Source organism: Pholcus phalangioides, unplaced genomic scaffold, assembly GCF_987345545.1.
Source record: "Pholcus phalangioides strain wild (caught in Gottingen) unplaced genomic scaffold, Ppha-v1.0 ptg000015l_1, whole genome shotgun sequence".
Classification (NCBI taxonomy): Eukaryota; Metazoa; Arthropoda; class Arachnida; order Araneae; family Pholcidae; genus Pholcus; species Pholcus phalangioides.
Window position 1 is genome coordinate 35963135 of NW_028301608.1, and position 243793 is coordinate 36206927.

Consider the following 243793-nt stretch of genomic DNA (forward strand, 5'->3'; position numbering starts at 1 on the left):
TACCAGTGCACTAACCAATACAGTGCCCTCCGCCGTATATTAAAATCACTTTTATCCTGAAATTTTCGATTAAGTTGTTGATTCTTACAACTACGCATAAAAACTTAAATTTCGAAACAAAAATAAGTGAAGTAAAAAAAAAATACGATGAATTTTTTACACTTCTACCCTTTATGGTAACGGTCCAAAATCTCTCACAAAAATGATTTTGAACGTCCCAAAGGAACCTATTTTTCTAAATGCAAAAAATGAGACCGGATAATTCATTTTAACTTTCTTAGTACCGTAATTTTCTGCGTATAATCCACAGATGCAGATTTTACTACATCGAGGAGCAAATATCATTGGGTAGTCCATAGCGGCGTATAATCATCTGAGTATTTCATTAGCCAATAATGACATCTTTAAGGATGGAAGGGTTTGTTTTAGACGTTTTTGTGTGGAAAAATACGATTTTTTTTACTTACTCGCACCTACGCGCCATCTATGTCTTTTAAAAAGTATTTTTAACAAATTTGAAATATTTATTTCTATTTCTCATTTCATTGAAAAATGTGGCGATAAAAGGCAGTGGTATTATAATATACCACTGCGGATGGGAAGCGGGGTGTGTCCGGTCGTCAAAGGGTTATATTATAATCCACACTAAGAAATTCCTCTTTTTTAAACGTATTATGATACCCGGATTATATGCAGAAAAAAAAAATTCATAAAATTTATTCCAAAAATGTTTTGATTTTGAAAAGTGGCGGCGTTGATTTCATTAAACGTAAATTTTTCAATGAGATTAGTATTGATTTTTGACTTCGTTTTAGCAACTTGAATTTGCTAAGTGGCTGATTTTATTAACCAGCGATTTCATTAGCGGCGCAGGCGCTGTATCAGGAATTGATAAATTTTTATTAGCGGATTCACAAATCTATTGAATAACCTGACACTGATATAACCTGATTTTGTAAATTATAACTAATGAGATGACACACAATCAATACAGTAATATTTCTCACCTATAAAAGACATCGACACGTGTCCCATGGAGGAATATCTATCAAACTAGAGGCGTTGATTGTGCTTTCTATTGATTACCATTATTCTGTAAAGGGTTGGTTAGCCTCCGACCTTATTTTCGACGCCGAATTTCGAAAAAAAATTCACATAATGGTTTTTTTATTAATGGAGTTTTCTACTATACTCTCATCCAAGCGTCACCAGTGATTTATTCAACAAAAGAAGCCGAACAAAGATGTTCACAAAAATACTATAAGTAACCCCTTTTTATGGGAAAAATCACGCTCATAAATTCAAATTTGAAAACCAATGGATCCTAACACAGATCCCGCGTAATCCTCTTCCAGAAGTAATTTGCATAAGGGCCGGAGCGAAAGAGATCAACGGGCAGTCCCCGTCGTAAATTCCGTGTTTTAAACCGAGTCCCGAATTGCGGATAAACGGCTATGTGGCCTCCAAAAGATTATAATCTCGGTTAAAGCGTCTCTCTCTCTCTCGTGTTATACACACGCAAACGATTCTCTTCTTGAAAACTCGCAACGAAAATGTGTTTGTTGTCGTAGGAGAGAGATTCTCGCTCATTCTTTTCTAGGGTGTCTTTAAGGTGATAGAGGAAAAGAGTCTTTTAATCACGTTCCCCGAGACATTTCGAGGCTGAGATAGAGGCATAGGATCTACTACACGGGCATTATCGTTAACAAAAACGGAGGCTGAGGCAAAAGTCTCATCTTTTCGAGGCTTTTACAAGAACTAGTTACTGCTCTGACTGAATAACAAAGACGTTCCAAGAAAATAGGTTGCGAAAGTCTTGAAGGCCACGGGTTCAGAGAGTTACAAGGTTTTACCAAGTTATTCTCCTACGCGACTATATTTTGATAATATTTCGGAACTAGCCCAATAATTCACGGTTTACGGAAAATTCACCGACAACAATTCACCACCATGGAATTTTCACTACCACAATTCACCGCTAGGAAAATTCGATTCTCCGACAAGAGTTCAGCATGAGTGAAGGAATGAGCGAGTGTCTGAATGAACGAGTGAATGAATGATCGAATAAATGAATGATGGAGTGAACAAGTGTGTGAACAAGTGAGCAAATGAGATAACAAGTGAGTGAACAAGTGAGCAAATGAGATAACAAGTGAGTGAACAAGTGAGCAAATGAGATAACAAGTGAGTGAACAAGTGAGCAAATGAGATAACAAGTGAGTGAACAAGTGAGCAAATGAGATAACAAGTGAGCAAATGAGATAACAAGTGAGTGAACAAGTGAGCAAATGAGATAACAAGTGAGTGAACAAGTGAGCAAATGAGATAACAAGTGAGTGAAAAAGTGAACGAGTGAGTGAATGAATGAGCGAGTGAACAAATGATTCACTGAGTGAAAAAAAATGAGTCACCGAGTGGGCTAATGAGACAGTGAGTGAGCTAATGAGACAGTGAGAGAGCGAATGAGCAAATGGGTAAGCGAATGAGCTGATAAGTCAGGAGTGAACAAATGAATAAGTGAGTCGCTCATTATATCAATCATTCACTAGGTCACTCACTTACTCTCTAGGTCACTCACTTGCTCACCAGATCATTCACCTACTTAATAGGTCACGCACTTATTCACCAGGATACTCAATCGCAATATCGCTCACTATGTCACTCGATCACTCTCTCAGTAGGTAGTTCACTCGCTTGATCTCTAGGCCGCTCATTTACTCTCTAGGTTACTCACTAGATCACTCTGTTACACACACACTCAATCACCAGGTTGTTCACTTACTGACTAGGCCGGTCACTCTGTCGCACACTCAATCAGCAAGTCACGCACTTATTCACTAGGTCAGTCACTCTCTCACTCATTAGATCGCTCAGTCTACCACTCAGTCGCTCACTTACTCTATCTCTAGGACGCTCACTCTGTCACTAGCTAGTTTGCTCACTCATCAACACTAACCAATCTGTCACTCACTCACTCGGTCATTCCTCGCTGTAGGCCTATACAGGGTGATTCAGAAAAGATGGGAACACTTTAAGAGGTGACAGTACCCCCCAATACAAACAATTGTTATCAAAGAATGTGTGGTCTAACATGAAACGCAAACGCGCGTTTCGAAACGACCATTCCGCAAACGTTTAAAACGGCATTCCTGTTGAAATTTATAGGGAGAAAAAGAACACCATGCATGCAAATATAACCTGGGGAAGAAGAAGAAACCGTATGCAAATCTGCGTCACAGTGAAAAAAGGGCACGGACGCCAGCCCTGTGAAGTTATTCCAGCGTGCAACCGTTTTAATAGTTGTAACATACGGGGTAATGGCGCACTTTAGTAATACGGATTGGGCAACTACTTGTGGGGGAAACGCTCAATGTACATTCTGGCTGCCTCTGTGATACTTCCGTTTGTAGCTCCGTAAATGTGAAGTGCGCCATTATCCCGTACGTCACAACTGTTAGAACGCGCGCGTGCGCGCGGTTGCACGCTGAAATAACTTCACAGGGCTGTCGTCCGCGCCTTTTATTCTATGTGACTCAGATTTGTATACGGTTTCTTCTTCTACCCCAGGTTACATTTGCATGCATGGTGTTCTTTTTCTACCGATAAATTTCAACAGGAATGCCGTTTTAACGTTTGCGAAATGGTCGTTTCGAAACGCGCGTTTGCGTTTCATGTTTGACCACACATTCTTTAATAACAATTGTTTGTATTGGTGGGTACTGTCACCTCTTAAAGTGTTCCCCATCTTTTCTGAATCACCCTGTATAGGCCTACAGGGGGATTCAAATCGTTTGTCCGATATCTGCAGCCATTGAATTTAGAAAAGTATACATTAAATTACAAAAAGTTTTCAAATGTCACGCGATTTCTTAAAATGTAATATATTTGAGAGGTCGTATATACATAAACTAACGAACGACGCTTCTTTCCATCGTATAAAAGGCTGTTCTTTCTCCATTTTTTTAATTCAAATAAATACAAATACAACGCCACAACAGGCAAAATGCCCAACCCCACGAGGTGGCTGAGAAAAAGATGCCCATAAAATATCTCAGTGAATATTGCACTAAGACATGTGAAATGTGTCGCCTCAAGAGGGACAAGGCAACAACTTTTTAGTTGAGATTTTGAGGACACGGGAACACTGTATAAAAAATTAATTTCTCTATATTTTTATTTATTATTTTCTCCTTATTTTGAGAAACCGCTTGCCATTTGAAAACTTTTTGTAATTATAAGTGTGCATACTTTTCTCTAAAGTCAACGGTTGAAAAAATAGTCCTATGGACAAACAATTTGAATCAACCTTGACATTTTCAAAATATTTTTGTTCCATATGAAAGATCGTTCTGTATGAATAATAATGGTCCTTTCTCATAAAAAACATCCAAATATACACCATATTATTTTCAAAAACATGCCTCATGAAGAAAAACAACAAAAAATGTGTTTGTCTGTCCGAATACGTCAAGCCAATTTCTAGTTAGGAGTCTCCTATTTTGTAAATTTATAAATACTACATGAGTCCGTATCTCATGAGAAATCATAAACACCATCGATAGTAATAGATATATCAAAAGGCTTTTTGAACTGTCATGTTCCTTTTCTTTTGCATAACTATGGGATCAGAAAAAAAAATTGAAGAGCATTCGAACTTCAACATGAAACAAATATTTCAAAAGTTTTCTGATTTTCACTGCCATGTTTGTTTTAGGAAATGTGTGTTTGGTGTTTTGCAATTTGAGTTTTTGCTGCCGACTGTAACGAGAAATTCCTTGGGGGCTGTAATATTATACACACAGGAATGGTATATGTGTGTGTGTACCAGATAGATAAAGGTGTGGGAGAATATTTTAGGAAGAAATCATAGTGAATAGGAGAAATTTACATTTAGAAGACGAAAAAAATTTGTGTGTGCAGTAAAATTTATGAAAAAAACTGAGTTATTTAGCTTATTTATTCGTAAAAACCACAGATATACATTCTATAAGGGGGCCGTTCAAGTATTATATCAGCAGATTTTTAGTAATTTTTAACCTCCGCACGCCACTGACCTCCCCTCGCGTACCAGCAAAATTTCGTCATCTCTGCCCCCCCCCATCTCCTGATGCATATTGGGATCAGGTAAGCAGGGGGACATAGGGGAGCTCGCACCCCCTCCTCCCCAGACGATCAAAAATTTATTTTTTTTAAATGCCAAAAATATTTAAAATAAAATTTTAGAAGAAAATACCTTTGCATGTTATTATCATCAATTTTCTGTTAATCTCAAGGCTATGAACTGAAATTTTCTTTTCAAGAAATTCATTGCGATCCAACTACTTTACTGCACGCCAGCTCGGATGACATACCGCCATAGGGCAATTTCGAACCAGTGGAATTGGGTGGGAAATGAAGGCGCCATCTATCGGTTGTCGTCCCAGGCTCGTTTGGAAAATAATTCGTTTCTGACGATCTATGCCCGGATTCGAACCCGTGGACTTCGACGACAACCTTCATAGTGAAAGACGAGCATCTTATCACTGTGCCACTCGGGCGTTATCGCGCAAGTAGGCGACCCACCGTCAAAGTCATAAAAGGAAAACAGATGGCCCACGGACCAAATGTGGCCCGCGGGGTTATCTGATGTGGCCCGCCACCTCAAACCAAATTTTTTGAAAATTAAATAAGCGGCACATTTACAGATCGCTTAAGTGACTCGCGACAAAGTTCCAGCTCACTTAAGCGGCCCGTGAAACCCATGGCCCACGGACCAAATGTGGCCCTCGGGGTTATCTGATGTGGCCCGCCACCTCAAACCAAATTTTGTGAAAATTAAATAAGCGGCACATTTACAGATCGCTTAAGTGACCCGCGACAAAGTTCCAGCTCACTTAAGCGGCCCGTGCCACTTTTCTAGTGCACTTGAGCGGCCTGGACACATTTCGCGGCCACTTGAAGGATCGGTGGAACATTTGGAGATCGCTAAAGTGGCTCTGTAGAGGACTTATCACTAGGGAGAATATTAGCTCAGGTGCCCATAAACTAACGAAAGGTTTCCCTCGATTGTGACACCTCGAGTAAGATGCCATTAAGAAACCTTACATTAATAACCACCTTTTATTATAAAAGGTGGTTGATGACGTAAGCAACATTTAAACCTCCCACCCCCATCATTAGAAGTCATCAAGCCCAAAACTCCCCTCCCATCGATGCTGACGCAATACTTCAATGACCCCTAACATGTTTTTTTTTTAGTTTTTTGAATGAATGGAAATAAAATATGAATAAAACATATGAGCGGCGATATTTTATTCATTCATAAGCATTCGTGAGATTTTAAAATTAATATTTTTTTAAATGGAAGCGCGCCCACACACACACACACACACACGTATTAACGTTTTACAGGTATTTTTTGGTATTTATGCATATCAGAATTGAAAAGGAATTTTATATTCCCGTTTGCGCTCAATTCAATTTTGCAAAATAACTTTGAATATAATTTCGAAGAAATAATTGCAAACAAGATAATTTTTAATTTACCTTAGCATGCTTTTGATGAAGATCCTGGAAGACAAAAGTTCGTCTGAATCTAAGAGGATTTATTTCCTAATGAAAATTTCTTCTTCGTTATTAAAAATAATGATCTTGAATTTGATAAGTTGAAATTTCGTATCGATACATTTCATTCCAGACGACGAAAAAAAGTTAAAAATGAATTAGCTGGGATTAGAATAATACTGCTGAATGTATAGGTAGGTGTCTTTATGCAAATTTATAAAATTTAATTCAGCTTTCGCATAAGTTTACACTATGTGATAAAATTGAATAAACATGAAACGGTCGTAAGACAGTTGCTAATTCTACTTATTTAAAACAACGACTGTTATAGTAAATATGTGAACAGAAATATTTTTTTTCCTTTTTGCCAACATTTTATTCTAAAATCTAGCTGTTTTCAATTAATCTTAAATTATAGATAGATAGATAGATAGATAGAGAACCGCTCACAACCCCGGACTGATGCAAAGCACCTTACTTCCGTTACCTCAAAAGGCAGAGTTGTGTGGGAAAAGTTAGCAAACAGTTATAGTGGTGGCTCCCCTTGCCCCGTGATCGCAAGTTTCGAATCACTCGCGTCGTTCTCCCCATGAAGACAGCCAACTCGATGCAACGTACAAGATATTTGACTGAAATGGACAGCTGAACCAATTGACTAGGGAGAAAAATTGCACGTGCGCCCAGTGGAACATAAGGGCCGGAGACCGCAGCCAGGGATTCCGAAAGAAGTGTGGAAAAGACTTGTGAGGCAAGTAAGAAGAAGAGGAAGTTGGTATGTTGAAGTGGGAGAGATTTGAGAATGGTCTAAATACACTATATATACAAAATATATATATATGCACAGCGCCTCCACTGTGACGGGAAACGAAGAAACAAACCCTCCGCCCACAGTGCAGGGCAGTTTTGTTTGCCTTTCCTTTTACAGAATATGCAGCATACACACACAAAAAACACACAGAGCCTGTACTGCGACGGGAATAATCAAACAGAGCCTCCGTTGACAGTGCTGGACATTCACATTTGAATTTCACGCACAAACATTATTTACATATTACAATAATTTCCCTTTTTTTATACTATTGAGAATACACATAAACATTACTATGAAGGTAATATTGGGTACACCATGGGTATCACCATACAAATATTCAAGGTTACAAAATTACTATCATACTATAAAAGTGCGGCGGGAACAATCAAACACAGCCTCCGTTCACAGTGCTGGGTGGCAGCGATCATATTTGAATTACCCACACATATATTTACATAATATATTTATATAATATACGCTATTTACATAATATAAATTTCCCTTTTTATAATAATTGTTGATACACATAAACATTGCTATGTACGTCACATATATTCTAAACAAATGCCATAATGAGCTCATACAAATATTCAAGGTTACAAAACCACCATCATACTATGTGAAAGTGTATATACAAAAGCATTCATAAATTATACAAGGTATATTACTTAAATATTGTGGTTTAGGAGCTTAAGTGCACCCCTCTATATTGAATCTGTTTCAGATTCTACTTCCAAATCAGCAGTGGAATGTTCACTGCTTCCAGTTATTATCAAAATAGTTTCTTTATTATTCATCAAATAGCCCAAGACTTGTAGTTTTCTCGTTGCAGATCTTTGTAAAATAATTTTCCGTTTCCGCAAGATCTCTCGTCCGTTCGGTGGCACCTCTAAATGGTATCCCTTTGTGTACTCACACTGTGTCACATAGTGTATCACGATTCCCGGATGGCCGCATCTACACGTGCTGGTCTGGCTGATTTTGAACTTCCTTTGCATGTATTCACCGAATGGACCGTGTACTGTGAGGAACATTACACCCTGTATACAAAAATCTTTCATAATTATCAGATTTCCATAACACCAAGTTTTGAGATGAAAATCAGATTTTTTTTCCTTATTAGTTTGGATGTTTGTTCTTATTAGTTACAGATGATCGGAACACAAAACGATCAATACCTAATACAGGATTTTTAAAAATTACGCGTGAAATCTAAAAATATATGAATTTCAATCGAATAAGGAAAAATTAATTAAAACTAACTTTAAAAATTATTTAAAAAATCTTAAATTAGATTTTTTAAAGATTTTTTTAACGTGTAATTTAAATTTTCGTGTATATTTTGATTAATTTAGTCAAAAATCCTCTTTTGTTTCTTAATCACAATCCATGAAATCACAAAAAGAGAAATAAATCTCATTCGACATTGTTTGAGAATGAATTTCTAGATAAAAACAAAACTAATTTTTGAAGAACGTATTGGAATTAATTATAATAATATTAGAAATTATTTTACATCAGCATATATACACAATTTAAAAAATTAAATTAGATTTTTTTGGTGGCTGTACTTGTGTTGACTCGTTACAATCCAAACAAATCGAAACTCCCGAAGTTTTTGTCGCAAAATCGTCCGTCTGCTTTGATTTCATGAGAAAAATATTTAAATTGTAATAAAATTACACATTTCTTTTCCAATTTTCGAATTCATTTTCTTATAAAATTAATGAAACGTGACGTACTGTACAATCAGAGAAAAGTATTCTTAATTGTATTACCTGATTTTTATAATTCCAAAATTCCAAATGTTTTTAATTTACTTTATGTTCTTTTATCATTCAAAATTAAGTTATAATAAAATATCAGATTGAAGGACTTGATTCTGAAATAAGAAAAAACAAACAGAAAGTATTTGCAGACAACATAAACATTCTTTTCGTTCATTTATAATTTATTGAACAAATTAAAATGAAAAGAAACATGCTAAAAATGGTTTAGATTGATTCTCGAGTATTTTAAGTTATGAGTATAATAAATCTATAGTACTAAAATGTGAAACAAATTATATTCTTAAATTCAAAATTACGAGAAAAAAAATTATTGAATTCAAAATTACGAGAAAAAAATCAAATTCCTAAATTACAATTATGAGAAAAAAATTAAACCCTTAAATTCAATACTATGAGAAAAAATCAAATTCTGAAATTCAAAGTCTCTCATGAACTTTTTTAATAAAATTTAATATACACTTTAATATTTTAACTTAATTTATGAAAAAATGCTCTTTAATTCAAAATTACGAAAAAAGCAAATTCTAAAATAAATTTTTAAATTTATAGATTTATTCATTTTCAGATGAATGTATTCAGTCTCATTTTAATAAAAGTGATACACATTTAGGACTATGTGAGGAATATACCTATATTAATTTTATAAAAAATTATGTTAGGAAATATAATTTGTAATTGCCATGAATTAATATCTATGAAACAATTCGTAAAAAAAAGATACTTCCGAAATAAAACAACTTTCACAAACAATTCACAAATATGAATAGATTCAATTTTTAATGTGATTATTATTATTTAGTTATTATGATACAGTTAGCTGATCTTCTCTCTTATTTCTCGAATTTTATTTTATTTATCACATAATGTACGCTTGAACATAATGGTAACGAAAAAGTTTATATTTGATTTAATAATTGTGAAATTTCCTCTCTCTTTCTTTTACACCTTTCTAATTTTATAATATATCAATATATCATTTCACGAAAAATAGTTTTATGAAAGAGTATAAAAGAGAGATCAGAATATTATTATTCAAATACGAAAATTAATAAGTGTAAAATTATTTTTCCGAATATGGAGAAAGAAAAATTTTTGAATTATTATATTTTTTTCATTTTCACGAAGTTTTCATTTTTAGTCATCTCATTTGTTTAATAAAATTTAAAAATATAATAAATTTCTAGAGATTCTTATTTCATGTCTGTTTGATTTTTCACCTTATTTGTTCAGAATAATGAAATTAGTTGGAGTATTGTGTGGGAGACGTACTTGGGAATAAAAGAATGCTTGTAAGTAAGCACTATGTACAAATTGGATATCTCAACACAGTCAAAGTACACTAACCAACAATAAGAATAGTCGGTATTTTTTTCGGAAGTTTCTCTCTCTTTCAATAAGATTGCATTTTTTTTTTTCGATAGCACTTCAGTGCGCGTTGCATACTTGTATTATTCCTTTCAATTCCACAATTTTTCATTACATCTGAAGGGGAAAAAAATCAATAACCTTATTAGAATTTACTTCAATGAAAACTCTATCTGTTTAAAGAAACACAAATTTTTGGGATATTTTTGAGAAAAACACGAAATTAAATTGAAAAACAAATAATTTTTATTTCATTATATATTAAGCGAAATCAATGGTTCTTATAATAGTGTTCATGTAACGATATTATTATTTGCAATAATTATTATAATACAATAAAAACACTTATTTGAATAAAACGATTCAATGTGTTTTTTTTTTTTTTTGCAAACTACAGTATTTCGATAATTTGAAAGAAAATTATATTATGTGAAGTTACCTTGGGGACAATTCGAAAGTGTTTTTTCAAGTTGTGTTGTTCTTCTTAAGGTATCCGACTATCTTTCTTGTCACTTTTCTTTAAAATGGTTCTGGAGTGAACTTTAAATACATTTTTTGATAGAAAGTGTCTCGAAATGGTGAAAACAGTGACAAATTTTGGTCTATCTATTATATTTTCTATGAAAAAGTCGTTTTTATGTCAAATTTCAGGCAAAATTCATGTAATATTCGAAATACGATTGCAAAAGATTTTATTAATGAAATTCTTTGTGATTTTTACAGTGCATTTAGCTAGTAATGGTGCAGGTTATGAATCAAAATTTAAAGGATTGCATGATATGTTCATAAGTTACACTAAAATATGTTTAAGTACGTGTGAATTTTTTGAAATTTCATCCTACATTTTGTCTACAAAACACTGTTATTCAAAAAATATATATGATAGACCTTAGATTTTGGTTCATAACCTCAACAATATATAGCAAAATATCACATTAATATTTCGTAAGGATGCAATGCACCAATTTGTACAAATCATGTCACAAAGTTAAGTAAAATGTCAAAAATAGCATTCTTCGTAAAACACGTTTAAAGTCTTGATTCGCGTATTACGTGTATGTAAAAACGCAACAATAAAGTGAACGTAACTTTGATTCTAAACATCATATAAACAAAACAAGGCTCGTTTTGGAATTATAACAATTAGGGCTTTTATAAAAAATAAAAAAATGAAAATCCATATTTTCTTCCAAAATGACGTTTTCAACGTATTCGGATTACCTTAAGTAAATAGCTCTTATGAAATCATAATTATCATCATTATTTTGTGAAAACATAATGGTTTTGTTCAATTATCGAATATTTTTCATATCAAAATCAGTTTTCCCATCGCTAAATTAAGATGTCACTAAATTACATGAGTTGGTGGCCCGCGGGCTTCATGGGAAGTTCCAAATTGCCCCGCCGTGTCTGAAAGGTTGAAGACCCCTGCTGTAGGAACTCGACTGTGCTGCATGTTCACCGAAAGCTTCGTCGATGTCTTATATCAGAGTCAAGAAGGAACTCTGATAATAGAAAAGATATGTGCAATGGCAGTACGAGAATACGTACCTCTCATTTACATGGATGCATTAAACCCCATATGTGCCTAAGACCGGTATTACACTATAAAAGTTTGATAAAAGTTATTTTATGAAAATTGAAAAATGCAACCAATAATTGTACCGGTTATATTCGCGCAAATGCAACCGATAGTCTTATTGGATGCATTTTTAGTTCTATAAAAGAACTTTTATCCAACTTTTATAGTGTAATCCATGGCCCACTGGCCAAATGTGCCTCTCCGAATTATCTGATTTGGCCCGTCACCTCAAACATAATTTTGCAAAAAAGCAACTAGGCGAGACAATTACCGATCACTTAAGATATCCGCGGCATATTTACAGATTATTGAGTGACCCATGACACAGTTCCAGAGCACTTAAGCGTCCTGCGGTACAGTTACAAACCACTCAAGTGACCTCCGACACATATCCATATCACTTAAGTGACCTCCGACACATATCCATATCACTTAAGTGACCTCCGACACATATCACTAAAGTGACTCACGACACATTTACAAATCACTAAAGTGACTGGTTGACATATTTACAAATCACTGACGTGTGGTACGGTTTCTTACCATTTCAGCGGCCCATGGCGCAGTTGCACAGCAGTTAAGTTACTCGCGCCACATTTTCAGATTAATCAAGCGGCCCACAGCCAACACCACCTACATCTTCTATAATTGGTGTTGCAGCGGCACATTTCCACATGACTTAAAGGGCCCGCGGCACATAAACAGGTCACTTAAGCGGCCCGCGAGACATTTGCAGATCACTTAAGTGGCCCGCGAGACATTTGCAGATCACTTAAGTGGCCCGTGACATATTTTCAAACCAATAAAGTGGCCCGCCCTCTCCTAAAGGTTGAGCACCTTCGCATTAAACATTCGCCATACCCCAAAAAAAAATCGGGATTGATCCTATATAAGTCTTTCCTTCCCAATAATTTTCGCTCCATCATATAGGATCCTTGCTTTAGCACTGATTCCTTGCTTTCCTTTTCTTTGATATCTCACTTAGCTTTATTTTCTTGATTTTTTTTCCCGTTTGATGAGAAGGAGTAGGAGAAATCTTTTTGCTTCGAGAGAAGATAATAATACTGTTCTTTGTTTATTTCTTTGTGCGTATGTGTGTGTGTTTGCTTCCAGTGGATGGCCCTAGCGCGGTATAAATCGTATGCGAACGGGTACGTACCTATTCTCTGTATATCTTCACCCGATCTGAGTTTTATTTTTTTTTTTTTTGTCTATCTTCTCCAGGTTTCGGTAGATACATGATGATGGTGATGATAGCGACGAGTATGTTTGCGTGAGTAAAGAACTGTCCGAATACTTAATGATGGAATGTTTACCATACCTTTCTTTTCTTCTGTTCCCGATCTTTTCAGGTCTCGGACCTTATCTTCGTTACATAGCTCGGAAAGAGTATTCAAGGGGATCCTTCCGAATAAAGCAAGTGCATTTAGTGATTAACTTCCATGATATTCTGTATTACTTCGGCTTTTAGCTGTCGCGAGAACGAAAATAAAAGAATAAACCATATATTAGTCTTATTGTGCTAATATTGGTTATTTGACTGGTCTTGTCACGTTCAGGTTATCAACTCAGTAACTATAAGACGTAAAATTGCATTGCTTATTCAACTTATATCAATTATTCATCATATTGCACTTTCTCACTAGCATTTCGACAGTATTTTTTTTCGGCTTTGTTCCCACTAGTGTTGAGGGGGGAACCTTGCATTATCAAAGCCGAAATTTTTTCATATAGTGTACATTTAGTGATTTCTTTTATATGTCCGAGTGATTAACCTTTACTCTACAGCTTTTTTCTAGTTGGAAAAAAAAAGGTATAAAATCATTGCAAATATTACGTCTGCCATTAAAGTACCTCACTGTTAAAATTAGCCTTTAAATTACGAAACTCTAGTCCAGTGTTTCAATATTGTCCACTGAGGGGGCGATGGAAGTTACGGGTATGACGTAAGATCCTGTGGGTTGGATTGAGTTAGGAGGCGATGAGATAAAAATACTAAAGAAAGGCAATGGAACAAAAAGTTTTGGAAGCTCTGGGGGGGGGGGGGTCTAGTCTAAATTATGAATATCTAATGAGTATTTTACGCACTGCACTCGATATTAACATTCATATTGCGAAGCTCAACATCGCACTGGAGTATGGAAAAGTTGACCGTGCATAAGATATGCCTTATATTTCGAAGAAAAGAAAAATTAAATCCCCGTGCTCAAGTTCTCATTTTGTGCTGATTATTCTTTCAATTTAAGACTTGACTTTTACCGCATAGATCGCGAGCAAAATATGGCCCTCGAAACTTCTCGCCGTGATCCACCGACCATTTTTAGGAAATAACTAAGAAACATTGAAAGATGATTGAATTAAATATAAAAAAAATCGATAAAAACCAATCCCAATTATCATTAACGATGCGCATGTGAAACATTACCAGGGCGCCGTCTTAACAAACTGAGGGTGGCAAACACTTTTTGAGGGCCCTTAATTTCATTTTTCAGCGGAGAAAAGTCTGCATCCAAAAAGGCATACATAATTACAAAATTTACAAAAATGTTTGAAAACACCCGAAATTAAAAAAAAAAATCAGAATTAGTGAAATAAATAATAATTTCAGATTCAGTGACAGAAATAATTTCAGAAAAAGTGAAAGAAATTATTTCGGAGTAATTTAAGAAAAATAATTTCGAGAAATATTGAAAGGAATAATTTCAGAATTATTGAAATAAACAATGACAGGATCGTTCAAAGTAATATCAGAATTAATAAAAGAATTTTTAGAATTGGTGAAAGGAACGAGTTCAAAATAAATAAAAATTTTCAAATAATTGGAGCCCTTGTTTCTATTCGGGCTCATGTTGGACAGCCATTTAAGACGATATTGTATGTTACGTTAAGTACTTCTGAATCTGGATTCCATTTTAAAATTCGAAATACTGCAGTATGACTTAGTGTGGGGGCTCCGTAGGCTTCGTAAGAAGTTTGAATCTGGCTCACGATGTCTGAATGGTTGGAGACCACTTGATTTAAGGAAAAGGCGGGAAACTAATAATATAAAATGTTTTTCATACTATTAAAATACTTTTATTCATGAGAAAAAATTATTAAATATCATTTATTTCTACCATGGTTTTCAAAAAAAAAAAATATATATATATATGTGAGCGAAATCAAAAACTTACATGTGCAATATTAGCAATATGAGTTGAAAAGTGTTTTCCCACACATGCAAAGCTATGAATTAAAGAGTATGAATATTAGTGACAGTATTACTCCTCACTTCTTCGTTTCTATGATCACGTGACTAAGGCTTTGGGGGGAAAAAAGTGCCAACGTTGATAGTTGATAGCAACAGTTTACTTTGATTTCCAGAAGGCATTCGATCGGTTCCAACATGGTGAACTCTGGAAGCGTTTATATGAGATTGGGATTGGGGGCAACTTGTTGAACTGTAGAATCGTGATTACAAGATAGGACACAGCAGTTTATAGTGAATGGGGAATTGAGTCCCCTCAAGGACGTGTCCTTTATCACTTCTTTTCACTTTTTATTGATAGGGTAGATCAGGGTATCGATGGGATTGTGAGCAAATTCTCAGATGAAGTGAAGCTAATGTGGGTGGTCGGAAATCAAAGCGATAGGGATAGACTTCAGACGAACGTGAATATGATTGCAGCATGGGCTGACAATCGGAGCATGATTTCCAGCTTGGACAAGTGTATAGTTGCTCATTTTTGTTCGAACAACCTACGTTCCACGTACAAGTTAAATGTCGGAGTTATTCCAGATTCGAGTAGGATTACCGATTCGGGAATTCTTATTGACGAGGGGCTTGGGTTTTCTACCTACCACAACGATACAAATCTTCAATCATTACACTTTACTTATAGTTCGGGAAATAGATGGCAGATGACAGCAGTATAACAAGCATTACACAGAAACAAATTTCACATTAGATTCACAACGTGTACATCCACATTCCAACTTGTACCAATACGTTAGAAGTGCCGTAGAGGTATTTTGAACGAGTTGCGAGATGTGTTTTAGTAAGTGGCTTTAGGTTTTCTGATATTGCTTATGATTGTAAGATATTGCTCTTTTATTGGGTCACTGTACTTTTTTTTCTATTGCTCTTATTGCGTTGCTGTATTTTTGATGTAATTTAGATATATTTGACATTCATATTTCTTATAGATTATTTTTCAGCTTCCTTGTTGGGAATTTTGCCTATTGTGTTTTATCGCCTTTGTATTTACATTTACACAACCTTCGGTAACGCTTTCAAATCTTTCTAAGATGTGAAGCGGGGGATTGTTCGGTCTTTCAATGTTCAATGTATTTGTATTTATTTGTATAATGTACAAAACTTATATTAATGGCAATTGATATATGTATATAATGTCCGCATATTTTGAGAACACTGTATAGATGCTATCTGCAAATCTTATCTACAATAACTGACATTTTCACAGGATATTACTACGAAGTATTTATTATAACAAAGTGTTTGTGTGTGTGCCGGTAAGAATCAATGTTCAGGTTGGCTGTGCTAGAGGTACGAAAAAAAAAAAAAAAGATTGGGAAGCACTGGGTTAGGAATTCAATGATAACACACCAACTTTAGATACCTCGCATCATTTCAAGGGGAAACAAAGTGACGCATCCAAGCGTCTGGCTTTCAAGTTCTTATTAATTGAAGTTCACGGGCATACTTATGCATCATCCGTAATTGGCTTGTCAATTAAACTTTGCACCACGATTTCCGAAACTAAGGTCAAGAGCGAGAAGATGCACCAATCACATCCGATGATACGTCGTCGCTGAGAATGAACGCGTCTCGCATGTCATTTTCAAAACGTCGTTGCGTCACTAAGTTATTCGAAGGATTATTAACGACTAACTTCCTAGCACGCTGATTATTACAGAAACTATTGCAACACGAATCGAAATCATTTCGGGAATATGTATCCGAGTTTAAACAAAACCCAACCTTAAACACACGTTTAAATATGAATTATCCAACATAATATTCTCATTCTATGTTCATTCCGGAAATGTATCTACTAGGATTTTTCTCCCGGGATCACCTAAAATGCAACTGGGAATCAGAACTCATTTCCCAGGATCCCGGAAGAAGAATAAGGTTAAACCAGATCACATTTCTGTATTGAATTAGATATGACTAATAAGTTTTTATTACTAGAAGCATGCATTTTGAAAAGTGCAATCCATAAATTTTGAATAAAATTTAACGCATTTATAAATTATTAATATAATGAATTACACACAGTATTTTTATAACCCTTTAGGTGGTATTGACGAGATATCTCGTCAATTTCTTGCTTCTTATTTTAGCATTGTCAAGCCCGCATATTTTCTAATGCTGAAAAAATTTCCAGTAATTTTTGTCGGACGGTGGTAATCTAGAGTAAATAATTCCCTTGAAGTCAGTTTTTCTAAATTCATTTGAATTCATTTATTCATCCCTGAAGCGACATTGACGAGATATCTCACTTTCTTGAAAACCTCATTTTTTAGCACTGACAAGCCTAGATATTTTGTAAAGTTGTGATTTCCTCAACGAAACACTTCTACTTATACCGCTATCTTTGCATTTGCTGAAAATCGAAGAAAGCTTACTCTCCATTACAAAAATGTGGAATTTTACAGGTGGTTTAAGAATTTATGCTGGAGGATTAACTAGTTCTCCACTGAAAGGTTGCTGTAAGTACAGAAAGTGGAGACTTTTTGCAACGGCAAATCTTTGTTTCAAAACTAATTCAATAAAATATTAAAAAATAAGAAAAAATAAAAACTACCTAGCTCAAATTGTTTGAAGAATTGTTCTAAAATTAATGAAGTTATTCCAAAAGGGGAGGGGGAAACTCAATTTTTCTGTAATTTAATAAATTTTTCTAAAAATATTTTTTTATAAAATTGCATTATTTAAAACAAATGATGCATTATAATAACAAAATTTTTTTTTAATTGTAAACCAGTTTTGCTGCGACAATTCTTCTAATTAATGATAATATTATGATTGTAATAGTTTAATTATAATAATTTGTTAATCGCACCCATTACCAAATAGTATTTTAGGCTGAAAACACTATTGGCAACGTGCGACAAATAGCAACTCTTGTCCTCCCACCCGCCTCAAGAAACATTGACCTGTTTTGGAGTCAAACCTTTGGTGAGAAGGAAAACAATTATTTCTACAAATTAATGTATGAGTTATTTATTTTTTTTTAAATTTGAAGTGGTTTTTAAATTTTTCCTGACCCGCATTATAACTGCCACAGTGGAAATCACTAAAACTTCTAGAAATTGCCATTTATTTTGAAGAAGAATATTTTTTCCCCGATTGCGTGGGCTGATAAATGCTTCCCCCCCCCCCTCCAACCACAAAATAATAATAAAACAAGGGAGAGGAAAACTCTGGGTTTTTTCTGTTATTTATGCTGTACGCATTATTGTATACTACCTTGAACGAAAAGGAAAAACATTCTCTCTCTCTACCCTTCAGTTATCAGACTTTGAACAAAATGTCCTCTATCACTTGATTGACAGGATGGGGGGGGGGAAGAAAAACATGTTATCGGGCAAAGATCTCTGTATAGTGCCAGCTGTGTTCGGGGTTGCTGGAATGAGAGGGTTTTAAGAAGATGAGATACCTCGGGATTGCCGCTGTAAGGATTAATAACAAATTAATTAAACACATAATTATTAATGATATTAGTTAATAAACTTTAAATATTGATAACTTTTTACATTGAAACTTTATCTGTTATTAAATGCCTCTAAATTTATTTAAATTGCTCATATGTTTACGATAACCGAAAATAATTGCGCTAATTCCTGCTTTCCCGGGATTGAGGGATAAACCCGGGAAATGTAAATCCCTAGTAGGCTATTCACCGAATGATGTTGAAATGATTGCATGTTTTACAAATACAATATTATCTTTTTTTTTTTAACCACGAAGCATAGTAAAACAGGTATTGTGCGTTAATTATGCATAAGCGTGTTTAGGAATTCCGTGCGCAGTTTTATTCCTTGTATGATGACACTAGTAATCAGCATCAGTTCATTTATGAAATTAGATACAATATAAACACACGAGCACGTTACGAGAATTGTTTGTAAAAACAATAAAGAAACCCTCGAATATTCGGAAGTTGGTTTCCCCGTATTTTAAATCCTTTCTCTGTGTGTGTTTGTTTTCCATCAACGTTTTCTATAAGACTGTTTATAATTGAAAATCTGCTTTTGTTGTCTATCCGCATTATTGTTGCAATGATTCTCTTTTAATTACAGTGGTAGCAACACGATTCAGTAATTTTGTGGAATTAAATTTGACTGGTTTATTTTCCTTTCCTGTGGAAGCGAACTAAAACAACATGACCAGGTTTTTTAAATAAATTTAGCGAGCGACAATAGCTTCTTCAGCTTACTGAGGTGATGAAAAGGTTTGGCTTTTTTTTCCCCTCTAAACAATGCTGTAACTATCAATGAATTTTGTTACAATAATACTTACTACTACTTTACCGTACTTTGATCTCGTAAATATTCCTCTAGGGAATTTCTGGCCGGAATTCATTCATGCAGAAAAGTGTTGTGTGTGTATGTTTTACTGCGAAAGCCCAAAATCGGCCATTTCGCTAATTGGCTTTTGCTAGCCAGTTCACGAAGTGGCTTGACATCGCTGGCCAAGACCTAAGAGAAACGGCATTACTCCGGGTCATCACTATTTCGCGTATTTTGTCGTGCTAATCATGTCTACGTTAACTAGGGCAACCCATTATATCGCAGTCATGATGCGATTTTATTTATGGAAATATGTAAATGAGACGGTTATATATATAAGGAATTGCTCTCCTAATCCACAACCAGTTTACTGGTGTAAACCGTGTATGTGGACCTGCTGCACTCTGCCGTTGCTGAATTTGGACTCGCCTGCAATGAAGTTCCATGTGGAGGTGGTCATGTGGAACACATACTGCTGTAATAAACGATTTGGAGGCATTCTGTTTGTTATTTGCATATCTTTTCTTTGACTTGTGTACGCCAGCGCCACCTATCGCCTGTTTTTTCCCCTGTCTTGAAAAAATCCCCGGTACCTAGCGATGTTTAACCCTGCAAACCGTTTTTTATTTTTATTTTTTTCCGGTTTTTATTCATTTTTAAAGTTTCTAAGGATTTTTTGCCCCCCTGTACATGCATCATCGTGAAAAATGTCGGGAATTGTGACCCTACGGGATGCGATAAATACGGGGGGGTGCATCACTAAATTTAGTGAAAAAATGCGATTTATTGCCTCAAATGTAATTTTCTAATTGCTGCATTGGGGGGGGGGGGGGAAATGACGGACTGCTACAAATAGCAGTTAAACAAGAATATATTTCACGGGAGAAAAATATTCAAATGATCAGATGACCATATTTCATTGAGAAAAATACGTTAAACTGGGCATTTTTTAAATAGGGTAAAATACAGGGCATAGCCAATTGTCATCAAAAAAGTTGCAAGAAGTAGGCACAATCACCAATTTTTATTGAAGTTGCAGAAAAATTCCAAAAAAAAAAAGTTGAACCTGAAAAATATGTGAGATGAATATTTATTGTCATAATTATCATAATATAATTTACATATTATGAAAACACTATGTATTTATGATCTTAGTAAATAATACAAAGCCAATATTTATTCCATAAAGAAATCAGAACAACCAAAATTAAAGGAATGCCTCGTAATACGGGACACAAGTAGTCCTTGAAATTGTTTCAGACATTGTATTGGTCCTTGGGTTCGGAAAGGTTGAGAAACGCTGATTTAAACTATAAATGAAAGACATGAAACAAGAGGATGAAATATAAATAGAAAATAAATACAAAAGTGAAACGTCACAAGACTTCTCTGTCTTTTAGAATGTTTTTAATACAATGGAAAAACAAATTCATCAATTATGTAATTATTTCTTTCATCAATTATGTAATTATTTCTTTCATCAATTATGGAATCATTTCTTTCATCAATTATGGAATCATTTCTTTCATCAATTATGGAATCATTTCTTTCATCAATTATGGAATCATTTCTTTCATCAATTATGGAATCATTTCTTTCATCAATTATGGAATCATTTCTTTCATCAATTATGGAATCATTTCTTTCATCAATTATGGAATCATTTCTTTCATCAATTATGGAATCATTTCTTTCATCAATTATGGAATTATTTATTTTTCGGCAGACTTTTTCTTGAAAGTCCCCCGCCCTCTTGAAAAGGTCATTATTATGTAAAATAAGTTTTCATTTTTTGTGGGCCCCTCTTTTCGTCGGGGACCTGGGGCAATACCCCCAGTTTCCCCAGCCTAGATGCGGGCCTGCAAGAACCCCTTGATTTAAAAACCATTGAGATAGTAGAAGATAGACAAAGTCAATGTGCATTCAAGAAAGAAAAACCTAGTCGATGGGGTGTCACTTCAACTCCAACAATCACGTCAACAATTGCGACTATATTGTAGCTTAATAATGAAGCTCATTTATTCCATAAGTTGATTCTTATCAATTACTTCAAAAACTTCGGTCTACACTGAAAGAAAAAATAGTAAAACAGTATTTATAATAAAAATTCTATCGCATATGAGTAATATAAATTTGTAATACAAAATTTAAATAAATGTATCAATAACAATTTTTAAATTTCATTTTGTAGCAGAATTATTTTTTTTTCCAATCCTCGTGAAATATTTCAAAGCACATAAGTCATGACAAACTAACCATATATGAATTTGTTTATCTAACTAAATTACTTCCATAGATTTTTTTTCCCACTATTTATATCTAAATACAACTAATTTCCCTAAGGGAGGAAAAAACAAAAAATTTCTGATAACACGAGATTCTTTGAATACGAATCTAATTGAAAATGACAGCAATACCTTTCGATAAATTTCATCAATATTTTTTCGAGTTTTAATGATTTGATTTTAAAAAGAGGATTCGCATTGATTAACTAGATTAATTTGAAGAGCTCTGTTTTTGTTCGTGATTCTCTTTCATGTACTTATGCAATAAGCGTCTTTGAATGAAAATTACCAGTATTCTATTATTAATAAGTTTCATGCATAATACAGCTTGAATATAATACCGGGATCCCTTTTTATGGATTGATCACCGGCGTCGGAGGTGTTTCAGACATGTACGTGCTCTTTTTGAGGTTCATGCAGAGCTACCCTTAGGTGTACGCGATAGGTGCGGTCGCACCGGGCCCCGCACTTACAGTAATGATAATTTTTTTCATAAATTCTCGGAACTTACGTCAATTGTGTAACTTTTTCTTTCATAAAGTCTGAATTTCCATCTATGGAATTTTGAATTTTCATCAATTATGGAATTTTGAATTTTCATCAATTATGGAATTTTGAATTTGCATCAATTATAGAATTTTGAATTTTCATCAATTATAGAATTTTGAATTTTCGTCAATTATGGAATTTTGAATTTTCATCAATTATGGAATTTCGAATTTTCATCAATTATGGAATTATTTCTTTCATCAATTATAGAATTATTTCTTTCATCAATTATAAAATTATTTCTTTCATCAATTATGGAATTTTGAATTTTCCTCAATTATGGAATTTTGAATTTTCCTCAATTATGGAATTTTGAATTTTCATCAATTATGGAATTTTGAATTTTCAATTATGGGATTATATATATATTTGTTTCATCAGTTATGAAATCATTTGTTTCATTAATCATGGAATCATTTCTTTCATTAATCATGGAATCATTTCTTTCATCAATTATGGAATTATTTCTTTATTATAAATTCGGAATTTTCATCCATTCTGTAATTCTGAATTTTCATCCATTCTGTAATTCTGAATTTTCATCTATTCTGTATTTCTGAATTTTCATCAATTATGAAATTATTTTTTTTATCAATTATGAAATTATTTCTTTCATCAATTATGAAATTATTTTTTTCATCAATTATGAAATTATTTCTTTCATCAATTATGAAAGTATTTGTTTCATCAATTATGAAATTATTTTTTACATCAATTATGAAATCATTTCTTTCATCAATTATGAAATTATTTTTCATTTGTTCCCAATTTTTATCAACTCTAAAAGTAATTCTTACACTTATTCCGGATTTTCATGGGTGTGCTGAAATTATTTCTTTCATTTATTCTGAATTTTGTAATGGGTTATGCATTTATCTCTCTCTATTATTTTTCTTATTTTCCATTTTCATCGATTCGGAATTTTTATTAGTTTTCAGGCAATTTTTTCTTTCATTAAGTCCTAATTTTAAAATTGGTTTTTGGAATTATTTCTTTCATCAATTTAAAATTTTCTTCAGTTCGAAATTTTTATTCATTTCTTTTATTTTACATTTCATTGTGTCTATAATTTTTGTATGAACATTTTCCAGCATTTCTGAATATTTTGTAATAATATATAAATTTTCGGATGCCGATTCCTCTCTCCCACAGAATACATAAAGTCGGGGCTAAGAGGCTCTGAAATTATTAAGATGTTTTTGGATCCTATTATTATTTTCACACCGAGTCCCGCGTCTGGTGAGGGCGGCCCTGGGTTTATGTAGGATATTTTGATTCCTGAATCAATTCGAAGGATGTTCGATCGAGCAATAAAGAATTCGGGATGCGGAAATTTAGCGTCCGACATTTTGTCCCCCGACGTTTCGACCCTGGCACGTTTCGTCCCAGATGCATTTCACCCCCGGAAATTTCACCCTGTACATTTCGCCCTTGACATTTGGCCTATCCTGAGCATATGAGTGGCCAAGTAAGTGACTGACTGCGTGAGTGATCAAGTGATTGGGTGAGTTACCATATGAGTGATTGAATGACTGTATGAGTGATTCAGTGACCGTATGAGCGGGTGAGTGGCCGTATGAATGACTAAGTGAGTGATCGTATGGGTGACCAAGTGAGTGACTGTATGAGTAAGTGTGAGGGACTACAGTTTAACTGAATAACAAATATGAATGGTCAAGCGAGTGACTGTATGAGTGACCAAGTGAGTGATCGTATCAGTGACCAAGTGAGTGATCGTATGAGTAACTGATCAAGTGAGTATGCTATTGACTGTATGAGTGATTATTGGCCGTAATCGTTAAGGATGTGTTAATTGATGTGTTACTGGCCGTAAATCGTTTATTTTTATAGCGACCTGCCAGGGATGAATATGTATGAGTGAATAAGTGAGTGTGTTATTGATTAAGTGAGCGACCGTATGAGTGACCAAGTAAGTGATTGTTTGAGTGACTAAGTGACTGGTCGTATGAGAAACCAAGTGAATGACTGAATAAATGTGAGTGACTGTATGGTTGACTGAATGACCATATGAATAAATGTGAGTGACTGTATGGTTGACTGAATGACCATATGAATAAATGTGAGTGACTGTATGGTTGACTGAATGACAATATGAATAAGTGTGAGTGACTGTATGGTTGACTGAATGACCATATGAATAAATGTGAGTGACTGTATGGTTGACTGAATGACCATATTAATGATCAAGCGAGTGAGTGTATGAGTGATCAATTCAGTGACCGTATGAGATGAGTGATCAATTCAGTGTCCGTATGAATGACCACACTCACTTGGTCTCTCGTACAGTCACACATTGTCACTCACTCATACGGTCACCCACCCACTCACTTGTTCAATGCGATAATTCACCCCTTCAATTTGTCACCCATACTGTCACTCACGAATTCACTTGGTCACTCATACGATCAGGTCAGATGAAATAACCGGGGCGAAATGTCAGGGGCAGAATGTGATGGAAGAAATTTCCGTGTACAGAGGACGCAACGTACCGGGGGCGAGACGTCGGAGGCGGAATTTCCGCAAACTAAAAAATACTGTATTTGTTTGAGCATTAGCAGCTATCCGTGCTCCGACACCACTAGGATCTAAGATTGATATTCTAATTATCAGCCATAATAGCTCGAAAGTTCAAAAGCAGTCAAGAAAAAAGCTCTCAAGATCAAGATATTTTCAACAACCAAAATCGCTTTTTTTAAAGAAAAAAAAAATTTCCCATAGTTTTTTGCATGACAGCCAACCCAAGCGGATAAGACAACTTTTGCCACCGACTTAAGAATTAAAAGCCGCGTTTGTACTCGTTCCTTTTATTATTATTGAATATTTCAAAGTTCTGGAAACTCTTGAGTGAAGAAAAGCGGAACAAGAAAAAAATGCATTGTTCTGTTCCCCCACCGTCAAATCATTGTTTCTTTTTTTTTTTTGGGAAAAAGTAAGAAAGGAAGGAAGAATGTCTTCTTTAATAAATTAATCAAGACATAATCCTATAGGTGAAAGGAAATTTTTTACAGATCTTATTTTTAACATGTGTCCAAAATCTCACGCTTTTCTTCCATGACTTTGATCTCGTTTTTTTTTGGTATGTATAATTCACTCAAGTTTTTTGTTTGAATTTTTTTTATTAACGTTGTATTTTTTGTATTTTTATTTTGAAAACAAATGCATCAATTATAGTTGTTACTGAAAGAAAAAAATTTATTGAAAAAAAAAAAAAGATTCGCGGGGTAAAATGCTATTTGCTTTTTTGGGCGGGTGGTTGATTATTTGCAGAATTACATGCAAGAAGAAACACATTCCGAAAAAGGATAATCTTCACTTTTTTTTTAAAGTGTAGGCTCGATATGAAACATGAATTATCTGAATTATTATAAAAAAAAGTAATTTAAAGAATTTAAAGTATCGTGAATAAATTCCGATACGCTTATGCTCAGAATTGACACATTTATCTACGTACGGTGAGAAAGTTTGTGTACTCGTGACGCTGCACCGATCCAATGATTGTCGTTAGTGGAGATAGGCTATGGCAGGGGAAATCCACAGTCTCCAGCCCGTGGGTAAAATGCGGCTCATTAAGTGGTTCCATCCGACACATGAAAGGTGTTTCGGTAGATAAATATCAACACACACGACACGATACAGTAATCCCAAAGATGATCATAAAAATATACAAAATTGGGATCCATAGTCCACATCGTCAATTATCACCCGAAAATTTATCAGATTGTCAAAATTAAGTTGCCAACCATATGGAAAAAAACTTGTCAGAGTTAATGAAAGAGTTGCTAATTATAGTCAAAACAATTGTCAAAATTAAATTGTCAGTTAAAAAAAAACTATCAAAGTTATTTAAAGTAGCTAGTTATAGCCAAAAAAATTGTCAAAGGTAAATAAAGTTGCCAGTTACAGCCAACAAAATTGTCAGGGGTAATTAAAATTGCCAAATCTCACTAAAATTGCTGAAAAATAAAGCAAATGGCAGGAAATAGAGAGCTACTGCAAGAAGTGTCACAATGAATTAGAATACAATCCTTGATATAAGTAAAGATAAAAATTCAAGTTAGCTTCGACGAAAATACGGGAATAAACGGGATATTTTATAGAAAAGTCATGGAGGCAAAAATTATGGGAATGCCAGAAAATACTGATCACATAGTCACCGCATATATACTGGCTTCTGGCTTGCGAGCGATAGTATGAATTGCATGCGATTGCATGTGTGGACTGAGGGCTGGAAAGATTGTGCCGTGTGCACCCCTAGACTATGGTATGGTGTTCACACTTTTTCAGGTCGCTTGTGTGTGTGCGCAGTCAATGTTCATCACGACCGTACTGTTTGCTTTTCTTAACTTTCATGAGGAGAAGAAGTAGAACACGAGCATGGTTCGAATACTCGAACTTAAATCAGCTTAATGTTAATCCTTGTGAACGAGGTGTTTATTTAGATGTCCATTCGTGAGTACATAACAGAACAGAGAAGTCGAGCACTCTTAGGTGCATTTGTGATCACCGCGGTAGAAGATACAACTGCAATCTTGATGATGCCGCTCACAACTTCGAGAAAAGACCCAAAATCCCTAATTGCGATCGGTCTGAACATTCATCGGTCATTCAATGCAACTTTGATGATTTTATCATTTTTCCTTCAGTTTTTTTCCTTGTGTTTTTACAGTAAAAACTGATATTGAAAAAAAAAATTAAAAAAAGGGAGCAGTGATGCACTAATAAAAATTGAAATGAAAAATGCCGTGTGTGAAATACCTTGCATAGATCTTCGAGATGTTTGTGATAATAATGTCCTAGATGGCAAGTAGCAGTACTTGCGAACACGCCCGCCTGTTGCATGACGATGCATATTGTGACATCAATAGTAGAATACACGAACACCCTCTCTGTATCCGCAGATGAGCCTATATAACTTTGGTTTTTTTACCTCAAGTTTGAAAAATCATTGAAGGAATAGATTTGCCCCACACTGCTCATATCAGTAAAAGCATACAAATAGCACTACCACTGCTATCCCAAGTATCTTCAGAAATTCTGGCAGTGACTCATAAGTATGAATGGAGATAATTGGAGGAATGTTAAAATCATCTGGTAATACAATAGAACCTCACTATTACGAACCTCGTTATACGGACAGCTAAAAATGTTGTAAAACTTCTATCTGACGAGTTTAAAACTCGTTCTAAGTATCTAAAAAAAGTATTTAAAAAGTACGTATTAACTCGTTTAAAAAGTATTTCCAAGCAAACGGTTAAACATAGATCATTGTTTTGCGTAGATATGGATGGATACTCTGCATGATTCATACAGCTCGCCAGCTAGAAAAATTAAGGTTATTACAATGTATACATACACACACACACACACACACTGTGCCGTCTTAAAGCATGGGCCCACCCGGGCACGGCTCGGGGCCTCAGGCGAAGAGGGGCCTCACAAAAATGAGATCTGGTTGAAAGTTTCGAGAATTTGTTTGGTAGGGCCTCAGAAAAATCAATTGGCCCGGGGGCCCATGATACTCTTAAGACGGCCCTGCGTACACATCTTTTTTCAGTTCACCCTGTGTAGAAGGCTGTGTTTTTTGTTTTTTATTTAATATATAATAATAAAAACTTTTCTCTCTCTCAGCTAAGCATTGTATTTTCATTGATGCACACACACACTATAGCATTGCACCCCCCCCCCCATGAGCATTATTTGTTATAACCCGGGACTTTAATTGTAATGGATAACCTTCAGCCCCTATTAGTGCACTATAACGAGGTTCTACCGAAAAGTAAATAGTTTTTGATGTATGAATGTGTTGCTATTGCATCTAGTATATACTCGTAAAATCAAAAATAATTCTCAATACAGAATAAATGATAACGGATTCAAAAAGAACCTTATCCATACATTATTGAACAAACACTTGGACTCGTAATTTGAGGAAATCATCAAATTACCCATCCACGTGTTCTTGTTTTCTTTCCTCTTCCCGGTCAATTTAAAATTTCATAACTACACACACATTTTTTTTAGCTACTCATGATCAGTATTAATTATGCAGGAGTGAGTGTCTTGTACACTCTACATTTTTCTTCCATTTTGTTTGGCACAGTACATCGCCGAAGTTCTTAACAACTATTATCAACGAACGTAGCGGAGACTCTCCAATATACTAAATAATTATAAGTGACATTTCTACGCTCGCGATAGGCACTAATTTAGTGAAAATGAATTATACAAAGTTCTCGAAGCAAACTCGTAAATTGATTACTTTTGCTTGTCGAAGTAATTAATGCTTCGGAAACTTTATTTAATTTTCGAATTTATGCACGTTTGAACATACATTATTATTTTTTTTATTTCGGCATCTACGTTAACGAATTCAAAGATCTCTTACGAAAGCTTTAATTATAAATGATTTGCTGATGTTAATGAGCTCCCATGATTAACGTTTCTTGTCGGAAATTCTGGAAAAATCGTCTCGCTGGACAAGTTCTAAAAAACACATGAGTTTAAAATCTTTTTTCCGTGTTTTATTTAAAATTGTCATACAAAAATGTAAGACGACGATTCTCAAATGATATTCCGCAGCATTCTTGAATTCCGTGGTATTACAGGCTGCGAGAAATTTTGTCGAAATAAAATAACTGTATTTTGAACTACCGCGGCACTTTAGGGCAGGGATTCTTAACCTCCTTCAGTTGCGACCCAAAATCAACAACGTGATCCACTTTGCGACTCATTAGTCAATTTTTTACTGAATATTTCCGTACAACAAAATATTTAGTTTTCGAAATTAGTGAAACAAATACATGGAGTCTGAGCTCGAGTCCAGCTCCCGAGTGACGTGGTGTCAAAATGCGCATTTGCCACCGTGAAGTTTGTCGTCAGCGTCCCAGTTCCGAACCAGGGCAAGATTGATAACAAGACAATTTTCCAAACGAGCTTGAGGCGACGACGATAGATGGCGCCTTCATATCCAACCCAACTCGTTGACGGCAGTAAATCGCAATAAGCTATAGCGATGTGATCAGAGTTGGCGTATGATGAAGTAGTCCATGGCGTCTTAGTAATTGGACCAACAGGTCCTGGGTCCAAGCCCTCAAATCTAACAGGGTCCCACAAATTATTGAAAGCCTCCACTAATTCTGAAATCATTTCTTTCATAAATTCTAAAATTATAATTTTAGTAAAAAATTAAATTATTTTTCTTTCATAAATAAATTCTCAATTTTTATTAATTCTAGAATTGGTCATTATATCTCACATTAATTTTCAATTTTGTTAAATTATTTTTAAAGTTATTTTTCATTAAATCTATAGAATTGCTTCGGAATAATCTTCCACATATTATGGAAATGTTTTTCATTAATTCTGGCATTATGTTAGTTTTTAATTAATATGAAATTTTCATTAATGTTTGTTTCATGTGTTTATATCTTTATATACAGGCCCAGATGTTTTTCGGTATTCCAGTGCATTCTGAAATGATATCATGGCATTTCGGGTGCCGACTTCCTCCCCTCCCCCAAAATACTGTACATAAAATAACGGCGCAAGAGAGCCCATTCAGACGAAATCGTTAAGGCGCCCCTGAAACTAGTGTTGCAACAAACGGATTCATAACCTCATCTAAGGCGACATGATAAGGACCCTTATTCTAGTGGCTATAACCGGATCGTAAGTGGATTCATAAGACCCACGTCGGGAACCCCTGTGACCCAAGTTCGGGTCACGCCCCACAGGTTAAAAACCTCTGATTTAGGGTACGCGAATGAAAAAACGCTGAGAATTCTAACTGTAGTGGATGAGAATACAATATCCTGCTCGCGGGTCAACTCAGACTTTTCAGAAAAAATTTACTGCCAAGCAGAGTAATTTAAAATGATATTTCAGTTCTATTAAAATAGCATTTCTGAAGTGAAGTTATTAAATTCAAGATGCATTAAAATTAAATGATAATTACATCAAAAGACATCTACATAGAATATCTAAATTTCCTCGAGCAAAATACGGGATTGCCACCAATTCTGACCGAAAAGGTGCCATAGGCGCACGAAGTTGCCAATTATTGCTGAAATGTAAAAGGAGCAGTTAAATGGTGAATGCTCTTGTAATTTTGAAGGTTATCAAAGGTGAAATTCGAGCCCCTCTAGTCCGGTTCCTTGAGGCACCAGACCGGCCTGCCCCCCCTCCCCCCCCCTTCAGTTGCGACCCGGACCAACATTACGGGAATGTCCCAGGAAATACGTCGCCCTACTTCTACACCAGTTATAACAGGTATTTTTAAATTGATTTAATCAGTGTTTTTTATTCCTATTCAGCTCTTGGAAACCGCCAATTTAGCTTTCGTTCAGCCCGCTAAAGTAGTTCTCGTGGCTCGTAAACCGAATAATTTCTGCACTAATGCTATAGTGAAGTTTGTCTTTGAGAAAATCAAATTCAGTTACACGTGAGATTTTTTCATCTCTTAATTTTCAGTCATTTTTATTCGAATTTTTTCAGGTCTAGACGGATTTTTATTTCAGCCTAGTAAACAAATTACTGTCATTCAAAAAAATGTAATTACTCGTTTAAAATATGCAAATGAATCTTCCACTTACAGACTATTGTTTTCAGCAGAAATTTTCTGAAAAAAGTGACGTGCGTTCAATTTCTTCTCGTAACTTACACAAAGAATAGCAATTTAATTGAGATTTTATCACTTTTTGGCAGTCTTTTTGTTTTTATCTCGTTTTAAAAATATAGTTGCATTTTTTTTTTCTATCCCAGGATCCAGGACGAATTCTCAGTAATTCGGTTTCGCATCTTATTCGCGAAATTCACCATTGAACTAAAGCTAGGAAGACTGTTCTATAAAACTACTTTCTCTCGAACCTTTTAATCGACTTTTCCCGTAGTAGATGAATTCTAACTTAATTTGGCGCCTCTTAGCTTAGATGGTACATCATCGAAAAAGGGGATCATAAATCATCGATCGATACGGCTGATGATATGAATCTCTAAAGAATACGAATTTTCTTACACCTTGGGTTAATGACAATGGTTGTTATGCGCGTACTTTTACAACTCTGTGAATAAGTCTGCAAGAATCGGAACTAGAAATCTCGAAAAATATCTCTGGAGATTGACTTCGATAACGAGTCCACCTGACACTTCCTAGTGAAGCATGAAACTTCAGGGAACTCCAGGGACTATCTGCATATTGGCATTCATAATATGGAGCGGGAAAAATATGATGTATCCCTCAATCTCTCACTGACATATATCTAGTAAAACAATTAAATATGCTCTTACTTCACATTTTATTAAGAACAAATCAAAAATTATTCCTGTGATATTATTACTGAAGCCTGAAGATGACATTTACACCAAACTTTGGTAATTCCAAAATCAGAAAAATTCCTATCATACCTGTACTTTATCATAGTTAAAGGTGCCAGGCAGCAGTGTACTGTATGAACAGTCCTAATTTTGAAGGAGCTAAAAGTGTTCGCATCGAACCTTTATGAAATAATCATAATAGTCCGTGTTTTTCAAAACATCGCATGCATCAGTGTTCCTTAATATTTTTCCATCCATGGCCCCCCTCTTTTTTTTTTCCTGTGGGGCCCCCCTGTCTTATCCAGAGGCACCCCTCTTCCCCCATCAAGGAATGAGACCCTTCTTATTATTGAATTGAGCAAATTGCTATTGAAGAAAATTTTCATTTATAAGATCAACCCCTGATTCATGATATTCGTAAGGGGTTTTATATAGTACCGTCTCACATCCATGAACCCTCAGGCAAAAAATGTTATAGAGTCCCTTACTGTGGCTGGAAACAACTGCTTACGTATTTACTTACTATCGCAAATCGTGGTACAAGATCTAATCATGTAGGTTGCCCCATATTGACATCAGGGCCATACCTAGATGAGCCCATATTTTAAGATGGCCTAGGTTCTATGCAGGGGCCATTTTAGCACCATCGGGAGGGCCCCTACATTGTTGGAAGTACCTGTAAATAAATTTACATGCTTATTCCCGGAAAAAATAGTACTAAATCTCATTATCGTGAGGCCCTTCTATACACAGTCAAGGTCTTCGGGCCATACCCGAGTCGGCGCATGTGTTAAGGTGACCCGTGCTCTATGCGGGGAAGGGGGGGGGGTAATTCCACTTCATTCTGAAAATAGTCACGCTTCTTCTCACCATATTTCCATATTTTACTTGAAACTTCATTTCTTTATATCTGAAGTTTGTGACGCGAATACGTCTTTTAAATCACTTGACGATACTGGGAGCATTCGCAAAAAGATGCGTGACGAAATTCTTTAAACGCCCATATCTCAGGAAGTACCTAACCAACACCATCTATAGCGGGTAGATGGTGCTGATCAAACGCACGTCAAAAACAATGTTAGCGTCAGATGCACATAGCAAAGGTACACCCAAAGATATAATTTCGGTTTCAATATTTCTTCATATCTGGGCACCAAGCCCACTGCCCTGATTCGTAAAAAAAAAAAAATTCCGCTATATCTCGAGCAGTTCACAACGAAAATAAACGACATCGGTATCGTTTGTTAACTATTCTAAAGACAAAGCCAATGACAATTACAATGATGACATAATTAGTACCTAACTCGTGATTCAAGGCGTAAAAACGTATTCACGTCAGAACTTGTGACCGTGTCTATAACACAGCCTACCCCAATTTTTTGTGTCCGGTTTTTTTTTTCCGACAGCATTTTGTGCTCCCTTTAGGAACTTATGATGGCTCCCATTCAACTTGTATCTATACTTGATTTTCCTATAGAACAAATTATTTCGGTTTACGAACGGACTTCAGGAACGAATTGAGCTCGTAAACCGAGGGTTGATTTTATGTGTAAAAGATACCACAAAAAGTCCTCGAAAACTTCAAACTCGTTAAGATGGCTCTGAGATTTTCATAGTCACTATAATCGTCTTGGAAAAATATAATTCACGTTTTAGAGCCTTACTAAAGTTCCAAATTTACTTCCCGTGAAAAAAAGGAGTCCTTTAAAACAATAATAATAACACAAAGTTCAAACTTCATATCGGTTTTTCCTTCAAACAATAAAAGACCATCCAATAGAAATGAAAATTCTTACCGAATGTACCTTTGAAAACTACATACGATATGTTTACTCTTTTTCTCAGAAACTTATATTCGGAAAACAAACAAATGAAAGCTCATACACATTCCTCGAAATTCTAGAGCAAATAAAATCCGGAATTTGTTCTTCAAAAGCACAAAATTCACTGAAATTGTAAGGGAAAAAAATATTTTTACAGTTATTTCAGGTCAAAAATATGCAAATATTCATAAGTTTATTAGAAGAGAAAAAAAAATAGAATATCAAATGAAGCTTCAAAAAATATAAATAATAAATATTAGGATTGAAATCTTCATTGATTTTAAATTCAATTCATATTCATTTCAAGAAAAAATATATATTACTTTCGTGATGAGATTATAAGAATCAATAGTTATTCAAACAAATAATCTACTCCTAGAAACAAAGTTTGATCATATTACTTTCTTGTTATATAATCACAAGTTTGACATATACTTCAATGGAACTACGCATCTCCTAGTTATATTATATGGGACTTTGAAAGTAAATACCTAAAAACTACAGGGATTACTTAATTTTCCGATATTCGAATACACGGAAGAGATGTTCGGAGAGTTATGTTATTAATGAGATGATGATAATTTAGTAAGGGGGGAAAAACAACATAAAAACGAGGAAATATTCGCGAAAAGAGGAAAGTCAACACAAAAACCTGAATTAATTCGTGAAGTTACGGACAGATGCGTCCACAGAAATGTTTACCGATATTATTATTATTGAAATATATAAATATTCCTCAGCTGGGGGAATCGGTTATTTAATAATCGTTTTATTCGGGGAAGGAAAGGGATATTTACTTACCTGTGTTTTATATTAGATGTTCCGTATTTTTCCGGGAACATTTAGCTTGCGAATAGGGATTCGGTGCTCTATAGCAGGAATTAATAAAAGTAAATCGGTTAGTTTTTTATGAGTAGAATATTTTTTGCAGAAACATCAGTTGATATAATTATAGTTTTCGATTATTTCATATATTGAAGTTTGTTTTCGTTTCCTACTTTGTGAGTTGTATTCTTTTATGTACAGGATGTCTCATAAATTCGTAAATACAGTCGACGCCACTTATTAGAAACGGGGATAATGTTAGCTTTCGGGTATTGTTATCACTTTTGCAAAGAACAGAACGGATCAATATCACAACAAGGGAAAAATTCGTTATTGTTATCGGGACTTCGAATAATGTTATCATTTTTATTAGTTCAATGTCGTTTTTTTTTTTAAAGGTTTAACCCAATTAGGCTGACCATATTTCTTCGAGAAAAATGCGGGAAATTTGGTTCGCAAATACTAGAATAAACGGGACAACGTAAATTGTCGCTACAAAGGCACCAAATTATTTCAAACTTGTCAAGTATCCCCAAATAGCCGTTTTCAATCCGCAAGTTTGAAAGAAAATTCGTAATAAGGTCGTTTCTCGTGGTTCAAGAATCACAAATATTTTGATTCTCATTAATCGATTCAACTTTATTTCCTCCATTCCCTATCCCCAACCTTTTCCCCTCAAGTCAAGGGAAAAAACTCTCTCTGATACCAGAACATTTCCATTTCCAAATCCATAGACTTTCTGGATATTATGCCAAGTTGAACTTCGGGAAAAACGTTCCGTTCTCTCTACTGGGAATCGAATCCAGGACCTCTTGCAAACTGGCAAGCGCACTTACCATTATGCCACAGAGAAATGAAACATTTTCCCCCGAAAAAACACGCACAGTGGCATGCGGCATGGGAAATAAAAAATCATTATCCATCTCTATTTCCATATTTCTTTAAATTTTTACTATGTGCTCTGGATGTGTTTAATGTGCAGGCAATGTATCCACGTTTTATTAAAAAAAAAAAATCAATGCTACTCTCAACGCAATAATTTCAACACGTCGACTCATAGTTATTGAGTTATGAAAATTGCCTGCATCCACATTTTTTATGAAAATAACGAATTCAAGTAAGATCCATTTGAAAAACGGTGAAAACCCGAACATTTTTGTGAAAAAGTCGGGATGGCCAAAAAAAACCCAAGAAAAACCTGGGGTTCCGGGAAAAAACGGTGCCCATAGTCACCCGAGAATCTAGCTTATTTTTTTCTTTTTCTAGTAAGTTATCGTTATCAGGCTGCAAGACTATTTTGCCAATAGAAGGCTAGGAAGTGTTCTAACCCCCCCCCCACCCCCGTTGACAAACATTTCAATATTTAACGTCATAATCAGTCCGTATTGTTCGCTGTGGTGGAGCCACTTGCAATGGAACTTCCCATAGTGAAGGCAAATGTATGACGAAAAAAAAAGCCCCTTCACTTCAGTTCTTGATCAGTTTCTGTCAGTTGAATAGACTTTTTTTTCGAGACAATTTCTTAAGGGCTCTATGAAACGTATTGTACATTTTTTTTAAAAATCGCAATTCGTGGTATGCATTGGTCAGTTCCAGTTCGTTCTAACATCTCACAATTATTGTTATCAGAAACCCTCAGTCCGATGTGATCACATTAAGCGGCAGGGACTAGTTTAAAAATTCATAAAAATTGAAGTGACTTGTATAATTCGAATTGCGGTTTTCGAACGAATGATACGGGGGAAAAAATTAGTTCAACGTTTTGTCGATAGAGTATGACAAGAAAAACACACTTCCAGGGCAGAGAAGTGTTCTATGAGTATTGTACGCGAGAATTCTAGCTTAATCATTGTTAAAGGGCCCGATTGCCCTAAATTTATATTTACATTCCGGAGTTTATAGAATTGTTATATGGATGATTGCTGAAGCTGGCTATCAAATTATCTTTTTTTGCTTTTCTTGAAATCTTGAAATCCCGAATGGTAGAGGGTACTCACTGAGTGTATAGGCGCTGATGGCCTCTTTATCAGGGCCGCAGCTAGGGGGAAGAAGGCGGGTCTCGTGTCCCGGGCGCTGGACCAGAGGAGGCGCAAATTTCATTATCAAACTTTACCTTCAACATTACAAGGGGGCGCCAAAATGCGCACTTGCCCCGGGTGACCAAGCATCTAGTTGCGGCCCTGCTCTTTATCATATCTATGCCGATTCGAAAACATTAGTGCGCTAAGCTAATGAATTTAATAATTATTAAATTTATTTCAGATTATTTTTGGGCTAGAAAAATACAATAGATCCAGCTAAATCAAGTTAGATAGTGGGAATGGACCATGTCCCTACCAAGTGTAAATAATAGGCTATATGCAAAATAAGAAGTGCGAAGATTTAGATGATGATCAAGGTGAATAATATTGAAAATATTGTGAACATTGGTGTGTGCATATTTCGTTAAAAAAAAATATATATATATACATACACACACACACACACTGCACTAAATTTTATCATGATGGATATGTTTACATGTGAAACATAATTTTCATCTAAATTTTCTACTGATCAAAAACCGATTTTCAAATTGCTGGGCATCTGCTGCCATCTTCCAGCATACTGCAGAAACTCAATTGTTTCAGTTTTGCTATTCTGTGAATAGATGACGCTAGTAGTACCGTTCTCCAGATCAAATTCATTGCATATTTAGTTTTCTTACTTCTCGATAGATGGCATTAAACAAGGTTGTCAACAACACGTGTCGGGATGTAAACAATAACAAATTCTCTCATCGTGGAGGAAACAAAGGTTATTATAAAATTATAATTGATTTGTTAAGTTAAGAATTATTGGATTATATATATATTTTCTTTTGCTTACTTTCAGTCGTGTTGCATGCCTTTAGAATTTTTATATTCTGTTTATTTCGTCGTAAAATAAGTAGCAAATTCCATTAGGTTATGTCAAATACATGACCCCACATCCTAGAACGGGAGCGCCCTAGGTCATAGGCGAAGATAGACTTGAAAGTCTGGGGGGACCACGATGATGATGATGATGATGTCAATTCATATATATACTATACACAAACATTAGATCAATCGACTCCACCTCTGACGCGGGGGGGGGGGGAGGCAGTGCCATCTTAATTAAGACAAAAATTCCCCCCCCCCCCGGCATGCACCAACCCGGGCACGGCCCGGGGGCCTCAAGTGAAGAGGGGCCTCAGACAAACGAGAATAAACAGAATTTCTCGAAAATTAGCCATGTAGGGACTCAGAAAAAATCATTGAGCCCGGGGCCCCCCGCTGTTCATAAGACGGCCCAGGGAGGCATTGCTCCCCCCACCCCGTATCTCCGCTCATGCCCTAGGCTGCAGCCTCTGGCGTTCCCCCAGACTAGACTTTTCATGGGGCCCTTTACAGTTAATTTATAGCGTGGGAAAAAAAAATGATGAGAATCGTTCCGGGCCCTGCCAGCCTCACCCCAGGGCCGTCTTAAGAGTATCATGGGCCCCCGGGCCAATTGATTTTTCTGAGGCCCTACCAAACAAATTCTCGAAAATTTCAACAACATCTCATTTTTGTGAGGCCCCCGGGCCGTGCCCGGGTGGGCCTATGCCTTAAGACGGCACTGCCTCACCCTCATGGGGGTCATAGTTAAATATATTGTGAAACACCATTAAATTTTTTTTTTGAACTGTTAAATTGTTTGGATTAATTCACTCAATTGAACTATTTTTTTTTAATTGTACTGTTTCAAATATTTATTTTGTATATACAGGGTGTTCTGTTAATGGACCGACAAACTCAGAGGGTTGTTAGTAGACATCAAGAGGAACAAAAATTGCAATGGAACATGGTGTCGCAAATCACACTGAGAGGGTAAAAATCGCGAAAAACGCATGCAGGTTTTGCCATCACACTGGAACGACAAAAAGTACAAAAAGATTTATATTTGATTAATTAATTACAAGAGTTGTTGGGAGTGGCAGCCGTTGATGTCATTGCACAGTCTACAACAACGTAAAAATGATTCCTGGACACTCTCCAAGATACCAGGTATGCTTTTGATGTCTGCCACAGTGATGACAATCCGCTCTATGAGATCGTCTGGTGTGTCCACGGGGGTTGCATAAACGAGTGATTTAAGGTGATATCAGGTATGTATGATCAAATGCATTCAGCGATTCATTCAACTGACATCCACCTTTCGTCTCCTATGGACTCAGAGCCTGCATGCATTTTTTGCGATTTCCACCTTCTCAATGTGGTTTGCAACACCATGTTCCATTGCAGTTTTTGTTACACTTGACGCCTAATAACAACCCTCTGAGTTTGTCGGTCCATTAACAGAACACCCTGTATATATATATTTGAGGGCTCTAACAAGGTTCTTTTGAAGTTTAAACCAGTAACACACATTAATTTTTTAGGTTTTAATCTTTTTTTTTGTTAATCAATTTTTTGCATACAAATTTCTATTTACGGTTATATATTGATGGTATCAAATAAAAATATATTCAAAGTTTCCGATTTATTCAAGATCAATCAAAATAAAGAAAAATTCATTATTGCCTGTAATCACCAATCTTCTCAGTAAGTTTGATAAATATCCCTACATTCATAACTTTCACTGGTGATTATGCATAATTGCCGAATAAAGTTGGTAAGTATGTTAAATATAGAAACCACGAAACGAAATAAATAGGGAAAGCATTCGGGAATATCACTTAAATTTGATCACCTCTCAGTTTCTCCCATATGTGATTAGCGCACTAACATACAGTACTTTGCCATAAAAATTAAATTAAACAAGTGTTATAAGAATTGAAAAAACCAAAAAAACATAAATTATTACCAGTCTCCTGATGTTAACTTTCTTCACATTTATCAACATTCTTAAACATAATCAATAGCATGCTAGTCCTGTTTTCAAGAGGGCCTGGGTTCAAGTCCCAGCAGTGAACAGATAGTTTTTCTTTCAGAGTTCACCTCGGCATAACATCCAGAAAAATATGTGTTTTCCTTGATAATCAATATCACCTATCAAATCCATTGTTCCAGACTGAAGTTTGAGCCAAGTGTCTGGTGAATTTAAGTAATTCATTGACAATTTATCATATTTACCAATATGAGCTGGGGATTATACATAATCATGGCAAATATAAATTTTGAAAATTTATCAGACTTACTAAAATGGTCAGTGATTATGCATAATCATACATTATTATGCATAACAATAGGTGATTATGCATAATAATTGTCAATTATATATAATAAATGTCAATTATGTATAAATGCTGATTTATCACATCTACTGTAACACACACACATAAATGTATGTTGTGGTAAAAGCCAGAAGAGACTGGTAAAACCTACATTTCACTAAGGCGAGTTGATAAGAGCCTGAAATATGCTTGTAAATGTTTTCATTTTGGACATTTACCAAGTCGAAGCCTATTTTTAATGAATAAATCAACCACCACTCATTAGTTCCTTAAAAATTAATAATTATAGCTGATAATTATTAATATCAATTATTAATATCAATTATTAATATGTGGCACAAATAAATTAACTGCCACAGACATATTAGTTGCTGACACTAATTAAACTATTGTTAAACTGTTTACTCCTGATGATGATTAAGTAATTAAGCCTATTAATTATTATTATTAACTACCTAATTAATCTACTCCAACCATCAATAATCATCACGACCATCAGCAGTCAATTGGTTCATTGAAAAAGGATTTTAACTGTTCAAATTAAATAATTTTCTCTGAACAGTATGAAGTTTAAATCAATCAATTAATGGTAATTGATCATTATTTTGTTAGTGTCAGAAATTATTGATTTCTAGGGGTTGATCAATAGTTAATAATTAAATAATTATAATCATGAAATAAATAAAATAAAATAAATGATTACAATTATTAATTAATGAGAGTCAGGAACTTTCATAATGGTTAATTTGTTCATTATAAACGAACTTGGTAAAAGTCTGAAATGAATATGTTTATACTAGCATATTTCTGGCTTTTACCAACTTGGCTTGATAAAACCGAGGTCTTACCACACACACACACACACACACACACACAATCTTCAGGCTTTTACCTTAATATATATATATACATCAAATGTCTCTCTTGAAAATATTTTTCACACAATCTTTAACTGAGTATAGCATTGTTACTAATTATTAGGAAATATTTTATTACAATGTATAACACATGTAAAATCAAATCTGTATGTAGCCTATAATATTTTCTTCCTGATAATCAATTACTTAACATATTCATGGAAGGCTATTATTATTAGGAATATTATTTTTGATTGCATTTTCTTTTATTTCGTTGCCGGTTATAAAGTTATCATTTTGCAACTTACTGGAAATGGCTGGCAAAAGCAAACCAGACTGGATGTCATTGAGACTACTTCGAACAAGCCTGGCAGTTCCTTTTATCAGCAATATTTTTTTAGCCACTTCCTGGCTTATGGGGAAGTGGCCATTGAAGAGATTTGGAGTGAGTATGATACATAGCTCTCATTTGTTCTACTACGCATAGTGTATTTCTTAATTGGATTTTTTGAAGCTGTTCTTTGATTAGAGTGCATATATGAACTTAAAGATGTCTAATAATTTCCCAAAAAACATTTCGTTTGTGTGTGTTTCAAGATATTAGTTTTGTTGGATTGGCTTACATAAAAATATACAAAGTAAGTGAACTTTTCTGTTTAAAGTCCTCAAAGTTTTCAATTGTTATCTTTGGAAACTTTTATATAATGCTGGGGGTGGGGGGAAGCTAAAACATCCTTTTATACACTTTTTATAAATCTTTTTACATATAGCTTTGAGGTGCATCAGTATATTTTTGCTTTACATTAAGTATTTGAATTGAAGTACTTTCAAATCAAAAATACATTTTTTAAAAGTTCACTACCATTTATTGATGATATTCCTTTGCATCAAATTTTCTTCTGAAATCTCTATAAAACCAAGTATGAAGTTTGAAGGTTGTAAAAAAATTTCTTGTGTGCAATTTAATAACAATATATCATAACAGTGCATATGTTCGTAGTATGAACAAGTTGTACTGTTGTACGGTACAACCGTAAGAACCCAAAGCTGGTAAAAACACCCTGAGTTATAAGTCACCTCAATAAGTTGATATGACCTAGAATTTACTAATTTTCATACTTGCACTTCCCAATTTTATCACTTACATTTTTGTTTGCATTGCAAAATCTCTTACAAGCTAATGTGGAACTTCCTTTATCCAAAATAAAATGGGCTGAACCCAGTGTTCTTTTCTGACGTATGCGCATGTCCAGGGTCCAAAAATGATTCAACTTTCCTCCTCCTGTTGAATTAATTCTTGAACACTGTGTAAGGCTATAGCAATTTTTATTTCGAAATTGAAATTTATTTACATAAACACATGTTATAACACATCAACACGCACAGTAACACAATACACACAAACACAAATATACATTATTCACCCTCGTGATTGCCCAAGAGTTTTAACAATCCATCCAGGGCAAATTGAAATTTGCACATCTTGATATAAATTTATACTGGAAGCTGACCATATACCATCATTGGTATAATATCAACACATTCATAAAGTGAGAGGAAAAAAATTAAAATAATAAAATAGTGCCTATATATGTATAATTCTTATTCAATATCATTTATTTTGCTGATTAGTAGTTTTCTTTCATTTATGTAAAGATTCTTTTCAATTTTATTTCATCATTCAATTTATTATATTCCTTAGGTTCTACGTATATGAACAGTTTTTGTATTATGGTTTTGTTTGGTTTAATTATGTGGTATTGAATTCCATGTTGTCTAGTTTATCTCTCTCTCTCTCTCTCTGTGTTTAATTTCAAACCATCCGGGATTTTTTCTGAATAAAAAATAAAATTTTTTAAAGATAAAGTTTATTGATGTGTTAAATCTATTGTCATCATGACAGTCTTGGATTCTGTCAACTTTTTCAGATATGTTATACAAATACAAATTCAGTAACTACCTTTCTCAAAATATTTCTTACTATGTTAATATTTGAATCATAATCACCACCCGATACCAATATGCCATATTGTATAAATACATATAGTATAGTATAAAGATGCTGTTTTTGAAATTATTCATGAATAATTAATATCTATTCAAAGAATGGAGCCCGAAAATGACATGTCTACCCAGAGCACAAACTTGTGAAAAATAAGCTCCAGCTGAAACCATTTTGAAAATGAGTTCAAGAAAAATTTTGGGTACTAGTAAATATCTCAATATATCAGAGCCATATCATTGACTGCATGGGACAGATTAACATCTGGGGTGTAGACGTTAATGTTTCTACATCTAATTATGTTACCTGAAGCTCAGGATCATGGAGCATGACCATGATTGTCCCAGCATAATTATGGCCCTGTAATAGAGATATAGGCCTACATATAAAAAGGCTATGTTGAAGGTTCTGAAAATTGTAAACATTTGTTTGCTTTATTTCCCATGCAATTTGGCACAACTATCAAAAAATTATCTCACAAATTATTTACACTATTTCTTCACTAATTGATTTGACTGCACACATGTTCTGCTCTCAAAATATAGGCTGTCTTTGAATATGCACATGAAAAAAAATCCTTTTTTTTTGTTCTAAGTATGTGTGTAGGAGATTTTATTGTATATCATAATTTTTCAAATTTTTTTGATAGAATCAAATAAAACTTTTCATTACTTAAACTATAAGGTAGTGAGTTTTTTTATTTAGTTTTGAATAAATATTCAATTTTATTGTAAAAAAATTGAGCTAAAAATTTCATTATAGACTTGATGCATCTGAGACTTTTTGTGTGAAAATTTTCCTCTTCTTCTTATAGGATCACAATTTCTTTACTGCCTATTACTATCATCATCATCATAAGAGGAGTCATTGAAAATGGGGTCTGCTCCAAGACTTTCTTTAGTGTTAACTAGTTTATTAATTAATTTATTACCATGGATGAATGCAAATCAAGCACCAGTAGCATCTCCATTCTTCTTCTTATGCCAGTACCACAGAGACTTGAATCAGCCTGGTGTTGTGCAGGGTGAAATCGCATTATCTGTGAACGTCAAGGGAAATCCAGAGTTTTATGAACCAGGGAAAATTTATGAAGGTGAAATATTATGATACTTTTCTCTACAGAAAAATGCACAAGTTTTTGGTCAGAAAACTAATTTAAACCTTAATTCAATTTTAATTTGTATGTTTAACTCAACTCTTAAAATTTTTTTAATATATTGGATCTTATATATATAATATTTTATTCTTTCTACCATTAAAATTGGCCAAAGTAAGAAAAACGTAGCAAATATAAAAGATTTGGCCTTCAATGTTTAACTTTTTTTTCCCATGTGTATCCTGTATAGATAAAAATGTAATAGACAGGAAAAGAGGGAAATGATAAGGGGATTTTGAACTCTCTTCTCTACAGTTTCCTGTATTGAGCTTTGCATTATTTCCTGTTTGTCATCATCATTTTTATTGATGGCATTTTTTTTTTATGAGTAAAGTTTTTTCACTCCAGAAATGTTAAAGAATGAATAGAGCCTCATCTATGAACTGAGGTGCTTTTGTATATAATTTTTCTTCCTGTTATGACTCCATAATATAATGAATAAAAATTTCATGTGAAAAAGGTTTTCATTATCCTCTTACTCTGATGTCCATGATTGAATTTATACTTAGCATTTCATTTAAGAGATTGATACAATTCAGAGTTGTTCTTTGGGTAATGCGACAGGTGAGGTCATACTAGGCCTTGCATATGCAGTATACTTGCTAAGACAGTGATGGGCAAACCACAGCCTACAAGCCAGATGTGGTCCACTTAGAGGTTTTATCACACCCACTGCAAATTTGAAAATAATAGTATCAAAATTTTCCATTTCAGTTTTTTGTTTTAATTATTTAAAGGGGTGTTCTTTTTTGCATATGGAAAATATAGTTGTGAGAATTTAAATAGAAATTGATTTAAAAACTTTTGCATATGAAAAAAAACCCTATATGCAATAAATATGCATAAAGTTATTAAAATATATTTATTTTTTTCACAGTAGTGATGGGTAAACCATTGTCTCTCATTTCCAATGAAACCGTGGCAGTCTTTATAGTGTATATATATAGACCCAATATGTAAGATAGACCCAAGAAATAGACCCAATAATACATTGATTATGTTTTATTATGAACAAAGTTGGTGTGCCTTCTACTCTATGAAAATTCTAAATAATTTCACAAATGAGTGACAATTATTGTCCCATGAAACGCTTCTAAATTTTTTTTACACTGAGTCCTAAGTTCAGCAAGGACACGCAGCCCTGATGTAATCTCACCAACAGAGTCCAATTACTCGAAATTTTTTTGCAAGAGGCTGAAAAAATTTGTTTCACTATTACTCCCATGATCCATACCTGCAAACATACATTACAACTCAACTATAAATACACCTTGTACACATTCCTCTACAGAATTTTTAACGAATTGGCCTTGCACTGCAAAATTGGTATGTTATTCTATACTAAAATACATGAAAATACATATATAAAAACAAATATTTTTTATTTGCTGAAACTAATCACTCCACTAAATTGAAACTTAGATTATCCATTGCAGACAAATATTTTGTGTTTGTCAAAATACAAATGAAAATATCTATATTTATTGTATCAGCAAATATTCATTATAAAATATTACTTGAAATATTCTTTTCATAGCTGGTAGTGACTTAATGAATATAAATATCAAGAGTTCAAGACCATGATAAAAAAAGCTTATTAAGTTTAATTTGTCCTTTAAATATGCTGGTTTTGATTTTTGGTGGCTGTATGGTTCTTATTTAAAAGAAAAAATAAACTTATGCATTATTATTCTGACATAATTAAATTTATGTATGATTGTTGTTCCTTTGTTTTTAATAATTTATTTGCATTTTATTCATTTACAATATGTGTAATAAAATCATCTTGCCAAGGAAGAAACTAGATACCTGGTCATCCGGGGAAAGCACACTTTTCCGTAATGTTGAAAGAGAGGTTAAAGGGGTGAAATTTGCACCCTTTTTGGTCCAGCACCACAAACACGAGACCCATCTGCCTCCCTCCCCCAGTTGTGGCTCTGTATTTTACATCAGCAATTTCACATAGTTTATTTATATTTTAAATAACTCTTTTTTTGTTTTTTGTTTTCAGTGACTGTGACATCTAGCTTGGATTTTGATGGATTCCTAATGACAGGGCTATACACAACTCCAAGTGGCTCAATGGCCAAGACAATGAACTTACTCAGTGGTAATTTCCCTACTGAAGGAGGCTCAGGTCAAGGGCTGATGTGTGCTATTGTTCATTCTCATTTGTCTCATAGACCATCAAAATCTCTTATGTTTCTCTGGATGGCACCTCCTGCTGGCACTGGCTGTGTGAATTTCTTGTAAGTATGATTAATTAAATGTTATATGTGAATTAAAAACTCTACAGAATAAATTGTTTATAGGGTTTGAAAACTGACTACAAGAGCTATACTGTTGTATAATCAATTAAATAACAAGTTAATTTGTTTTTCTGTGGTTTATATATTTGAAACTATGATGTGTGTGTATGCTGCATATTTTCATTTTTCTGTGAATCACACACACTCACAATTTCAAAGGATGAAATAAAATGATATCATGAAAGCAACGTTCATGATGACACAAAGCAGATTGATGCTGCTAGATCTTTCAGAATATTTGAATCTGAAGTTGCAACTTTCTTACTGATTGAAAGGGAAAAAATGTAATTCACTGAAAGTTTTCACTAGTTCAACCCCTAAAGAACAGGAATAAAAAATAAATTTAATAGAAGAATGAGCAGTTCAGATGCCTATAAGTTATCCTTTATTTGCGAATAAGGTCCCCCCAAAATTTTCCTCGCAAACTAGCAAGTGAGAAGTTTAAAGTCAACCAAGTTTGGCTTACTTTCTGTGATAGATACAGTCAAATTTGATTAATTTGAAGTCTAAAAAATCACTGATAAAAAGTTCGAATAATGTATCCAATTATTCCCCAATGAATCTATCCTGGACCTGCAAAATAACTACAAATTGCAACTTGGTAATCAACATTCGCATAGGATAATGATTATCAATTATTAAAATTTTATCATCAGTTAGAAACTATTTCCCAAATTCAATTTTTATGTTTGATTATTATTTTTTTTTTGCAGAGCAACTGCAACCTTAGGACATGAAGTAATGTTTAAGGATACACTTGCCCTGCAGCTTTGTGAAGCTGGTGGTATGTTTTAGATGCATGGCTATTATGACATTATGCATAACCATTCTTGAAATTCATATATATATGTATATATAATTGATTTTCTGTCTGTGTGTTTAACTGTCTGTGTTTTAACTCTATACAAATCTAAAATTTTAGACCGTACACCAAATTTTGTATATATACCAAAAAGGACCCCGATTGAACGATAGGCTACTTTAAAACTTTGTCAGAGCTGAGCAAATACCCAAAATGGGTAAAAAACTGTCAGGCAAGAATGGTTCCTGGCCTCAACAATCACTTTCTGAATGTTTACTTTGGTTACTGTGGTTTCCCCTAGCAATATGTTTCAGACATGCATATGCTTTTACAATGGTTTGTCACTTTTTCAATCCTCTTAGTAATTGAAGAAAACCTGCGCAGGGCTGGATATTATAGCTAGTAATACATAAACTATTACATTTTTATTTTCAAATATAAATCTTAATTATTGTTATAGTTATGGTGGGGTGGGGGGAATGCACAGTGCGGTAAAATGCTTTACATTTAAAATTTTCAACTATTAATTACTCAGTTATTAATTTATTTTAATTTTAGTGATCTGAGATGTTTGGTAAAATTTGACATATATTTGCTCTTACTTTAGAGCCATTTCAGAATGTCCCTAACTCAGTAGATGAAGGATTTTGTTTTATATAATTTAACAACACCAAAAAAGTTTTTTTCTTGAGTAAATTTTTATTATACTCATGAACTGTCAATCAGTTAAAAAAAAAATCCTCTATCCAATTATCATTAAGCAACAGACCATGTTTTAAATTTCATATATTAATAAAGAAAATTGGAATTAATGACGTGTATCTTCTAAAAAAGATTCTACTCTTACATATGTTTTCCCCATTAACTCTGAGATGAAAAGAGAATTGAACTTGACCCTCACTTGAACTTTTTCTTAATCATGAATTTGTTCAATTATAATTCTGATTCTGTCTGTTTTTAGATGAAACCAAGGACAGCAACATACCTGAAATGAGTGACATACACAATGAAGGTCTTATTCTGAGAGAAGATTTTGAACGTGGTGAGAAGGCTAATCCACTCCTTTGGTCTGAAATGGTGAATGGTGAAGTAACTGATTCATGTGGTCATGTACTTCATGCTAAAGCAGCTACGTTTTGTAACCCTGTAGGACCTAGATCACTGGTTAGATTAATTGAAAATATTGTATTTTTTATGTACTTTTTACTACACTTATCATTGCTGCAATTTGTGGAATTATGTTTAGTAAGTAAAATTCTTAATTTTTTCAGATCACTGTTCCACTAAACATGACAACTGCTTCTACACTACAATTTGCATTGGGTAAGAACTCTTATGAATGTACTTTAGCTAATGAGTTTTATAACTAAGGACTGGTTGCTCTATTTTTTTTCTTTATCATAATGAAAAAATTATTTTGAAGTTTAGTGAAATGTCACTACAATGACGCTCTATTTAACAATAAATCACTCTACAATGATATTTTTCAAATCTTGTTTTCAACTGACTAGAGTCCTATGTTAAACTCCTCTCGATTCAACAATAACCTTTAATATGATAAATCTCTGTGTAACAATATTGTTTGAAGAAGTTATGAAACCACTACATCAATATTTTTTTTAATATCTCACTCAAAATCACCTTCAATATATTTTTAAACTATTCCTCTGCTTTTGTTCTTTCAACGGCACATCTAATGATCTTCATATTTCTATTTTCTATGTAGCACAGAAAGTTTCTTTACAGGGGCAAAACATTCAACTGAATTTTACTTATTAAACTGATAAATTATAATATTCTGCAGGGAATAAATACTTATATAAGTATATCTTATGGTTATACCAACAACGTTGATTTGAAGGAAATGTCGACGACAGCATATATTTGGTAGCACATACTTCTTGATATAACGGTAATGCCTCCCTCCCAATAAATACCCTGAAACAATATTTTTTGGGTAGCAGAATATCATTGTATCAAGATTTCTCTCTGTGTATTGTCATATTTTATAGAGAGATGCAAATATTTAAACAATTCTATAATAACTGCACTGCAGTGCAGGGTAACTATATTTCTTGTTTGAATGATCATGTGTGATTGAAAGTACAGTATGTATCTAATAATATTTCTAGGAGTAGGAAACTGTAGCATGGCAGCTGATGAACCACCGATTCATGTCTTCTATGGAACTGAAAAGTGCACAAAATGGCATGAATTAGAACAAATAAGGTTCAGTTTTACTTAATTTCTTTTCGTTGTGCAGCGTGATGAAACATATAAGCGTTGAAATATATGCCTAGTTTTATATGCACTGCCTGATTGTTAACATATTTGTTTTTACTTCAAACAGGTTACAACCTGCTGTGGAAACTACTGTTCACATTCTTTGCTTACCACCTCTTGCAAAATCTTCAGATGTTTGCATCCAATGGTACCAAGAAGCAAATAACGGAGGGGATGCTTTCAAGGGATGCTGGGCACTAGATAATGTGATGGTCTCCAATGTTGCAGACAGGCCAAAGATACTTGAAGAAAGTTTTGAGCCCATTGATCCGGGGAATTTTCTTTTCTTCCCAGGGGGACAAGTTAAAGTAATTATGATCCTTTATTTAGTTTATTATTTTTTTTAAATAGCTTTCTTAAGAATGATTAAAAAAATTAAATCATGAGTAATTTTACTATGAATTACTGACATTTAATTTTTACATGAATTTTATTGTATAGACAATATAGAAGTAAGCAGCTGTTAATTTTGAAGTTCGTTTGAAATTTCAGAGAAAATGTCATTCAGAAGGAAATGCACTAGTCTTCCATGGAAAGGGTCATCATCGAAGCTTTCTTACCACAAGAGATTTAGACTTATCTTCTGGCATACCAGCAAGTGATATTATGTTTAATGAGGCTTTTGAAAAGTCTCTTTCCAAAGCGTAAGTTTTTAATATAATATTGTTTCGAAAATCAGATTTTTGTTAGAATCAAATTGATTTACTTTTTCCCTCATAAATCCATAGATATAATATTTAAATATTTATGAAATATGGAAATAGACATTTATACTTTTCCCTTAAATTTGTTTGACAGCTGGGTAATAAAAGGAGGTGAGTTGAGTAGGCGTTGTGAAGTACTAAACTTCAAATCTTCACTCTTGCTGTCAAGTAAAGGGTCTAGGAAATTTTGCACACCATTCCTCGATTCATCACAAGCTGGGAATCTAAGGTTTCATTTCTTCTTTGGTATGTATTGACATAAAAAAAAAAGCCACACATAGTACAGTCAGATATCTATCTTATACAGCATCATCCCTGAGAACAGAATAAAAACCTTTTCACAAGCTGGATTACATTTGAGCCCAGTTTGCTAATTTTGCTTGTAAAGACCTTTAAAATCTGATGCTTTAAGCAGAATGATATTATACCAAGGTCTGACTGTACTTAAAGTGACTTCTCAAACATCATCATGATGGTATCAATCTTCAATGAAGTTAGTAGAAATTAATGTTAATTAATTCCATGATGCCCATTTGACATTTTGTTATTCCCAAGGTGGCCAAAACTGTTCAAAAGTACAGCAAAGTTCAGATATGGGCCACAATGCGCCGGTTCTGGTATATGCGGAGACATCTAATGGTGAGCAGATAATGCTAGCCGATGTCATTCATGCTCCACTAATGGTGAGTGAATCATAGATTGTTTATGGTAAACAAATGGAAAAATATAATTAACACTCGTCATAATGGCCATTCACTTTTACGTTCTGTCTCAAGTCCCAAATATTTTTCTATTCATCCCATGTTATTTTTCTTCTAGTATAAAACCTGCAAAGACCATTAGTTCCAATACAGAATCCAAACTCAGCTCTGTCCTCCCTCTTTTTTTTGCAAAGAAATTGACAAAATACGACCTAGATGTTTGACCCTGAGCTTTGATATTGGAGAATCAAGCACATAAGATTGTGCACACAATTAATTACTGTATTAAATTTTTTTATTATTTTCTGATCTGATGTAATATCATTGCAACTGCTTATGGTAAAACATGATGTGTTTTTATTCCATTAAGATATGGAATTTTCTTAAGAAAACTACCTTTTTCCTAATATTCAATGTAACAACCTCTGAATGTAAAGCTAATTTTTCATGAAACAAAGGGATTTGTTATAACGAGTGTCAACTGTATATAAATTTTCTTATGGGAACGTTCAAATAAAGCAGTCGGGAATAAAATACTGTACAAGGCTGAAAAAATCAAGGTGCCAGGTTGCTATGGCGACCAGAAAATTGGTGCCTAAAATTTTCTAAATGTGATTGCTGAGTACAAGTCGATTTCTAAATTGGAGTCTTAGGCTGGGATTACACTATAAAAGTTTGATAAAGGATCTTTTGCAAAACTTGAAGAAAACAACCAATGAACCTATCGGTTATATTCTCTGGAATGTAAATGATGCACTTATTCATTGTATTTTTCAAGTTTTATAAAAGTACTTTTGTAGTGTAATATTGGCCCAAGGGTGACACAAAATTTTCTGATTTCATTACGCTGCATCTTTTAACATGGGAAAAAGAAAACATTATTTAGGACCGTTTTTCCTGGGCAAAAAACCATGCTTGACTCCTAAGAAATTGAGCTGGCACTTAAATATTTATTTTATTTGTCAAGCCCTGCATTTGTATGTATAACACATATATTTCGAGCCAGTGGAATTCCTGATTTTTTGTGTTGATGCATAAAATAGTCATTCTTTTTAATTACTCTCATTTTACCTATACCATAAACTCAGGAGCCAACATTAGTTTCATTGCCCATCCCAGCTGAAGCACAAACCTCTTACACTCGCTATTGCTGGAGCCAAGCTTCAAACAGCGGAAGAGATAAGGACATTTGGTCAGTAGACAACATTTTAATTTTACCTTGGATTCCATCAGACCCTACACACGTAATCCAGTTTTCAATGAACTTGCAGTGTGGCAATAACCCATCTGAAAATGAGTAAGTTTTTATTATCTCTTTCTTTTTCCTAAAAGAGTTGTATTTGTGTTTTCTTGATTTTTTATTGCAATTTTAACAGTGTTAAATTAATTATTTGATTAAGACATTTCCATATATAATTCCCAGGTAAAATAAAGCTACAACTTATATGGCTTTGAAGTTGAATTTTACCTATTGTTGCTAATTCAAAGCCACTGCCTATTCAATTACCTTTTTTCAACCGATCTGATTTCAGGAAATTTTAATGAATTCTTATGAGCATTCTTTTATGCATTTTTTTATGCAGTTGAAGCACAAAATTTTTACCTCAGAATAATGTTTAATGTCAGGTTATTTTATGAAATTCTCAAAGAAAACTTGAGCAGTGCAGTAGAATCTCAAAATGTGAGCCCTGAAAATTTGAGTTTCAGGATAATTCCAGTCACTGAAAGTTTTGAATTTCCTTTTTCAGACCCCTTTCTCTATCTCTCTCTCTCTCCCCCTTTTCTTCCAAGAACCCAATTTCCCTATTTTATTTTTTTTACATATGTAATTACATATTTTTAGTATGTAGATACTTGTTGTACAGTAAATTTCAGTTTGGAAGGGACTAGGTAGCCTCCAGCCCCATTATGGGTAGCTGGTGTGATGAAATACTAGACTCCCTTGAATGGATTTAGTCATTTTAACTTTCAGAGAGATGGGGGTCACTGAGGAAGAGGAGCAAGTTGACTGTTTTTTTCATAATGGTGGACAATGCCATTGTCCCCACATTGTTTACCTAAAAGCTAAAATCATTGAAAATGCAGTTGAAAGCTCTCAGTGTCTTTCACCATACATCAATCACATCCCCAACTTCACTCTCTCATTTTCATGCCCTTTTCACATTCCTCATTTTTTGAAGCACATCCTATGGTATCTATATCTTATTTGAGAATTCAGGAGTTGAAAATACCTTACATGAACCACTTTTTCTTTTCTTTTTTTTAAAGTAAAACCAACATTTAAAGCATTTTTTATTGTTTTTCAGGGAATTCAAGTTTTTCGATAATCCAAGGTGGCCTCACTTCCACCCACCTCAGATTATCGAGAACCTACTTTAAGCTAAACATGCAAAATCTAATTTATTGTGATATAATTTTTTTTTTGATCTTGAATGAAATTTATATGGGGCTTATGGAAGCTGCAGCATGTAAGAAAACTACATTGTTTCCCTATAAAAACCTTTCTTTCTGTTGGCCATTTTTCTTAGCACTTATTTTTCTTCACGTGGGATATCCCAGAAGTTTATTTATCAAAAATTATGGTAAAATAAAAATATAAAATTGTGAAAGAAAATGTATTGTATATTCAATTGATGAAATTCCAGAATAGGCTACAATCTGTCACAGTTTTACCTTTCTCCAGGGTTCGAGTAGAATTCAGTACAACATCAGGACATACCTGGCATTCTCTGCATGATTTGTGCCTTCCTCCAAGTTGCAATGGAAGTCATTTGCCTATTCATTCTCATTTGACATCACATGGTATATCCAAGTAAGAACCAGTATCTCATGCTAAATACTATGTTGACAGTGTAGAATACAAGAAAAATATTTTATGCCTTAGATTGAGTTAAACTCTATTTGAATAATTTAATCATGCATTTTATCAGTTTAAGTTAATCTAAAATTTGTTTTCACTTCTCCTTGTCATATATGAAGATAATTTATTTGATTTACAGATGGTCAAAAATAGCTTATCCTTTGCCTTATGCCACATTGATTGATGGAGTTCGATTTCGCTTCAAGCAAATAGGAAAATATGATAATTCCAATTGGGCCATAGATGATGGTTAGTTTAGTTTATCCCATTTTATATATCCTTCAAGTTTTTTAAACATTTTGAGAAATAAATTGTCACGCACTTCATCATTTTATATTTATGTATTTTTTCAGTGTTTCTGGGTGTGTGTCCCCATGCTTGCAGTGGACATGGGAAATGTTCATCAACTGGATGCCTGTGAGAAACATTCTATTTTAATTTTCCGATTTTTTTATACCTTTTTGAACATTTTATTTCTATTGCAAATAGATAATTTAACAATAGAAGGGGTAATTCAAACTAATAGACTGAAAACCTTAAAAAAATATCCTCAATTTTTTCCATTTTTAGTAGCTAAGAAACGTTTTCATAGACAGACTTATCTGATAGGTTGTAATTATAATATATGTTTCATGATTATTTCACTCATGCTATTAACATTTTATTTCATAATAAATGACATTGATGTTAAAACTCATACAAGTGAACATTATCTTATATATAAATGTGAAAGTATTTATGCATGTTTGTCCTTTATACAAATCTACAATTTTAGACCGATCGTATACCAAACAGGACCGGGGTTGAACCATAGTCTACTTTGAAAGTTCGTCAGAGCTGGACAAGTGCCCAAAATGGGTGAAAACCTGTCGGGCAATAATGGTTTCTGGGCCTCAACAATCACTCTTGAAATGTTTACTTTTCTTACCGTGGTTCTCAAGCAATGCGTTTCAGATTTGCATATATACTTTTACAATACTTAGCAACTTCCTTAATGCATTCAGTATTATGTATAGCGCCCCAGTGGCGTATTGGTAAGATACTTGTCTACCCACCATGAAGGTTGCTGTCATGGTCCTGGGTTCGAATCCGAGAGAGGATATAGATAAGATTTTTTCCATAATGAACTTTTGAGGCTACCACCAATAGACAGCGCCTTCATTTTCAACCCTGCAATATAGCGATATGGCCAGAGCTGGTGAATTAGCATTATATATAATAGTTTATTCCTTTAAAACGGCTTGTCACTTTTTCAATCCTTCCAGCAATTGAAGAAAACCCGGGCATAGCCTGGAATTATGGCTAGTACCGAATAAAAAAGTCGTTGAATTTGAATTGAGTAATTTTTCCTAATTTGATTGTTTATTTTAATCGATAAATTTTTCACATCTGACTTCTTAACATGAATATGCTGCCATCTATGTTTAGATGTGACATGGGTTTCTCTGGTTTGAAATGTGAAGTAAGCAACCTGGTAAATCCTCATTTCATGTCTGAGACATTCCAGTCATCAAGTTTCAAGGAATCAACAAACATAGCTCAAGTAAAGTGTTTATTAACAAATTATAAAGCAAGCATTCAACTCAGATAATTTCCTATTGAATAATCCCATGAATTTGACTTGAATATTTTTAGTCAGTAATGTTTTGAACAATAGAAAGGGAAGGAAAAAAAGCTTTCTTTGTTCTTTTTTTCCAGCTTCTAGGTGCAGATCTAGGCTATCAGTGTGGAACTTTGGGAAGTGGTAAAGCTGTAGTGTTTGATAAAGATGGTCTGAGACAAATAATAACTAGAGAAGTCAACTCAACTTCTGCAAGGCGAGTTTGTTTACTCCCTATCATGTGATGGATGCTTGCTGAAATTTTATATTTTTATTGTGTGTAGTTGGTTCAGATTTTTTTTCTCACTTAAAGTCATATCGATAGAGGTTTTTACTAGAGCTTAATTTTTTTATTCAATATATTTATGTAGGTTTTTCCAGTTCACAGCTCGCCTTGGTAGTACTTCTAGTCACAGTCCATGTTTGAAACCAAATCATCCATCAGAGGTTGTTTACATTCATTATTCTTGTGACGGACAATTCACATGGCAGATGCTTGAGATTTTGGAACCTAAGAAATTCACAGAACCAAAGTATGATTGTAGTGATGCCTTATATAAATTTATATTTTTGCTTATATAGTTGACTTCACTGTTATTCATTTTCAGAGATATGTGTCATTTTGCTTATTTCTACATTAACCTCTCATGTATTTTATAACATTTTTGAAATGAACTCAGTTTGCAGCTGTGAAATGAGTTGCTTTCAAAAGTTATATTCGTTCTATGAGTATTTCATATTTCTGGAAAAAAGTTTGTTTTAAGAAAAAAAGATATATTTTACAAATGAATATATGTAATGGAAAAACTATGATCTCAATATTAGACACATAACTTAAAAAAAGGAAAGCAATCATGTAAACGAATGTCTCTTTCATGGGTCATTTTCCTTGTCAAACTGGTATTGATTCAGTCAGAATTTATCACTTAAAAGTGATGTTTCATAATATTTGTGTAAATGGAGTTACCTAATCATTATAATGTTAGAATTATAATTTCTTTATATTCATATTTTTTTTTCTTTTTAGAATCATTTCATTACCACTGCCAAAAGAAGCCAGGTGCCCAGCCTGCCAGTTCAAAGTATGGCAGCCTTACCATTCAGGTAAAGGTGAAGATGTATGGTCACTCGATGATCTGAGCTTGTCTACATCTCTTCTTAATGTCATCAGTCTAAACTTTAGTGATCTTCATGCTATGAATGTATCTGTGAGATACAGTTCAGGCACAGTGAAGAAATATTGTCATTCAGATCGAGAATGTGTCAGGTGCTGCATTTTTTCATTTTATTTTATGATACATTCAAAATTTTCTCAACATTCAAACAAATGAATGTTGATTTCTTGATTCCGATTTTCAAGATAATAATCTTAAGGGTAGACTTCTTTTTAATGTGGCAATAATTTTCAATTTCAGTTTTGATGAAGAAGTCTATCATGGATCATCTCGGTCACTTGAAACCAAATCACTTACAGTTGGTCCATCTTACATGGTGCAGTTCGATCTGGTGATGGGTTGTGGTGCTCCCTACTCCTCTGATAAAGACAATAGGGTACCTATTATGAATTCTTCTGATTATTGTTTTTTTTCATAATTTGAACTGCAGTGGAAAAAAATGTTCATAGTGTAAGAAAAATTACTAGTTCCTTCTGTGAAAATTTTATTTTTGTTCAATATTTTTTATAATTTTTTTATGTTTGTTGTAAAAGCACTATTTATCTTCAGGTCCACTTAGAATTTTCCACTAATCATGGTATGAGCTGGCAGTCAGTGTACAAACCATGTCTTCCAGCAAATGGTAGTTGTAATGGTGTATTCACAAAAGGAACAGTTTATGATGCATCAGAGTTTGGTAAATGGAAGCGAGTGACTGTTAGTTTGTTGCCTGCTACCTGGTAATTTTTTCCCTTTTGAATTCTACCCGTTTCTCTGATATATATAATGCCTCTCTTATCAATGTTCTTCAAATCAAATTGATATGTGTTGCCTCTGATATATTTTGTATCTACCCATAAAATTTTCTTTGATTTTCATCAAATAGTATAGCAGTACAACGCACTTTTGAATATTTTGCAGTTTTATTAGAATCACTAAAAATTTAACCAACATTAGAACCTAGTTAGAGTTGTCAGTTATATCACATTTTCAGTACATTACATTTCCTGTCATTGAACTATATCACCGGTTTCAAAACATTTTTAGTTGTGGACCGCTGCAAATCTTGGTGTCTGCCATGAAACCCCCATGCACCAGCCAAGCAACATCTTTGAGTTTTAACAAATAAAGAAAAAGGCATGAGTTTTATACATAAAAATATATTATATACATGATATAAAATAACTGACATAAAAAAAAAAGAAACCACAATAAAATTTATATTATTAATTTTTTTTCAACTTAGCATTAATTTTTTTTATAGTTATACAATGCGGCCATGAACCCCCAATAAAAAATCTGAACACCTGGGGGTTCTGACATTCCATCGGGAACTGCTGCACTATATTATGAGAGATTAATGTATTTGTTTTTGTTCTATACTTTAAAGTTTTAAAATTTATAACTTCACGAGGAATATTTTCTTGTTTTCCTCGTACACTTATTTATTAACTGCTTAATTATTTCCTGTAATTTTCCTGTGTATTTGGGTCTGTTTTTATTTCTCTAATAGCGTAAAATCCCTCTTATAAGACACCCCTCAGATGCTGTCAACCCCTTTTTTACGGTCAAATAATAATTTCCTCATGTGTAATAAAAGTATGCATTTCAAATCTCTGATTAATGGTTAACCCTCTTTTACGGACAAATTTTTTTGTCCCGCTGGTGCCTGAAAAAGTGATATACTGTGCAGATATAATGCTGTAATAGTTGTATCAATAAATCGTGTATAACTTGTTTATTTAAAATTACTCTTAATGCTTAATTTATTTGATTTTTTTTGTAATAGGTCCAGTTCAACCAGATTTCGTTTTATTCAGAAAGAGTTTGAAGCTAGTGATGCTTGGGCTATAGATAACCTTTATATTGGTCCGCAATGCAAAGATATGTGTAGTGGTCATGGTCGATGTGTGGAAGGAACATGCATGTAAGATTCTTGATATCTTAACATTTCATTTAATATGGATTTATATTTCAGCAGCAGAAATTTTATTTATATTTAGAATTTTTTTTTTTCCTAAGGGACTGGTAAGTGACATAATTTATTAAGTTTTACTTAATTATGTTAGAATTAATACCCGATTTATTTAAGTTTAGTGTTCAAACTGACAAAAGAAAATAAGGTGAAAAAAATTCATCTGTATATATTCTACTCTACATTTTGTGATACATATCGAAATATATATGAGAAATGTAGATTTAGTTTCAATATTTTTTAAAATAAATTAATATTATTACTTTATTTGCATAAATTAAAAACCCCCATTAAATTGTAATAAAATGATTAATCACAATGATTAATGTAATCAATTTTTTTAATGCTCAATAATTTTATATTTTTATTGCAATGTATATCTTGTATAGTTATCTAGGTAATTGAGTGATGGCATGAAGTATAAAATGTATCATGTAGCAGTGAATTATTTTTGACAGGGTTTCTTTCATTGTTTAACCTCTTCATTCCAGAGGTCCACCTATGTGGACTTTCCTGTTTAACAGTTTCGAATGATTTTTTTTTTCAAGACCTGAGGTACACCTTATTCTAATGGTCCTAGTAAAGATATTAACCTAAATTAATTAAGTAATTAAAATGTTTTCAAAAATGAAATTTTCTTTTTAAGGGACAATTGATATATACAATAAACACAAATCAATCAAAATAATTTTTTTAATAGCCAGTTTGGTTTCGAGGGTGAAGGGGTTATGTGTTTACCACATTGCTCATTTAAATCAGTGTAATATCAAGTCATAATTGTTGCAGATGCGATGATGGATTTTTTGGAAAAAGTTGTGTTCCCAAAGATAAACTGAAAAATAGTGTTATGAAACGTTTTGAAACCCAAGATGAAATTGAAAAGGAAAACTTTGATGTCAGTGGAGGCACCATTGTTGCTGGGGAAGAAGCCTGTGGTCCGATATCATCTGGATCAGCTGTGTATTTCTTTCAGGTAATTTAAATTCTAATCAATGAGCCAATGGAATGCATTTTCTAATTTACTAGTGAGTTCTCATACTGTATAGTGTTGAGTTCCATCAATAAAAATAAAGTCCCAAAAGACAATAGTTAAAACAAACTGGTTGAATAGTTAGTGGACAGTGCATATGCAAGGAGTGACTAAACTGATGGTTAGAACTGTAAAGGGTGATAGTACTTGTCAAAACAAACAATTTTCACCATACAATGTGGGGTCAGAAAGCAAGTGGCTATCTGCAAGAGAGTGCCTGCAGGGTGAAAATGAAGAACACAGTAAAGATGAATACTAAGAGGCAAAAAATCTTTATTATCAAAAACTTTACAACAAATGCTCAAATAAGCGACCACCAACTGCGTGTGAATGTAACCTCGTCCGTGAAGAGGACAGATGCTGCAAACAGTGGCTGCAGTATGCCCTGATGCAGGAACCAGCATGCAAACACGTTACACTTTGTGGCAAATCTATTTCATTTAAGGCCTGGACCGGTTGGGGATGATACAGGTGTAACCTTTCTTCACGCAACACATGCTATACTATAAGGTCGACAACTTGGTCACAAGCTGGTCATCCAATGTATCAAGGATTGCCTCCATCCGATTTACCATTCTCACACTCAACCTGTGAGAACAGAATCATGTCTTTGAGCAAGGAATGAGCCAGTCTTCATGAGTTGCAAGCATTGCAATGCTCTCCAATCTGGTACTGCCCCATTTGGAAATTGGTCCTGGTAAAGTTTTACCGCATCTATAACCTTTCCGTTTGCTGCCACGTAAATAAGGTGCACATAGACCGTCTTTGCATTTGAATATTGCTGCATCTCTACTGACAAATAGCAGCAGAATGACGGGTTCTGTGAAAGTTGACGTTTCCATCCACTCTAGAGAAAATGCCCTCTTGTGACTTGCCACGTGCTTTCTAACCCCCACATTGTATGGTGCAAGTTGTTTGTTTTGGCTAGTTCTATCGCCCCTTAGTGTTCTGATCATAAGTTTAGCTATACCATAGTTTCTCAAACTTTTTTTTCAGTTGCAACCTTCTTCAGAAATTTTTTTCTCCCATCGGTCCCCCCCACCCTCAACTCAAGTAAACCCATAGGATTCCATGTTAAATCTGTAGGATCTAACGCCCCCTTGGACCATTCCATCACCCACTTTGGGAAACACTGAGCTATACCCTGTATACATTTTTTGCAGAAAAAAATTTCATTGGCAGTATGATGCATCTCTTACATTTCTTTTATTGTATATGAAGTACAATATAAATTAAAAACACTCTGTGCATCTTATGAAGAGTTGATGAAAATGTTTACTATACATGCGCATTAATTCTTGCTGTGGACTGCATGTATGAGTCTGTACACCTTGTAAGAAAAAAATATTGTAATATCTTGGCTAGGATGGCATCAGGCAACTTGTGACCAGTGACCTTGATACAGAAAGCATGGACTTCATACAGTTTTTCATTCGCATTGGTGGTGGTGATCCATCCACATGTAATAACGCTTCCCAGAAGAATGAAGGTGTTTTGGTGCAGTACTCCAATGATGCTGGTATTTCATGGGGTCTACTGCGAGAACTTGACCCAGAAAATTATAGAGCTTCCAGGTAGTATATTTTTGGCTCCATTTAATTTTAAACTAATCATGAGGAAATTAGAAATGGTTTTTGATGTAGATAATTACGTCAAAAATTAAGTAATGTGTAAATTATAAAAATGTATGAACTTTTCTCTTTGGAAGTATAAGAAATGATAGAAAAATTATTTAAATGAATTTTTTGTCTCATGTTCCAGATTAGAACATGTGACTTTGCCCCATACTGCCAAAACATATAGCACAAGGCTGAGATGGTGGCAACCCCAGCATTCTGGTGAAGGAAAAGACCAGTGGGCTCTGGATGATCTGTATTTCGACATTGACAAAAGGAGTGATACAGCTCAGCAAGCACAAGAAGTGAGAGCATTCATATTGTTGTGTTCGAAAAAATCATTAATTTATTGAGTAATCTTTGAACAATCGTCATGTTTTATGAATTAATGCCTCTTCATTTTGAAACAGCTTTCAGCCCCAGAAGAGAAAAAACTGTTATCTGCTACAACAAAGTTTTCCATGCAAAGATATTGTAATTCCAGTGAAAAGGTTCTTCTGCTTAATGGACCAGAGAAGTGGAAATTCTTGGTGACTAGACCCATTGATCTTCAAGAGGGCCAAGTTATAATGTTCCAGGTCTGTCACAGTTCTATATCATTTTTAACTCCATTTAATATGATCACATCAGGACTCTGGGTTTCTGATAGCTAGAGCCTGGATTATATGCAAATGCCTTTGTTCATATGCATTTGAATATATTTTTCAGCATATTTTGCCATTTTTTAAATGCATATAATCCAGGATTTACTGCTAACAATAACTGAATGATAACTATATCCTCAAAAAGTCCTACTTGCAAGTTTACTATGACCATTCATCGTGTACTGGTTGAATAGGACATAGCCTATCGGGTATTGGTAAAATGGAACAACTTTGTTTTTTGTTTCTTACATAATTGATTGCAAAATGTTCAAAAAATCATTCTATTTTTTTATTCTATTCCAAAACAGGACTTTTTTCCCATTGAGCTAAAATCCTGCATTTTTATTATTTAGTCATTGTGAAGTCTTAGAATGGAACTGTCCAATGTATATTCCGAATTATTATGTTTTTAAAATGTACAGTACGTTTCATAGCTCCCTTGAGAAAGTCTCTCAGGAAAAGAAATTTGAATCTGGTGAACTGAAAGAAGCTGCTCAAGAACTGAAGAAAATAATTTTATTCTTGTCATACATTTGCCTTCACTATAAGAAGGCCATTGCAAAAGCATGGATCACTGTGAAATCTGGTGAATCAGGTGTTTGAAATGCATACTGGGGAAATTATTGTTTTGTGGTAGAAAAGGGGATGACCGCATCTGAGGGATGTCAGTAGAAGATATTAAAACCAGAGTGATATCATTCAATTTGCCTTAACGAGATCTATCCACAGACATAAAAAACACAAACATATTTTGAATATTTCTTGTGATTCAAGCATTTAAAGCATTTCGTTATGCAATTTTTTGAGGATACATCCTGTATTATCAGATGATTTAAAAGATGCATTCACATCAAGATATAGGAGCTTTTTAAAATGATTTTCAGTTAGACATAAATTAATGAGACGTGAGTGACATTGATTTCAAAGAACTCGATTACTACTTTACTGAACATGTACCTCGTACACATTCCTCTACAGAATTTCTAATGAATCGGAGCATGCCGGAGAGAATGTATGTTCTAAGTGTATGCTTAGCAACGTATTTATGTTGTTGAGTTGCACTTGTTTTGTGTTCAAGCTGCCATCTGGCTTCCATTTTTTAAAAATAATAATAATGTTATCCTCACGTATTCCCAAGGGATCACCATGATTGTCCAAGGAATTTGTTAGTGTTAGTAAACATCCATGCCCGAACTGGGATTCAAACCCAGACCTGCACAGTGAGAGGCTAGCTCCCTAACCACTTGACTGCCACCTGGCAGTCAAGTTTCTGAAGTAAATATGGAAATGCTTGAGTTTTCATATTTTTGTCAGTATCGAGCTCGAACGTCAATAAAGAACTTGACTGAAAATTTCTGTTCACACTTCTCTACCGAAATTATTGTGAAAAATCCATGAGAAAACCTTCATTAGCCGAATCCTTATTTGCTAAGGTAGTAAAAACTTGAAAAAAAAATCATTGTTAGCCAAAAAATTCGTAAGCCAACGCATTCGTTAGCAGAGGTATCACTGTATTTCTAAAAAGTTATTAATGAAGAAATAGCAGGTGGCACATAAATGCTGGAAGATGAATCAAACATTTTTTTCTAAATAATCATGACCAATAGCCCCTTTCAGTTCTTAAAATTTTGATGAAATTTTTGCACATGAGGATTTTACCTTGCAGCAAAAAATTCTTTTTCCCAAATTTAAGAAATTTTCTTGTGTGGATTATAAGCTGCCACAAGTTATACTGTGTGTGTGTGCATATATACAAAAAACTTTCTGATGAACCTCAATATGTGTGAATTTTTTGCTCCATATTTTATGGACATTTTATATACTTTTAGATAAGCATTGGATGTAGCAAAAAGTTTGATTGGGATAGTGGCGTGAGATTTGAATTCTCTCATGATTCTGGAGTGACTTGGGAACTTGTTCAGAGACAGTGTTTTCCAGATTCTGAATGTGATGGACTTGCTCACGATTCTTCTGTGTACTACTCAGGTGTTTATGGCCACTGGAAGAGAGTCCTCATTCCTGTAACACATCACCTTGCTCAAAAGTATGGGAATTTTTTTAAATGCAAATTATAAGAAATTTGGTCTATTATAGCAACAATAATGTGGGAAAAATCACTGGTGCATGATATTCTACTGCTGCTATGTCTTTTTCAGACAGACTTTATTCAGGTGGTTCCAAGGTAGCGATGATCCTTTATTATTCTTGGGCCAGCAACTGATGCCTTTTGCAGTTAAAGAATTTTATGTTGGTTACCCGTGTCCTCTTAGTTGCTTAGGAAATGGTTACTGTTCAGGGGGATTAAACTGCATTTGTGATCAAGGTTATCAAGGTAAGGGAATTTTTAAATTTTCCTCATTTGCTCTTTTCTTAAAGCGAATGTGATCAAAAGCCGTGAATATTAATAATCTATATAACTATTATATCATGAAGGTATTTGCAACTTTTATCATTTATAGTTTGTGTAATATATCTTGATGTATTAAGAATTTTACTATGGATGAAACTTTTTTGCTTGCTTGTCACTCAGGTCCAATTTGTTCGAGTTTAATACAGAATCCAGCGGGCATGGTAGACAGGTTTGATGAAGTTGATATTGCCAGTGATAAATGGCAGGTTTTTGGAGGACAGCTCGGCAATGGATGTGGAAATCTTTCTCTTGGAAGCTCACTTTACTTTGGACAGCAAGGATACCGTATAGCGGAAACTAGAGATCTTGATACAACACATCTCAGGTAAGTAATTTGCTGAAAATATATCTCTCAAACCACTTTAAAGTAGAAATGGAATAATATTTGATTTTTGTAAAAAACTGGTTTTAGATATTTTGTTTTTATGAAGGTTTATTTTTCTGTCATTGTTTCATGTTTCATTTTCAATGTATATTTGCACAGAAAAATTTCATTTTTTTGAATAAGGATATGAGCTGTGTGTGAATATAAAAACTTTTGCTTCTTTGTTTTGCACAGGTCCTTACAATTTATTGTGCAGTTAGGAAGTGTTCAGAATATGGCAACTTGTCGTCGTCCAATGGACCGTAGTGAAAATCTGTTTGTGCAGTTTTCTGTTACAGGAGGCTTGATTTGGTCAACAGTTAGAGAATTACACTATGAGACTTTTAGTTTCAAGCCTGCAGCTGTTGAATTAATGCTTCCCGAGGATGCTAAAACTATCACAACTCGGTTTAGATGGTGGCAACCTTTAGGAAAAAGAGGTTTGTAAACAGCAGTTTTACCAAGCTTTACCATGATCAGTTTAATGTTTAACACTACTGACATGTCTCCTGACATTTATATAGGTCGTACTGATGGAGGGCTGGAACTCTCACACTGATAGTATAATAAGCTTGGCATAAAATCCAGAAAATAACTATTCTGTAACTATATTAAACACAACAGCAGTAGAGAAATGTGACTGACTTTAATGGCCATGCACAACAGAATTCACTTCAAGCAAACAGCACATGAATTGACAAACTTGTGCATGGCCGTTGTTGCTAATATGCTATCACAAAACAATACATATATATAGTACCTTTAAGCAGCATTGACAAGATATCTTCTTCTTTAAAGACCTCTTATTTTGAGCATTGGCAAGCTCAGATATTAAGTTGATTTCTGAATTAAACAGTTTTTGCTATTCTCTTATTACTTTGTTCCTACTGAAAAATCAAAGAAGGCCTTGTTAATTAAAAAATATATGCTATTTTAGGGGGGGGGGGGGTTTAGTAATTTCTGCTCTGCTGCTTGAAAGATTAAAATCTGTGTTTTAACCATGTCGCCTATATATTCTTGAAATATTTTAATATCTAATCAAATGACATTTGTGTCTGTGCATCAGGATCAAGAAAAGCTCAGTGGGCAATCGATAATGTTCAAGTTCTTGGCAATCACAGGAATTCTAAAGGATTCGAAGATAATTTTAGTCCCATGTCAACTGATAACTGGTTCCTTACACAGCATGGGGTACCAAGAGCAGGTTGCGGTGGAGATGGACGAGCATTAATTTTTGCTGCAGATCACAGTATGTTTTAAGAAGTTTCATGTAGTATTTTTGCACTTTTAAAAATGACTTTTTTTTTCGATAGCACTGAAATGAGTGTTTGAAAGTTCAGATTAAAATCAGAACATGATTGTTGTATTTATTGTGTTGATTAATTATCCCAGACTGTACGTAAGCAGAACTGATACTTGGTTCAAAATAATTTATTCTCTGTACATAAAATGTTATTCCCAGGTGAAGAACATTATGCAGAGACATGGGACTTTGAAATATCGGATGCAACTTTCTTACAATATGATATCAACCTCGGCTGTGGTATTCAGAGTAATCCTTTCAGCGTGCAGTTGGAATATTCTGTAAACAAAGGACGAAGTTGGACTCTTTTGACTGTGCCCTGTTCTCCTCCAGATGTTGGGTGTCAAAGCTATTCCTCAGGATCTGTTCATTTATCCTCACAATATGCAAACTGGACAAGAGTGACTGTATATTTGCCTCTCCATGCTGTGTAAGCACTTTTATTTATTTTCATCATTAAAGTCGACCAAAATGCTAATTATCATTCAAATTTGAAAAGTTCAAATATGTATAATACATTTATAAAAAGGATATGAGAATTTATTTCTGTTTAGTGGCTAATTATCAATGTTTATTTAGTTTTCATAATACAGCAACTGAAATAGCTTCAACTGAGACTTTGCTATGAACAAATGAATATTTTTACCCTATTGTAGAGTAACATGCATCCTCATGTATTCTATACAAATATGCATATATTTTTCATAAAGCAAAAAAAAATTTTTACATTTTTCATAATGTATTACATCATAAAGGTTTTTTGTATGTTAAAATTGTCATGTAACCGTAACCTATGTAACTATCACACATTTCACAAGAATGACGCCACTCTCCACTATCATACGAAGGTTTTTAACAACTGGATGTTGCGAAGATATACTTTGGAAAGAGAGAAAATTCAACTGCCCCTATGGGGAATCGAACCCACGTCCTTTCACTTTCCAGGTGAACGCCCTAGACCACTAGACTACAGAGGCACTGAATCTCTCAATCTTTCCTTGGAGCTCGTGTACACTGAAAGGGACCGTACATGGACGGCCAGACCAGACTCAGGCTAAGCTCACAACTGCTGACGCTGCTACCAGATTTTCTCTCTTTCCAAAATATATCTTCGCAACATCCAGTTGTTAAAAACCTTCGTATGATAGTGGAGAGTGACATCATCCTTGTGTAAGTCGCCATCTGGTGGCAGCGTCAGCAGTTGTGAGCTTGGCCTGAGTCTGGTCTGGCCGTCCATGTACGGCCCCTTTCAGTGTACATGAGCTCCAAGGAAAGATTGAGAGATTCGGTGCCTCTGTAGTCTAGTGGTCTAGGGCGTTCACCCGGAAAGTGAAAGGACGTGGGTTCAATTCCCCGCAGGGGCAATTGAATTTTCTCTCTTTCCAAAATATATCTTCGCAACATCCAGTTGTTAAAAACCTTCGTATCACACATTTATAGCTACTTTTATGAATGTGATGTATAGGTATCAATATAACAAACAGCTATGTATTGCAACACAAAAAAAAATCATCAAAATTCTCTCATTATTAGTTCACGGCTGACAACAGAGCCGTAACTAGGATTTTTTGAGGTGGAGCAGACATGATCTAACTAACCCCCCCCCCCCCGCCCACAGCAAAATTCGATGATTTTATTACCACATTTTTGCTCTTTTCCGAAATTTTCCCACCCCTCTAAAGTTTGCTGCTCCCTCCAGTTCCGGCCCTGGCGGATAGTACTGAAGGCTCTGGTCTTGTGGGCTGTAGTAGTCACTTTAGACATGTAGTCATGTCTGACAAAAACACTATATAAAACTGAATACAATATGGAAATGAATTATCTTTCATTAATTTATCTACATCTCGTAATCATCATCTAGGCCTATTTTTTTGTCCAAACTTCATCTGTACATTGTATATCCAGTTCTATACTTTGTATGATTAGAGGAGTGACATCATCTCGTATATCTGGCTAAGTCAGCTGTGCTGTCATTCTGCCTGCTGAGCAACCCATATAGGTGTTTGGTTAGTCTTTATGCAGCCCCTGGCCATGAGGAGATGATTGACTGTTATTTGATCTTTTGATCATTTTTGTCGCACCACGGTCATTTTCTGCACACGAGGGCTAATTAGACCGGGACCTACAATTTATCGCCGATTCCGAACGGCAGGCTTGTTTTTTTATACTCATCGAGAGGTTGGTGCGCTAACCTCTCGATGGGGGACTCCCTGCGGTAGCAATTTTTTTTTTGCTGCGGTCAAGTCACCGTTTCTTGTTGTACCCCTGTGTCAGTAAAGTTTTCTGACAAGGACGAACCGGGTATCGAACTCGCGACACCTCTAAACATCCTTTGGTACTTTAGGTGAGCATCTTATCGACCGGGCTACCGCGCCCCTTTATTTTTTTATTTTTTACTTGAAAAAGACACCCACTGCATGCCAAAATGTGATGCAAACCAGGACTTTTTTGACAACATATTTAATGCAAAATCTTGCATAAAATTGTATATTTGTCAATCTTTTGCGTCGCTTTACATTAAAACAATATGTGCTTATCAAAAAAAAACTTTATTATGCATCCTGTATATTATATATATATATAATTTTTTACATAACAGATATCATTTCAGAGTTTTATAGAGAATACATAACTTCAACAATTCATCTTGCAGGTCACCATCCACTAGATTTCGTTGGATAGAAAATGTTGAGTCTAGTGGTCATTCATGGGCTATTGATAATGTATACCTAGGAGAAGGTTGTCCTTGGATGTGTTCAGGCCATGGTAGCTGTATTGGTAACAAATGTGTGTATGTAAATGCATAATTCTTTAAATGATTGACTCGATGAAACTTATTATAAAAACTCTTGATTCATGCAGCCTCATGCTAAAAAAAATTAAACCACACATTAGTATGACTTTATGAATACTGTTTTTTTTCTATTTATGCTTATATATACAAATTCTTTCTTATTTACGTTGCTCTTGATTAAAATTTAAGGCTCATATCAATTTTTGTATATAATTGTAAGTGATATTAATTTTAAATCATTTGTGATATTGAGTTTCCCCATCTCTGTTAGCCATTCAATAAAGATGAAGGCTGGTTTTTTTTTTCCAGAATAAATTTTTATTTTAGATCTTTTACTACAGACTCACCGCCATTTTTGTATTGTAATACACTTTTGTCAGTGTTTCTTCTAGCCTTCAGACATGTGCCAGGAGGGGTGGGGGGTAATTTTTGGTGATGCCCCTTAGAATTGCCTCCATCCTTTTTCGCATTACAGTTATAGAATTCAGAATTTTTTTTTTTTCTGAATTCAGAAAAAATCACAGTCGTGATTTTTAATTTGATCGCTAAGTGAAGGCCAGAACTCTGCTGCCAGACTTATCTTGTTGCAGAATTCTCTTCCAGCCCAGCTTCATAGCAGAATCTTCAGTTTGACTCTTTATTTAGTCTTCAGTTTGATTACTACAAATTGCTTGATGTGAATAGCATGGTTAGGCCTTAGGGAGAATGGTGTCTTATTGTTTTACTGGTTTTTGCTTGAGAATCGTGTATCTGGCTTCATTTTATTGGATCAAAAAGTCGAAAATAGTATATTAAAATACATATATGAGTATAATTCCCTTTACAATAGTTATAAAACAGTTGAAATAAAAACATTTTGTCTCATTCTTTATTGAACAGACCTCATGATGATGTCAGAATTGATCTAGTTTTAAATGAAAAGATTAATCTTGAATTAATTAATCTCTTTTGTTTTGATAGTGAATTTGAAAAAAACCATAAATCCAGACTATAAGAGCATTTTTTGTTTTGATCTTTATTTTGACCCTCCCCCCCCCCACCCTCTTTTTTGAAATGGAAAGTTGTGATCCTGGATATGGTGGACCACACTGTGTTCCAGTGGATCACCTCCCTTGTGAGCTGCGAGATACTTTTGAGGTGACCAGTTTCAATAGAACGGTCTGGAAAGAAGTATATGGTGGTGAGATCAGCACTAGGTGTGGAACTCTAGTCAGTGGTTCTGCTCTAACATTTTATAAGGTTTGTATAAGACTTTACTGTTCCATTTAATCATAATGATACTAACTCTGATAGATACTGCTATCATTATTAACCGTATTAGATATCTGGAATTTGATGTAAAAATACTAAATTGATTCATCTATATGCATTTTTATAGTTCAATAATTTATTTAAGGGCATGGTAGCCCAGATTAATAAGATGCTGACTATCCCAACGAATGTTCAGAGGCATTGCAAGTTCGGTACTTGACTTTTCCTTGGCAGAATATTTCCTGACACAGAGGTGCAACACAAATCAAATATCGATGAAATTAACACACTGCTACAGCAGGAAGTCTCCCAATGAGCAAACCAATTTTTCGGCCAGACAAGCAAACAATGCTGCATTTCAGATTCAGCACTAAACTGTAGGTCTCAGTTTAATTAGCTCTCACTTGTAAAAAAAATGACTGTGATGAGGCAAAAATGATCACATAAAATATTTTTTTAATGATATGGAGATATATGATATGATATTATATTATACAGATTAGAATATTTTGTGTAATTTATACTCATTTTCCCATGAGCATGATATTATCAAATGAACCCAGTATCAAATCAATTTCCATTATAATATTATAATATCATGTTTGAATGCTTAAATTATTTAATGTTATTATATACATAGTTATTTGTTGAATCAGATCATTTGTTTACACTTTGACATAGTCATATTATGTAGTGCTTTTAACATGAATACCTGCATATTTTATTTGTGTGATTTCCATTGCAGTGAAAAATATATACGCATATTGTTTTTCTTTTTAATAAACCCTTACATCTTATTATAAGGATGAACCAAGATCGGCTGTCACCCAAGATCTAGATTTATCTTCTGCACAGTTCATCCAATTCACTATGAAATATGGCTGCCGTGCATCTTTGTTATCATCAGCAACACGAGCAAATGGAATCCTCATCCAATATTCTAATAATGGGGGAATTATCTGGAACTTGTTAAAAGTAAATCAATTTCGTGAGATGCTGAGTAGACCTTAATGTATTTTTTGCACTTATAAACTAATCATATGTGACCATTTTATGTGATGGTAAATTAATTCATATATTCATCACAATGTCAGATCATTTCAAATTGTCTTCCAGGAACTTCATGTCTCAACTGAAGGCTCTGCTCAGTATTATCTGATTCCTATTAAAGACCCTGATGTTCAGACAAATGCCACACGTATTCGAATCTGGCAACCACGGCATGACGGTATTCAGATTCACTATATCTATCCCACTGAAAAATGTTTTGAACATTCAATTTGATTACTATTCAATCATGACTGGCTGATGCATAATATGCCAGAAATACATTTTTGTGTCGCTACAGGTTTTGGAATAGCTGAATGGGCAGTTGATAATTTCTATGTTGGTGGTATGGCAGTTCTTCCTAATGTATTGTACGACCCATTTGATGCAATGCCACAACCAGATGCTTGGCTTTTCTGGCCTGGTGGAACAATGGGAAGTTTTTGCAGTGGGTATGTTGTGATTAATAATCATTTTACCATAGTGAAATTAGTAGGAGACCTATCTCTTGTTCATGTGCCTTTTATGCGATTTTTAAAAGTAAAATTTAATCAACTCATTATTTTCTAGGACAACTTCTAGGGATGGCCTGGTATTTTCATCCAGTGAAGGTGAACGTTCATTATATACAAGAGATATGACAGTCACTGAAGATTATGTCATACAATTTGAGGTGATTAAGTATATATTTTTTAATTATATGAGAAAATTTTGAAATTACTATCTTGTGGCAATCAAAATATTAAGTTCAATTTTACAGTGATAATTTTTTTTTTATTGTATAATCAACATTATTAATTCTCTAATATACAAAGTTTTCCACGACTGGCTGATACGAAAATGAGTTTTGGAAAGAAAATTCAACTGCTTCTGCAGGAAATCAAACCGACATCCTCTCACATGCCAGGTGAGCATGCTGGACCACTGTGCTGCAAAGGTAGCAAACCTGACTGCAACTGCAGAAAACTTTGTGTGAATACAGGGAGTGATATCACCTTTGGATAAGTCGTCATCTGGTGGCAATGTCAGTATTTGTGAACTGTTGGCTGAGTTAGGTCTGGCTGTTCATGTACGATCTCGTTTAGCCCATATAAAATCTAAGGAAAGAGGTTTGTTGTTCTTTCATTGTAGTGTAGCAGTCTACCATGTTCACCAAGCATGTGAGAGGACGTGGGTTCAACTTCCCACAGAGCCAGTTGAACTTCCTTTTCTGAATTCATCTTTGCATCAGCCAGCTGTAGAAAATTCGATATGAATAGCGGAGAGTGACATATTATATCACACACATCTTTGGATTTTCTAATAGTTCACCAAATTGTATTTTATTTTTAATTTTTTTTAGATCAAAATAGGCTGTGGTGCTACAATATCACCAGAAGATCCTGTGAGCTTGGAGTATTCTGTGGATAAAGGAAGAACTTGGACTCTTGTAAAAAGTGCTTGGTTTTCTTATGGACAAGGACCAGATTTCGTCATGCAAGTGGAGTCTCCTTCGGTTTATTATAGCAATAGCCATCATCACTGGCAGAGATATATAGTGCCTCTTAAAGGATTGAAGATTTGTGGGTAAGTTGAAAAGAAATTATAATACTCTCATGATGACTACTTAATGCTTCAAACTTATTGGCTCAACTTTACGTAATAAATTTCTGTTTGTATTAGATAGAGAAAGAACTTTCGTAGCATTTTTAATTTTATTTAAAAAATCAATTGAAACTGATGGTACTACAATGCAAAATTTAGTGGTAAAAAAAAAAATGCTTGATATATATTTGAAATTACATGAAAAAAGACCGGGTATCGAACTCAGGACACCTCTAAACATCCTTCGGTACTTTAGGCAAGTATCTTATCAACCTGGGCTACAACGCCCATGAAAAAAGTCTTTTCTCACGGGCGTTGTAGCCCAGGGTTGGCATGACCACAGAAAAAAAATGCTACCACAGGGAGTCTTCCATTGAGAAGTTAGCGCACCAACCTCTCGATGAGTATAAAAACAAGTCTGCCATTCGGAATCGGCAATAAATTTTAGCTCCCGGTCTAATTAGCCCTAGTGTGCAGAAAATGACCGTGGTGCGACAAAAATGATCATTGATCAAATGAACATTTTTTCATCGTTTACTTCAAAATTCAAGTTGTGTTTATTGATTTTCAAAATGTTAATCCAATGAATACTCCTTGATATGTCGCTGTCCAAACTATTCAATATAAACAGATTAAGCAGGAAATTTTCATCCACAGTTAAAGATTCTTTATAGGAAAGACCATCAGAACTTATTGAATAGGCAGACATCTTGTGCACAAATTTCTTAAATGAGATCCGCAGTAATTTTCTTTATAGCATATTTCTGTGATGTTTTGTGACTTGAAAAAGCTTATTTAATGTATTACAATGGAAATTTAACATTATTTTTTTTTGGAATGCAGGAATGTTCGTTTTAGGTGGACTCAAGGGTTTCATTCCTTAAGAGACTTGCCATCCACATGGTCCATTGATAATGTGTATATTGGTCCAGCATGCACATCTCACTGTATGAGTCATGGTTCGTGTATGAATGGTGTTATGTGTTTCTGTGATTCAGGCTATGAAGGTGCTTTCTGTCATACTACATCTCCTAATCCGAGTCTTCTAAAGGATGGTTTTGAGGGTAGGTGATTGATCATATTATTGGTAATTGTGTAATAGATTTTGTCACATAAGTTGATTAGTTCAAAATTTGAAAGTTTTTTATTTTGCTCCTTACTCTCAAAATGAAAATCTGTTTGAAGGTTTTCTATTTATATACAAGCCAGAAATATTTTTTAATTTCTTTTGTTTTAGATATCAGTTTTTAAAAATTATTTTAAAATTGAAAGGAAATGGAATTGATGAGAAGAACTGGCAAATCTGGAGTGGTGCTGAAATATCCCTAAGCTGTGGAATATTGATCAGTGGGACAAGTCTTGTGTTTGGGTATCAGGGAGAACGAATGTTGGTTTCTAGAGATTTAGATTTGACTCTAGTCGGGTAAAGTATACTACATTTGAATTAAAGCTTTTACCACTTCTACTGTGCTTATATTTAAAAATATTTCCATATTGTTTTTTTCATATAGTTTTTCCCTCATAGTGTTTTAGATTACATTGGAATATATATTTTGTTGCCTGGCTAGTGTTACATTATTCATTAGAATCTTCATTGCTGAATAAGATTTTATTTGCTACACTATGTATAAAAAATATTTTCTGTAGTAGAATGAATATCTTATGATTGGATGTCTAACCTTAATTCGTGAAAATTAAAAGAGAAAATATAACTCTAGTGTGAGAAATATTAATATTGTATCGATATCTACTGGAAACTTTTTTTTCCTTCTAATCCTTCAGATGTGCAAAATTTTTGAGTTACAGCTTTGAATCACCGGGAATTACCATGAAATGAATTTGAGGAGAATATTTAACATTTGCACCTACTTTCATATCTGATTCTTGTAGGAAATGAAAAATGAATTACTTTTTTTTCAATACAGGGAGTTATAATTTAAATGCTTTATTTAAAATGATAATTATCACTTCAGAAAGTAAATAGTGTTTTTTTTTTTTTTCAGTATGGTGGAAATTGAAAAAAAAGTGTTTAATGAAAAGTTCAAACGTATAAATAACATTACTTTAGAGCAGTGTTCCTCACCTTCCTGAACCTGAAGATCAGTAACATTTCAAACATTCTATCAGGTCATTGAATCACAATATATGAAAATGGAGTTAGAGAAACACCGAAATGACCGAACCAAATCTAAGTGATGATTACGAGTACAGTTTAAAGTCTCTAAGTTGAAGAAAGATTGAGTTTTTCAGTCCGAGGAGAATAATTTGAGAAAATCTTCATAAGACTTGATGTTATTTAATCAATAGCCTAGTCGTGTGGTAAACATGCCATTAGTGCACTAATTACTCTTGTTTCCTTTAAGAGTTTTGTACTGAATATGAGCCACAAACATTTTTAATATAGTTTTACATTTTTACAGAGCTGTGCAGTTCTATTTGAGGCTTGGCTGCCAGATGCAACGACCTTCACCAGATGAGCATCCTGTACTCTTACAATACTCTGTAGATGGTGGAGCTACTTGGAATATGCTAGAAGAGTTTAGTTTTGGAGAAAATCCACAGGGTTCTCGTCCATCTTACATTGCTATAGAACTTCCACATCATGCACGTACTAATGCTACTACAATTAGATGGTGGCAACCATCTTTTAATGGGACATTCTTTGAAGAATGGGCTATAGATCAGGTTATTATAGTTATGAATTCATTATTACACAAGTTTTGACCATCATTTTAATCTGGTCAATGGTGCTATCTTGAAACACATATGTAAGGAGCATAAGTCATGACGAAAAGTTTTGTGATTCAAATTGAGTGATCTTTTTGTTTGACCAGATGTTTTTATATAAATAACCCAAAACTAACTAGAAATTGATGATATTCTCACGATGAGTTTGACACATTTATGAAGTTTTTCCATGTTAATTTCACGTGAAAAAAAACAACATTGATGTTTCATGCAGGTATTTATTGGCGGAGATGTGAATGGACTGACTGCTCTCAATGATGACTTCAGTATCGCAAAAGAAGCTAATTGGGTTTTGAATCCTGGAGCTCAAGTTGAACCAGCTTGTGGCAGCAGAAATAACTTTTTGCATTTCAAAGGTATCTTGTATTTTACGCCATAGAAGAAGCCGAATCTTCAACTAAATTATGAGCATATATAACGTCATCTGTGTTTCACTTTTATAAATTAATTTTTGCTTTAATTTTCATAAATTATTTAATTATTTTCTTATGTCAGGCCCAGATGAAAAACGCTATGCAGTTACTACAGATGTTGTTGTTGGAGAAAATACATATGTTCAGTTTGAATTGGCCATGGGATGTACTGATACTGGAACAACATGCTATGGTAGATATTTTCTCTTTTTATTAAGAAACAAACATTTTAAATGCAGGCACATTGTTAAAACATATGTAAATATACTGTTGGAGGGCATGAAAATTTGTGCACATTAAGCACAGAAAGATCATGGTCCAGTTTGATATCTCTGAAACACTGGTTGATACATTTGTTTCTCTATGCATACATTAGTAATTTTTTTTTTTTTTTCAAATGTAAATTCAAATGCAAGGTTCTGTGTTTCTCTTTTTTCAGATATTATCTTAGAATTCAGTGCAGACATGGGAAAATCATGGAGTTTGGTGAGAGAAGACTGTCTTCCCACTCAGGTTGACTGCAGTGAATATTATGAAGGTTCTGTTTACTACTCAGATGTACACAAGCAGGTCACAAGAATAACTTTGCCTCTCCCAGACTATACAAGGTTTGATTTTTTTTTTAATGAAATGGTGTGAAATAGTTTTTCTTGTTTAAATATCATTATCAATTTGTTGAGTATTTCGTTATGAATTACAGAACTCAAACTACGCGATTCCGATGGAAGCAACCAGCTGGTTTTAAATCGTCTCAAACTTGGGCTTTGGGTCACCTATACATTGGGGAAGAATGCTTATATATGTGTTCAGGCCATGGAAAATGTGTTTCTGGACAATGCAGGTAATTATAGTTTTCAAGTTTATCTAGGTATTAACTTATCATTAATTCACTTTGCAATGTAAAATGGTGGACACAAAAGCATAATCTCAATTTTTTACTTATACTACATTCTTTAACACAAACCCGATTCTATCAGCTTAATCCCCTTTACAATCATGTGCAAAATATCTCATCCAAATGCCAGGGGAATAAATTCATTCCAGCTGTCTGTTTCTTTTACCTCTTTTTTTCTCATTGCAAAGCTTTATTGTAACCCTATGAACAAAAGTTTTTTCTTCCCCAATCTTTCTATACGCATGTGTTTAGGGATTCACCCTTTACATATGATGTTCCTTTCTTATGTGAGAGAGAAATAGAATGTGTAGGGAGAGGGGAAGGGCAAAAAATAAATCCAATGTAGGCCTACTCTTTTATCAACTTTACTGTTTTTTCCCTTCTATTTCGTTTTTTTGTCTTTCTTTCTTCTATATCTTTTTCTCTCTTCTTTTTTTAACTTGTGAACAAGGTTACTAGATTTATTAATGATACTTCTAATAGAGATCATGTAAATTTGTTGCCAAAAGTATGTGAAGGGATTAAAACTTGTGATTTCATGTGTTATCTTCACTTATTAAATTCCTCAAAATTTTGGGGATAGCAAACTTTAATTTCCTTTAGTTGGCAGTAGGAATGAAACCAATACACATTCATTTACCTGTAGGTGTGATGATGGGTGGACTGGTTCTGAGTGTGAGGAATCAAAATCTCTACTTCCTACAGAATTGAGAGACACATTCAACAACAATCCATCAGCATCAAAATATCATTTAGTTGTAGGAGGTGATATTTCTGAACTTTGTGGACCTGTTGCATCTGGTCCAGCTTTGCATTTCTATGGGGTGAGAACTCTCTTAAATGATGTTTGATTCCTAAAAGAAAATAAGTAATGTAATGGATGCATAAGTTGTATGTTCATCTGTAATAGTCCTATATGAATTTCAATTGATCAATATATGATGAAAGATTTACGGATATTTAGTTTCATCTATGTATTTGAAAATTTCAAATTAAGTCACAAAAAATATACAATTTAATTTTTAATGTCCAATTTAAATTTTTAATTCCCATGTTTTTTCCCAAGTGTGTCAAAAAATTAAGTATTACTTTCACTTATTCATTTAAATGAATTTCCAAAAGTTTCATATTTGTCCTTAGATGATCAAATATTTGTCAAACGTTTTCTTTATTTTCAGTCTTGTTCTCGCCAACTTGTCACAAAAGATCTGAACTTGGAAAATGCCACAGTTATCCAGTTTTATTTCAGATATGGTTGTTTGTCATCACCATCCTCTGCAAATCATACAGTGTTTGTTCAATACTCGTTGAATGGTGGAATAGTTTGGAAGACATTGAAGGAACTGTATTTCAAAAGTTATCAATCTTCAAGGTGAGCATTTGAGATTCTTCTACACTGATCATAAAGAAATGCAGCATGAAGAATAGTATTCTCCCTTCATGGGTTTGACATTTTTAGGAATGTGAATGATATTTTTAAGAATTCAAATTCAGTTGTAAAATTGAACGCTGTGTCATATGCTCCAAATTAATTTCATTTATTATATTTAATTCTCTTAGCAGGGATTCTTTTTTATAAATACAATTTGAGATAAGCCATTAGTTTTACTGTATACAATTTTTAAATCCCATATTATGGAAGTTATTTTGTTGTTTGCACTATATGTGACACATTAGTTTAATCAGTTGATTTCTCAACTGACTGTAAAAGAATGTTGTTTATTCCAAAACTATGAAAAATAAAATGTCTGCATAATGTTACATTCAAATCATGAAATAGTTCAGTATTTGATACAATGATACAATTAAATTAGTTTTCTTTAAAATTCTCTTTTAAAATAAAAAAAATACTTTTAGTGGTTTTTATAAAATCCTATGGCAGTCTACTAACTTTTTCCTTCTTTATTTATTCAGTTATGTAGCAGTGTCACTGACAGAGGCAGTTCGGCAGAAAGCAGTCAGAATTCGATGGTGGCAACCACAACATGCAGGTCGTGCTCATAGTGATTGGGCTATAGACAGCCTTTATATTGGTGGAAAACTGACTGCACCAGATCAATTCAATGACTTAAACCGTGGTGGTCATTTTTTGGATGTTTCAAAATGGCTGACCACAACACATGTAGAAAATAGCCAGTTTTGTGGAAGTGACTCAGCTGTTACTATAGGAAAGTCAACTACTGTTGAATGCTCTGTTCTTGAGACAATAGATATTAATGTGCGTAAAAACTATGTTCTAGAGTTCATGGTAAGTTGTGTTGATTTTTTTTTCCTTTGATGGAAAAATTATAGAATTGCAACATGTCACAGATGTTGCAAAGAATATGAATAAAAAGTGACCAAATAAAAAGTTATATGCCAAATATATATGTAATATAAATTGCTGGGGTTATAATTTAGGCTAATTTTATGGAAATGACCCGTATATCTATCTATGGAGCTATTGACCTATGTACTGTCAACATTCATCTACTATGCATATTTTTGCAAATTTAATTTCCTAAGACAACTAAGACATGTAATCATTACTCTGCTCATATAATTCCGTATGTTATTTTATTTTAAAGCTTTCCATTGGCTGCAACGAAAGCTGGGCTGACCCTGGTGTTCCAGTTCATCTCGAGTATTCTGTCGATTTTGGTCAATCCTGGCAGACCTTGATTCCACAGTGTCTTCCTCGAGATCTTTCATGCGCTGGACAAGCGCAATATCCTTCCATATATTTTGCTCCCTTTGCCTGGAGAAGAATTATGGTACCTTTGCATGGAGATGTGGTTTCTAGGTTTGTGTTATATTTTTGTAACTGAGATCTTTTCTGGTCCAGTTGCATTGCTAAAGATATATAGTGTAAGAATTCACTATATTTGCACATGTTGACTTAAAATACTTTATTACAAATATATAAATTTATCACTATCAAAATTACTATGGGTTAAACTTTACTATTTACATCACAGTCGAGTACAACACCTCCAGACATTTAGAAGTCTCAACTCTCTCTGTTGGTATTACACATATACATATATAAGTATACACTCGCAGCATTCACAGCGGCAATCATGGATGACTAATGCCATCTGCTGGATTATTGGTTGCTATACAATAGTATCGCTACACTCTCATAACCAATGAAAATTTGATTTTTCTGTAACTAAATAGAACAAATATAAAAAAAAAGAAAAGTTTTTAAGAATTTTCTTTCAATATATATTCAAATCTATGTAATTTTTCTAATCTACTTCATAGACGGGAATTAATTGTAAGTATCTTTAATTTTCATTGTCATTTATTGTTTATCTTTCTGAAATTAAGAAAAAACAAATATGCCAATATTTCCAGGTGGACAAGATTCCGTTGGATCCAACATGCAACACAAGAACTTTCTCCCTCTCACAGATGGGCCATATCAAATGTATATGTTGGTCATCAGTGTCATCATCATTGCCATGGTCATGGGTCATGTGTACAAGGAAGATGTAAATGTGATAAAGGATATTCTAGTAGCACCTGTCAAAGACCTGATCAGAATCCAGTTCGTATTTTTCTTCTCAAGTAAATTTACCTTAAAAACTCTACAAATATTTCATAGTTTTCCTATGTGTACTTATGAAATTTCAAGTTAAATCTTTATACCATTTCTTTAAATATTTAAGGTTTACTGTAAGTTTTGATTTTTTATTCATTTTTTTATTTGCTGCCAGTCATTCTTGAAAGATACTTTTGATGACCCTGAACTTGATTCCATATTCTGGCACTATGTTGTTGGAGGGTCAGTAACTCTTCCCTGCACAGTTCTTGTTGAAAGTACAGCTGTTGTGTTTTATGGACCCGCACCTAGAATAATAGAAACTGTTGACCTAGATCTACGAGATGCAAAGTAAGTTCGGTATCATTTATTCTTTTCATTGTAAGTTTTACTTTTTCATAAATTTTTCTACTTTAATAACATTAATGAGAATAAATAAAAATAAACTTTGCTGGTTTATCAGACTTTATTTTTTAATTTCCATTAAGATTTCTTCAGTTTGTGGCTCAACTCGGTGGTAAAGGTGACAACTTGGCTTGCTTATCTGCTACTACTCGTAACCACAGTGTATTTCTTCAGTATTCTCCCAATGGAGGTTAGCAGCAGTAAATATCATAAATAAGTTAAAATTTAAATTGTGTTAGTCAATTTTTAATTTTATTTTTTTATCAAAAAACATGGCATTTATTCTTCATACTGCTGATTTTATTTTTCTAGGTGTCACATGGAAACTACTTCATGAACTTGATTATATGTTGTATTCTCAACCTCATGCTGATCATATTTTGCTACCTGCTGATGCGAGGACTGCAGCAACTCGACTCAGGTGGTGGCAAGCATCAGGACTGTCAAATATGGATGAATTATGGCCAGCTTTTTCACTTGACGATGTTTATGTTGGTGGCAATGAAATCAATGCTTTTGAGCTTTATGAAGATTTTAATGACATTTCTACCTTTGATCAAACCAATTGGTGGTTTCATCCATATGGAAAGGTGTAAAACTTTATATCTGTTAAATTTCTTTTCTTTTTAATCCATTTTTAATACCCTTTTTCATTATTTATTATACCCAATTTCATTATGTTCATAAGAAAACATAAAAATATATATAATAATGTTCAAATAACAACATTTTTTTTCTGCAATCCTCAATGATTCTCTCTACCCAGCCAAAAGAAATTTTTTTTGTTAATCAGATATGCTCATATGTTTCTATGAATATCAAAATGCTCATCAATTCATTCAATTTTTATGTAAGAATTAACCAAAAAAACATTCAATAACTATATGAAACATAACTTTTATGTGTGTGAGTGAAGGGGGTATTTATAATTTTTTTCAATGATAACATATTTGTGACTAACTTTTAGTTTATATCTCATAAAAGTCAAATAAATCCAGATACTTTTAGCTAGTTTTCAATACGTCTTCAATACTTTAACCATAATTTTTTAACATATGCATAAAATAACGAAAAATATTATTTTACTTTGCAGATAGAAGGTTCATATTGTGGTCAGACAGAAGGAAATGCATTTGTTTGGAAAAAAGACTCTGATATTGAAGAACGAGGCATAGTGACAAGAGAACTTATTGTAGAAGATGGCTTCATGTTGCAATTTAAGGTTTTGAATCGCCTCTTACTGTACTGATTATATCATCTTATCCATATCTGCATTTCTCTTAACCCTTTCAGACCCGAGTATTAATTTTTTGGAATTTTCAAAATGTATTTGCATTTTTGATTCTCAAAACATGCACTAAAACATAAATTTGAGCAAATCTTAATTTTTTATTTATTTATTTTTTTGGGAAGAAATAATTCCATTGAATTTTTTTTTCAACCAAGATAATGCAGGGTATATTCATCTTCACATACACATTTTTTCCAGAATTTTATTGCTCAGTTTTAAGCAATAAATCACACTTTTCCCAGAGACACTTTCTCCTGGAAGCCATCTTTAAAGTCCCTGAAAGTTCAACTTTAAGTGCTGCCTTCTGATGAAAGCCCGCAAAGTTCATATTGATCATATTTCTAACTCAAAACTTACACAATCCTTCAAGCCAAGGCTTAATTCTCCGAAGTCAAAAGAAAAAACTCTACGATGAGGAAACTCTACAATGAATTGACGGCATCAGAGTTTGAAATTTTTTATGCATATTTTGTGATTTTCAGTGTAAGTTACATATCCACAACAACTCATTTTTTTTTCACACATTTACTTGCCTTGAAAAAAAAATATTCATATTCTAAAATTTTGCAAGATGGCCTTCTTTCTCATGAATTAAGTGTGCATTTTTAATATCATTAATTTTATGAAGTATATATTTCAACACTCATTTTCATCCAGGTTTGTGAAAATATTTCACAAAGATCCTTTGTGGATCTGGAAAAAGATGAATGACTTCTCTCTCTAACAAGTTCAATAGGCTTTTGATTGGATTCAGACCAGGATTTGATGGTGGCTCCTTTAAACACTTTTTCACAGTTGGAGAAAAATTAAAAAAAAATTTTTACCGTCATCATTCTGAATAAGAAAATGTTCATTCATGGCTAAAGATATTAAAATAGTCATCATAAGCATGTTGAAATATTCAAGCTGACTTTATTATATCACTGATCCTAGTTCAAAACAACAGAAACAATGCCAGATCATAAGACTTCTTTTTTGGAACCTTCATATAGGTGCAAGAGAATGCATTAAAACTTTTTTTGGCTACACAGGCCATGTAGATCATGTCTACGTGCACTTGTATAATTAACTATGTTTTAAGGGTTTCCCAAAACCTTGAAAATTTCATGTATGAAAAGTCTGAAATTAATAATTGTGAACTCCAATGACTCAACCATTAGGTATTAACTATTAGTCTTGTTTTCTTATACACTTGTTTTTCCACCCCTTTTCTTTATTACTATGCACACATATGAATGAATTAGTAATTAAAGAATAAATATATGTCAAAAGCTATATTCTGAAGTTTTTTTTCCTTCAAAAATTCAGTTTTTATTTATTGTTCAAATGGTATTCCATGAATTTATGATTTTTGATCGCTGTAATAATAAAATATTTCTCTACAGAAGATAAATACTTTCAAGAAAAATATTTCAAATTATTCTTAATTATAATTTTACATTTATCGATATTGTACATTGCCCAATTATTTTGAATTGCTTTTGCCGTCACTTTCAACTGATTTATAGTAACACATGAATTTATTTTGCATACTTAAAAAAAACCCTTTTATGCTTAAAATCATTTTTATTTATTGCATGTTAATTTTTTAACAATTCTTTTTTTCCCCAGATTGTCTTGGGTTGCATTGATCAAAGCCAACAATCTTGCATTACAAACCATAGTGTTAGATTGGAATTTAGCAAGAACCCTGGTGCTGGTGAGTAATTCTGGTCATCAGTTTTCTTATTCAATTCCACATTGAAAATTATTATTTTTTAATTACTCAAAATAGACGCAAGTTTATATGATAACAGAACTAACCTAGATTGTTGGAGACTTGTATATAATATAAATAGTAAAGTTTAATTATAAGACTTTCTTTATTTTGAAAATTGAATGTGATTGTCAATAATGCTATTCACACAATGGAATGTGTATGCAAATATTTATAGTTTCTGAGACTTTTTTTATCACAGGTGAATGGGAACTCGTAATGAAATCTTGTTTACCAAGTAACACTATGGATGCAGAATGCTCACCAAATGATTTTCATTCTTCATCTATATATTCTGTTAATAGCCATGGAATATGGACTCAAGTTACTATGTACCTTCCACCTAAAACCTATTCGAGGTAATAATTGACCATGAAAGTATGATAGCATGTCATGCAAAGTAACTGTCATTTAATTTGAAAAAACTTCCTTACATATACTGGGGTTTGTACAAATGAATTACGAGATTTTTAAAATTAATATTTTCATAACTATTACATATAGTAATATAATCTCTGATACATGAAAAAAAAAAGAAAAACATTCATAGCTTTTTCAATATCGCTCAATAGATGGCAGCACTTTCAGAGAATGCAATGACTGAAATTAAAAATGTTGACAATGAGAGAGAAAAATGTATTTGTGTATTAGAATATGCAAAGATTGTTTCTGCTATTCTATGCACTGCGTGCAGTTAGAAATTTATAACTGAAAAAAGAAAAGAAAAAAAAAGAATGGTTTAGTCAATTTACACTCACTCTATTCTATTGCCACCTATTGAGTGATGTTGAAAAAAAAAGGGTTGAATGTTTTTTATTTTTTCACGTTTCACAGCTTATATTGCCTCCTCATGCCAGAGGCATGACTGTTGATTTTCAGTTTTTGGTGTTATCAGCTGGTTGGATCCCTTATTTTGCTACCTAAGTTTTGCCACAAAAGTGAATGTTTAATTCCTATTGAAATGCATGTTACAAAGCATTTTAGCGAAATGACATTCATATAGTAACATGGGTAGAGTAAACATTCAAATGTCATTTCCCGTGTTCTGGAAATTTGCATATTCATGCTTCTAGCATGAGGGGGATGATGATATGTGTAAAATAGTTCTGAAAATATAAATTTTTAAAATTGTGTCATTCATTTGTGCAAACCCTGTATAATACTTAACCAATGATTTCAAACATTTTTCCAGCTTGACCCAATTCCGTTGGATTCAAGACATCCCCATTCACATGCCAAAACCCCACAACATACCTACATGGGCTATCGATGATGTCTACATAGGGGAAGCTTGTGCCTCTCTTTGCAGGGGTAAAGGAACATGCGTAAATGGAAAGTGTCATTGTCATCAAGGGTATTCTGGTGAGACATTTTTATGTGTTACCGCCCACCCTTAATCTCATTTAGTTAAATTTGTAATCAAAATTTCATATGGTAATGGAATCAAGAAATTATTCTTACTTTTTCATGGTAAATTAGGGTTTATTCATGAATTTCATTCATTTAATAATCATGTAGGGAAAGACTGCCAACCAACAAGAAATATATTTGGAGGGCACATGTTGCCAACAACAGTAATGGACTCTTTTGAAAGTTCCTTATCTTCTGATTTGTGGGACATTGTCCGAGGAGGACGTATAAGTCAGGATTGTGGTTCACTGGCACCTCATGGCGGTGGGAATCATCTCTATATGGGAGGATGCGGAACACGGGAAGCTGTGTCCCAGGAAATTGATGCTTCATCCTCCAGGTGAGAAAAATAATTCTAAAAGGATCCAAATGAATACATAATATTTATAGTATATAATATGGAATAAATAGTGTTAAAACTTTGTTTTCAGAATTTAATTTAAAAAATAAAATTATATTATTGGGAGATTATATCTTGGGAGATGCTCCAAACAAACTTTGAATATGATTGCAACATGGGCTAATGAATGGAGCATGACCTTTAGTGTTGGTAAGTGCATGGTCACTCATTTTGGCTCAAACAACCTATGTTTGGCTTATGAGTTGAATGGTATTACTATTCTGGATGCAACTAGGGTCACCGATTTGGGAATTCGGCTTATGTTTTTTTTTTCAACATTGTTCAGCAGTAGTCCAAAAAATGAATAGAATGTTTGGTTCCATTCTTAAAAAGATTTCTTCACATCCTCTTAAAGTCATTCCTCTGCTTTTCTGAGGCTTAGTTCATCCTGGAGACTGGAGTATGCCATAAAGTTTTGGAGACCATACCTAGAGACATAGACTTGGTTGAAGGGGTGCAGAGAAGCACTTCTTGTGCTCTTGTTGGTGCTCAAGGTTTGAGCTATGAAGAGTGACTTTATTTCTTGATTATGGTTATATTGAAGGAATGCAGTGATATGATCGAAGTATTTAAATTTTCAACGGGATGGATAGGATGAACCATGAGTTATTAATACGCTGTTTAGAAACTAGATCATCAAGGGGACACCAGTATCATTTAGTAAGGGACAATTCCAGATTGCGGTGTAGTAGTACGTTTTTCTCTGATAGGGCTGTCAATAAATGGAATAGCTTACCTACCTGGGGTCGTGAATTCTAACACAATTGATACCTTTAGAAAGAAGTACGATAGACATAGTGGGATAAATCAAGAAACTATCTATACTTGGGAAAGACAACCATAATCTTTTTTGTGGGCAGTAAATTAGTAATTATATAGTATTAATTGTTATCAGTTTTTTCCTTCGTGATATATGCTTTTGTATTGGGTTGCTGTATTTTAGTTATGTTTGACATCCATATTTTTTATTTACACCTTTTTCAAGTGACTTTGCTGGGCAATTCTAGTGTAGTGGCCTTTGTATTTGTATTAGTCAATTAAAATTCATTGCTTTAAAACTCAATTTGACATCATCACAGCTTTCTTCTTTTATTGAGGAAATATTTTTTATCTACCATATTTCAAAGTATATAAGGAACCCCCTGATTTTTTGGATTAAATTGAGAATTTTTTTATCAAAGTTATCTTTTTTTATATTTCAAAATAAAAATATTTTTTATTCTTCATAGAAGCCCTCATTAAATTTCTCATCACTCTCATCTGATTACCTCACAATCAACTGCATCAACTAGCCCATTATCATCATCAGAGTCACTCTTACCATTTTGGTTTGAGTTTCGAGTAATCAAATAATTTGCTGACCTTCTAACAGCCAATGTTCCTATTGAGAATATCAGTTTTTTTTATTAATCTTTAAAGTTTTTTTATTAATTTAATTTTCTTTTGTTCATGAAAGCACTTGAAAGCACTGCACCAGAAAGCACTTGATTTTTTTCCCCCTAAGGTGTTAGATTCCAAACCTAATTTACAAAAATCAAAAATTGCATTCATTTCAGCATTTATGCCATAAATTTAAATTTTTTAAATCACCAATTTTTAAAGAAGAATAAAATTTAATTTTCTTTTATTTTAGCTTTAATGTGTTGTTTCTATGGACATGGGCAAGTTTAGAAAATATGCAGGGAACTTTTTTAATACATTTTTTGATTGATATGCCTAGACTGAAGGGTCAGAAGGGGAAATAAAAGAAAAAAATGATAAAAATCAATCTAAACCTGAATTTGGCAGGTAAAAGGTTAATATCTATCTCATGTATAAGAACTTGCCCCTTCCCCCATTTTTACTGACCTATTTTTGGCAAAAAGGGTTCCTTATACACTTTATAATGCAATATTTATTTTACAATTTATATTCCCTCCAACCCTGTGTGTTTGATGCTTTTCTACTTTTGTTAATTAAGCAAACTGATGTTCGTGCTACGAGTTGGTAGTGAAGAAGGTTTCTCTCAGTGCCACATCAACCTACAGCATCCGATGGCTATTGATAAGTCCATATTGCTCCAATACAGCATAAACAATGGTGTTTCGTGGAACCTTATTGCTTCTCATCCTTCTTCAGATTTCAAGCAGGTATATACTCAAGATCTTTTTTGAAAATCACAATATCAATATAATGAAATGTTACTCGTTATGAAATTTTTATTACAAGTATATTTACAAGTTACACAAAGAGATGGGGGCGGGATATTAAAAAGATAAGCTCAGTGTTTCTTGTCCACAACTTCTTTGAGGTATGAAAAGTACACAAATATTGTAAATTTCTAATGATAAGTACCTATCTCAGACTGATGGTTTTATTCTGAAGTGTTTTAACCATATTTGTGACAGAAAATGTCAAAGCATCTACTTTTTCTTTTTATTAACAGCCTAGACGATTAGTATATGAGATACCAGATGCTGCAAAGGTTTTTGGAGTTCGTTTCAGGTGGTGGCAACCATTTCATGAGGGCCCTGGCAATGACCAGTGGGCTATAGACAATGTTGAAATCGTCAGGTGAGTTTCCCCCCTACATAATGCTTAGCCACATCTTGATTCCAGGACTAAAAAGACTTATGTTTTGAATTGGAAAATTTTATTTCATCAGTGGTGTTCCCCAAATTTTTCTACAACAATTTTCTCCGACTTTTATTTTTCTGATTTCTGTCCAATTTTACTTAGTAAAGCAGTACTATAACGGAGGAATCTTACCTTGATGAATTCATCTTGTTCTGGTTTTCAGAATTCTGTCGTTATGGAATGCGCAAACTCATGAATTGGTGTAACAGAATCAGGGTTTGAATGGGGGAAAATATCTATATTAATAGTTCCCAATCTGCAGTACGTGCACTCTCGGAGTATGTGACCTGCTAACCAGGGATACATGAATAGTGATCAGCAATATTGAGGGAAAACAAGTAAAGTGACAAAAAATGAGCAAAACAAAAGATATGGCAAAATATACAAGTACAAAGTATAGATGACTGGATACAAAGTGAAGATAATTTTGGATAGAAAAAGTCCTTCTCTGTAGGGGGATTTGAATTACGAACCTCTCACCGTCTGGGCGAGTGCTCTACCATTAAGCTACAGAGTACAGACATTTTCTAACCGAAGAACAATATGTTCCTTACGCTGAACGGGACTAGTCATCAATAGACAGCCTCTTAGTTCAGCAACAGCTCGTAACGACATTAGTCCCCAGGTGGCGATGTAAACGAAACAATGAACCTCTCCGCGAATTGCACGAAGTACAGTAGAAGTGCGTTACAACGACAGTTCACAACCACGGTTGTCGTTATAACAGGCTTCTCGTTATAAGCGAATGGTTTTTTTTTTGTAACATTAGCTCTTTGACAATCACCCGCAAATCATTCATTATATAGAGATTCTCGTTATAAGCCGTGTAACTGAATTTTACTGTATAGATGACTGGATATAAAGCGAAGATAATTTCGGGAACAAAAGTCGCATTCCTCTGTGGAGGAAACGAACAACAAACCTCTCACTGTCCAAATGATTGCTCTACCATTAAGCCAACTACTCGCACTAATGCGTTGTCCTTGAGCGATTTACCGAGCTCTCGTAAATGAATGGAATGACAGAATGATACACATATATTTACGAGCAACGAAAGTCGAACTTACAATGATGCATCGACGGTTGGTACATCAATGAGACTTGCGTTGTGACTCGGATTTTTTATAGCGACGTCTTTTATGCATTTCTAGTTGTACTCAAGCCTTCTACGTTTCTCAGAAGTTATTTGAAGCAGAGCCGTTTTGACGCATGGGCCAGCCCGAGGACCTCATGTTAATGAGCCAAAACCTAAAAGTAATAATATACACTACAATAGACAGAAAAGTGAGCTGGTGGTAGTCAGGGTGGCAGAGGACCGCAAGTCCTACAGAGAATCTGCTTTGACCGAGAGGCCATGATGCTATTAAGTCGGATTTAACTTGAAGACAACTGGTATGCAAGTATCAATTTCCAACGAATCATATAAAACAAAAAATTGGGGTCTAAATTCAAAAAGAGTTGGTTAATGAAAAATCATCCCAGAGATTTCAATCACATTTACGAATTATTGGCTCCGTTCTTATTATTCTTAAGGCTTCCCCCACCATGTCGCAGTTTGTGATGTGAAGATCCGCGTATGACGAGTCGTGAATCCAAAACGCATCATTATGGTTTTTTACTTTATCCTTTTTCTTTCTGTATATTTCATTATCTTACGTGCCCCAGGAGCCTTATAAGAACAGCAGGAATACTGTTCTTGCAATAAAAAAATAGGTTTCAGGGCCTCTGCTTCAACCTCCCGCTGTGTGTATGGCGGCCAATGCAACGGATGCATGAGGTCAACATCGTTTTGGGATTCGTGATCCGCTACTGTCATTTTTCTTTTCACTTCTTTTCCTTTTCTTCCCCTCCCCCCTTCTCTCAAGGCAGAGACTGTTATTCTCTAGTCTGCTCTATAGTTATAAGGCAGAGATTCGAAAATTACCATTAGTATTAACCAGTGTTCGACGATACACATGTAGGTGCGTAATTCACGCATCAAAATTAAATTTCACTTTTCCAAATTTCGTTGAAGGGTGAAAATACTCCTTCAAATTTTAGGTAATTTTTTTAAAGTTATTTCTGTTGTTTTTTTTCATTTAAAAAAAACGTAAGAAAAACTTCTTTTTACAGAACTATATTCCTTGAATTTTCGGAGAGGAGTGAAATTACACTTCGAAATTTTTTTTCTTTTTTCTGATAACACTGGAATCACACCTGAAGACGTCACTATACAGGGTGTATAGTTAAGTCCCCTTGGTGCATCATTACTGGCTTATTTCCAATTGGAAAAAGTATCCAAACAAAGTGTAGGGGTTGTGAAGTTATAAAAAAGAAATTATAACGGGGCCACTCTGTCCTAAAAATCTCAATTGGAAAGTTGTTGCTCTCGTCGCTTCTGAACCCAACAAAGTTCCACGTTTCCAAGTGCAATATTCTATGACATATTTTTGAATTCAAATATCAGAGAAAATGAGGGAAAGAACCGCATAAACTTAGGGACAATGCCTCTTCACCAAATTTAAGAGTTTTTTAGTCATCATGGTGACTTGGCGTCTGGGATTTGTCTAGCCCTGTAGTAATAATCATCTAACCCTGTATCACTGTTTGATCACTGCTTCCCCAATTTTACGGAACAGACATATTTTTCCCCATAATATGGGTCTTTTGGGGGAGGCGACCTGTCCTGCATCGCTTAGCGGTGGCATACAGTGAAACCTCTCATAACGGACTCCTCCCGTTAAAGGACCCTTTTTTTAAAATTATATCAATTAGCTTCAATGCATTTTACTACCCAATAAGCATACTCCCCGTTAGTGGACATAATTTTCGGCCCTAAGGGTTTTATTGTGCTACGTACGATCGAATCTTCATGCTATAATATTCGAAAACACGGTATATTTTTATTGGGCGCGGTAGCCCAGATCGATAACATACTCACTTAAAGTACCAAAGGATATTTAGAGGTGTCGTGAGTTCGATACCCGGTTCGTCTTTGTCAGAAACTTTCCTGACACGGCTACAACAGAAATGGCGACATTACCACAGAGAAAGATTGCTACCGCAAGGAGTCCCTCATCAAGGGGTTAGCGCACCAACCTCTCGATGAATATAAAAAAGCCTGCCGTTCTGAATCGGCAATAATTGTAGGTCCTTGTGTGTGCCTTCGTGTGCAGAAAATGACCATGGTGCGACAAAAATGATCAATTGATATTTTTATTTTTCTATGCAAGTGTTCGATGAACGAACGTTTACATTTATGTGCAAACAGTTATGTATAGATTACGGGCCTTGAGAAAATATGACTCGTTGCCTGTGTCATCATCATCGTTCATTTTACCTTCAAGTGCGTGATCTTTCTTGGAGATTCAGCTGAAAAGACGTTTGAAGAAAATTTATTTTGTTTCAAAATCTCTCGGTTTTGCTGTTAGTTAACCTGGAAGAGACCGGAATGCGTAATTCAGAAGCAAATTTCTCCTGAGGCCGTCGTCGTTACGAAATCAGAAAATTACTCATCAGCGAGGTCATCAAGATCATAAAGATGATTTCTTTCCGTACCCAATGAAGGAATCTATCTCATTGGGAAAACTAATGACCGGCATGACTCTTTTCTCTCTTATTTTGTTAGAATGGTTTCAATTTTTGCTTGGAAGTATGAAAAATTGATTTTGGCGTGAAATGTTACAGCAGTTGAAGCTTAATAGCGTTTCTTTGTTTTATTTCATTTTTTGTTTCGGACATTTCTGCTCGAAATAGGTGGAATAAATTGTGACGAAAAATGAAATAAGCAAAGATTACATGGCTTTGACTGCAAATTAGGCTGTGTCTTTCCCTCGGGTTTTCTTTACGAAACAAGTTGCATTCTCCATCGGCATGACCATGTTGTTTATGTTCACATTCCCATTCAGTTAAGAGCTTCTCGGATATAATTCAGATGGAAGTATTGAATGACATAGAAATGATCATGATCATTGAAATTTATTTACGTATTGCGTAAACCCCCATTACCCTCATACGTTATTAGAGATTGCAAGAAGGAAAATTACATTTCGGTTTTTCTAAACTTCGCAAGACCTTTTTTTTTTAAGTGTAAATACTTTTTAATTCATCTTTCTGACCAAACGGGTGCATTTCCGAAAAGCTGGCGTGAAACGTAACGAAATTACATTTCGAACTACACTCATATTTTATGAAGTTTATGAAACAAATTTTCGTTTTCAGTGTCTACAGATAGAGATCGCATCAATTAAAATTCAGTGGTTTTTTACTCTCGTTGATAAGTCTTCTAGGTTGAGGACCAGACTAATGGTTTTCTTTCATATCGAATTTATTTCACACATTTATTTCTCAGACGTAGATAGATGTCAATGGTATCGGTAAGTAAGATTCGTTAAGACAAATTGAAGGGTAGCCTACCTAACCACTACCACTTATATATAACCCTACAAGTAACTCATAAACATTCCTCATACTCTTAGGAATTTAAGGATACCTTACCGCAGGGGCATAGAGGGATGATCTAGAAAATACCTAGGCGGTGGTGTTTGCCAATACGCCACTGGATGAGTGATTGACACATCAAAACTCAATTATATTCCTCCAATTTTCGTTGAGAAGTGAAAATACTTCAAATTTTAAGTTTTTCAATACTCTGTTTTTCATGGAAAAATACGCTCCTTCACGAAAAAACGCCTTAAAATTTTGGAGAAGAGTGAAAAAAATTGCTCTTCAAAATTATCAAAATTCTAGTCAAAATTAATATGAGAAGAAAAAACAACTATATACCAATTTTCAGATGTTTTGAAAAGGTTTGCATATAAAAACCTTTATATGCAATCGCAACCAATTTCTGTTAATTTAAAATGGGACCGATATTAGGAGACGATATGTTTTTGAAGGCCACTAACTCAAAATTTCTTTTTAATTAAGAGATTCCTTGTCTTCCGCCTCGCCCCCCCCCCCCCTTCAAACCCGGTGTGTCCCTCTGAAGAACGACTTCCTTACTGGTTTACGCTTTTGTATACCAGGCTAGTATTACACTTTCGTAATAAAATCATTTCACACTATAGCTTATTATATATATATCTTAATTCGAGACTATGAAGGTAGATCTCGTTGATACAAATTCCACAATACCCTATTATCTTCGGTTTTAATTAGCAGACCAAATAGATTGTCTTGCATTGTAACGGGGTTTGAAACTCGTATTCACATTTAAACTTGCGGCCGTATCGATGACACAAGTTCCACCCTTTTTTCTTCTATTTATTCGTTTATTATGTGAAGAAAACTAATTGATGACGGACCCCCCTCCCCGAAATGAATGTCCTATGAATTGAGGGCATTAGACTCCTTCTGATGGCTGATCTACTATATTCTCTGCGTCAATTTATCGTGTTTTGTTCCTCATTCAAAAAGGATTTGAGTTTCCTTCCCCCTCAAGATGTAAGTGAAGCTCGTGATGTCACGATTCGAGCCTTGTTGTTCGATTCGCAATCAAACGATTCGTGTTGTTATTATTATTACTAATCTGTGGCTAAGTTTTAGATCCCCGAATGGATTTTAGTCGTCGTAGAGCTTATACTGCATTGGGAATGATCTATGATCGAACGCCGTGACAGATATCGGCTATCTGTGTTTTTAATACCCGCCTAATAGCGGAATTTTTCTTACCTAGGCGAGCTTGTCAAACCGCCTTCAGTTTTTATTTTTTACTTTCATTACTTTTTTCTATCTGCTATTAACGATCTGTGGTTGAGAAGTTGTAAACCTCCCTTGTTTGACCAGACTGGATTCGGACCATAATATCGGGTGGGGACCGATATTAGGAGACGATATGTTTTTGGCTTCATTTATTTTATCAAGCTCTATTTAAAAGTGTATTAAAAAAAATATATATATAGAGTATATGAGTAATTAGTACGTTTGAATTTCAATGACCACTTTGAGTTGAAGCTTCATGATCTTTATATGTGTTTCAAAAATAAAATGCTAGTTTAAATGGCTTTTTTCAGCTGTAACTATTTACTTTGCGCAATTTCGAAAATTATAGACTTTGCATAACCAGTTCTACAACATTAATGTATGGGGAAAACATCTGATGCATCGTTAAACGTAGTTCATTCTTTGTAAACGTTAAGGTTTATTCCAAAACTGTATTGCATAACTATCGTTTTCCGAAGATCATTTCCGGGTTCCCTAATTCCGTTTTAAAGTGTAATTGAAAACGCACTTTCATGGCCGGAGATAAGCAAACTTGGGATACTTGAACTTGATAATTTTCTCTGATAAACTGTATTTAGAAACATCTTTGAGTACAGTTTTTTTTTTGGAATTTGGGGTTTATATTCTTAATAATTATATTTTGTCAACATTGCTAATTGCCTGATGCAGATTCTCTGCTGTTGAACTTCTCAAAAAAAAAATAATCTCAATGCCCTCTTTACCAGCAAGCTCATAGAATCCTATGACGTAGAGGCTCCTTTGCAAGTTCCTTCAGAAAATATTTTCTCATCACCCCCAACTCAATCCAAAACCCATTGTACCCTATATTATACTCATAGCTTTTACCGCCCCCGGACCTTTCCATCACCCGATTTGGGAAACAGTGCTATGAGGTATCCCTAGCTACTTCCCTTTCCGATTTCATTCCAACAGCCCCTCCCAAAGGGGCGAAATCGCCACTTTAAAAAAATACCAATATACGTAATTGTAATAATATACAGGGTGCATAGCTAATTCCTGTTGTACCAATTCGTTAGAAGTTCCGCAGACTAATATGGACGAGGTACGTGTAGTTTAGTAGTTAATTCTAGCCGCAAATTACTGGCGAACCGTTGATCCTGGAGGCATAGGCCTACTTCAGATTAGGAAAAGTATCCAAATAATGTGTAAAACTCCAATACACGCCATTCATGTTGCAGGGGGGGGGGGGGAAGGGTTTGCATATTTATTAAAATAAAAAAAATAAAAAACTTTTTATATGAGAACCCTGTTCGCAAAAACCCAATTAGAAAGTTGTCGTCCTGTCTTTTCCGATGTAAAAAAAAATTCTGGTTCCCAAGTGCAATGTTCGCTGAGGTATTTGAATTAAAAAATCGGAGAAAAGCTGAGAAAGAACAGCATAAACGAAGAAAATAATCATTGTCCGTTAGTTTCTGCTGTGCTTTCCCACATTTTTTTTCCGATTTTCTAATCTCAACGAATATTGCATTAAGAAACGTGGACTCTTTTTGGTCTCAGTAGAGACGGGCAAAAACCTTTCAATTGGGTTTCTTTCAACAGGGTGTCCGAGTAAAAAGTTATTTTTTATTTTATTTTGATAACTATACAATCCCTTGCAATACGAATGACGTGCGAGTTTTACACTTTATTTGGATTCTTTTTCTAATGGGAAAACTCCGATTGGATCAATGGTTCGCCAGTAATTTGAAGTGAGAGGAGTTAGCTACGCACCCTGTATATGAGCTATATTATGTTCCTAAATTGATGCAACGATTTAGAAGTTTTGGAATCACAGTGGTACCTTAACTTAGGAGATCACCGTAATTTCCTGATTATAACACACGTTGGCGTACTATTCTCACGTTGCCGAAACAATATCTCGTACGAGTGAAAATTTGGTCTGGAGCCGCCCCCGTGAAGAACACATTCATATTTTCATGTGCGTAGGGTTCAAGGAAGAAAAACTCCTTCAGAGCAAATATTGAGGCCTATTTTTCTCATGATATCCATCATTCTATTATATTCAAGACCAGAAATGACCGTTATTCGTAAGTTCTTGTTCGGAGGCTCGCCTTAATGTTAATCCAGTAAGATTCATTCTGTTCCAAGAAAATGTGGCCGTTAATCAGAGGTTACCGCTGTTCGGAGGCAGGGGCGGGCTCAAGTATTTTAAGACCCGGTGCAAGAATAAGCTTTTCTATCCTCTAAAAAGGGTTTCTCAGTTCTCCGATGTCTATAGACACCCTCGTGAACACTAGCTTTACGTTGGTAATTGCTATCAAACTGCTAGTTCATGGTCATATATAAACTATTCTTCAATAAATTTGGATAATAGTGAGTGCTGCCCAGCAGAAAAATTTCAAGTGTGCCCTCAGGCACTTTAAAGTTTGGGGGGCGTTCGGGGTTAGAGACCCGAATATTGCATTATACCGATTATCTACACAGGGCCCAAACTAATAAACTAGATACTCTTTCAGTCGGGTAAGCATGCATTATGCCCCCCCCCCCTTTTAATTTTTAAGTTGATAAAATAAGAATTTAGTGGCCCTTTCTTCTGGCTCAGTGCCCGGGAACCGCCGCTGTGGTGGTCGAGTAGTTATAGTGACGGACTCGCGATGCGAGGATCCGGGTTCGAACCCCACAGTGGTGGTCGGCTGAAGTTGGTTTTCTGTGGTTCCCAACTTCAAGGCGCGAATGCGAGCCGATCTCCCCGTTAAAAAGTCTCGCCACAGAGAGCAACAGCCCTACAACGTTACAAATATTCAATCATTACACTTCACTCGCAATTTGAAGTATAGATGACAGCACTGAAATATCATACACAACACTAGCTACACACTCAGACTGTTAGGTGTACACACTCACTTTGTTCCAGTCTCTGCCACGAAGCTGGGCTGGAAGAGATCTTGGCAACGGGATAAGTCCGGTGGCAGAGACCCTGGCGTTCATTCATTCAGCGCCCGGGAACCAGATCCATCTGTACCACCCTAATTGGCTTGGGGGGGAGGGAGGGGATTGTTAAAAACCCTAGGCTAGAGGGTTCAACGTCTGAATGCTGGAGGAATTTAGCTGAGGACAGTATTTTAAGTTATTGCTTTGTTAAGAAGTTGAAGTCAAAATATAATCAAAGTATTTTTATCCGTTTTTGCTCCCCTCCCAAAATTTGCGGCCCGGTGCGGTCGCACTTCGAACCTGCCTAAGTCCTGTTAGTCCTAAGTCCTGTTCGGGGGTGACCATTATGGGGAAATTCTACTTATATTAAAAATGTCTAAAATTTTCCAGGTTTTTAGTGCATGTCATTCTAATAAAGAAAGAAAATTATTTTTTACGTTCAATCTATTACATCTATTCATTTGTTTGATTCCCAGGTATTATTATATGAATACACTCATTTTAATTGGTTGTTTGACTTACAAATTTTTATGTATTTTTCAAGTGATTATTCGTGTGATGAAAATGATATCTTTCGCTTACATTCAATACTAACTATTTCTAATAGATGGGTATCTTGTAAATCTATGTCAGTAGATGAATTCAAGGGCGCGGTTGTGTATCTTAGATTGTAATCACGTATTCGAGAAACCAAATGAATTCTAATTTTTTTCTTTTCATCTACTCCAATTTATCTCATAAAAAAGCTTAAAGATGTTTGCATAAGTGGTGATATTTTGCAGATTATTTAGGCAAGATTTCTTTGATGTTAGTAATGAAAAATGATGGCAAGTGTCATCTATATATATTCAGGTGCTAATCGCCGTTTCACTATTCTGAAATATTGAGATCTGTAACATTCTTCGCTTATAAATATTCAAAATCCTTTCGATATTGAAGAGAATATCAATGGAAGATGTCACTCCCAAAAGAAGTGATCTAAAAAAAAAATATATCGATGCCAACACTTGATTAGAAAATGTTTTTTTTATCGCCCCATTTTTCCTCTTTACGTATTTTTTGTTGTAGTCCAAAAGTCCAAAATTAAAATGAAGTCAACCAACTGAAGTGTGAAAAATTCACACTGCGTGTGTGTGTTGTTGATGGTCATAGTAGCCAAAAGCCTTGTATAATTATTGTATTGTGTTGTTTTTTTTGTTTTTTTTTGGAGAATGAAAAATAATTCAAAATACACCGCATAGATGGCGCGACACCGTAAAACTTTGAAAAAAAAATTAGCAAACTAATTTTTTTGGACATAAACAGTTTTTTTTTTAAATAAACCGTTACAGTTTTCTCGTATTTTTTTAAGTTTGAAATCGTTGCCTAACGAATTTTTGACATGCGCAATATTTCTTGCTCGAGTCCCATTCAAACGATATTTAATGCATTTCCTAATGTGAATCGGCTGAAGTGTTGATTACGACATGATTATGTTACGGTAAATGTGTTTAATCTATAGTTATGAATAATCATCTATAATTGTGCATAATCACCGATCGTTTTGGTGTCTGATAAATTTCACTACATTTATCACTTTGACACCACACGTATGTTGTCATAAGAAACTAATGTTGGCTTTTTTCACACGAATCAAACGTGCGCAAACCCCCCCCCCCCAAAAAAAAAAAAAAAAAAACCTAGACATTACCCCGAGATAGAATTCCTCATCCTATACTTATTTTTCGTTCAAACCGAGCACAACTCCGGTATATCGCCATATGCAATTGACTGCGAATGAGTTGTGCCGAAAGTATGCATGTGTCACTAATAGTCTGAATGCGCATTAGGTGTTGTCTGATTTTTCAGTGATGCATCAATTTTTCAAACTAGGTATGAAGTGTATATAGTTTCAAAAATTGATGGCAGGCATTCTTTTGCATGTATGAAGTGTAATGATTGAATATTTTTTCTACCGCTGTAGGCATTTTTCTCTCTGTGGCGAAAGTTTTGTGAGTCGAGGTTGGGATCCACAGAAAACAAAAAACCAAGTTCAGTCGACCACCAACTGTGTCGTCGGTGGGGTTTGAACTCGGGTCCTCGCGATGCTATTCATCCTCAACTGAATTTTACCCACAATTCCAGCAAATTCGAGTAATTTCATTGACGATTTATCATATTCACCAATACTACATGGAAATTATACATAATCGCCGGTAAATGTGATAAACCCGCAATATGTAAACAAAATTAATCAAACATGCTTTCAATGGTCAGTGATTATGCGTAATCACCGGATTTACTATAATCATCGTAACAACTAGACGAGATTCATGTCTTCGAGCGCTTAGTATTAACTAATTAAAAACGCAATCTTAATCATGACAAGCAATTTACGTCTGACCGAACTTCCATATTTCCATTGGTCGATTTCATAATTTTTAAAATGTGCCATGGACTTTTGGCCCACCTCGTATATCAAAGGAATGCGATAATGTATACGGAAAATAAAGGTTTGGCTCTGATTCTCTCGCAGTGTGATAGAGAATCATAATGGAACAGAAATTACATTAGCTTCTTCTTGAACTTTCCAGAATAATTTATCTGAATTCCAAACCGAATAACGGTCATTTAATTAGTATGATGTTGACTTATAGTCCCTTATTATAGCTGATAACTTAATGCAGGTAAATGTATTTATATACACATTGTTTCTGGTAATGCATTTTTAAGTAGAGAGGAACTCGTAGAAGATGTGCATGTAAATACCTAGACATTTTTCAAATTAACTTCATGACCGCGAGACTTGAAGATGACGAGCGTGTTCGAATAAATGATTATTCGGTCGTGTATGTATGAAGCAATTCATCCTCGGTACGGAATCGCTTTGGTAGAGAACCGGATATTCCATTACCTTTGGTAATTACGCATCCAATATGAATCCATTAAAAAAAAAAGTGAATCTTCATACACGACGAGTCTATTACTAGTTTCATGAAAATTTTACTCGCATCGTAAAATAGAATGAAAGGTACTCTTCTCGTGCATTTAAAGAACGTAATACACGTGCTAAACCGAACACAATGGGGTCTTAACCGCTTCCGTTTTCAAAGACGGTGTCAGGGTCGTTGGAGTTTGAATAAAATAAGATAAATTTTCCACTGGCAACATTATATTTAAACTCGAAAAACCAGTTACAAGTAGATAAGTTCGATATTAGCTGATTTACATTTAATTACTAAATTAGTAATTCGTCAGAGTCCAATTAGACCGTGCTCGGTAGAAGAAAAAAAGTGTGTCCGCTACTATAAAATAAAACTAACAGAATGTTGATTATTCAGTTTTTTCACGGTTCTGTTTTGTGGGTCTCGTATTTTATTCAAATTCATTGGGTACCCCCTCCTCGCGGTCATCTATCGCAATCCTCTCCGGCCCTCTTATCATCACTCAAAATATCAGTGACAACTTAATTATTAAATGTTTTTCACTATTATTAGTTAATATTTTAGGCTGGGGGAAAAGTAAATAAACGACTATAAAAGTGGCTGTTCCGAAGTTGTAACAGCCCAGGGGCCGCAATTTAGACCTCAAGTTGAGTGGTGGGGCTCATCCTAAATGAGGCGGCGGTCATTTAATTACGAAGAAATGGAGAGATTTATTTGTTTTGTGTTGGGAAGTGCTTGAAACATGCGCGTGTTTATTTGGGGTGGGATGCTCTACTTTCATATAATTATTATTATTTTGGCGCTCTTTTCATTAAGAAAATATAACAAAATAGAAAAAAAAAATTATGTATTTATCTCTTACTGATACGTACTTTGCGTAAACATTCGGAAAATTGGAACTTTAATAATTTTTGAATACCAAGGTGTAATTTATATTCGGTCGTTTAATGTAAATTGCGTGTAGAAGAAACGTGGCGTACATTTTGAAAATGTTGGAAGTCCTTCGATGTATTTGTTTATTCTGTGCATACAGTTAAAGAGTCAACCGGATTGGTGTTAACTGTTGTTATTTACAAACAGAAAGGGCCTGGGGCTCGAATCACTCTGGTAGTCTTGAATCAAATATCAGGGAGAGAAATCGTATCCCGACGTAATCCTGACAGCCGATTCCTGATTATTGAATATGCACTGCTTTCCGGAAGTTAGAACGGGATGAGCAAATTCACAAATAGTGAAAATATTTGGGAATTTCTTTTGGTGAATTAGGAAAAAAAGTTCTGCAATGCAAATCAAATATATCAAATGATGTATTCGATCCGATTCAAAAATCAAGCGTTGTTTTCCATTAAAGAACACGTGGTATGAACAGAAGTTTGAATATTCATAAACTATTTTTTGAGAATCTTATTTTTTTTATGAGTGTTGATTTCTGGTTATATTATTTCTTGAGAAGAAAAATTCGTTTGGATAATTCTTCTCATGAATTCGTTACCGTCGCTGCAGCGGTGGTCGGCTGAAGCTTGTTTCCTGTGGTTCCGACTTTGAGGCGCGAATGTGAGCCGACCTCCCCATTAAAAAGTCTCGCCACAGAGAGCAACAGGCCCACAAATGGTGCAAATATCCAAACATTACATACACTTCACTCTTGAAAATATAGATGGCAGCACTGAATAATCAAACACAACACTAGATACGTGCTTACTTAGATATACACATTTACACTTCCGGTGCAACTCACTAGGTAGTAAATTGCCAATGGCGGTAGACCTGAGATGTGCTCGGTTTGGAAGAGAGAGAGAGAGAGAGAGAGCGACAGAGAAAAAGAATTGAGTCGCAATGCTTTTATTTTTTCTATAGACTATTCCAGGGGTTCTCAAACTTTTGCCACCTGATGCTTCCTTGCCCAATTCATTGTTTATCTGAGGCTAGCCAGAATATCTTGGCAGATATTTTCCCATGTAAAAGTCCCATATAAAATATCATAAAAGTACCATTTCAAAGCATAAGTAGGCACACAAATCAATATCTCCAGCTTGTCACGACAACCCTAGGAGCCGGGAAGCACATTTTGAGAAACACACTGGATTATTCAGTCATTTGTAGTAAATGACTGAAAACTTGCTCATCTCTCCTTAGCGCTCAGTGATATCAACTTATGATACCTGGACATATAGTACAGTAAACTTCCTGCGTATAATCCGGCTATTGTATGTTTAAAGACCATCTGAATTTCTTGATGCGGATTACATATCGTCGTGTATTATCTCAAGTGTTTATTGTTTTTTGAGAGTTTGGAGTTAAAATAACATTTAAATACCGTAATACCCCGAAGTTACGCTATCCGTGGGACTAACAATAACCGTGTAAGTCGAATTCGCTTATGTCGGGTACGATTTTGCATAAAAGACATATAAATATTAGTTAATTAGGACCAAAATTTAAAGGGAAAAATGCCTATCTTTTGGTGCGAAATGAAATTGATAGTGCGGTCATTCCCCTGCACAACATACGTTTTAAATGGAAAGTTAATGAAATGCTATTTTTACCATGGTGGCTACACCAAATCCAAGTTACTTCGTAATGGCTGCGAATCAGGATTTTAAAAAGGTCCATATTCCCTTTAATCTGTGCAAATTAACTTGTGTTGTAGGCCTACGCTTCAAATGTTGCCACAAAACCTTGGTTGCAGAGGCAAGAAAACAACTTTCATTCGTGGGTTCGAATTAATTTAGAATTGCAGACCCGGTGAATTACCAATGATGAGCATCACTTTAAATATTTCTTTTAAGGCTGTCAGTAAGGTTGGATTTCAAGTGTGAAAGCGTGACCAGTCTGCAAAAATGCCAACAAGCCTTGGAATAACATTTCGGAGAATCACGGCAAGGTTTGCATCTTTAGCAACTTTCCCATCTTAACAACTTATAATTATCTTATACTGTAGCCTCAAAAAACAGCCTAGTTGAGCACATATGCTGTTCTGATCGACGAAATAATTCTTACTTGATTAAAACTTAATAATCGCTACCACCACAATTCAGCATCTATCGTGTAATTATGCGTGAATTTGAGAAATGTGCAATCTCCAAAAATAAAATAAAAATAATAGTAATAATTCCGTAATTTTTTTTTTCGAGTTTGCGTAAGTCGGGGCATTACTGTAATAAAAAAAAAAGACGTATATAGATGCGAACAGAACAATTGTCTTTTTTTTTATTAAAAAAATTTTTAATCTCAAAGATTCCTTCCATTCTCTCTTGAACCCTTTGACTACTGACAGTACGTCAATGGTAAAAAAAAAAATTCTCAAAGTAATTCCTGAGTTTAGATTCGTAATCCTAATGAAATGCTTGTGCGCCGGCATTAGAATTGCAAATGGAAAAGAAAATGTATCTGATTTGTTTTACGTTGGTTATTCATTTAAGAAAGAAAAAATGAATTATTTCTAGTGAGAAAATGTGAATCATGCACAGGATTTTTAAGGGAATGACGTTATTTTTTATTTCCGAATGACCATGACGAAGAATAAGAATTGTGCTGAATTTAATCAATTTTAAACTACGGTATTACTCACTTACATTGTAGTTTTGTATGCGTAGGGAAAATATTACTTTTTTGATGGAGGAATAAGAATGGGGGGGGGGGGGTGTTTATGAAAAATATCGACAATAACATGTTAACATTTTTTTTTATTGTTTATTGAAAGCTATCAATGAGAATAATATCGCATGCCCTGATTTATATTCTTCGCTGATATAACACAACTAAAAAACTACATACTGGATTCGTGAGATTTTTTTCCTTCTCAAGAATATTGTTTTCCCTTCAAATAATCATCAGACTTTCATCCGCTAAGGCAGTGGTTCTCAAAGTGTGCGCCACTGCTCCTAGGGGCGTTGCGAAGAGCTGGATTTGCGTGCCTATTTATGCTGTTCGGAGTGGTTTTTTTTTTATAAGCGAAATATTTACTATGCTATTCTGTGAAGCCGCAGATGAGTCATGAATTGGACAAGAGGTGACAAAAGTTTGAGAACTACTGCACTAAGGAAATAGAATGACAAAAGGATATACAGTCAGGCCCGGACTTAAGCAGGTGCGAAAGGTGCGGTCGCACCGGGCCGCAATTTTTCTGAAAGAAACCCTTATCTTATGAAATGGGAACCATTTGTGAAAATTTTAATTTTTTCCCTCTGAAACTTACATTTTTGGTGGGAAAAGAAGCAGCTTTCAGTTCAACCCCAATAACATCAAAGCGATGATAGCCATTTCAATTAGTGGAGGAGCCCCGATGTGCATATGCGTGAACTTGTATTGGGATCAAACACCTCCCCCCCGCCAATATTTGTAATACGGAAACATTGGGTTTTATAGCCCCCTTCCTCGCCAATATTTTTTGAGCCCTTCCAATATTTCCAATGAGGGCCGCAACCAGATGTTTGGTCAGCTGTAGGAAAGCACACATTTTGGCTATCCTCTCTAATATTGAAGAGGCTAAAGTATGAAATTTGTGGTCTCAGGTCTGGCACCCCCGGGACATCAGAACCGCCTACTCCCCCACCCCAGTTGCGGCCCTGTTTCCAGTATACAATAAATAAGAATATAATTATAAACAGAGGTGGATTATATTCTTTTGTCGACAGGCGCACTGGACACACGCTTTTTGATCTCCATCACACTGCCTGCAAAATTTTCGTTGCACGCTGTAAAACCAAGATTACAAAAATATTTCGGTTCTCAACTTGGGAAGTTCGTAAATCGGGGAGTAATTACATACATTTTTTTAGAGGGGGGCCGCAATTTTTTTTTTGCCCCGGGCCGCAAAATTCCTGAGTCCGGCTCTGTATACAGTCATGACATCTTCTCCGGCTTCAAAACCGAAAATAACATGCATCGTGCAGTTTTGTTTTGAAGATACTCTCAATAATCCTGTCGTGAGTTTATCCGAGGCGGGTTTTCTTCGAGGATAGAAGAAGAAAACATGCCATTGTATGTCTGTACGCGAAAATTTACATTATTTAAATGGGCATTTTCGATTGACTTCCTGTAATCCGGTGATTTCGATAATCTGGCACACCCTGGTCTGATTGATATTGGCCGGATTAGCGAGAACCTACTGTACCTTCGTGTTATCAGTTGTTTCGACGATTTGGTATAGCTTTAAATTATGGGGAAAACCTTCACATTATGGATTTTCTCTTTCTGTACTTAAGCAAGAAATAGCATATTTTTCGTTCGTCAGGATTTAAAATGGATAAAAAAATATGTAAATTTTTTTCTGCATTCAAAAAATAAAAAACATCATTTGGTGAGAAATATTTGGCATCTTCTTCCGACTTAAAAATCATATATAATTGGGAAAATCGCGTAATTTTTAACTTCAAATTACAATTACGAAAAAGATTTGCACGAGTTTAATAGATTTCAAAAACTTATTGCTTGGTTCAATCATGTGGAAAATGTGTGTGTGGGGGAGAGATGTGAAAAATATCGACATAAAATTCGTTAAGAATTTGTTATTGTTCATTGAATTTGTTAAAGTTATCAACGAGAATAATATCACGTGTCCTGATTTCTGTTCTTCGCTGATATAACACAATTGAAAAATTATATACTGGATCTCGGAGATTTTTTCCTACTCAAGAAAATTGTTTTCCCTTCGAATAATCATCATCAGAGTTTCATCCGCTAAGGAAATAGAATGACAAAAAGAACATGCATAGTCTGGCATCTTCTTCCGGCTTAAAAACCGAAAATAAGATGCGTCGCGCAGAGTTTTATTTCGAAGATACTTTTTCGAGCTATCAATAGTTTCGGCGATTCGGTAGAGCGTAAAATCATGGGAAAACCTTCACATAATGGATTTTCTCTGTCTGTGCTTTCTCTCGCTACCTGTTGTCCGCCCACCTGAAGAAACACTAGTCCACTTTCACTGACCGATGGTAATCTTTTATCGTGAAAGCGCATCTGGCAGCAGACTGGCTATGGTTATGTTTCATCCGTGTTTTTAGTTCCTTCACCTCATCGATTGATACTGCAAAAAAGAGGTAAGAATAAGAAAATAATAATACTTTCACTGCAAGAAGAGATAGAGATAATAATAATCGGGAAAAAGGACTCTTTTTCTCTTGTTTTTTTGCAAGTAGAACAATAAAAAAGAAACGGAAGTTTTCTTCATGTGCAAGAACAAAATTACTCTTTTTGGAGGATGAAAAGCATACTTTAAAAACATCAAAACTTCGAAAATGACTTAACACACACACTCACATGCATCTCTGTTTACAACCTCTCGGACATATTGCTTGCTCTCTGCTCCTTTTGTTTATAGCCGATTGTGTCTGTGACTAGTTTGTTCTTTGTCTGAATCTCAGGTTCGAATTGATCCAGTTTTCTTTCTTTTTTTTTGTTCCATAAGCAATTTTCCGAAGCTCACGTTTTTACAGAAGAAAAGATTTTTCAATCTTCTTTTGTGAGAACGAGCGTGGATGAATTATTTGTGTCAACGTGAGGCTTCCCGAAAATTATCGAATACATTTTCGGTCAATTTTCACGTAATATACACAATTCGTTTTTCTTCTAATAAATATGTATTTATAAGCTATTGATTTCCGGCAGTTGCCAATACAACGCTTTGTCGTTCATTACGAGTTTATTGTGTTTCTTTAAAGTTGCAATTATGTTTCTCCTGAGGGTACTGTAATAGGCGGTCTTATATTGAATGTATTTGCTTTAAATTACAGTGAAACCTCGATACAACAATATTCTACGGATAGAAGAAAAAATACCAAGAAAAAATGTTGATGTGGAGGAATTATCGTTATATCGAGAGGCAACGTTATTATCACGTGCCATCAAATGTTTGTTGTTGGCATCTTTTCTAAATCGGCTTTAATACCACCAAAAAAAAAATTCAATTTTGAGCATTTATTCGTAGGGGAAAAAATTTGATTTGTGGATAAACAAAATTCAGTTACATGTATTGCCTATGTAATGTCCCCTCTTTACAAGAGATTTCTCACAATATACTTCGTGTCACCAACGAATAAGGCAAATACACGAAAATACAGAATTCTATCAAAATTCATATAGACCAATCGGGTAGCTCTATTTCACAAGCGTCCAATCAGAACTCTTCATTAGTCTTACACTCGGGCAGCAGCTTCATTTTATCCACGACGTTTGAAGTGAACAGACGTACTTTTATCCGCTGAGCAACCAAGAGCCAAGATTTGATATCCAACCCAAGTGGGATCCTCGGTCAGCATGTGATTAGTGGTTAAATACTTTTTCCTTTGAATACGATACCCAATAGTATCATTATATGGGGTTATAGTAGTAAAAAGGATATTGTTGTATCGAGAGGAGTTTAACATTAGACTATAGGCTATTCCAAACAAGATTTGAAAAATTTGGTTGTAGAAAAATCCATCGTTATATCGAGTATCGTTGTAGCGAGGTTTGACTGTATTAAAATTATTTCCCTCGTGGTATCAAAATCAAAACAGAATCAGGGAGTCGGGCAAATCGATGGCTGAAGAAAGAACACGCCATTGAGAAAACTTTTTTTTCTTCTATCGAAAACTTCACTTTCGGTGATCAGGTGCTACCAAATACCGATATTATTACACGCTCCCAGAAGCACTAAAATATCTGACGAATTTAAAAATATACTTATAAAGGATATATTTCCATCCTATAAAGGATCATTCACCTATAAAGGATCATCCTTTATAGGTGAAGATGTGAGTACCCAGAGTGCTCGATACGCTTGTCCTATGCTCGCTAGCACTTGATCAACCCTTCCAATTAAACACCTTGTACAAATTGCATCAAAGGATTGAAATCGTCCTGAATTTTCATGCATTCATATGTCAAACTTGCCGTAAGGGTGCCCTTTGTTTTATGATGAGTACAGGCAGTGCTCGCGAATGGAAAAAGGTTGAAGACCTCTGATGTAGAGGGTGTCCCAGAAATTCGTAAGTAGTTTAAAAATTCCTAAAAATTGAAGGAATCGGTATTTTGAACCTAGTTTGCGAAAAAGTTATCCTTACAGTGAAGATTTTTTTTTTTTTTTGGTATTGGAAAAAAAATAGTTCAGATTTTTGTCGACAAAGACCACTGAACGAAATCACACCTGATCTTTACTGACCTGAACCTTTCTATAATCTCTTCTGTGTCCGAAACGTACACAAAGTTTGGCCGACAATTCACGGCTGAGGTAAAACCACTTCACAAATTATTCACCAATGTCAACATCGCAATAAAAACCTTATAAAAGCGCCAGTTTTACAAGGAAATTCGGAAACGAGCCGTTAATCGTACATCCTGCATTTCATAGGACTCTGATTTTCATGTTGCCACAGATTTTCTATCGTGCAGTGTCCTCTTATGGATATTTTATGATTTTTTACCTCTATGAAAGTTTTTTTTTATACCGGAAAAAAAAACTTTCATCGTGAGAATAGTTTTTTCAAACCTACTAATTCCCTCAATTTTTATTATTCATGTTTTTCAAACTACACTGCTCAAAACAATTAGGGGAGCACATGGTTTTAACAAAATTACGCAAAGATGTATACCGATAAGTAACATAAAATGAATCATCCATAATTTAAAGCCTAGCAGGAAACGGAAGAAGAAAACTTCATATGCAAATCAAAGTTCATGACGTCAAAAACCAGAAAAAGGAGATAAGGGCAGAAATCGGGATGTCGCAGAAACGTCTGTTTTACTGCCGTAACTGTGAAATTCGATTGCGCAGTATTTTTTTTTTGAGACAAGGTGACTTGAGGATGTCTCAACAACATGATTTACCGGAATCCATGCCATGGCGTGTTATAGGCAGACTGGAATCCGGGCAAACACAACGTAGTGTCGCGGACGCTGTTGGAGTCGCCAGAAGTGTTGTTGCAAGGCTGTAGAATCGATTCCAAGAAACAGGAAATGTTAGACGTCGACCAGGGCAAGGTCGGCCACGTGCCACTACAGCAACTGATGACCGGTATGTACGGTTATCAGCCCGTCGAAACAGAACAGAGAATGCTACGCAGCTGCAAAGACGGTTGCTCTTGGCAGCAGGACGAAGGGTGTCCAGCCAAACAGTACGTAATCGGCTTCATGAGGGAGGGCTCTATGCACGTAGGCCAATGGTCTGCATTCCGTTGACCCCACGCCACCGTGTGGCCCGAAGAAGATGGGCTGCTGAACATCGAGATTGGGAGTAACATGATTGGAGCCAAGTGCTGTTTACAGACGAGTCCCGATTCAGTCTGGAGTGTGACACCCGACGTGTTCTGGTATGGAGGGACAGAGGCACTCGAAATAACCCCGCATTCGTTCGTGAAAGGTCACAATACAGACGAGCTGGTTGGATGGTATGGGGTGGAATCAACATAGGCGGACGTACGGACCTGCATATCATTCGGAATGGCACTTTGACGGCCCGAAGGTATGCAGACGAGATACTGCGACCTCATGTCATCCCTTACGCTGGAGCCATTGGAGATTCCTTTGTTTTCCAGGATGATAATGCCCGACCGCATAGAGCTCGTCTGGTGGAGAACATGCGTGAAGCTGAAACAATACAGCGTATGGAATGGCCAGCGTGCTCTCCTGACCTGAATCCAATCCAATCCTTGGACGACGCATTGCTGCGCGACCAAGGCCGCCTGTTACTGTCCGAGACTTGCAGATTGCACTTCTTGAGGAGTGGAACAGTATTCCCCAAAGTCTGATCGATAATCTCATCGCATCCATGGCAAACAGGTGTGCAGCAGTCTTAGCTGTTCGAGGAGACCACACGCCCTATTAAAACTCATGCATCATGTCTAAACAGTACTTTTTTTTATCGTTTACATGTAACCAAATTGTTGCCCTAAATCATCTTTTCACGTTTTTTCCATATTTTCAAAGAATTAAAGCTTAATTCCAGATTTTTTTTGTCTTTTTTCTGTATTGCGCATTGATACACTCGTACTATCCATTGTATGCCAATACGTGGCTGTCTCGCACGGTTTTCTTCACTTTTTTGCTTGCTCCCCTAATTGTTTTGAGCAGTGTATTTACGAATTTATGGGACACCCTGTATATATGTTACGGTGAATGTGATAGATCGGTAATAAATTAAGCACAATTGCCAGTTATTATGAATCACCAATAGTCTTGGTTAAGTCTAATTAATTTCACTGTATTTATTACTTCTACTGGTGATTAATGTGTAATTTTTTTCCCGAATGAAGTTGGTAAGTTTCATAAGTATGTGGAGAAAAATTATCACCTCTTCTCCACATTTAATGACTTTATTAGTTTATCCCATACGTGATAGGTACACTACACGTATTTAGTCGTAAAAATCAAATGAAAATAAATAGGCTCCTATGAAAAAGATAAAAATCATAAAAATATTTTATTATCAATCTGCTAATACTGGCTTTCTTCACATACATGTGCAAAAAAACCGAATACAGTATTACGTTACACACTTACCTTAATGTGTACACGTAATTCAAAATTGCAAATTCGCATATTTCAATTGGTTCTCGCAATCGAATGCAATCGTTCAAAAAATAGTGGTTTTTACTCGACAATGTCTGACGTATTCATGTCAAGCTATCAACTCAAACATTATTGTCAACAAATTTACGAGTGGCCCGATTTTATCTTTTGAGATTCAGGGCAAATCCATTCAAAAGATGAGCGAGCTCATCGATCATCCAAAAAATAAAATTTCGACATTTCAAAGATTAGAATTCTTCCAAAGAAAATGAAATCAAACCAACGAAACAGAAAGATCGACATTAGGAAAGCTATTATGGACTGAGAAATCCAATTCGAAATCAGACTTGTTTTTTTGAGCGTTCATAGCGCTTGCGCAGTATGTATTCCCAAAAATTGATTAGTGCAGTTAAAAATTAATCTCACTTGATTAGAAAAGTATATTCTTATATATTCGTATATCGTTCGTTTCTTGATGTGGAAGGCCAGATTACAACTCATGAAACAGCAATTGGCTGTTGGTGTGAGGTCATTCAATTATTACGTCAGAAGATTTTTGGTCCCGCGTCGGCTCTGCCTCACCCTCCTACCACACATTGGGGTCAGAGGTGTACGGCGGGGGTGAGGGTCTCATGCCATACCCCAAGACAATCAGAAATTTATTTTTGACGCAAAATAAAAAATAAATAAAATATTGAAAGGAAGTCCCAAATAAATAAGTTAATTTCAATGATATTTGAAGGCTACTAACTATAAATTTCTCTTGAAATTTTTAAGAAATTCGTTGTGCAACATCCTCTAAACCCTTTGTTCCCCCCCCCCCCAAAGGTCGATCCTACGCACGCTCCTGATTAAAGTTGCCCTTCGAGAATATAGGTACATAATGAGTCTGATTCCACTGTAGTGAACTTAGCTATGTGTGCACGGGGATAATTTTTCACATGATTGCAGACTAAACACGTTGTATCATGTTCAGCCAGTGTTTTCAATAGCAACACAGGCGTACGCGCGGGAAAAGCGCATAGAAAGGCTTGCGCTGCCCCACCTAAGCCGAACAAAAATTAAAAATATATATATTTCGGCAAAATAGTTAAGATATTGAAAGAAAATACCTTTTATATGCTATTTTTATCAATTTATGTTAACTTAAACGCTTTTAGATGGTTGATGCCCTTCGGAATGAAGTTTTTGTACCCCTGAGTGGACTTAAGTTTTAGTCTTTTTAATTACTTTCAGTTCAGCCGATACCCCGAATAAGTAAGACAGCATTGGGTGGGAGGCGTTCTATGGAGGACTTATTTATAGAAATGTTCGTTCCAGTGCCCACAAACTAACCCCTGCTATCAAAAGTCGGGAAATCAGAACCCCCTCCCCTCGATGCTGACGTAGTACGTGAATGCTCTTTATATTTAAAAATTAGGGATTTCTTATGGCTTTTGTACTTGATTGCACCATCTATACAGAGCGCTAACAGTATAAATTACCAGTCACGTCGTGTTTGTGGTGGTGGTTCTGACATCATTCGAGGTGGATTTCGTTCCGACGAAACCATTTTTAGCTTTTATGAATGAACTCATGTGATCTAAGCAAAGAGCTTGCTGTGGTTTATGTTTCGGACCTGTGCGAAAAAGAGCAACCTGTACGAAACTCTCGTGTTCTATGACAAGACAATCTTGACCAAGTGGAATACACTTGGTGGGCAGCTTAACCGCCTGGAATACACTTGGTCTATCATCCCAAAAATGCAACATAGAAGGAGATATAATCACTCATGTGTACGCTTGCTGCTGATCCTGATGGTATCTGCTTCGAGAGGTTTGGCTGTCATTATTGTTTACTTGGAATCAAATGTATTGAAAGCACAGATACACATGATTCTGAAATTAATTCGTTCGTAATTTTCGTGATTGGATGATCCTGACGCAAATAATAAGTGAAGGAAAATATATGAAGTGTAGAACTACTTGTCGACGTACGTGTCGGCATTCAGTGCTACTCAATGGTTGAATTTGACATCGAAACTAATTGTGTACCGAGAAGGACATGAAAAAAAGCGTAATGCTGCCAACATAAATACGATAGGGCATATATATGTCAAGTTCAGTGTGATAAATCAGTTAACGCTTATTATGCATATTTACCAATAGTTTGAAAATTGTACTGATGATAATGACTTAACGATTCACTTTTACCGGTGAATATGCACAATAACCAAGTGTCGTTGATGAATTTGATAAATACTTGAAATTTATCGCCTTCATCTGAGATTTTGCATAATACCCCAGTGCAATTGGTGAATTTGATAAATATGAAAAAAAAATTCCAAATGAGTCTAGTAGGATGTGTGATGAATGCAGTCGAGAACCCGGATACAATGATAACAAATTTTACGCTCGTACCCCGATATAATGATTAGAACCCTGAAGTTCAAGCAAAATGCCTTGCTTGTTTTCAAACATTTTTGGTGAAAATATATTTTTTGAGATTTTTCTGCCATGAATGCTTATTTGAACATTGTTTTATATTTATTCGCGAATTTTATACAAGCATTTATAGCAGAAAAATCTCAAAAAATATATTTTCACCATTGATATATATGCATATTATCTTTCTAAAATCTTCAACCCTTAGTATTAATTCTCATCAAAAAGTCTTCCTTCCCCGGGGCTATTTAGACACAAATAGGTATAAGTGCCTGAGAGATTAGGTATAGGTATTAGGTATAGAAGTGACAAAGACTTCATCTCCGCTAAATGTACGTAGCTTTCAGATAGCAATCGAAATACCGTCGAATTCGCATCAAGAATGTGAGTTCTAGGCGAAAGCAACCCTTGTACCGTATAAGAAAAGCTGAGAATAAATTAGAAGTTTGATACTTAACATGCGTTGCTCATGTATTGCATAGCATTTTAGTTGAATAGCTGACCGGTGATTATCCTAATAGGCCCATTGGTTGACATCATTGGCTACAACAGGGCAGGTTAGGAGCTGACAGAGCTCTAGCACTAGTGCCCATATTATTTTTATTTAATTTTTTTACACCACAGATAAACTGCCACCAATCATGACAAGTTATTTCAGATACGAAAAAAATCATATCCAGAATTTGAGAGACTCCCTAAAATTGACGCAGACCGACCGAATACAAAACTCAATATTTAAAAATTTTGAGAAAAATTCGTCGTGGTTGTGAAAATGTTTTTTTTTAATAATTCAATTTGAAAACGTTGATTTTTTATATAATTATTCTTTGTTTTTGGCTGGCATTATTTTTTGCATGTTAGCTAATTACATATCAAGTATTCGATTGAATCGAACTCCGACTTTGAGGGGCCACAAACTTTTTCTTTAACATGATATCTAATTAACTTGACTAATTATACAGTTATTATAATCTATTATTGAAATAGTGCATTGAGTGAATGCAGCCAGGAATTTAGTCAGTTTTTGGACCTTAATATCGTATCCCACCCGGGCACGGCATAGGGTCTTTCCTCATTTGCATAGGAACTTCTGCGAAAACATCTGTAACGATGATTTGTGACAATAAATACGTAAATTAAGAGGTGGTGCCAAAGCCGTCTTTCATTTTTCCTGAGGTTATGATGCTGTTGAGACGCCATTAGAAAAACAAACTTTTTTTGGATAAATATTCAAAATTTGTTTGAGTTCCGTGGAACACCCTCATTATCATCAATAACCTTATAACTATCAGTTGTTCTGCGTGGGGGTTCCCCTGTTTTAAGCAACCAGCTTGACATTGACTGAGTAACATCTCTGGAATTTAGAGAAACCATGACAAAAAAGGGAGTTCAATGCTCTGGAATTCACAGCCATCGGCAACGGCAATCTATACCATTCCATTAATCAATGCTCAGAAAGTGAAACAAGCTAAAAATATAGTGTGTTTTCTGTTCAGTTTATTATCATGGGAAAAATTATCCCTGTACATTCATAGCAAAGCTCACTACAGACAGCGGTGGTCGGACTCACTATGGGAGTACGTACCACCTTTGAAAGGCTGAGGGCACAAAAGGCTGAGGGGGTAGATCGCAATAAATTTCTTAAAGAAAAATTTTTGAGTTATTAGCCTTCAAATAGCTTTGGAATTAATGACTATAACGGCGTATAAATGGTATTTTCTTTCAATGTTTCCATTTTTTAAAAAATAAATTTTTGATCGTCTTGAAGGGGGGACACCAGCCTCTTAGCCTCTTATTCCAATGTATGGTAGGTGATGGGGGGGGGGGGCAGAGCTGACGAAATTTTGCTGATGGTGGTGGGGGAGTCAAAAATTTCTAAAAATCCGCTGACGTAATACTTGAATGTCCCCTATAGGGGGGGGGGCAGATGTGGAATTTTGCCGGGAGGTCAGCAGTTATATGTACAAATTTACAATCAAAAAATTCTTCTTTTCCTCTTTCTCGCGCGCTAAAAAAAATCACTGTAGGTACCAAGTTTGGAACCTCTGCTACACAAAAACAGTAACAACTGCTGAAAATCGTACGTCATTCTCTTCCGTTGGAGGCATCATTTGCACAAAACCCAAATCGTTTCTTCAATTTTTTTTTCATTTCCTAGATGATAATCAGCGAATAGTGTCTGAATAAAGCGCGCGAAATAATAATGAAACGGTTTTGAATAGAACTGGGCTAAAGGTCGACCATATAAAAAGTGTTCTCTCTCTCTCCTGGACAGGAGAGGCACAAACACAATGAGAGTCCCACTTTCATTGGTCTGGTGGAAGTCGTGGCCTTGGGGTTGAAGTTTCGTGTGCCACGCGAGATTCTGATGTTCGATACCGGCATCTTAACATGCGATAACCTGTTGGGTTGAATTTCTTGCCTATCGTTTCATAGTGTAATCGTTGAGGGTAGTTTTCGTTATTTCTCATCTTCCATCTCCCGACTGAACAAAAGTGAAAATTCTGCCATGTTTAAATGACCTGTAGACTTTTCTTCTTTTTCCCATTTCTTCCGGATTTATTATTATTATTACTGTAAGAGCTATCAAGTTGGATACCTTATTATCTTGTAAAACACCCTGTATAAGACGGGTTAGAGTGGAACCGAAAAAAATCTTGTAATCCTTCATTGCATAGGTACACAAATTCCAGCATTTGGGAAAATGTGGGCTGTTTGAGATTTGTTGTGAGATATGTACAGTCAAACCTCGTTAGTGCGTCACCCGGTTAACACGTCACTCCGCTTACCGGATCACTTTTTGGAAGTACCAATTATCCTCAACCAGGAATTGACACAGCTATGGCTCACTCCGCTTAACGAGTCACTCCGCTTATCGAGTCATATTTTTGCTCTCCCAAGAGTGACTCATTAACGAGGTTTGACTGTATATTATTTACTCATTTATCACTTGATATACTTTTTTTTTTTAAAAAATGCACAGACATTTAGTTTAACATTATAGTACGTACAGTACATTGCAACTAGTTGCATCGCCGAATAGTGGGTAAAATAAATATATTTGCATTTTTTTTAGTAGTACATAACTGTTTCGTGTATACAGTTCACACGTGCCCGGAGAGTTCATAGTGTAATCTTCTTGCCGCTGTAAGTGGTCATAGTGATGGACTCGCATCGCGAGAGCAACAGCCCTACAACGGTACAAATATCCAATCATTAAATATCACTCACAATTTAAAATGTAGATGGAAGTACTGAAAAATCCGACAAAACACTAGATACTTACTCAGACTGTTAGGTTCACTCATTTTCTTGCAGACTCTGCCACGAAGCTGGGCTGGAAGAGATCTCGGCAACGAGATAAATCCGGTGGCAGAGTCCTGGCGTTCATTCATTCAGTGAATGCAGTTTACACTCTTTGCTGCCAGACTTTCAGTGAAGAGGTTTGCTTCCGAAATTATACAATACATGCCCAAATCATTATATTGTAAAGGAAAATGCTGCAGTTCTCTCTAGGTTTTGACAGCCTGTGTATAAAACCTCACCCTACACTTTTTTTTCCAGAAATGGTATTTATGTTCTTTTTGACTGTCTCTAAAAATTTGCAATGAGAGTGTCAACATCTGTCATGTCAGGTTCAGTGTGGATATTATCGTTTATGATTATGTAATATTCAGCACCAGTGTCGTAACTAAGATTTTCGTGCGGGGAAAGGGAAACATGATTTTGTCACCCACGCTGTAAACTTCTGATTTTATAACGGTGTTTTTGTTCCCACCTAAAATTTGTCTGGGAAGTTGCCCCCCCCCCCTTGCCTTTTTCTTGTTCCGACTCTGCTCAGCACTGCGATAACGGAAAGCAGCTTGCATACAATTTTCTGTCTTGCATTTCATTTGGAAACTCAACCTCTACCCTGACTTTTCCCGTAGAAAACCCCTTTTTTTCTGTAAAAAACTACTATTACAATTTCAGGGAGCAACTGCTTTACAACGTATGGCTTATCGAAATCTTATGTACAGAAACGGTTTTTTCTAATGTAGGGGGTGGATGCCTATTGATCGAGAAACACTCGCAGTGTTTGTGCGTAATTTTCCATTAAGTGGGGGTACAATTTTCCTTTCCGTTTCCGCGTGAGACAGGTTCCGTTTAATCCAGGTTTTAAATATGTATTTTAGCATTGAAATCACTCGACCAATATTTTTTTTCGTTGAAGACAGGTTTCCACTTTATACAGGGTCCATTGAAAACGGGTTTTACGTTTAAAAACCGAAACCATACACGCACCTCTTAAGCATTCCTCTGCAGAATTTCTGACGGATTGGCACATTATTATGTGTATATTAATATACTATGTAGCCTTAATGCATTTTTGTTGTCAGCGTTATGCTTGTTTCGCTTTATACTGTCTTCGTTGTCTTGAAGTGAAAATGGCAAATGCCCGAATTTTCATGTTATATAAGTATCGTGTTTGACGGTTTGCTTGCTCATTGTGGAGATACTTTTTCCAATGGGAAAACGATTCCTATTGGTGCCTCTGTTGGAAAACCGCAGAAAATCAACTTCGGCTGACTACCACTGTGCCTTCAACGGAGGTTCGAACCGGGATCCTCACGATGAAAGTTCAGCACAATGCTCTCACGGCCGCACAAGTGGCTCTCTTCTTTTTCCGGATCCGGAAAACCCCTGAAAAATTAGGTGAAGCCTCGTGGTTGTCCCGAGATGCGGTTAATTACGATTACATCAACATTTGAATGGTAATTTCAATTCCTATAATTATTTATTAATAAAGCCTTTGTTTAATGTCAGGTTCTTCTTTCCGATATGCAATGCATACGTAATCCCTATGGATGTAATTTCTCTTTCAACTTTTGCCCCGGTAATTGGGGTAAAGGCGTTGAACAGAAACATCTACGAGTCCTCATTTACACCAGCCTCTCACGATTCCACGTTTTAATGATACTTAAGAATACCTGGTCTTTGTGTTCGGGTAATTTACAAACATGTTAACACTTGTAAACCAGAACGCACGTTTTTTTTTTAAATATTCGGTTCCTTTTTAATAACGCGAACAAAACATAAAACAAAATTCGCATTTTTACTACCAAAAAGGAAAAGAACTTTAATAGCTCGGACTACGGTAGTTTCGACGCCTTTTCACTTAAGCTCGGTGCCGATCCCACAACGTTTTGGGTCGGAGGTGTATAAATCTCGCATCTTTATGAGAGCTGATTACGGCCGTATCCACGAACTTTTACAACTTTTCATTCTCAACCACCCGCCGTTTCGACCCTCTTTTGACCTCACGGGCAGCAAAGGGTGCCCCAGAGAGAGAGGAAAAACATTATTAGTTTTGCAATCGCATAAGTTTCATCCTAGCTGAACGTTGGAAATCGCCTTTGTGACATAAATTATGAAATAGCATTATGTGTTCACATGTAAGCCATCATCGTCCTATCGATGATGTATTCGGTTGACCATCTGTTGCATCCTCTTAAGGTTAGCGTGTATTATGGTCATACAACAAAAATTTATTCAGTTTCTCTCGGGGCCATGTAGGAAGTTTTCTTCTCTAGTAGGACCAGTCGAAGCTCATTAATTTTGTATGAAGCTATTTGCCGGATTCTTTAATTTATTGATGCATGGAGGCCCATATACTAGTGTATTCTATCAACATATTTATTTACATATTTAGCTACAAAAAACAAATACATAGTTTATATCTTCCGAGCTGGGCACCAACTGGGATCCTTAAATCCAACTTACAGCGCGGATATCACCTTTGGCACCAAAATGTCATAAACCATTGTTAAAAAAAAAAATGGCCGCCCACTTTTCCATTGTACTTACAGAAATTGTTTTTTTCCTCTCTCTCGCACTTTTTTCACGGTTACCCTCTTTGTTAATTTTTTTTCCCCGTTCCTATTTTGCACTTCATAGAGTTATGTTAAAGCAACAAATAGAGCAACGAAGCGACCCTTATATTATTATTTTTCTTTGATTATCATTGAAGCGCGGTTTAAAGAAAAAAAAGAAACGAAAATATTAAAAAAAAACTGTAATTGCGTGCATACTCACCGTATATGGCATTTGGATGATGTCCGTTAAGCAATCGTTTCGCTGGTCGAAGCGGAAAACCATTGTTTACGGACTATTATGCACCTTCATGAAGCGTCATAAACTCATTAGACACTCCCATTCCTCTTAAAGAGTTTGATTGTTTAAATAACGGAAAGAGAGGAGAACGTTATGAGTTTTTGGCTTCGTCATATATTGAACTTATGCAATGGAATTGACTATTGTTTGGCCACTAGTTTTGAAAGTGCATTCCCAGTCGATCCCACTTAGGACGTTTTCCCGCGACTTATTTTTGCGGTTCGAACTCCAACTAATTGTCATTGAGATTTCCCGTTTAAAGCGTTTTCCCACTTACAGCGTTTTTTCACGACTGTTTTTTTTTTTTTTTTTGAAAAACGTTACAAGCGGGATCCACTGCATTTATTTATACCCGCCGGTTTGATTTTACTTCTACGAAGGAAATACAAAATCTTTTTTTTACATGTTATTTGAGAACGCAGGTGTCGAGGAGATGTGATCGAAGTGTTCAAAATTTTCAATGGGATGGATAGGATGGACCATGAACTTTTAGTACACCGCCACTCAACTGCTTTTACAAGGGGACACCGGTATCGATTGGTGAGGGACAATGCAAGATTATGGTGTCGCAGGGAATTTTTCTCTAATGGGGTTGTTAATAAATGGAATAGCTTACCCCCGGAGGTAGTAAATTGTAACACAATTGACACGTTTAAAAAGAAATACGATAAACATTTTGGGGTAAATCGAGAAGCTATCCATACTTAGAATAAGACAACCATAAGTATTCTTTATGGGCATTGTATAATATTTTATCATGTGTATATATTGTTTACAATTTTTGTTAATTGCATTTTTAATTGGGTTGCTGTTTTTTTTTTAAAATATATGACATCCATATTTTTATGAGCATCTTTTTCTAAGCCACCTCGCTGGGCATTTTGCCTGTTGTGGCGTTGTATGTGTATAATGTCATGAAAGTTTATCCTCGGCTTTTCTTGATTCAAATCAACAGTTTTCAATTATGAAGCACGAAAGCCTGGATAACCAAGCGGAGATCAAGATGAAGTTCGAAAAGAAAATTCACATTCCTCTGTGGGGAATCGAAGCACCAATCTCCCACTGTCCGGGCGAGTGTTCTAACCATTGAACTACAGACGGACAGACATTTTCGTTCGTTAGAGCATATGTATGAATGCTGAACAGGACTGCGCATGGACAGCCTCCTAGCTCAGCTAATAGCTCTTACGACGTTAGCCCCCAAATGACGACATATAGAGAGAATCGATAATGTCTGTCTAATCATTGAACTACAGAGGACAGACATTTGTCCTCTGTAGTTCAATGGCTAGAACACTTGCCCGGACAGTGAGAGATTGGTAGTTCGATTACCCACAGAGGAATGGGAATTTTCTTTCCGAACTACATCTTGTTCTCCGCTCGGTTATCCAGGCTGTCGTACTTCGTATGAACAGCGGAGAGTGACATCGTTTCTCTCTATAGTTTTCAATTAGTCCCCAGAATTTGAATAATGAGAAAGTTTCTTAGAAGATGATCCAGACCAGTGTTTTGCAACCTATGGTCCGCGACGATGGTATAGGTGGTCCTAAAGCAGACTTGATAAAATTAATTCTTATAAAACTTAATACTAACTGACTGAAAAATTATTCAACTTTCGTAATCGATGTTAGTTTTTTCCTCCCATATTGGGTTCAAATAAAAATTATACCTTATGCTTGGGTTCAAAATGCATGCATCGTCGTGGAAAATGTCAAAACCCCAATTGAAATCTTACGGGATGTATCATTAAATTTAGTCAAAAATACAATTTATTGCCTCAAATGAAATTTGCCAATTGGAGCTGAAATTGCTGCGGGGGGGGGGGGAAAGAAAAAATTGCTACAAATCGCGGTTAACAAAAATGCATTCCACGGGCAAAAATATTCAAATGATCAGATGACCATATTTCATTGAGAAAACTATGTTAAACTTAGGGATCTTGAATATATTATCATATCAAACATTGAAAATACTCCTTATAGCGGGAGTTACTCGCTGTTGCAGACAAAAGAGTCGAATCCAAAAAAAAATTTAAATTTAAATTTTTGAATCTGAGTCTTTTATCTACTACAGCGAGTAACTCCCGCTATATGGAGTTGATACTGATGAAGGAACTTCATATAGTTTCGAAACGCGTATAGCCGTGGTTCTTTTTGCAATTTTGGGTCAACATACGTCGGTCGTTTCCTTGAATTGGTACATGTTGGAATGTGTGTGTACACATAGTGAACCTACCGTGAAGTTTGTTTCTGTATAATGCTTGTTATGGGTAGTGCTACCATCTGCAATCAATTTTTTAAACTATAAGTTTTTCTCAACTCTAAGTAACAGACATGACTGCTGACCACCCAGAGAGACCATCTTGGGATGGTTTACGGCCGAAACCGTACAGCATACTCCAAGCCAGGACGAACAAAGCCCCGGAAAAGCGGAAGAATGACTTTAAGAGAACGCGAAGAGATCTCTTCAAGAATGGAACAGAGCATTCTATTCGATTTTTCTACCACTTCCGAACAATGTTCATACAAACTAAGCCGCTCGTCAATGAGAATGCTCAAATCGGTGATCGTAGCGGAATGATTTTACCTTCCAAACTCGTAAGTGAAGCATGGGTTAAGAAGCTGGTTAAGGAAGATCTTCAGGTTATGCATCGTGTCCAGAAAGTCTAACTGGACGCCTTCTCATAACTATCTGTGACAGCCAAAAAACTTCCAATTGTAAAAATGTTTTAAATGAAGAAAATATTTATATTATGAGAAATCTATGTAAACAAAAATCAGTTTCTGAAGAAACTTCACGCGATCTAATTTTTATATATTTTTCCAGGGCCCTATAGTCATATTTAAAGGAGGATCCTTTTATAAATGTTAAAATATAATAGATTTTATCGCTGTATGATGAATGACCAAAATATTAAATTTTAAAGTTTCAGAAGAGACTTGGCTCAAACACCAAAACATTTGAATTTGTACTTTATCAAATGAGGTACGTTTCAAACCGGTCTCTAACGTTAATGTATTGAGTGGTTATGATTGATATTCTAGTTTTGAAAGGAAAAAACCCAATAAACTTCGTTGAATTACTTGTTTGCAAAAGCGTACATAATTAATTTTATTCGTTGATTTTGGCATACGAAGTATATGTGATAGCAATTTTAGTCATGTCACTTCAAGGATAAACTTTTTTTTTTAATATGACTATATGATCTGAGAAGATACAAACAGTTGAATTTTATAATTTTTTTCAAAAACCAATTAGTTAATGTAAAAGTACAATGACATGAATGATTACTTCATTTGAAACATTTCTGAAAACGGAAGTTTTAGTCTACGGCCAACAGTTGGAAGAAAAAACGCCCCTGGGTAAGAACTTTCTGGATATGCTGGACATTTGATGATTTGTTTGTGTTTTGCAGCCGGTTTCAATCATTGTGTTTTCGGCTGCAAGAGTGCTGTGCTCAATAGGTGTCTCATTATTTGACACAAAAGCATGAACCACGTGAGTCGATTGGTGTAAGATTATGCAAAAAAAAAAAAACAATGATGATAGTTTTCGCAACGTCTGAAGTCGTAACTGGAGACGAAAATTTTTGGATTCAAATGTTTGAGCCGGACACAGCTGTAATCATTGATGTGGTGCATTTTAACATAAGTGAAGTGGGAAATAAGTGGCGCAAAAAAGATAGTGGTTCCTTTCTTACGTAAAGGCATCCACGTATAGTAATTTAGTCCACGTATCAGTAAGCATATTACTGAAAAAACAACAAATAACAGCAACTGACTGATCTGAAGAGAAAGTTTCTTAAAAACTGGAATTCGGAGTCCGTTTCTTATCGCAAAAGTACATCGGTTCATGCAGCATTTATGCAAAACTTCCTAGATAGAAATCAGTAGTGTAGGGGGCACTTTGTGCCAAGATATTAAATTTTCGGAGCCAAAAATATCAGATTAAATGTTTTTCTTCCGTACTTTGCTGACCTTGCTCTTAAGCCAGGTTTTCCTAGGAGCAGGTTTCTACAGCGCGTGCAGCGTATGATTGGTCGAAAAACCTGAATTTCAGGTTTTCAACCAATCAGCATTTTCACGCTGCACACAGCGCAGAAATTCTACTCCTAGGAAAACCAGGCTTTAGCATTTTTCTTTTCTTTTTTAATTCCTTAGCATAATGACCAGATTTCAGACATTTCAAAAGACACATAGTTTGTCTGCTTCGAAACATAGTTTGATCTAAGAAAATACGTGGCTGTCTCTGAAGAGGTAGTTTTTCGAAAGAATAGGTTATGATATGATGATTAGAGCCTAGAAGTTTAGTCACTAAAAATGGTCAAAATAGGCAGGCAAACAGGCAGTAAAAATAACGAAAAATCTATATATTGTGTCCAAAAACTGCTAAAAATTAGCTGCGCTTACTCCATCTATGCTTCAATTATAGCTTATAATAACTGCATTATTTTCAGAATTAAATTGATTTTATGGCAAAAATAAATTGTCAACATTTGATTCCATTGCCAGTATTACGAGAGACTCTCTCCAGCGCGGCACAACCCCCTCGGGGTAAAGGGCTTATATCCCTCATGGGACAGAGCCTGGGCCATGTCTGGTCTTACAGTTACAGTACTGCCAGAGACGCGGAGCCCGTAAAGATGATTGTGGGGTCTCCTTTGAGTTACAAATGATTGTTATTCATTTGGTGCATTATTTGAAAAATCAATTTATATACCTGAAACATAGCTACCATGTTTTACTGCTGTAAAAAAAAATTAACTTCTGTTTTCATTTCACCACATATGTGGACATACGAGAAGAACAGGGTCTTGTATGGCTGCACCTGTCACACAACCCTGGGAGCGTCGCTGGTCAATTTAAGCGATTAATAAATACCTAAAAAAAGTTCTCATGGTTGTTTGCAGTTCATTTGTCGAGTAATAAGAAATAAAATGGGCTCCAAAATACGATATGGGCCAGAGCCCTTTCAACTTTTGCACGGCCTGGGTAAGCAAAGACGTCCACTGATGATCACTGGGGACAGTGATCGGTTAGTTAGGGGTCATTCAAGTATTACGTCATCATCGATGGGGGGAGGGGGTTTCCGATTTGCTGACTTTTGATGACAAGAGGGGAGGGGCGGTTTGGATAATGCTTACGTCATCGACCACCCTTTATGAAAATATGAGTTAGGATTCAGGGTGGGGGGGGCAGAGCTGATGACGAAAGTTTGCTGACAAGAGGGGGGGAGTAGGTCAGCGTTTTGCTGACTTTTGCTGACAAAGGGGGGGGGGGGTTAAAATGGCTAACAATTTGCTTACGTAATACTTGAACGGCCCCTTATCATCGGACCAATGCAGGAGCAAGACGTTGTGTGGAGAAGCAAACTTTTCTAGAGAAACTAATTTTTCTCAGCTTCTTTCATACGAAGCTGCGACATTGATGTCCAACACCATTCGGCCAAAGCAAAGTCAATGCAGGGCAACACCAAGTTTTCCATTTCTTAGTCACTTGCACCTATTCGCGTTTAAATGGGGCTGGAAAGGTTGGTGGGGTCGGGGGGAGGTTCTGATGATACTATTAAGACCGAGATTTTAAAAAGACCAAGTCTTTTGAAGTTCTCCATTCTCAAAATATCCTAGTTCTACAGGATATGGCCTCTGAAATTCACGAACAAACTTAAAACGGTGTTAAAATGGGCATTTATGGCAGGAAAAGAAACAGAGTTTATAACGGAAAAAATTGAAAAATAAATAGAATTGAAGAAATAATAGAGAAGTTCGAAAATAGGCATTTATGGCATTTGCCTGATGATGATAATAGAAGTTTTAAAAGTTAATGCTATGGTTCATCTCGAACGTTCATTTATGAGAAGAATGGTTGTGCTCTTTTTTGAAAAAACTAAAGTTCTGCGTGAGGTCTCTATCTTTTGGCATTTTATGAATCTCAACCAAATTTTTGAGTTTCTATCAAAAAATATTTTGAAAGTGACGATCGTCGGTGTGAGAGTTTTCACCTGTCATACATAGGATCAAAGTAAAATGCTGGTCAAAGGATTGTAATTCGAACCGGTCTGAGCACTGATAGAAATAACGATGAAATATATATATCACGTGGACGTACTCTATTTGCATATTAATGGTTATTTTAATCTATTTAGCGTGTTCTGAGATATTTCTTTGACCGTGTATATGATTCGAAAAGTGAAAGGAGGAGTTAATGTTGGAATATCAATGAACGCCTATAATTCGTTTTTCCACAGCGAACAATCCGATACCGTGGAAGTGTGTATCTGACGACGCTCAAATGATACACACACAATGCGGCGTAAAAAAAAAATTAAAATAAATCTTGTTCGTGGCTCGATGAAAGGGTCAAATCCGTGACCTCTCACTCACATTTTTGCCATTAATTCCTATAGCAAGTGTTGCAATGTAGTTTCAGGGCCGAAAGAAATTGGCTCTACGAAAAAAAAAATGTCTTTTTCTCGAACTCAAACGGATAAAAGTGATTTGTTCACTTGTATTAGCGATAGTTGTGTACTAAAAAGTATTTTGAAGAGAGAGTCTGTTAATCCCTTTAAAGCAGGCATCTTCAACCTGTCTCTCGTGAGCACCGCCGTGCTCCCAGAGTGCTCGATGCTCGTGTCTGATTTAGCGCTCACGAGCACTTGATCAACAGCCCAAATAAAAATAAATACCTTGTACAAAGTACATTCGAGGATCAAACTCATCCCGATTTTCCATGCATATTTGGTGCTCTTTTGATGATGGGTACAAGCAGTGCTCGCGACTAGAAAAATATTGAAGACCCCTGCTTTAAAGCTTCATATAAATTTTTTCAGTGAACTGTCATATTATATTGAGAGTAAGACGGCTTTTTCCCAGTCCAATACATCAAAGCAATTGATCTTTTCTGGATATTATGCCGAGGTGATCTCGGAAGAAAAAGTCATCTGTTTGCCTTTGATTACGAAGGCAATGAATTAAATATGAATAAAATTTTAATTAGTGAGGGATGAAAAATGTGATATAGTTGAAATTTTTTATTATAATCATTAATTGCAGTATAATCCTTCATCTTTTGACGGTATTTTGAAGTACCAGGTTAGATAATTTGTTATGTACTAACTAATTGTTTGAAAATCAGTATTTTTGTCTTCAATTAGAATTTGAATGTCCTACCAAATAATTTACATGACAATCATTAATAACTATATTATCATTTTCTTCTTATTCTACTTTTCAAGTAAATAAAGGGTTGAATAAGTCGCATGATTTTCTGCCTATAGTCCGAAGATTCAGTAAAAAAGTGCAGTATCTCTCTCCCTTGATTTCTTTGTGCTGATTATAAGCTTCTGTGTATTACATACAGCTTTTTTCTCCCTAAAGTAGAAATAATCCACAAAATATATATTTTCTAAAGATTACATAAGGCTTTGCGGGTGCCATTAGGAAGATCAACATCTTTTCTGAAATACATGACCATCAATTCCTCTATTTTTGAAGTTACTCCTATTCTTTTCATTAATGGTGACACAACCCGCTACTGGAACTGAACCCTAAGATTTAATGACCTTATTTTATGTACATTCAAACTGGAAAGTCATTTCACCTTAACGATTTTGTTTAATACGTTGTGTTCGTGAACAGGAGCATTCACATAACGATATCTACGGATTATAAGAGGACCTTTATCCGCTTAATTTAACGAAACTGCTTGCGGATTATATACCAACTTTTGCTTCCAATGTATCAAAATTTGTTGTCGGATTTCATCGCAGCTGTAGAGTATAGGTAGGAAAATACGGTAAACGAACGCCGAAAGGTCCGATATCGGTCCCAGTGACCGCACAGCGTTAAATTATGAAAACCTCAAACTGGGAGTAGTTTCCTTCGGCAATGTTATTGACTGTGGTTTGATTTTCTGTGGTTTCTTAACCTTATGACACAAATGCGAGCTGTATTTATATCATGAACTCGTCACAATGAGGGACACATCTGACAAAATTCCGTCGCATTCGATCACTCATTCTAAATTAATTTAGAAAATATTGGACAAGTAATTAATAACATCAAATTTTATGAATAGTACGGTAAAACTCGGTTGTAACGATATCGAAGATTCCACGAGAATTTGCCGTTATAACCGATGTGTCGCGTGTCGTTGCAACCGAGGTTAACGTTTCCAAGACCTCTTCTGACCAAAAACATGATCAGATGCTGTGCGAATACTGCGCATGAAGTTATTTGATTACGATTCGGGTGACCAAATTTTATCGATAAAAATACGGAAAATTAGGATCTTTAATACGGAGCTCCGCCAATATGTACAAAATACCGGACAAAAAATGAAAAAATTAAAAAAAAGCAATGAAGAAATGTAAAAATACAGAAACAGTGCAAAAATGCAAAAAATAATATATAGATTAAATGCGCTCACAAAACATCCATCATAAATGGAGAAAACGCAAGAGGGGAAAAGTACAAAAAAAAAGGCTAGATACTCTTGAACGTCGTCTATTGTAGGAACTCAATAGACGACATCGTGAATTCGCTCAGGCCACTGATGATATTCACGCGCACAACACTTTCTGACACGCACCAATTCATTAGAAACTCCCCAGATGAATGTTTACGAGATGCATGTACGGTGAAGTAGTAGTTACTAACGTTATAGTCGAGATAGTCATTACAACTGAGTTTGACTATATATGAAATTTTGGGCTAAGAATTCCCATGAAAAATCATCTTTGCGTTTTCTCTTTCAGCTCTACATACGATCCCAGGCGTTTTCCTCAAGTTCGACACAGTAAGAAATGATTTCCGAGATGATACGTAATATTTATCGAAGGCTGGTGAATTTCATACTCCGTGTGGTGCACGTGGATGGATGAAAAAACACTCAAATAAACTTTACAGCCTTCACATTTTACAAAGGACTTCATCTCTTCGAGTTACACCTTGAAAAGGAGAAAACAAAAATGTACATGCCATCTACTAATTTCAGTATCAGTAGTTACTAAAATAAAAATATTTTTGTGTATGTTTTTTCTAAAAAATTTCCTAATTTCAAAATAAATGGCAATCTTCTATCGAAAGTGGCTTCTAATATGGCGTACGCTTATTTTCAGTTCCATTTATTTTCATTGAAAAAATTTCTTAATTGCTAATATTCACAGGCTGTTTTAGTCTTGTTTAGGATCATCGTTCTCATACCGAGTGTTCACGAAGAGCATCTGAAACAAATTTAAAATTTTATGATCGATTCTAAAGTGAAATATTAAAAATTCAACAAAAACGAGAGAAATGGAGACGTCGTAGTTTAAATTTTTTGTTGTTGTAAAATACATGGTGCGTTCCGTAAGAACTCAGAGTAAAATATAAAAAAAAATCAAGAAATATATTGGTACAGCAAAAATACTTCATTGTTTTCCCAAAGTGTTTTCCCTCAGATGATATGAAATGGTCCCCTCGTTTTATTCACTTTTCAAAACAAGTAGAGAAGACTTTTTTCTCGAAGCTGCCTCAGTGAACTCTAATTTGAAACTGAATCAAAGCTTTGAAAACTGAAACATAGGTAATATGTAAATGCAATATTAGAATCATACCATAACCTCCTTACGGTTCGGATCTTGCACCCATGCGATTTCTGGCTGCTATCAACGTGAAGGAGACGATCCGTGCCAGAAAATTTAATGAAGATGACAATATTTTTCCGCTGTGCGTGGTTCACTGTTACAGCTTCCAGAAAAGCCGGCTCTATTTGCTTTGAAAAGTGGATTGAATGATGGGACCGTTTCCCATCATCTGGGGGGGGGGGGGGAGACACTTTGAAAAAGAATTAAGGGGTCACGTACCTCCCTTAACGTGAGGGGAAAAGTTAAAATGTCATTAAAAATACTATTTAGCCATTAATTCATTCGAATTTTTTTCACATATTTTTGATTAAATATGCTATCCTATATATATGCCGGTATAAAATTTTACATATCTCTAGTACTCAACCTTTTTTTAAATTTTCAAAAAATACATTAAAAACAGCTTGCACGCATGATAAAATCACAGGATATCAATGTAACCATACAATATTGAAATTAATATGAAGAAAACGGTTAATTTCTCTTAAAATGAACTAAAAGATTGAAATTTCCTTCATTCATTCTCATTTTAAGTTTAATTTAAAATTTAAATTTTCAAAAACTCAAAATTAAAATAATTTTTTTATAAATCAAATATTCATGAATAGATCTGAAATCTTTTAGTTCATTTTATGAAATATTTTAACTTTTCCCCATATTAAGAGGTATGTGAGCCCCTTAAGTATTTTTTGCTGTACGGATATTCCTTGATTTTTTTAGGATTTTACTCTCAGTTCTTAGAAAACGCATCTTTTAATAATTGGAGGGGGGGGGAGAATGAGAATTAAAGTTTGTGTATGGCCTCCTAAATTATAAAAATGTCAATGAGTAAAGTTTTCGCTTTTCTTTCTTATGCTAAAATAAATTCATCTATTAACATAAAATTTCCTGGAGATATGAATCATCGAAATTTTTGGTTTTGCCATTTATTACACCTTAAAACGACCAAGCGTCAATTGGAATAAGAAGATAATTTTAAAAATTGTCAAACTTAAGAATTTAAATTTATTATATTGACGAATTTTCATTCAAATGACGGATGAATTTTTTTTCCGGAACAGTAGCTACAGGAGCAAATTTCATCAATTGACAATTTTTTATCGGGGGGGGGGGGGAAACTGCATATAAATTTTAATGTTTACACAGTCCCTCCCTCCCCAATCACTATTTTACGAGAGTGAAACTATCTCACGGCTTCTATTTTTCATAATTTTGTAATCAACCATAGAGTTCCAACAATTCCTTTAGGGAAATTATCGCGTACAACCCCGTGCATATACAATATGTACCAAATTGTTTGCAACCGCAAATATCTCTGCCACCGTTGACATTAAAAACACTTTTAATTACAAGAAGATTTCAAATGACGTGCAGTTACTTAAAATCTCAAAATTTGTTTGAGTGGTCGTATACATAAAAAATAAAGAAATTTATCTTTTTATAGTTCCCGCGTGCGCTGAAACTTCCGATTCGGGAAATGTAGATCCCGCTCAGAAGCGTCATACGCAATAAAAAAATATCATATTTTTAAATGCAATATTTATTGAGATGTTAAATATTATATAAAATCATTATATTTTGGCAACTTTTCACTGTGGTGGCATGTTTTCATTAATTCAAAAGTTGCCTTTTTAGGGACTGTACACAAACAGAATGGCCTCAACCATTTTATTTTTGTAATCACAAATAGATAAAAGTTACACTTTTCACTATAATTGAAGCAATTACAGAATTTTTAAAATATTCAATTTAATTTACGTTTTGCAATTTGTGAACTACACCCTCAATTATTGGCGATATATGCAGCGAAGTCCAAAATATCTCCGTTAACACTGCATTTAAAAAGATGAATTTTTTTTGTAAATGACTTCGTAAAGAGTCGCATTTACATTTGTAAAATAATTGAAAGTTTATCTTCCTTCTATCTACATAAAAATTTTTATATTTTTTTATTTATGTGACCCCCTTTGGGTAATTTTTAGTAATCGCACGTTATTTTAAAACCTTTTGTAGTTGAAAGTATGTTTCGGTTAAAGTTAACGGTTGCGGAGATATTTACTGTGTGAACAATTCTGTGGTGTTTGGTCCGATCATGATAACTCCAAAATCACATTTTTGAGATATAAGCATTTTCATTGTCATTTAAAAATCAAAAATAAAGTATGCACACAAATACAAATGAGAAAATATCATACATCAGCATGTTGTTTAGCCGCACGCCGTATTTGTGCCTTTATCTCACTTCTAATTAGTTATAATTAGCAAGACACTACTAGTACAAAAAGCAATTTTTTGGAGATATGTTCTGACCAAACACTACAGAATTTGGGACAGCCTGTATATGTTCATGCACGCAGAGCCGTCTTTAGAGCATCCCGTGCCTCGAAGCAATGTGATTTTCTTGCAGTATTTACATGTGTACTTTGGAAAATTTAAGCCGTAATCTTATTTTTATGACGGCCCCCTCTGCACTTCAGATGCCCCAGGGCTAAGTCAGCACTGCATGCTAGTGGCTGTTTTTACTAATATCGGACAATATGTTGATATAAATGAGAAGTAAATGCAAATGAACAATTTTTAGTAAGACCTTCAACCAAAATCTCTCCATCCTTCATTAAAAAATCACTCTCCTTGATGTCTAATCGCATTCTACAACACAAATTACACTGATTTTTTTCTTTCGATGCTTACAAATTCAAGGGACATAATTTGTTCTTGTGATTGTTCCGAGGTCTATTGTGTTAGTTTCTCACACGTCACTTCCAGCTCGTGACTGCCTAGTTAAAGAGTGGGAAAAATAAATAAGAAATATATTGGTCCATATAACAACGTTTTTTTGTTCTTGATGGAGAAGAATAAGTGTGATGTGCCCATTGAATTAATACGAGTGCGTTTTTCTTTTTTTTCGAGTTCGACCATGATTGATGGCACTCCATTTCCACGAAGTGTTGCTCAGAAACAAAAGGAATTCCTCTATAGACATGTCAAGGGCACGTGAGAGAGGCGGTCTCTATAACAAATTCCCTTTTCTTTTCCTCTCTCTCCAAGTTGTTTTATGTCAGCTTCAATAGATTCTGTTCACAGTTCAAAAGCGATTTGTTACAACTGAAAATGAAAGTTTTTGACGCAATTTTTAACGAGTTCGAACACCCTTTTTTTTTTTTTCTGCAATCCTTCATGCCGTCGAAGCTAAATGTACGACAATTATATCGTCTGGCAGGCTTGACTGATTAAATGTATCATTGTTATATATAATGAGAGAAATTCCATAATTGATCAATGGCATTTTTGTAATTTGATTTTTCGTATTATTTTCTTGCGAGATATAAACAGCATCTTATAATCTTGTGAGTGGTATCGGTGAAAAAAAATTATGATTGCGTGTTCTTTATACAGTCGAATCCCGTTTTAACGAATACCGTTGTAGCGAAAATCTCGTTTTAACGAACACTTTTTTACTCCCCCCCCCGAATAAGTTTACATAGGAACAATGCTAGGTAACCTGGAATTCCTTTATAACAAAATTTCGTTTCAATTTCGTTTCATCCGGTCTCTTGACGTTCGTTGTAACGGGATTCGACTGTATTATCGAATAAGCGAAACCAGAGGAAGAGAAAGTGATTCCTCTCAGGTATCAAACTTCTGAAGATTCTACGAAGCGAATTGATTACCTAAGTTCTGTGAGTTCATTTTCCAAATGGTATACGTAAATTGGAGATGGATGATTTTTTTCCTCGGTCCACGTTATACAGGGTGGCTATAAATAAACAGAAGCTACTCAGACGTATGCAGCGCTCTTTCTGATGGAGTTATTTTGATGAAACTTGTGTGGTAGGGTATCCTTGAACATATGAAATCGATTTCCTGTCTGTCTCGCTCTGTGTGTGTATATAAATGTATATGTGTATGTTCTCTCTATACAAATCTACAGTTTTATACCGCTCTCCACCAAACTTTGCATATACTGTATATGTCGAACAGGACCTGATTTGAACGATAGTCTACTTTAAAGGTTCGTCAGGGCTGGACAAATGCCTGAAATGAGCAAACAACTGTCAGACAATAATGGTTTCTCGGGCTGAACAATGACTTTCATAATGTTTACTTTGGTTACCGTGGTTCCCAAGCAGTAAATTTCAGACATGTATACTCCTTTACAATGGTTTGTAACTTCTTCAATGCTCCCAGTACATGCAGGAAACCCGGACAGCGCCGGGTATTTTTGCTAGTAGGATGGATGCATGGACCATGTGGAAAAGTAAGATTCAATTTTAAAAAAATGGTTCAATTTTTGACCGCCAGGTAAAAAAATGCGTTTTTATCGCAGTTATCTTTTGCCCATGACCTAAATGATGTATACGCGAAGTTTCAATGAATACGTCCACCACAACGAGCGCTACATAGGCTGGAGTAGTGTCAGTAACCTATAATTTAACTCGCACTACTCCTCCGACCTATGTAGCGCCCGTTTCGGCGGGCATATTTCATTTAAACTTGGAATATACGTTATGTGGACCATGGGGGAAAAATATAACTGCTATAAAAAAGTGCCACACTTTCACCAGGTGTTCAAAAATTGAACTTTTTTATTGAATCTTTCTTTTCCCCCATGGTCCATATATATCCTAGACACCAAGTTTCATCAGAATGAGCGCTACATACGTCTGAGTAGTATCAGTTTATTTATAATCACTTTGTGCATCAAATCAAGACTGACATTCTGGATATTATGTCGAGGTGAACTTGGGAAGAAAAATAAGTTGTCTCCACCGAGAATCGAACCCAGAATCTCTTGCAAAAACATTTCTTTTTCAAGCTCACCTCGGCATAACACCGAGCGAGAATTCCATCTCACCCGTTCTTCGGAATTTTCATCCATTTCTTGTTCCCGAAAATTTGGTCTCGGGAAGACAGTCAGAAAAAATTACTTTACAATAAAGTTGATCTCAATGAGAAATAAACGAAATACAGTACTTGGTGATTTTTTGAAATTAATCTTTTTGTGTTACTGTCACCAATATACAGCGAAACTTGACCAATTCGAACGAGGTTCGTTCAAATTTCAATAATTCTCATTGAGTTTGCAATTGAATTCAATTCAATGTTCAAATTGTTTGTTTGATTCGATTCTTCATTTTCGGGTATAATAGGTCCATTATATCCGAAAGCGATGAATCGAATTAAAGAGGTAATTTCAACACTGAACTGCATTGCAAACTGAACGGGAATTATTGAAATTCGAATTAGCCACGTTCGAATTATTCAAGTTTCGATGTATATTGGTGCCAGTAACACAAAAAGATTAATTTAAAAAAAACACCAAGTATTTCGTTTATTTCTGATTAAGATCAACTTTATTGAAAAGGAATTTTTTCTGATTTCCCGACCAAATGGGAACCAAATTTTTGGTCCTGATCATGATAAGATTGTTTTTCAGGGGATAAATATCTCAGAATCGAGTCTGACATCATCAAGCAGTCCAAGACCGTCCACCCCTTTGGGAAAGAGCGCAAACCATCCCAAGATGGTCTCTCTCGGCGGTCATGTCTGTCTGTCTAATTCGATTTGTCCTCAATATTTTTGGACAATTCGAAGTTTGATTCAGACATTTTAAAAAAATGCATTTTTTCTCTGATTTTCTTTCTAACTTTTAATGATCCGTTTTACAAATGCTACCACTCAGAAAATACGAACGTTTTTGTATGTTTAGTGATATATAATCACCTTCTCCGCAGACGGAATGTTTTCGCTGAAGTGTTGAGTTACTTGTCTGGTAATAATATGTTGGATTAAGCGTGCTCAACATTTAGGAAAGTGCGGCCCACCTCACTAATTTGAAAACTTGTCACAGGCTATTTAAGTGATCTGTAAATATGCCGCTGAAAACTTAAGTTATCTATAAACGGGCCATGAGCCACTCAAGTGATATGTAAAAGAGTCACATAGTTTATTTTTACACAATTAAGTTTACGGTCTAAAATGACTCCGGGGGCCACATTTGGTCCGCGGAACATGTGTTGAGCATGTATGTGTTAGATATTCACGTGTTCAAAGCATTACAGTTTTATTTTTAAATTATAGAATATCAATATATAAAGCTCAGCAAAATTTTTGATAGCTTCAAACAATATTTATGCCCTTGTTCAACTGTAGAAAGAAAAAATTGTGGTTGACTTACGCGATGCGCACGTTGGTGAAAAAGTAGAAAATAGAGTCACATTGTGTGAATATTCTGATGAAATAGGCAAAAATGGATCTGAGGAAGAATCACAGGTCCCTATTTCAACACGTGCAGAAGCTACGGATCTGTTAGAAAAAATAAAGCTGTTGAAACTCGAAAATCGCATTCTATAAATCAGCGGTTCTCAGCCTTTTTTGACTCGCGGAGCCCCGCAGGCCCATTTTTTAATTATTCATCAAAGTTATCGATTTATTTTTACTATTTAAAATATTTATAATTATTTTTTTTTAATTTTACAGTTTTTTTTTCTATTTTCCTCGAGCGGCCGCGGAGCCTATGGAGAGTGCACAAGGAGTCCCAAGGGCTCCCCGGAGCACCGGTTGAGAACCACTACTCTAAATCAACGTGAATATTTTGACCATTGTTTCAGAGCATCCAAAAGAGAACAAATGAAAATTACAATTTTAAAAATGAAATAGTTTCCGTGATCATTTATGTTTTACACAAACACTAGTTACAACAACGAAGAAACTACCATTTGAATTAATGTTATATAACATTAAATTTACTTTTATAATTATTGAGATAATTATTATGGATAGAAAGTTTCTTAAACATACAACTAATGTTTCAATACAACTATTTTCAACTAATTTCAACGGCTCGCAGTTGTGGAAATGTTGAACAAAGGCGATCTCTACTTGACAACTTTGACAGAGGCACGAAATTCAACCGGTATGTGAAGCGCATCTAGATGCTCGCGAACATTATGTTGAAGATGTCCACGGAAACCAAATAAATATGAATATTTTCTCCAATATAAAAGATGTTTTCAATGAAACATCAATAGGAAATTATACAGCTTTTGTGATATTGCGAAACACCAGCTGGAAACCTACGGACACGATATAATTAATGTGTTATAAAATGAATATGAATATATAATGATGCTATCGAAAACCTTAAAATTTATACTAAGTTATATTCAAAAACTTTGTTTTTTTCAAAAGTATAACTTATATAAATTATGCTTTTTAAGGAAACCTTCGAATTCTCGGTAAGGTTTTGAAAATGCCGACATTTCGTGGCCTCCTCATAGTATTGCAAGTAACTTCTATTGCGCATTTCAGTTCATGGGATTGAATAATGAACAGCTTTCAACGGAAATTGAAATATACAAGAAATATTTGAATCAAAATGAAAACCAGTTAAAGATTCAGTTTAATAAACTTTTCTAATTCATAAAATATGCGTACCTGTTGTTAGGCTTTCAATGCATCTTGTAAAGATGCTCATGCCTTTCAAAATGTCATTTTTAAATACAGTAAAAGTTTGCTATAACTTATAACGACAGTTCACAATCACAAGGAAAACTGTCGTTATAAGCGAATTTCAATGAAAATTGCTGCTTCATCTGCATTAGAACGTCTTCTAGACAATTTCGTCCACGAATGATTACAGTTTCGGTCATGAAATTGATTTTTAGTGATTGTCTTAGACCATAGTTTCCCAAACATTTTGCCCCATCGCTCCCTTCTCTACATTTTTTTTTGTTCTCATCGCCTCCTCCCAACTCAATCTAACCCATAGGATCCTATACTAAATCCACAGCTTCTACTGTCCGCTGGATCAGGGGGACGATATTGCCCACTTTGGAAAACACCGTCTTAGACGTGTGTTCTATCGTTGGCAATACGAAATTCTATGTAGATAGAATTTCGTATTGCCAACGCGATTTAGCCGAGATATTAAAATTCTCAGTAACAGCCGATCTCCCCATTAAAAAGTCTAGCCTCAAAGAAGCAACAGGCCTGCAACGATAAAATCTTCAAACATCACACTTCACTCATAGTTTGAAAAATATGTGGTAGGTGGCAGCACTATAACAAGCATCACACGGAAACAAGCTTCACGTTAGGTTCACAACACGGACACGCACATTTCAACATGTACCAATTCGTTGGAATTTCCGCAGAGGAATATGAGTGAGGTACATGTGTGGCTTAGTAGTAGTCATTATATCACTACTCACTTCCATATCTGTGTGGATTTGTTAAAGTTTTTCCGCAAATCGGAAAGTTTTTATCATGATTTTTTTCAATTACTCGGAAACGACTTAAACCCTTTAAATGCATAACTTTCATATGATGCAAAGGGTTCTTTCGACGTTCATCACTGCAGCCAGTTTGAAGACAAAAATTCAGATTCGACTTTGAACGTAAGCTGAGGTCATTTTCTTTCCTTTTTATATTTTGAATTTGCTGGTACATGTCCCAATTAACGACAAACTCTCTGTTGAGTTTTCTTTCCTGCAATTTATCTTCAGATCAGTCAGCTGTCGAAACCTTCGTAGTAATAGCAAAGAGTGACATCATCTTCGGATAAGTCGCCATCTGGTGACAGTGTCAGTAATTGTGATCTTTGGCCTCTCTCTTTCTTTCAAACCGAGCACAACTCAGGTCTATCGTCATGGGCAATTCACTACCTAGTGAGTTGTGCCAGAAGTGTAAGTTTGTGTTTCTAATAGGTCTGAGTGCGTATCCAGTGTTGTGTCTGATTTTTCAGTGCTGTCATTTCGAAATGAGCGAAATTCAATGATTAAATATTTGTACCGTTTGCATGCCTGTTGCTCTCTGTGGCGAGACGTTTTAACGGGGAGATCAGCTTGCGTTCGCACCTGAAAGTTGGGAACCACAGAAAACTAACTTCAGTGGACCACCACTGTGGCGGTTATCCGAAGGGATTAGAAAAGTGTTCGTTAAAACAAGATTTTCGCTCTAACCGTATTCGACTGTACTACCACTCGACGACCACAGCGGCAAGAAAGGAAACCAAATTCATCGGGCTCTGGCCTGAGCTAGGTCTGGCTATGTCGACTGGAATAAGTAGCTAAATAAGCCACTGGATAATAAGCTATATTCAACGACTATAGCTCTGGCTGCCCATGTATGCCCCGCTCAGCGCACACGAACTCTAAGTAAAGAGGATTCGTTGCCTTTGTAGTCTAGGGGGCGCTCACCCGGAAAGTGAGAGAACGTGGGTTTGATTCCCCGCAAGGCCAGTTGGATTTTCTCACCTGGATTTATCTTCGCATCAGCCAGCTGTCGAAACCTTCGTAACAACTCTTTGTTTGCTGCATGTTTGGCTGTTCTCGCTGATTTGTTGAAATGCTTTCTTATCTTTCTTTTTGCTTTGAGAAGTTTACAACCCCATTTTCTTTTCTTACCAAAGTTTGAATCACAAAGAAAGTAATTACGTATTTGGAAAGTAATATTTCTTTGACTTCTCAGTACCCATTCTTCGTTAGGGTGGATTCATATGTACATTCATCTGTTATCCATCACTGTCTAAAAAAAGAAAATAAGGAAAATACAGTCACACACGCACGCACGCACACACACAGGATTTGAGGTCCAAAAAGATCGGATCACTGCTACGATCTCTGCAAATGCCACCGGCAATCATAGATTACCCCCCTGCTTGTAATTGGTAAATCCAAAAAAACCAAGTGCTTTCAAAAATTTAAATATGAACGCATTGCCTGTGAACTATTATGTTCACAGACAATGCGTGCCTGAAAGTGCCCCAAAAAAGTGCTTGAATGGAACGAACAGTTTCCAGAATGGTTCCACAACGTTTTCGTGCCTCAAGTTAGAGCTCATATGGCAGGAAAACAGTTGCCCCAAGAAGCCCTGTTATTAATGGACAGTGCCCCGACACAATCCTCTTGTGAACATAAAAGTGATTGATGGCAAAATAACATGCCTCTTTCTCCCAGCGAATACAACTCCACTTATCCAGTCTATGGACCAGAGCATAATTGAAAATATGAAGCGACGTCACAGAAAAGCTTTTATCGAAGGCTGATGAAGATTCATCTGATGATTTCATGACTGTCAAAGAATTTAGGAAAGGTTACAACATAAAGGACGTTATTTTCAATGTCGCCACAGCCTGGACTGGTCTTATATTGATCGTTTATGTAAAATTAAATGCAATATGTATGTATTACACACTTTTAAAGGGTTTTACTTTCATTTTCGTCCAAATCCGCAATGAAATCACGTCACTGTACATATGAATAGGGATAGCAGAGATTTCTGCTATCCCTATTCGGTTATCCGTCACAGCCCTGGTCCGGACGGTGACGGTTAATCGAAGTTTTACTGTAAATTCAAACGATCGATTAGACTGAATGATAATCCCGTAGCATTTTTTAGATAACACTCATAGAAAATATTCGCTCATCCATTACCAGTTTGTAATTTTTGATTTTGAAGGTAGATGGTGGTAGCTGTGTAATTGTGAATACATTTAGCTGGCACAAAAAATAAACTTACATTCTCGTAAGGCTCCACAGAAAAATGAGCATTTCAGTTCACTTTCCGCGGAGGGGATAAATTTCCTCAGACCGGGAGTTCACGGTAAACAATAGCGTCTATGTGAATATTAGGCCTATAAATAGTATGAATTGTAAGTGATTATATATATAATTATAGAAAGTATGATTCAATCTCATTTGATTTAAAAGGAAACTACAGAATCCAGATATTGAGTGACTACACCCATGAATGACAAATGCAAACACCAAACATGGCCCCCTCTCTGTCCCTTGTGAGATATAAACAAGCTACCTTGCGGCTGGGCCATGCTGAAAAAAGGAAAAGCCCCGCTGGCCACCAAGACCACGGGCCGACCTCCGACCCACGCAAAGGACTACAAACACTAACACCAAATATGGCCCAGCTCTGAAGCAGATTACATAGCGGCTGGGCCATGCGGGAAAAACTCTCTTGATGTCCAGGCATCCTCGACCCGTAAGCCACAGGACCCAACCCAACCGAGGCAATACCTTCTAGAGAGAAGGTATTGCCCAGAGAGAAGGTATTGCCTTCTAGAGAGAAGGTATTCTATCTGCTCTAGAAGGTATTGACCGAGGCCCCCATCGCCTCCGACACGCAATCACACCTCCCCCCCCCGGCCGCCAAGGAGCCTGGGCGGATCACCCTCAAGAGACCAAAGTAAACATCCCGAGCCATCCGTCTTCATAACCGTACTCTGTCCCCAACCATCAGCCGATTTGCAACACCAACTCCTCTCATCTTGTCCTCTGTTGGAAGGGTTTTTTCATAGTCTCGAATCTGAAAATAGAACATGAAAAGAAAAATAGGATACCATATACAAATTCAGGTTCAATGAACTATAAATGTGTAAGTGGGAATTATCGATATTGACCAATTGCTGGCATTAATAATATCACAAGACTGAAGGAGCCGGGGGGGGGGGGACTTTTCATTGCCAGTTGGAGACATTTAGATATGGATATTATAGTCCTAATGATGAGATCAAGTCCGGAGAAACTTCAAGGTTCACTTGAATATATAAAGTTCAGTTGTGCACTAGTGGATTCACCGGCGGTATACATTCGAACACATGAATATATTGATGAATAACAATAATTATGGTGTTGAGTAAGTATATATAATCTGATTATAAGCAGACAAATGGTATCTATCAAAAAACACCCTTGAATTTTATCGAAACAGACGTAATCGACACAGAATTTATTCAGAAGAAATATGAAACACACACACAAATAACGAAAAGTTCAAAATTATTTTTTCGAAACTAGAACCTAATTTCAACTATTAGCGTTAAATCATTTCATACCTGGATGACCAAAACAAGTTCAATCACCCGTTTTTTTCCAAGTTAAGTGCACAAAATAATTATACCCCTAATGCCGTGTAAAAGGGTAAGCATCAAAGCAACAAAAAAAAAACCAAACTTAAAAGATAATAATTGTTTCTTCTCATCGTTTTTAAAAGACCATAATTACGGTCTCAAATTACGGTATTTTACAGGGTTAAAAACCCATCAAAAAAGGGTCAGAAAAACACTCGTGCATTTATCCCAATTCGAACATTGCTTCATGTTCTATCTCGATGCATCTATTATTATTATTTCCTGTTATTGCTTATAGAATGACCACCAGGAGATTAATAAATCATCTTTTAAACCAGTTCATGATTAAAGATGCGATCAGGGACTTGAAATAGGTGCTTGAAAGAAACGCGGTTGCATCAGTCTGTCACCATTTGAATGTAATGTAGAAAAAGAAAAAAAATAATGATTAATATTGGATTTCTCTCTCTCTCTCTCTTGAAGTGTTTTCTTAATAATAATTAGACTATATCGATATGGGAGCGTATTTAGCAGAAACACTTCATGAATACAGTGGAACCTCGATTATACGACTTTCAAGAAAGCGTCAAAACGTCGTATACATAGAGTAAGAATAAGGATTCATACAGTAGAACCTTCCCCTAACGGGCATTTCCCGTTAACGGACACTTTTACGATCCAGGCTCCCGTAGAATAGGGCTTAAATGTATTTCATTCCCCGTTAGCGGACAGTAAAATCAGGCAAACTCTAATTTTTTTTTTCCGAACTTAATATTTCGTCATAAATCGGGAATTTATCACATTCAATTAAGTGAGATTATTGTCCGATCTCAAGCTGTTGTTGGTAAATATGGTAAATCATCTCGTTCGCACCGTACGAGCTGTGATCTCAAATTGGAAATGTGGAATTTTGGCTAAGAGAAATTTGAGTTTGATGTGAGATGAAAAAAAGTGTATGAATGTAAGTGATGTGTGTGGAAAAAATGTTATGTAAATAGGAACATAATCAAAAATTGGCATTAAATATCATTGGTTGATATTGACTATCAAAAATTGGTTTCGTCAAATAAATCAAGCTATATTACAAACGTTTTCTGCAAACTTCAATCGAATTTTAATCAGATTGATCGAGTCGATTAACTGAACTAAAATTTTCAACTGAGATTAGCCAGTAGCGTAACTAGGCAGGTGCGCACCCACACAGGGCTAACTTGGAAGGGGGGGGGGCAGAATGGGCCTAAATGCAAATTCTTGCACAGGGCACAGGAATGGCTAGTTACGGCACTGAGATTAACAACCGACCCGATTAATCGAACCAGCCCTAATAGAAACCAATTGCGACCGAAGGCAAACGTCGTATAAATGTGATAGTCGTATAACTGAGAGACGTATAAACGAGATCCCACTGTATATGGTGGTATTAGATGCACCCGAGGGTTTTTCCTGATAGTTACGGGGTTAATTTCATCATAATTCATTGGTTTCGTTTTCTGAAAGATAGATAGAAAACGCAATGTTTCGTATAGGTCAAATCATTTAAAATGGAAGGGGAAGAGAGATCTCGTTTTCTCTCACCCTGTGTTTTTTTATTTATTATTATATGTAGCAGCAGCAGGGTCATCTCTATTACACTTTTACATGATGTTTTCAGTTATGGAGAGCGGGGAGAAAAAGCAAAAAACTGGGCTACAATGAGTGAAAATTCATGAATCGTTTTCTTCGTGATCATGACTATAGAAAGTTGTTTAGGTTATCACATAACGTGTATCACATTGCTGAAAAGGGTTTTTGGGTTTGAAACTGACCCTGTTATCTTGCTGGAATTTATTTATTATTTTACTTTATTTCTTTTTACTTTTTTTCTTATCATGATGATGATGATGATAGGGAAAGTAGGAGATTTCCCTTTTTTTTTTCTGTTCTTTTTACGCAATGTTTTCGTATAATGGAATAATACAAGAAAGAAAAATTCACGATTTTCTTTTCTGAGGAAAAAAGGAATAAAGAGAAAATCAGATGTTGCCCTACAAGTTTTTTATTTAATTCATGGAATATTATCGAATTATATTATAATTCTGTACCACACAGATGTATAACACCATTGGTAGCTATTAAATAAATAGTGAAAAAAGCTCGAACATTTCTTTTATTCTGCCTTGCTTCTGAAATTTGAATTCGTCTGGGGTTTTTTTGTAATTGATTTGAATGTTCGTGGTGGGAGTAAAGTCTACGACACATTGAAAAAAATAATAATAATGATTTGGCATTAAAAGAGGAGTCTACATTTAAATACTGCGGAGAGTAGCAATCACTTCAACCAATGCCACGCGGCCCAAGTGTGGTCCTCGGAGCTTTTTTGCTGAGGCCCGCGTCGACCATTTTGAGAAAAAAAATAATTTGAAAGCTCTTTCCACTGAGATCTGTATTGCTGTTTTTGGAACTGTGAGATGCTTTCCAGATTTCATTGTAATGATGCGCATTAAATACGTTGGAAGTGCCGTTGTAATAATAACGGGGGATCTGGAGCCCCCTAAAAGCACTTTTTGAGACCTATGATTTCATTTCACACTTATAGTTTTTCTAATCGCAAAATTTGACATTTAAAAAGAACAAACAAAACCTTAATGAAAGAAATAATTTCAGAATTGCTGAAAAAAATAATTTCATAATTGATGAAAATTTAATATTAATGAAAAAAATGCTGCAGAATCACTGAAAGAAATAATTGCAGAACTACCGATGGAAGTAATTTCAGAATTACCGATGGAAGCAATTTCAGAATTATTGAGAGTACAGTAAAACCTTTTTTAACGGACACCCCCTCAGATGCGGTCACCCCTCTTTTACGGCCAAATGATAGTTTCTTCTTTGTGTGATGAAAGTATGCATTTCAAACTTCAAATCCCTGATTAACGATCACCTCTCTTTTACGGCCAAATAATTTCTCCCTTGAGCGATAAAAGAGTATGCATTTCAAACCCCTGATTAACGGTCACCCCTCTTTTACGGGGGAGTTTTTTTTTGTCTCGCCGGTGTGCGCATACTTTCACACATACACATGTACTTTCATAATTAATGAAAAAAATATATTCAGAATTATTGGAACAAATTTCAGAATTAATAAAAGGAATAATTAGCAACAAAAAAAAATCGGAATTGGTGAAAGAAATAATTACAAAATAAAAAATGATTGTGAGCATATGCAATGGCATGACTTGATGGCCCGCGTGCTTCTCAGAAAGTTTTAATTTAGCCCGTAATGTCTGAAAGATTGAAGACTCCTGGCGTAGAGTTTTTTCTCTTTTTTCGAAAGAAATACTTTTTTCTGGACATTAATGCCAAGCTAAACTCGGAAAAAAAAGTCTCACAGATGGTGCTGTATCACGAAAAACCAGACACACATAAAATGCGACACAAGTAGGGCCGCAACTAGATGCTTGGTCAGTCGGGACAAGCACACGCGTTTTGGCGCTCCCCCTGCAAATGTTGACGGAGAGGTTAGAGGGTGAAATTAGCGATCTCTCTGGTCCAGCGCCATCGATAGCAGACTCACCTGCTACCCCTTAGTTCCGGCCTTGGACACAAACAGTTCATAATTAATGTTTATCATGATTTGCGTTCGTAAAACTACCAAATTTTCAATATGAACACCCTTTGTAATACGGACTACATCTGTACGACACTCGATTTCAACCCACACATAGACAGAGAGAGAGAGAGAGAGATTCAGCTCTCTATCATTGATTTCGGGAGTCTCGATTACTTCTGAATCTTGTCTTCAGTTCCTCTATGATTGTTGCGCATATTTCCACAAGATACAATCAATGACAATGGGGGGGGGGGGACTCGAAATGTGAGAAAATGACTGAAAAAGGGGGGGGGGAAGATGACCAAATCTATTGTCCTATCACTTTGGTCTCCCTCCCCTCCAAGAGAAATACCTCACAACGGACCTGGGGAGGGGGAGAGTTTAAATCTGAAGACCGAGGTGTGGACCAAATTTGTAATAACTGGCTGTATTCACTATAGCCAGTTTTCCGTGTATCTTTGTAAGTCGTAAATCTCTTTTGTCATAGAGTAACAAGTTTCATGAAACACAAATCCAACTAAACAAAAAGTATGCACTGTTTGTGTCACATTTTATGTACGTACTAGCTACAATACCCGGCGCTGCCCGGGTTTTCTTCAATGAGGCTTTTTGGATCATGCGATATCTCCCTCTTTCTTTGAGGGACATGCAAACCGTGTCTAAGTTAACCAATATGGCGACGTCCTGCGCGACTCATGAAATAAACAAATCTAAATTTAAAGAAACGTAGAAATGAATAGTCCCCCTCCCCTTTTTTTTTATGGGTGTTAGGTATTTCGATTCCCTCCCCCTGAACTTCAAGTTATCCATCTCTGCCTGTTTCAGCTTCCAAAAGGGCTTAATTAAAGCTGTGGAATTTTTTCGATGCACTTTACGGGGCCCATAACTAATTTTAAAAACATCCTAAACTATATGAATTTATGCAAATAAATATCAAAAGACAATACGGAGAACTTAATTTTCATGATTGAGAAGATATAAATAAAAAGTTGAAATCAATGTTATTACATGGATATCCAACTCAAAAGTATATCCGGCAAATTATTCATATTTTTAATTTTCTGGGCTTCGTATCTCCAAGTGAATTCAATATTTCAAAAATCGGGAATTCAATTTAATTTTTAAAATTATTGATGTGGCAGGAACCCCTCCACACCACTAAATTTCCGTATTTATGCAGTTAAATCGGCAATTTTAATACTGATTTCTATGAGGATCACCCTTTTCCTGACCCTCAAAGCGATGATGGTGATGATTATGACGTCTATTCAAAAAGCCTCATTACTGAGAGTATTGAAAATGTGGCAAACCATTATAAAGGCATAAACTATTATACATAACTGGCAGCATTAAAGAAGTGACAAACCATTGTAAAGACATAAACACGTCTGAAACTCATCGTTAGGGAACCACGGTAACCAAAGTAGACGTTCGGAAAGTGATTGTTGAGGCCCAAAAACCATTGTTGCCGGACAGTTTTTTGCCCATTTGGGGCATTTGCCCTGGTCTGACGAAATTTTAAAGTAGCCTATCGTTCAAGTCGGGTCCCATTTGGTATATATGCAAAATTTGGCGACGATCGATCTAAAATTGTAGATTTGTATAGAGAACATACACACACACACACAGACAGAAAATCAATTTTATATATATAGAAGATAGACTACAAGATATACGGAAGACTGGATGTTGTGAAGATATTTATTATTTGAGATGTTAATTTTTTAAGGAAGGAAAAAACTCATCTCTGCCTCGAGTCGAACCCGGGTCCCTCGATTGCCGGACGAGTGCTCTGACCACTAAGCTACAGAGGAGATAGAGATTCACCGTCCATTGCACGATTCCGTTCGGCATATATACGCTCTATCTAGCGAAGGGAAATCTCTGTCTCCTCTGTAGCTTAGTGGTCAGAGCACTCGTCCGGCAATCGAGGGACCCGGGTTCGACTCCCGGTAGAGGCAGAGATGAGTTTTTTCCTTCCTTAAAAATTAACATCTCAAATAATAAATATCTTCACAACATTCAGTCTTCCGTATATCTTGTATTAAGAAGTGGAGAGCGACATTCATGTCATATATATAGACTAGCTATAATACCCGGCGCTGCCCGGGTTTTCTTCAGTGAGGCTTTTTGGATCACGCGATTTCCCCTTCTTTCTTTGAGGGACATACAAACCGTGTCTAAGTTAACCAATATGGCGACTCTTGAAAGAAACAAATCCAGAAACGTAGAAATGAATACATTTTTTTTTTTTCCTTTTTCAAGGGGCGTTAGGTATTTTGATGCCCCCCCCCCGAACTTCAAGTTATCGAGATCTGCCTGTTTTCAGCCTCCAAAAATGCTTAATTAAAGCTGTGGAATGTTTCGATGTACTTTCACGGGTTCATAATTAATTTTAAATCATTAATTAATTAATTTTAATCAAAAGACATTACGGAGACATTAATTTTCATGCTTGAGAAAATATGAATAAAAAATTGAAAAATCAATGTTATTGTACGAATATCCAACTCAAACAGCCGGTCCGGCTAATTACTTCATATTTAATCTCCTGGGCTTCGTATATCTCTAAGCGAATTCAATATTTCAAAAATAGAGAATTCTATACAATTTTTAAAATTACTGATGTGGCAGGAAACCCCCACTAAATTTCCGCATTTCTGCATTAAAATCGGCAATTTTACAACTGATTTCCATGAGATCATCCTTTGCCTGTCCCTCAAAGTGATGCTGAGGATGACTCTGACGACTATTGAAAAAGCGGCAAGCCATTGTAAAGGCATAAACACGTCTGAAACGCATTGCTAGGGAACCACAGTAACCAAAGTAAACGTTCCGAAAGTGATTGTTGAGGCCCAAAAACCATTGTTGCCCGACAGTTTTTAGCCCATTTGAAGCATTTGCCCTGGTCTGACGAAATTTTAAAGTAGCCTATCGTTTAAGTCAGGTCCCATTTGGTATATATTCAAAATTTGGCGACGATCGATCTAAAATTGTAGATTTGTATAGTGAATATAGATAGTGTATAGAGAACATACATACACACACACAGACAGAAAATCAATTTTATATATATACTAGCTATAATACCCGGCGTCGCCCGGGTTTTCTTCAATGAGGCTTTTTTTGGATCACGTGATATCTCCCTCTTTCTTTGAGGGACATGCAAACCGTGTCTAAGTTAACCAATATGGCGGCTTCCTGCGCAACTTCATGAAACAAACAAATCTAGATTTAAAGAAACATAGAAACGAATATATATTTTTTTCTTTTTTAAGGGGCGCTAGGTATTTCGATCCCCCCCCCCCCGAACTTCAAGTTATCCATCTGTCTGTTCCAGCTTCCAAAAATCCTTAGTTAAAGCTGTGGAATTTTTTCGATGCACTTTTCACGGGCTCATAACTAATTTTAAAATATCCTAACCCACATGAATTTATGCAAATAAATATCAAAACAGACAATATGGAGACATTAATTTTCATACTTGAGAAGATATAAATGAAATCAATGATATTGCTCGAATATCCAACTCAAAAGTATAGGTTTGGCTAATTACTTCATATTTAATCTCCTGGGCTTCGTATATCTCTAAGCGAACTCAATATTTTAAAAATCGAGAATTCAACACAATTTTTAAAATTATTGATGGGGCGGAAAATCCCACTAATTTCCGCATTTCTACAGTAAAATCGACAATTTTAGCACTGATTTCTATGAGGATCACCCTTTTCCTGACTCTCAAAGCGATGCTGATGATGATTATGACGTCTATTCAAAAAACCTCATTACTGAGAGTATATTGCAAATGTGGCAAACCATTATAAAGGCATAAACTATTATACACATACTAACAGGATTAAAGAAGTGACAAACCGTTGTAAAGGCATATACACGTCTGAAACGCATTGCTAGGGAACCACGGTAACCAAAGTAAACGTTCGGAAAGTGATTGTTGAGGCCCAAAAACCATTGTTGCCGGACAGTTTTTTGCCCATTTGGGGCATTTGCCCTGGTCTGACGAAATTTTAAAGTAGCCTATCGTTCAAGTCGGGTCCCATTTGGTATATATGCAAAATTTGGTGACGATCGATCTAAAATTGCATAGAGAACATACACACACACACACACACACACAGACACACACACAGAAAATCAATTTTATATATATAGATTTATATCGTGTCGATTTTTTTTACAGCGCTATCTGCGAGTTATATTTTGAAGGCTCTTTTGTTTTTTTAATTAAGGGGACACAAGACTGCTAACTAATGTACTGCAAGTCATATGCAGTGATTATTTTTTAGATTTAATTATAATTTATTTGTGATGTTTTACTTGTAAAATTGAAAGTTTACAATTTATTAAGTTATTTATATATTAATATTTTAAAATTCCATGTATGTATATGAAGTACCGTTTCTTTTTGTTTCAATTGGTATGGTCCTCTCGTATTTTCAAGGGATCCCGGTGACAAGTCTGGATGTGCATGAAGGTATTTGCGTATGTATGAGCTATCGCAGCTGCGCCTTCACTCAGCGAGGGCTCTCGTTCCACTAAGTTTCATAAATGTGTGAGTTTTGAGGCAAACAACCCCTGTATTAAAATTTTCCCCTGCAGAAACAGTGTCTTGCGCGCATGATTTACATTGGTAATTTTTGACCTATGGTTTTTACTTTTTTTCTCAAGGGGATTCCTGATGAATGTGAAATTCCAATGAACTAGGGTTTTTAAGAAATTAGGAGGAAAAGTTTTTTTTAATTCAAAATTTAAACATTTTTTAAATCTTCAATCAATCTCAAAGAACCTAGTTCATTCTATAGCCAGTGTATCGGTTTGGTAAGTTTAAAAAATTCCATAATGTGTGTGATTGGTCAAACCATTTTCGAGTAATTATGCGCATAATGACAGTAATTGACATTTTGAGAATTGAAGTTTAAATACTGTGAAGTATTTTTTTATTTGTGTAATGAAGTCCTTTTTTTAAACTCAAATACATAAAAGCAACCTCAATGATCAATAGCGTAATCGGTTGTTAACATTACCATCATGTTTTGTTACTTTAGTTTGGCATTTTAATGCTTTGAGAAGCTTGCCGCTTCAATCAATCGATGCACAACAAGTTGAAAAAACCATACATTGGAGAAGTAATGAACAAATATTCACGTGTATTCATTTTTCACTCTGTATTTTACTTTTGTTATATTCTATGAGTAATATTTTTGAGGTAAATTATATGCGCATGCCATTATAAGTATTTTTCTGCAAGTCGTTCTTTTTTTCATGTGAATTTTTGAATTTTTATTACTTTTTAAAATTTGTCATGGAATTTTCACCCTCTCTGTATATCCAGTAATTAATTCACAAAAGTTGGGACGATGAAAATTAGCAGTTCACCATGAACTACATTTCTGATGTATAAGTATTATTTGCTCATCTATATAATCCATGAACTGTATTGATATATCGACAAATGCTATTCATTTATCGAATATAGAGCGCAAAATAATCGAGTAAATTAGTTTTTAATGTCCGTTTATTTAAATGTTCAATAAAATAAAATTTTTCTACTGCGTATAATAAATTACAAGTCACAATAATTTCATTAATGTGTGTGTAGGAAGTATTTTAAAAGCAGTCGGAGATAATAGAAAATATTTTTGATTTATTGTAGCGACATTATTCAATACGTATTCAATAAAGTATCGTTTAGAAGAAAAAATAAAATTTTAAGAATACATAGATTTATATCGTTCGTCTAAAACACAGTTATTGTATTATATCAATGAATGGAAAAACTTTTTTTAATGATACTCATGCATGGACTGATAAACATTTTTCAGAGCATGAAATTTTTTTTTCTGGGTCCTTAATTTCGTCTTTTTTCACTTTCTATTATGACGTTTGACAGACGTATCAATTTCTATTCGGTGTTTTAAAAACAGTTATTAGAGTTACTGCGTCAGAATGATGTTTGGAAAACTCTGGCATGTGTTCGATTTGACAGTTAATGAAGTCGTACACATTATTACTTCGAGATGAGAGTAATATTGTTCTATTGTGTGAGGTAACACGATGAGTGCCCGAAAAGTTCGAACCTTCTGCGGTTGATTCTGAAATTGAGATAAAAATAAGAAGAAAAATTAATAAAAAAAGAAAAATCTCGTGTGCTATGATATTTTCAGCTATAATTTTTCATTCATGATATTTCACGCTTAAATTTTCATCGGAACGGAATAGAAGAATTTAAATTTTATATGGTCCCCCCAATAAATAAATAAAAATTGTATACGATCATAGTATGCTTTGGCTAGGTTTGGATCATAGAGGCTGACCGTCTGTGCTCCTTCGAAGAGGAGTTGTCTTCAAGAACGTGCATATGAGGTGAAATTCAATTTGACATGATTTATTGAAAACGTATACAGGCGTTCTCCGCTTTACGCGATTTATTGGTTCCGCAAAATGGTCGCGTAAGACGAAATAGCGTAAAGTGAGATGAATTTAAATGGTTAAAGATAGGGATGTGGGTTTGTTTTCTTCAGAAGGATTAAAAAAATTGAACCCAAGATCAAAGGAACTTTTTTAAGGAATTAATTGTTCTAATATGATAAAATGAAATATTAAAATTTATATGAATAAATCCCGTAAATTTAGCCAATATGAATGAATAAATTAATAGTTTTTGTGTCTTCACTAATTCTGATTGATTATAGTGGGTGTGGATGCTTCTTTTCCATAAGAAGAGCTTATACCATAGTCTCCCAAACTTTTTGTTCCATCGCCAACCTTCTTCAGAAATTGTTCCTCTCATCGCCCCCAACTCAAGTAAACCCATAGGATCCTATGTTGAATCAGTAGGTTCTGTCGTAGGTTCTAAAACACTGGCTTATACCGTGTTCTTCGGCTCTTTGGTAATATGGTAAATATTTTTAATGAAAGTCGAGATTCGGTTGACAAGCAGAATTTTTCGTCTCCTTATAAATCTTTGGTATAAAATTCCGCATATTTCTCGCAAATATGGAAATTCTAATTTTACTGGTACCGCTTTTTTTTTCGATTAAATTTCTCATGGCATTGTCAATGAGTTACCAAACATTGTTTATCAGTGAGATCTGGGGAGTTTGTATCTGAGAATTTCTCATATTTGTCTGCTACATAATCCAATCCAACGTATTTCGTCGACAAAGGATTTAACTATCTTCAATTTGCAAGCCCATTTCCAGGATAAAAGTTGAACTCCAAGCCAACTTTTGCATGTATGGAATTCCTAAAATCAACTTTTAAAAATCGAATTATAGCGAAATCGTGTAAATCGTGGGCTACCTGTACATCGTGTTTGTTAATAAAAAATAATGCTGATGTATTAAAATACACAGTGCACGAGAAGTCCTGCACATATTTTAAAAATTAATAACAAATCATCCAATTGGCAAATAAAAGGTGCAATTTGCACTACATAAAATACTTATCATGGCCTAGAGTTTTTGTTTGGACATACTGAAAAATTTCAATTCTCACTGTAAAACGAATAACTCGATATAACACATAAAATGCAACTCAAACAGTACATAATCAATGTTTAGGAAAATTTGCGGGACATAAAACTATCACATTTCAATGTGAGTGCCCTTTCTAGCTCGGACTACATCTCGGACTACGTCATAAAACAGAACCTTGAGGTATACCTTTATGGACTGTTTTTCTAGGTATGAATTTTCTGTATTCTATCACAGAAAAATGATTTGAGGAATCCATATGGGCTTTCTAAAAAACTAACAAGTTCGGTTCATTACTAATGCTATCAAAAGCTCTTTTGACATCTATATATATTGTACAAATTTTAGTGATCAATTTTCACATTTTTTAATAAATTTTAGAATTCTTCTGGAGGAATGGTAGAAATGGAGAGAGTAATATATTCTTCCATCCGCCTTTTCTTCTTCCTTTTTTTTGCCACTCCTCATGATAATTATGAAATGGAAAGATGATCAAGTCTTGATAAAAATTGAAATGTTCAAGCGATTATTCTGAATCCGTAGACTGGCCATCGAATTGTGTGATCAAACCTCACCACCACTCAAAAACAGAGAAGGAAAAACATTTGTTTTCGTACTGTCTGATTAATGCAGCATTATACGAATATGACCAAACCAAATCATAATTATAATACAAGTATCTCAAATTAATATTTATTTTGATGGCGTAAGATTTAAATGACATTTTTTTTTTCTTGTGTGCGCAATGAATGATTAGAATCATCAGAATCGAACAATCTGATCAATGATTCGGGACATTCATAAAAAATTAAGGAAACACCGCTGAGGGAAAAGATTATTTCAACGTATTACATAGGAAATCTTCATCGATAGAAAGATTAAAACAAATCACTTTATCAAATACGGAAGTTTTTACGATGGCTTTAATGTAAGAATTAAGACCATTGGGAACGCTTTACGAGTCATAAAAGCCACGTGAAACCGATTTGTTAAGAAATAATTCAGACATTTATTTTATCTTTAACAGGCGCCATTAAATTGTTTTTCTTTACTCATTATCCATTTTTTCTGAAAAAATAAATGAACCCATAGAATATATATATATATATATATATATATATATATATATATATTCATGCAAGTTTAATCATTTTCACTAAAAAAGTTCATGATGTCATTTTCACTAAAAAAGTTCATGATGTCATTTTCAAAACATGATAAATCTCATGAACTCATTCACATTTCTTATATTTGCTAATCATCATTTTTAAAATTGAGGTGAATTCATGATTTCACACCTTATCCAAGAAAGATGTAGGAATTCACTCTACTAATACGTCAATTTTGAATAATATTGATCGTTACAATATCTTCTAATGCAACATCTCATTATACTACAGTGATACCTCGGCAAACGAACTCCTCGACTTACGAATTTTTCGGCTAACAAAATTTTTTTCGTGGTTTTCTGCCTCTGCAAACGAATAGGGATTAAGCTAACTAACATTTTTATTGGTATGGATCAGGGGTCTTCAATCCATGACTCACGAGCCAAATTTGGCCCTAAGAGCTTTTTTTTTTGGGCCCGCTAACCATTTTTATAAAAACAGCTAATTTACATAGAAAAACGCATAAATTCCAAAAAAAAGAAGATCGTTCAAAAGCTCTGGCCACTGAAATCTGTACCGCTGTATTTAGAACTGCGAGATACTTTTCAGAATCAATGATAATGTTATGCATTTGATATATCAGAAGGGCCGTCATAACGAATTCGGGGACCTGGGCCAAAACAGTTTTTGATGCCTACGTTTTCATTTTGGGGTACATAATTCGATAGGCCAAATTCGGCATCCGAAAGATATACTACATAGTTACAGAATTTAAAATGATAAAAAAAAAAACACTTACAATTTCCGAATTGTAAAGACTGATTTCAGAATTGTTAAAAGCAATAATTCATGAAAAAAAATTAAGGATTTTTTAAACAAATGATTTCATAAAAAATTAAAATTTAAAATTAATGAAAAAATCAATTTCAGGGTTTGTCGGGTGAATTTCAGATTTGATAAAAGAAATAATCAATTTAAAAATTTAATCAATGAAAGGAAGGAAATTATTCGAAAATAAAAATTCAAACCTAATGAAAGAAATTAATTCAGAGTAAATAGGAGTATTCAATAATTTGGAGAACCCTGTTTAATAACCGAGAATACCGTGGCATGATTTGGTGGCCCGCGGGCTTCGTAGAAAGTATAATTTGGCCCGCACCGTCTGAAAGGTTGAAGACCCCTGATATAGATGAACATGATAACCTATTGCGGCTTTGTTAGGTCAATTTTTGTGCCAGCCAATCGTCATAGGAATTTCTGTCACTCGAGCCCGATCAACTTCGGAACACGATTCCACATTGGAATATTTTTCCAGATGTACCTCCACTTCTCTCTTTGAAATTTTCGAACCATTTAATTTAAAATGAAAGATTCAGCTAAAGTAGAAAGTGCATTGAGAAGAAAAAAAGAACCTATGTTTTCAGAGCGCGCTTTCTTTCAGTGCAAGACTCTTATCATCAAACTGAACAGTCTTGGACCCCCAAAGCTTTGGCCTTTCATTCAAACCAAGCATAACTCCGGTCCTATCGCAATTAATTGGCAGAAGAGAGTTAGAAAGTTTGTTTGTTTTTTTACATTAGTGAGTTGCGCCGAAAATGTGAGTTCGTGTGTGTGTTCCTAACATTAAAGAGTGTCTATCTAGTGTTGCGTCTGATTTTTCAGTGTTGCCATCTATATTTGAAATTGTGAATGAAGTGTAATGTTTGAATATTTGTACCGTTGTAGGTCTGTTGCTCTATGTGGCCAGAATATGGAAAGAAGCTTTGGTCTGGACATTCTAGGAGCTTACCTTTTCCATCTACAAGTGTCGGACACAAAAATGAGCTGACCAAATCACAATAAGATAGGGACACCTAAAAAATCTATCGGGTTGTGTCAGCAGTTAGTAGATCAAAGTTGGTGTTGGTTGTGTGCAAAGAGTGAAATAAAAAGAACTCAAGTACCTTATCTTCCTTTAAATTCTAATTTATCAAATTTTGAAGTTGTTCAATTTAGCTTTCGAACAGTTTTTACATCGCTCCTTTGGTGTTTTAGAAAACTTATACCTAAATTTCTGGCACTGCCTGGCACGAATTGAATTGTTCCGAATAGAAACCTATGGGAAACCTCGTTTCGGCTTACGAACGTGATTCCAGTGCGAATAATCTTCGTTAATCGAGGTATCGCTGCATATGTTTTATCACGTTATATCAGTTGCATGCTGAATTGGCTGCCGCTGTTATAGGATGAAGTTCTGATTCATAATGTCCGTGTATATGACAACCACATATTAGAAAAATTATTAAAATGATAGACGTTCACCCTTTTTCGAACGCGGATCAATTAAACCCTGTGTAATATATTTTTCTTTCTCTCTATCCTATATATACACACACACATTCAATATTCTGTTTCTGCTGTTTTCTAATCCTGACTGATGTTAAAACCTGCTGCACCTTGGTATTTCGGGTCACCAGCGACGAAACAGGTCTTCGGAATAGAATATATTTGTAATAAGTTTCTCTCTCTCTCCTTGTTTTCCACTGACACACTTGGCCGACTTCTTCTGACGCTTCTTTGCAATGTACGCTTGCGCATGTTTTGGCTGAGACTTCGCGGAAAAAGCGAGGAAAAACAATCGCCAAGGATCCAAACAACCTGTTCAACAAGGTGCACAATTCAGTGTCATTCGGCTGCATGCAGTTGAGGTAATCGAGTGGAAATCATCATTAGCATGGTATTTACTCCACTGTCCACCACGTGCTAGGTGTGTCATCTTCTTCGATCGTTCTTTACTCTATTTCACACACGCGTGCTTCTTCTCTTTACGTTTTTCCGTATAATTCTTTCTCACTGTACAGTTTTCAACATGACGGTCGATCCAAAATACGAGTACGCTTCCGAAACGAGCCTCGAGCATGCGAGTTACATGAAAAACTCTAAAGCTATCGGTGTCCTATGGGGTGTCTTCACCATATGCTTTGCTATCATCGTAGTGGTGGTGTTCATTCAACCACATTGGCTCGGCGACACCAAAGAGAGCCGTGGGACTGGACACTTTGGACTGTGGCAAGCATGTCGGATGGTCCAGGATGGACAAGATGTGCTGTGCGAGGGAAAACTGACCGATTTCAGTTCTATTCCGGCGACCGCTTTCAGAGCGGCTACCGTTTTTGTTGGACTAGCTGTTGTCATCATACTTCTCTGCATATTGTGTATGGTCTTGTTCTTCGTCTTCCATTCTTCGACGGCATTTCATATCTGCGGTTGGATGCAGGTTTTCTGCGGTAAGTTCATCTTCACATTCCTCATTTACATTTTTATTATATTGCTAATAATTATCATATAGTGCTACATTCAGTAATTTCTACAACATGTGTTCATTACACTCTAAAAATGTATGTATTAATTGAATTGTGAAGCTTCCAATGGACTTCCATGGGTTTTCGAATATTTTCGTATCGTTTCACATGATCGGTGCTGTGCCTAATGTTGCAAAAGGCCCTGGGTTCATTTACTGATAAAATATCCTGATAAAAAATCCTAAATATGTTAAATATTGAAAATTTTCAATTTCCAAAAAAAAAAATTCAATAGCTCTAAAAGAAACCAACTTTCCTCCCCAATTGTGGAATTCAAATATCTCTGTGAACATTGCACTCACAAACGCGGAATTTTTTTTTTTTTTGACATCAGTAGATTGTAGATTGTAGATAGTAGATTGTCAGCAGCATTGTAGATGCGTTCTTGAGCCCAGGGTGTCCGTATAAAGAGTTAACATTTTCATTTTAATAACTATACAAAACCACTTGCAACATGAATGACATATCTGAGTACTATGCTTTATTTGGATACTTTTTCTAATTTGAAGTCCGCCTTTAAGATCAACGGTTCGACAGTAAAATACCATACGGGACGTATGGTATTTTTATAAGTTTTTTTTTTTTTAATTTATAAAAATACCCCAACTTTTTTCAGCCACCTCGTTGGGCATTTTGTCTGTTGTGACCTTGTATTTGTATTTGTTACCTATGCACCCTGTGTACAACATCTAGCTGCAAACGTAAAATATAATACAAAGTCAAATCTTCGCTGTACTCAAACGAGTACAAAGGGTACAAATGGGTTAACTGTAGATTGTTGTATTTATTCTTTGGGTATTATAATATTATCCTTGGCCGCGGCACGAAGTATAAATCCCTTATTTCTTCTTTATTATCTCTCAAATTCCTTATTTCATAGAATGGTACTTGGTTCTATTTCTCAGTAAATTACCTGGTGTGATTCAACTGTACTACTTTTAAGGAAAATAACCATCCGAAAGTATTTCGAAAATTCATCAATAATTTTTGAAAATTTTGAACCACCCAATTTTCTAAAAATATTTCGAGGTATTGCCGAAACTATATCGGTTTCCATTCTTATGTTTTAAATTAAAGATCTGTTGATTTTACATTGAATTTTGGACGAAACACGAAATAAATTATAACGCTATTCTTATAACAGGGATTTTCTAAAGTGTGCGCCGTGAGATTGGTCTGAAGTGCCGAGAGAAATTGCCAGAGATGAAGTTATATTAAATTTGGCGGGGGGGGGGGGGGACCGACAGCGATTTTCTATCGATTCGGTATTTGATGGCACCTCAAGATAGGACGGGGGTGCCGCGAGATATATGTATTTAAATAATATTCCAATATTTCAATGGTACGTTAACGTTAAAAGTTTTGAAATCCTTGCTTTAAATATATAAGAAGGAAAAATAACTCCACCTATATTGAGAGTTTCTTCTCTGTTAGAACATTTCTGTTAGACCATATTACTGTTCGATTCAAAAAAAAGAAAAAAGGAAAAAAAAGCCGTCATATATATTCCATCTAGAGATGATTTAATGCTGGAAAATACGCAAAAGTTCATGTCCAAAAACCATTGCCCGTGACCCTGCTACGTATTTCGCAAGCACTTGATAACATTAACCGATAACAAAAGGAACAATTTAACACAAATGTGGTTTACGTATTCAAGTAAAACTTCTCAGAAATCACGTTTTTTTTTTCTATAACAAAACGTTTTTCTACTGTCCTGATTATATTCCCGTTTGTTAAATACCAGTAAAAACAACAAAAGTGTTACTTCGCCCACCATCGGAGTTACCGTTTAATCGAGAACACTGTAAGAGACGTCTCTCGAATCATTAGCATTCAGTGCTGTTTTGGTTCTTTCATTCATTGCATGGAAGCGTTATTGATATCATGTTTGGAACTAGGGATATTCTTATATATCCTTTTTATTTTAGAGGCTATTCACGTGTTATATAGATTCTGTTTCAACAAAAAAGAAAGCAATTAACATTAAAAGAGGCACAGCCTTGGCTTGACGGGGAAGCCGCGAATGAATGAGGATGAACTTTATTGAAATTTACATGCTGCTCCCCCTGTTATTTCATATTCAAATCACGATTTCGAACAAATGTTGGAGATACATGGTGCCTGGGAAAAATTATAGCTTCAATGTGTTATTTCTTAAAGACATAATCCAGTAATGGGTCCGGTTTTTCCGTATTGAATATCATTTTGGTATTCGGAGGGAATTTTAACATTAACAAATGAAGCATGGATGATCTCAGATGAAGTTTGTGTAAATTATACTGCCTTAATGCGAAGCGAGTAATGTGAATTCGATGAAATATTTCTAGATGATGATATGAGGTCATCCCGAATGTTCTGAGCGGTTTTTTTTTAAGACACGTGTTCCAGCTGCTACTGCGTCTTTTCTTGATATTGAAATAAACATATTGTGGAAACGCGTGAAAGTTGAAAATCTACTGAGATGTAAAGTCTGGCCTTTCTCGTTAATTGATGCATTTTGAATTGTTATATGAGGTGTCCAATACAACCGATTAAATTCGAATTTAAGGCATTCTTAATATTATTTTTCTTAATAGAAGTGGATGTGGTTCGATCTATATAGAAATATTTATGAAGTTTTTATGGAGATGATGCTTTACGTCGATAACAGTTTAAAGCTTTAATATCCGGGCATTTCGGTCTTCAAGATGAGTATCAGAGGGAATGACCAGTTTAAGAGGTTGGCGTTATCGTAAAAATTGAGAGAATTCCGGATTCGATCGCTGGAAATTTAACAGATTCCAAACATTCTGTACAAAAATCAAGTACACGTAAGTTCAAGTACACTGCTTAACCCTGTCACAGCTGACGATACTTTGAAGCACGTGCCCCACTAATTTATTAACGTTCGTAAAATCTCGTACACATATGTTGTTAAAAAGGATTTTGAAGTATAAAGGCTGTACAAATAATTTGCAATCACTAGATGATATCCCGAGTATGGGACAACTAATTTTTCAAATATCTTTAATTGATAAAATTCAGTTAGATGTTTCGCCTCTGTAAAAGTGTTCACTGCATTACACGAAATTGTAATGCAGTAAAAAACTGCTTTCACAAAATATACCTAAACATATGTATAAAACAAATTATGGTTTTCTTTTGCAGTAAAATAAATAAATGTTCATTATTATGTATTACTCAACATAGTTGAATTGGTATTTTTTTAAATTTTTATTGTAAGTGTTTAGTTTAGAAGACACCAACGAATAAGGCAAATACACAAAAAATAATAAAATTATTATTGAGCGTGAAGATTTGGTATTCAACCCAAATGAGAAACTCGGTCAGCGAAACTAGTGGTTAAATTTTTCCTCTGAAGATGGCACCCATTGGTGTTGAAATGCATTAGAACTTTTATTATTTTTTGTGTATTTGCCTTATTCGTTGGTGTCTTCTAAATATTCTTGGGCAAAGTGGATCAACTCTTCTAAGTGTTTAGTGCTGACGAAACTTTCAAGTACCAGGTTAATTAATTCGTTTTGCGTACAAGATAAATTTAAAAAAAAAATGTTTTTTAGACCTTAATTAGAACTAAAATGAACTACCAAAAAAATACAATTAGTTCATTTTGGCAAATTTTGACGTTATTTTGTAATGGCGGTAGTGAAAGGGTTAAACTGTATAGAATTCGGTTTGTGAAATTCTTCTGGAACGTGATGGAAACCAGTGGTGCATTTACAGGCTGGAAGAGAAGGGGCCGGGGAGGGGGGGGGGTATAAACTAGGGGTGGCAAATGCGGGGAACGGGTCACCAAAAAAATTAGACCGAACGGAAGAAAAGGCGGCAAAATAACAAATCCACCTCTGACGAAAACGACCTCTATTGAGGCTTAATTTCTGGTTGGTTACCTTAAGGTGATTCCGAGAGACACTGGGGTATGTTTTCTTACATCTACCATATACTACTCCTCCTCCTAACCAGATCATGGCCCACCGCTCTGTCTCAATGAAGAGATTTCAGCAGGTTGTCAAAGATCTGGGCCGTGCTGGTGGAAGCTGCGCATGTACGTGTGTTGTGAACCTGACGTAAAGTTTGTTTCTGTGCAATGTTTGGTACGTGTAGCGCTGCACACACGTACCATACTAACAAGAGCACTACATTAAAAAAATAAAGTATATGGAAAATTCCTTCCTGAAGTGATACTACAAAGAGATGGTATTTTTGCTTCCAGACCATCTGAACACTAAAATATTGGAATTTTGAAAAAATAGCTTAAATCTGAGAAAATTATAAAGAAAAATAAAGTCTGAAACTTTGCCCTTTTATTCAGAAACGAGAGAAACGTACACGATGTTCGGTACGATCCAATAACCACAATGATAACATTAGAAATTTTTCTTGACAATTATCGCAAATGGGTATTACTTCTCGGTATGTATTAATCACTATGAATAACCAAAATGAATTCTATTATTTAATCATAAATTTAAGGTAAATTTCAACCGCATTTTTCTCCATACTTATATCACTTTTCCTTTCCCAAGAAAATTTTTTAGAGAGTGAAAACAAGTTTCAGCTCTGATTTTCCTAATTCTTCCGTATAAAAACGAGCAGGAAAATATACAACGATAATGGTAATCGGTGAGTGGGATATTCCTCTTAATTGTCTTCATTTCGTAGTATTCATTTTAACAACATTCAGCGTCTGGGTGTCGAATCCACGTCACCCAGAAAACGAGTTTCCCCGTCGTACAAGGTTACGTACAATGGGAAAATTCTTCCGATTCTTTCGATCATTAACGATGGTAATAAATTAAGCGAGTTTGTCGAAGAATCAATTAGATATCGGGGTCCCGTTTTGTTCAATTAAACAGTCGGCGTCGTCTTGAACTGGTAGGCTAGTCGTTGTATATTTCAGCGAAAAATCAAGACGTCGACGACGTCTGAACGTCTTTATAACGTCTGTCCTCACGTTGTCGTCGGTCTGTCGTCTTTTTTTTTTTCCGAAGACTATTTTTGCCCACCGGTGCAAGTTGTCCCTCGTAGCCCTGAACAAGATGGTCACTTGCCCTACTGTCTCCTCACGTTGTTCTCCCTTGAGGTCAATAGAATTACTTCTCTCTTTTACGATCCGAATAACAAATAGTTCTTCGAGATAATTGCGAGCTTCTCGTAAAAAAACTGTTGCATTTTTTTTTTCTCTCCTTTCTTCTTCCTCTTCTCTTTTCTTGGAATATAATAAGGAATTTGACCGTGTAATTTCTGAATAAAAATGCATTTTTTTCCTATGTATCGCGAAGCTAATTAGGTTATGGTGATTGGGTCAATGGGACCTTTCTCTACTCCTTTTTTTTTTTTTTTTGTTTTCTTGTATGTTTTAGCGTCGTAACTCGTGTTTTGTACGTACTTTCAGTGTTGAAACATTCAGGAATTATTCATACACTAAAAGTAGCGATTGAGAAATACTCTCGAGGGGAGAGTGATATACATATGTAAAAATTTGTGATTTCACGGATATTACGGGAAGGTGACAACTGTGCGTGTCTTGCACTTTCACTGAATTCATTTTGTGGCAATAAATGACAACGCCTCGATGTTGAAGATTGGTAAAAGAGCCGTAAAATGTATTTCGAAATTGACTTTGGTTTCGGGCATATCCTTGGGAAGCATGCAGTATTTTGATTTTGGGTATTTAGTAGCATTATACGACAAGGTTTTGTTAATCTCGTGGCATTTTCAAATTTGAATATGTGGCATGTTGAATCGAACTGAAACACTCCCAGATTCAAGTATCTTTAACATTTTTTTGCATAAACATATGAAAATTATTCAAAATTCAGTTGATTTAGGGATAAATTTCTCCCATTTATCATTTGCAATCCCACAACATGGATGATGATAAATTTGAAATAATAAAATGACTGTATATTGACATTTAATTGATTCACTTGTTAAAGTAAAATAACGTTGTATGTTTTAGATTTTATTTACCTGCTTAAAACTTTAATTTTACGAACTTTTACAAAAAAAAAGATTAGATATATTTTTTTAAACGTGATCCTTATAAAAGGCTCTATGTATTTTATATTGTCCATAATTCTGCTGTGAACGATTCCGATTGTGAATTTATTTCATGGGGCTTAGCATAATCCAGAATAGATGGAATTTTAATGATCAAACACTCAAAATGTAATGTAATTTAACGTCAAAGAAATTAATGAATTTCATGATTTCATTAAAATTTAGTCATTTTATAACTTTCCTACTTTTATATATTTGTGTAATTATTTCATCATTTTTACACGCATTTGTATTTCATTTGTGATGCAAGTACTTCATCTGTCTTTCGAAAATACATGTAATATATAAATAAATTATTTCACCGAAAAATCATTAAAAAAACAATGCTTATTTCAACAATAATTGTTTTCTCCCCGTGAAATTAAGGCAACTGACCAAGTGCGGGGGGGGGGGGGAGACTTTTTTTTTCTTTTAAAACTGTGATTTTCAAAAAACAAATGGGGTTTGAATCATAATACTGTACGAAATAAAGAAATCCAGTGAAATTTCTGAAATATCTCAAAAACTTTTTGTAGTGTATTAAGTGAGAGAAACATAAAAACTACAGTCAATTTCTTGTTTACAACATTTCTTAAAACTCCTCTTCAATGTATTGTTAACAATGCGTTTTTCTCACCAGTATATGACACTGTTTTGCATGGAATTCTTAAAAATGGCATTTCTGCCATCACGCACTATTGGACTTGGCATTCTTAGAAATGAAACTTCTGTGTTTTCGGAATACTAAGCATGTGCATTATGTGCTGAACTGACTTCGCAAATGCGTTCGTATGCTTCAATTCACATCACAGGGACATTTTTTAACACGATAAAGCCAAACCTTTGGCAGGCGGAAAAAATGTTATTATAGAGAAGGAACTTTACCGGAATCATCGTGAAAAAAAGAAATTTGTTGCATTCCATGTCCTGTTTTCACTTGCTAGTCTCCAGTTATAATGATGAAATAAATGATTTCGCTGAAACATTTTAAACAAAATAAATGTCTAAACATTATTTTAACGACAACAAAAAACGAATTTAACGGCAAAATTCAATCTGTATACGCCTCCTATTAAAGTCCATTAAAACTACTTATATTTATAAAGAATGATTATCCGAAATATCCAAATTATTAAAAAGTATGTTTGTCTCAACCACACCCAAACAAAGAATATATAAATATAATTAAGCATTGCCCTATCCCAGAACCAAACAACGCAGGGTCTATATTAAATAAAACCCAATAACAATCCATCTTCTTGCTCTGACCGTAGGTACATACACAAAATATCATTCAGATTATCAACGCAAATCATATTCCTGAAAATAAAACATTCAAACACACGAATCCCAAACAGGAAACATCAAAAGCACAAAAACTAATGGTAAACATTTAGATTCGCCTGAATGGTAATAAACTGTATGCAAAATAATTATTCTTTTACGGTGTAGATGCCCCAAATATATCAATCAAGGCCGTCCGAAATTTATTATGCGAAAGTGTGAAAAAAAAAGTGCACTGATAATAATAATGCGTGGGTTCCACGACTCATAGGAATACATTTTTAATAGAAACGAAGGGACAACAACCCAGTTTTTAGTATCAGCGAATTCGGTTTTCCTATTGTAAACTCTTAAAAAAAAAAAACCTTTGTTAAAGCTACTCTAGACGGAGGAAAACTATTTATTATAGTTTTTTTTTCCCCGCTGGTATAAGGATATTTTCGGAACATATAAGAGTGGAAAAAAAGAGAGCAATTTCGGTTCTTAATTCAGAAAATAAAGCGTCCATGTTGTTAAAATGGATCGTGATGCAACATATATATTCCCGCATGTCCCTACAGTTATTCATATTCTTGTTATCTTCTACTGGATCTAGTAGCTACTTGAATCTTAAAAATGGAACTTTTTCTTCCCGTATACACTTAATATGACTTCCCACGATATCATTTTAAGCGGTTTTTGTTTCGAGAAAAATAGAAAAATACGCACATAAAAACGGTAAACTACTTTCTCTAAAACAGGGATGTATCTCTGTCATGCATCGATGGTGATAATTTAAGTTCGATTTAGTCTTTGTTCGTCTCAGTATTGTAAAAAAAATCAAATGATTTTTTTAATACGAGTTTATCTACCATTGTTTTTATTCACGGTACACGAAACAACCGGTGAAAGCAATAGACACCGGACATTAAAAATGAGATCTTGATTACATATTTAGGATTTAAATTTAAGATACATTTAAGGGGCATGCTATCAGCTTCGGGGCCATTGAACCTCGAATTGTATGAATGTATTTTTGTTGAAATTACGAAAGTCAATAAAAAAATAATAATTCTTTTTTTTGTGTATTTGTACAAATGTATCAGAGATGGCTTCATTGATATACAAGATGATTAGGGACTCATAGTACAGATAAGGGCACTAGTCAGCACCATCTATAGCGGAAGACCGCGAAGCTCGTGAAGTCACTGAAGAAGGTCATCTCACCTATAGCCATTGGATATACTACAAAAACAAAGGTAAAGATGGCTAACGCATGCGTCGGCCTGCTATATCCAATGGCCTACAGGTGAGATGATCTTCTTCAACGACGTCACGAGCTTCACGCGGAGGCCTTCTGCTATAGATAGTGTCGCACTAGCAGAGAGGTGATATATCATTACTATTACTTTAACCGTACGCCTCCCCCCCCCCCACACACACAAACCTCTTAAACATTCCTAGGAATTTCTAATGAATTCGTTCATGCCGGAATATGTGTTCTGAACGTATGTATATCAGAACACATATTCTGGTTATATCAAAAAGCCTGGTCTCTTCAGGCATACATTCTGAGTGTATGTAGTACATTCATGTCGTCAGAGTTATGCTTGTTTCATGTTCAGCTGGTGCTGTGATCTGTCTTTTAGGCTTTTTTTTTTGCAAAGTACTGAAAAATGAACATTTTAATATTGCATTGCATATAAGTGAAATTGGGGCGTTTATAGGAACTAGCTTCCCTATTTTGGTTGCATTATGTTGCTACAGGTGGAAGAACAACAAAAAATTTCTCATTCTTACAGCATTTCTTGAAACTTATTCGTAGTGCTTTACTTACACTGAGTTTTTCTCACCAGTACGGGGTACTGCTTGGATTGAAATGCTCAAGAATAACATGTCTGTTTTCTTGAATTCGTATATACATCCATAATACGCTGAATAGCAGTCGCAAATACATTACTAGGGTATATGTTTCACCATAGGAACAATTTTTAATATGGCAAGTTGAAAAGAACGAAAAAAAAAAATTCATTGTAAATCAGAGCTGGACAAATCCCACGCACCAGGTCATCTTGACGATTGAAAACTCGGCATTGGTGCCCGCAATTTTTTATGCGTGATGACCCTACCAATGTAAGAAAACTTCATCAAGTTCCGTAAAAGCCTCAAGAAATATATTCTAGCCATTTTCGAAAAATAAAAATGTTTGGCTCCTAGCAAATATTTGCTAGGAGCTTAATTTCTTTTTCAATTTGTCAAGCCCTAATATATAACGTATTATAAATAGGGAACTTCAAAGCGTATTGCAACTAAGAAATTTCTTGCAGTTCTTGTGATCTTTTTCACCTGCCTCTAACTGAACTTCAGCCCAAAATAAGTTATTGTGTTAGTAGGCCGGTAGAACCTAAACACGTTGTTTGGACCCATACAGTATACTATACAAAATATTTATATTAGTATGTTCGGTTAACCATATCAGAATTTCTTCTATGATTGTAATCACCCTGTTTTACAGAATTCCTCGTTACAAGTTGAAGTACTTATATCTTCAAGTAAAAAATATAATTTTGTATTTGGGCTATTACTTTCTATAACGTACTACGGCTTTTAAATAGCATTATTTCTATTTTCCAATATTTCATATGATTTCTTCAGTGCTATTCTAACATTATCTACATGATCTTCCATTTTTGAAAATTTTTCTTCTATTCAAGTTTAATTTATGAGAAATTAAGTAAGTTATGAGATGAAATTTCTGAATGAATTTTCTGGTTCTTCCTGAAATTCGTAAAAAAAAACACGACAGGTAATAAATTATCTCTAGATAAAAATCAAACAACACAATCTCTTCCGAACGTATAATTTACATAAATCCCATGGTCCCCCGAGTAAATTGGAGTGTACTTTATGGGAAGTTCATTCACCATATGTGCATACCAAATATTATTTTTTTGTTTGAATGTTAAGGAAGGAGAATAAGAAGAGAAACAATGGAGACAATCTGTTATGCATGAACACAAAAGGGAATTATTATTTTATTTTCGTTTTTATGTATTTCATTTCTTCCTGTTTGGATGGATGTCTTCCATTTTGACTATCATTTGTAAAATCTGTTGTTGTTTTTTTTTCGGTTTTGTTTCACGAAACTCGACAAAATGGTGGATAATCTCTCTCTTTATTTATGGTCTGGTGGTCAAAAAACTATGGCTATCATTTGTCGGATTTTGTTTCGTTTTACGGCCTGTTCGAAATATTTTTCATTCGATTTTTACTCTCGAGAGCTGTTTTCATTGTCTTTGTTTTCTTTGAATTTACTTCTTCTAATGTTGCTTGAAATATTTTTCTCATCGATGGAAATTCATGCAATACGTCGTACATTGATCTTCCGTTTACACAAGCATTACTCACCAGTTTTTATCAATTGAATTTATGTGATGGGGGAAGATTTTATTGATCATGCTTGTTCATATTAACCCTTTCAGTCTCCACTGCCACAAACTTGCGGGTTGCTTTTCTTACTATAGAATTTTGTTTTTTGACCTCAGAGAGTTGTCCTGACTTAAAGGATTGTATCTGTTTTGATTTTAGAAATATGGTGAATGAACTTTGGGGCTCTCATCAGAGGGCAACACTTGAAGTTGAACTTTCGGGGTTTTTTTAAGATAGCTCCCAAGAGAATATTTAAATTTATGTTAGAAGAGTAGCGATGCATAGAGCAGCCTTTAACTGCATGAGAATTAAAAATTAACGTAACGTAATTGATTTACTTTTAACATCTTATTTTAAATGTTTCCAAAATTTTAGATTCATTATTAGGATAGTGTTAGATAAAAATTATAAATGACCAAACAAAAATTCCAGCTGCCTCAAAATATTGAAAACAAAGTATCAAAAAAATTATGAGTTATAAAGTGAATAAGCGAATGATATTTTTTGAAATTCAAACTGAAAATAATGAACAAGTTAAAAAATCTGTACAGTATTATTATTGAAGTTATATGAAAATTATTAGTAAAAGAAATTTTTATATTGAAAACTTACAAAATCTCTGAATTTAATTTTAAGTTTTCAAATATGAAATTAATAATTCTTAAATGAAAGTTTAATTTAATGATTCTTAAATATATTTGATTTAATGAATCTCAAAAAATTTTACTTAATTTTTGTGAAATGCGAATTAAATTTAATAATTTAAAAAAAATCGAAATTGAATTTAATAATTTTCAAAAATCCATTTTCAAATCTTAATTTAATGTTTTTAATCCTGAATTTTATCTAATGATTTTTAGATCTGAAAAAAATTTAGGAAATTTTCATCATTTGAATTTAATTTAAAAAGTTTTCACAATTGAAACAAAGACCGTAAACCAATATGATGTAAGTACAAATTAAATAATGTTCAAATAATTTAGGCTCGATGAGAGTGCGCAGACATTACTGCATGCCCAAACATGCCATAAATGCCTATGCTTCTAACTAAATAAACGATTTGCTGTATTGTCTATCTCGTCCATGAGCATTTTCTAATAATTATATCAAGAATTCCAACGAACTTCAGAAAATTTCGTATAGTTAATATAAAAGCCTTTCCAATGATGGCATTTCAAACATTTACCGTGCTATTCTACGTATTTATACGCTTTAGCCTCGCACATACCAAGCATCTCAATCGATTCAGCAGATAATCACCAAGTGTTACAAAAATAACTTTTAGAAACAACCGAAGTGTATTTTATTGCTTATCCGCATTATATTTCGATTTCCGGCTCATGAAATTGTTTAGGGTCAGAGCGATTAACAAAAAAAAATTTTCTTTTTTGCACATTTTTTGAATCGATCTTTTCTTTTAAGCATTTTGTTTTAAAACGAAACGGATGTTCCGGTAGAATGATCGGTTCCTGACCGTTTTGTTTTCCCTATTTGTTACTTCTTATATATCTTCGCTCTATTTTCTTTCCTCTCCTTCAAAAATACACTGTACATACTCCATTAGGCATCTGGATTTCACGGTTGTTGAACGTATAGCTACGCTACTGAGGCGATCACCAGAAACACCTTAAATGCGTGAGGAACTCAATCTCAAGAGAGAGAGAAAAAAAATCTTATTTTTGTTTTAAGAAAGAAGGAACTCTCTCCCTTAATATTTGATGTAAATATATACGGGATCTTAACTACTAATTGCTGTTATAATTGATATTTGTACGCCTATAGAGGCGGGGAGATACATATCCATGAATTTGATGAGAAGAATGAGCTCGTTAATGATCTTTATTATCCTCTTAATCATCGCTTGATAACATATATTATGATTAAGCACTTTCACTGATGGTGTTCACATGTGCTATCGATGAATTTACCGCTGAATATTATGTAAAAAAACTAATACTGTCGACGCTCGCAGTAACGACTATGTGTTACAGCGAACATTCCGTTGCAACGACCGGTACGAGAAGCCCCAAGTGTTTTAATCTATAATTATGTTTTCCTTTAAATATAACGACCTTCCAATATAAAGTCCGTTTTCTGCGGAACAATGGGGGGTCGTTATAACGAGTGCTGACTGTAGTAGAGTGAATGTCCGATATAACGAGAATCTTGTGCTATAAAAAGTGATTGTCAAACAGCTGATGTAAAAGATTCAACAAATATTCTGTTGTAAAGAGTTAAAAATTATGAAACTTTCACTTTGTATAACGTCAAAAAATTCTCCAAAAAGATCAGCTTTTTTTATTTTTCCTAGAAGAACTGAACTGAAAGGATGGATACAATAACTTATTATGAAGAATATTATTATTCCTCCTCTATAGGTAGGAGGTAAATATTGAATTACAGTCTAATAATTACAGTCTACGGTAACGCCACCGTCCGTTCCGAAGAATTTTGGTGTTAAACGAGTTTGACGTTAAATCGAATCCTGGTCGAAATCAGGGCTAAATAGTATACATGGCATTTTTTTCCTAACATTTTGCCCACATCTGTGGCGGGCATCTTCTGAGGTTAAGAGATGACACTTGATGTACGAAGCCTTTCTATCTTGTCGTGGAAACGTACGTCCGTTTAACCTCAGAAGATGCCTGCCACAGATGTGGGCGAAATGTTAGGAAGAAAATGTCCTAGATCATGTCCTAATAGCCCGGAAACCTCTTACAAGTCATGGTACAATTACTTATATATTTCTTGCTATAAAACTTAACAGAAAAAAAGCATAGTTACTTTTGAAATTATTTTAATTCTGCATAAATTTAGAGACTCATTTTATAAGTGCAAAAACAAAATAAACCAAAGGAAATAACAATGCCATTGCTTTTAGTTCTCTTGTACTGGTTTTACAATCACAAATTTCCCGTTTTTCAGGTATTGAAAGAATAACTCCTTTTCGGGGGGAAACATTTTGTAAAAACAGTGTTCACTCTCGTTACATTCTTGTGTAAACCTGCGAACACTTTTACAGGGGTTAAACATCTAAAACTGAAAACTTAACATATTTAAAAAAAACCAAGTCCCACACCACTTGTGCTTGACTTACGGCAATCGTGAAATAGTTATACTTTACTATTATACTGTATAAAACCTTTACTTTATACTTCAAAATACCAACACTCAACAGCGTATGAAAGAGGTGTTACGGGGGTTAAAAAGTTGGTGGTACTTTCCTTTGATTACTAATTTAAAAAAAAAAGACTTCTGGTTGCTCTGAAAATAAGCAAAATAAGTCACAAGTCGGGCAAATTTAGCATTTGGATTTTTTGAGACATATATGTCCCGAGTTAGTAGTCAAAGGCTTAAAGTACCGTCCGTACTGAAAGGGTTATATAGACAATAATTTTTTTTTTGTCATGCAACAGCATTCAAGGTATCTCTTATAACTCTCCAAAAATCTTCTCCTCTAGATATTTTAATGCCTGCCCAATTAAAGGGTTAAAACAAAGTGATCTAAAAGATGATTCTAATGCAGATATAACAGGAATTGTATCTATAATTTATAACCTCACAGAGCAAAAAAATAGAAATTCACTTATAAAACGAGAAGTCCATTATAACGATAGCTTCTCCAGTTATTGTGAGATCTCCTTATAACGGACTTTTTTAGCAGTTGCTTTGAATCTGAAATAGTATTAGAAACCTCTCTGATTTGCCATGAAACTAGAGGAAAGTCGCTCGTTCGTGAGTATGATATAAGCTGGAGGCTATTTTGTGAAGAATTATGAAGAATCTAGACTTATATAGAAGATGAGAATAGAGCGCTAGAGATAACTATCTTATTTCTCTAGATGGGAAAGTAAGTGCCATATGATAGAGGAAAGTCATCCGTCTTCTCTAACAAATTTAGATCATAACATAAACGGTATGAACTGTGCATCCCTTTCATGATTAGTTTGTGCCCGCGGGCAGTTAATAACCCCGTACGACACCCATCTCTCGAAATACATCACTGACAATCTTCCCCCTCTTGTTTTATTCATTTCTTGCTTTCATACAATATGCATGTAAAGTGCTTTTCAGGTTTACTTACTTGACCCTGCCATTATATGTTTTTCACATGTTTATTTTTCCTCTCCTTTCATAAATGTTGGCGTATGCCATATTGAGCTCTTTTCGTATATTTCATTTTATTATTTTTCTTATGGATGTTTGATTTACCTGAACCGGTTCTTTCTTCATATTTGATGCCAAAGAGAGCAAACAAATACATCACTCTATATGGCTTCTGATTTTTTTATTCTATGTTTGTTTTTGGTTCTCTTCAGAACGGGATCTTGGAATAATATGAATTAGTTGGTATTGGATACACAAGAGTTCAACCCCCATACCGTGTTGAAGAAATTCGAGTTTATTTGGTTCTTGGTCAATTCGGGGTTCGGGAAACTTTAGTCAGTGGTGATATTGTATGATTTTGCTTTTGAGTGTAAACTTTAGTGTTTAAAAAATGTGTTTATGACTCTCGAAAGAGAGAAAAATGTTTACAGAAACGATATTTTCTTTGAATCTCGGGGGTATCTTATTGCGGTTTCATGATAACAAAAAAAAGTTGAATGGGCAAGTTTTCCATGGAAATATAAAAGGTTTATTCATGAGCTGCGACAGCGATAAATGACTCCTGTCGAGAATCGGATTTTTCATCTGTTAAAGCTCAAGGTTTCTTCAAAGAAAATGTTTCCGTTTTGTTTGGATTCATTTCTTTGTGAGTTCGTGATGGAATTTCTACCTGAAGCTGATTTAGCTCATCTGTTCACTCGAGAGATGAAGCACTTCCTCCATCTTTTACTTTTCATATTTCAGACGGATATAATTCTGAATTTAAAATGTGTTCAAATCGTCTAATATATTCGTAGGATGCACCCCGACCCATCCTGAGGCCATACAGGATAGAAAGTGAAAGACCATACGGACGCTGCAATCCCACCAGTAGAGCGCTGGTAAGGCGAGATGGGTCACAAAGACCTCGAATCGAACACCAGTGTTTAGAGGAAGGGTACTCAACCATTTACAGAGTGCAGGATACTTCATTGGCTTGAAAACGTGTAGCGGGCCACTTAAGTGATCTGGGAATGTGCCGCGTGCTACTTAAGTGATCTGGGAATGTATTACGGACCACTTAATTTAAGTGAAAATGTACCGCCGGCTGCTTAATTAGTCTGGATATGTGTAGCAAGCCACTTAAAGGTTCTGTAAATATGTAGCGGGCCACTTAAATCATCTGGAGCAGCACCTCAGGTCACTTAAGTGACTTTTACACGTGCCGCGGGTCAATTAAGTGATATGGAAATGTGCCGCTGGTCATTTAAATGTTCTGTAAATGTGTCGGGGGTCACTTAAGTGATCTGGGAATTTATAGCTTAGTTCATTTTTACAAAATCTGGTTTGAGATCACGGGACACATCAGATGATGGCTCCGATAGCTACATTTTGCCCGCGGGTCAGGGTTTGAGTTTAGTGGCTCGAAAGAGGTGTCACTCTCTTAATTTACCTATTTCAGAATTGGTTACGGATACAGATCCATTACCTTCATCTGGCCTGATGGCCGCGAATAACGTATAGCACCGAGACTAATTTGCATCTTCCTATCAACTCTTAACGTCCATTGTAGACCAGTAAATCGTGATCCACTGTTTGGCTATCCTTGACGAAGACCATGAGAGGCCAAAGCCCCAACTTGGATTAATGGGCGTCGTAGAATCTCCACCCAAAAAGTATTGCAACTTGACCCCATAGCGTGCGTTCAAGCTCTTTCCTTCCTTGAACTGAAAAGTTTCAATTTGCCACTGAAGTATTCGGGTGTAGAAAAGAATACTACAGTGTTTTAATGCACATTATTCACTTGCTTTGAAAGAAGTCAACAATTTCTAAACTTTGTCACCTCACAGTCGAATGGTTAAGAAACTAGTCTCTGGCTGCGCGAATCTCATCTGAGGTCGAATCCCAGTTCTGGCATGGATGTCTACTAACACTAACAAATTCCCTGGATAGATTCCCATACGGATCTCTTGGGACTACAACGAGGATCACATTATTATTATTATTATTTTCTTATTCTAATTTCATCATAACTAGTACAATTCCGATCAATCGCCACGGACAATTCTCTATCATTGATGACCGCATGCACTTTCAGGAAGCTTTTCTGACTACATGCACGAATTTTGACTACAAGTACGGATTTGGAAGTTTTTTGACTACCTGAACGAATAAACAAGCTTTTTTTGACTACATGCCAGAATTTTGAAGCTTTTTGACTACATAAACGAATAAAGAAGTTTTTTGACTAAATGCCTGAGTTAGGAAACTTTTTGATTATATGCGCGGATTAGGAAGCTTTTTGACTATATGCGCGGATTAGGAAGCATTGTTAATTGCATGTATATATCCTGGAAGCATTTTTGACACCAGCCATTATTTTCGCATATGTGTTGAAACAGTGTCCGTGTATAAATAGTTTTAATATTTACCATCTCATTATCCACCAGAAAAAATATTCATAAATCAAAGAAAACGAGTTGACGCTATTTTTTTAGATGCACAAGACCGCATATTATTATTATTACTATTATTATTATTATTATCATCTTTCTTAAAACTTGTCTCTTTTATCATTATATTTTCTTTTCTGTTTAACGAGTAGCATTAATAACGATTTTTATGGCGACACGATGTTTGTTCGTGATAGATGCAGAGTTTCCCGTTTAATGAATGCAAAATACGTCGTTATAGGCGGTATCGCCAAAATATAGTTGGGTGTTGACGATGATTATATGCCTCAGAATGGACCAAGAAAAGAAAATGAAGGTAAAAAATGGAATAAATATATGAAGGTCGTTTATGGCGCACCCTCGGATATGTCGAATGATCGTGCCGATGGCGACGAGGAATTACCACTTTGCGCCGTAGAAATTGTCACCTAATAATGAGAGAACCTTGTATGTATGTTTCGGATAACTATCTCACCGAAAAAAGGCCTCGAAGCAAATAACGAAATTTCCCAAAGGAATCTTAATGCAAAACTTTGGGCTCTTCAAGTTTTCAGAACCATTCGAATCAGCATTAATAAATACATACAGTAGACGCCTGTTATTAAAATCACTGATAATGTTATCATTTGGATATTGTTTTCACTTTCGCCTAGTATGAGAAGCGGACCAATATCATACATAACAAGCGATCAAATTCGTTTACACTCGTCAGGGCTTCGGTTTATGTTATTATGTTATCGATTTCTTTTCGTAGAAAGTTTTCTTTTACATAATATTTTGAAGTTGGTCCGAACTTTATGTTATCATTAGAAATCTGTATGATTATATAGGAGACAGGGCCGCAACTAGATGCTTGGTAAAATGGAATAAGCACGAATTTTGTCACCTCCCCCCCCCCCCGTAACATTGAAGGAAGGTTAAATGGTGAAGTTTGTTCCCTTTTCTGGTCCGGTGCCCGGGGCATCAGACCCGCCTGCTCTTCCCCTATTTGCGACCCTGTTAGGAGATCAGAGAGCTAGCTGTCTTATTGGCAAAAATATTCGTACTTCGTTCACCGTGTCCTTATCGGGTCATGATAACTGCTATGATTAATGTACGTGTAGCGCTTCTTTTACAAATTCTTCCTATTTCTTCCCCGAAAGGGGGTCTTCGCCGGGACTCAAGTCTAGGCCCTCTTGCGTGTTGCCCGGAATACAAGAGGGCCTGTGTTCGAGTCCCGGTGGAGATCAGATTACTTTTCTTTCTGAGTCCAGCTCAGAATGAAATCCAAAAAAAAATATATACATATATATATCAGTTTCCTTGATTCTATTTTTTTCTAAGTTTTTCAAGTGGTCATAAAACTTGTGCTAACGTGCTACGAATATTTGTTATTTCCATCAGGAAACAAATATTATTGATTCTGAGTGTCAAAATGAAGTTCATATAGAGGGAAAAACTAATTCTAGAAGTTCAACATTTAAAACCCACCCAAACGTACCAAAGAAAATGCAAGTTTTTTTAATGATTCTCGAATGACTTGTATCGCTATATGGTCAAATTTACAGATCTACAAAGAAATCTAAAGTTATTTAATTTTTTCAGCAGCTTTTGTTTTATTAAAGTTTACATCAGTGGTTGTCAACTTGGGAGCCAATCGCCCCTTTGTGATCCTGGGATATTCTTGAGGGGGGGGGTGTGGCATAGGTGGAAATTAAGAGGGGAGGCTTGACTGGTGGTCAAGGGGCCGGAAAAAAAATTCCGATGTAAATAAATAAAGCCTTTAACTGAAATATGGTAGAGAAAAGTTTGACTACCTACTCTTAGAATCCAGCAGAACCGTCCATAGAACCAAATAAAACAACTTACACGCATAGGCTCATCCGGGCATGGTCCAGGGAAAAATACGCGCGTTTGTGTGAATTCCTCTTGTAATTTCTTCATGTCCATACTCAGAAAACATGATGACATCTGGTATAGTAGTAGGATTTTCGAGAGAAAGTATTTAAATATGTAAAGCTGTCACTTCAATTAAGTACGGCAACCCCCCCCCCCCCCCCAGAACATCACTTTGACCGAGGGTTCACGATGTTGAGATTACCCTGCCTACAACCAGGACAAGGGGGAATTTCACTGATCTCTAACTCAGAAGGGCCTTGCACCGACCTTATTCAGAAAATTTTGCTCCTATAAATTTACCGAAAAATTCAATTCAATAAATAGAAAGGGTCTTACTCTCAGAGTGAAGTGGAGGGTAGGTCATAGAGAAGAAAACATGGTCTAGAAGAGGCTGTGGGCAAAAAAAGTTTAGAAACACTAGTCTACATCACGAATGAGATATTCAAGTTTTTAGATAAGAGCAACAAAGAATTGCGCACATTAGTTAAAACGATCTCGAAGATGAATGTCCATCTTGGAATATGATCTGATAAAACGTCTGCGCACATGTAATACATTTCCCTATCTTGCGTTGATGGGTTCAAATAAGCGGGCAATAAATTCTTATCCTCGGGCGGGAAATATTACCTACCTCGAAGTGGTCGTTTCGGTGGTTTAGGTACATAAGCACGCAAAAGAAATGAACCAATGACTATCATTTTCATTCATGTCCAGCGAATGTCAATTTACTTCCATATTTATAAAACTCGATAGCCACATCCAAATCGAACTATTACATTTTTTTCTATACATCAGTGGGGTTCAATCACCTTCTTCCATGAATTAGAAACCATGTAGACTTCCCTTCATGGTGCGTATGTGGTTGAATTGAATTTATAACCACATCTGACTTTTTTTTTTTCTCCCATCTGACCTCATTCGTAACAGAACAACAACACCGGCTACTATTCATTTGTGCAATGACATCTAAATAAGCTAGAGTTCAAATAGACGCATGTGAAAATTCCTCGAATTAAATATATAGATATAAAAAAAAAATTAGGGAGTGCGTGTGGTTCCATCATCGGTATCTTTAGAATGGCAATGGCTGAAAAGTAACAGCTGAGACAATGGCTCGTTCTGAATACACCCTGTGAAAGGAAAATGCGAACGAAGGATGTAATTTAACCCCCCTTTATTTTATTCATCAGAATATAGGGTAGCTAATGTAGAAAAAAATAAATAAATAGAAGAACAAAAGACAAATTTTACCATTAAAGGCAGCTCTACATTTATTATAAATGGAGTTTTTCAAAGCAAATTACAGTTCTGAATGGAAAGAAAATTATTGTAAAAGAAATTACTAAAATCTACAATTTACAGTTCATTTCAGAGAAACTTAAATCCTTTTCAATTTTTCTTTGAATAAAGGGAGGCTTATCTTTGTGTCAATGTGAATGGATGGAATAGTCCGATTGTTAAAAATGGCCATTATGTGTCGATTGTCATGTATGACAATTCTAATTACTTCACGATTCATGTATCTTCAACTGTGGAAAAAAAAACTGAAGTAAAAATATAATAAATAATAAAGAGAAATAGAACTATATTTGAAATTTTTGCAATTCATATATAATCATTTTTTGTAATTTTCAAAAATATTTCGAATATCAGAACATTACCCGGTGCTATCCGGGTTTTCTTCAATTACTGAGAGGATGGAAAAAAGGACAAACCATTATAAAGAAATAAATTATTATACATAATACTGGCAGCATTGAAGAAGTGACTAACCATTGTAAAGGCATATATCTGAAACGCATTGGTACAGACCCACAATAACTAAATTAAACATTCCAAAAGTGATTATTGAGGCTCAGGAAAACCATTGTTGCCCGACAGTTTTTCTCCCATTTCGGTTATTTTCCCTCCTCTGACGAGCTTTTAAAGTAGCTTATCGTTCAATCCCGGTCCTGTTTGGCATATACAGTATATGCAGGATTTGGCAACGATCGGTCTTAAATTGTAAATTTGAATAAAGGATAAACACATACATACATACTTTCACGTTTATATATAAGATTACATTTTTAAGTATCAAACAAGTATTTTTGGTGTGAAGAGTTGGTTATCTTGAAATATTGTACGATTGTAAAAAATTCAGATTTGAAAGCGGTTTTCAATAACAACCATTGAATAGAATGCCTGATTATTCATGTAGCAATGGACTTTTCGTTTAGTGAAGAAATATGAACAAATTGTGTTGATATATATAAAGAGGAAATTGATGCTTTATTATGAATGAAAGCAATACAAAAGTAACTAAAATTTGAGAGCGGCATAATTGACTTTCAATATGTTTGTTTTTATTCCCATTTTATATTATAATTGAAAGTTTAATCCGACCGACTACCTTCAATGTACTTCTTTTTAGAATAGCGAGTTTTTTTCCAAAAAACGCATGTGATTTTAGTCATAATATGATGTGAAATAAATAAATCCAGTGAAATTCGTGAAATACTTTTATAACTTCTTGCGATATTATGAAATATATTCCAAAAATTATATTCCATTTTCATTAATTACGCCCGACACTATACACAACTATACTCAAACCCCCGTCCCCTACTTTGATACTGTATATTACTCTGAAAGTTGTCTGTGCGATGAACTAAAAGTTTGAAGGTACTCTAAATATTTGAATTATGTCAATTTTCGTGTATATTATGTCAATACGAGTTTTTTGACAAAAAATTTCAATTTTTATTTTCATCTTGGACCAGAATCAGAGAATCAGAGTTTTTTCCTGCCGAATTTCTGCAAACATGCCGTATATGAGACTTAAGAATTGACTTAAAAAATTTTATGGCCTTTAAACATTTGCAAAATGATTGATTCTAAACATATATCAAAGATTTTAATTCATTGGAGGGGCAGTACTATTTCAAATATTGTTTAAAAAAATGCATAAAGATATCTTGTATATTCTTTTTTTAAATTGAATTTTGTATATGAAAAACGTGAATTTTCAAAAATCGTGTTCAAAATTTATTTATTGCCTTAGAAAATATTATTTCAAAAGCGCTAACTTAGCTTTGCTTCACATAACATAACGCTAACATAACTTTGCTTCTACTAATTTCGTGCGTAATAATAAAACCGTTTTGAATAATGTAGAGATGGTATTCCTTCAAATAAATTAACTCTTTTGTGGGCCATTTTTTCCAGAATTTTTCAATTTTTTTGTGTTTGGGGAAATTGTAAATTATATTATTAGTTCTTCCTTAGGCCGTGGGATATTAACACGAATTTCTTCTTACTAAATATTAGTATGGGAAGTGTATTTTCACTATTGCGTTGTCATGATATAGCAATGAATGAATGAACGCCAGGGTCTCTGCCACCGGACTTATCCCGTTGCCGAGATCTCTTCCAGCCCAGCTTCGTGGCAGAGACTGGAACAAAGTGAGTGTGTACACCTAACAGTCTGAGTGTGTAGCTAGTGTTGTGTATGATATTTCAGTGCTGTCATCTATACTTCAAATCAGTCATGATATAGCAGGGACTACTATTAGTTTCCACCTCAAGATTGTGGGGAAAATATCCCCCCCCCCCCGAACGAACGCCCTAACTCCTAACTCAGCCACTGAACTCATCCTGTTGCCGAGATCTTTGAAATCAGTCTGTCACTTTAATTTTTTGATTTACTAAAAACGCTTCAAACGGATTAGTTGAAATTCCACTTACCATAAGCTGCAGTGTTCTAGTGAACGTCAATTTAACGAGTAAAACGTTACGAAATTCCAAAACGGGATCAAAAGAACTCGGATAAAATTGCTTTTGATTGAATTATCACGCAGCAACACCCAAAAAAAAAAGGATAATATAAAATAATGGATACATAATTGAGCACACATTCTAATCCGATTCCACCCGCATCTCAAACAAACGTGAAAACTCTTTCTCAACACCGAAATATATGCGTAAAAAAACCCAGTTCATTGTAAGAGGTTCACGCGTTTAACAACGAGAAGAAAGAAAGGGATTGTGTATGGGAGAATATATAATGGGAGAATTTAAAGAGAAAAAATACTATTGTTTCTCTAAAATCTATTCTCTTCGATGACTGATCAAGGACCCAGATTATTATTATTATTATTATTTCCGTTAGTTATTTTGACTCCCTACTGTTATTGCCCCCTTCGGAAAAAAAACACTGTTTCGAAACTATCTGTGGATAACAATAATTCGGTAAACGACTTTTGTGGTCAAGCACGAAAGGAAGTTCAATGTAAGTTAAAAAAGAAAAACACTCTAGGTCAACGGTTTTTAAAGTGTTGCACCAGGAACATAAAAACGAGTTCAAACAGCCGTCCATTTTGGAAGAACAACAACTACTAATGTTTCTCTCGCTTATAATCTACTTCAACGGTGTTATCAAATGGAAAATAAAAATTGAATTGAAAAAAAGGGAGGTTTTCTAATTACTTGGTTATTTTAATCGACTTCTCCGAGAAAATTAACACGCTTTTTTTTTTTTACGCAAGTATTGTTGAAAGATGCCAAGATAACAGATTTGAATCACACCTCGTCATGTGGATGAGATACTTAATAGTTAATGTGAATTGAATCCCGGTAGAAACGTAGTTATGAAAAATATGCGGATAAATTTCGAAACTAGAGTGAAAAGGTGAAGGTATTTAATTTAGATATACATTTGATCCTTGAATTATGTATATCTGGGTATTCGATCAGGTTTAATAACAGAATTCATTAAAGCTTTATTTTGAAATAAACTATTATCGCGTAATAGAGACTTTCAATTAAAATGCATAGAGTTATAAACTCATATTAATTATTTCCATTTGCGAAGTAATAAATTATTCCCATGCATTCTTATAGCTTTGATTAACGATATGACGTGGATAATTTTAATTTATTATTAATTTCATGTTGTGTTTTTCGAAATTATTTCTTTCACCAAAAATTAATTTTTGTATTGGGAAGTTAAGAAATTTCATTATTTTTGGATAAGATAAAATATGAATTTAATGGAAAAAATTTTACGCCATCATATTATCTATGTATAAGAAAAGTTTAAAATTTTATCGAATTTTGGAGTCGTGTAAGTGTACGGCGGAGAAAAATAAAATTGAATTGAAAAAGGGAGTTCCTAATTATACTTGGTTATTTTAATTGACCTCTCCGAGAAAATTAACACGCATTTTACCCAAGTATTGTTGAAAGATGCCAAGATAACAGATTTGAATCACACCTCATCATGTAGATGAGATACTTAATAGAGTTAATGCGAATTGAATCTTGAATCCCAGTGAAAAAGTAATTATGCGGATGAATTTCGAAACACGTGTGAAAAGGTGAAGGTATTTAATTTGGATGTGCATTTAATTCTTACATTATATCTTGGTATTCGATCGGGAATTTTGAAATAAACTGCTATCGCAAGAAAAAAAATTCAATTAAAATACATTGAGTTAAACACTTATATTAATTATTCCGGTTTTTTAAGTGGTACATATTTCTTATGTGTTGCATTTCGGTATGAAACTAATTTATTATTGTAATTATAATTAACGATGTGACGTGGAAAACGAGCTATTGAAACAATTTAAATTTATTGTTAATTTCATTCTGTGTTTTTCTATAAATAATTTCTGTCATCAGAAATTAATTTTAGTATTGAGAAATTAAGAAATCTTCATATTCTCGAACAAAATAAAATGTGAAATTAATGGAAATTTTTATGGGTATCGTATTATTTATGTGCACGGAAATTTTAAAATTTTATCGAATTTCGGAGTTGTGTACTGTACAGTGTCGAAAAAATGGAATTGAATTGAAAAATAGAGTTCCTAATTAGTACTTGATTATTTTAATTGATTTCTTACAGAAAGTTAACATTTTTTTTTATGCGAGTATCGGCAAAAGATGTGAAGATAATAAATTTCAATCACACCTCATCACATAGATGAGATTCTAAAATAGTCAATTCGAATTAAATCTCTGTGGAAAAGTAATTACGAAAAAAATGCAGATCAATTTCGAAATGTGAAAAGGTGAAGGTATTTCATTTAGACATACATTTAACCCTTTTATTATACCCTAATATTAAACCGGATATAATAACAAATCGTACCAAAGCTTTATTTGGCAATACACTACTATCGTAAGAAAAATTTCAATTAAAATACATTGAGTTAGAAAAACATATATTAATTATTTCGATTTGCGAAGTAATAAATATATATTTCTCAGGTACGAAACTAATTCTTCTCTCTCTCAACACAATTTCAATTAACAATCTGACTTGGAGAACGTCATATCGAAACAATCATAGACTATTTCAATTTATTGTTAATGTCACGTTGCGTTTTGCTAAATAATTTCGATCATTAAAAATTAGTTTTTATAATTTAGAGGCAAAAAAAACTTCATATTTCTTGGATAAAAATAAAATAAGAAATGATACTCTCTCTCTGCATTATAACCTATATGAAAAGTCAGAATTTTAGCGAATTTTGAAATCCTATATTTGCACAATGGTGGCTTAACGGATTGGTGGATTAAAACATGGATCAAAAATTATTGAAGAATTTCATTAATATTCATATACCGTACTTTTCAGCCAGCCAAGCCGTCAGCAATCATGTTTTCAAAACATAATTTTGAGGCTTATTTGTGCTTCCACTGATGATTCCCGTGTAAATCAGTTTTTGTTTAAAAAAAAATTTAAAAAGTTGACAGTGGAAATCATCGTAAAACATTCAGATTTAAAATTAATTTAATTTTTGAAATTTCAGAATTGGTTCAAAGTATTTATCAGATATTTTTAAGCAAATATTTGTTTGTTTGTGTAAACAAATGCAAGGAAACAGTAGTTACATGAAGGTGCTTACGTTAAGTTAAAAAAAAAGTAAAATAAATAAATTTAATAAATTTAAAATTTATTCAAATTGAAAATTAAGATTTTAAAGTTTGATATTTATGTTCAAAAAAATTAAAATTTAATGTTTTTTTCCCCCCACTGTGACGCGTACGGCCATGAGCTGCATATTCTAAGAAATACGGTACGAGATTTTTAGTTAGTAAATTAGGTTCACACAAATGGACCTCAGAAAGCAATTGGGATAGTTCTCAAATTCAATGAAACGACTCTGTATGATCATATCAATGAAATAATATGTAAATGAAATAGAATCCTGTGACATCAAATACGTTTTTATTTCTCTCCCTCAGTATTCATTATTTTTAATAAAAAGATTTTTGGTAAGTTTTGTTGGAGTCACAATTAACATAAGATTCAAACGAGGATTCCATTCAAAGTGCATAGGGAACGCGTGGGTTGGTTATTATTTATCGTATTTAAACACAAGAAGAATACGTGTTAAAACGGTTGTTTCTCCGTACACCGATAAATTAAAGATGGAGGTTAACTCCTAATTTCAAGTCATGCGGTACTTTAAGAAGAGATAGGAAAAAAAAAGGTGTTTATATTCTGTATTTTTTAGGTCAGTAGGCTTCAAGAAGCAGTCCGTTGCCGAAGAAGTGCGATGATGATAATAATAATTGTAGAAAAATGCTCCTCCCTTCCCTCTCTCTCTATATATATATACACGCACATCCCTCTTCCCACCAGGTCCCGGGACTTGTACTTCATCAAACAAAAGAAGCTCTTCACATTCAGCAGGTGGTTTAAAACAATTCCAGCCCTATTGCGCATCCACACAAAAGTGAGACGGCCTATTGAAGTAGTGAAGGAGACTCCTTAAACTCGAGTGCCAAGGGCAGTGTTTGCTTTTCTTTCGTGTTCTCTTTACATACGATTACAACTTAAAAGAAGAAGATAAGAGGAAAAAATAAAATAAAAATCCCTCGCACAAAAGTTTCCATCTTTTGAATGAACAAAACTCTCCAATGAATACGTAAAAAAGAATTAAGCCTTCCTTGACGAATTGCATACTTTAACTATAATCTCTTCATTCCCGTAGAAAACATGTGCTATTTGTCAATCTTAAAAAGTTATTTGCATAAAACTTGTATTTCTTTCAAAATCTCGTCAGTTTTTTTTTCTTTAACAGATTTTATGGTATGATGGCTTGAATATAATGCAAGCTAACCAGCCTGGTTACTATGATTTTTACTGATGCAAACCAATTGTAAAAATACAAGTTTTATTATCGAAAATTAGTGATTGATTATTGATTTACTTGTATTTAAACGTGAAGTACCGTATTTGAACGTGTATAAGAAACCCCTTTCTGTCCGAAAATTGGGTCCCAAATATAAGATGGGGGTTTCTTATACACGCATAGTACAGATATATCTTTTCAACTTCTTTCACAAATTTCAAGTCCGGAAAAAAAAACAGAGGGGGTTCTTCATACACGTCCTTATACACATTAAAATACAATGTATATTTGGATGTTCCTAAAGTGCATATTACAATTTTTTTTCTTTTTTTTTTCAATTCCAATTCAATTTTATTCGTCACATTAACAAAACGTGCGTTACACAAAATAAAGATAATCCATCCAAGTGATCGCTATCGATCCATACTGGTGGACACAATTATATTGTTGAAATTTGTTATTTTTGAAATATATGACATCCATATTTGTTATGGGCATCTTTTTCTTGGCCACCTCGTTGGGCAGTTTGCCTGTTGTGGCGTTGTATTTGTATTTGTAAATAATTTTCGAATACGAAAAAGTAAATAGTAATAATAAACTGATAATAACTAAAAAAACGCAAGACAAAGAAATTTTTTCTATGAATATGACAGATACATTTACACAGACCCAAAATAGTACATTGATTTAAATTATTACACTATAAAAATTTCGTAAAAGATTTTTTTATCAAACTTTGTAGTGTAATCTTGGCCTAAAATAGAATATAATTCAATTAATACATTGCTTGTCGCAAAAACAGGATACTCTAATATAAGTGAATGATTTAAATGGTTCATTTATGCTTATACACAAGTCCATCATCCTTGGACTGACACTCGACCCTGGAAGGGATAATCAACTTCGCAAGACCATAAGTCATCATCAAATCCACCATCAAACAAGAAACATGATTATCACAGGAAACAATCATCGTTGCAATATCGTAAAATTACATCCAATCTCTCGCCTTACGTCCAAGCATCTCGACGTATGATTCATTGATCATCGCCATTACCATCAACGGAGCCGATAACCGGAACAAGGCCTTTTATTAATCTTAACAACATCAGAAATAATATACGTATATATTTCTAATGCTTTTACCTTATATAAATTCTTATAAGAAGGGAGGACCTCGCCCCCCTCATCAATACGATAAGGAAATTCATTAATATCGAGGAAACTAATAACAATGATAAGGACAATGAAAATGGAAAATCTACCCCATGTTGTGGGGTTTTATTATTATTATCATCATTTTTTTTGAAGGTGCTATTACTCGTAATGGTGTTTCCATATTGAATAGTGTGCTGATGAACAAAAATAATCTTGCATCTATATACACGGATATTTATTTATTTTTCTAATGTACCTGCACAGCATTATATAGATCCGTGTTCGATGAAGGTGAAAGAGAACGAAAATGGCGGACAGATATATATAAAAAAAAAGTGCATAATAACAAATGAGATCGAGCTAGAGAAGAAATATTTAAACGAACCAATCACAAAGAGTCTTTTATAGTGTCGAAGGCCAAATGGGCGACGCTTTTCTTTATAACAACGGAATCTAACGGCCCGTAATGACAGATCGCGCCAAAAAATACAGCCAAAAGGCAAATATTTAAGGCATTATCGAAAGTCCATTTTATTTTTCTGTTCGATTTTGATAAATGCTGAATTATGTCCTTGATTTAAATATATTATCTTTTCTTTGTATATATATATTCTTACCTTGCCAGCTGCGTCTATCAGTATTAAAGAATTTGCCTCTTTTTTTTTTTCTTTTAGCACATACACAATACGTGTATATAAGCATTTTGTCCTTTTTCTTTTTCTATCGATGAGGATGTTTGTAATCGTACGATTATGAGCTACAATTCCAATTGAGCAATGAGGTTTTCTTTTTTCATTTATTAAATACGAAGGTTGATATAAGCCCCGGGGAAAATATCGGATAAAGATTTATTTGTTCAATTTCCATTTCTCTCTCTCTTTTACGTGCGTATTGAATGAATTATTTTCTTTTTTTCTTAGCGTGGGAAAAGAATTTGATCTGTCAGAGATATTTCTAAAATTTAGTTTTCTGAAACCTATTGTAACGTATTTATTTATTCATCAATTTGCTTTTCCCTAAGAAACTAATTCCTTTCATTAGGATTTAAGCGTCGTGGATATATATATACACACAATGTATTCAAAAGTAAAGAAAACTTACCGAACATCGATTTATTGGCAATAGAATGTTATATAACATAAATTTTTTTTCTTCGCAATAAAACAATATTGTATACAACGATATTTTGGCAGTGAAACATGATTCCAAACATTGGTTAACATGGGGCTACCCTCACCAGGTTTATTGTAACCCATGAACCGAAGCTATGTTTCTCTTCCCCGTTTTTTCTATACTTTTGTTAGTGATTTTTTTTTTCTCCACATATAATGTACCTTTCGACTATGCACATGTAAGAGCGAAAGAGAACATGTAGGGTGAGGATGAAAGAGGAATCTATTGTATATTCACCTATCTGCTTACCTATTATACTATTTTTCATTTTGTATTTATCTATTTTTTCTTCCTTTTCTTCAATTTTTATTTTCCTATTCTTCCTTTTCTAACGTGTGGTTAGGTTAGGACAAGCTTACCAGATTTATCGTTGATACGTCAAATAAAAATAATCCAAATTTGTTGCCAAATGTTTACAAGCGGTGGATTAAAAGTAAAATATAAGCAAATAAACACTTGAAATATACGTTCAAGGAATGCGCGTCCAAGTTTCATTTAGACTATGGCTTGAATTTTGAAAGCTAATACTACCAAACTTGAAAGAAAACTTATTTTAAATTCTTGGGACACATCTTTTTTTTCCTTTCAAACTTTTATAAATAAGGAAACCCGAAAACATTGCTGTCACTACAATGCAATAAAGAAAAGGAAAGAAAATCTCTCGAGAAGATAACAGACAACCCTTTGACAGACCTCCTTGGCCTTATAACCGTTTGTGACACTTGAGTTATAAGGCATCGCGTTTTCAGACGTAAATCGACAGTGACATTTGTTGCGACTCGAATTTATCTCCGTTTATATTACAGCATGAAAACACACATACAAAGAAAGTAAAATTTTGGTAGGCACCTTCGCTGGTAGAATACTATCATACATCACTTTGGGATACATGTCAGAAAGCAATCGGCGCTTGTTAAGATATTTTTGATGGTAATAACGCAACACCTGCGAGAATAAAAATTTTGTTCCGACCTTCAGAAAAAAATGAATCTCGGGATCGAATGAGACACCCGTCGCCATTTTCATTTACCTACTTATCACCCTCGGGTAATAACAATTCCCTCCACCCTTTGTAACCACCTTTTTATACAACGCCATCGTTTCTTTGTTGTTATTCACTTTCTTAATCTTTTATTTACGAAACGTGCGGTTCTTCTTATTCAGTTTTCGATCTCGGGTCAGGGCCGAAAGGTGGTCTTTTTCCTCTCCATCTATAATGTATAATATTGAAGGTATTAAAAAAAAGAAAGGAATCGAGACTAATTTTCAAGGAATCTATAATTACCAAGATGCCACGAATGATCCTGAATGGGAAATTTAGCCTTGACAGTGAAGGTAAAATGAAATTAACAGTTGTTTTCTTTAATGCAAACAAATTAGATATTGTGACGCCATTAATATACATGTGTGTGTGTGCAGGTGATATCGATGTATGTATCTGCTCGGCGATGGTTAATGGGTAATAAGAACGCAAAATCTAGATCTGGTAATGATGATGGGTGTCTCGAAAAATAGCCTAAGGTAAAAAGATTTTGGTTATTAATATGAAAAGAACGCGTATGATAATTATCTAATTTTGGTTTTTTTCATGGTAAGTATACTTTGTTGAAGAGAATAATGATAACGGTGTTCGACCAATAAGACGGGAACACTGGACAAGAATTTCCTCGAATAAGGACTTTTTTAAGGAAATAGAGATAGTTTAGATATTTAAGATAGTCCGAGCATATATCCAGCATATACATCTATTAATGGTCATCGTCTAGTCTTAGTTAACAAGATGAATAGAGTGACCACAAGGATCTATATTTTACGGCACATTCCAATTTTTTTTAAATAAAATTTTCTCGTTTTTTTTCCAGTATTTTTTCAATTGCGTATTAGTGGGGTCAATAAGCTTCTAAGACTGTTAGTCTTGTGATTAACACAAGGCTTTGGTCGAATTGGCCTGTTCCCAAATTCCCTAAATGAACCAGGAACGTGTTTGTCTAGGCTCTAGGCCAGTGGTGCGTAAACTTTTTGAAGCGTGACCCCTCCCCCCTTTTGACCAAAAAAATTTATTAGCGACCACTACATAGGCTGTCCATATGTCCCGTGATCCCTACATAGTAAACGTGCTGTCCTCAAGTCCCTTTTTGGAACGCTTGTTCCAATTTCAACTAGGCGATATTACTTCCAAAGGTATTCAATTTTTTTTGATATCATATATTTACTTTGTTTTAGATTTACTTAGTGTTCTTTATGCAAGATGGAAGTATAGCGAGGTATATGGTCCTCGATTTTCGCATAGAGGGTGATCAAGAATTCCATTTCAAAATGATTCTACACTTGAAATCGAAATTATAACAAAAATTGTTCATAAAACGCAGACACATTTTCCCCCGTATATTCACATATCATTCTATTCTGTGTTTTTAAGTTTTAAGAAATATACAATTTGAAATCAGTTGATTCTTTCCAAGTCCCCCTTGTGAAAGTACTAACTTGATATCGTCCGGAACATGCGCCAGAAGGACGGATGCACAAATTTTTCTCTTTTTTTTATCAGCTGTTTGGAGACCTTGTGTTGTTGTGCATGAAACGTGAACTGAAACACACGTTATCAAACATTTTAGGTAAATGACTTCCATAGAGTAACGTGGGTAGAGTAAACATTCGTCATTTAAACATAACGTGAACATAAACGTCATTTACTACGTTCCTTTTTTTTTTTTTTTTTTTTTTTTTGCAAGGACGTTGCACATTCGTAATTCTGGCATGACGGAGCCGATATATTGATTATTGTGCGAGTAGAGTTTGATAAAATTGCACTGTATTACATGGTGATTAGCTCAGCTGAATAAAGGCATTCTTCTGTTTTGACTAAATTTTACATAAAAATAAATTTTTATTGGAGAATCTTTCGCGAACCCCCGGTTTGCGCACCACTGCTCTAGGCATTGGGACTTTTAATGGTCTAACATTCCCTTGTAGTGCGCAAGGCCGATTGATGCACGTACGAAGGGAACAACTGCAGTGTCCTTAACACCAAAATAACCCGGACCAATAATGACGTAAGTGGAAGAGGCCATATAACTCTCATAGAATCGACGTTCAGTCTTTTTTGATCAGTCACAAAAATAAAACACAGATTGGCCCATTTAACTGAAAACTTCTGCCCCACCATTACTAACTTGATGCCACTAAATTAATTACAAGTTTCATTACAGTAGGTAGAACAATGCGAAAAAAAAAATTCGTGGTAAAATCTTCTTCGTCATAAACCATTTTTCGTCATATAATGGAAAAACCAATCATTTCATATTTCAAATCGACCTAAATACTGTATCATGATGTAATTAATATAATGATAATTTTTACTTTTTTACTGATGAGAGAAAATCTTCCGATAAACGTGATATTATCGTTATTTTTTAATATTTATATTATAAAACAGCCTACATAATAAACTTAAAAAAATATAGCTATACTAAAATACTGATGCAAAACCTGATTTACTTTATTTCCTCTAGGATTATGACTAATCAGGTCATCAATGATGGATCGAATCTGAATATGTCAATTTATTTTTTTTCCGATTATAAATTTCAACCTTAATTTAAAATAAAAATAAAGTTTAAGATAACTCTGTTTTTATAGATTACTATGACTTGAGATATTGACTTCCTCGTAAAAAGGTCAACCAAAGGGACTCAGTTTTTAGTATTTGTGAACATTTTTTTGTTTTAAGTTCTTAGGGGTCATCGGCTTATACAGGTTTGTAAAAAATTATTCAGCCCTGGATTACACCTTAAAATAATGAAAGGACTATTTATAGTACGTTCATCACTAGGTCACTTTTTTTACCTAAGGCAAGATTCTAAGATTTATTTTACTGTCGGAGATCTTTTCTAGATTTATAAGACGTCAATCTCGAAACATTGATAGAATCTCAATTGGGAAAAAATAAAGTTGCCGTGAATTTTGTGTCGCTGGGTAAATGCCAGCGTTTTGTGTCATATGTTCGAAAATCGAGTTTGATCCTAGATGTAAGGACAAAATGCTGTATGATTTATGCTCCGTAATAATCACTATAGAACAGAGAATCACTTAGAATCATTTTCCTCCCATGGCTCCTTATACAAGGTGATTCAGAAAACATGGGAAAAACTTTAAGAGGTGATAGTTACACCACATTAATACAAACAATTATCATCAAAGAATGCGTGGTCTAACATGAAACGCAAACGCGCTAGTGCGTTGCTAAACGGCCGCTCCGCAAACTTTAAAACGGCATTCCTGTCGAAATTTATCGGTAGAAAAAGAACACCATGCACGCAAATGTAACCTGGGGAAGAAGAAGAAACCATATGCAAATTTGCGCCACAGTGAATAAAAGGCGCGGACTCAGTATTACTAAAGTTCGCCATTATCCCGTACGTTATAACTGTTAGAACGCGCACGGTTGCACGCTGGAATAACTTCACAGGGCTGGCGTCCGCGCCTTTTATTCCCTATGGCGAAAAATTTGCATATCGTTTCTTCTTCTTCCCCAGGTTACATTTGCGTGCATGGTGTTCTTCACATCCCCATAAATTTCAACAGGAATGCCGTTTTAACGTTTGCGGAGCATGGTAAAGGTCTTCTTCGACCAGCTGCTTATATCTCTTGCTTAAGACATGATCTGGTTAGGAGGAGGAGGGCTACGAGACCAGATATGTACATTCGTTAAGATGGCTCTGGTTCTATGGGCAGATTTGCAGGATTCTGAAATTAGTCGAACTTTTCCCCACCATGTTTTACGCGAAAACTTTATTTCTTCACATTTGAATTTTTTCTACAGCTCTCTGTGCCCCTCCCTCTTCTTAAGCACCTCTCGTGTTTCCACTTCCAACTCATTTCCACCCATGACTTGCCTTTGAACAATGTTGCTCAAAGTGTGTGTCGTGGCTTCTAGGGTCATTCCAACCTTTGTCAAGGACTTCATGGCAAGCTGTCGACATTCGTGATCACCTTTTCTGTGTCTTGAAGTGGTTCTTTTTTATACTATTCTAAGTAGGCGCAGATAAACATTGTTATGGCAAGATAGCTGTAGGTAGCAAAAGTTTAAAAACAAATGCCTTAGAATATCCCAGAACCGCACGGGAACCCATATGGCCCCAGGTTGAGGAAACACTGGTTAAGGGGAGATATTTCAGTATTCTCTCATAATAACAATAATTATGAGGTTCGACTATATTCAATTTGTATGTAACACGTTGATACCTTGATGCAATACAAGTGCCATAAGCATAATTCAGATGCAACAGCCTCACCTCCAGAGTTGATCATTGCCATGCTCAAATAAATCTATTAACTTATGTTCAGCAAATACCTAAATAGAAAATTTCTAGTACTTTTTAGCATATTACATCTGTGTGGCCAATGAAAGTGCGAAATTGATCGAGACAGCTAATAGACATTTTCAACGTAAGTGCTTTATTTATTTATTTTTTCCCCCAATGAGATCATCATTTTAGTTTCGTCGTCCCCTTTGGGGGTCGTTTTATGAAATATGATGAGCCACAGGTGTGACTATTGGGGAGGTTTGAGGTTTCTCTTATCTCTATCTCTCCTAAAATATTCTGGACGATCGCGGAGTTATAAATTGGTCCATTGCCTTCTTAATATACCTCATAAAAAACCACGCATACACGCGCGAAAGGAAAAAAGAGAGATAATTTTGATAAAACTCATATCTAAGGTGTGGCCACAAGCTTATAAAATGTCTGGAGAGCGATGTTAACAGCAATTGCAGGGTTTGTTGTTCCAATGGCTAATTCGAAGAACGTTCCGGTATGTTGGGTGAAGATATTCATGAAGGTCTTGTATATTATCTAGCAATATTTTTCGTCTAGTCATATTGATGTATCAGACATTGGTTGCATTTTGTTAGGAAAAGAATCAGTACCTACTATTGCCATTATCTATAATTTCCTAAGCTAATAAATGAAATACTTTTCTAAATGGCATTCCGAAGGATTTTGGTATTCATTCTATAAAATTGAAGATAAGTGAAGGCCGTTGTCTACCTTATTAAATATGAATATTATCTGAATTAATATTATGACCTATTTCAAAAGTAATAGCCGTTAACAATAGTATTGATATGAGCGGTAAATGAAGCTTTTGCCACCGAAAGAATACAGGGTGATTATAAAACGTATAGTTGCGATTTTAAAACGCTGTAAAGTAAGAACCACTGGTCGGAATGACTTAAAAATTTGCATCAATAGTTTTGAAGCAATGTAATTTCATTTATCTAAAGAAAAAATTATAAATGTACAGATAGAATAACAGTTATTTAATAACTTGTGCAGAAGCAGTGAAAAACGCAGGGCACGTGCACCTAAAAATATCTATACAAAACATACAACATAATAATGAACTTGTGCAAAAGAGAAGTGCAACGCTGAACATGCTTCAGTTCCAAATTGTTACTGATTATCGTGCATGCTAGATATATATATTCTGTACAGAAAAAATTGAGGGCTGTTCAACATGCGCATATACCGAGTTCAAAAATACATGTGTGACAGCACCTAGCAGATAGGCAAGGGCTTCGTTTCCATAAAATTTCAATTTTGCCCTGACTGGCTATCCATTTTGCGAGAAAATTTCCCTTGTCTGACGAGTACGTCTAACAAAAAATTTTAGGTATTTTTTTTCTTTTGCCAAAAAAACTCCAAAAGAATACTCCAAAAATGCAATTTTTATAGGAGCATTCACGCACATTTTCAAGTCATTCCGACCAATGGTTATTATTTTACAGCATTTTCAAATCGGGACTTTAATCATAACCACCCTGAAAAAAATAAGGTGCTTCTTCAAAATTACTCTAATAATAATGAGGAAGAATACAACCAGGACGTATCTAGAATAGTAATTGTATCGAGTCCGGAATGCGGACGAGTTTATGTCCTAGACCGTGACCGAAACAATAGATAAGTATTAATTTTCAAAAGAAAAAAAACAAACGGCACGGACACCCAAACACGAGATGTAATTAAAGAGAGAGAGAGAAAAAAAACGGTGATGACCTAAAAGCAAAACAAAAATTGACGTTTGACATTAATTGGTCGATAGTCGTCATTTTCTGAAGAATAGCGCTTCTGGCAATAGAACAAAATTGTATATCGAGATTTTTCCAATAGATATTTTTCGTGAGCGTTCGAGTGTTATTGCTTATCTCCCACTGGACCGTCGGCAACTTGTACTTCCTGACAATTTTGTAAGAAAAAAAAAATGAAATAAATAATTGCAGCGTCTTCTCTGCCTTGTCATCACTGTGTCCTTTTTTTTCCTACACGTTAATATAGAGTCCAGGTGGTTTTACAAGGAACCACTTGATGATGGCCTCTGTTAAAAAAAAATCTACTATGTATAACTGAGTCTAGAAATAGCTGCTACTAAAAAGGGAGGGAAATGAATCAAACGTTTGACGTTTTCATTCGTCGAGTCAAACCCAACGTTGATTTTTATTACCATATTTTATGTGTCACTTAGGTCAAGAGATGGCTTTTCAATGGGCAAAACATATGTGTATATGTTAAACTTCCTGGATAACACTATTTATTATCGATGATAACTGATTTCCTGGTTCGAGCTATTGTTAAATTTGTGAATTTTACGTGATCAAACCTAGGGTGACCAAATGACCCGTATTTTGAGGGACATACCGATATTTTTAAGCATTTTTGGCCTTCCAGACATTCATTTTTAATCTTTGGAAAAAATTCTTAATATCTACTATTCATGGATGAAGGTTAAAAATAAATAAATTAAAAATGAATTAAAATATATTAAAAAAGAAAATACCTTTCGTATGCTATTTTAACCAATTTCTGCTAATTTAAATATTTTTTGATGATTGGTAACTCAAAATTTCTTGGAAAAAAATTTTTTGTGTCCCCCCCCCCCCAAAGCTTTTCGTGCTCCCTCCAAAGGTCGATCCCGCGTACGCTCTTGACTACAGTGCAGCAATGTAAGTAATGTTTTGAAAGTGCTAGACTCCCATTTTAAGGATCCAGGTTTGCAACTCGATGGCAGCACAGCGTGCATCGGCTGAAGTTGATTTTCTCCAGTTTTTCAACTGCGAGACGCGTGTACGAGCCAGTGTTAAATTTGAAAAAGTCTCTTCACAAAGAGCAGAAAGACCTCCGACATGATACTTACATAACACGAAAATTCAAGCATTTGCCACTTCCACCATAAAATATGGAAATCGGATGGCAGCTACAGCAAGAACACGAAACAAGCACATATGTGACACGATCCGGCATGTGCCGATTTGTTAGATATTCCACAGAGAAATGTGTACGAGGGTGCATGTACAACTAAGTAGTAATAACGCTTTGAAGTAATTCTATTTGAGGCTATTCTGTGGAAACCCTGGATGAACGTTCGCGGGAAAAGTTTGAGATTCAATGATTTCGATTCATATGTGACAACAATGATCGACGGACTCCGTGAGAGACGGTGAAGGTCATTTTGAAGAAGAACTTTTGGAATTCAAAATGTTATAATTAAATCATGTCATAAATAGAATAACCCAGCTTCGTAAATACATTTATAGTTCATTTCACAAGTGAAAATAGTATTTACGGTATGACTATGTAAATTTTTAACCCTGACTACAAATGCTATATATCATTTCCAAATTATTTCAAAAAGTGATGAAGTTCAAAATTATATATTTTTGTATTATTATTCCAGAAAAAAAAAAAACCTCAGCTTCGAAAATTAATGGTTATTAACAGGTTTCATCGCAAGTTTGAGTTCATAAATGTAGGATTATATAGCTGTAACGTATTGATTAGATCGAGATCATTAGAGCGATACCGGTATATGCAAAACATATTCGGATAACGGGATGATGATAAGTAATGATTACATCCTAATGGTGGCTGTATAATCCTATCATCAAACTTGTGTAACAGGTTCATCATGAAGCAATACCGATGATTCTATTACTATGTAAGAAGTAGTTACACATGAAAAATGCATATTTTTAATAGTACGTAGGCATTGTTTTCTTGAAGTTTTTTTGTTGTTTCCACCATCCATAAAAGGCGTACACATCGAGAACGAGCGCAGAATATGTATTATCGGAGCGGTTCATCTCGGGAACGTAATTATACGGTTGTAAATTTGCATTGTAAACTGCGAAAATATGCAAATATATACAATTTCTAGGTTTAAATAAAAAAAGAAAATAAGAGCATAGTTGGTTTATCTTTTTCAGACCGTATTGTAACGCGTATTGTCTTTTTTAAACCGAAATTCATTTGCCTTTGCCCTGACCTAATGAACCTGTGTATGTATCGGGTCATTTAGAGTGACCGTTGACGGAAGTCTTGTATGAGTTTCTAAGTTCACTCAATTATCCTTATTTGCACTCGAAAAATATTCAGGAGACCTGAAACACTCGTGATGTTCTTTCTATAACGATGTGGTTGCGCAACTAACTTTTTTGGCCGTAGAAGATTCTCTCGTTGTGTTTGTGTCTTTTTCCTATTTTTAATTTTTAGTCAGTCTTGTCAAACACACAATACAATACAAGCATTGTTTCCTTACACTTCTTACTGACGCATGCAGGTAACGACGTGCTTTGATTTATTGCACTTTCACAGTCCATTGAAAGATGGTGAACGAGCCGCCCACGATTGATGAAAGACCATCCATCATTTTGAGCTTTCTCGAAATGTGTTGATGGAATTTTCGGGTCATTTTTGTGCTTCTAAACTATGCCAAGTTGTTTTTTTTCTTCCTTTCTAAAAGTATTCCGCGTCAAGAACTGTAATTTAGATAAATTTGAATAATAGTGGAAATTTTAGAACTGTGAAGAAGGGTGGGGGGAATCGGAAACACGATTGCGTAGATTTAATGTACAATAAGTGGTGGAATTTTTATTTACCCTTTAACTGGTATATTAGCAGAAATCACCAAACCCTCTGTAAAATGTCTTTTTTGTTTAGTGCTTTCTTCCAATTTTCAGCAGGTCCAAAGTATGTGGGCTTATTGTTAAAATAAAATACTTTTTTGAAGGCGAGATATCTCGTCAATGCCAGTGAGGGGGTTATAGAGGATGGGATTCGTAGTGCTTGGTAAGATCTAATTTCTGAGAGTCAAAGGAAAAATTTAGAATTGCGTTTCTGAATTCCTGACATTTTGGGTCTTTCAGGAATTTGGGAATGCTTTTCTCGAGAACTCTCGCGAGAAATCATATTTCCTATTCAGTTTTCGTAGACTATTAAGAATAAATTAGAGAGTAATCATTACTGATTCAAAACTATTGAGAGTACAACTTCATCCGTTCATGTGGACCAAAGATCAGAACTTTTGCCCACTGCATTAATTTTATAATAAATTTATAGTTAAAAAAAATTAAAATACTAATAATACTGTAAAAATACTAAGGGGTAAAAAGGTAAAAGCCATATGGGGATACCCGTATTTTCCGGCATGCCTGGAAATGCGACTCACAGATTCTAGAAAAAAATCTATTGAATATCTTTATTCCAAAAATCTACTGAATTGGCTAAATGCATATTGTGATCCTTTTGAACCTCGCTTTTCAGGAGGGACATCAGGAACGGATCAGACCCCAACATTTAAAAAGCTGGTTTCCTTCGAGTTTCACGTCATGCCGGCTAATACGGGGAATACGGCTAGATATGCGGTAATCCTGCCGCTGACGGGCCAGAAGCTTGTATGTATAGAGTGACTCGTATATATATTTAACGGGATATATTCCCGTAACTTTTTTTTTAATATATATCCCGTTTTTTCCCTCATTTTCAACGAGGCTTAGTTGAATTTTTGAAATCAAGAATGAAGACTATTTGCATGACTTATAAATAACTAATCATAATACCTGGCGCTGCCCGGGCTTTCTTCAATTGCTGGGAGGATTGAAGAAAGTGCAATTGTTTGGATGAAAAAAATTTTCCCCATTTTTGGGGATTCTGGAACGGGAAAATTGTCAAATATATTCCCGATATTCCCACTCGCAAACTATTTAGATTATAGGAGTTCAGAATAGCAATAGTGCTTGCTATCAGTTACGGCAATTGTTACGGCAGACGCATGTACGAGGACAAGACACCAGAGAAATAAAGGTTCTCCACTTTGTCCAACTATGCTGTTCAATGTCATTTGTATATAAAAAAGATGTTATGCGACGATGCGCTCCAGTGAGTAACAGTTCAAGGTACGACTGGTGTGTGCACAAAATTAGCGATCCTGTCCCATAGAGAAAACAACTGGTATCGTTCCAAACGATGCGTATAATCTCGATCTTGTACTGTCGACATTAAAAATAAAAGACGTACGAGATACAGTAAAAAGAAAGCGTCCTATTAACTCCGATTACTTCGGTAATTTTGATGTTTGATGAGAGAGAGCCTCGAGCAGGAGGAAGAATCAAAACCGTCCAAGTGTCCCTCCTGACTTTGAAAATAAGGTATTATTCTCGTATATAGGTCTATTATAGACGTCACTCAGATTTCTAATGTGTTGTTTGCTTGTATCTGATTACATTGAGACGGTTTTTGTTTGCAAGTAATTTTCTTTTCATATGATTAGTCTTATAGTCAACGAACGTTTCTACAATAGAGTAAATCTACTTCCAATCAGTAGAGTCTAGACATGATTTGAGAAGACGGGATTCAAATTATTGGCGTCCACAATCGTTTGAAGGACTTCATTGTTTTACTAGTTGACAATCTTTTCGGAGATACAGTGGCTTTGTTAAATATCATTTTCTCTTGTTTTTTTTCTTGTCATTGCAGCTTTGTATTTTCTTTATTTTATTTTGTTGAAAACATTATTGGGGAGACATATCATTAAATATAAATAAATACTCGAATCACCATGGGATCACGTGGTCCATATTGGTGATTACAAAAACTTCATAGTAGAGTCTAATCTGATTGTAAGTATGTCAACATGCAAAACAAAACACATTGACACACAATATAAAAATATAAACGGCACTGATTATTGATTAAAGTGGAATGGAAAAGAAATAAAATCATAATGGTGGCAAACAAGAAGTTTCAGATCTTGATTTGAGTAAATATATTTAGTCATCAAAGCACTTTTCTTGAATGTAAAATTAAAATAAAATAAATTGTACTTACATATTTTTCATATTCACATACATGACATGTATACACGTACACATAAATAAGGGTCCACATCTCCGAGACGCAACTAATCAACAGGAAAAATACCTTAAAATTAATTTTCTATATCAATCAGTGAAACTTTTCATTTTTTAAAAGTGTATTCGATTTTGTTTTTCTACTGGCTAGCTATTATAATGTTTTAATTGTTGTATAAAGAACTAAATTTATTCAAAGCATTTGCAAAACAGTTGTTCCAAAGTTGTAGAAAACAGTTTTTAAAAATTGAGTATAAAAATCTAAACACGATAATTATTCCCAACGTATAATTGAGATTTGATTGAACATAATTTCTATTTTTATTTTCTCGTTTTATTACATATTCGCGTGTTTTCAAGTCATATTCATTGTGACCCTGGCCAGAGAGTTTCGTAAATTAGTTATTACTTTCATATTAATAGCGTTTTTTCAGGTCAAGAGACCTTATATTCTGATGTTTCACCATTTTGGGTATGTGCAGTTTTTCTTTTAAACCGCTATTCGGTTTCACTTCACTATTGAAGATTATATAGTTCGATATTAGTTCAAATTTAGTGAAGGCAGTCTATTTTTTTTTTCAAATATTTTAAATTGAGAAAAATCTCAGTTTCAGCCATAAATTTCCACTATGTTTATCGACACTGGAAGACGATTGGTCTGAAACTGAGCTACTGTATACATATGTATAAGTGACATACTTTTTTTTAGCATGGACAATTTCTTTCTAGTATTTTTACAGCTCGTTAGACTATTTATATGTTGTGTCCTCTGTATTTGTATTTATAAATAATAGTAAAGCAATGCTATGATTAATAATAGTTATTTATCGAGATAAATTTGCCACGGGTATTCAACCATTTATCTATCACGCTGTAATAAGTGGAATTAGAAGAAAAAGATTAAAGTAAATATATACAAAAAAGTATATATACTATATATAATGAATAATAATAATTATCATGTATTAAGAGATGTTTTTTCGGCCAGAAATATACTGAGAAACAGGATTTTCTGGATGTCATGCCGAAACGAATCTTTGGAAAGAAAAGTGATTTGACTCTTCCCGCAATCGAAACCGGGTCCCTTTGCATATCGGGCAGTAGCGCACTTGCCAGGTATGCAAAGGGATCACGGTTCGATTGCGGGGAAAGACAAATCAATTTTCTTTCCAAAGATTCGTTTCAGCATAACATCCAGAGAGAGAAAATCCTGTTTCTAAATTATCATGTAAATTATTTCGATTATGTAGTTCATTTTAGTTGTAATTGAAGGCAAAATAATATTGTTATAAAACAACTACTTGATACACAAATTATCTAACGTGGTACTTCAAAGTAAGTAGATAAAGGGTTAAACACAAAAAGGAGAAACATTCCATAAAAATCATAACCTTCTAGAGATGACCTTAAGTCATATAAATATGGTTTATTGGCTCTATGTAAAATGCCGTCTCAACGCATGAGTCCACTCGGGCAAGTCGCGAGGCCTTCAAGTGTAAAGTGGGCGTCATGATAATGATATCCGGTTAAAATTTTCGAGAGAAATTGGTAGGCAGTTATTTCTAACCAGGTATCGGGGGGGGGGGGGGGCCAAAAAAATAACTTTGTTCGGAAGTCTATAATGTTGTTTAGACATCTCTGTCTATGTAAATATTCCATCAAATTTTGCACAATATACTAAATTTCGAATGTTGCAGTCGAAATCACCCGTACTGTAGAAACATTAAGAAAAGTTAAGTCCATGGAAAACTACCCTGGCAGGAATTAGTCTAATTCAACCAACCTTGGCACAAATACCATCTTTGATGGCGAGGAAAGAGTTCAACGAAATAAAAGAACGGCTCATTTCATAGATTCTCCGAGTCTTTTCTCTCACTGTTATAGAAAAAGAGAGAGAAACATTATTTTTTCATAAAATTAATGTGCTTGTGAGTTCAATGACTTTCTGCACCGAGTCTCCAAACATTCCTTTTTGCGTCTTTATTCATTCATTCTTCTCAATTCATTCTTGTTGGTCTGGATCTGCAATGGAATAAAAAGAAGGCATTCTACCTTTTCCGCTAAATCAGCCATTTATTTTGAATGTCCATTGTATGAAATAGTAGAACGAAATGAAAGGTGACACTGTGCAATGAAATTATAGAGTCAGAACTGTCATGGCCTAAATAATGATAATGGACTGATGATGAGTGCTTAATGATGAGGCACATAAATCATTTGCCTGTTTTTTTGTTATTCAGGATGGACAATGGTCACCTACAACCGTCAGAAATATCCCTCGCGTGTCACTTTTCAGGCAGGAGGATAGTACATGTCAGAAAAAAAATAGCGTAAATTTATAGCTTATTATATAACGTGACGATTAAAGCGTGACTGATTCGATACAAACTTCTTTTTTTTTGCCCCAATTTAGCTTAACAATTCCTAATTTTCCTCGTTTAATAAGCACGTATGAGTGACCACAAGCGTGTAATTTTGACGCCGCTCGTGTTTATACTCGTGAAGAAGCTTTCCTCGTTGCCCTCTCATTACTCAAGAGCCTAAATATGAAATCATTCTTCCGTATTGATTATCCGGGTGTAATACATAACATCTAAATATGGAACTTCTTCTCCCTTCGAAAAAAAAATAGTCTTATTCATGAGGCTCGATGTCTTTCTTGTACAATGGAAAATAGCCCCTAAATCATCCGAGAGGGTGATGCTTGTCTCTCTTCAATCTTCGAACGCCATTCATTGATGGAACTGTAATTGCATGGTTGAAACATACGAAACCTCTAATCAGAATCAATGAAGCGGCTTGATGGAATTTCTATAACCAGTTGAAATATTCTGATCAAGTGATTAAAGAGGGACTGTATTCTAGTTGGTGTCGGTTTATTTCTGTGAGTAGTCGAATACTTGATCAAGTTATTACAAAATACACCTAGATGTTTAAAAAAAATGTCTTTTTATTTTTATAGTAGCCTACTTGCTATGGCATAATTTCCTGAAAATATTATTTTTTTGTGAAGTACGTATTTGCAAAGTTTATATTGATTAGCTGTGAACAACACGACAGCCGCATGTGGCCCAGAACAGCTTTCAATGTGGCTCGAAGAGCAATTTATACAAATACAAATACAACGCCACAACAGGCAAAATGCCCAACGAGGTGGCTGATAAAAAGATGCCCATAAAAATATGGATGTCATATATTTCAAAAAAAAAAACAGCAACCCAATTAAAAATGCAATTAACACAAATTATAAACAATATATACACATCAAATATATACATATCAAATTAGGTTGAAGAAATATTTAAATATAAATACTTAATATAGAAATTAATTTAATGCCATTTATATAAACACTATTTTGGCTTGATTCGGAGTGTTTTTGGCATCAAACAGTGGTGAAAATACAAAAAGAAAACATGGCTAATTCCTTTTCTCTTCGTATAGTATGTTTGGCTTTGAGTTGTTCTCATCAGCTTTTGTTTGTATTTTTCGTGTAAAATTTTTACATTAATATTGTATTAATGAAATATATATTTTTCACCCAAAATATGACTCAAACAGTTTTTCTTCTCTCAGTGTGGCCCAAAACGTTTTCTTCTGCAAATGCAGCTCAAAACAGTTTTTCCTTCTCCCAATTCAGTTCAAAACTGTTTTTATTCTTCCATATGCAGCTCAAAAAATGTTTTTTCTTCTTCTAATGCAGCTAAAAACATTTTTTTTAAATGCAAATCAAAACAGTTTTTGTTTTTCTCAATGTGGCACAAAACAGTTTTTGTTTTTCTCAATGTGGCACAAAACAGTTCTTCCTTTTTCTTCTAATATGGCCCAAATGAGAAAAAATCTAATAAAAATTTTCTTATATAAAAAATATAGAATAGAAAAATGTTCTTCCTTTACCTCTGTACAGTTACATACGTGCATCATATTATGATATAACGATATTACACAAAAAAAAAAAAAAAAAAATTCCAGCTCGTTTCAGTTTACTATGTAAGAGAATTCGGATCTGCCACATAAAAACGTGTATCTTTTTTAAAGACTTCAATATTTTATGAAGAGATGAAAAAATACTTAGCTTGTCTTATTTCACGGATTTTCTACTCGCCAGTTATACAGGTAAAGATATAAAGGAGAATCTTCCGGACAGGGTTCATCCAATCTCGACCTACATTCGTATAAGAATGATGATGATTCTAAATAGGGCAATTAGCTAATGAACTCTACAAAAATATACTTTTACAAGTGCTTACAAGAGTACTAAACAAGATCTTCGTACATCTAAAATGAATCTCATTGTATGCTAATACATTTCCGAGATACCACGCTCCGGATTTTTTCATTATGAGATCGTATTATTTTATGCTTATCATTTTGATGGTGGCTTGTAATTTTTCTGATCAAGGAAGAGCCAAATAATAATAATAATAATTATTATTATTATTATGGCATTTTGAATTGACCGAAGCTGTTCATCTCTTCCTAGAAGAAAATGGATTAGATTCAATATTCGATTAATAAATTTTATCCATACTTTTAATTAATACTCGTTACTTATAAGATGAAGTGTAATTACATCTTTTTCATTGACATGTCACCGGTTTAACCCGAGTAAAGCTTTCTTTTTTGTGGGGCTAATTATACACCTTCAAATAAGAATTAACTTCATGCACATGTTCTTAAACGGATGATCTTTCAAACATCTGGGTTGAGCTTTTTGAAGTGGTTTTCAAGCTGTTTTAAATGTGTTCACATTTTTGGGTGATGGTGGAATTACCAGATGTCCTCATTTTGAAGATGCTGTCTGTTGTTATAAGATTGTCACATGCATCCAGCGGCGTACGCAGAATCGACGTGCCTCATTTGAAGGGGGACACAAATTTCGTGGGGGGGGCAGAAAGAATCTCTTTTACTTATATTTTGAGTAACTATCCTTTATATTTGACATCCATATTTTTATGGGCATCTTTTTTCAGCCACCTCGCTAAACAGTTTGTCTGCTGTGGCCTTCGTGTTTCTATTTGTATGAAAATAATTTCAAATTGACAGAAATCGATTAATATACCTTATGAATGTATTTTCTTTAAATATTTTAATTGTTTTATAAAAGTATTTAAAAATATTTCTAACTTTTGATTGTGATGGTTCGCTTTGGTCCCCAATATGGTCAATGGTGTGTTCATATTTTTAGTGTTAAAAACCTGGTAACTTTAAATATGATGAAACTACAAAATTCTGAAACAATCTAAATCTATAACCGAAAATACTTTAATCTAAATATAATGAAAATAATCTAAATCTAAAATCAAAAATAATTTGAATCTAAAATCAAGAATAGTCTAAATCGAATTCTAAAATTATTCGAAAATGACATGCATAGCCCGTCTTAGACTGGCTACCTCTGAACATTATTTCTCATTGTACTTGCTATTCACCTTCTCAAGCGAAATATGATTAGTTTGATCTTAATAATTTCTACAATTATTATTCAAAAAACATTTTTATGATTCTAGATAAAAAATTTCATTCTACGTCTTGAAATGTAAACATTCGTTGTCTTCTTTTCATTTTATATAAACAAACAAATCATTCTCATAGATCATTGGGTGTGTCAGATAATTCCGTTTCGAGTTTGTCCGATCCATAATTAAGATATTTTCTCAGTCTAATGCAAAATGTTATTACATGAAAGACTTACTCACGTGGTCACTCAAAATACAACCACTACAACAAGTGCATATCATGAGCTCTAGATTGGCCAATGTCTCAATTTCGTTTGTGAAAGTGGATAAATCTTATTACCTGTAGTAAGCCTACAGGTAATAAGATTTATCCACTTTGAAAGACATTAGAGAGCTATATACCAATTCGAAAGGAGAGAAAGAAACCCAAAATACACAGTTTCATCTCAGTTTCAAACATTGTTCCATTTCAAGCTCAATGAGGAACGTTGAACCATAAACCTTCTTACGGGCCCCTACTTGAAACCACAATCATATATGATACCGAGTCCGATCTTAACACGTACAGCCCGGAGCGTCTATCAAAAATATAGGAAATGCAATACTATAGACTTCAATTTAAAAACTTCTTTTTCCTTAATTCCCAACGAGTTTTGACAACCTTCACAGCATGAGAGCGCATTTCACACGGAAATGTTCCACCGATTGCGCATTAATCTGGAAGCACGCGCAGATGGAAACGTGACAGCCGAACACTTTCTATCCAACTTTACTCTTTGTGTTACTTTTAATGCTACGTTCCAGACACGATCTCTAGAAAGAGCAGTAATAAGATTTTTTTTAGACAGCTAAATCCAAAAGATGAAATATTTGCTAGTAGGTAAAAAACCAGTCTCGTAAATATACTATTCGTTTTTTTTTGGGTTTTTTTTTTTGCTCACGTTTAATATCATCTATCAAGTATGGTTTATTCGTGATCTTAGTAAGACTTTCGCTTGGCGTGGGCGCCTGATCACTGCGGTGTAATTTAAACTCATGTTGTGTGTGTGTTATTTAAGCACCTTACGATACATGCGTACAGCATCTTCGAATCTTGAATTCATCACGAATAACATCTGTCATAGCACCGCATCGTCACGATATGAAGATTATGGTGCATCGAAATAGGTACGCATACGCGAAGATATCACATGCTATTTCTATCGATAAAGATAGAAAATTATAATATTCTGAATATATTTATTCTGAATGTATATATTAAAAAAGAATTATATTCTGAATATATTTCCTGTGCAATTTATTTCATATTGCGCATTAACTTCTTATGGTAGCAACGTTTTTTTTTTTTTTTGGGAGTGGATCATTTTGTAACATCGTAGTGGAAAAAGGTAGCTTTATCATTATCAAGTGGAAATGAAGATATGATATGTAAAAAATATCTTGTGATTAGATGCTCACGCAGTATGCCTGCTGTTCAGTGTTATAGAAAAATAATTTTGAAGAATCATTTCACTCCTCTCTAACATTTAAGGGGTAATTTTGTAAAAAAATGGTATTTTTTTTGTGGAAGAGAAATAATTCTTCCACGTAACGAAAATATCTAAAATTCGGAGGAGTATTTTCACTCCTCAATGAAATTTGAAGGAGTAAAACTGAATTTAGATGCGTAGGTGAACACTACTACCGTCATAACTAGCATTTAAAACATGGTCCTCGGAAAAATTCCAGGGAGTCCTTTGATGAGAAAAATATTAAACAGTTATTTTTACACTATTACATACTTCTACTTAGTTTGTACCACACATGCTCTTGAAAATTCATTTGAGAAATTTCCAATGAACATCATTATATTTACTAAATATTTTTTTCTGTAAATGAGTCCGTCATTTTATTGGCACAAGGGATCCGTGCAAAACGGGTGAAGAACCCCTTAAATTGAGTATTTTATTGGATAAAGTGTAATGAAAGAAATTCACGGTGGAATTTTAATTATACTTCAAATCTTATATATAGTAGAGTGCGCAATACGATTAATTTTATTTTTTAAACCTTCGGTAAAATGGGAATAAATAATAAAAATGAATATATAGTGCAAAGTTCATTGCTTACAAAATGTAAATAAAGTCCCCAAAAACTCTTCTACATATCTGTCACGATCAAGGCACTCATCACACTCTATGACATGAGTTTTTCTATGCCCTTCTCGAAAAAGCTGTCACACGCTATTCATATGAAAGTGTTTCAGTTGGCAGATGTGCAGATAAATCCAGGATAAGAAATTCAACTGCCGGGAACCGAACCCACGTCCGTTTTATTGAGGACGGGAGATTTTCCTTTTCTGGATTATCTTCGCATCAGCCAGCTGTTGATACCTTCGTATTCTCTCCCCCTCTTTAATAGGCGAAAGATCGGTACGTAAACTTTATTTTTCGGTTATGGCTCATTCCCACACTGCAGCATGGACACAATACTCTTGTATAATTTCAAACAAGAGTAGCCTTACTTCACTGCACACCAACTCCGATCAGATATCGCCATACGGTAATTTCCAACCAGTGGAGTTCGGTGGGAAATGAAGGCTCCATCCATCGGTGGTCGCCCCAGGTTCGGTAGGTAAAGAACTTGCTTCTGACGTTCTATGCGCGGATTCGAACCCTTGGACCTCGATGGTAACCTTCATAGTGGAAGACGAGCATCTTATCACTGCGCCACCCGGGCTCAAAAAAACAAGAATAACTGGAACATATTGACTAACCATGGCTTCCCCACTAATTCTAACCTTCAGACAAATATCAGTGAGCCAACAATTCACTTTAATTTGCAACTCTTCGGCGTTAAAGCAGTCGAGTTGTTATGGAGTTAGCTTCTGACCACGCAGGTCTGGGTTCGAGACCCGGTTTAAGCATGGATGTCTACTGACACTGACAAATTCTCTGGACAGATCCAATACATCTCTTGAGAATACGTGAGGATTACGTTATTATAAAAATTAATAATAATAACCACTAATTCCCTACTACATGTAGCTTAGCTTCATTTAGTTATCCGGGACGCTTGTAAACAATCCTTATATTTCTAGCTACAATGTAGAAATTTAGCATTTTTGCGACGTTTAACAATAGATACATTTTATTGTGCTTGAATCCGACATCCGCCGTTGGAGTAATGGCTATAGTACGAGTACGAGAGTACCTACTCACGTACTGAAGGTTGTGTGTTCGACTCGGTCTGAAACCTATCCAATTTCTTTTCCATCTTTGCTGTCATTTATTGATTTACTAAAATATGTTTCCATTTTTGTTTCTGATTTAATAAAATGGGGTTCACGTGCATCGAGAAGACAATAATAACGGCTCGCGAAGCGACCACCCAGCGATGCTGGGCCTAGCTATTATTTATTGATTCAATAAAAAATGCTTTCATTTTCGTCAATGAACTTTGAAATTCAGTTTCGCCCAAAACTTCGCCTCTCGTGACGTCTTGCTGGCTTTTTTGCTCGCAGTAACCAATCACCGGCGTGCTAATGTTTCCTGTGTTACTAAGAAAGTAGGGATTGTAATAACCCATCTGGGACAGAAAGCTTTACAAGCTAAACAGGTTCATTTGTCTAAAGAGGCGAAAATCATGCAATAATCTCTGTATATACAAATGTTTATTTTTATTTTCCCACCTGAAATGAAAAATAACCTAAGTATTAATACTCTAATGCTCCGGTTTTAAATTATCTTAGAGTGAATTAAAGCTTAGATGTTGAATGTACTATACAACTCTATTGCACAAAAACTAGTAATTATACTACCGTACTATTAACGAGGAAAACTAGCTTATCAGGGAACGATTCACGTAATCATTTGTAATTAAAGGAAACGAATTGTAGTTTTCCTCTTAATCAAGGAAAGGCTAAATCCACGTGGGAAATGAATAGCTTTAAACATTCGATTCGCACGTATCTTGTAAACCTTATAGTACGGCGGTCATCCTGAAATCCTGGATCACATTTATTATTCATTATTATTCATAGATGATTATTACGTATATAAAACAAATAAAACATTGAAGAATATTTACTTCTTAAATATCATTTTCAGTACGATCAAACTTGTTTTAACGACGTTGAAGATTTCGTGAACATTTATCGTTATAACTAAGGTTAACGTATTCAAGACCTTTTCAAGTAGAAAAAAAATATATCCAGACGTAATCGAATGCTATGCATGAAGTTGTTATTTTGCTGTGCAAATAAGGGAAATAAGGAACGCGAATACGGGATATCACCGATTTCCAAAAAACATCTTACTTTGTCGGCAGAATTGCCAAATATTACTTGTAAATAATCCTTGGAAGGAAATGAAATGATACAGAAAGTCTGCAGTGAATTAAAATAGAAGACTATTTGCAATTCGACTGCATGTAAATAAGGAATCCAATTCGATCTCGCCGTTGAAAAGTCTCGCCGAGACAACGGTACGAATATTCAGCCATTACACTTCATTCCTCACAGTTTGAAGTATAGGTGGCAGCACTGAAAAATCAGACACAACACTAGATACACACTCAGACTGTTAGGTCTGACATATATATCACTTCTGGCATAACTCATTTGGTAGTAAATTCCCCATGGCGATAGGACCGGAATTGTGCTCGGTTTGAAAGAAAGAAAGAATATGTATAAATAAGACTGCGAGTGTATCTTAAAATAAGACATCCCTATTATCCTTCTATGGATATCTTTACTGAATTATTCAATGATATCCATTAACCTTTGATGGGGCTTAAACTGTAATAAGATGGTGGTCTCAGTTGCATCGTTGTATAAGGATTTATTTCCTCTCATCATTTGTATGTGTATCTTCGATTCATGTCAATCGGTCAATCAGTGCCCACGCGTTGCCTAATCGACGCGAACATCACTCGAATTTGAATGAGGCAGAAATACCTTGATCATCGTCGCCGTCGTTATTTTGAACCGGACCGAGACACACACAAATGTTACCTCACTTAAAGCGCAACTTCAGGCGTATAATTAAGCGAATTAGCCCCTCCTTAACCATGCTGCAATGAATGATGAATAAACGAGATAAGATGGGGAGAGATGATATCTAGCAGATTATTTATGATGGGAATGCGGTCGAATTTCTAACGGAGGTCGGCACTAAATCACATTCCCTCACAGTGCCCATCCCTTCTCTAGGCTATTTATTATAAATAGCTTATACATGTTATAGAATGTGTTTTAAATGTAGTCGATATCAAAACTGATTACTACTGGATATGTATGCCAGAGGTGATATTGCGAGTGACATCATAGTGTATCGGTTACGAAAAAGAAGTTGATAAACAAAGTGAGCTTTTTCTTTTTTCACTATCGATAAAAATTAGATTGATACGCATAGATTACTCTTGCTAGATTATGCTATGTAGATGTTATTTTTGATAAACGCCCTGGAAATAAAAACGAATGTAACGACACAGTAGCGTGTACTGCATTTTTAAGAGGGGGGAGGTATACCTGTTTTCTCCCCCGTGGGGGAGATCTTTCTTTTACTGCAAAAAAATACAAAAAAAACGCATCTCGGCTTGTTTTTTTACGCCACTCAATGATTATAAACTGTTATACATCGAACTATTTCACTAAATAAGGAAAATATTTTCCGCGGACTTTGGAAAATACAAACATTATACTTGGTGGCATGTATTTTATAAGCATAAATCGTTTAAATTTCTGTAATTTTTTTTTTAGAAAATTTTTAATTCTTAGTGGAAAAATTTCAGGTTATTTGTGGTAAAATATAAATTTATTTATGGAAAAAATGTGAAATCAGTGTGAAAAATATGAAATCTTTGTCAAAAAGTGTGAATTCTTGATAGAAAAATTTCAAGTCATTTTAAAAATGGAAAGTTTTAGTGAAAAGGGGGAAATTCTTCGTGGGAAAATGAAAAAGCTAAAACTTAAATTATTTTTGTGAAATTATTAAATTATTTTTACCAGAAAAATTCCGCAATTTTGTTTTTAGTTCAAAAGCGTTTCTTTTGCGGGGAGAGATGAAATCGGAAATTGCTAAAACCTCAGCGAAAAAAAAATATCACCAATATAAACTTCCTATATTACTTAGAAATATATACATAGAAATACACAAAAAAATTATCATTTCGAAATCTTTTACACAAACGAACACCTTACAAGTAGTTTCCGAAACGCGAAACAAATACCATTATAGAAATGTATGTATCCACACACAACAGAGTTAATTCAATAACACACATAAATAAAATCAATTATCAAATCCTTCATGGTTGTCCCATTAAAGACATCCGTTTCTTTAGCATTTTTCGTACATATCAACAAGGAGAACGGAAACAATTTCGCAACCGGAAAATACCAGCAGTAGCAGGTTAAAGTGAATTAGGATTACTTGTAATGAAAAAGGGTATCGCGTTAAAGAACTTATGGAAATTTTTCAAGTATTACTGAAAATGGGAAATTTTTTGAAAAAAGGGAAATGTTCGTGTGGAAAATGTCTGAGAAGTCAGAGGAAAAAAATTTAATTTTTTTTTGTAAAAAACAGTCTGAAGAAAAAAGCGTTTCTTAGAAAAAATCCACAATTTTGTTTTCATTTTGAAATAAAATCGGAGGTTTTTAAAACTTCAGTGAAGTATATTATTCCTAAAAAATATCAATAATATCAAATTCCTATAACACTTCTCAGTAATGAAAACACACAGAAATTTCATCATTTCGGAATCTTTTAAAGAAACGGGTGTTTTAGGAATAAAATTTCCGAACAAATACCTTCATAAAGATTCATGTTATTATCCACATACAACAGAATTAATTCAATAACACGCATATATAAAATCAATTATCAAATCATGCACCCTTGGCTATATTCATGGCTGTCCCCATTAAACCCAAAGACATCCAGCACTTTTTCGTACATATATCAACAAGGAGAACGGAAACAATTTCGCAACCGAAAAATACCAGCAGCAGGTTAAAGTGAATTAGGGTTACTTGCAATGAGAAAAGAAAGGGTATCGTGTGCGCTGCCACGCCTTCTTAGAAAATCGTCGTAATTGTTGAGATCGGAAATGAGATTAATAAAAGAAGAGGTAGAGGGAAAAATATAATAAAAACACAATGTGTTAAAACGACTAATGTGACAGGTTATTCTAGCTCAAGCATTTATAATCTAATCGCTCTCTACTTGTTTTGTTTCTCCACGGTGCATGTCTTTCAAAAAGGTATGCGTAAAATGATAATAGTAATAATGTAAAAAAAAAAGTAATAGGGAAGGGCAAATGACCTTTCACGACAAGGTAAACTAGACTGCATTGTCCTGAGAGCTATGCGATTAAATGCAGGCCAATAGCCGCCCGTGACTAAGCAAATAACAACAGACCGTTTAGCATTAACCTTGTCAGTAGTACAGATTAAATAAGAAATTAATGTAAATGATTATCTCTGTATTGCAGAAACATGAATTAGGAGTTGTTCTAATATACATCTGCCGGGTGTATAAATCTACTCATTTTAATTATTCATGAGTTGTTTGTACTTCTCCCTGAAGACTAGGTAATTTCGAAAGTCGCAAATAGGACCAACTGATAAGTTACGTACATTTCTCTCTCGAGCTTTAATTTAGCTCGTATAAGTATAATCGAGGACAGTCTTTGTTTCCTGATCTCATTATCAGTTATTATTATACTTTATCTAATTACGACTAATGCTGGAATATTTCGAATAATTAAATTCACGTGATGTGCTTTTATTTATTTATTTTTTCGTAGCATTGAAGCTATTTAATGTAGCCTGAGGGTCGAAAATGTTAGTAGCAAATTAATATTAATGGTAAATTAAAGTTATTATCTCGAAGACTAAACATTTCTCTCATCTCATAATGTCCCGGTTCTTATAATAGATCGTTGATTGATATTCTAAACTCGCCTTGAAATTCTGGTGAAATATTTTAATACCTGTTGTGAATGGTTAACAATGTGATTCAATTTATACACACCATTTTATATTGGGATAAGTTATTTGTTTTTTCGATGTTTATGAGTCACAAATATATTTTCCCAATTCGCTCGAATTTTTAGTTAATTTTAATCAGAAGAAAATGATTTCAACACTATTTAATTGGATCATAACATGAATTATTTATAGTTGGAGAAATTGAATAATAATTAGATGATATGGAAATTTAAATCTGTCTTTGAATTTTTTGTCAGTTTCTACAGAAATATTTTCACATTACTAATCTATTAGTACATTATCATTAATTATGTACTATTAAATAATCATAAAAAAATCAAAAACTCGAATTTATGTACATGGTATTTACATTTTTTGTGTATAATTTCATTTCTCGATTATGTATTTCACAATCGTTTGGTAGCTATTTAAAACATGGAAGATTTGTTTTTTAATTCATTGTTATTTTTAAAGACCTTGTTAAAAATTCATTTTCTTAGAAAATCTTTCAATTTTTTTTTCATTGTTACATTTACATATTGTTTAAATACATTGTTGCTGTGATAATTATTAAAATTCCTTGCTTCTGTGATAATTATTAAAATTCCTTGCTGCTGTGATAATTATTAAAATTCCTTACTGCTGTGGGAATTGTTTAAATCTCTTGATATTGAGAATATCACGTTAAAAGAATTTATTCTAGAAAGATGCATGTGTTAATTGAAAGTTTATTTGAAATTCATTGCACGTTGAGAAAGTTCTTTAAAATTCCTTGTTGCTAAGAAGATTATTCAAAATTACTCTTGGGCATTGTTTGAATGCCTTGTTGCTGTGATACTTGTTAAAATCCTTTGTTGCTGAAATAGTTGTTGAAATCCTTTGTTGCCAAAATAATTTTAACCCCCCCCCCCCTTTATTGCTGAAATTAAATTCACGTAATGTGGTTTTTATTATTTTTTTCGTAGCATTGAAGTTATTTAGTGTAGCCTGAGGGTCCAAATGTTAGTAACAAATTAATATTAATGATGAATTGAAGTTATTATCTCGAAGTCTAAACATTTCTCTGACCTAATAATGTTCCGGTTCTTATATTAGATCGTTGATTGATGTACAAACTCATCTTGAAATGTTTGTGAAATATTTTAATGCCTGTTCTGAATGGTTAACAATGTAGTTCAATCCTATGCCTTCCGTTTTTTATCGAGATAATTAATTTAATCTTTTGATACTTATTAGTCACGAATATGTTTTCAATTTACTTGAATTTTAAATTAATTTTAATTGGATCGTAACATTAATTATTTATTTAGAGAAATGGAATAATAGTTAGACAATATGGAACTTAAATCTGTCTCTAAATTTTTTATCAGTTTTTACAGGAATATTTCACATTATTAAGTAAATTACCATTAATTATGTTATTATTTTTTTTTAATAATCATAAAATATCAAAAGCTCCAATTTATGTATACAGTATTTATATTTTTTGTGTAAAGTTTTATTTTTTGATTATGCATTTGAATCGTTTGGTAGCTATATTAAAACCTGGGAGATTTTATTAAATTCATTGTTATTTTACGACATTTTTAAAAAATCATTCTTAATGAGAAAAAATTATTTAATTTTTTTCATTGCTATTCTTAGACATTATTTAAATACATTGTTGCTATAGGCATTTTTCAAATCTCTGTTATTGGGAATACCACATTGAAAGACTTGGTACTAGAAAGATTTTCGTTATTAACATTTGTTTGAAATTCATTCTCATTGAAAATATTCTTTAAAATTAATTGTTATTCTAGGATTGTTAAAACTTCCTGTGCCACTGATAATATCCTACGATTGTATTGTGACTGATGTGAATTTTTCTAAATTTATTATCGTTAATACCCTACGTTATTAAAAATACCGTATTATAAATCATTATTACCAGAAAGATTCTTTATATACGTTATTAGAATCCTTTACTGTTTAAAATATCACACAAAAAAATTGTTACGGTTGAGATTAATTTAATTTTTAAAAATTATTATTGATAAAATTATCTGTTAGGATTTATTATTCAATCTTCATTGTCACTGCATTCATTGTTAAAATTATTTTTATTGGTAATATCATACAAGAGTATTAATGGGAATATTCTGTAAAATCCATTGTTACTGTATATAGGCATTGTCGGAGTCTCTCTCATTACCTGGAGACTCATCTTCACAGCTTTGTTACAAACAACAGCAGCAATAACTATCTGACAAAAATGTCATTCCCATTATCATTTACCCATCAGCATACACTACAGAAATGAAATTCCCACTAATGTAGTATACGAATATTATATAATTAATTACTTATATGTATTGATGAAGACTCTATATATATTTTTGCAACGTTACTATTATGACATACCTCGTGGCTTACCAACTACTTTTAGATCTGGCTACACGCGTCAGGACTTTCGCTAATGACCTTCTCTCTGCTATTTTATTTTTAATTACAATAATAAGAATAATTCAGCCATTTAGAAGATCATACGCTGGTGTTTCCAGTAGCGAGTCCCCATTAACGATTTACTTAATAGTTGTGGCGAGAAATGGACATTTCCGATTCTTATACAAGAGGGAACCACTAATGCTACTCGAGTGGTTAAATCATTAAAAATCTATTGCTGATTGGGAACCACAGGATATGTATAAAAGAAACACCACCAGGGGCAACCGATGAATAATACAAAACTCCTTATATAGTTAAATGAGCTCACTTAAGAAAGACTATTAAAATATATGCATATTGGCGTTTTACAGCTTAATTCGGCTATTAACAGTTTAAACGATTCCGCATTATTATTATTACCAGAGGAAATGAGAATTATCTTTTTTTTAAGCCATTCGCATTAGAAAGTCAGATTACGATGCTGATATACGTTATATATCCGGCATTTTGGAGTGTATGTGCGTATAGCGTAAGTACCGTGGGTTCCTCGCCTCGTAAGTATTCGCTAAACACGTCACGGAATGGTTCGAACTTGTTCATATATATGTATGTATCAGATTCGTAATAACAAGGCTTCGTATTCTTCATCTGATAAAGTCAGTTTATCGTACAAAGGCCACGTTTAGAATTTGACTTTTCATGCATTATCATTCATGATGCACGCTTTTTTTTTTTTTCTTTTGCCGTGTTGCGCACGAACAAGACTCATCTCGAAGCCTCGGGCGTCGCTTATGAAGATTGGTATCTGAACTAGAATGTTGTGTTTTGGTGTTATAACGTTTATGGACGAAAATTGAACGGTTATTAGGTAATTTTTTTTAGGGCACGTTACGCAATGCGGCATCTTTTTGAAAAGTAGAAGAAAAAAATTATATCTTACTGTATCATTAGCTAAAATGGAGCAAATGAGATGAGTAATAATACACTTGTTAAATATATACAATGATGTACTTGATGCTCTGCAAGGTGAGGTTGAGCACGCTCAATACGCATGGATGCTCGAAGATAATGCTAGTAAACATTCGTTTTTGGCCTTCAATTGTATCAACTGATTCATATTGTAATACAAACACAATGAAGTTTTAATATGCAAAGTGCTCCTGCAGTATTGCTTACATCATTAATGTATGCATGTACTTCATATTTTATGATTATGAATATTTTTCTTTCTTTGCACAATATCAAATATCATGGCCTCCATCAACAAAGAGGTGGATCAGTCGTTTTTTCTAATCAGATGGATGAAGTTAAATATATTCGATTTGATATTTATTTCAATACACAGATTAAATTTAAATTTCAATAAAATCCCATATACAGCGCACAGCACGTGTCCATTGACCATTGAAGGACCGCTTTCCATCTCCAGGAGATATCGAAGCGTTCCCGAAGGATGAGTGTATCCGTAATTTTATTAAATGAGTATTCGTGTGTATATGTATATCTATATAAATTTGTATAACAGAGTAGCAAGAATAACAAGTCCGACTACAAGCGTATAACCAACAAAAAATAATTATGATTAATCGTGATCTCAGAAACGAAATCTGATTTGATATTTTGGTGTCCTTAGCACGTCTGGATTCGATAACTGAAGTTGGGTTGGTGGCGGTCCGTCCGCGTAAGTTGGATGTCACAAGTTGTAGTCGTGTAGGCCGTACAACGACAAATCGATGTCATGTCTGCGTCACATGGAGTCTTGGTTCAAGTCAGATAGCGCGTGTCCAGGAAGTCCTTAGCTAGACCTTTTTCTTCTCAAAAGCAAAAGTTGGTTATAGAAACATGCTTTCAATAAAAAAAACATATCTAAATAAAGTTCCTATTTTAGAGATATTTCATTTATTTTACTAAAAGCTGTGTATACAATGAGATACAAAACTTAATTTCTTATACGGTCCCTCCGTCTTCTAAGAAATGTCTTTATTACATCGAAGAGAGAAGTAGAAGTACAATAATGACATATATTACGCTTAATAAGCAAGCAGGGTATGAAAAAATCATGATTTTAAAAAAAATCGGATTTTTTGATTTAAATCGTTTTTTTATTTAATTTGACAGTTCATTAATTTAAAAGAATCTTGTTAATCATTAAAAATATACATATTCATATCACCTACCTATTTTGTTTAGCCTAATCTCTCAAATTTAATCCGCCATTAATAAATGTGCTACAAGCAAACTGCAAGCAAAACAATATGACATTATTAAAAATCGGTGGTTTTGTAACTTGAACGGGGTCGCTGAGCACGAATTACCTTTATGGGTTAACATTTTTCTCTGTACAGAAAAGTGCTTTTATTCATGAGGGCTTCCCCAATACCGTCTAGAGCTACTCTAGACGGTATTGGCTTCCCCCTCCCCTTAAAGGGAATTCCCGGAGGCAACTTGAAAAGACAGAAATAATAGTTTTTTACATGGAAGAAGAAATTTTATCAATGAAATTAGCTGCATATGTTAAAAAAAGACTATATAATCGAATTATTATTTGATTTTGATCTTAACCCATTATATGCCGAAATTGTATATTATTTAATTTTTTTAAAGAAAAAAAAATATATATATATATAAATGATAACATGAATGAAATGTGAAGAAAAAAACTGTTTGGGGAAAAAGAAGTTTTATTAAATTGAAATTATTAATTGATTAACCATTACTTATTTAAAAAAAATTTTTTAGAATATTTTTCTTAACTTCGAAGCATTTTATAGCAGTCAGTTCAAAATTTAGGTACAACATTCAAAACTAAAAATTCCACTTTTTAACGAAAACAAGCGTCCTAAAACAAAGACAATGGTAAATAATGGATTAAATCCTCTCTTTTAGATCCGATCCTCTCCGCTATTTGAGATCCTTCATACAGATCCCTATATCAATCGGTACCAATGTGGTGCTTACATGTGTTCAGGAGCGTATGCAGGGTCGACCTTTGGAGGGTGCACAAAAGGCTTGGAGGAGAGTGGGCCACAAAAATATTCTTCCCAAGAAATTTTGAATTACCATCCTTTAAAAACAATTTAAATTAACAGAAATTGGTTAATAATTATAACTGGTAATTGGTATTGGTAAATATTAATAATATTAAAATATTATTAAATAAATATTATTAAATATAAAAATTATTTTATAATAATAAAATATTAATATTGGTAAATATATAATTATAATATTGGTTAATAATACAAAGGGAAAAACCCTTTTTAAACGATTTTTAAATTTTTTCACAGAAATATTTCTTTTAACCCCCCCCCCCTAGTTTTTGGTCATCTCGGAATAACACGGGCACCCAGTAGCCCCTGCCTCCCCAGCCCCCTCCTGCGTACGCCTCTGCATGTGGCGAATATAAATCAATTTTCTTTCATGTCTTCAAAAGAAAAGTCCAATGAATGATAATTTCTTGGTTTCTTTTCTTTTGCTAGATATATTTGTTGTTAACTTTTTTAAAGAGATGATCTAAGCTTCTGAAAATATTATCGATGCCTATGTGCGAATGTCAGTCAGGCCATGGACACAATCTACGGAAAATTTAATTCCGGGTTGTTGAAGGTCATCCATCACCACCGATGTCATCGCAAAACAAGCGATGACCCACACTTGCCACTGTCTGACCTTATCTCTGATGAATGCAGCTTGCATGCATTTTCCAATGTTTCTTAAAATAGAAATTTAACTCCAATCGTTTAGAATTGGCAAGGATTTTTCCCCGACACACTAAGAGCCTAATGGTATTAGATCCTTCAGAAAGAAAAGAAGCAAAATTCTTTTTTAACGATTTTAATTGAAATTGGATACATTTTTTTTTACCACGCTATTTACGCATAGCCTAACTAGAATCGCATTTATTTTCACTCGTTCATTTGAAAGTACAAAATAATAAGTAAATAAATAAACAGAGAGGAACCAAGAAATAACATTGTATTATTCTCTAGAAGGAAGTGCACCAATTCTTAATGAGCCATACCAAACTCGTCCGTAATACTAGAAGTTGTTGAATGCGTTCAAGCAAAACACTAGTTCTAAATAAAACACTTGACTAATGTTACAGAAAAGAAATGAGAGGAGGAAAAAAAAAAGTATGTAAAAAAATAAAATGGAACTGACTAGTGCTAATTATTCGCCGGCGATTGAGGATTACGGCGATCTTTGTGACATTAGTTAAACAGACCTCAAAAATAATGAATAGCTGTGCAATGAGAAGAATGACTTCCTCGAGTGCCTGAATATCCTTGAAGAGATTAACACGCGTGCTGTTATTTCCGGAGATTGTCTCGATAGCGGTTGAATTAATTAAAATTTTCCGAATGACAAACACAAGTGTTTGAATTTCAATGCAGGTTGATTTGATAAACGTCTGATTTTGTTCTGTCAGCGAAGGGAGACAAACAATCCGTCTTTATGACAGGGAAATGAAGCCTTTGTCTATGTATATGGTAGCAATTTGGCTGTCGCGAAAAACCTGAAGGCGAAACAGTGTTTCTTCGAGCAATTGCTTGTGCAATTTTTATTACTTGTTGCTCGAAATCGATATGATCTGTGCGATTGTGTTTTACAAGGGCTGATTTCTTTTTTAAATAGTTGCAACTATTTATTTACAAGCCATGCAATATATATATATATATATATATATATATATATAATCGTTTTAAGTTCTTTGATGTAATCATAGTCTTTCATAAAACTTGTTGCCAGTGATGCGGAAGCCGTCGGATGCCACCTTTGACACTCACTACCCTGTCTGTCCAGTAGGCTGTCTCCTGTCTGCACCCGTTTTAGGTAGAACCTGAGTGCTTAAGAAGCTTTATTGCGAAGGCTTCGGGTCCGAGCCATCCCAGAATCAATTCAGAAATTAAAATTTTCCACATGAAGCTCAAGACGAGCACTCACTGGTATAAAACGCTTCCGGCGCCCCTGCCAGCGACCAACTTCTATTTTAGAAGCCATCCCCCTGCCCTTGATTAGAGCAGGTGTTAGAAGCTTTCTCAATGAACTAAGCTACATTCACTGTTCATTTTTTTTAATGTCCTTTTTTTAAAAGGCATCTACTTAAAATTATGTAGAGTTTTGTTTGTTTTTTCGTTCAAATTGTGTCCTGTTGGACTCTGAAATTGCGATTCTGTGCCATGATTGCTGGAAAATACTTTGTCTCTTACTTTGTCGTTGCCTTCGAGATTGTCTTTGTCTGCATCATTTTCCGCAGCCAAAATCGTCTTTCACTGCTCCATTTCTTTTTTATAAGGACCAGTAACTGTTCTGAGACTATCTTTTGAGACATATTTTAAAAATTACGTACTATCGTACATCGGGTTGCTAGAAATAATTTCGCTCTCGTCAAAAAACGAATTTATAATCGAAATGACACGTTTTTTTAACAGTGCTATGAAGATAACGACCTTGACTCCTTTAGAAATCAGGGACGAAATATTTCGGCCCTATGTAAATGAAAGAAATACATTCTGGCTATCTCTTCCTTCCTTCGAGACTCTTCACATTGATTAACCCTATAAAAAGATTGTAGTTTTTTCCTTTTGCTTCAGCATTATCTCTTAATCTTTTCTCCCGCACTACGGTTGAAAAAAATATAGGATAGCATACTTAGAGAAGGGTACCTTCTTACGGAAGAATAGCAAAACCTGCCCTCTCATCTGTTTTTTCCTCAATTTCCTATGAGTGAACAATAATATCAGTTTTTGAGATTTGTCTCTTCTAGCGGGAACTGCGCGTCGTCCAAATTTGTTGACAAAAGCCTGTACGTAAAGAACGTAGCTGCGTCGCACTTACGGAACGTAAGTAAAAGAAGTCCATTTTATAAGCAATGGGGTCTGTTGAGTCCCATTCGCGCGCTGCCAATTATAAAACCCATGTCTCCCAGAGCGTCAAATAGGATTTGTTTCCCTCTTGGTGTACCGTCTAGAAAAAAAAAGTAATCGCGCTCAGTAAAATGAACGTCATTGGCTAATCCCATACCGAGCTCATGAAGTTAGTCACATGAATCCTCATTATCTGTGCAGAGTACACAAAGGATTAGAACTTTAGAAGGAAAACCGGCATATTTACAAGAAAAATATAAGTTCGTGTGAGTAATTCAAATCGTTTTAACCCGCAATCTATTATTTGAACGCGATGCATGATTAATAACCAAGTGTCATATATTATAACGCAGGCTTCTAACACTCAAAAAACAAATTATCCGTCATTAAAATGCTGTTAATAATAATAATAATGATAAAAGAAAATTCAAATAGCAAAACGTGCTTCTGCAGGAAATCTCGACGAGTTATAATTTCCTCGAGGTGAGATCTTCTCACCCCCGGAAGAAATTAACACCGAAAATAACAACTCGGCGTCCAATCAAATTTCTCTTAATCGTAACGCAGAATATGCAGATGGAGGAAGATATAAATATTCATAAGGATTCCAGACAATTTCGTATAAATAAAAAATTTAAAAAAGTGAAGAAGAAAGGGGATGACCCTAAATCACCGATTACTCATCCGGAGACCTTTCACTGTATTTTACTGAACACCCGCTACCATCACGAATTCCACTTCGGGTAAAATATCCACTATATTTAATTGTTTCCCCCACCCCTCTCCGCAAACTTACGACGTGAACACGATGGTTATTATGACGTGATTCGAATTTGCATATAATTGCGTCAGACGCCGACCTTTTCCGTCAGAGTTTCTGATATGATAGCTTGGGTAAGAGTAAAGTGAATCCGACACGCGTATCCGAGGAGAGGTTTTTTTGTGTTATCTTCTCCTTGATGTCAGAAGCGTATTTACTGATTTAAAACATTATAAAAGTTGTTGGCTTTGTTTATGTATTTTGAATTTGATGGCAAGCGAAGGCTTAAGTTATACGTCTTTTTACGTGTGACAGCTCATTGCTTTTTCTTGAATTAGTTAATTTAATGTAACGTACATGTATGAATAAAAAAATCAGAAAAGTTTAAGGCCGATTATCCTCTGCGCTTTAATTATCGTAACATTTGAAAAATGATTAGATTCATTTACTTCATGTAGATAAAGTTATACATATGTGGATCTATCAGACATAATTAATTTTAAAAGAACATGTCTGAGAAAAGCTTTAAAGAAACTGGATAGTCAAACAAATTTCCCTTGAATCCTCAATTACAATAGGTGAAAACTGTCCAAAGAACTACTCCTATATGATCCAATGCTTTCGAGTAGAATGTAAAACATAATCAGAGATGTCCATCTGCAATATATGTTGTAGGAAGAATGATTAAAAGGCAACCGCGATTGCCAATCGGACATTCATATTCTTATTTTATGGGGCCATCCGAAGAAATTTGTTCATCAACGCCACTTAATACAGTAGTTCAATTTCATGTGCACTGCACTTTTGGCTTATGTTTAGCCAGTCTTCTAAACTTACAATCATGCTTCGATGTACACAGCGGAAATTCATAGCAGCTTCTTATGTAGGTAAATATAATGCCACAGTCATGTTTTAATAGAGCTCGTTTCTGCTCAGTATACGCAATGTGACGCCCAAGTCCTGCTTCGCGTTTTAATCGAAAACGACTAGTGGTTCTCATCCTGGGCCATATTTACCTTTTTACGGCTCTGAGATATCGCAAGGGTGAGATATCCACCGGTAAAAATCAAGTAGAAGGGAAGCCGTAGTAAGTAAGTGAAATAAGGCAGGTAAAAAATAAACCCACTCCACTCCCATAAGAGGGGAGTCTAATGGGCATAATGGGCATCTATCCCGGAGAGGCGTGTGTGGAGATTCACTATATTTTTAAATTTTTTGTGAAATTTACTTACAAATCAACTTCATAAGTATACAGGGTCTCATTCCTGGATATTAGGACCCTGGTTAAGACAGGCGACAGCAAAGAAAAAAATGCGGTCTAAAAGAGGTAATGGGTGATAGAAAGAGTTCAGAAACAGTGATCTAGACATTTTATTCACTGAGAGTGATTTTTTCTGAGGGGTTTTTACAGGGCATTCAGTATAGAAATACCTCAATAACACAACACCGAAATATTATTATACCACTGTTTTTTCAAGATTATGAACGAGATTGCTCCAGGAGCAAAGACAAAAAAAAAGGAATATAATAACAACGTAAAATGAAGAGATTTGATATCAGTAATAAATCCAGTCGTTAAATAGCGATGAAAATCCTCAGAGAAATAGGACATGAACTAAACACATAAACAAGGTAATATAATGTATAATAATATCGCATTGATGGTGAAAAACGAAAGTTCATGGATTAATGAAGTCTGATTAAGTTTCAAAAATGCTTTAAATATATATAAGGCTTTCATTTTTCCTTATTTCACGCGACTTGATCAGCCTTGAGGTCACCTTTAGGTGTATTTTACATTCATAATTACATTTTACGTTGAAAATAAAATGAAACTGATTCACCCTTTCGCAATGGGATGAGAGCGAAAGTAACCTTGGGTTAAGGTAATATAGGCGTATCTCACACATACATATTTTACGGTATGCTTTTACGTAGGATGATGCGTAAAAATCAAAATGTTATTTTTTTTCTAAGATGTTTGTTTTGAATGTTAATAAGGTGGAAATTTCTCCCACCTACATTTGGTGTGAAGTTGGCGTTTGTGTGTTATTTCGTAAACGCGTAGGTGTATTTTTTTAAGGTGAAAAACACACATGCAGGGTGTCTATAACATGTTCCTATGTTCTCAGCTGTCTACAGCCGTACGACGGCTGGACGTTCAGTCCCCTCAGCAGCGTAAGCTGCGGTGCAAGAATCTGAACTGAGTATGTAACCATGAGTGGAATGCTGACATACGAAGTAAAGACGCTTGCAGAACCTCAAGGACGCTCCCGGTGCCGAGAGACGATCGACGGATGTTATATGCGCGATTTCTAAACTAATCATTGTTATTGGGACCAATTGCCCTAAATCTATCTCTATGTTACTTGTTATTTAATAAAATTTCCGAACACATCCACCCTTCGGGAACACTTAGATATCTCTCTGAGAGATGTGAAGTGAGGTGTGTCCGGTCCTTCAATGATCAATGTCTACAGTCGTAATTATAATCAGAAAAGCTATGAAAATATGGGAACGATTTGATAATTCGGCATTCCCAGATCAGTTCAGTTACCCGCGGTACATTTAGAGATCACTTGAGTAGCCCGCGGCACATTTACAGATCACTTAAGTGACCCGCGACACGTTTTCAAACCAGTGAAGTGGCGCCTTCACTGGTTGGGCACTCTTAATATGGACACAAACATTTAAAACCCCGAATTCTTCGAATAAATGAGATGACTGAAAAAAAGAATTTTTTTTTTTGAATCCAAATTAACAGCTTGCAGAAAAAAAAATTACTAGCTTCCATATTAGATATATTTTCAATTTTTGAATAAAAATTTCCATCAAAGAATTAATGTAATCAAACGCATTCCACCTGTTCAATTAAAAAAGTTTGAATGTTAAAAAAAAGCACATGCACAAAAATATTCTGTAAAAATAAACAAATTCACCAAAAAGAAATCCCTAAAAAACTAAAACTTTCCCATTTAAACAATAAATTTTTCTTATATTCATCAATTGAGTCTGCACAACACCCGACTTTCACTTCACAAGAAAGTGAAACAACAACCAGTTTTAAAAAACTTTTTCAAACCAAAAAAAAAAAAAAAAATACAAAAAAATTCTCATAATTTTCAGAAAAGTTTTTCTTTCTTTGATGTAGGTCAAGGTTCGAACCACGGAATTCCTCTAAATGTTATAATAATAAAAAAAAATTAACGTGACTATAGTTTGGCATCGAGCCAAAAACAACAAATCCCTTCACAAAGTACCATTGTGAGATTCATCTCCCGTCGTTGTTCTTTTCCCATGAATGAAAAGAAAAAAGAAAATATTATTAGTATATTATTATCATTATATTCTATGTGGTTTCATCTGGTTTTTTTGGAGGTTAACTTCCTTCCCACGCCATTGTTTTGACTGACAACAAAGGAATTAAAAGGAAAAAAGATCTCCACCTTCTCTCAAAGTAAATACGGGATCCCCTTAAAGGTTACGCTTACTCATATGTACACCTATCATCAATCACTGCTATTAACTATACATGATAACTTGTCGTAACTAGACACTTTAGATGAGTTTAGCAGCTTCTCATCTCCACGATGAAGTTTCGGTCACGATTAAGAGAAAATATACGAGCATATGCGATAATTGTGTTTTATTGGAATTATATGATTCTTCAAGGACTGTCAACAGAGATAAGGTATCAATGGTAAAATGGAAAACCCCTAATCGAAAGTCCTTGACCTTCCTTTGTGTTATTGTCATCACTATTATTTAAGCGATTTACTCACGTGTATCATCTTGTTTGTATTTAAAAATTATAATGGAACTATATAATTGAATATCTTAAAGAGAGAGAGAGAGAATTTTAAAAGGGAAATTCCAGCTATTACGATTCCATAACTGAATTCTATAGTTATGATAGATATAAATGTGTCATTGAAGTCATTTATATAAACGCCCCCCCCCCTTCCCCCCGGCTTTCTCGAAGCTTAAACTTTGGTCAAATAATATTGCATAAATAAATAAAATTGTGTTAGTTAACCGCATTATTATGTACAAACTACGTAGTATAAATTTATTATACGGGGTGTCCCTGAACTCATGGGCCAAACTTTAAAGGAGGGTAAAACACACATAAAGAAGAATTTTTTAGACAGCAATATGGGGATCGGAAATGATGAATGCTGAGGAAATGCAAAAAGCTTTTTATTTACATTAATAATTACAGTAAGTGCTGAAATGTGTAACCACCAGACATCGATTACAGGCCTGGCAGCGTCTATCAAGTGATTGGCGTACTCTTTCGAAGATGCCAGGTGTTTCACGAACAGTTGCAGCAGCAGCGACTAAAGTTTTGCAATGACGTCTTCCTCAGAGTTTTCCGCCAACACCTTCATTTCCGACCCCACATTGTTATACAAAAAAAATGTTTCTTTATGTGTATTTTACCTTCCTTTAAAGTTTGGCCCATGAGTTCAGGAACACACTGTATATACTAATTATTAGTTTTTTCTTTCGTGGTATGTAATATTTGATTGACATCCATATTTTTTTATGGGCATCTTTTTTCAACCACCTCGTTGGGAATTTAGTCTCTCGTGGCCTTTGTGATTGTGCTTGTATTTGTATATTTTATTTATAAGTTATCATACCTACCGGTACTTGGATCACAGTTTTGAAAAAAAAATTTTATTAGCAAAACTCCCCGAGAAAATCAACTTTGCATCATTATTTTCAGAAATTTAATCACGCCAATCATTGGATAAAAGTTGTGAGAAAATCATTTTTGACTTAAACTTAAACAGTTTTTTCAGTAATTATCAAGTACTTTTCCTGATTTAAATTTTTGTTTTTTCATCATTACCAGTGGATGGGAGTTCTTTGTACAACATATAAAAACAGAAATTTTATCTCATGTAGGTATGGATCAGTAAAAAAGTAATTTCATTATATTTTATTTTATCATTCCATATTAATTTTGAACATAAAATCATCGTAAAAAAGGATAATTTTTATTCCAATATTTTGGGTATTAGACAATTTAACAATGCTCGATAATAAATTGTTCAACAAATTTGTAGCATTGACTCACCTGTTGCCATTGCTACAAGCAGAAAATGTTCGTTCTCTTGTGCAGAGTTACACTCGGTTTACGGTACTCTCAAGTTTTTATTCTCATTTTGTTCATTAAAAGATCACTCTAATGCAACTTAAATGGGTTATTCCACAAATAATGATACTGACATTTCATTTACATGTATACTTTGCGATAGGTAGTATATCTTTAAAAAAATTTGTGCTAATATATTTACTCTTCTTCTCAATGAAAGTTTTAAAGAGATTTGATATTACATTGAGAGCGCTACTTTTTTTAATCTTATGGTGGTTGAAGTACCCTATGCAGAAATCTCTACCAAAGTAGAAAACCGGTGTCTTCCCAAATAGCCTGTTCTAGCTTGGAGAATGAGTAGAATTCACAAGAAGTCAATTTATAGAATGGATTTCTACCCAAGTTGTACGACCACTAAGGTATCACTTCCTTTTTGTACATACTCAGCAAATTTCCCGCAGCCATCCTGAAGTATGAGCATGCATTGTGACGAAGAATGAAATGAAAACCAGTCAGGTGCATTTCCCTGTTGCATGATGTGTTGGAAATACGATGCTTTCTCATTTCCGCATGCAACTCAATTTTTCCATGTTTATTCCTCTGTGATTATAAGCTAAAAAGTAACAATTTAGTTCTATTCTGATTGTATTTGTCGAAATTTTTCGCGTCGAAGGCACGATGGACATCCTCACTCGTTTGAATACAATTTAATCTGCATGTCTTAAGTCCATGAAACATCAATTAGAACAATTTGAGACAAGAATACTGCAAACTTAAACGTCAAATCTTTCTTCAGGAAAGTTTAAACTTGAGTTGATCTTTGATCTGCGACCATTACAGAACCGCACGATGCCAGAGAACGACGTAATAGCGTACACTTAGAGAAGTAACAAAAGCATGTCCTCTGCTTCCAAAGTAGAGCTGGCTCAATACAATGGCACACGTGGGGTTTCAAGCTCATTCTGGAGTATCCCATGATTATATCTCGTATTAGAGTTTTTTGACAATAAGAACAAATATTTAAACTGGTGGTCTCCTACTTCAAGCCGGAAAGGCCTCAGAACATCACTTTGCCTGGAAGCCCAAGATTTTCTTTAGACGGCCCTATTTCCAAGTATTCAATAACAATTGATGTCCACCGTTGTGGCACCTTGCGCATTATTTTCGAAATTATCCTTTTAGTATTCTAATATTTCCTTCCTTTTTATATTCTAATATTCAGTTATATTCACATAATGATAATGCTGTATGCAGATGACGCAAAGCTTATAAGGGTAGTCGGGAATCCAAGCGATAGGGAGATGTTTAAAATGGACTTGAATATGATCACAGCATGGGCTAATGAATGCTTGTTAATAATGGAATAGCTTACTTCCGGGGGTCATGAATTCTAACTCAATTGACACGTGTAAAAAAAGTACGATAGACATAATGGGATAAATCGAGAAGCTACCCTACTTGGATAAGACAACCATAATCTCCTTTTTATGAGCAGTTTGGTATATATTATTAATTATTTTCGTGATATATGCTCTTACACTGGGTTGCTGTAATTTAGTTATATTTGATATCCATATTTTTCATGGGCATCTATCTTTTTTCAGCCACCTCGTTGGGCAATTTGCCTGTTGTGGCCTTTGTGTTTGTGTTTGTATTCGTATATGTTAATGATATTATTATTTTGAGTAAAACTGTTTGTGTCGTTGATAGCCGATCGATATAACTCCCACAATAACTTTTGAACTTTCAATACCCATGGAAATACTTAGAAATATTCTCATTTGAAGTTTGCTGTAGTTGTATTCGTTGTTGTATATTCTCTGAAATATCCATGACGTAATAGTTGGATAATAGAAGATAATATTACCACCGGATCAACTTCGAACGCCCGTTGACGCATTTCACTTACTTTTAGGCATTCGACCCAGTTACACCCAAAACCATTAGAACCAGAAAAATGGAAAAAGTAAATAAATAAAATAAAAAATCGTGGCTTAGAGAGGTACAACCGGAAAGCACTCAGTTTCCGTAAAAAAGTATTGTCTTCTTCTTCTTCTTCGTCTCCCAAAAGAACAGAGAGAACGCCTCGGATTCCAAGGGATAATTAAGACGCCCTGGTTTGGCAACATCTGTGAAAGTGAAGAGAAAAAATCTTTCTCCAGAAAAGAAAACGAAATGGAAGTAAAAAAACAGAATCGAGTTTTTGGCTAGAAATTTGTGCTCGTTCTGGAATGTATTTGACCTCGAAACATTTTTCATTACTTCTTAATGAAAAAAAGCATCTAATTTTTTAAAGAAAATTTCATAAAAACTGATCAAAACCGAAATTTGACAGAACAGCACAATTATATATATTGTTGAAGTTTTTTCGGGGGGGGGGGGATAGTAAATAATTATATTTGTCATTGAAATCATTTGGAATACTATTACTCCAAAAAAACCATGAAATACTTGTTTGTATTGTTCAAAAGAATCCCGTTCAGGTGGCTTTATTGAAACCGACGAAAGGTACTGTATATGGAGTGGCAATATAAAATTATAGTTTATAACGAAACCCGAACGCTTTTTTTTTTATTGTTATCAGAAGAAGGCACCATAGGTATTCAAACATGAGTTCGATTTCTTTAATAAAAGACCGGTACAGTCCTTGGAGAAAGACTCGTTGGTCCGTTGCAATGACTCGTTGAGCAAGCTGCATAAAACCATCGAGAATTATCGACATACTCTCGTCTGATACGATTGGGTTGCACGACAATGCTCGTCCTTACTTATGTTCCTTTGGAGTTGGAGGTCTTAAGAAAAATGAATGGTCTCACGTGGTGACTTTCAGTCAGACTCTGGAGATTCTATGAGATTGGAGGAGCAGAATCTCCTCTTCTTCTCACCTTTCTTGGACAAAAGCATTCGAAATAATATTCGCGCTGACAACAATCATTGAAATTGAAACGCCCAGGATTGCCTCTCTGATGGTTTTTGTGCAGCTTGCCCAACTTGTCGTTCGGGAGGAAGAGCAACCGAAGTCCTTCACGGAAAGTATCAAATTTTCATCAAAATATTGGATGGGTGTCTGAATCTTAGAGAAGCTTTTATACCTTCTTTAAGGTTTACATGTATAGTGACTTTTTCTTTTTTTTACTGTACAGAACACGTGACGAAGAACACTAAAAAGGCAGATAACAAAAGTATACAATAATAAACAAAAATTACAAAAAGGGATATATGCACACACACATTTACACACCCACTATGTGACCCTCAAGGCTCAAGGGACTTCTTGTCCTTCCAGAAGGTCAATAATAATTTTAAATCTGGTAAATAAAAAAGTTTCTGTTTTTTCTAAAAAGCAGCTCGCCTATTACATTCTATATGTATTGGCGAGCTGCAGTATGCAGTAGTAATATACAGTACTAGCTGTTACCAGCGGCTTCGCTCCCGTGGATTTGGCGATCTGAAAATTGCTCGGCGATGATTCCCTTTACACAACATTTGAACCCCTCATGACCCCCTTGAGGGTTGAGTTTCTATATTATAAATTATGATACTGATCAAACTTCATATTTATAGCTTCAGCGATGATTATCCCACATAACCTTTGAACTCCCTCGTGACCACTTTAGGGAGCTGAATTTCGAAAAAAAACCCTTCTTAGGTAGGCTTTATACATCATGAAAACATGCAATAAAATTACTAACCAAATTTTATAATTTCAGCTGTTTCAGCTCGGCATGATTTCTCTATTTAACCTCAATCACTACCAAAAAAATTGAAACCTTTCCGTGCATCCACAGATTGCTTCAAATTCAGTTTTTTTCCCCCTCGAACAATAACAACCTTCCATCAAACGCTATAGATTGTACTTCCATTTCCGATCGATTTTATTCGTAGCATCAATCGTCACCTCTGTCAAATCCCACATCCCTGCATTCTTTTGCAGAGCCGTCGACCAAACAATATTGTATAAATAAATAAACCTTTGAATCCCCTTATGACCTCCTTAGGAGTCGAATTTTTAAAAACCCTTCTTAGTGAGTCTTTAGATCTTGAAATGAGACTACTGTTTAAATTTAATATTTATACTTGCAGCGGTTTCGGATCAGCATGATAACCTTTGAACTCGGGGGTGGGGGAGTTCATATCATCATCGGCGATGATGAATCAGTCAGTCAGGACATGCTATTTTATATATTTAGATATATTTACATACATATGGTCACGCAGTAAATATATATTGTTACGATCTATAGATGATAGATGACGCGATTTGTTACGACTCTCAAAAATATCGAAATCTGTTGGCAACAACAGATGATACCGGCTTCGGTTTAACGCAAGAACATTCCAGAGAGTTCCGCCCCTCTAGACAGTGGCGCCACAAACCTGGTACTATGAAATAGAAATTTGTGGAATATTCTTTTTCTCGAAGTTTCGGCCAGAGCTATAAATAGTGAGGCGATCACAAGAGGAGAGATTCCAGATTAGAGATTCGATGAAAAGTCAGTTGTGATTGAACTTTACGCGAAAGTTGTTAGCTCTCTCATTAGGTCTCATACGTGTAAATTGCTGTTCTGTAAATAAATCTGTGTTTGTCCGTCGAACCGCTTCTTGTTTTGTAATCGATGTCTTGTGGAAATTATCCGGAACAATATCATAACGAACAAAAGTGTATTCTGACTTCATTACAGGACAGGATAAAATCGATCAAGTATCAAGATCACAAGCTCTCCATTATGAAAAGCTATATTGCTGAGAACAGTTTCATCTCTTTGATAATACAAGGCAGATGGCCAATATAAGCTTATCTTTCACATTTTCCGATTGGATTAATTATATTGGTTTTTTTAAATTATTTTGATGTTTTGGTACAAGATTAAAATATATGAATGTTGATATGCAGTCGTTCAAAAAGTTTTGTACTAGCTAAATCCGATGAAACACTGCATCGCATCTGATATAGAGTGGACCAAAGGCTGTCAAATCCGAGAAATTCGTCACCTACTCTGAATAAAAAAAATTTCGTACTTTGTACTGTTGAAAAATTAAATAACTTCACTAAAAAGCTAGATCATTGAAAAAGCGTTGATTAGAATACTGTATTTACATTTCTCCAAGCTCGCAACCTTGGCAACACCAGTAGGTATATCTTCCTTTTGGTATCTTTATATAGATTTGCTTTATTTAATTTTTCCACCTTATAGGATGCAGCTTTTCTGTTCCTCTTAATAAAAACAGAAAAATTCCACTTGAACGGATTTAATTTGATCGTGCATATCCCCTGTATACACATGAGATCATATCTATAACGATTAAAACTACAGTTATTATATATATCAGTTGAGCAAAGACAAATGTATGATCTCGAATGCATTTACATGCACAGAGATACCACGAACGTAGTTAAATTATTTTTATGATGAAAGAGGGTTCCTTTTTACTCAAAGAGAATCCGACTCAAGGACAGCATGATTTAAAAAAAAACTCTTCTCGCATTTCTTGACACCAATTTTTACAATGGCATTACATACCACTGGAAATTACTTTCGAAGAATTATAGATTATCATCTGCATCATCTTCTCTTTTTAGATTCCGAATAATCATTTCCATCTCGTGACATTGAATATCGAGGAATTTCAAGTGCACCATTCAAAGCAATTATGGATTAAGAACTAAAGCTCGAAAATATTCACAGTTAACGGGATCTCAATTGATTCGAAACGTGACAGAAATTCGCAATCATCACGCACAATAATAAGAGAGAAAGGAATATTATTTTGTATACATAACGGGTGCACGGAAAATTCAATTCAAATTACGATAATTTAACAAGAGAAAAGACACACATATTCTATCTCAAGGGTACACCCCCCCCCCCTTTTCAGTTGCATTTATCGATTAGGTTATCCTTCATTACCCAATCGGGGGACTGATGAGAGAGAAAAACACATCAGTTATGGCATAATAATATTAGCTATGCGGAAGATAATTATAGCTTATCCACAAGCGAATTTCACTTGAAATTTTCTTGGACATTTTTTTTTTAATGGACTTGTTTGCCTAAAAGTCCGTCCGTTTCGGGACGCAAGACGGAAAAAGATAAGAAAAATAATGATAATAATAATAAAGACATTGAAGCGAATGAAGCGAGCTTAACTTTTGTCCGATGATGTGGGGAAGAGTAGTAATGGGTGCTGTTGGCTTGTTGAAATGGAAATGGTGGCCTCGGATTTAACTGTGAAACTCAAGGTCTTGTCTCTCATACGCACACACACACACACGCAACTCCCTTTTCTTTGTATTTATAAGGAACTTGTTAGACTGATGATAACTAGGAAGAGAACTATATAGAGTATATTTCTCTGAGGAAATATCTTTCGAATCCTTGAATATACAAAAACAGATACCACGGGCAGTGATTGCGCGAAATGAAATGATCCACCAAGCATACTCGTAAGGAAGAGGCGGAGGTAGAGAGAGGCTATATCGTTATAATCCGTTTAAGCGGTTTTTAAAATTTCCCCTTAACCACATTACAACTGACAGCCACAGTGGAAATTGCTAACATCTCTGTAAAATGTAACCTTTTTTTCAAGAATAATAATTTATGGGCATGTTTTTCTCAGCCACCTCGTTGGGCATTTTACCTGTTGTGGCGTTGTATTTGTATTTTTTCCATCTTGCACAGCTGATAAATGCTTCCCCCCCCCCCAAAACCAAGAGTAATAATTATTATAATAATAAGCAAGGAAGAGAAATACTTCACTGTTTCTCAAAAAGTTATACTGTACGCATATTCGTATATTGTCCCGAAGGACAAGGGAAAAAACATCATCTTTCTCCTTCTGTTATCAAACTTTGATCAAAAGCCGACTCCGCCCACGGGCAGTTGATCGGATAGGTTAGGAGGGGGATGGACAACATTTTTTCAGGCAAAGACACTACTACTAAAACTTAAGCACACATGCCCCTCGCTCATATTCCTTTGCGGAACTTCTAACGAATTGATACACGTTGGAATGTACGTGTACGTGTAGTGAACCTGATGTGAAGTTTGTTCCTGTGTAAGGCTTGTTATGTGTCATCGGGCAAAGGCTGCCGTACAAAGCTAGCTAGGCTCGGCATTGCCGAAATGATAGGATTGTAAAGAAGCGAGATAACTCGGAATTGTTGAAATAATAGGTATAAAGTTAGGCGAGATATCTCTTCACATTGCCACTGGAAGAGTTAATTAAAAAAACTGCTATTTTAATATACAGTATAACGGAAATTTTAATATTCAATACGGGATAAACAGTGGGAATCGGTACTTGTCACAAAAATAATCATGAATTATTTTAAAAACTGCCAAAATGATCACCAACGATTCCAGAAATAGCCAAATGATGCGAACTAACAACTAAAAATATCGTTAATCATTGAAAATAAATTTTTGCAAAATCAGTTTAAATGCTTATACTCAAACTTACATCTATATCGCGAAGTAAATCTGTTTCTGCAGTGAGCAAATTGATCCACTATCGATTTACCTATCCGCTATCACAATGAAGATAACGAATTCGAGTAAAAGCTTCGTAGAAAAACGGGCAATTTTTTTTACTCAAAAAGTCTTTACGGTCAAAAGATACGGGTTATCTGTTCATTCTACATACAATATCAAACCATCAAAACGTCAATTCTTAAATATAACTAAAAAGGGGTTGTTGAATAGGCGAGTCGAGAGATCAAATCAGTATTTTGCGAACACCAAATCAGGTAAAGACATCGCTATTGAATACTTCATTGTGTGAGAACTGCTTGACTCGCGAGCATCAGGTTGAAGATGCTTGCTATGAAAAATTTATCTTCACGTTTTAAAACCAAATGCCCACTGGACCCATTCGCAAAATCCGTTCAGCTAATTTGAATGGAAACACCCTATAAATTTTGCATAGTTTTAAAATTGACCCAAAACCAGTCGACTGTATTCACCCATGTCTACGAAAGGTGTAATCGACATTATACTTGTAATGAGCAGGGGATTTTGGAGTCCAGTGAGGAAAAAAATCGAAATGGTTTAATTCTAAAGGCCAGTTCACACGCGTCAAGCAGTTTATTACGCAGTTAACTAAATTTTAAGTCGTCAAGTGCTCGAAAAAACTGTCCCAACGTAAGTGATCAAGTAGTCAATGCACAGTGGATAATACCAAGCCGCGCCTGCTGGCCCATGTATTTAGGCCTACTTAAACGAACAAACATAATCCGGTCTATCTGCTTTTTTACGTGACAACTAAACAACTTGACATGTTAACAACTAAACGACGTGTAACTTAACACCTGCATACACTTTAAAGTACCCGATGACTTAAAATTTAGTTAATTACTAAACTACTTGATGTGTGTGTGGTGTGCGTATAAACGGGCCTTGGGAAATAATAGACTGTTTGATGATTCGATTCCTGACAGAGACTACTAGACTTTTCTTTCCGAGTTCACCTCTGCATAATATCCAGAAGAAAAAAAAATTCTTACATTTAGGCTGAGAAAAAAAATCGTCTCAATCCCGCTACTGCCGCCACCTGGAGGGCTATTTGCTAAAGTTAAGGGAGGGGACTACTATACCTCTACATTAGCGCGACACGCTACAGAGCGTAAATAAGGAAGTAATAATCATGTGTCTTCTGTGGTGTACATAGATAGCACGCTTGCCCGAATTGCAAGAGGACTGGGTTCGATGCCCGGTGGAGACTAGTAGACTTTCCTTTCCAAGTTCACCTCGGCATAATATCCATAAAAAAGTCTTTCCTTCAATAGGCTGTTTGTGTTGTTGAATATAGTGGGCCCTCTCCGTTCCTTAAGAATTTGATCCCTCGGAACTTGCTGCCCTTTAACAGAGGTTTAATGGATGTTAAAGATTACGGACCAGGATAAAAAAAAAAAAAAAACCAGCTTTTACTGTAACTGTACGCTGTTTTAACAGCATATGGTCATTTCTCCGGTCAAAATATGTTATAATATATAAGCTGTGGTCTTTACGAGAGAATTTCCGGTTTGACCTGCCTAAAATCCGCAGGTCAAATAGATACGCCCCCACCAGCAGCGATGTTAATAGCGTTGACCCGTCGGGAGAAATAGAGTTGTATTTCTCTCTTATATAATTTCTGAATTGAATTACTCATACATATGGCTGCGAGTTCACCCGCCATCGCTCTTTCGCCTACGATAATGATGGCTTATAGAACGTCAGATTTCTTTCTTATTCCTTTCCTTTATGACGTCTTTTGTCTAAGCTCAAAAAAAGAGTTCCATTTCCATTCTTATTTTCTCGACTGGAGGCAGTAAACATTCATTTGCCGCTTTTTTTCTCTTATTCTTTAGAAATTTCACGCGGGTATGGGTATAATAGACCAACCAAACTCCTCCACAAGACAACAGAGAAATATATAGAACAGGCGAGAGTTTCGTAAACGCATTCCTCATGTGCAACGAGTTTTCGCTATATTGCAACTTACGAAGATTAAGGGTACCACAGTTTTCGTGGTTCCGCCTCTCATTTAATGGATGACCACATTATATCTCACATATTCTAGGATCCTTCTGGTAGCGTAGTGCTATTGTGGTAGGCCTATATAGCCGAGATAAGCTAGATCGATCGGATGCAATGCCGCGAAATGATACCGATTCAAGTTCTTAGAAATGGTCAAAGTAGAAAATCATATGCAATTCATTTGGATAGGTCTAGTATCGTAAGATGAGTATTTTCACTAGTTTACTTCATGACATTAAATCATCTGATATATTCAAAAAACGGAAAAAAGTTGGAAAAAACAGGATAAATGGGGGTAAAACGCGTTTTACAAGCATTTATCCCGTTTTTAAATTAAAACATCTCAGCGAGTAATAAAAGACATAGAAACGTGGAATTATAGAGGACAGGGTGGTTCTACACGTTATTTGGATGCTGTTCCTAATCGGAAGTATGCCTCTAAGATCAACGGTTCACTAGTAAAATGCGGTGCGTGCTAGTAGCTATGCACCCTGTATATGTAACGGGATATTCACGTAAAACCTCAAAAGTGTTTAAATTCATGTCAAATACAGTCGAATTATTCTATTATTTTAAGTCTGCTTTAAGTTCTAGCTTTTGTTTATTCCAGGTGATTTTCACAGAATGTGTACGTTTAATACATTATGCGATAGTACACTCCCAATACCATAAAATATTATTAAATTCATGAGAAATGCTGTCGAGTTCATATTCCGTAATTATCGAGTTTGAATTTTTTTTTTTCCAAATTACATGAATTTCAATATCCCATTTTTAAAAATTATGTTTCTTTTTATTTCCATAGCCATCTGTATGGTGATAGGAGTGTTGACTTTCCCGGCCGGTTGGGATTCCGATGTCGTGCGTGAAGTGTGTGGTCCAGAAGCTGACGATTACAATCCTGGACAGTGTGGAGTTCGTTGGGCATACATCCTGGCCATCATCGGAGTATGTGACTGCGCAGTACTCGCTGCTTTAGCGTTCGTCTTGGGCACGAGATACGTGAAACTTCTACCAGAGCACTACATAACTTCGGGATCCATATATAAAGGTAATTTGTGAAACACACACTCTTCTTAATAAAACTTTTCATCCCCACCAGTATAAAAGTGAAAATGTGAAAAATGTTGCTTTAAAAAAAAATATATATATATATATATATATCGCACATAATTGGATAAACCGGTGGTTCCATTGCTGTTGGTTCATAAGAGTAAAATGCTGCACATGCTAAAGTTTAATGTTTTAACTAGTTTGTGAAAGTTATCCTGTAACAGATTTGAGAAATTCACATCAGTTTTGTGGTAAAACATATTTTCAATGCTATATAGAACGGGAAAAAATATTTTAGGATTGCCTCAACTTTAGAGGAGGCGTAGGAACCTGCATTGGCGTACCCCATCAAGCCGAGATTATAGTGTTATTTTGCATTAAAAAACGTACACCCACCCTTGAGAAGCAAAAAAATTGAAATCTCCGTTGAGAAAATTCTGCTTACGCCTATGGGAACCTGTATACCTCCTCTGAGATCCTTACGGGGAATGTGAGAAGGGGATTCTATACAAAGAATCTACAGTGTTTGGTCGGCCATATTAATAACACTAGACAACAAATTTTGAAATTTTTTCTGCGTCTTGAATAAAAACTGTTTATTCCTATATAATTTAGTATGCTGAACACGAATCTAACTATAGTCTAAAAAAGCTAAATTGGCTCCGGTTTTTTTTAAGTACACATGCAATACATATATAGTAGTACAAAACAAATACATTGAAACACAATAGAAAAACAACATAAATATATGGAAATCTTGCAAATATATAAAGACACAATATATATATATATGTATATATATATATATATTCTAATAATATATTCTATAATATATATATATATATATAAACACAACACAAATATATAAAGACACAACAACAATACAAAAACACAACACAAATATTTACATGTCTAATCGTTATGAAAGCTGTTGTCTGGAACATGTGGGATTATAACCCCCTTTAGACCTGCTAGAAGGACTTTTAAGTCCCTTGGGGTCACAAAGTGTATGTATTTATGTGTTTTTATGTTTGTACCTATGTGTTTGTATTTGTATGTTTGTATGTATTTGTATGTTTGTATGTATGTCTGTGTTTTTGTGAAAAAAAAAAATACAGAAAGACACAACAAAAACGCACAGAAAAACAAATACATTACAGCACTATAGTTAATTCATTCTTAACATGGTAATATCTCTTCAATAAAACGTCAATGGAACTTTTTCACGGTGATATTAGTACTCAGCAGGTCAAAACTATTCGGAATTGTAAATTTTCGTGTTTGACTTTCATCTCCGCAATTTCATTGTTGTCAGCAGACAATGCTCATAAAGCACTTTTTAAATACTTTGCACGGTAATATCTCCAAAAACAAAGAGGCCGATAGCACTTTTTCATGCTGGTTTTTGTGCTCAACAGGTCAAAATTATTCAGAATCACGTTATCCAAAGATATCACTCGTAAAGCACTTTTTTCACACTTTACATGATGATACCTCAACAACAAAAAAAAAACCAATAAACCTTTTTCATGATGATAGTTCAGTAGGTCAAAATCATTAGGGATTGTATATTTTCATGTCGGACGCAATTTCATTGTTGTCCAGTGTAATAATATGATAATATGGTCTATCGAGATATTCGCTTCTTTAGTTCGGTTAGTTAATAAATAAATAAATAAAAACAAATTTTTGCGAGGAACTTCTTAAAAAATATCAAATTAAAGAAAATTTGAATATTTAAAACATGCAAAAATGTGAAGTATAAGAAAAAACCCTAACAACAAATGATTTGTTGAGAGTCTAAAGCACTGGGAAAAACTGTATCCTAATTATTATTATTGCACAAATGGAAGAAAAGGAAAAGAAATTCCATGTTAGTTCTGTATTCATGAACTTCGTAAATGAAAAACTGTTCATTTCGGCCCATTTGCAGCAATTATAGCTAACGAGGCCATAAAATCAACCCATAGAAAATGATCGACCTATTCCAAAAAAACCTATATTACAGACTGATTTTCTCTTATCAAGTCAAATGACGACGAGTTCAGTCGGGAATGCTTCGACAAATGCAATAAAATTACCTTCTTTACGAAATTAAAAACTGCGGAATGACGAATCCTAAAAAGAAATTCAAACAAAAACGTAAGAAAATAAGTTCAGAGGATTTAAGCACCAATCGATAGATTCCGTTCGAAATAAGAAAAATACAGAAAATCGGTCATATATTACCATTATTCATCTTAGAAGTAGTTTGTAGGAATGAGCTACAATCACACAGTAGAGAAGTAATAAAAAAAAAGTTTCGGCTTAACAGTAAAATGCCAATAAAATCTATTCAATGAGCTCAGTTCAATCAAATCAATTCCAAAAAACCTACATGTTTATAATCATTCATCTCAAAATCATCAGAATCTTTTCATGCAAACGAAAAAGAAGAGGAGGAAGAAAATATCAGCATTAAAAAGGAATATGATTAACATCCATCTTCGCTCATTCATCTTCAAATATGGACGAAATAAAATAAATACATATTCACTGTGTTGAGGGTGGAAAAACGCGAAACATTTTGTGAAAGAAAGTGTGATTGACGGACGATGATGGAGATGAAAAGACGTGTTTGAGGTGATTCAAACACAAAGATTGGCAGAGAATGACATCGTGCATGACATGCCCTCAAAATTACTCATTCAGAACTCACAGTTCAGTGACACCCATGTTGATGATGTCTCTGCTCGCTCTCTTCCTGAACTTATAAGAAGAAAATTCTAGTTCCAGATGATCGCCATTTATGTGGCAATTCATCTTTAGTTTAGTCATTCGTCGAAATTATACATTCAATCTTTTTTTTTTTTCTGAATAAACTGAATTCCAGTTTTACGAAAATATCACAATATACAGCGTTTTATCATAATAACATACGCAGGGCCGCTCTTACCAGACGTGAGGCCCGTTGTGAAAATAATAGCAAGGCCAGAGGCTTTATAATAATTTCAGGGGCCCCTTAGCCCCGATATTAAATACAGTCGAATCCCGTTATAACGAACTCCAAGAGACCTGAGAAATCACTTCGTTATAATGAAATTTCGTTATAAAGGTATTCTAGGTTTTTGCACTGTTCCTATGTAAACTTATCTGGGAGATTAGAAAAGTGTTCGTTAAAGCGGGATTCGACTGTATTCTGTGGGAAAGAGGGAATCGGCAAATCCAGAATGATGGAAAATTTCCGTCCAAAAAAAAATTTAGACACAATTAAATTTGAATTAACAAAAAATAAATTAATGACAATTTCTTAATGTAAAAATTTCAAATTGATGAAAGAAATAATTTCAAAACTAATTAGAATAGAGTCCTAATGAAAGAAATTGTCTGAGAACTGATGCGAATTCAGAATCGACGAATCAAAAATGAGAGAGACATAGAAGCATAATTAAAAGAGATAAAAATAATCCCAGCACCCATGAAAATTCAGAATGAATGAAAAAATACTTCCACAATTGATGAAAATTCAGAACAGACAGAATAAATGCTTCCACAAATTTCAGAATTCACGAAAATTCAGAAATTACGAAAGAAATTATCGTTATCGTAGGTGCGGAGCCCACGTTTTAGGGCCCCTCACTCCCCCGCAATTTGCTCCTAAGGGTGGCTCTGAACATACAGGATGTTTCAAGTAGGAGTCCCTAACTTTGAGATGGCATAACATGCAAATAGTGATTAAATAGAAACATGGAACAATTAGTACGTTTGATGGGCAGGCCTGAAATTTTAAATACACCGCTTTGCAGAATTAATTGCAATTTCAACTAATAGGTGGCGCCACAATCATCTTATTTCATGTCTACCTCTGGGGGGGGGGGGTGTGCATACGCATCCGTTGCAGCAGAGACCTTGCACGAAAGTGACTTTAATCTCTTCCCTCTTCACATTTTTCATGTCACTCTTAGGCAAGGTGACCATTTCGAATCCATCGTAATGTCATTTGATCAAAATTTATGAAGGACAATATCATCTACTGTCCGAAAGTGCGAGGCGCCATCTATGAGCTATATTTGTAAGTCAAAGTTGTAACTAATTTCACAAACCCGCATTTGAAATTCTAGGCACCTACTAAACGAATTACATCCGTGTGCAAAATTAAGGGAATTAGCCAATTGTGTTAAATTTCTGAAAAACGAATGGACAGATTTTAATGAAATTTGGTACGAATACACAGTTATAACAGAGAAAGATATACACCATACAAAATTCATAGTACGCAAGCATCGGTAAAGCTCATCACTGCAGGAATGTCCAAAATCCACGTTGCGAGATCGAACCCAATATGGGGTACGGTCCCCTCTCACAGTCAGACAGGTCGCACAGCTCGACGGCATACCGCTGAACATGAGGCAGTTGAGGAATCCTTGGGGCAATTGGTCCCGCTGCTGCAGCAACGCGGTTTATAGCTCCGGGATGGTTCTCGGAGGGGGGATGGCGAGATGCAATTGCCCTCCCAAGAGCGTCATAGACATATTCTACAGGGTTTAGGTCAGGAAATCTGGCTGTCCAATCCATACGCCGAATATTCTCACTTTATAGATAATCGTTGAACAGGTGAGCCCGATGAGTACGAGCGTTGGCCTCCATGAATAGGAACTGAGGGCCAACTGCGCCCTGAAAAGTCGAACATAGGGCTCCAAGATCTCTCTATACCTCTTAGCAGCCAGGGACCCTTTGTCAAACACATGGAGGGGTGTGCGACCGTCCAACATGATGCCTCAAACCAGGACTGTATCTAGGATTTTTGCAGCCCCCACAACTTTAAAATTCGATAATTCTATAACGATGTTCTTTGTACCCATCTAAGACTGCCTCCCCCTAAGATTTTGCCACCCGGGTCAGCCCCCCCCCCCCAGCTGCGCCTTCCTTTAGTTCCGGCCCTGCCTCAAATAGACACAATGTGTAAATTCTGTTAATTTTGCATACGATTGTACTTGTTTCATCTATCTATCACTGTTTGCAAGCTATGTCATTTCACAGTTAGGGAGTCCTTTCTGAAACACCCTGTAGTTGCATTTGAATTGTTATAAGAAATACTATAAAATACGACGACAAAAATATTAGCACGCTATCATTAATGAAAAGTCAGAATCACAATGAAAATTTAGAATTAGTGAAAAAGAAGGAATTTCCAGAACAAAAATCCGGAAATAATGAAAGAAATATTTTCAGAATTGGTGAAAATTTGCATAAAATTAGAGAAGCCTTCAATAATTTTTAAGGCCCTGGGGAGACGGTCGGGGCCAGAGATAGAGGAGGACAAAGAGGCAACTGCACCCCACCCGGTGTCAAATTTTAAGAGTGAACAAAAGGCATCGTATAAAAATCAAGTTTTTCATTTGGGACAAAAATCATGTTTGCCGAAAATCATAGCTACGGCCTTGGGGCCGGTCCATTATCTTCTCTGTAAAGACAATTCTCAGTCCCGTAGTATTGTTACAATTCAGGAATGGCATGGTAATTGACTGACAACAAAAAAAAAAACCCAGTGGTTTAAGACTGTAACATCGAACATCATCCCAAAACTATCCCCTAATGATATACGCAGGTATCCGGACAATCATTGGTAGGTAACATCATTATTGTGAATCACGAAACATTCAAAGGGAGTTGTTCTGAAATATCTAAATGATACTTTTTCTTTTCCACAGGTGAAGTGAACACGGCATTTGTATCCGACCAACAATCCAGCCCATCGAGAAAGTCCACGAACCTACAACCGGTGATGGTAGTGACACCGGCCGGAGATGCCGATCGTTTCTCGGACTTCGACAACCACACGATGAGATCCGTCAAGAGCTTCCGACCTGATTACAACAGCAATTCCAATTTCCAGCTTTAAAATCCTCGCTAAGCTCAAAATATCAATAATTATAAGAAGGAACAACAACATCAAAACCATCGGAAATTTACTGTGTGACCTGTGCCACAAGGAACTTATAAAAAGACAGTTCACTTTGTGTGAAAGGACGATAAATTTTGTATGTTAATGATGGTAGAAGTGCCTAAAAACATTTTTTTGGACGCTGAATTCGGAGAAAAAGGAGTACGAGTGCAATCAAACGTGTATTATTATTATTATTATCAAGTGCCACTTTTACCAAAGAACGTACATTTATATGATACAAGGAAAAATAGGGATACGTTCTTTGCATTAAAGTACATGGGGTTGAAATATGTACATTCGATTGCGACAACTCCATTTTCGTAAGACAGAGGAAAATTTTCTATTTTCGCTTTTGTTCCGTAATATTTATGGGACGTTGCGTCGACCTCGAATTTGTAGTCGAAAGAACTTTGAAAAATGGCGTATTCTTGCTATTTACATATGTGTGTGTGAAATAACAAGATACGCTACATACTCGTACATAGGAGCTTTTACTCGACAAGTTAGAACAACTGTTATGCTTTTCCTAAAATATTTTATGTATTTGCATTGAGAAAATTTTTCTATCGTCTAAAGTAAGTCTATCCTATGCAGTAAAAAAAAAAAAAATTTAGATAACAATAATTAGATTAAATTATTAATTACAGCTAAAGGAACAATGTGTGTGGAAAATAATTTAACAATGGTAATTCTCTCTCTCTCCCTTCTAACACTGTCTTTAGTCTATTAACCCTTTCAGACCCTGGTGCCACAAATGAGCGGGTTGCTTTTATTCTCACAGTGAATTTTTTCTTTTGACCTCAGGTGGTTAAGTTCTGACTTAAAGGATTGTGTAAATTGTGGGTTGAAATATGGTGACTATGAACTTTTGGGGCTTTCATCAGAAGAAAGCACTCAAAGTTGAACTTTTGGGGGTTTTTTATGAAGGCTTCCAGGAGAAAGCGCCTCCGTGGGGGAAAAAAGTGTGGTTTATTACATAAATTTTGGCAATAAAATTCTGGAAAAAAATTATATGTGAAGATGAATATACCCTGCATCATAATGGCTGAAAAAATTTTAACGAAGTGAATAATTTTTTTCACAAAAAAAATTGAAAATTTGAAAAAATAAAGATTTGATGACATTTACTTTTTTTTAATGCATTTTTCGAGTATCAAAAATGCAAAAATATTTTGAAATTCCAAAAAATGAATGCTCGGGGTCTGAAAGGGTAAATATGCTGCATCATTGCTCAGATATTATAATCCATACGATGCAATAAAATTATTCGATGAATATTAACTGGAACATTAATCTTTAGAAAATTTAAAGTCACTAAGATTATTGATTACGTCATTTTCTCCATAAATAATAATATTTTAACAACTGCAATAACAAAAAAAAACCATAGTTATAAGATAGTTATTGCCATATACAGGGGGTCTTCAACCTCTTTCGAGTCGTGAGCACGTCTATAGTCATCATCCTCAGAAGAGTGAGCACCTATTTAGTAGCACATGTTCAAACTCAAAAGTTAGCATAATGATAATCCAACTGGAATGAAGTGTTTGATTGTTGAGTCGATCAATACCTACCGAAAACGAGCTTGAACATGAACATTGATCACTATCGCGTGCTTCAGTGTTGAAGGTACGATACTTACATGACATGAAGATTCAGGCGTTTGCCATTTTCACTTAAGAACATGGAAAACAGATGGCACGACCAATAGAACACAAAATAAACATTACTCTGACAATATAAATGCATTAGGGCAATGCGTACACACACACACGCTCGCGCAAGACACGTTCCTGCGTGTAGCCAATTTATCAGACGTTCAATGTTTACGAAGTGAGTGTACGGTTCAGCAGTAGTAATGAGCACTGCATTGTGCTCGCGACAAACATGTAGGAGATGCCCTGATACAACTGAAACTCCCAAGAGGCACAAAAATACTCTCTTCTTATTTGTTCTTCTGTAGAATCTAATGTTTTTCATGTAGAAATGTATAAACAGTGTTTTATAGGTACGAGTGATGATTTTGCAAATTCTTTAAAACTGAAAACTCTGTAAAAATGACGGTATTAAAGTTCAGAAGGAAATTACCCGAACCCATATTTCGCCAAACAGACCTGTAATTTCTGTAATGGGTTCACAAATACGCTACAATAGTAAAATTTCATTTGGTATTCGTCAGTGTAATAATTGATTTCTGATTCACTCGCGTGTCTCTGTTGCCCTATACGTACCTGTAAATACAAGAATTAAGCGATATATTTTCGTTATTTTCTTTTATATGTAGATCTGTGTGGAAATGTGAATAAAAATATCATAAAACATTTGGATTCTTTTGTTTTTTCTTTTGCTGTTAGATGCAAGAAATATATTAGAAATTTCATTTAAAAATTACCTAATAGATAAGGAAAATAGTGAAAGGAACGCACAGGCACTCTACCACTACTCAAAAATGTGCACCCGTCTTATGCAGTACAAGCAAATCTGTTAGACCAGCGGTTCTCAACCGGTGCTCCGTGTGCAACTCCCAGGGGCTCCGCGGCGACTCGAGGAAAATAAAATGAATCAGTAAATTTGATAGATAAGTAAATAAGAGAGGCCTACAAGGTTCTGCCATAAAAATTATGTACAAAAAAGGGCTCTTCGAGTCAAACAGAGCTCCGCCATAGAAATTATATACTGAAAAAGGGCTCCGCGAGTCAAAAAAGGATGAGAACCTCTGTGTTAGAGAATATAGAAAGAATAAAAATAAATAAAGC

The 243793-nt window shown here is 34.8% G+C and overlaps 2 protein-coding genes, 1 long non-coding RNA gene and 2 other non-coding genes across 6 annotated transcripts; 3 read left to right on the top strand and 2 right to left on the bottom strand.

The window, feature by feature from the left end:
• Positions 1–21360: 21360 nt before the first annotated feature.
• On the bottom strand, positions 21361–40848 carry LOC149075928 (uncharacterized). Its single transcript, XR_016194025.1, has 3 exons — positions 40808–40848; positions 33573–33723; positions 21361–21677 (listed from the first exon to the last, which is right to left on the bottom strand). It is a non-coding gene; the product is annotated as an uncharacterized LOC149075928 (long non-coding RNA).
• Positions 37151–127215, top strand: LOC149075929 (reelin-like). 2 transcript variants are annotated; one of them, XM_089243445.1, is made up of 63 exons: positions 37151–37220; positions 40789–40944; positions 43316–43594; positions 45669–45906; positions 46680–46750; positions 47730–47932; positions 48040–48091; positions 48901–48997; positions 49119–49359; positions 49544–49695; positions 49850–50001; positions 50311–50438; positions 51545–51753; positions 53140–53268; positions 53456–53565; positions 53670–53733; positions 54745–54859; positions 55015–55133; positions 55288–55449; positions 55944–56183; positions 56332–56467; positions 56641–56810; positions 57860–57997; positions 58832–59018; positions 60441–60649; positions 60837–60996; positions 61102–61269; positions 63165–63379; positions 63492–63667; positions 63866–64070; positions 64305–64549; positions 65176–65358; positions 65572–65842; positions 68066–68203; positions 69268–69445; positions 70262–70432; positions 70574–70685; positions 70806–70956; positions 71075–71177; positions 71847–72070; positions 72932–73152; positions 73361–73511; positions 74509–74773; positions 75051–75192; positions 75332–75442; positions 75689–75857; positions 75950–76090; positions 76791–76968; positions 77323–77516; positions 78059–78392; positions 78712–78926; positions 79484–79676; positions 79846–80021; positions 80159–80265; positions 80388–80665; positions 81169–81297; positions 82978–83065; positions 83325–83481; positions 84315–84484; positions 84641–84872; positions 86893–87061; positions 87358–87485; positions 126886–127215. In XM_089243445.1, the coding sequence occupies exons 3-63, from the start codon at positions 43375–43377 to the stop codon at positions 126935–126937; spliced, it is 10242 nt and encodes a 3413-aa protein (XP_089099571.1). In that variant the 5' UTR covers positions 37151–37220; positions 40789–40944; positions 43316–43374; the 3' UTR covers positions 126938–127215. The 2 variants fall into 2 exon arrangements, with proteins under 2 accessions (XP_089099571.1, XP_089099570.1); XM_089243444.1 differs by lacking the exons at positions 37151–37220; positions 40789–40944 and adding an exon at positions 40978–41137.
• On the bottom strand, positions 66316–66389 carry TRNAS-GGA (transfer RNA serine (anticodon GGA)). Its single transcript has one exon. It is a non-coding gene; the product is annotated as a tRNA-Ser (tRNA).
• Positions 66703–66776, top strand: TRNAS-GGA (transfer RNA serine (anticodon GGA)). The gene has a single exon. It is a non-coding gene; the product is annotated as a tRNA-Ser (tRNA).
• A 27257-nt stretch (positions 127216–154472) lies between the features above and the next one.
• LOC149075932 (LHFPL tetraspan subfamily member 3 protein-like) lies at positions 154473–243358 on the top strand. Its single transcript, XM_089243446.1, has 3 exons — positions 154473–155078; positions 234864–235109; positions 240802–243358. The coding sequence occupies exons 1-3, from the start codon at positions 154661–154663 to the stop codon at positions 240990–240992; spliced, it is 855 nt and encodes a 284-aa protein (XP_089099572.1). The 5' UTR covers positions 154473–154660; the 3' UTR covers positions 240993–243358.
• The last annotated feature ends 435 nt before the right edge of the window (positions 243359–243793 follow it).

What these genes read in the sequence shown, in the direction of transcription:
- LOC149075929 (XM_089243445.1), top strand. Translation starts at nt 43,375, where the DNA reads ATGGGGTCTGCTCCAAGACTTTCTTTAGTGTTAACTAGTTTATTAATT. An exon ending in TACTGGAACAACATGCTATG is followed by an intron (nt 75,443 to 75,688) that starts GTAGATATTTTC and finishes CTCTTTTTTCAG; the next exon opens with ATATTATCTTAGAATTCAGT. An exon ending in ACTATGTTCTAGAGTTCATG is followed by an intron (nt 78,393 to 78,711) that starts GTAAGTTGTGTT and finishes TTTATTTTAAAG; the next exon opens with CTTTCCATTGGCTGCAACGA.
- LOC149075932 (XM_089243446.1), top strand. Translation starts at nt 154,661, where the DNA reads ATGACGGTCGATCCAAAATACGAGTACGCTTCCGAAACGAGCCTCGAG. An exon ending in TTGGATGCAGGTTTTCTGCG is followed by an intron (nt 155,079 to 234,863) that starts GTAAGTTCATCT and finishes TTATTTCCATAG; the next exon opens with CCATCTGTATGGTGATAGGA. An exon ending in TTCGGGATCCATATATAAAG is followed by an intron (nt 235,110 to 240,801) that starts GTAATTTGTGAA and finishes TCTTTTCCACAG; the next exon opens with GTGAAGTGAACACGGCATTT.